Source organism: Chanodichthys erythropterus, chromosome 21, assembly GCF_024489055.1.
Source record: "Chanodichthys erythropterus isolate Z2021 chromosome 21, ASM2448905v1, whole genome shotgun sequence".
Taxonomy (NCBI): domain Eukaryota; kingdom Metazoa; phylum Chordata; class Actinopteri; order Cypriniformes; family Xenocyprididae; genus Chanodichthys; species Chanodichthys erythropterus.
This window is the reverse complement of record NC_090241.1, coordinates 24,110,369-24,398,726: the sequence shown is the minus strand read 5'-3', so window position 1 is coordinate 24,398,726 and position 288,358 is coordinate 24,110,369. Positions and strand designations below refer to the sequence as shown.

Sequence of the window (288,358 nt, the reverse complement as noted above, 5' to 3'; positions counted from 1 at the left end):
CAAGAAAGGATATGTAAATATATTAAGATTAGCCTTCCATTCTACCATGTTTGTATGAGTGCATAGAAAATACAAATACACATTTCAGCTGGAGCTCATTGAAATGAAAACAAGAACTTGGATTATGAATAATGCATTTCTTTATCAGTAGAATCATAAGAAAGAACACTCTCTTCTGTGAGTGGATTTTTATTTATTTATTTATTTATTGTACTATTTAAAAGCTCAAAATAGACCTGCAACAATTTTCCGGCATCATCACGCCTCCTTTCACCTCGCGCTTATAAACAATCAATGATACAACTAATAGCCATAATCGATCATGGGCGCAAATGAGTTTTTGGGCTTGCAAATGTCACCGTCCAGTCTAGTGCTTGGTCATCCTTGGGATGTTCCACTCAGGTGCTTTTTTGACAGTGAAGGGCAACCAACAGAGGTTTGAATCCCTTTATGAAGCCACCTGGGAGTTCTGGGTCTGACAGATGGTGGAAGCTTTTCCTGATAGGAAGAGAGTTGTGTTACTTTGACACTTTGGTTTAACATCATCATAATGAGCTAATAACGGAAGCTTGTATTCCCAAATGCACTGATACAGTGATTTCCTTCCTTGTGCAAGGAAGTTGTACTTGCAGCTGCTCTTGTCGAATCAAAGACGAGACAGACGAGAACAGCAACAGAGATCTTTTGGTTTGCATGAGTGCATGGTGAGGTGCTGTCAGCTTGCTGTGCTCTTATGTAAGAGGTGAGGAGTAGCTCAGAAAAGCTGGCTGCCAGCTGTGCTGGTATTTGGATGAGAGCTCCTGCCTTGTCACCTCATTGTAATCTCTCTAATGCATATTCATTGTCAATGCATGGGAGCACTTCTCATTCAGAAGGTCATCCGCAGTGGGGCCCCATTGCAATGGATTTTTGTACGTTAAATAAGTCGGAGGGAGGACAGCGACACTGGATAAATATTCTCATCTAGATGAGTGCTATCATGTCTTCATTTCTCTTCTCAGAGGTGACCTCATGCTCGAAAGCTGAACGGATAATAATGTTATGTACAGTGTAACTTAATGTGACATCACATAACATAAGGCATCCTGCTTTAACGTAATGCTTGTGAGGTGAGAATATTGCATGTCCCGTGTCATAACAGTAAATCATAGTAAAAAAGGTGAAATAATTAAATTTTCCCCAAGATTTACACACCCTCAAGCCATCCTTGGTGTATATGACTTTCTTCTTTCTGATGAACACAATCAGTTATATTAGTAAATATGCTGATGAATCCAAGCTTTATAATGGCAGTGAACGGGACCAAAAAGTATGAAGCTGAAGAAAGTGGATCCATCCATTATATACACATGTCACACAGAAATTTCAACTAAGGAAAAAAGCGTAACTGACGTTGAATATGAATGGCAGAAAGGCATAGGATGTAACGTAAGCATTTTCAACTGCACTAGGCATTATTCCTAAGTTGAATACAGAAGATTGATATTTTACTTTTTAACTTGTTAGATATGGATATTTTTCTTATACAAACGAATCGCTTCTCTTCAGAAGGCCTTTATTAACCTCTCGGAGCCGTGTGGAGTATGTTTATGATGGATGGATGCACTTTCTTGAGCTTCATACTCGTTGGTCCCATTCATTGCCATTATAAAGCTTGGATGCTTCAGGATATTTATTAATAAAACTCAGATTATAGGATGGCTTGAGGGTGAGTAAAGCTTGGGGTAATTTTCATTTTAAAGTGAACTAATCCTTTAAGATATCATATCCAAAAACAGGCATGATGCGGAGAAATAGAAAGAAATAGTTCACCTAAAAAATGCAACTTTTGTGATTATTTACTCACCCTTATGTTGTTCTAAAACCATAACTTTTGAAATTTAAAACAATGTCAAGTTTTTTTTCCATTTACTTTGGCCACTCAAACTCTTCTCTTCCCCATGCATTAAAAAAAACTTGCATAGAATAATCCGAAATTAAACCCTGCGGCTCATGACGACACATTGATGTCCTAAGACACGAAACGATCGGTTTGTGCGAGAAACCGAACAGTATTTATATCATTTTTTACCTCTAATACACCACTATGTCCAACTGTGTTCAGCATTCGCTTAGTGAGGTCTGATCGTGCTCTGTCAGCGGAAGTGATGTCTCGCGCATATACTTCAATGAATGCGAGACATCACTGCTGTTATCAGAGCACGATCAGACCTCACTAAGCGAATGCTGAACAGTTGGACATAGTGGTGTATTAGAGGTAAAAAATGATATAAATACTGTTCGGTTTTTCGCACAAACCGATTGTTTCGTGTCTTAGGACATCAATATGTCGTCACGAGACGCAGGGTTTAATTTGGATTTGTCTGTGCATGTTTTTTCGACTCTTATTGTTCGAGCTCCCATTCACTCCCATTATTTGACTGACAGACGGCAGCGGTTGGAGTCAAAAATCATCATTTGTGTTCTATTGAAGAAACAAAGTCACTTACATCTTGGATGCGCTGGGGGTAAGCAGATAAACATAAAATTTTCATTTTTGGGTGAACTATCCCTTTAAGACAATATAGGTATGCATCTTCTTCTAGGCAGATTTGTAACATCTTTAGTTGATTGGAACTTCTTAATTATTACCCCGATGGTGGAAATGGGAATTTTCAATGCTTTAGTTTTTGTTTTGTTTTTTTACAGCTACTTTCAATTTTGTGAAGCTCAATCTTTTGCTGCACATCATAACTATAGACCTTTACTAACACTAACCACAGAACTTGGTTTTACTCATTGTGATGGATCATTAAGGGAATTTGGCCTTTGTGTTTCCTCATTTTTATACTCCTGTGGAACAGGAAGTCATGGCTGGACAATTTCATGTTCCTAGTCACCCTGGTGTGCTAAAAAATGTAAAATTTCCCCGACTTTCAATCCTTTTACTTTAATGAAAAATTAGATTTTTGCTAATTTATGTATTTATATATATATATATATATACACAGTGCTGCTTGAAAGTTTGTGAACCCCTTGCAGAATGTGTGAAAATGTGATTTTTTACAAAATAAGAGAGATCATACAAAAAGCATATTATTTTTATTTAGTACTGTCCTGAGTAAGATACTTTGCATAAAAAATGTTTACATATAGTCCACAAGACAAAAAAAATAGCTGAATTTATAAAAATTACCCGCTCAAAAGTTTGTGAACCCTTGGATATTAATACTGTGTGTGGTTACCTGATGATCTACGACTGTTTTTATGGTTTGTGATGGTTGTTCATGAGTCTCTTGTTTATTCTGAGCAGTTAAACTGCCCAATATTCTTCAGAAAAAACCTCCAGGCGTGTAAATTCTTCAAATTTAGCATCTTTTGCATATTTGAACTCTTTCCAGCAGTGACTGTATGATTTAGAGATCCGTCTTTTTACACTGAGGACAGTTGAGGGACTCAAACACAACTATTAAAAAAGGTTCAAACATTCACTGATGCTCCAGAAGGAAACACAATGCATTAAGAGTCAGGGATGAAAACTTTTGAACAGGATGAAGATGTCCACATTTTTCTTATTTTGTTTAAATATCTTTTTTTTTTCATTTAGTTCTGCCCTGCGGACAAAACAAGACAATTAAATGTGACAATTTACCTTGGTTCAGGATTTTGTCTGGTTGTTGTTTTTCTGTTTGCCTGTTTAGTTATAGTCTGTGCTTCTTAGTTGTATTCTAGTTTGTTAATTAGTGCTGTCCTTGTTAGTATCCTTGGTTACTCATTTGATTAGTGTCCTTAGTTCAGGTGTTAATTAGTCTCCTTTGCTCCTCTGTTTGCCTTGTATATATTCCCTGTATTCTCCCTCAGTCTTGGTCAGTTCTCATTTGTGTTTGGTGTGGGCTCATGTTGTTTTCTCCCGGTCCTATGATTAAAGTTTGTTTATTGTATTCTTCTTTGCTGTGAATTTTATCAACAACCATGTACCGTTACGCCTTGATCTTCAAATTCAAAAGGTTTTCACCTCCTGGCTCTTAATGCATCGTGTTTCCTTCTGGAGCATCAGTGAATGTTTAAACTTTTTTTAATAGCTGTGTTTGAGTCCCTCAGTTGTCTTTAGTGTAAAAAGATGGATCTCAAAATCATACAGTTACAGCTGGAAATGATTAAAATACACAAGATGCTGGAAAACTGAAGAATTTTTGGGACCTGGAGGATTTTTTTTGAAGAATATTGGGCAGTTTAACTGCTCGGGACAAACAAGGGACTCATGAACAACCATCACACAACATATAAACAGTCGTGGATCATCCAGGGGCCTGTACCATGAAGCTGGATTAGCTGGCTAGCCAGGTAAATTTCAGATTAGTTTACACCGATCCTGGGTTTTAGGTACTATGAAAGTAACTTGACTTTTAGTGGTGTTCATCGTCATAGTAACTTACACTCAGGCTAACCTGCTCCAGGGCAGGTTATGTTCTGGGTTAGAGATCTCAAACTGAAATTGGACCAATCAGATGTAAGCTAAGTGACACTGACACACCCAACACAATAGTCATTCCCCCAGTTTCTCTTCCTCCAAATTAAAGGTCATTATATAGTAAAAACAAATATTTAACGATGAAATTGTCTGGTTTTAATGATAATATAATTTATATATGATCTATATTTTTATTAAAACATTACACACATGCATGTTTAGTTTAACAGTTGTTATTAAGCACTTAGTTTCAATGAATATTAATATAAATGTGTAAATATACTCTTTAAATATAACTAAATGTGACCTTGTGTGTTTGAGTCTCTATCGCTATATATTATAATCTATATAAACTAACTTCACAACTTTCACTTGCACTGATAGAGAAAGATCATTTCTTTTATTTGTCCTCTTTCACAGACAAGTATTTACATTAGTGTAAATGCATTTAAATTCTTAATTTTCAGCAAAAGAGTTTTGAATCATGCTGGCTCTCTCACGAGAAGTGAATCAGTTTATCTCTGTTGCAAGGCATGTGATTGGCTGTTTGCCACTCATGTCACACATTCATGTGCACGCACTCCACAAACTCAGGATCAAAGCCTGAGTTGACAGAGAAAGTTGATTATCAGCATCACGGTACCAACAAAGCCGGATTGGAGTGGTTTGGTTTTGTCAACTCGAAACTAATCCTATAACCCTGAGTTTGTTCAACTACCATCATGGTACAGGCCCCAGGTAACCAAACACAGTATTAAGAATCAAGGGTTCATAAATGTTTGAATGGGGTCATATTTATAAATTAAGCTATTTTTTTTTTTGTCTTGTGGACTTTATGTAAACATCGTTTATGTAAAATATAATATATATATTAGGAAAGTACTAAATAAAGAATGACATGCATTTTGTATGATCCCTCTTATTTTGTTAAAATTTACATTTTCACAGATTCTGCAAGTGGTTCTGCATATATGTATGTGTATATGTATATCTGTGTATATGTGTATATATATATATATATATATATATATATATATATATATATATATATATATATATATATATATATATATATATATATATATATATATATATATATATATATATATATATATATATATATAATGTATGTCAATCACATTTCACAATGTATAAAACTAAAACACATTTTCATTAAAATATTTTTTGATGGCGTCCATTTTTTTTTTTTTAACGACGCCTCCCCTGTAAAATCCATCCCCATTTGATGGCTAGAAAAATATAATGTGAAGAGAATGCTCCCACCTGTATCAAGCTATTGTTCTACAATCTGATCTAGTGTTGCACAGATAAAGCATTTTACAGATTGAAAGGCAATCTCCTATGACAACATGTGCCCTCATGCCAGCGAGACTGAGAAAATGCAATATCCAAACCCCTCGTTCCCAAACAAGGCCAATGGATCGACTGCAGTCATAATTCAAATGTTTCTGTCAAGAGCTGTCACACAAGTTCTTGTGTAATTGGAATGATTCACTTTCGGGAACCACTTCAAAAAGAAGCGGAAATCGATATGGTGGAATATGAAGCATCCTCACACAGACAACTAGGGGAAAACACACTGACACATCGCAACCCCCTTCTCCCTTCATCCATCGCTCTCTTCGCCCTCTCTGTCTAGTGCAACATATGTTTGTCAAATCCTCGGTTCTGTTTTAATGAGTGTGCAGTTAAATGATTCACTGATATATTACATTGACACTCACTGTTGCCAAATAACATTAGCTTCTATCTCTAATGAATTTACTTTAATTTTACATGAAGAACATTATGTGTCTTTCCTGAACCCTTTGAGTACAAACCCATAGCCCATTATGGCATGAAAGGTTCAGTGAGCACATTAACCTGAATTACATTCTGTATTGCACATTATATATTGAACAGTCAGTTCAGTGCATGCACCCTCATCAATTATGTAAGCCATACATTAAAGCTTGTCTCTCTTCAATCAAGTAGGAAAAACAATTGGACTGTTTCCCTAATTTAAAATGGATCGTTTTAGGGTGAAGTAGCATCATCTGAAGGCTCCCATTTAAACCTTTTCCCAAGATTGGTTCGTCATCTGGATCCGACAGGGCTGATTCAGTCAGTGATAAACGTGATAGGTGGGAATTTGTCCCATTATACTGACAACACTTGATAAATGCCTTGTAAACAACAAGTCACAGCTGTTAATGTATCATAATAATCCTAGATTAGGAAGAGCTGGCCAGGCCAATCAATGCAATTAAGCCCTGACAGAGCCAGCTCATCCACATGGTGCTTGCAATGGCATGCAAATAATCGCAATTGCACGTTATTTGCACATCAACTTAATTTGCAGCAACAGGTTAACACCAAACACCATTTTAAGAGTGCTAACGTCAAATCTAACAGCGCTGAAATGTGCCGTCAGAGTTTCTGCCACAGCTGTCCTTTAAAACCAAATTACAGTTGACATTTCAGGGTGTCTGACCATCAGGTCGCTGAGGTAACTCTTAGCTTCATTGCCACTCTGCATAGTCATGCCCCATTGAAAACCATCTAGAGTGTCTCCTTCAATTCACATCCAAATCTTATTTTTAGCTCTCAGGACATTTAACTGATGTTTTCTGGAGGAATATCTCAACTCCCCTGCAGTCTGGCCCTGCCATTATCAGAGTGATGGTCAATTGAGATGATCAATTTGCATAATGAGGCGTTAAATTGGAGCCAGTTTAGCCACCTTCCCCCGTATCCAGCAGCTTTTACCCTGTGGATGTGGCATGGAAGCAGACAACGGTCTGGTTATCCAGCACTGGCGTCAGTCTGCCAGTCTCCTCCTTGTATGCTATTGCTACTGAAGACCAAATGACCACTTTAACATATTAACGTAATGGATGAATCTGGCAGCAAATTGATTCCTCTGTGTTGGTAGAATAAATCCTTCACTCCTGCTTTGAATGCAAGACACCCATAGAGTTAATACATTCAACAACCTCGATGCTTATCAGTATCATACTTGGATAGTGTCGGGTAATTGCTTTGAAGAAGATCACGGAATAAAAACACTTTTTAAACTTTTGATAAATATCTTCATATATCTAATTAATATTCCCTAAGAGCGATACCCAATTGCTTCTTAGCGATAACATCATCAATTTTGTAGACTGTTAAACAGTGAAACATTACGTTAGCCTTACTAAGCAGGATAAAGCACCACTGGTGCAGTTGAGCGTGTTGACCCCTAAAGACGCTGTGTCGGAGGATTTATAACGGCACATCAGTGACAGTGTGATTGATGCTGGAAGGTTTTGAGGGACAGCTGGCTCATGATAGAGCCATCAGTGTTCTGTTCCTTGTCATCTCATACAGCTGTTGTTAAGAGATCTTCTGCCCTCGACACATTCACTGTAGCTCCTGGACGTGGAGGACACATGACACATACACAATGCCTTCTGCATGGTTAACAACATCAGTGCTGTTACTGTATATATGCACTGACACTGCATTAAACCAATACAGATACGTAAGGCCGCTACGCTAAAGGCTACACAGTAAAATCCCCAGAGTTAAATCAACTCTGCTCAGAGTACATTTGGTCCCTCTCTAAATAGTGTTAAAGTAACACTGAAACAGAGTTAAAGTTGATGATAATTAAGCAATTAATAAGCCTGTTCTTGTGTTTCTCTTTTCTTTAGTGATTCTGCTTGTTAACAGCAGGTGTTCATCATTAATGCACAATCATCACTTAATTAATTGCTTAATTATTTCATTAACTTTAACTCTGCTTCAGTGTTATTTTAACACTATTTAGAGAAGGACCATATGTACTCTGAGCAGAGTTGATTTAACTCTGGAGATTTTGCTGTGTAATACAGAGGCCCACTTCGAGCACTATTCACCAGCAAATCTTGAATGGTTAAAACGGTTGAATGGCGAATCAAGTTTTCACGCAGGATGATTAATGAATAAGTCTGCAAAAAATTTGGAACCGCACACCCAGTGGTCTTATAAACAAGTAATTTGTCAAGCCAGTTTTAAAAAATAGCCATATATAATTGGAAATTAAATAACTAAGCTACACTACCAAAGCGTTAGTTATATAAGCAATACTTTACAATCAATCCCTGTGTCTAATTTCAATGGCTGCACTCTTCGGAGGTTGAGGATGTCTCGTTACAGTAATACTGTATCTTTCTTGCTGTAGAATGTAACGGTTACTTTTCTGAAATTATGCAGACAAATGCAGCCTGTGAAATGAGACACAGCTAGTAAGTTCTCAATTGTTAACATTAGTTAATGCATCAATTAGAAATTCAAAAACAATTAGAAATATATTTTTACAGCATCTATTAATATTTATGACATACAATTCTTTATTCATGTTAGTTCTAAGTATATCAAATAATGTTAACTGATGAGATAAAAAAAATGTATTAGTAAATGTTAAAATTTACATTACCTGAGACCAATGCATGCTGTAGATTAGAATATGGTTCATTGTTAGTTCATGTTAACTAATGTAATTAACTAAAATAAAACATTATTGTAAAGTGTTACTATATTTTTAAGAACCAATAAGTAAAATAAAATAAATATGACATTGTTGGGTATCACTTTACAATACGATCCATTAGTTAACTATATCAGTTAACATAAACTAATAATGAACTGCACTTCTACAGCATTTATTACATTTGTTAATGTTAATTTCAACAAATAAATTATTAAAATCAAGAGTTGTATTTGTTAACATTAATGCACTGTGAACTAATATGAACAAACAATGAATTGCTGTATTTTTATTAAATAACATTAACAAAGATGAAAAATACAGTAACAAATGGTCATGGTTAGTTAACACATTAACTAATGTTAACAAATGAACCTTATTGTAAAGTGTTTATTATTAAATTGTTTATTGCATTTGAACTGGTTTTGAGGGAGGGAGAGGAAAGATTGTAGTGATGCCTAAATTGTCAACAAATTGTTTTGATCTTTTGAGACCAAACTTTTTAATGAATCATTTGAACTGGTTTAATAAACTGGCCTTGAATGATTAGCTCACAAATCAGAGTGAATCAATCCAAGTGTTTGTCGAGTCAATGACTCACTAATTGGCCTAGATTCTTAAAAAATCTCTGAATGGATTTTTTTAAACAAATTTATTGAAATGAACTGTTTGGAAGAACAGATTCTTAGAAACGGATGAGATTTTCCATTACTATGAGGTTGTATGGAAAGCCAGAGATATATATGGACATGTTTGGATGCAAATTACAAGGTCTAAACACGAGCACCTTCATTATCCGAATTCTACACCTGTTATTGAACAAAACTATTGAACAATAAAAGCTGCTGAATCAGGCATCACCAGTATTCAGCATCATTCAATTCTTCCATCTAAAGGAAATGCATAATTCTCTCCTAATTAATAATCAAAGAACACAGTAATGGTAATTCTGTTGCTCTTGTGAATAATATATGACAGAATCTTTAGATAAAGCATGATAACTATTCAACACTTGATGTTCCAGCATGCACTTTACATGACCCATGGGTGCCTCCTTGCTTGTCAGTGCATGAGTATACAGGCATGTTTGTCCATGTGTAGGGCAATCTTTGTTAGGAATTAGATAGCTGTGTTTACATGGATGTCTGAAGTTACCTTGATCAAAGCAACAAGATGAGATTGAAAGCAATCTTCAAATGGCAGGTTATATAAAGGTCATTTTTCCCCCTGTCATTTGCATCTCTAGGTAATGTGACACATACATGATTACAAAGAATAAAGAACATGTGGTGACCTATCTAGAATCACATCTTTATTCATCTTTTTGAAAACCACAGTTAACATAAAAGCTAACATGGATGCAACAGTTGCATTAGCAGAAAAGTAAAATGGATTATTCTAATGCAGTTAAATGCAAAAATTATAGATTCAGGAAGGAGATCAAAATATGACTATGATGCTCATAAATGAATTTAATTTAAAAAATGATCATATTTAGAGACAGTTTGATATTTTCAGCAACATCCAAATAACTTCAAAACTTCAAAATGTCACAGTATGCATATAAATAGGCTGCTGTATGGTATCTAAAATATGTATTATGTATTAATATTATGCATTTATCCTCAGTAACATCTTCTACAGTAAAGTTCTTAATAGGAACCCTTTTAAAAATTCATAGACATTCTTTTCATAAGAAGCAATTCTTGTCATTAGCAGAATGGGTGTTTTATTCAAAGGCAAGTTCAGAGAGCAGAAAGCATATGCTTTGTGTGTCTTTTAAAAATCAATGAAGACTGTGTTGTTGCAACCGTATTGGTAGTTGCAGTTTTGCGTCTTGCTTTGAGGTTTTCTTCTGCATGACAAAACTCCCCCGCTGGAAAAATTAATTCCTCTTTCTAAACCAGAAAGCGTCTTCAGACCTTCAGTCACACAGTCTATGGTGCAACGTGTAATGAGGACGCAAGGTCGTTTTTGATGACGAAGCCTTCAACCCACGTTCCATTAGAGTGACTGCTCGAGGTGATGATGGAAAACATCAAAACCCACAGATACCAATAACACCCTGACTTAATGAACCTCATAGGTACAGGTTTGACTCTCTAGTGTCCATATCAAGTTCAATGTTTGCAACACACACACACACACACACACACACACACACACACACACACACACACACACACACACACACACACACACACACACACACACACACACACACACACACACACACACACACACACACACACACACACACACACACACACACACACACACACACACACACACACACACATACTTTTAAATTAAAAGATTAGTTCAAACAAAAATGAAAAAAAAAAAAAAGAAGCCAAACCTGTATGACTTGCTTTATCTGTGGAACATAAAAGAAGACATTTTAAATGTGCTGTTCACTCTTTTACAATTATGGGGGCTGGAGCTTTTAAACTTCAAAAAGGAACCATAAAATAAGTCCATAAGAATCATGCTCTACATTTCAAGTCTTTTAAGGTCGTACAATCTTTGTGTGATGAACAAACCTAAATGTAAACAATTTGATAATTTTCCAATTGTTTGTTTGCCATTGTAACCAGATAGTCCAATAAACAAATGAATCACATGCCTATGAACTGAATTGACTGATTAATTGAAAAGATCTCACTAAAAAATAATATGTTCATGAATTGGATATTTTTTTATGAATTCTCATGAATGTGACAAGCAGAGCATTTTTAAAATACCTGCATAATTTCTGTAATTAAATTTATAATTACACTGTTGATCCATCCCTTACACCTTAACCAACCATTAAACCTACCCAAAGTGTTTTGCAATACAATATAAACACAATAAGCATTTTTGTTGAAAGTACATACTAGTTAAGGAGTTTGGGAGTCTTAATATCCAGGATATTCTTTAAAAGTTTTTCTTTAAAAACAGCTTTTGTGTTCCATAGAAATAATGATAGAATGGGAGTTTGGAAGAGGGTGAGTAAATGATAGAATATCCCTATTAATAAATGCAAGCCCCAATCCAAAAAAAAAAAAAAAAAAATGGTTACACTAGGGGGCACTATTGATGCACCCAGTATTGCTGATCTCTACTGGGGGGAACCACCCCTTTTCATCTCCAACTAAGCTTTAATATCTTATTTGATAATGTGTGAGTGTTAATTTGAGAGACACACACAGACGCTCTATCCTAAGAAGGTTTGATGATAACATCAATCTTTATGCACTATTTATATTCAGCACTGTCATGCCAGATATTCTGTTGAAAATATTTCTGTAAAACAATATAATTGTGAATTCTAGTTTAAAAAATGGTTTTCATCACAATGCAAGCTACAATGTATGTGGGTCTTTATTTATGAAGTTGTTCAGTGACTTCTGATAGACTGGTAAATAACACTAACGCTTTTTAAGGCAAAATCTAAATATGTTGCTATCTCTCGGTGCAACAGAATGAGTTCACTCATCCCAGATTGTGCACCAACCTCTGTATAATAGGCCAGTGACCCACTTCTCACCCTGTTCTAATGGCAAGCCATTTCTCTTTTGTTGACATGCTCACTTCATAAGAGAAAAAAGACCTCATGAATGCTCTCTGCCCCAAGTGCCTTAGTGCAGAGTGGAGCAGTTGACATGCCGTCACCATGGTAAAGAACTCCCAGCAACAACAAAGCTATCGTGGCTACCACAGATATCCCTGGTGACTTTGAGAGATACCGTCTTGGAGCACAAATCTGCCATTTTTTCAGGATGAGCAGGGCGTTGGCACTTGGTATGTGTCTGTTTCTGTGATAACAAGACATAAAAACATAATAAAACAACGGAAGAGTCACTCATGCCAATATTGAGGGCTCTATCCTTTGATGAGGATGTCATGCTCAAGTTTTCAAATGATTGTGTCAGCTACAAGAGCCTTGGTGCTTCCTGTGGTGTCGCTCAGAAGTGATGTGAACTCATCTAGTTTGACAGGAGCTTTTCATTGATGCCGTTGCCTCCCTTGATGTCAAGAAATTAATAATTTAATTTATAGAAGAGTTATTTCCAGTCTCAACTGATTGGCCAAGGTTAGATTTCCAAGAGTGCAGATTTTTTTTATGCACTCTTTCTGCAAGTTACAGTAGGTGGCGGCAAATCTGAGTCTTAATGAGTGAATCTTGAAACATTCATTCAACCAATTCATTCAAAAACAGTGATTCATTTGGGAACAAGTGAAGGGCTGACTCTGAATATGCCTGCTTCCCTAGTAGAGTACTAAGAGTGAAAGAGTATTATGTCCAGATTCACAGTATTCATAAAACAATAGGCAAAGAAAGTACCCAGATGACCTACTACTTCCAGCTAGATTATTAAAGGGTTAGTTCACCCAAAAATGAAAATTCTGTCATTAATTACTAACCCTCTGGTCGTTCCACACCCGTAAGACCTTTGTTCATCCGTTCATCTTCAGAACGCAAATTAAGATATTTTTCATAAAATCCGAGAGAAGTAATTGTTGAATAAAGTCATTATTTTTGTTTTGATTTTGCGCACAAAAAATAATCCTCAACGCTTCATAAAATTAAGGTTGAACCACTGCAGTCACGTCGACGGTTTTAACGATGTCTTTAGTACCTTTCTGGACCTTGAAAGTGTTGATTATCTTGCTGTCTATGGATAAGTCATATACCTCTCAGATTTCATCGTAATTTGTGTTCTGAAGATGAACAAAGGTCTTACGGGTGTGGAACGACATGAGAGTGAGTAATTTTTGGGTGAACTAACCCTCAAAGTGTGCATCTAATGGACATTTTACTTAACTACTTTTTACTACTCAGAGAAAATGCAATTTCAGATGCATTCACTGTGTTTATGAGTAGGTGATTGAATGATTCACTTGAATCATTCACTCAGCAAGACCACCGATTTTGCTCTGAGATGCATCGTTTGAATCTGCTTTGGCTTTGATTGAAACGTTTTTCATTTGCAGAGCAAGAACAAAGAAAGTAACTGGTACCTATTGTATCTAAAATGTTAGTTCTGCCATGACAACTCTCAGAAAGATTGGCACGGTAATGGATATGGCAATATAATGTATTTGGTCTTGGTGGAATAGATCTGCTATACTCTGCTGCTGCTGCTGTTGATTATTGCTGCTCCTGCAGAGCAAGTACAGAGAGTTTCTACTGCCAATACATTCACAGACATTGCTGTGAGCATGTAAGACACGCTGCTGCTGCACAAATAACATACATGAAATAAACCCCATAGCAGATCTATACAGGTGGAGCTGGGGAAGGCGGAGGGTTTCTGAAAGCGCGCAGCAGACTGCTAACAGGAAATAATGCAGAGTATTTGAATGATTGAGCAGCAACCAATCAGCTGCACTATAGATAATGATGTGATCACTACCAAATGAGTTAAGGACCATCTAGAGTTTCATGCCAGAACTTTGTATTTACTCAATATTAAATTACTATTTATTGAATTGTTGTATAAAAGCAGTAACAATGTGTTTTTTTCTGAAATATCAGCATTGATGTGTCTGATAGTTAGTTCAACAGCATTCCTGCTCATGTGATATTTTAGTGCTGTAGTGCATTGATGCCAAACTTTTCGTGTTGAAAATAGATGGCATACAGTTTTTTGCTTATTCTGCAAAAAGCAGCAAATAAATTAAGTGAGGGGCTATGAAAGTGAGGTCTAAGTGTTTGTGAGCTCATTTTTCCTTAAGCACTTTGGAAAGAGATAGAGTCTAGGCCACATTCCAAGGGGTATTCCTTCACAAGAATATTAATTCAAGTTATTTGTGCTCCAGTTCAATCTGCAGATTTGACTGCTTGCACTTCAAGCAATCCATGTGGAAATAATCTGAGATTATCCTTCCCCTTCTGATGATCCACATTTTCAAAACGGATTTCCCAAAACAAGTGCATCCCTATTCCTACAGTGAAATGACTAGGTCATCTTTTTGTCTGGATAGCATCTGTTTTTTGTCAGCAAGCTTTCTTTGTGATTAAGGACAGCAGACTCTCTTTTGGAAAAACAAGATGCTGCTCTGCTGGAAATATCGCAGTGAGCTGAATACATGCTTGCATGTTGGTTTTTGGTCTTGCCCTTCATTTTACACAAGAATACAATAACAACTCCCACCTATGTTTTTTACAAGATTCCAGCCTATGAAGAACAAGAGGGTTTTGAGTAATCTCGGCCAATCATTGTCCCTGATGTCCTTCTAAGCTCAGATAGAAACATGTTTTACAGATGTACTGAAACCCCCTCAGGCTTTCTCTGTACTTTCAGCTGTGGAGTCCTTAAGGCACTGCTTCACTATCCTACAAGCACACCTCTCCAAGTACCAACTGAGTGTTGATATCAATCCTTGATGAAGTGCTAGAGGATTGGCAATGGCCTAAGGGGGGAGAGGATGCAGGGATCACAAAAAACAAATATTAGTGAGAGGATTTAAGAGTGAGACTGCGAGACTGTGGGTGGGAGTCGACTCAGATGGTGGAGAATTTCACAACAACATGTGATGCGCTGAGGTGCTGAACCACAAATCAACTAATAGATAGACAGACAGACAGGAAATTACAAGGAACCGCTGTGTGGAAACAAGCTTTTCTTTTTCAATTTACATCCAATTGATTTCAAGTAATTGCCTAATGCATGGTTGCCATCCTTCCTTCTTGAACACACTGCCTGTTTTTTGTTTTTTTTTCAAACAATGTCTTTAAGATTCATCATCATAATAAATGAAAAGCCATTTTACATTGAACTTAATAGTAAAGGGACAATTAATAATATCAATCATGCAGGACAATTATATTCTATATACATTAAAGGTGCCCTAGAACCAGTTTTTACAAGATGTAAGTCTAAGGTGTCTCCTGAATGTGTCTGTGAAGTTTCAGCTCAAAATACCCCATAGATTTTTTTAAATTCATTTTTTTAACTGCCTATTTTGGCGCATCATTAACTATACACCGATTCAGGCTGCGGCCCCTTTAAATCTCATGCTCCCTGCCCCCCCACTGAGCTCTCGACTATAATACAGTGCATTTACAAAGTTCACACAGCTAATATAACCCTCAAATGGATCTTTACAAGATGTTCATCATGTATGCATGCTGCATGCATGCATCGGATCATGTGAGTATAGTATTTATTTGGATGTTTACATTTGATTCTGAATGAGTTTGATGGTGCTTCGTGGCTAAAGCTAACATTACACACTGTTGGAGAGATTTATAAAGAATGAAGATGTGTTTGTGCATTATACAGACTGCAAGGGCCCTATTTTAACGATCTAAATGCAAAGTGTAAAGCGCACGGTGCAGGTGCACTCAGGGCGTGTCCAAATCCACTTTTGCTATTTTAACGACGGAAAAACGGTCCATGCTCCGGGGCGCATTTTTGAAATGGGTTGTCCCTATTCTCTTAATGAGTAATGGGCGCAACGTTCAATAAACCAATCAGAGTGTCATCTCCCATTCCCTTTAAGAGTGAGATGCGCTCGCGCCATGGCGGATTGCTATTTACATGGCGTACACGCGATGAGTCAGTTAATAAATATGTGTGTGTATTGGCACGATTGTTCAATTAATTAGCCAATTTCGTTCATCATTATAAGTTATAATAGGCTGAATTGAATTCTAATACACGCAATGACTATTCATCATTACATTTTTATATTTATGTAGCCTACACAATAATATTCTTTTACACTGTAATCCTTTTGTTTTTAATATTTGGCATGTTTGTGTGATGCGCATTGTGTGTAATAAGCAAAGTCAACGCGCACTGTGGACGCGCACAGAGGCGCAGTTTCTACCAACGCGCTCTAACCAAAAAATATTGCGCCATTGACTTTAGACTTTAGACCAGGTTTGAGTTGGTCTATGGCGCAGTCTTTTTTCAGCTCCTTAAAATAGCAATGCGCCTGAACACACCTCTTTTTTAGACCAGCACGCCCATGGGCGCACTAACTGGTGCAAATGCATTTACTAATTTAAGGACGTGGCGCTGAACGGGAAAACGTGAACGGCGCCGGACGCAAACTAGCAAACACACTTGCGCTGCGCCTTGCGTTGCATTGCGCCAGGTGTATTATAGGGCCCCAAGTGTTTAAAAATGAAAATAGCGACGGCTCTTGTCTCCGTGAATACAGTAAGAAACGATGGTAACTTTAACCACATTTAACAGTACATTAGCAACATGCTAACGAAACATTTAGACTGGCATATGCAAATATTGGGGTCATACATATTAATAATCCCGACTGTTACGTAACAGTCGGTGTTATGTTGAGATTCGCCTGTTCTTCGGAGGTCTTTTAAACAAATGAGATTTACACAAGAAGGAGGAAACAATGGTGTTTGAGACTCACTGTATGTAATTTCCATGCACTGAACTCTTGTTATTCAACTATGTCAAGGTAAATTCAATTTTTTTATTCTAGGGCACCTTTAAATGAGATTAGAAATACATGAAAACCTTTCATTTCGTCTCTGAATACTGTGACAACACTTTTCTGGAATAGAAACATATGCCTAAGGTAGACAGTGCAACTACACTTGCACATCTATATTAAAACCTAGCCAAAGGCCTGTTAAAATTCCAACTCTTCACGCTCTCTCACACTTCTGACAGATAAATCTGAAATTGTATTCTCTGTTTCAGGCTACAAGAGTTACCATGTGGTTGATCAGGGGCGTCATTGTTTTTCTGATCAAAAATACAGTAAAAACAGAAATAGTGTGAAATATTACAATTTAAAAACTGCTTGAATTTTCTACATTTTTATGGAAACCTTGATACATTTCTTTTTCAGGATACTTTGATGAATAGAACGTTAAAAAAAACAGCTTTTATTTGAAAAAGAAATATTTTGTAACATTATAAATGTCTTTACTGTCACTTTTGATCATTTGAATACATCCTTGATAATTAAAAGTAATCATTCTTATAAAAAAACAGTATAGTGTATAGAATACTCATAACAATAATAATGATGATAATAATATATTAAAATATCTATTTTTATATTAATTAAATTTATATTACTTTTTTTTTTAATAAGCAATAAATTACAACGGAAATTGACAGTGAATATTTTTTTTTATATTGCTGGCAGTGCATTCAAATGTACTTGGCTTAAAAATCTGTTTGAATATTCATGATGTGTCTTTGGAAGACTTCTAAATACTCAATTTCACCACATGGATCTATGAAATCTGTGTCTGTCATTGATCTGGAACTCCTTACAGGCCAATGAAATGGCATGGAGGCAGTGTAAGATTTCGGTATCTGGTGGCCTGCAGTGTCCAGGATAAATAAGCACTAGATTGTTTGTTTACTCTGTGAATGACAAGTGGGAGTAGAGAGGCCTGGGGGAACAGATGGACAAGGTCTTCAGGGGGCTTCAGAAACACTTCAGTCGCAAAGCCGTTTCACCTCACTGAGGGGCTTGGCAAAGTCAAAGACACCCTCTTGTCTGCTCATTCTCCTGATGTTTGAAAATGAGCTCAGGCAGTTCCCTCACCACGCTCAGATCTGTCAGCCTGATTGGTGCCTCCATAACACCTCGCACTTGTGTCGACAGCAGCTTTCGACAATCACGGCTGGCAAATCAGGCTGTTCTCTGACAAAAATGACCGGCGGACACCATCCTGTTTTTGACAAGGAGGGCAAGGCTCCGGTCACTCCCGAACGAGTCTCATTGCTAACAGACCAAGACCGAATCTCGCAGCGCTCCCTGGAAACACACACCTGTTTCTGCACTAAAAATATCAAGGAACAATATCTAAGTCCATCTGTCACTTATGAGACTCCGCTGACATTTTTAATCAGATAGACAATGTGACTGTGCGGTGGTATTATTGAGCCACAAGTAAACAGCCAACTTTGGCCAAAGAGGTTAGCTATAATTGAATTCAATATGATCTTTTATGTCAGGGAAGGAAACAAAGAGAGCTTGCTGATATGAGTAGGCAGCCATAAAAGGCTGGCTTCAGTGCTTTTCTATGCAGTCTGCAAAATCCTTTGAGGTTCTGCCTTGCTTTGAGATTATTAAGTCGGAAATACATCAAAGAATAAAGCAATGAATTGCCTATTATTGCCAAATTATTATTGTTTGGAGATGCAGCCAGGATTGTGTGCAGCTATTTTTCTCTCTCCACCCTTTAATACTTTCCTAGATTTCTGTCATGGGGATAATGCCTGCAACAAAATGAGCAGCAAATGCGCAATTTAATAACACAGCGACTGTACCTTGCAAGGATCACACCCTTCGATTCAAATGTACAAATTCCTTAAAATCATAATCTAATACACTGGCAAAGCTCTGATTTATGAAAGAGATGCACCCTGTGTATTTCCTGCTTAAAAAATGTCTACAATTACGATCACAAAGAACTGCAGTGCGCTCTGTCACTAATGTTTGGGGAATTATCTGTGCCTTTTTATTCCACATAAGAGTCTATAAAAGAAGGCTAAAAGAGTAAATAAGGCAGCAACTGGTGTTTGAGCAATGGCAAAATTGGCCCCGGTGTGTAAAAAGGGGTCGGTAATGATCTTAATGTCTCTACTATAAATTAAATTCAAATAGCCATATCATCCACTAATGGATGCATAATTCCAGAGTTATAATTGTACTCCATTAGATCATTTACTAGCCTGTGTCTCTGAAAGGGTACCTGGAGGAATGGAAAGTCAGGAAGTGGCAGTGTTGTCTTCAGAGCTGAAGAACCATCATGTACATCAGATAAATTTTATCCATTGTCAAATGCTTTCATTCACTCGTGGAACGAACACCGTATAATCTCGAGCACCCGGTTCACATTCATTCTCTACTATTCCTCCTTCTTTCAGAGCTTTGGCAAGCTTTAAGCCGTGCCTGACAGGTCTATTTCGCTGTCCTTCACAGTCAGTATGTGCAGGTCCCGGGAGCTCCAGTTGGCTGCTGACCCTCTGGGGGATTATGTCTCTACACTAACCTGTGAGAGTGAGGGTTGAAGGGGTAATTAAAACTAAATAATAAAAGTTGCTCTTCAATCTAGGGGTGAAATTTCAGATCAATGAAGCCAGAGGGAGGGCAGCTGTTTCCTGCCCTAGGCATACACTGCTTCACACAGCGTAATTCAAACACTAGGATACCGACTCAGTCTTCACAAATCCATTTTCTTCAATGAAACCATTGACACATTGAGTTAATAACCATGGTTATTTTGTCACTGTCACTAGAAATAAAAACAATTAAATGATAACGTCTATGTAAACTTAGACAAGAATATGACTGAAACAATACTTACAAACAATATATAAATATAGCAAAAGTTAGTTCTTGCAGAAAACACCACCCACTACATTCAAAACAGCCTGAAGGTAGTTTAAGGTGGTTGTATTTGGTTCTTTGCTACAATAACATTGTCTTTCACAATGCATCTGAAAGCTTAAATGCTAAAAACAAGTGTTGCAAATGCTAATTCTGCTCAAAATAAAAAAAAAAAAAGCTATGAAGTCAGTACTAAAATTACAACTCATGTTAGTCATCATTGCGTGGTAAGAAAAAGATAAAACCAGAAAACAGCAAATAATTCTTTGTGCTCAAGAAAAACATGGTGCCTCGTGTCATTGCAAACACAATAATGAAAGAGAAAAATATGCAGGATTAAACAAAGCCTTTTGCATAAACAAAGAACAAATCCAATAAGGAGGCCCATTGCTGCTTTGGTGTTTGCCACTGCAACATGTTACAAATTGTTAGTTTTGCCCTTGGTAAAATGCCTGTTTTATATTTCAAAAAAGGGAATAAAGGATAAAAGATGTCACAAAAGGGCTGTTTCTAAAATGAACCAAACCTTATATCTCTTCTTTGATGTATATGGTGCTAAAGGATTAGCACATGTACTGTAATATTTTAATGATTACCATATTCAAAATAACATGCCATTAAGAATTGAATTGAGATTAAGGGTGTGTTCACACTTGTAGTTCAGTTCTCTTGGTTCTTTTGGTCCGGACAAAAAAAATAAAATAAATAATACATTTAGTCCTGGTTCGCTTAGCGTTCACACTTTCATTTTTAAGACTGAAACTAAAGATACAAAAAAAAAAAAAAAAAAGTATTTTGCAACAGACCTTACCGGAACATCCAAAACCATCCTGTGTTCTGGGCTAAATGTGCTCGTTGTATGTGCGTACATATTATAGTATTTTGACCAGCTGAGAACTGAAGAGCTGAACATGTATAAAGGAGTCAAAACATCGGCAGGAATCCCTCCGTCACACAAACGAAGATCTGCTGCAAGGAGATGTCATTTTTGACGACTATACCAAACTGTAATGTAGCTCCTATGACAAGAAAAAAACAGTTATGCTTGAGTATTCTGTCCACTTTAGGTCACATCTTGTGTCCTGTTTTTGATTCATTTAGTCTCTTAGATCCGTGTTATGTGTTTGTATGTTTGGTGCACACCAGGGTTCAGATGGCACCATTTACACTTACACTTATTCAAATTAATCGCACTAACAGTGCAATCGCACCAGAGTTTCAGATCCAGCCAAACCTGCCAAGTGTGAACACACCCTAAAATGCTGTTTAAATTCCAAAATTTTAATTAACTTTGATATGATGTAGCAAACAGTATATGCATAACTGTAAAACATTTAATTTTCCTCAGTAGGAAAAATGACACCATGCGCACAACATATGAGGTATTTTCATAAATTTCACTTGGACTAGGGTGGACAAACATATCAATTCCTAGAATGCTTTAATTTACTGCATTCTTCAAATTTGCAGAGCCAAACAAACTGAAGCAGTCTTACAAGATTTATTTGAATTGGAATTCAGTAAATTTAGACTGCAGAAAGCTTGGGATATGAAGCAAGATTCTTGGCCTTTTTATGATGCTTTTGAGTCCTTTTTTGAGGCTCGAAAGCTTCAGACTCCATTGGGAATAAGAGAAACCAGTACAATTATCCTTTTGTGTTTCACAGAAGAAGAAAAATCATGACATGAGAGTAAATAATTGATGACAGAATGCTAATTTTTGAATGAACTATCCCTTTAATTCTGCATGATGTGAGGTGTGGCAAATGCAAAATCTAACTTATTAACTGAAAAGGTGTCAATTTAAAAAAAAATCTAAATTTTGCCCAAGCCTGATTTCATGATATTTTTATCTATTTTCTTAGTAATGCAAAACATGAATGAGACTGACCATGATTTTTCCACTCCATATGCTAAACTAGGCTACTCCTGTCTCACTGGGAGATATCATTAATCCTCAATACGTTCTTTCAGCGTTGCAATCAACAGAGACTGAAGTGTCATTTACGCTCTCAGACTGACCTGGTCTTTCTTCCCTGGTGAGTTCGGCAGGAGTGTGAACACAAAAGCCAGCAGTGAAGGGTCAGCTCCTTGCCTGGAGGGGTTTGCTGTTACACCACATGGCCTGATGAGCTTTTCTTTGAGTGCTTCATGGTTGGTCTGAAAACTCATTTGTTGGTGGAAACCATAGAGAATTATTTCACAATATGATTTATCTTATTTAAAAACGGCAACAGAAAACCTTCTATGCCAATCTTGCTAACTACTGAGTGAATGAATTTCTACAAATCATACATCAATCCCATAATTAATTTTGATTGTGGCTATGGGATTTTTCTCTGAGAAACAATTTCAGGATTAATATTCTCTAGAGCAATATTTTCATATTCATTATTTCTGGCAGCCATCCTATAATGATTACTTATTATGTATTATTTCAGTTCCCTTAACTCACAAAAATGATATTTTACTGTGCTATTACAAAATACTATTTTGAACTGAACAATGCATTCTATGGAACAAAACCACTCTCAACTGCAATGGGTTTGTAAGAGCAAAGAGAACAGTTTTTGACCAGTTGACAGTGTTTGAGCAACTAAACAATTATGCCTAGTAGAGTGCAAGGATAAGTTTGTTGCGAGCTATATTTCATAAGCATGCGAGTGACATGTCAGTGAAACGAAATGGTAACTATGCACTCACCCTTTGCCACAGACACTGCAGATCTATGTGAGTGTGAGCCTTGTTGCTAGGATACAGACCATGGCTCCTTAAAGGGAGCGCTGAAGAATGGAGAGAAATGGGAAGAGAGATTTTTTTGAAACTAATGGCTTTTCGATGCATTTTGAAATAGAGATGATCAATGGAAATAATTACACATAACTGTACTGTTTTTTTTTTTTTTGTTCAACATAGCTCTCTCTCTCTGACTTAAACAACACAGCACAGGAGGCAATAACAAATACTATATACAGAAAATACAGTTTTGTTAAGTTATATTATATTTAAGGTATAATGTACAGTTAATTACTGCAAAATAAAGCATAACAGTCTGATCAGGACCCCCAACAACTACTTACTGAATAAATAAATATGTGGACATGAACTTTGGATTATTATTTTGTAGCTTTACCTAAATCCTAAAGCTACTGCCAAGAAAAAAATAATCAATTACAATGTACACAACAATCGGATTAGAAACAAGATGAACACTGCACCAGTATTAAAGTAATATTAATAAATATCCTCTGAGATCTCTTTTAATACAATCGATGATTACACTTTATTTCAATGGTCCACTTTAGACATTCTACTTATAAGCAACTGTGCAACTACATGTCAACTAACTCTCATTACAGTATAAATAGACTGAAGTAGACTGTTAGGGTTATAGGTGTTTGGGTTCGGGTTAGTCGAATAAGTAGCTAAGTTACTTATAGTCAGTAGTATGTCTTTTGTGGGAACATCAAAATACAGTGTTTGCAGATATTAAAGGGGTCATTAAATGGATTTTTTTATTGTTTTATAATGTTTCCTGAGGAGCACTTATAATGTTAGTTTGATTTTTACATCATATAATTGTCTTAATTTAGAAATAAATGGCTATTTTCTACCCTGATTTTAGCCCTCTGATGTGAACGCTCTGTTTAAAGGGGCGTGTCTGCTGTGAGACTTCAGTGTAAACACCCACTGCTGTGATTGGCTGACATCTTTACAATAGAAATAAGTATTACACGTGGAATCCTTTCGAATACATTTACCACATTTTACTATTACAGCTGTCAAGATTAACGAATCATGAAAAGTGTTAATTATTAATTATTAATTAGATCTGTTTCTATCACATAGAAGGTTGCAGTGATTAAAGGGATGGTTAAAGGTGCCCAAGAACGTTCTTTCACAAGATGTAATATAAGTCTAAGGTGTCTCCTGAATGTGTCTGTGAAGTTTCAGCTCAAAATACCCCATAGATTTTTTTTAATAATTTTTTTTAACTGCCTATTTTGGGTCATCATTAACTATACACTGATTTTGGCAGCGCCGCCCCTTTAAGACGCGAGCTTCCTGCCACACGAGCTGTCAACTATATTACAGCGCATTTACAAAGTTCACACAGCTAATATAACCCTCAAATGGATCTTTACAAGATGTTCGTCATGCATGCTGTATGCATGCTTCGAATTATGTGAGTAAAGTATTTATTTTGATGTTAAAAGTTTAATTCTGAGTGAATCTGAGGCTGGGCTCCGTGGCTAACGGCTAATCCTACACTGTTGGTGAGATTTATAAAGGGGTCATTCTACAGAAACGTCCACTTTTGGTATGACAAAATGTCTTAAAATGTATTTATTTTTCTAACATTTAAACTTAGACCACATTATTATATTACACTTTGACTTTATGAATACACATAAATGACAGCTTAATGATTTTTTAATTTTTTTGTACATTTATTTAAAGACTGCATGTCCCCTTTTTTGTCACTGGTGTTACCTTACTTCTCTGGCATTTTTAAACAATTTTATGAAATATTATTTCTCTTTTTTTTTCAGCACATGCAGTCAGAGTTACAGAATAATGATGATAATGCAAAAAATAAGGAGATTATGTGTTTTTTATTTTAATCAGGTTAGTTAAAAGTGTGATTGAATGATAATAATTCAATTTCGCAACCATGTATTTGCTATAACAATGAAAATTTTGGAAAAACAGTTATGAAAAGTAATGATGCAATCCTTTAAATCTTAATTCTTGAGTGTAGCAGAATTCAATGGATGTAAAATTATTATCATGTCACATATGACACATTTTATTTAATGTGACAGACAAAAAACAGTAACACCAGTGACAAAATGAATCTCCAGTGACGTATACGTAGGACCAAAGATCCTTAATTTTTCAACTATAATTAAGTAGATTGGACTAAATTTTTACATTTGGTGTACAATAAAAGACTTATCTTTGACACTTAGTGAAAACAGTCAGAAAAAGATCATAAACAACATTTTAAAACTGTCTGTAAAATACACTGTCTGTAAAGTCGCTGCACTGAATTTAGCCAAATACCCTTAATTTAGCCATATCTGCCCAAAGGAGAATTAACAATGAGAAAGAAGAGTTATAATCATGTAATCTTAGTGCTATTTTATGCAAAAGAACTAAATGAATAGCTTTAAATAAAGTTTATCTATAAATGGGTAACACCAGTGACGGTAACACCAGTGACATTTTCATAAAAATGTAACACCAGTGACAGTAACACCAGTGACAATTTTCATGAAAAATGCATTTTACAAAATGGCTGCTGCAAGGTGTCAACCCACATGTTGTCAATCATGATATATTCACTAAATCAAGTAGTTTAATCCATTTGTATTCTAGTTTTTTATAATTCCCTAGCAATAAAGTAGGTCACACCAGTGACTTCAACTAAAAGCTTCGTATGAAATTATGATTTTCTAATTAAAATTTCTGATAATTGAAAAGAGATAGTGGACTTTTCATTTGCCTTTCTTCATTGATCTTCAGGAAACAGGAAGAAGGAAGTCGAGTGATGCCATCAGTGTGACTTTTTCTTTCAAAATAAGAGATTTTTGTTAAAGGTAACACCAGTGACACAACACCAGGGGACAACTACATTCATTATATATTTTATAATATTTATTTGGCATTTGGTTTTTTTATGTTATTTACATTATATATTTGATAGTTATGGATACATTATTGAAATTAAAATGGTAGAAAAACTTGTTTCTGAGCTCAGAATAAAGCACTTTCCCTCTGTACATGACTGTGGGGACAAGCACTTCTGTGGTGCTTGGAATTTTTAGAATTAATTAAAAAACAAATATTGGCACATTGATGGCTCAAGAAGGTTTAATTGTTCAAATAACATATTGTTTCATATTAAAATATAAAAAAATTGTAATCCTAAAGTGTTTTTCAAGTGTAATATTTCTGTAAAATCTAGGGACAGAAAAGTGGACGTTTCTGTAGAATGACCCAAAGAATGAAGTTGTGTTTATACATTATACACAATGCAAGTGTTTAAAAAATGAAAATAACGACAGTCTTGTCTCCGTGAATACAGTAAGAAACGATGGTAACTTTGACCTCATTTAACAGTACATTATCAACATGCTAACGAAACATTTAGAAAGACAATTTACAAATATCACTAAAAATATCATGATATCGTGGATCATGTCAGTTATTATTGCTCCATCTGCCATTTTTCGCTGTTGTTCTTGCTTACCCAGTCTGATGATTCGGCTGTGTGCAGATCCAGACGTTAACTGGCTGCCCTTGTGTAATGCCTTTGATAATTGTTGGGAACGTGGGCTGGCATTATGCAAATATTGGGGCGTACACCCCGACTGTTACGTAACAGTCGGTGTTACGTTGAGATTCGCCTGTTCTTCGGAGGTCTTTTAAACAAATGAGATTTATATAAGAAGGAGGAAACAACGGAGTTTGAAACTCAGTGTATGTCTTTTCCATGTACTGAACTCTTGTTATTTAACTATGCCAGGGTAAATTCAATTTTTGAGTCAAGGGCACCTTTAATTATGATTTCACTTTTTTTTAACTTTAGTTAATGTATAATGTTGCTGTTAGAACATAATGTTTGCAAATTCTGTTTAAGGTCTACAACAAATGGCTGGTAGGGACTACAACGAGCTTCTTCCTGGGTTAGTGACATCACTAACCCCAAAAATTACATAAACCATGCCTCCGAGAACACGCAACAAAGGGGTAGAGGCCATGTTGGGCTGCTTTAGAGAAGATGAAGAGTTGTTGAAGAACAGTGTTGTTGCCATGCCATTATTTTACGCCAGACTGCTTCACAAAGAGGGTCAATTCAATGCTGGATTTGCACAAAAGATTAACATGACGGCACATGCTAGTCAATGAGATAAATCAACTGCACAGCAGCTACATAAATGTATCCACTAACCATTCAGAAACATCCAGTTGCATTCTAAAAGTTGTAACTTCTTCCTGAGTCTCTCCATCAGTGTTTGACTCTGGTTTGAATGATGTAAGGCTGAACATTGTTACTGACTATCGTCATTTTGGCTGCGTGAGTTTCTCCAGCTTTGTTGTTGTTGAGAAACCGAAGCGCGAGCTGTTAAAGCTCCGCCCTCTTCTGGAAAACGTCTGGGAGCAGCAGCTCATTTGCATTTGATAGGAAACACACAAAAAACTGTGTGTTTTTGCTCACACGCAAATAGGGGCAAATTTGACACGCTATAATAAATTATATGTGGGGTATTTTTAGCTGAAACAGACACGGGAAGCCAGAGACTTATATTACACCTTTTAAAAGGGGCAAAACAGCTTCAGCCATTATAATGAGAGCATTTTTGAAGTAAAAATACTAGGATTATTCATTATGAACCGGTTTAAAATGAAATACGTTTCTTACAGTTTGTGGGGTCCTTGCTGACTCCAGAACAGTTGATTCCTGATCTTTGAGCAAACGTTTTTTGGCAAAGCCAATGAATCTCGTATTGTGACTTGTTCTCAAAACAGTCGCTGATCAAACGCAAGTCAGCACTGACATGACTAGGACGTTCGTTAAAAATAAACTAAATCCATTTTTTCTCTGACATCGGAATCCTTCGACGGCTTATGCAAAGATGATTTTTTTTCCACAACCAGGAACAACACAACCTCTGTGTGGCATCGCAATCTTGTTATTATCACAATCTTATTGTAAACAACTATAGGCCTACTTTAGATCCACTCACTGGTCATTGACTGAACACCAGTGGGCGGGGACAACAATGTGATGATATACCATCAAAATAAAGTGTTACCCAATTGATAACTGAGACGGAAGATGAATGAGATTTGTATGAAACCAGAGATAGAGTCTGTGATATAAGAGACATGCAAGTAGCGCCAGTTTTAGTTACCGAGATCAGCATTCTGATATATACAGTGAGCGTTTCCATGGACGACTGTGTATATTAACATGTGGTCACTATTCCTATTAAAATGCTTGGATTTCACTGGTAAAATTTTGCAGAGCAACAATCAATGTGACTGCACCTTTGACATTAGACCACTGGATGACATTATTGACTAATCAAAAATTAGTATTCTAATAAGCCGTGTAATGAAAAAACTTGATTGTTCAAAATATTTTGTGTGACTGAAATGGTATATGTAAAAATTTGATCATTTATTATTAGATTTGATTCTGTTTTTGTGTGTGTGTGCGATAAAGACACATAAGCTTTGAATAGGCAGCTGGGCTAAAATGGCTTTCCCTCTGCCTGTCAACAACAGCTCTGACCCTATAACCCCTCATCTTAATTACATGTAGGATTAAAATGGATTGTCGTCCTTTAGAGATCCATTGTGAATTTTATTAGACAGCCTGGTTGCAAGGTCCTTGAGTGGATAATTAAAACAGAAAGGCAGTTTAGGTGATGAATTCAAAAATTCTGCCACTGAAATTATTCAAATGGTTAAACAGTTCTAAGGCATCATATGGGAGCTTTTATCTTCTTATTAATAAAAATATGGAATGAAAAAAGAAACTGTGGTGATACATGCCTTGGCGAATAAATCTTTGCCATCCCTATGGACAGTTTGAAGGTTCTTTTGGAGTGCAGGTGCTCCTGACACCTCGGTATCATTTATTCTCCACCTTTCGGCCATGACATTTAGTTTCTCCCCAAGTAACAGCAGAAGGGCCAATCAGAGATGAGAAGAGCAGCTGTGTTGAGTTGCACTCCTTTGCTTGGTGAGGTTTGTTTTAAATGTTTGTGTGACAGGAGCGGGGCATCATTAGGGAACTTGCACACACATGAGCACTGGCTGAGAATGCAAAGACCTGCTTATGCTGACAGAAAACAGGATGGCCTCCTCAGATACCCTGATCTTGATGTCTTTGTCAGCCAGACAATCGATAGATGTGAGGAACTGTAAGGAATACTTGCCACCATTGAGACCTGGCAACGGGCATTTAAAATAGCTTGTTAGTAAAATGCATTTTGCCACCTTCTACCTTAAAAAAAAAGAGACAGAGTTTTATCTGATGAGATGAGCTCACAAAATTACAGCCATGTCGAATAATCTTTGGTTCTACTAAATCAGCAGAGGCCATTTGCATTTTGGAATGCATAAATGCACCCGTGAGATTTTCTCAGATGATGTGTTGAAGGAGAATCTCCAATTTTCCATGCAAAATGCAGTGACCCTTGTAACCCAAGACAAATGGAATCATCTATAAGCTTAAAATTCTAATCATTCTGAGATGATTGAAATTGGTAACACTTTTCATAACATTAACACATTTTATATGATATAGTGATTAAGAGATCTGTAGTTTATGTATGCTACTGCATGATTTATTTTGTGTTTCATGATCGTTTTACCGTTTACATTTCGCTGACCTATATAAACCTATAATTGTAAAATGTGTGAGTAGTCCCATAACCCCCTTTATTTCTTTTTATGGAAATAAAACAGAAACTATTTATTAAAGTTCACTAATTGCAGGGCATTATTTGCACATTTAAAGTCCAAAGTATACTTTGTTTTTTATGCGTATGTGAGGGTCCGTGTACAGTGAGTGTGATGCAAATTTCCTCACCAGAATATGCATGTACTGTAGGTGTGCCGCCATATTTTGTAGGTTGCAAGTTGTACATGCGCACTGAATTTGTTTTTAATTCGTACTGAATTCTTTCTGCAAGGTGGCAACACTGGCCCAGGCCATTGTTTCACAGTAGAAAATTAAATTAAAGAAATCGAACAACAACAACTAAAGACCGCTTGTGTGAGGGGGTTATGAGATAACCATCACTTTAGTTTACAAAGACATTATTTTCAGTCATTACTTTTGGAGAAAAATAGCGCAGACACTGGACAAAGATGAAACTTTCTAGAGAGAATGAGTCGAATTGCCTGCATTCATGCATGCCATCAAATGGGCAGTGTTTGAAATTGCCCCCTATACCCTTAATTATGGCACTATTTGATGGATACTGCCATTTGTAGTGGTGTCCAAAACCATATGGGGACTTTATCGAGTGCACTCATTCAATCCCATAATGCAAGTGTATAACCATTGTAGGCTACATCAAAAGAATAAAAAATGCTTTTGCAGTTTCGTGAGGTACCTTCATGTGCAAAGTCGTTGCCTGATAAGGCAGTGAGGCAACAAGTCAACTGCCTAAGTTTTCAGACAGAGCCGTATACTCATTGGCTAGAGAATACCTATAATGCACTAAGAGGGTCGAGCCAAATTAATTCCCCCATCTCGCCAGAAGATGGTGCTCACAGCTGAATCATCCATCCATCCATTTTCCAAACCGCTGGTCCAATGTGGGTACAGCGTAATATCATACAGGTATAAATTACTTTTTAATTCTTAAATTGTTTAATTAAGGTTTATACATAGTTTCCATGACAGAGTTCAAGATAAATCTTTTAATTACTACTAGAGCTACCATTAAACAGCAAGCACAAACTATGCAAAAACGGCAACCCTTCCAGCACACTAACCCCAGTTTCATAGACAAGGCTTAAGCTAGTCCTAGATTAAAATGCTTGTTTGAGCTGTTTTAACAGAAAGGAACTTGTACTGACAGATCTTAAAATATGTCAGTGCCATTGTTTTGTCTCAAGATGCACACCAGTAATGTTTTTTTTTTTTTTTCTAGTGAACGTTTATAAAAGCTACTTAAATGCCCTAATTGAACTAAGGCTTAATCCTGGCTTATAGGCTAAGCCCTGTCCGTGAAACCGGGCCTAAGTGTCTGAATTTGAATTCAATCATTAGTAGACTACATTAGTGGACTATTGTAGGGAATAGTAAATAAAGGTATAGGGGGCGATTCTGAACACAGCTATGGAGTATCCTTTGAAGGGCTATGCGTTCGACTGTATGCATACAATAATGTATGCATGAAAAAACAAAAACAAAAAAACAATATACTTTGTAAGAAGGATTGATTGAATTACTTTGTAAATGTACTTGGTCTAAACATTTGCAGAGCTTTTTTGTGAATAATGATGTGCCAGGTTTTAATGTTGCAGGATCCTAAAGGCAAATATAACTGAATGGAAATGCTAACTTAAAATACAATGTATAACATACTTTAACTAGGCTGAATAAAGAGAATTACAATGGGGTATTCAGGTTTCTGATCACTGTTAGCGTAATCAGTGTTAGAGTGGTCTGGATGACAAAATTATAGCACCTCAGCACTAAAACTAGCATTTTAAATGTCATGGATTTTTTTTAGTATTTTTTTTTTGCACATACTACTGTGGCTGTCTGATTAGCACTTCTTAAGAGGAAGACAAAATTGGCAGCTTTCAAGAGAGCAAGTTTGATGACTTAAGCATCTATAAAAGTCAGGCATGCACAGTATTTCTGAATGTTACATGACAAGCTAACATAATAAAAATTCTCCTCTAAAGATTCAGTTTTGCTGAGGACCTGATTAAGTGAACTGAATGAAACCGCAAAACCATGTGGTGTAGCCTATTGACATGATGCTGGACAGATTTATCACAATGGAACACTGAATGGCTTTACCTAATGTATTTTTCCTCAAACAAATGATAAATAAGCACCAAAAATACATCTTTATTTAAATATTTGTAGTTTGAAAAAAAACAAAACAAAAAAAAAAACACACAAAACAAACTATAAATGCATATCATATATCTTCTAAACCCTAGACAATTAAAGACAAGACTGTATTCAGTAACAAAAAGCAAACAAATATAAATAGTTATGAATTGCTCTGAGATACAAAGATTGAGGATCCAAAATGCATTAGTTTATTGAAAGGATAATCCATATCGTAGTCAAAAACAGGCAAAAGGTCATAAATACAGGATAAACAGTCCAAACCAACAAGGCACAGGCAAACAGGAAAATCCACAAGAGACGGGCAAACAGGGTAAATCCGAAAACAGGCAAACAGGGTCAAAACCAAAGAACAGGAAACCAAAGGAACATGCAGAAATGCAGTATGACATTTACAAGACTTCAAAATGAATGACAGAAATAACCAGGCTATATAGGCAGGGGTAATGAGCTAATGAGACACAGCTGAAGACAATAATTGATGATGAGTCTGGGCAGGGATTTATGGGAAATGTTGTCCATGATAGAGTGGCAATGGTCTGGGGTGGAGTGTCCTTGATAACCATGAGAGGTCACTCCACCCCAGACCACTGCCACTCTATCATGGACTACATTTCCTGGTGATCGTGACATACAGTACAGTCCAAAAGTTTGGAACCACTAAGATTTTTAATGTTTTTAAAAGATGTTTCGTCTGCTCACCAAGGCTACATTTATTTAATTAAAAATACAGTAAAAACAGTAATATTGTGAAATATTATTACAATTTAAAATAACTGTGTACTATTTAAATATATTTGACAAAGTAATTTATTCCTGTGATGCAAAGCTGAATTTTCAGCATTTTTACTCCAGTTTTCAGTGTCACATGATCCTTCAGAAATCATTCTAATATGCTGATTTGCTGCTCAATAAACATTTATGATTATTTTCAATGTTGAAAACAGTTGTGTACTTTTTTTTTTCAGGATTCCTTGATGAATAGAAAGTTCAAAAGAACAGCATTTATCTGAAATACAAAGCTTCTGTAGCATTATACACTACCGTTCAAAAGTTTGGGTCAGTAAGAATTTTTATTTTTATTTTTTTGAAAAGAAATTAAAGAAATGAATACTTTTATTCAGCAAGGATGCATTAAATCAATCAAAAGTGGCAGTAAAGACATTTATAATGTTACAAAAGATTAGATTTCAGATAAACACTGTTCTTTTGAACTTTCTATTCATCAAATAATCCTGAAAAAAAATATTGTACACAAATATTTTGTACAATTGTACACATTCAATGTTTCTTGAGCAGCAGATCAGCATATTAGAATGATTTTCTCAAGGATCATGTGACACTGAAGACTGGAGTAATGATGCTGAAAATTCAGCTTTAAATTACTCTGTGAAATATATTCAAATAGAAAACAGTTATTTTAAATTGTAATAATATTTCACAATATTACTGTTTTTACTGTATTTTTAATTAAATAAATGTAGCCTTGGTGAGCAGACGAAACTTCTTTTAAAAACATTAAAAATCTTGGTGGTTCCAAACTTTTGGACTGTACTGTATCTGTATATGTGCGCGCGTTTTTGTGACATATCAGGACACATATGTGTATAATGACATGGGTATGACATAGGTATTACAAAAAGAGGTGACTTATGAGGACATTACCCATGTCCCCACTTTTCAAAAGGCTTATAAATCATACAGAATGAGTTTTTGTGAGAAAGTAAAAGTGTGCACTGTACTGTTTCCTGTGATAGTTAAGTTTAGGGGTAGGGATAGTGTAGGGGGATAGAAAATACGGTTTGTACAGTATAAAAACCATTACGCCTATGGAATGTCCCCACAATTCACAAAAACGAACATGTGTGTGTGTGTGTGTTCATTTTATCCAGTTTACTTTTTTAACTAATATATAACAATTGGCTAAATGAAGACAAGCTTGGTGACAAATGTTTATTTATATTTTGTTTCATATCCACTAGGCTTTATGTTATTTATCAATCGTATAATCATTCTTTAATCATTTAGATTGGATAAATTATCCAATTGATGCTTGATGTCAGACCAGGCTATGTTAAGCAGCAGTGTTCAGGTTAAACTAATGATCATGAATTTATAAATGGACTAACTCTCTGAGAGACGTGCCCATATTCAGTTATTATATTTTACTGAAAGATAAGAAAAACAAGGGTGAAAGGGCAAATAGTTTGTTAAACTACACAGTAGAAAATAGAAAAATCTGGTCTGACATATTTTATAAATGCTTAAGGATTAAAAAAAAAAAAAAGAAAATACATACTGGCACTTATCTCCAGAGGACAGGTGCTCTGGTTTGCAGTAAATAAATGCTACCCAAGGCAGTTTTCTGTGAAATTGGCATATATTTGGCATAGTGTTGAAAACATGCCATAAATGCAATTGATTTGAACCAGGTTGAATCCTTCTCAAGGCATTCATATTGTTGTTTTAGAGACATTTATACACAATTATATATATATTATATAATTTGTAACTGTGCCACTGAAAAAAGATGAATGATATCTCCATGAATAGCTTGAGAATGTGTCTTGAATGTCCTTCACCTAATAACCGACTGGGTTGTTACAGCAACACACCACATAGCACATAGTGTTACTAGCTAAATAACCTTGTTGCATCACACATTACAAATTACATGTCTGTTTTACACCTTATACCATCCATCAAGACAAAACTGATACTTGTACGAAATCCAAGCGGACATTTTCGTGTGGTGAGATATGATAAGATGACAAAGATGTTTTAAAAAAGAATAGGAAAAGCATTATTCTTTCTGCTCATTTTAATATACTCAGCTGTCTTTTCTTTCGAATATGAGAGCGGAAAGTGACAGGGGCCATTGTGATGAGTTTGGTGCATTCCCAGCCCAAGAGGCCATGATTCATAGCGATTTAATTGGAATAATGTATGAAATGAGTCATGCTTGCAGCCAGAAACGTTAACTCCCAGCTTCGCCAGTCTCGACAGAGATCAATGCACCTAACCTCAATTCAAGAAAACATCCTTTAATGGATACCCTGGGGAACCATGCCAAGCTTCTAGCCTTCTCTTATTTATTTATTTTTTAATTTGAGCGACTGTACTGCACACTTTCTAATTACCCACCGGAGTACAAAGGGGCTTGTGTCAGAATGCAATTTTTAAATCCCATCACACTAAACAGTGGTGTTTTATCATCTTCATTCAACTTGTGATGCACAGGTTTATTGTCTCTTTCATGCCTTGATAGTTATAGGGAACATGTTCAGACAAGAGCTGTAAAGTACCTTGTGCTGTGGTAAAGATGCTCAAACAGCACAACATCTCATATTTATAGAGAGCCTAATGCTTGAGATTAATGAGGTGTTGCAATGATGGCGTAATATAATAGAGTTTTAGTACAATAAGTGACATAGTTATAATCTCTCTGAAAATTGCTAAAACATGGGTGACCTTTGGAGACAGTCTTTTACTTCTCACTTTCTTTCATTTCAGAAGGAAATTAAATACATGCTTTTAGCTCGTTTAGACATGACAGGAGACTTTTTCTCCCCCATTTTATATGGACGTTTTCTCAACCTCTCTGAAAGAAAATGTGAATACCAGACACAATATAACTGATTTCTGCAGATCACATTAAAAAGCCCTGATGAATAGGATGAAAAAGCAGTCAGAATAGGAGTCCCGCATGTTACATTTGAGCTTTTGTGTGAGGTGTAATTTTGTTTGGCTGCGTTCTTCAAAATAATAAGAGCGGAAATGAGGATTTTTTTTTTAATGGAGAAAGCACAAAAGGTCTCTAACCTGACGTTTTATGTTTTCATAGGATATATCTTCATAGGTTCAGCTTCAGGGTGTAAATTTTACCAAGTGGCGGCCAACAGTGGTGGGGTAACATGAGTTCCGTAATCAGATTACTTTTTCAAGTAACTAGTAAAGTAACGCTTCACTTTACAACAGAATATTTAAGTTACTTTTTCAAATAAGTAACACAAGTTACTTTGTTCCCTCATTTATTGACTAACATGTTGAGAGAAATTGGGAGGAAGGTGCAGAGGCATTGTGTGCGCGGTGTAAACATGATTGTTATTATAATTCTAGACTAAACGTGAGCATGCATTCATCATCTCACTCAGAATATTAAATATGTTAGTTAACAAATATACTTTATGTATTTAATCTCACTTTATTAACCAATACCTTTGCTGCTGACCTTTGATGATCCATTTCAACCATACAAATAAGTAAAAATGACTTAAGATAAACATCACATTTGTGTTTCATTTTTTTGCTTTCTGCTACAGTAATGATGAATTCAGAACCGCATAGTATACTACTCTTACCATTTTCCCCATATCTTTTGTAGTGATTTTTACTTTGTCCATCCGAGGACGTGAAGTAAAATGGGGATTGGTACTCATGTCACCGCTGACGTTGTGATTTTGGATCACACGTCTCTTAAGGTGTGGTTATGAGTATGTCAGATGACCACTTCCCCCCCTTTCCCTAGTTCAGGGCACCAGTCAAGGTCTTTTACCTTGGCAGTATGAGAACACTCTCAACAGGGGCTTTTCATTCATTTAGAATTAATGTAAAGTGGTCAGCTGATTTATTTGAAAGATTGGTGATATTGCTAACTTGTAGAGCCTCTTCTGTATTATCAGCACAAGGAAGACACAAGTGTAATAATAAATTGTATTAACAAAAAGATAAACAAGAATAACTAACACAACTACTAAATGAATACCATGAATGATAAAGGAATAAAGTGCATAAGATACATAGAATACAAGTGATTAAGTTGGGTGTGGTTATGGAAGAGTTACGTTATCTTATGGAAAGACAAACTGTTTCTCTAAAAATAATAAGGTGGAGAACCTTATTATGTAACAAACAAATAAACGAGAGATTATTAGTTATTAACTAACATCAGCTATATTACATCTAATGGGAATTAGGAAATTATATACTGATAATATACAACAATGCCAAGGTCTCTGGAAAGAGGTTTGGTTAAGTGATATTTACGTTCCACTTGGTTGAGTCCGATGACGGTGACGTCTTCCACTGTTTGTGCTGGGTGACGATGCAGTGGGAAGAGGAGCCAGAATCTCTTTCAACATTCTTGAACGCGAAGCTCTGTGGGATGCTGATCTCCTGGAGCACCAAAGGGTCCTAAAATCTGGAACACGCAGATGAGGCCCTGGCGTAGGTGCAGAAGGTCCTTAACAATCTGGAACACGCAGACGAAGGTACCTTGGAGTGAACGTTTGCTCTCTTGAGCTTAACCTTGTTGCAGATGTCGTTACTGTCTTGCTGGACGGAAACTCTGAATGTAGTGTTTGTTGATGTCTCTTTCCTCACAAGCTGGAGGCTTAGAATGTGGTTGTCTCTGTTGCTGCCTCACAAGCTGTAGACTCAGACCTTGTCTCTTGACTCTTGTCTCTCTGGATGGACCAGAGGCTCAGAACGGTGTTGTATCTGTTAATGTCTATCCCCGTACAGGACAGACTCAGAATGGTGTATCTGTTGTGTCTTTCCCCTTTTGATGGGCAGACTCAGAACTGTGTCTCTGTTGAGACTCTGTTGTGTCTCAGCTTCGCAAGCCGGGACTCAGAACAATGTATCTGTTAATGTCTTCCCCCTTTGAAGAGCAAACCTTCACTTCAAGGTACCTTCGTCTGCGTGTTCCAGATTGTTAAGGACCTTCTGCACCTACGCCAGGGCCTCATCTGCGTGTTCCAGATTTTAGATCAGCATCCCACAGAGCTTCGTGTTCAAGACTGTTGAAAGAGATTCTGGCTCCTCTTCCCACTGCATCGTCACCCAGCACAACCAGTGGAAGACGTCACCGTCATCGGACTCAACCACATGGAACGTAAATATCACTTAACCAAACCTCTTTCCAGAGATCTTGGCATTGTTGTATATTATCAGTATATAATTTCCTAATTCCCATTAGATGTAATATAGCTGATGTTAGTTAATAACAAATAATCTCTTGTTTATTTGTTTGTTACTTAATAAGGTTCTCCACCTTATTATTTTCAGAGAAACAGTTTATCGTCAGTTCACACGTCTCTTAACCACACCTTAAGAGACGTGTGATCCAAAAATCACAACCTCAGCGGTGACGTGAGTACCAATCCCTATTTTCGCGTCCTTGAATGGACAAAGTAAAAATCACTACACTTTCTATGGCAAAAATAGTAAGATTAGTATGTTAGTGTGCGGTTTTGAATTCAGCATGAGAGTATTGAACTTTCTTCTCCTGCATCATATTCTTCCGCAATCCAGAAGGGCAGTACAGGTGAAAGGTTAGTTTGAGTCCTCTACTGCACAGGCGCGAATTTGCATTTCCTTCAGCCTGAGGCTTTTACTTTTGGTGTGAAAGGGCCTTAACATTTGACAAAATTAGATCTTTTGTTTTTGTTTCTTATTAAAAAAACAAAAAAGCAAGCCCAGCTCAGATGAGAAAAAGTAATGCAAAAGTAATACAAGGCATTACTTTCCATAAAAAGTACCTAAGTAATGCAATTAGTTACTTTTTCAGGGAGTAACGCATTATTGTAATGCATTTTTGTTAAAAGCAAGTTTCCCCAGCACTGCCGGCCACCACAGAACTAAAATTGTACAAAAAAGTAAACAAATATATCCTTTAAATGTCTAATAATTTGCTAAATTATGGGCTATTAAAATGGAAAATGGATAATTTTATACTGTACTATGTGTATAGGTTCAGCTTCAGGATCTAGATTTTACATTGGGCATCAAGTGGTGACCAACAATGTTAGGGTAACATGAGTTACGTAATCGGATTACTTTTTCAAGTAACTAGTAAAGTAACTCTTCACTTTTAAATTTACAGCAAAACATTTAAGTTACTTTTTTTAAATAAGTAACAAGTTATTTTGTTTTCTCATTTATTGACTGACATGTTGAGAGAAATTGGAAGGAAGGTGCACTGTGTAAACATGATGGTTATTGCATTTCTAGACTAAATGTGAGCATGCATTCATCATCTCACTGGCACAAAAACAGACTCAGTATTCCTCAAAATCAATAACAACAGTGTAATGCAAACTCAGAATATTAAATATGTTAAATAACATAAATATACTTTATATATTTAATCTCACTTTATTAACCAATGTCTTTGATGCTGACTTTTGATGATCCAGTTCAACCATACAAATAAGCATGTGTTTAATTTTTTTGTTTACTTCTAAAGTAATGCTGCATTTTGGAACCGCATACTAGAATACAATTTTCCCCATATCTTTCTATGTAATATAAAAGTAGTAAGAGTAGTATGTTAGTATGCAGTTCTAAATTCAGCATAATAGTATTAAACTTTCTTCTCCTGTGTCCTATTCTTCCGCAATCCAGAATGGCATTAAAAAAACATTAAAATGTTATTAAAAAACAAACAAGCAAGCCCAGCCCAGATGAGAAAAAGTAATGCAAAAGTAACATAACACATTACTTTCCATAAAAAGTAATGCAATTAGTTACTTACTCAGGGAGAAACACAACATTGTAATGCATTATTTTTAAAAGTAACTTTGCCAACCAACACAGAACTAAAATTGTACAAAAAAATAAGTTGCTAAATTATGGGCAATTGAAACTGAAAATGGACAATAACAAAAAGAAATGAAAAATGTTTTCTGAATTTATTTTGCTGTTGTATCCCAGCATGATCATATGATTAGTTGAATTGCATTATTAGCATACAGCATTTTTTCCCCCTTGCTGTCCGCTATCAGAAGAGACCTGTTACCGGGTTACTGTTTTGGGTCACAACCCACCAGTTCAGAGTCACTTCTCTAGATATTACAAAATGAGATGTGTAATTATTCATTACATGTCATGCACACTTCACATAGCTCAGAGTAATTTTCACATATTGTTTCCACGCAGACACAAATGTTATTAAGAATAAGACAATTAATAGCCACAGTGTCACATAAAATATTTGTTTTACTGTACTTTCGATGGAGTTTGGCTCATAGTGCAGACCTGGTGCTGAAAATACATTACAGTATCTTCATAGCACACATCAATTATTCATTCTGGAATACTATTATTTTTCTCTGTCTACTTTTTATTACCACATTGAATTTCCTTTCACATTGATATTATAATGAGTACCTGAATCCAGCAGCCACCCATCCTGGCTACATCCTCTCATTTGTATTTACTTTCTCAGCTTAGTGTCACATATTATGAAAGGATTAGGTATGATTTATGTCTTCCAATTCATGAAACCGAACACAACTACTAGGCATTCCAAAACCGTGCGACAAACAATATATATCATTATTTATTGCATTACACTGCCTTTCAACCCGGATGTTAGAATGTGCTGAATATTAGCTAAACGAAAAAAATCCAGCTGAACTTAAACCAAAACTCAAAAGAGTACCCATTGTCTTTACTCTCACCGAACTGAAGGCACTGATTTGCCACAGTTCTTTTTTTCTCTTTGCCTCATGATTTGCCCCTTCATAAGACTACTACCTGGCCAGACTCCTCACCAGTCAACACTCCACTGACAGGCAACATGATCAAAAGCCAGAGCTGTCACCACCTCACATTCGCTCTTTAATCGCTCTGAGGGGGAAAGAAGGGTGGGGGATCTACTTTGGAACTGTCACTGTGCTCTTTTTCATACTTTTATACAGCCATTAAAGCAGCTGAGACGGAAGCGGGCAGATGGAGCAGGCGAATCAACAGCGCACAAGAGAGGCTTTGCAAATCCACCCTCAGCGTATGCTAATGACTAGTTAGTGCATTTCGACTTCACCTGTCATTTCTTTACTGTTTAGGGTTAACGAAAGCAAGAAGGTGCCTATTGTGTCGTGTAGGAGGTTATTTGGTTTGATTACCTAGGGAAGGATTTTTACTTCAGATGGCTTTCCACAAGTGCTTGTGATTGGAGTTAATCGCACGCCTGCTTCTAATTTGTATTTCAAACTCGCAACTGCATTGAAGAAATTACCCTTCCAAGGTATAAATTATATTGTCAGACTGCAGGATCAGAGCGATTCGACAGGTCATCTTCATTCAAGACAGAGTGGAAGTGAGAAACACAGATTTGCCTCTTATTAAAGGAAATCACTCTAAAGGTAGTCAAATCATGTGCCACGGGCCATCATTATCCTCTTCTCATGTTCAAATCATTATCGTAGGCTTTGAGAATTTGCTCCAGTTTTTGCGAAATATGAATAAAAGCAGGCGTTTACAGGCAATAATCTATACTCGTGAAGTGAATCAGTTGAATTGGATCAATAATACTCCTCTTACCCCAGCGTTCTTCTATTCCATTAAATGTCATTACAAGTTGTTTGTGTAGATAAACTCAGACTGACTAAAAGAACTAAGCATGACTGATGACCGCAGAGTGTCTCTACACTCCGCTCGTGAGGCGAATGAATCATTTGTAGCAGTAAATTAGCATTTAAGTCAATGATTTTCACTCACCACTGTTTCAAAGCGCCGAGAGATTTCACAGTCACTGGCTCATATACGTTACACAACCCTCAGATACTTCACTGGGACCTTCACAGTTCAAAAGTGGCCACATGGTTGTCTGTGAGTATCCGCTGAAAGCCTTTGTCATGAGAGTCACTTTAGCAATCATTATGGAGAAAAGGTTAATTAGATTCCACCTGATTACAAACCAAGCTTACGTACAGACGACTGGCATACAGACATGCTTCTGACTCTCTTGCCCAAGCTGAATGTCTGTCACAAGCCTGACGGATCAATAGCATTATTCATTCATGCACAATGGAATATCTGCTGCCGTCCCCTCATGGCTCTCTTACTACAACACATTAAGCACCAATTACTGACTAATTAAAAAAGATCTGCGCATTGGGCTCATGCAAGAAGGAAATTAATACATTTGATAGGATTAGATGCCTGAGAGATTATTGAAAATGTATTCAACTATCAATGAAGGTGCACTTGAGTCCTGTAGGTACTAGGGTTTGAAGGCTAATTGATCCCAGTTGGTAAAATATTTCCACAATGTTACTGAAGAAGTGTGAAAAATGGAAACGTCACTGAAGAGCCTGACATTTAAAACTGACTTTGACAGATTTCAATAGAAGGTGCTTTTCTTAAACCATTTGGCAAACATGACCTTATGATACCTTTCGCAAGACACAAGAATGAAGGAATTTGGCACAGATCTGACAAAAATGCAGCGCTGACGCACTTCTTTTGAAATTAAATTGCTTTTAAAAATATGACTTGATATGATAGCTGATATGGCCTTGATGTTCTTAAAAGCCAGCATGACAGTAAGAATCTGATCACTATCGCCCCAATTTAAAAAAACGTCAGGCATAAAGCGCTGCTAGCTCATAAACAGAGATCATGGTTCAGATTGCTTGATCGGTAATTTGGCAAAGCTAATCTCCCCCTGCAAGAATCTTCTAAATAAACACGTTGAATTTGATTTAGAACTGGAGTAATTAAAAAAAAGTTGTTAAAGCATCGCAAGAAATAAAATGCTATTTCCATAAGGGCTCAAAATGCAAGCTGGCATTGAAAATGAGAACTAATCAGGTATTAATGTATGTAAATGTCAAGTGAAAAATAGCCCAAGCTCAAAATGCATTAGTTTCCCAATAACAGGAACAGGTCTCATTATATTACCTGTGCAAATGTCAAGTCCTGTGATGTCGAGATGACACAGCTGGGAAAAATGGAAGAAAGGACAAGAGTCAGCCAAAAGTGGAGTGAAGGTTTGGCTTGTTTAGTGATGGTGTGTTAGCCTTAGGGCTCGTCTCTCTGCCAGTAGATTTTAGATGGGCAATGTCTTGAAAGGTGAAGAGCACTGTCTAGATAATTTCAGTCAGGAGAGGCCAAAACAATAGCACCAACTGCACTTGAAATGCAATCATGTTTAGCATGTTTATTTCCTCAAGGGGCATTTTTAGAGAGAGTTCATTTGTACGGGTAGCACAGCTCTGCTTATCCTCCATGAATACAAGAGGAACGCCATCAGTGAATGTGTACAAACTGTATACAATTATATCTTTTCAAAATCTTTGTCTCAGCTATTTTTAATACATTTCACTAGATCTAAATCGTAGCTAGTGGCACTTTCCACAGATACAATACACTTTCCCTTGACCTTTTTAAAAATGCATTAGAGGCACAAATACCATGTTTTTATATATATTTTTAAAATAATTCTGTGAGATTTATATGTAGCAAATTAGCTAAAATGGGTAAAATATATATAATTAAATTGTAACGTGCTATGATCAATTATAAATATAAATCAACCATAAAGGGAATTATAAGCAATAAGATACGAGAGGCTGTGCTGTATCGTGAATAAGTGACTTATTCACAATACAGCACTAGCCTCGAGTACCTTGCTGTTTTTATAAAATGGTTACCACACAATACAAATATTAAAGCCAAAAATATGTATCAATGCAACTTTCATGAAGTAAACTTTCACTAAAAGCCTTCCTTCCGCCGAGAAAAAATAGTCCCTGACCGTGAACAGCAACAAAAAGTTACATTATTACACCATTAGATGGCGGCACAGACTGTCTTAATGAGTGTGTCAGTCAGTAGCGAAGACTTTTACACTGAAAAGACAGAATTGTTGTGAACACGGAACAAGACGCAAATGACAAATGCTTTGACTAGTGCTGTCAGTCACGGGAAAACCCCTTAACTATTAAAAGGACAGGGTGATACATTTAAACAGATTTTTTTATTATATAGGTCTGACCTAAAGGAAAATGCTAAATCTGAATGCTGGTAATAAACTCGCTTTATACTATATACAGTATAATGTTGTTTAGTCATACACAGAACCGTTGGGTGAAGCGGTCATAGACGTATTTTACTGTGAATAAAACACAGCTATTGACCAATCAGAATCAAGGATTTAATACAACTACGAATACATACATCTAAATCTAAGCAAAGAATACATATCGGATAACAAATGTAAAGAGAGAAAGAAAGAGAGATATGCTCAAAGAATGGCAAAATTACGAACTGTTAACCTTTGAGAGCCAGCAACGAATCACACCTTAATAGGGCATGTAAGCTTAAAGGGAACTCCTGGTGTTAAGAGTTGTATGGCTTAAAATAACATAAATTATTTATCTTACTGAAATATGTAGTAGAAAACCCATGAAAGATTTTCATAAAACTTTCATGAGTTTTCTACTACATATCAGTAAGAGACATCGTTTATGTTATATTAAGCCATACAAGTCTTAACACCAGGAGTTCCCTTTAAAATGCATCTAAAGAGTGGCTATACTTGCATTGGTAATTTTGGTGCTGTGGTGGATGCGCGTGTCCGGAGAATTTCAGTCTGTTTGAGTTGGAGCGTCTGTTGGGATTTTTAAACGGAGTTAATTCGTCGGAAAGAAGTCCATGAGTCAGGATGAGCTGGTATCAATTTGTTATAAAAGCAAATCAGTCCACACCTATTTTGGTGAAATGACCAATAATAGGCAGAAACTTTTAGTGGGAGAATGCTTCCTTTGTCTCTTTTATGACCTTATTTGCCTGATTTATGATGGTGTTAGAATTGGTAGTTTTTACTCCAAAGGATAGTAAAAATAGAATAATGCATTTTATTGTAACATATAACAAGTATTAGTTGGTTTAGACATTCGGAGAGGAACATTTTGAATCCAAGAAGTATATGAGTGGAAGACATTAAAGCAGAGATACATTCTTAAACTTGAATATTAACATTTAGGGTTTAACTAACACAATTAAAAAGTTGTAACTAAGCTTATATAATATGGGGACATGCATACACACAGGGATACATAGTGTACATTTTGGAATAGTTGACATTTGAGTTAAATGCAGAGAAAGTCTCTATGTGTGTGTGCGTTACATGAGTGTCGGCGATCCTCTGGCTACAGGAACTTGGTGCCTAGAGTGGGTTGGATTTGATCTGAGTTGATAAAGATATATTTGGAAGTCAGTAGGAGCATCATGGTGTTGATGTTTAGCATTGTCACAGCAACAAAAGCGACAACTGTCCCATTAAAATTAGACTGGCTGGAGCCGGCACTGATTTAAATAAGCAGTTCAAGAGGTTAAAGGCTTTCCTAAAACTCCAGATGCTATATATAAAATGTTTGGTAAACTATGAAACATAAAATTAACCTAGCATTTTTAAACAAGGGATTAAATAGTTTTAACTAACTATTGATATCTGTTTCTGAGAATAATTACAGTTAACCACACCTAATATTAAAATTTCTAATCATAAATATACAGTATTTAAACAATGAATCGCCAAATTAATGTTGGGTCTACTACATAAAAGAAATACATTTTACTTAGTATTTGTTTAATTGCATCTCTTGAATTACTAATCAAGAGTATTTGTTAAATTGAGGATAAAATGACTAATTATAACAACATTTAATTAACTGCAAATTATCAGACTACTGTTATTGTTTATCATTAACAACAATGACTTTCAGTGTCAGTTAACACAATCTCCACATCTCATAAAACCATAATAATAAATCTCATTTAACTTTGCCTTTATTTATGAGAAATAACTCCAGATGTTTCCCTGTCATCACTCTATCCACTTTCCTGTTTGAATGAGAGATGTCTAAGTTTATTTTACACAATAATGTTCATGCTAACTAAGTAATAAAATGACTAATTAAAACATTTAGTCTCAATATTTTCATATGAAGATAGATCCTTTATCTATAATGTCGGTATTGCAAGTATTGATACTTCTATTCACACTTGAGATCAGTTTGGATCAACCAGGTAACCAGATGAAGACCACATTTAGGCTGCATTTAGTCACAAATTTGGATAACAGTGTTGCCAGTGTGACAAACATTTAAAGGCACAATATGTAATTTTTTGCCTCTAAAGGTCGCATATTCAAAACGTTGCAAAATTTTGCGCATGGGAGATGTTGTATTCACGTCTACAGCCGGTGGAAAAGAATACGGATGGGATTTGGGCAGAAATCATGTTTGTGGATGAGATTATTAGCATTACTGTAGTATGAAGCTGAGCTGGAACAAGTGCTGTGCGAGCAGAAATGAGGCTGCTGAAGCAATTGCTAATGAGAGACGAGCACGACACACGCCTCGAGAGCAGCAGAACTTTTATTATGCTGCAGTCGCCGTTTCCACTTCTGGTCAAGCGTACAGGGGGTAAAGCATCACTGTTTTAGCAAATTAGATACATTTGTGTGTTGAGAGTTGTTATAATGCTACTCTGTGTTCTCTCCGCGACTACTATGAGACACTTCACAGACGCTGCAGTAACCTAGATCGATATTAGGCATGGTAAAATATGGTACTAGTGGTAAATCAAGAAAACGAGATTTAAACAATAGGACTTACTGTGTTGAGCTATATAACATAATTAGTTTTCTGTCGATGAATGTATCCATCCAAACAGATGTTCCCTTGTCTAATAAAACACATAATATATTAAAGCATCTTTGGAGATTCCATGGTTTCTACAAAATAAAACCAAAATGTGGGTATGATGACATTAATAGGCGACACATGGACACGGTCCGTGTCCTGGTTTAAACATTCTTGGAAACATTTGGGACAATGTAAGTACACAAGTCAAAATATATAACTTTGTTCTAGTGTTTTTTGGATATTTGAATCCAAAAATCTTACATATTTTGCCTTTAAAATTAATAGAAGATAAAACATCTAATATTTAGTTTAACCTCCTGAGGTTGACAGTCATTTTCTGAAGGTTAAGCACCCCATTAACTGACCATTTGTCTAAAGAAAAAATCTTTGTGAAAAGTGCCTAGCAGTGCATGGAATGAAATACACATCCAACACATGCAACAGCAAATCCTCTTTTCATGATAATGGAGGTTGAAGAATCATGACTCATCCATGCTGAGTAAGCATATGGGCTTTAGCGGTTCGAGTCACAGAATAAAGTCAATTTTGAGACCATAACATCAGTTACATAATATACATATGGGCCTATATCTGATGATTTAAGTGCCAGGCTTTACCTCCGAGGGCAGCAGAAGCTTGCTTAGATAAACAGACTATTTCAGGAAGTGTTGTATATTTGATCACAACCTTGTGTGCTGATTTATGCCCTCTGCATGTTTTTTTGTTGTTGTTGTTGCTTATAATAAAGTTAAGGCTAGACAGACATTATGTATCTGACGTAATGTCTACACAAACTATGTAAATTGTGGAAACTATGTGCAATAGCAATAAATTATTTCTCGTTTGTGTAAGCAGAGCTGAAATCCAATTTATTCCCACAAGTATCATTTATAGTCCAGATGATGCAGTGAGAATATTAGGATTGTTGTGGTCGCCGTCGTCCGTGCTATATCTTGCTCTCAGACTGCTGTGTATATATATATATATATATATATATATATATATATATATATATATATATATATATATATATATATATATATATATATATATATATATACACATACACAGTGGGTACGGAAAGTATTCAGACCCCCTTTAATTTTTTCACTCTTTGTTATATTGCTGCCATTTGCTAAAATCATTTAAGTTAATTTTTTTTCCCTCATTAATGTACACACAGCACCCCATATTGACAGAAAAACACAGAATTGTCGACATTTTTGCAGATTTATTAAAAAATAAAGACTGAAATATCACATGGTCCTAAGTATTCAGACCCTTTGCTGTGACATTCATAAATTTAACTCAGGTGCTGTCCATTTCTTTTGCTCATACTTGAGATGGTTCTACACCTACATAAGAGTCCAGCTGTGTTTGATTATACTGATTGGACTTGATTAGGAAAGCCACACACCTGTCTATATAAGACCTTACAGCTCACAGTGCATGTCAGAGCAAATGAGAATCATGAGGTCAAAGGAACTGTCTGAAGAGCTCAGAGACAGAATTGTGGCGGTATGTGTGGAGAAAACCAGGCACTGCTCATCACCTGTCCAATACAGTCCCAACAGTGAAGCATGGTGGTGGCAGCATCATGCTGTGGGGGTGTTTTTCAGCTGCAGGGACAGGACGACTGGTTGCAATCGAGGGAAAGATGAATGCGGCCAAGTACAGGGATATCCTGGATGAAAACCTTCTCCAGAGTGCTCAGGACCTCAGACTGGGCCGAAGGTTTACCTTCCAACAAGACAATGACCCTAAGCACACAGCTAAAATAATGAAGGAGTGGCTTCACAACAACTCTGTGACTGTTCTTGAATGGCCCAGCCAGAGCCCTGACTTAAACCCAATTGAGCATCTCTGGAGAGACCTAAAAATGGCTGTCCACCAACGTTTACCATCCAACCTGACAGAACTGGAGAGGATCTGCAAGGAGAAATGGCAGAGGATCCCCAAATCCAGGTGTGAAAAACTTGTTGCATCTTTTCCAAAAAGACTCATGGCTGTATTAGATCAAAAGGGTGCTTCTACTTAATACTGAGCAAAGGGTCTGAATGCTTAGGACCATGTGATATTTCAGTTTTTCTGTGTTTTTCTGTCAATATGGGTTGCTGTGTGTACATTAATGAGGGAAAAAAAATGAACTTAAATGATTTTAGCAAATGGCTGCAATATAACAAAGAGTGAAAAATTGAAGGGTGTCTGAATGCTTTCCGTACCCACTGATTTTTTTTAAACGTTGGGTTTAGTCTTTCACAATGCGGTTGGATAAAAAGGAATAGCAGGGTCTCTGCGAGTAATTGGATCAGGTGGTATGGTTTCACAAAGATAACAAGTCAAACCCATTACTACTGAATAAGAATGGACAGCCAGCAGATTTGAATACTTTTATTATAGTGTGGCTGCATTAATATTTTCAACAGCAGGTGTTTTCGGAAATGCCGGGTGGTGTCTGAGGAACGATGACCTTGGGAAATATCCATAGCGATGAGAGGATGCATTCGGATTTGTTTGAAAATGTTTCAGATGGCTATCGGCCACTCCAGACCGAGATTAAACAGAGCAAAATGATAACAGTATTGAACTCACCACAAATCAATGTCTGCTATGTGATGGAACCTGGCCTAAACTCTTTTTCTATATGTGCTGGTCCCTACTCACATTTTATTGTGTGGCAGAAGAAAAAAAACACCACTGTGGGTTCATTCATTGTGATGTAATCTCTTGGCGAAGAATGTTAATCTCTCTGTCTCTCATCTGTCACAATGATGGATCTTATTGTTTCACTACTTTAAGCCTTTATCTTTCATTAAAGTGTGACATTTATTTCACAGAGTGTTTTTCTGCATACGGATGGCCTGAGTTAACACTGGGAAAATAAAGCCATTGAAATGGATGACTTTCCAATACACAGAGCCTTTGGTAGCAAAGAGGAAATGTAGTCATTTTCAGATCTCCCTGGAGACATTCCTGAAATAAATTAGCAAAAAAAATTTTTTTTTTCACTGTTGCTGAAACGGATGGGAGGCTAGATATCCCTGAAGGCATGATCGAAAAAATCTGTCAAAAAAATTTAAATATCATTATAATTATTGTGTCTTGAGACTGAGAAACTGAGCATATCTTATCAGGTATATTTATTATACTGGCTAATTTAAAATCTCTACATCCTTACAATGATTTAAAGCATTGAGAATTTATGTTCTTACACACCTTTACCTCATATAGAGGAGACGGGGGCTAATTGTTACATGTTTTACTTCGCTGAATATTTCAATTTCTGTACAGGCCCATACATTAAACTCTAGGCTACAAATAAGCTATTGAACCTTTTGGATTGAACTATTGATTATTGCCCAGACAAAAAAAAAAAAAAAAAGAAAAGTTTGACCTTTTGTTGACACTTAATGGGGTATGTTGATGATGCCAACATACAAATTCACAGCAAAAGCACATAATACTTTGATCACTAACATTGGTTTCTAGATGAAGAGCTTAGTGTGATCAGTGACAAGGTTATTTCACAGACGTTCTTCAGAACAGAAAAACATATGTTGGTACAAAAACAAAAAACATGAGACATTCATTTTAGCTCATTTCAGCAGGCCTCCATGGGAGCGATATTGTTTCTAGCTGAATAATGTTGAAATCACTATAAGTTGCTGGTATATTCATCTTATTTAAATATTTCAGTGTCAAACTGGCCATATCTCTGTCATCATATTAATAAAGGGAGATAAATGAGTGCATGCTGGCAAATCAGATGAGCCAAGTTATGAATCAAATCTGTTACAAGACTTCCTCGAATAAGGGAAACCTTGCGTTTTCCCCAGAAAGAGGGCAGGATTATGATTGGAGAATCCCCATCCATATTGTTGACATAAATCAATTTGGTCTGCATTGAGGCTGAAATTAGTTTAGTGCCAGAAGGTAGGAAATGTAAAGAAATAAAGAAGTTTGTCTGCATGTGTTAAAGGAAAGGCTGAAAAAAAGGGTTGGCAAATCCAACATACTGTAAGAGAAACCAAGCTGTTGTAGCTTTTGGGAGGAAGAAAGCAACTCTATAGATTATTGATGCCATTGTGACACCACAGACGCAATTCTGTAAACATGTACACATCTCTTGACGGGAAGTCGGTAAGTAATTGTATGTCAGCAACAAAATAGACAATAAAAGTCAGACAGGCCTTAGAGCTATGCATTGAACAGCCTACTGACTCCAGGGCCACTTTGGCAGTCAGTGTGACAGCTCCATTAGTGTTAATGACAGTGTGTGATACTCCCTGAAACAACTATACCTGGGAAATAACATCAACAGTTGCTTCTGAAGAGAGCATTTGATTCTAAATAGGTATACTTCATGTTAGACTCTTCTAGTCGCTTTATCTCACTTGTTTAGAGCACTTTTACATGCAACATATCATTTAATGCAATATGCTCTTTGGTGAAGTGGAAACCAAAGAGTCAAGGTTTGGATGGTTAGTATTGCCCAGTGAGTTCTTGCTGGTAAAGGCTAAAACAAAACCATCCTGGACCTTTCTTTATTGACAGTATTTGTGGATTTTTTATGAATAATATAATATAATATAATATAATATAATATAATATAATATAATATAACATAATATAATATAACATAATATAATATAATATAACATAATATAATATAATATAATATAACATAATATAATATAATATAATATAATATAATATAATATAATATAATATAATATAATATAATATAATATAATATAAATGTATTTTCCAGCTTCTCCCGAGTGATTCACATGGCATTTATAGCTCCGGTTTTTAGCTCAAAAATGCCAGTGATAAGAGCCTCTCAGGAACTATCAGATTTATATATTACGACCTTCTCCCAGAGACTGTGGTTAAACAAAAGGCCAGAAGATTATGTTGGAAAAAATACCATGTTACCTTAAATGAATGAACCTAGATTAAGTCACAGTGAGGGATATTATATATATATAATACTTTGTGGATCTGTTGCAGTCCAGCTGCTGACAGTTTACAGAGCTGAGTTAAACATATTCACCAAATCTGTAAGCATTGCACTTGGTAGAAAGAATTATGAATACCGCTTAACATTTCTGAGGCGACATTTTGCACAGCTGTCATGACTATGATTTTATTCACAGGCAATCCAGGGTTTAGCTGCTGATGGTGCTTGACTGAAGTTGAAGTGTGAATTACTTCTAATGTGGAGGGCATCCCTGCTCAATGGCCATACGGTGACTACATGGGAAGATTCTGCATATATCAAGAGAAGAGACATAATCAACCTGAAATAGAGGCTCATTTCAGTTAGAGTGCAGGGTAAAACTCTAGGTGTATATTCAAACACATTATCATGAAGCAGGTTTAAGTGGCTACCTGGGAAAGCTTGAGTTTAGTTTGAGCCAGCCTTGGATTTTCAGTGTGATGAAAGTGGATATATTTTTATGCTAACACAGTGACATCTCTCGTAATACAGTCTCATTCCAAAAAATGTCAGTTCTGACAAAAAATATATTATTTGTATACACACTTTTGTTCATCAGTTAGATTTTTTTTGGTAATACTTTACAATAAGTTAACTACATTAACATGAAAAATACTTCTAAAGCATCTATTAATCTTAGTTAATGCTAAGTTCAACATTTATTAAAACATTATTTAAAAAAATATATGTATTTGTAACTATTATGTAATTGACCTGAACTAACATGAACTAACAATGGACAGGTTTGTGTTTATTAACTAATGTTAACAAAGATGAATAAATACTGTAACAAATGTATTGCTATATGTTAGTTAATGCATTAACTATTGTACCTTATAGTGTTACATTTTATTATTTGATTAAAAATAAAGTGAAAATAGTCATATAATTTTTTTTTTTTAAATAATTTAAATTTAAAATAATATTTTTTTCTATTTTAATATATTTTAAAATGTAATTTATTCCTGTGATGGCAAAGCTGAATTACAACAGCAGCCATTAGTACAGTCTTCAGTGTCCCAAGCTTTTGAACGTACATATATACTAAAAATCCTAATTAATCAACCAGACTGGCACCAACAATCATGCCACTTTCAAAGTCACTTAAATCACCTTTCTTCCCCATTCTGATGCTCAGTTTGAACTTCTGCAGATTGTCCTGTAGGCTTGTGATTGGCTAATTAGATATTTGAACAGGCATATCTAATAAAGTGGCCAGTGAGTGTATATATCATGGATGGGCAACTGGCGGCCAGCAGTATCTTTAAATACGGTCTGCTGATCGTGATCAGTTTGAATATATTTGAAAAATGAAAAGATTGCTTTCAGATTAGGATGTTAATTCTAACCCCAACCAGGAGGGCGCTAGTTCCTGCCAATCACCATAGTAATAAAAGCATAGTAGGATGTGCACGCTAATGTGAACCAAAATGAGCAAAAAGAAAATAAAAATTGACAATGAAAATCATGTTTTTTAGTTAAGATGGGAAACAGATTATCTTTTTACTGAGTTCAAGGGGGCATCCATGTGTTTGGTTTGTTTGGAAACAAAATCTGTAATCAAGGTAAACCGCCATTACACAGCTGCTCATAAAGAGAAGTATGAAAGATACACCGGTGATGCTAGAATTGCTCTCATCTCAGATTTAAAAGGTAAAATACATCGTTACAAACAACAAAATCTGGATTCGCTGGACTTCAGAAGAGTGGCATTAACTGTCCAGTACTGCACTGCATAATACATCATAATACAAAACGTAACCTTTTTCACAACGGATTTTTGTCTAATCCGGTAAATTTGACACACTTCCCTGCCTGCGAGGAGATGCACAAATATGCTAATGAATGTGAGAAGTTTTTTGCCAAGTATAGAAAAGAAATTGAGAGTCTACAAGAGCAATTCAAAATTTGCTTCCAGGACTTTCACATCATGCAGCCTCGCATAAACTTCTTCGCAGACCCTCTGACCGTGGCTGTCAGTGATGCAGCTAGAACTCTTCTTTCAGGCAAGGCGCAACAAGAGGGTGTTTGAATTTTGGAAAACGAGTCCCGATTTCCCTCCTCAAAGATTTTGCACTTAATGCTCAGCATGTTTGGCATCTCTTATATCTGTGAAAGTAGTTTCTTAACAATAAAGCACATCAAATCAAAAGAGAGAAACAGGCTGACAGATGACACTCTCTTTCAGTTACTGCAAGTTGGCTGTACAAACTTTCAGATTGACATTGATTCATTTGGGCACCAACAGTTTCTTTTTGATAGTGGGAATATGTCTAAACTGAATGGTAAATTTCTTTGGGGGCAGTGGTGAATGCAGAAAGTGTATGATGGGTGGGCTAGAATAATTCACATCACCCCAGGTATTTCACAGCTTAAATTGGAAGAAAAAAAAAAAAAAGACAGGTCCCTGAGCAGCACTTTAAATGTCCATGACTTAAAAGTGAAGAGTGAGATAAAGATTAAACAGGTCATGAACACGTCAAAGCAAATGGGCATTGTTACCAGTGCGTTAGTTTTTGGTTTGTATAACGTTATTCTAATGTTCCCATAACATTATTATAAAGTTTCTAGAATGTTAGTTTTTGGTTACCTGAATGTTATTCTAATGTTAATCTAACATTTCCAGATTGTTAGTTTTTGGTTCCCAGAACGTTATTCTAACGCCAGTCTAACGTTCGCAGAACATAATTTTTTGGTTTGTATAATGTTACTCTAACATTCCTAGAACGTTAGTTTTTGGTTCCCAGATCATTATTCTAATGTTCCCAGAACGTTAACAGAGACTGACAAACAGCTGGCAAACAGTAGTTCTGGGAACATTAGATTAATGTTAGAATAACGTTCAGGGAACCAAAAAAAAAAATGTTCTGGGAATGTCAGAATAACGTTAGAATAACGTTCTGGGAAACAAAACATAACGTTCTGGAAATGATGTTTTATTAACAAAGTTCGGGAGGAACACATTCAAATGACCTAACTAATCATCACATCACTTCAACCAGCAGTCATCAGTCAGCAATCGACATATCTACCCAATCAGCATGAGTGGAGACCTATATATAAAGGCAGTTGACTCACCTATGTTTTTTTGACCGTTTTCAGCATCCCTCCACCACCCCGTCTCCTCACACTCACCTGGTTACTTTCCTAAACCAGAAATATGGGGGAAGTACTCTGGCTTCATGCCAAATACAGAGCTCTGAGCCCTCTCCTCGGACAGCACGCCAAATACGCACACTATTACTATCCGATACGCATACTATTATCTATCTGATTAAGTATAAACTTGTGAAATGTTATAATAACATTCTGAGAACATCATAATAACATTATACAAACAAAAAACTAACGTTCTGGGAATGTTAGAGTAACGTTTTGAGAATGTTATAATAATGTACTGAGAACCAAAAACTAACACTCTGGAAATGTTAGAATAACGTTGAGATATACAAACCAAAAACCGACGTTCTGAAAACGTTATAATAACTTTATGAGAACATGAAAATAACGTTATACCATTCAAAAACTAACATTCTGAGAATGTTAGATTAACATTAGAATAACATTAGATTAACGTTAGATTTATGTTCTGGGAACCAAAAACTAACATTCTGGAAACGTTAGAATAATGTCCTGGGAACCAAAAACTAACATTCTGGAAACGTTATAATAACAATATGAGAAACTTAAAATAACATTATACGAACCAAAAACTAATGTTCTGGCAATGTTAAATTAACATTAGAATAACGTTAGATTAACGTTAGAATGTTCTGGGAGCCAAAAACTGACTGTGGCGAGGGGGGCGTGGTTCAGCGAGGTCTGCGGCGGGAGAGAGCATCGGGAGATCTTTGGTGAGTGAGCGAGTTAAATGTAAATCACGAACACCTGTTTCTCATTTCAGTAATTGGCGCGGAGACAGGTTAAAACGCCGCGAGAAGCAGGAGTCGGCGAGAGAGAGGGGAACTGCTGACTGAGCAGCTGGTGCACGACTAACTGGAGTGAAGCCCATTGTGGATTGTACAGCCGTGACCAGGAGTGAAGCCCTTTGTGGATTGTATATGCCGTGACTGGAGTGAAGCCCTTTGTGGATTATTTTATTTGCTGTTGTGCCTTGCACAGTTTTTGTTGGGCGTTTCTAATTCTTGAAATAAAACTCAGTCAGCAGTTGAACGCCGACCCTGTCCCCTTCCTTCCTACACATAAGAACATTAGTTGTATTACACTGGTGCCGAAACCCGGGAAGGAAGCTGGGTGGCCGCTGCCATGCAATCTTCGTCCTCCCCATCGACATTTGCGGAAGTCATCGCGTCCCTCGCGGTCCTGCATCAGGAACAACATCGAGCCCTGCTGGACCTGCGCACCGACCAAGAACGTCGCTTCCAAGCCATCGTGCAGGCCCAGCAGGAGGACCGCGAGAGGTTCCGGAGCTGGATTGACCGGGAGGTTCACCAGGAGACCATCGGGCAGCCGGCCGCGCCTACCCACCTGCCGTTGAACAAAATGGGGCCGTCGGACGACCCCGAGGCCTTCCTCGACTTATTTGAGCGGTCAGCCGAGGCAAGTGGCTGGCCGCGGGACCAATGGGCCATGAGGCTGGTCCCCCTCCTCTCGGGGGAATCGCAGGTGGCGGCGCAGCAGCTGCCAGCAGAGAACCTCCTGGTCTTTGACGACCTTCGGCGGGCCATCGTTCAGCGGGTCGGCCGGACCCCAGAGCAACATCGTCAACGCTTCCGCTCCCTGGACCTGGGTGAGTCCGGCCGGCCCTTCGTGTTGGCCCAACAGCTCCGGGACTCGTGCCGCAAATGGCTACTGGCTGAGGGAAGCGACGTGGACCGGATTATCGATCGCGTGGTACTGGAGCAGTTTATCACTCGGCTCCCCAAGAAAACAGCCGAGTGGGTCCAGTGCCACCGCCCCACGTCGCTGGACTCAGCCATCGAACTGGCGGAGGACCACATGGTGGCGTGCCAAGGGGTCGGCGAACCCCTACCATCCGCCTCTCTCTCTCCTTCTTTTAATTCCCCCTCTCTCTCTAAACCTGTCCCTCTACCCAGGTCTCGTCCGCCCGGCCCACCACGTGTTCCGCCCCGGGGACGGGGCGGAACGGAACAGGGCCCGTATTATGGACCAAGAGCCCCGCCCAGGGGGGCGGGACTCCCTGCTGCCGGGCCGGACTCCGCTCCTGCTTCTCCCCTCTCTTCGCGTCAACCATTTAACCCGCTCCCTGCCACAAGAGCGGCGGGCAGGTCTGGGCCGGCCTGTTGGCGTTGCGGGGACCCGGAGCACTTTGTGGACAGGTGTCCAGTGATGGAGGTTGGGACGTTGATCCGGGTCCCGGACGATCCGCAGGCTGCCCCCGGTCAAGCTGGCGAGTACCAAATACCTGTGAGTGTCAAGGGGGGTACCTATCAGGCTTTGGTGGACTCAGGATGTAACCAAACCTCGGTGCATCAAAGCCTGATTTCGTCCGGGGCATTGGATACAGGCCGCTTGGTTAAGGTGAGGTGTGTGCATGGGGATGTGGTGAAATATCCGTTAGTGCCCGTCATTATTCAATTTAGGGGTCAAAAGCATAGTGTGGAGGTGGCAGTTAATCCGCACCTCCGGCATCCGATAATTTTGGGGACGAATTGGCCTGCATTTAATAAATTATTTATGCTCGGATGCCTCTTGGGGGGAAAAATCGCGGGATAAGGAGGTGCGAGTGCTGGCGGGAGAGACTGATCAGGGACCGGTGAGTTCGGCTTCAGGGGAACAGAGCGAAATTGGAAGACTTATTCTTTCGGATCGCGATGACTTTCCCCTGGAACAGTCTCACAATGAGACGCTAAAAAACGCGTTTGAAAAGGTCAGCACCATCGATGGTCAGCCTCTCCAGCCTGGGCGTCCACTTTCTTATCCGTATTTTGCGATCATAAAAGATAGGTTGTATCGAGTGACCCAGGACACTCAGACAAAAGAAGATACGACCCAATTATTAGTTCCAAGGAGCCGCAGGGAAATGCTTTTCCACGCGGCTCATTCTAATCCGATGGCTGGGCATTTAGGACAAACGGCAACACTAAATCGTCTCATGACCCGATTCTTTTGGCCGGGCATTCACGAGAATGTGCGCAGGTGGTGCGCGTCTTGTCGGGAATGTCAGTTGGTTAACCCACCGGCCACCCCAAAAGCGCCGTTGCGCCCCCTCCCATTAATGCAGGTCCCCTTCGAAAGAATTGGTATGGACCTCATCGGGCCATTAGAGCGATCAGCAAGAGGGCATCGCTTTGCATTAGTCATTGTGGATTATGCAACGCGATATCCTGAAGCAGTGCCACTCCGCAACATTTCTGCTAAGAGTGTTGCGGATGCACTGTTTAGTTTAATCTCCCGAGTGGGGGTTCCGAAAGAAATCCTCACTGATCAAGGCACGGCGTTTATGTCACGCACGTTACGCGAACTTTACGAATTGTTGGGCATTAAATCCGTGCGTACCAGCGTCTTTCACCCACAAACGGACGGCCTGGTCGAACGGTTTAATCGCACGCTTAAATCCATGATTCGTAAATTCGTTCAAGAGGACGCCAAAAATTGGGATAAGTGGTTAGAACCTCTGTTATTTGCAGTGCGAGAGGTCCCGCAAGCCTCCACGGGGTTTTCCCCTTCGAGCTTCTCTTTGGACGCCAGCCCCGGGGGGTATTAGACGTCCTAAGAGAGACTTGGGAGGACGGACCGTCTCAGGCCAAAAATGAAATTCAGTATGTGCTGGACTTGAGAGCAAAACTCCACACGTTGGGGCGGCTGTCTATGGAGAATTTGTTACAAGCCCAGCACAGACAAAGCCAGCTGTATAACAGGGGAACTAACTTGCGCAAATTTTCACCGGGAGATAAAGTACTTGTATTGCTTCCCACTTCAAGCTCGAAATTACTTGCAAAGTGGCAAGGACCGTTTGTGGTGACACGGCAAGTCGGTGAGCTCGATTATGAGGTTGTGCGTTCCGATAGGAGAGGAGCACGTCAGATTTACCACCTCAATCTCCTTAAAAAATGGAATGAGGCGGAATCAGTGATGCTGGCGACGGTGATTAGCGGAGAGGATGATCTCGGGCCAGAGGCGAATGTCAAAAAACAGTCCCTCGCTCTGGCCCCAGGGGGAGATCACCTCTCGCCCTCACAGCTCACTGATTTATCCAAGTTACAAGCAGAGTTTGCAGACGTGTTTTCTCCCCTACCGGGCCGTACAAACCTCATTCAGCACCACATCGAGACAGAGCCGGGCGTGGTGGTTCGCAGCCGGCCGTATAGATTGCCTGAACACAAGAAAAATGTAGTGCAGGCAGAATTAGAAGCTATGCTTGAAATGGGAGTAATAGAAGAGTCCAGCAGTAACTGGGCGAGCCCGATAGTTTTAGTTCCCAAGACGGACGGTTCAGTTCGGTTCTGTGTGGACTATCGCAAGGTGAACGCAGTGTCGAAATTCGACGCGTATCCAATGCCTCGGGTGGACGAGTTGCTTGACCGGCTAGGTACGGCTCGATTTTATTCGACACTGGACTTAACGAAAGGGTATTGGCAGATCCCCTTGTCGCCATTATCCAAAGAAAAGACGGCTTTCACGACGCCGTTTGGATTACACCAATTCGTCACCCTTCCGTTCGGGTTGTTCGGGGCACCGGCTACCTTTCAGCGTCTCATGGATACAATTTTGCGGCCCCATGGTGCATATGCTGCTGCCTATCTGGACGATATTATTATCTTCAGTAATGACTGGCAGCGGCATATGCAGCATTTGAGGGCCGTCCTGAGATCGCTGAGGGGAGCCGGGCTCACGGCCAACCCGAAGAAGTGTGCGATTGGGCGCGTGGAAGTAAGGTATCTGGGCTTCCACTTGGGGCATGGACAGGTGCGTCCCCAAATTGATAAGACGGCAGCGATTGCGACCTGTCCGCGCCCCAAGACCAAAAAGGAGGTTAGACAGTTCCTCGGGCTGGCGGGATATTATAGGAGGTTTGTTCCTAATTATTCGGCCCTCACCAGCTCGTTGACTGATCTAACCAAAAAGGATGCGCCAGATACGGTCCAGTGGACGGAGCTGTGCCAGCAGGCCTTCACCCAGGTGAAGGCTGCTCTATGTGGCGGGCCATTGCTTCACTCTCCTGATTTTTCTCTCCCTTTTCTGTTGCAGACTGACGCGTCGGACAGGGGGCTGGGTGCTGTCCTGTCCCAGGAGATAGAGGGTGAGGAATGGCCGGTGCTGTACATTAGCCGTAAGCTCTCAAAGAGAGAAGCTAAGTACAGCACCGTTGAGAAAGAGTGTTTGGCTATTAGATGGGCCGTCCTCACCCTCCGCTATTATCTCCTGGGGCGGGAATTCACTCTCTGTTCGGACCACGCTCCCCTGCAGTGGCTCCACCGCATGAAGGATACCAATGCGCGGATCACTCGTTGGTATCTGGCATTACAGCCTTTTAAGTTCAAGGTGGTCCACAGGCCGGGTGTTCAGATGGCTGTGGCCGATTTCCGGACGGCTCCCCGGCCTGAGTCGGGCGGTGGGGGTATGTGGCGAGGGGGGCGTGGTTCAGCGAGGTCTGCGGCGGGAGAGAGCATCGGGAGATCTTTGGTGAGTGAGCGAGTTAAATGTAAATCACGAACACCTGTTTCTCATTTCAGTAATTGGCGCGGAGACAGGTTAAAACGCCGCGAGAAGCAGGAGTCGGCGAGAGAGAGGGGAACTGCTGACTGAGCAGCTGGTGCACGACTAACTGGAGTGAAGCCCATTGTGGATTGTACAGCCGTGACCAGGAGTGAAGCCCTTTGTGGATTGTATATGCCGTGACTGGAGTGAAGCCCTTTGTGGATTATTTTATTTGCTGTTGTGCCTTGCACAGTTTTTGTTGGGCGTTTCTAATTCTTGAAATAAAACTCAGTCAGCAGTTGAACGCCGACCCTGTCCCCTTCCTTCCTACACATAAGAACATTAGTTGTATTACACTGACATTCTGGAAATGTTATAATAATGTTATGAGAACGTTAAAATAACATTATACAAACCAAAAACGAATGTTCTAGGAACATTAGATTAACATTAGAATAACGTTCTGGGAACGTTAAGAAAGCTTTCCTGGCTAACCAAAGACTAACGTTCTGTAAACCAAAAATTGTTAGCTGGGATTGTAGTATTTGAATATTTCTTATTACATTAAATTTTCAATTAATCGATCTGACGGCACTAATTTATATATATATATATATATATATATATATATATATATATATATAATAAAAATAAGAAAATAAGATGAAAGTACTAAGCATAATAATTTCATGTAATAATAATAAGAAACATACAAATAGTATAAAATAACATATATAATATATATATAATATACAAATAAATTAGTGCTGTCAGATCGATTAATTGATAATTGATTAATGGTTTTTTTGGATAATTTTTGGTTCCCAGAACATTAGTTGTTGGTTCCCAAGGAACCTTAGAAAAGGAACAATAGGGGTAGCCTGGTAATACCAGACTCTGCTACTTCACTTTGCTTCGTAGACAGAGTCTGGAATGGCATAATAGAGAAGTGTTTTCTCTCTCGCCAGGGGGCGCTTGTCTGAAGTTTAAAATCATTGGTTACCCGTAAGCCAATCAGATACGTTTAGTTATGACGTATGTTATGTGCCTGTACAGCCGCATCGAAGCCCAGACATCATGCATCGAACTCAAATCTATGATTGAACTTCCACTGTAAACCTGTTGTAAACACATGATAAAACAAATGTTTATCAAACACTCTTCTTGTTCTGGCTTCAGTTTGAAAAAGAGTTGAATGTTCTCCATAACAGAGCGAATTGCATCCCGTGTCTCGTTTCCCATTTCCGCGGTAGTTTCGGTTTTCGATTTCTCTAACCTACAATGTAAAACTCGGCGCTTAGCATCTACGTCACGGCTCTCAGCCCGCCCTCTGTTCGTTGATTGGCCCGGCTGTTTCCAGACCGGTGGTAAACAGAAAGCTCTGACGCTGTCTCAGACTGAGTACAGAAGCGAAATGAAATTGAGCGGAAGTAGGAAGTCTGACGTAGTCAGCTCTTAAGCTCTAAAGCACCAGCTCTAATTGCAAAGTGCGATCAAGTATGAGCAGCCGCCACGTGAAAAACTGAAAACAAAAACAAAGCAGGAAAGAGAGAGATTCAACCCGAGTCCTGATAACAGCTATTTCACGAAGAGAAATCACGATGTTTCAGTCCTGTATGGAAAACGTGCCATTGTTAATAAATGTGGCTTATGTAGTCTACATTTCAGCAATCCCCTTGTTCACAAATATTAAATGCAAATATTGTATAACCGTGCCACGGCGGGCAAGACTAAAAACACTTTATACACTGAATTGTTCTTATATTCAGTAATTGTTCTTATATTCAGTATTTTTATTTCAATTTTTTAATAACTTATTTTTTAATAAAAATTTTTTGAATAAGCACTTTTAAACTGTTCTCTGAGGGTGGCTACTAATCAAAAATAGGGCTTTTGTTCATGTGTGTGTTGCACATTTACAGACAATGTAGCTGGGATGTTTACATATGCTTGTCAATTGACAATGAAGTTGCCCATTTGAATTAGCACAATTGCACAACTTTCATAGTTAATAAAACACATTGCTTTAAATGTGTGAGTGTGGATTAGAAGTCTGTCCCCTGTGGTATAAAGGGGAAAAAATGATGGTCCTCGTCATTTCCAAAGTTGCTCTATACAGTATATAGTAAAGGTGGCTTCAATAAAATGCTTGGAAATACCTGGTAAAGTGGATTAATACTTTGCCTATTACTGATGATTGTGTTAACAGAAACTTGCAGGCACTTACAGTCTCAATGTAGAGGTAGGCCTATGTACAGCTCATTTGTCTTTGACTAATCTGACATCCAGACATTGGCTGATCCCATTATCTGCTGATAACCAAACTGGCGCAGCTGTTAGAGGTGCCATCATCATCATATAGTATTGCACTTAAAGTTCAATAAAACCACACTGGTATACCAATTAAGTCTTCATTGCTTTTCACATTGCTGGAAAAATATACAAGGTCACTCTAATAACCAAATAAGGCCATGCATGCAGGTTATGATTCATTCACTGTGTACTGTCTGCTGGCCAGCCACTGACCTCAGTTTGAGAATCCATATGAGTGTGTACTGCCAGCAACATCACATAATTTCCTGAACTGCAGATAACACTCATACAGCCAGCCACAGCCTCAATTAATAACTATGAACTCACACATACCCTGCATCAAAGAGCTTTGTTTGGAGGAGCCAATACCAGAATATAACCCTTCCAGAATCCCATCCATAATGGGTCTCCTCCTCTGCCATAGTAAAGACTCTTCTCCCATTTTCTCGATGCCACATTTTCCTATTTGCTGCAGATGATTTGTGTGTGATAATGTACACAGCATAGTTTGCCATCCTTATGAGTTGGGGAAGCATCTAATTATAATGAAGATCAGGCGTAGTCTGCAAACTCTTTTTTTTTCGGGCTAAAGCTGTGATTCCCAATCAGGGGTACATGTACCCCAGAGAGTACTTAAGCTGGTTGTTGGGTCTTTCTAAAGAAAGTGATTGCCCTCAGAACTGACAAAGCTTGGGATAGACATTAAAGCTCAGATGTCTCATTAAAGGGAAAGGAATCAACTTCCTGAGTTTGTTTTATCACCTACAGTGCTGACTGCGTGAAGTTTAAAGTAGGCGGCTGCATATATGGAAAAGAAAACTCCTAACCCTAAAAAAATTCTAACAAAAGGTTTCTCAGCTGTTTTTTGTAGTATTAGATGTCCTTAATAACATACTAAAAGTTTACCAAAGTTTGACCACTAGAAAGGTGTAATTTTCAAGATGGCGTCCAAGATGGACAGGAAATATCCTATCTCCTTCATTATTTGACCTAGCCAAGTCATCTTGGTGTCTAACCCCATCTATTGGGCTTGTCTAAATTGCACTGACATGATTACATACTTATGGAATACATGATTTTGTGAGATTACTGTAAGGTTTTATCTTTGTTTGGGGTGAACCAGAGATGTAAACGATTTAGCCTATGTCATGTAACTCCTACTCAGTACGTGTTTTTGGACACATACCCTTTTTTTTGCTAAAAACACAGACTTGACCGACTTGATCGTACAGGATCTTGGAAGATGCACTTGTGTGCAATTTTGGACTGTCTGCCAATATTTGCCGCAACAGAGGACACCAAACAACCTGAAATCTACATATTTCTACATCCAAGAAATGTGCCAACTCGAGACCAGATATCCTGATGTACATGGGTTTTCCAGGAGTTTCTATGTGATCCGCCACAGCAACCATCAGACATTGATGCAATCCGTGAAAAGTAGTGGAGGCTTGACCCATGGAAGTGGACCATCATTGTGGACCATGTCTACACCCATTATCAATCATGCAAATATGGTAATTGGAATATTACATGGTCAAAACATGTATCAGGCACCAATATTTCTGGTCAAGGAGGAATACAAAGGAGTAATGGTCATTTTAAGGACCTGACGGCCGCCATTGTGAAAATGGGGCCTTTCTTGGAGTCAAACTTTGGTAAAATTTTAGTATGTTTTTAAGTACATCTGATACTACTGTAAACCACTGAGAAACCTTTTGTAAGAATTTTTTTGGGGTCAAGCCATATTTGCAGCTGACTAAAGGTAAATAATTGCAATAATGGCTACTCAAAGAAAATTAGTGATACTGGTGAATGATATCAATTATGACATCCGTTAAGAGGAACACACTTCTATTTTAATGTCGATGAAGGGGTACTTGAGCATTATTGAAAGCGCTGTGAGGGTAAATAAGACAAAAAGGATTGGGAAACATTTTGCTAGAATATTATACACAAAATGAAAATGACTTTAGGCTATTTTAATCTTTTAATTCATAGGCCTATATATTTATTTACAATTTGATAGACTGTATCAATTTTCTTCAGTCTTCTCAAGCTTTCACAGCAAAATAGTGTTGATACTTGCTGTGTAAATGTAGTTAAATTTTTCATAATCATTTCTTAATCTTCAGCAGAACAGCAATTCATGCTGCTTCCCTCCATGCTTGACACAAGTATAATGCGAGCGGAGGGACCTGTTTTGGTTTAGTCTCCTTACATCTGGTCATTACTGATTCAAACCACACTTGGTTAAACGTAATTGGTAATGGCATTTTATTGGTAGACTTATGAACACACTAGTTGTTAATACAAATATGAACAGTTCTAGGAAAGGCAAGAGAGTTCTGTTACAAACAAATCCAAAATATTCATACATTTTTTGTATGATCTTCTTAAACATCACAGTACGGCAAGCCAAATTAGCTTAAAATGCACCCAGCATTACTCATTGTAATTAGACTGGGTAAACCCAGCCTGATCTGCAGGCGATTTGATTTTGCCCGGCAACTCAGTCTGGAAACCTGTACATTCATTTCTATTGCTTCTGTTACACTTTTGCGGGAACCAATAACAGACTTGCTTTATTCACCTTGCTCGCTATTGGCGGGTATAACACGATGAGGATAGAGAAGGGACGGCAAACAGGACCGTCAATCCAATTCCTTTTAACTTCTCGACAATGTTGTCTATCAAGATAATCTTTACAAGTTAACACAAAATGTATAGATTTTGAAGCCTAAATAAAGTCGTCAGATATAAAAGGCTAACAGTAGGCTATAAACGGACTACAGCACACCATGGTCGCGAATCAACGTCATCACCACCAAGCGTCCTCAAACTTTATTTAGAAAACAACTCTATTTAAAAACATGCTCGCTGATTATGATCTGCGCTGTGTATGAATACTTATCCACTTTTTCATGAGAAATGCTGTCCAAATGTCCTGTTTGTCACGATGACGTCTAAAGTCCCCGCCAAAGGAAGTAGTCCCTTTTAGCAACTTGTTAGCAACCGCCGATTTTAAGACACAGTAAAAGTTAAAAAAATCACAAGTGGGTTATAACGGGTGGGTTTTATGTCATAGATCAAAACGTGAAAGTATTTAGAGGCTTTGTTAACCACAGACCTTATTTCAGGCAATTTAGCAAAAACCCATTAAAAAAACCCATAGACTTTACGGCGTTGGAACCGGAAGTCCTAAAATGCTAACTCGCTTCCGGGTTTTGCCTACAAAAACACGTCATCCCTGGGGCACTCTATAGCTGCGCGCGCTGGGCGTCTTCTTCTTGTTTGACAGGCGTCAGCGTTAAGGTGCAATACTGCCACCTGAGAGATCAGCCAGGTACTGGCGCTGAAGTATTTACATGTCATGATATCATAAGCGTCCTATTCATTTAAAATATTGTGGATATCGCCAATACCGGTATAATCGTCACACCCTAAATTAACACGATATTGATATTTCATGCTTTGAATATCACGGTTATCGTCAATACCGGGTGTATATTGCGACACCCCTACTTGGAACATTTAAGCCAAAACAGCTTGCCATATCAGAGTGATGGTTATGTTAAAGCTGCTGTCCGTGATTTTTGGCCCTCTAGCAGTTAATAAACAGAACTGCACGCGTCTTGCGGAGGAACATTCTAGCCGGAGCTACTTTTCTCCGTGTATGTCTATGGCGAGTCACGCAGTTACTGTGATACTGCGAGTCCTGCCAGAAAAGTGCGGACTTGTAGGAAGAACGTGAGTGTTTAGGGTGCCATTTAGGACAGGGCCTCTGTCTCTATGAAGCCCCTCTTTCTGAATAGTGTAATGTGCTCTGATTGGTTGGCTGGACTAATGTGTTGTGATGTGTTAACCGTGAGTTTCTAACTCAACCACCACTAAAAGCAACTCGACCACCACTTTTTGTCGCGTATGCCCCTATGCGTATGCCTTGGGTGGGAATTATTTAAATGAGGAATATTGTGATGTGTACCTTCCTAGAAGAAAACCTATACAATCGAGGGAGTTCAGAAACAGTGCTTACTGATATAGAGAATATTTCCCTTCTTTGCAGACATTTTCATGCTCAAACAGCAACATTACAAACTAAAGAAAGTTGAAAGTATAAAAAAAGGCATAATGGGTCCTCTTAAAGTCATTATTCACTGATAATTCCCCCACAGCAAGCTGTTAACTTGAAAACTGCAGCAGCTAGATAACTGAGTAAATTCATTGATTAATCGTTCATTCCAATTTGTGAACCATATCAACCAGTTCATTCAAAAGAAGGGAAAAGCAATGATTTCTTCTCTGATTTAGTTCTCAAGTCAATTCACGGAATCAATGATTCAGTTAATAAACAGAACTGCGCGCGTCTTGCGGAGGAACATTCTAGCCGGAGCTACTTTTCTCCGTGTATGTCTATGGCGAGTCACGCAGTTACTGTGATACTCTGCGGCGAGTCATACCAGTCCGGTCTGAAATAGTCTGAATATAAACACTTATTATAAGTGTACCATAATGATTCAGGATAAGACAAAAACACGGTTTGGAAAATGGATTAATGTTGTATATTCTCATTATATAATTTTTGTAAATCTTTACAAAACTGCTGCAGCTTTAAGGGGTGGAGCTTCATCTGTTGCGTGATACGTTGTTCAGTGTTTGTGAGTCATGAAATGAATAATTCAGACAGCTTTGTGAACAGGTTTTACAGATTCAAAATAACCAAACTGATCAAAATATGCATTGGATTTTGCTACCACCGAACAAAATGCAGCTAACATTATACTGTGGACAATGTAATAGGTGGGTCTCAAAAAAGTATTGGAATATAGGGCCTATTAGTTGTAATATCAAAACAATGAAGTAATAGAGAAAGTTAACATAAGAACTCCAGTAAAGCAGAAATATCCCAAAACCATATATTTTAACAAGCAACATCATAACATAAGTTACTAGCAAATATCAACATTAATGCAACTGACATATCGCAAATTATTACAATGTTCTAGCAAATGAAACCTGTTGGATACAGGCCATGACTCACAGGACCAAAGCATTAGAACAGAGAGGGTTCCATTCATGTTCATGCAAGCTTGATTTGAAACTCTGATGACATGTTTGCATGATTCTTGCCTTAAGAAACCCGTTTCATGGGTAAGTTGAAACACGGAGGATGCGTGGTGCGCTGGTGGAGCATCCCAGTTTTGTTCCTTTGTAGATTGCAGTTTTATACGCCATCTTGCTCGTGGCAGTTCTTTGGTGGAACAAGATAGCGCTCTGTTTACAAGTGGGGAAGTTGAAATGGGATAAGAGGGATTTGTATAGGTTTTGTCATGTGAAGTCAATTTAACCCCAAGTTTCGCAAGCCATTTATTGGTTTAATCTTACAAGGTTCTGCCTGGAGAAAGTATGAAAAATGAAAACCAACCAAACAAACAGGGAGCCAAGGAACAACTACTTGAAATTGTGACGTCCTAATTAGATTTGCTCGTATTGCTTTAATGAAAAAACATAAACAGGGCTATTTGCATCCTTGTGCCTTCTGGTTTTGCTGGAGTGCTCATATTTGCGGCATTAAAATCAATGAAAACACATTCATAAATCAGGCTTTAAATAAAACACTCACAAACAAGAAACAGCCATCGGCGCTTGCTGCAGGAAGTACGAGGGCATTATCAGTCTGTCAGCGAAGCCTCCCTTAACCACTATTTGCATCTCTCTGTTATTCCTTATCGGGGTGCATTCAGTTTGACATGCATTATGACTGATTCTCCACTCTTGTCACTGATTAAATTTCCATTAGCCATGCTTACCAGTTGTTGTGGCACTGAGAGCTCCTGAAAGATGTTCTCCAAATATGATTGCTGGGAAAAGAGCAGAGGTGGGATAATGACACAGTAACATGATTTTAGGAAGCGCTCTGTGTGACGGCTCCCTCCCTCACCGCACCAGACTCTCCCTCACACGTCCTTTCTCATTCTTCCTTTTCTGTGTGGAGTTGTTTCTCATCTGCCATGAGCATGGCAATAAGGCAAGCATATAGAGAAAGACAGAAAGTGTGCATGTGTCTGTGTGTAGCGGGGTGTTAAGAGATCAATCCTAATGTGCACACACACACACACACACACGCATAGACAAAAATAGCCATGTTCTTCACATTCTCATAACTCCCACAAATCCCTTTTTAAATTGTGGGGATAGTTCACCACTCAAAAAGAGTTTTTTTTTTTTTTTTTACAAAGTCTTGATTTTGTTTTTGGAGTCTATTTGAATAGGTTTTCATGCTTGAAATGTATTTATTTATTTTTACATATTTTACATTGTTTCTCTTTTCCCAGTCTGCCTGTAATGCTCCGTTTAGTTTCCGGCCCTGTCCCAAATGATACACTTCTATGCACTTTCAGCTTGTGGAATGCCATGTGCGCGGGTCTGTTAAGTCCATGAGACCGTAGGGTGTCCCAATTTTAGGCTTCAGAAGGGTGCACCTCCTTTGCGGCCGATATGCACCCTCGATGCACACTTTTGCTGAACCTGCACTGGTGCGAGCTCCGCGGCACACTTCTTCCCGACAGTCAAAGTGGCGTTACGTCACAAAAGTGCGGACTTGTAGGAAGAACGTGTGTGTTTAGGGTGCCATTTAGGACAGGGCCTCTGTCTCTATGAAGCCCCTCTTTCTGAATAGTGTAATGTGCTCTGATTGGTTGGCTGGACTAATGTGTTGTGATTGGTTAACCGTGAGTTTCAACTCAACCACCACTAAAAAGCACCACTTTTTGTCGCGTATGCCTTGGGTGGGAATTATTTAAATGAGGAATATTGTGATGTGTACCTTCCTGGAAGAAAACCTATACAATCGAGGGAGTTCAGAAACAGTGCTTACTGATATAGAGAATATTTCCCTTCTTTGCAGACATTTTCATGCTCAAACAGCAACATTACAAACTAAAGAAAGTTGAAAGTATAAAAAAAGCATAATGGGTCCTCTTAAAGTCATTGTTCACTGATAATTCCCCCACAGCAAGCTGTTAACTTGAGAACTGCAGCAGCTAGATAACTGAGTAAATTCATTGATTAATCGTTCATTCCAATTTGTGAACCATATCAACCAGTTCATTCAAAAGAAGGGAAAAGCAATGATTTCTTCTCTGATTTAGTTCTCAAGTCAATTCACGGAATCAATGATTAATTTGAAGATGTTATCGAGTTAACAGCTCACTGGAAGTGAAGTTAATTGAATAAACACTAAAGTGAATAAAAACTTAAATTTGGTCTATTTCTCACACAAAGCTATTGTGAAAATTTTTGTGTTGTCAAATTTTTACAAAACGAAAATACGTAGCGTCATGACAGTTTCAATGTGAAATGTCCACTGAGTGGCACTAAAAGTGTGTTCAGTTTTTTTCCGAAACAGAATATGGTATGTTATTATTACGTTGGTTTTATATGTATCACTGCAGTTCTGATTTGAAATGTCCAGTGACTGGCTCTAAAAGTGTAATTATGTTTTAAAATAACCACCAACACTACACCTAAACTTACCCGTTAACAAAAGCAATGTGACATAAAAAGCATTCGTAATCATGACATTTTAATTTGTTTTTTTATCTCTAATCTTTGAGCTCTTTTACTGTGACTCGTCTTTCAGCAGATTTTGCACCCAAGACTTCCTCATCCTAAGTATAATTCTGTACCAGCTGAGCTACCAAACAAGCTTATTATGTCAGAAAAGCGAAACATATGGAGCTGGTTAAGTGATGCAAAGTCCAAAATGTATTTGTTTACGAAGCATGCACTTTGGTTAAAAGTATTTTGAGATCATAACATAATATTGTGCAAGGAGATGTAAAAACAAGTATTTATTAATCCATAATCTGACTCTGTAATCATAACTGTGTGTGAAAACGATTAAAAGAGCTTGCTGATTTATTGCCTCTAGTGTTCATTTCTGTTTAAACTGCAGTGATATGTACATATTGGTATGTATTTTACAACTTGCAACTTTTACATCTTTCCACGAGACCAGGTTTCATTTTTTTTTTTCTGGAGCTTAATTTTCTTATTTGAATTTTTAAGTAGATTTGTCTTTATGGAGTTAACTAGTTAACTGAGGTGCCGGGCCAAGCCTCAACCAATCACCTGACTTCTCAAAACCTTCCTTCAGTTTGTCTCATTCTCTTGAACCCTCCTTTCCCGTCCTTCTCTCATCCATTCAACCATCCTTACCATCCCCTGTTCTCTTCCCTTCAAGGTTGTATCCGGTGGGTCCTAATCACTCGGCCCACATTTAACTGAGATGATGCCCCCACTCTGAGTCTGCCAGCCGCCAACACCATGCTGGATCAACCTGATTACCATCCTTTCCCCCCTTCCTCTTCATCCCCAACTTTCTTTAAATTAATTAATCTTCAACATTTATGGTTGTGGCGTTTGCTCGTGAATAGAATAGCAGCGTAGATCAGGTAAAACGAGTGAGTAAATAATAACAGAATTTTTATTTTTGGGTAAACTGTCTCTTTAAGAGCAACCTCTGCCCTCATCATTTCAGCCTATATGTTAATCAGGGCAGTTTTCTGTGCAAGTTTCATTATAGAGATAACATAAAATGCGTGGTATTTGAATGAAGCTAACCGTTAGTGCTAATGACCAGCAGGATTAATTAGCGCGAGTAGGATGGGCAGCTCGGAGAGCAGTCTTTCCCTCATTAATCCACTCGCAGGTGTTCTTCTGCCACTCTCTCCCCCTCCGTCTGCACATGGAGAAGATCGACGAGAAGCAAACTCACACCAATTCAATCTTATTAGTCCTCTGCAGAAATCACATCCCTATAAGAACCTCCAGTAGAGGACAGCTGTAGATAAGAGGAGCACGAGACTCTGAAACACAAAGAAATGAGGAAATTGTGCAAACTTTTTGTGAAGGTCTTATCTTCTGTGCTGAGAGAACAATGAAAAATGTTTCTGAGAGACTTTCTTAGTTTTTTTTTTCAGTACATTTTCCTCAAGCTCCAAGTTAAATCAGCATAATGCACTATTTTTGTCATTATTTATAATGTCACTAAAATTTGAGGCTCAACCCAAATTTTAAATTAGGTTGACATATGCTAATGTCAGTTTTGCTTATGCATGAGATGATCAAGGCCAGATTTTTTCATAGACTATACCTGCACACACACATACACACACACTTAATAATAATAATCAAATAAAATAAATAAATGCAAATGATACAAAATAATAATAAAAAAAAAACCGAACATTTACATAATTAATTTACATTTATGCTAACATTTACATGTAAATATACAGTTACAGCAAAACACTCATGGCAATTCTTAACCATTTTACTTTTTGCTGAATTGGTGGCTAATTTATATGAATTTGTATGATCTCATGCGTACATTTTCATACCAACTGCTTATGCTCCACTGATTGTTAGGGGTAAGGTGTACATTTTTTTTCTCTCAAAATTGTATGTTTCCATACAAATCACATCATACAAATATATATATATATATATATATATATATATATATACACACACATATATACATACTTTTCTGATGAGATCAGGTTGGTTAAAGACCATCCGATACACTCTAAAAAATGCTGGGTTAAAAACAACCCAAGTGGGGTTAAATATGGACAAACCCAGTGGTTGGGTTAAATGTTTGACCCAACCTTCTGGGTAGTTTTTATTTAACTCAACTATTGTTTAAAAATGACTATATGGCTGGCTTAAAATGAGCCCAAAATATGTTGGAAATTAAAAATCAGACACATAACTACTAGAGGCAACAATAATATCAAAAGGTGAACATTCATTAAAAAGCAATTTAATACATGTTTATTATTTAATTATTATTAATTAAACATATTAATAAATGTTAATTTCCAGCCTATTTTGGGTTCATTTTAAGTGATCAATAAAGTAAATTTTAAACATTAGTTGAGTTAAATAAATCTACCCAGCAGGTTGGGTTTAAGATTCAACCCAACAGCTGGGTCAGAACAACCCAATCGCTGGGTTTGTCCATTTTTAACCTAACTTGGGTTGTTTTTATTTTTTAGAGTGTAACATTAGATCAAACAAATCCGAACATTAAAGGGGACCTATTATGCAAAAATGTTTGAACACATGTAAATGTGTGTTGGTAGTGTGTGTACACAACCACCCTATAATGGTAAAAATCCACCAACTCCTTTTTGTAATCCCCATAAATCAAAAGCATTGTCTCAGAATAAACCAAATTCTGATGTCTCAGAATGACATCACATTGCACAGGCCTCACCCACGACTGCTAATGGACTATTAGCATAGACCCCGCCCTGAAGCAGCTGTACTCAGTACACAACATTTAACAGCAGCATTCAAGTAAGAAATGTATTCTTATTAAAGCTACTAAAGTTATTTAACTCCCTCGGGTCGGCGGTCACACCAGCGATACCACCTCGGTTTTTTTCTTACCACTGTCAAAGACACTCAAAATACTCCATCAATGTTGCACATACAATTAAGAGTTATACACCATTTTAATCTGTGGAATATCTTCTTTTATTTGTGTACACTCAGAGTAACAACAAAATTTTTTGTAAAATAAAGAAAACTAACATGATGCGTGATCTCTCGTCTCCCTCTGAACGAAGTCCAATTCTGATAGTTCTCAGAAAATGAACTGTAACTTAGTGAATACTAATCACAAAAAAATTAGACTCATGTCTAAAGAAACGTTGAAATGTCAAGTTTTAAATTGTGTAAGTCAAATCGAAAACAAAAATTCTGTTTATGTAATCTGTATGAAAAGAGACATGTCAGACGCCCGTGATACAGCTCATTATCCGCTAATGCGGCCACGCCCACGGAACGAGCGCTATTCAGAGGCAAATTCTGAGGCAATACATGTATACATCGTCTCAATCGTGTATTTATTGTCTTGAAAAGTGTTTATCTGGATGTTGAAGCCATGGTTAGCGACCTCTGGAAGCCTTTGTTAGTTCCTGGAATATCCTGTTCTTCTTTAGATTAATTTGTGGACTAAATGTGCACAGAGCGCCCTCCGGCTGCAAGTATGAATTGAAAACACTGTATCCAGTGCTCATAGTGATGACAATAAATATTAAATAAATATTACTCCCCTGTATAGAAAATTTACATAAACATGCTTTTTTTTTGCATGCTTTTAAGCTAAAAGGCTATATGAAATGCCATAGAGGTAACATAATTGTTCAGACACTTTGCATCACAGAAATACATTATATTTTAAAGAATATAATAGAATACCATTATTTTAAATTGTTATAATATTTCACAGTATTGCTGTTTTTTCTGTATGTTTGATGTACACCATGATGAGCTTGAGATATAATCACAGAGCCTTCCAAACGAGGAAGTTTTTTTTCACAGCCTACCTGACTGAAAGGCCTCATTATTAAGCAGGTAATTAGAGGTTCTTTATGCGATTCTTTTGTCTTCTCAGGTGTAAATGACCCATTATTCATGATGATTCACGCCTCCACACATACTGTGTTTCTTGACAAAAAGTGACTTACAAAAACTAAATAACAATATATTGTCATAAATAATAACAATAAATATTGTCTATAACCTCCAATACCCAGAAGTCTTGTGAACACAGATTTAATATATTTATTTGGCTTTATTTCAGTGACTTAAGTCTTTTGTTTTTTTCAATAACCACGCATAAACGTTATTCCTTCAAAAATACAAACGTGTACATACATATTCCTCACATATTATGGTAGCCTAGTTTGTGCTGAATACAGTGTAATGACACTTTTTTTCATTAATATGTTTATGAACAACTGAAAAAAGCACAAATGTCAGGGCATGTCAAAACTTCTCCAGGGCCCCGAAAATCCTCAGACCCCAAGGGGTTAATTAAGAGCAGTGAATGATTTTCTTTTGTTTGATTCATTTTATCAGCATACTGAATAAATCAGTAGGTACTGTATATTACACTGTACATTACACGTCTTTACTTGCTCTTTTAGTTCACAGACATAACCGACTACATTTATGTGAACTTTGTGTTTTTGACATAACCTTGTGTTTATTTGACAGTTTAAGCGCAATAAATGGTGAAAGAAAAATTAGTTTAATGCACCGTCTGACATCCAGCTTTCTCTGTGTGTGCACTCAGAAAACCATATATCAGAAGTTTAAACTGATATGGCTTTAAAACGCATGTAGATAATAAACATTCATATTGATGAAGAACTGTAGTGTCACGTGAGAGTGTCTGCAATAGAGATAATAATCTAAACCAAACAGATGTTTTAGTTTTTGACAGATTATTCGAAGCACAAGCTGTGCAGGCTCCGCCCTCTTCTGAAAAGCGGGGTGCTGAGCAACAGCTCATTTGCATTTAAAGATACATGCATGAAAACAGCATGTTTTTTCTTCCAAACAAATATGGACATTTACAGTACATTTACAACATGGTATAATAATTGATCTATGGGGTATTTTGAGCTGAAACTTCACAGACAAATTCTGGGGACACCTGAGACTTATATTACATTTTGTATAAAGGGGCATAATAGGTCCCCTTTAATTAATCCCAACATTGTAAACTAAAGCCAGAAAAAGTTGATGTCAAAAAACAAGTAAGTCCATCATTGATTTTAAATACAGCAGAGGATCACTGATCTATGTCTACTGCAGATTTAGAGCTGTGCTTAGTAGGGGAGACTGGGGAGTGTTTTCACACTGAGTGAGTTGCAACACCATCAGTTTAGCCAATTAGAAATGAGCTACAGGGGCGAAATCACTGTCACACATGATGACCACCACCCACCTGAGGTGAGAGCAGCAGTTGCAAGGCTGTTTGTAATTTTAAGGTAAGAAAGTAAAATCTTACATTTCTTACATATTACATATATAACATCCACACAAATTTTCATGCATAAAATAATAATAACACTATTATTTTAAAAATAAAAGGCCACAATTTAATGGCAGATGGGGAAGATTGTTACCCTACTTTCCAATGTGTTTCTAACTGCACCCACAAAGATGGGACAGTATATGGATTTACTTCCAATTTTTGAATTAGTGATTTCCATGTTTTACCATTTTGATTAAAAAAATCATTATTAGTTAATTTAATTTATTCAACTGATTACCATTTTACAATTAACATACGCAGTTTAAACTGGTGTCCATGTTTTCTTTTAGTGTTACAACTTACCCTAGTAGACTAGAGTGATACTGAGTAGTATATTTGTACTTTAATTTGCATTTTATAGCAAAATTTGAAACATTGGGCAAAAAATTCAACACAAACAAAACAAAATCACTGCAGCATTACAGCTGCTCTAACTGGTGTTCTTTATTCAGTGCAACGTTTTCTTGAAGTTGAAAGAACACTGTGATGTGGGCCATTAACTAAGGCTTTAAGAGGGCCATTGAAAATGACCTGGCCTGATCTCCAAATGAAAGATAAATATGCTGCAGTGTGGACATCTGTCATGGGGATGTGGGAGGAGGCTGACAGACTCAGAGTACTAAATCATTTCCACTAAACTCTGGGTATGATTCACTTTGTGACCGCGGTTACACAACGTGTTTTTCATCACGAAAGGTGAAAGGTTTTTCTGTGTAGAATGCACTCTTATAAACATGAATCGTACAAGATGTAACCAAATGTAGTCACTGGGGAATGGTCTTTTTTTTGGTAATTTGGGTTTTTCATCTAGTGCAGCAGGAGGTCAGCTTGTTTCCAGCACACATTAAACGCTGTCTCCCATGAGATGCTCCTTGGATCCTAGTGTAGCAGGCCATGGACCACTGACATGGAAACTCAAATAGACAGGGATTAACTCTTTAAACTTCAACAGACTCCCCAACACATTATGTTCCTGATGAGAAACCAAACGAGGAAGGTTCGCATGAAAGACAGCTCGCATGAGGAATGTTACCATGAAAGCCAGATAGAAAATGAGAGAAAAGCATCACCCGACCAACATCACGGTGCTGTATTGTTCACTTATGTGGGAAGTAGTATTTTGGCATAAGAGTCTAAAGATTTATCTTATTTGAAATGTATTCATATTTATTTAATTTGCAATAAAACACTCCATTTTGTGTTCTTGCTTAATAATATCATATGCAGATGACTATTTCAGGTACAGTGTTTTAAAATAACATCATGTAAAGCACATTTCACAGTTCCATCACCAACTTCCAACTTTATTAGTATCAAACCACTGCTACAAAATTACATCAAACATGATGAAAATGAACTTGCATACGTGCTATACACAATGTAAGCTTTAAAGTAATTAAAGTATATGATTTTTTTTTTTCTTGACAAATATCAATATATATCAATGCCACTTAAAGCCATATATGTCATTCCAGTGATCTAGAGCCTAAAATATACAACTATATCCCTGGTGGCTAAAGTATCTCCATACACATGTAAGTAAAGATGACCATTTCAAATTTCTCATCACAGAAATTTCAGCTTCAAGAGTTGAGGAAATAAAAGTACAGCCATCCCAATATGGTTACAATGTCCATTTTACTTTGTCACCAAATTGAACAAAACAAAATAAAAGGTACCAAAATCAAATAAACATGTATATACAAAAGTAAACAAAGCTCACAAAATGTTTCTAAAAAGTGTAAATTTGGATCTTCTGGCGGTTGTCCTCAATCTGTGCTCAATTACTCAGTAGTAGACAGGTGGTTTCACTGGAGGACTTATTCCACTTCACGAAATAACTGCTTAAGAAATGAACGGTGCCAACACAAATAGCCCATGCCATTCAAAACAGCTAGCAACAAATTACCAGGCCAACCGACATCTAATGTGACATAACAGTGAATTCAAGAGAATTGTGTGTTTTTATAAAACCCTGGACTTGCGTTCTAAATTGATGCCTTGCTTCTTACGTAAATGCTTCTTCCGGTGAGACACAATCGCCGGTTTCAAACACAGCTTAGCGAAAGACAGCTCTGTTAAAACCTTAGCATTATCAAAACCACTGCATCAGTGCTTGGCTAACTTATTTTCCAGCTCAGTGAAAATAATGAGCGAGGGGGATGACAAACACTTGATGGTGAGGGGAAAAAAAAGCTTTAGAATTCACCCATTCTGGTTTTGGCAGCTACTTTATTATCCAGACAAATATTTTGCCAATGAATGTTTCTACAGGCTAAGTACAGTCATGGCGGCCGGTTCATTTGTCATCAGTTTCATATCATTTGAAGGTTTAACACAATAGCCACAAACCAAATGGGCTTCGGGAAGGATTATAGGTTTTTGTTCTTTACGGTGCTCCGTGAAGTCAATTAGAATACTGCAAAACTGCAATTACTGGCAAGCGTTTTGAAAAGGACAGAGGTTTATGTAGATTACTGTCAGCCCTGCCAGAGTGCTGCTGGGAGAGTGAGCGCTCACAGCTGGTTAATGCAGCACCCTCCAGCACTCCACAAAATCATCCTCCAGAAACTGACAAAGGCACAGGAAGAATTTTATTAACTGCCAGGTCAGAAGAATCACCTCCCCTGACCGCACACACAGCACTCTCAAACAGACTTTCAAAAGAGTCTGGCCAAGACAGAGATGGAGCTGACAGGTTTTTAATCATTGAAATACCGCCTACCACCCTCATTCTGTCTCGGCAGCAGCTCTGCACAAGATAGGAGATGAAGTATCTTAAATGTTTGGTTTTTTGGACTGTGCACGTGTGGTTACACATCCACCGAAGACCTTTCTATACTGATATGTGCTCATAGGATTCATATTTTTTTTTAAAAATCGAAATTTCTTCCTGATACCACATGGTGAGGGATCTAGGAAGGTGTTGGAACTCAAGGGATCTCCTCAGGCCTCAACATACCATGTTACTTGCAGTAATTTGAAGCCATTCGAAAATAGCATCTGTCTGTCGGGTTTTCATGACCACTGGCACCATGCGAGTTCTGAGTATCTGTCAACAACTAGTGCTTGCCTGACGTGAGCCATTTCGAAACTCATCATTGAATATTAATGCATGTCCAAGGAATGTGATTATCAAGTCATTACATGTTCAGAGTGAAAATTTGCAGCACATTTGCCTGTTATTTACAGACTCTTTTGAAAGTCTGTAACTTTCAGTAGAATTATGCATGCATGAACGCCTCTTGTCTGCTTTTTTTAGCCTTTTTATCTTGATATCCACTTACGCAGATTTAATGATGCTTTAATGAGCTCTTTGTTGATGTTTCATTCACAATTTTAATTAAAAGAGCATATGCTACTTCTACATCTTTACAGAACTCAAAATTGGTAATGTTTTTTTTTTTTTTAAATGCCCCTTTTATCAGCTATTAGTTTGGACTGAAACAATCAAATAGGAAGCCAGAAATAGTGCGCAACACTGATATTTGTCTGGTATGCTAGCTATGAATGGCAAATGCATGATGCTTAGACATGGCATTTGACATGGAATGGCAACAGATCATATCAATTAATACTTTTAAAGGCACATTTTATACAGTACTTGCTTCTAGAGTGGACTCAAAATGAATTTTACGTCGATATGAAATGCAGCGCATTTACTGTTCAAAGCTACTGATATTAATCTGCGAATATGGAGGTTTGTGGTTATGATAAGCAAGTGCAATGTTACTTTTTACATCACAACTGCAAGAGCCAGGCCTTGGTATTTTCACACAGCGATGAATATATAAACGTCCCCCGGTTTGATCTTTGAGGCTTTCAGGTCTATAATAAGCAAAGGAACATTAGGTGAAACCCATTTGATACTGTGTCTGATACCTCATAGTAAAGACTCATGTCAGAGTATATCTGTTGTAAGTGTACCTGTCCTTCACAATGTATTTTGTGCAAGAACTAATAGACAAAAAGAATGTAAACTTGTCACGCATTAACCTAAATATAGTCCATAGGAAAAAGGACCCAATATTGCGCACTGAGCAGAAACGATTCTGTGATGACTTTCACATGAAAAGAACATTTCATCATACAGTAGCTCAACAGACAGGCCTAGTGATGTTCAGTAGTGTGGAACACATTTCATTAAGTCAAAGCAGCCTCGAAAACTGGTTTTGTTCTCAAATTATCGATTTATGGTAAGTGGCCACCTTAACATACATATTAATTTGACATGCAGCACATTTATAATTTCTGCACATCTTAGTATACAACAAGTGTGTGGGAACTAGGGTAGAGGTTAAACTAAACCTAGACACTGGCTCTACCAATAAGATAAAATGAATTCTACTTTCTTCGAATATACACACACGTGACTCGTTTTCTATTATACCGTATGACTGGTTCACACCCTCTGAGTTAAAAGTAGATTATTTGATTACAAATGGTTCTTTTTTCCAACTTCTACTCATTTGACAAGAATCATCAACAGCTGTGGCATCTAAAATGAAAGACAACATTGTAAACTATGCCATACTGCATACGTATTTTGAAATAATATTCATTCACAAGTTTGGATCCACACTTGTAAGTTTCATATTGTCCCCACAAGGGAAGTGCATATTCTTTTTTTTTTTTCTGCTTCCCTATTCAAAACTATTTCACACTGACAGAAGCAAAGCAGGTAATATGTTAATACATTATAAAAATCCTGTTCAAATGAATCCAACCATAAAACAATCTATAAAATAAAATAAAATCCAATAATGAATGATCATCAGATAAGTACCATTATACACCGACCATAATTTCCTCATTTAATCAATGTGCACATCAAATATGACCCACTTTCTGCTGTCTTTCCTCCAATTTGGACTTTGGATTGACCCATTACATTATTTTGCAAGCTGCCAACTGCAGAATGTCTTTTATGCGCTATTGTTATTTGATATCTTATTTAATATAACATCAAATGCAACACTGAATATTTTCCTATTCATTTTTCATAGTCTAGCTCTCATTTTTAAGACCCCCAGGGTAGAAGGGGACAGCTTTGTTGACTAGCTGTATGAGTCTCATTTTAATTTCACAATTAGGGTCACAAATAATTACACAAGATGTAAATTTAAATTGTAAATTTATCTCATACTACATGCATATTTTAATTTTAAAGTGCAATCTAGGATTTTTAAAACAACTAAATCATGTATTTCTAGAATAACTAGAAAGGGTTATGATTTTACTCTGCATAATTCAGTTAAATGCAATTGGGGTCTATAGCCCAGAGGTCTAAACCATTGAGGTATGGCTGCAGTTTTGGTCCAGAAAATGAATAATCATATGTCATTGTCAGTGGAAAAACCATCCACATTAGTACATTAAACTAAAGCTGCTCTTCAATTGTTCACTTCGCCTTTGATATCAATTTCAATATCTCTCCCTTTGTGAAATCTTATACAGTGTTTCTTGGTTCACTGGATTTAAATGAGCTCACCAAAAACGGTATTATTTAAACACTTTGCCCGCTTTATGGGTATGTGAATGATGTACCAGCAGAGAGAGCAAGGTGGCACACTAGGGTGTCTTTTCTTTTTCAATAACAAAGACACTAATGTCACACACCTTCACTTTTCCAAAGCATGATTTCAGCTAATTTGAGAGCGTTTGAGGGGGACAATGTGTGCCGATTCACAAAGTGGGAAATCAAGAAACGAAAACAAGAAGAGAATAGAAAATAAGACAAAAGAAAGAAAACAAAAACCCTAAAACCGTATGTATTTACATGATGACAAACACCACAGAAGAAAATTACCATCCCAACATAAGCAATGCTGATTAAAATCCCTCGCTGCTTTCCAAACACACTGTACCAGATTGGATCCAGCCATCAGCAATGTCAAAGGATCTGTAAATGCTCAAAAGGGTTCTTTACAGTCATTGTGTATGGCCATCCTCAGGGCTAGTAAACGCTGACGAGAGAAGAGAGAGCCAGGATCAGGTACCGGCAGGCCAGCAGGACTTCAGCGCCTCCTGTACTTCCATACGGAGCGGTGTTGGGTGCTGTAAACAACAGAGCAGAGACACACGCTGATTAGCAGATTCTCTCTCTCTCCTGGCAGCAAGTCATAGTCTCAGTCAAGCAGTACCTCCTCCCTTTTCATATGAGCGGAGCTCACGCTGCCTGCCTTCATGCTCTCAAATCAAGACTCACGACGAGCTTGGATGCCCGAAGGAGCCCCTTCAATAAGACGCCTTGTTTTAAAACCACGCTGGGTACTTAAAAATAAGAGGGCTTAACAATTCATCTCAAAGATTTGATAGTATTACCTTTGAGAGAAGAGCACATCAAATCTGTTTTATCTATTATGAAAATATATTTGCATAAGATAGATTTTAAAATACATGCAAAAACTCACTGACATAACGCTTCTAGGTTGTTCTGGGTGGTTACTATGCAGTTGCTAAGGTGCGCAGAGTGGTTATTACACATTGCTGTGTCCTTTGCTAGGGTGTTCTAGGTAGTTGCCAGGGAACTGCTATGCAGATACTAAAGTGCACCTCGTGGTTACTGGCACATTGCAGTGTGGTTGCACGGGTGTTCTGGGATGTTGCCAAGGTGTTGCTAAGATGTGGTTATGAGCACATTGCTATGTCATTTGCTAGGGTGTTCTGGATGGTCGCTTGAGGATTACTATGCAGTTGCTGAGGTTCTTTGAATGATTTTTAACATGTTGCTACAGTATGTAGTTGCTAGGGTGTTTCTATGCAGTTGCTAAGGTGCCCCGAGTGGTTATTGACACATTGCTATGCAGTTAGTAGGGTGTTATGGGTGGTTACCATGGCGTTCTATACAGTTTGCTAAGATGCTCTGACTGGTTATTAGCACATTGCTATGTCATTTGCAAGGGTGTTCTGGATGGTCACCAAGGTACTTCTTAGCATGTTGCTATGCCATTGCAAGGGTGTTCTGGGTGGGTGCCAGGGAGTTGCTATGTAGCTGCTAAGATGCTCTGTTATTAGCACATTGCTGTGTCCTTTGTTAGGTGTTCTGGGAAGTTGCCAGTTCATTCCTATGCAGATGCTACAGTGCACCAAGTGCTTACCGGCAAGCTGCTATGTGGTTGCAAGTGTGTTCTGGGAGGTTGCCAAGGTGTTGCTAAGATGTTCTGAGTGGTTATACGCACATTGCCATGTCATTTGCTAGGGTGTTCTGAATAGTCACCAGAGCATTACTATGAGGTACTCTGAATGGTTTTTAACACGTTGCTACAGGATGTTGTTGCCAGGGTGTTGCTATGAAGTTGCTTAGGTGCTCCAAGTGGTTATTAGCACATTGCTATGTGGTTGCAAATGTGTTCTGGGAGGTTGCTGAGGTGTTGCTTAGATTTTCTGAATGGTTACTGGCGCATTGCTATGTCATTTGGGTGTTCTGGATGGTCACCAAGGGACTTTTAATGATTCATCCCCCGCTGAAATTGCGTTTCGGGGGGCACTGTAATACGATGGAAAGGGCACTTTACTATTAGCGATTAAAAAGGCAGGGGCTCAAGCCCCCTATGTAGCTATACAGCTGCTAAGGTGTTGTCCTTTGTATGTTGCTATGCGGTTACTCTATGGTCGATAGTCAAAAAAGAATTATTCATGTCCATAGCATGGTTCCAGGCAAAGTTTAATCTCCAAGTATGAGCAATAGTAATAGTGATGCTTGCCTTAGCAAACACCACTGATAAACCTGTGCTGACGTTAGGTATGCTCATATTTTCTCAGTCAACACAGATCTCAATGGCAGAAAGCCTTCAGGTCTGTCCCCGAAGCAAAACAACTCGAGTGTAGTACTCAGGAGAGGTGCTTCAGAACAGGTGTGAGAGTGTACAGGCATTCATCTTCATGAGAGTTTTTGTTTCACAGCTCTGTTAATGACAGACACTGGCCTACCTAAGGAGATTAGTACATCATACACACATATACACTCAGGAGATTATGTGCCCTGGCTGGAACTAGTGACTTTCTTTTACATCCAGGAATTTCTCCAATGCTTTTGTTGTGTGTTATTTGCGAATACGCATTATGACAGTATCTAATGGAGTCATTATGATATGGATTCATTTGTGGGAGCTGTTTTCCCGCATTCAAAACCACAATAAGACTGAATCACAGCATCAAATAGCACATCTGACAGTAATAAGTATGTTTGTGCATGGAAGGTTGATAAAATAATTGCTTTGTGACAAGTCCTCTCCCGAATTGCAAAAAATGGGAGCTCAAAGCTCAGATGAAAAGCCGCACATCCATTTTCGCTTCCATTCCAGCTTTTATGTCTTTAAATTACCAGTGTTGCTTAAAAATCTTTATACCAAAAAATTACAGCCATGTGCAATGGGAAGCCTAGCATATCAGAAATGGCTATATGAGATAGAAAATGATGCAAATTGTGATGATGTGCGTGAGATGCATGGTCAGGCCAGGGAGAAAACGAGGAGAGCAAACTGCCCTGTACACTGCGGCTTCATTCTGCCTCCATCCAAAGCACTGGATAATGACACAGTTTTTGCTAGGCAGAGAGAGTGGAGCCGGTAACCATGGAAACAGCTCACATCCTGCATTGGCCCCTTTGCCAGAGCCACAGAGTGTGCACGCTACCAATGGAACAGAATCATTTGGGCTATAGGCACCTGCTGCAGTATCTAACTATAAGCACCCTTTGTCAAAAAACAAACAACGCCATATGGCTTGTGAATGGTAAAAGGACGAAACGCTTTGTCCCTACAATATATTTCTTTCCACCACCCCATCGGACCAATAGTTACTGTAACGTCAGCGATGATTCAGGGTCATGCCAGAAACATCCTATCATCTGGCACTAGAAGCAATTAAGGAAAGCACCAATATTACCTGCCTGGCTGCATTGTGTGAGTTAGGGAGCTGTTTAATATCCCACTGCGTCTAAATCAGTCTGTTGTTGTGACGGTGCAGGTTGTTACTGCACTTGCCATTTTAATTAACTCAACCCCTCCCCATCCAGACAGTGGCTTCCTTGTGATAACTCTGCTTTAGGTCTAAAGTGTGTAAATACAGTGAGAAAAGGGGTTATTGCGGTAGCTTTTGCAGTAACATGGCGGTCCCACAGACATATGAGTGAAGTTAGTACAGGTATTAAGAATGCAATGACATTTCGCACCAAAAAACAAATTGGCGGATTAACCGACTAAAGACGGCATATCTTGAGATGCAAGAGCATCAATTTCCTCATTAATTTCGGATCAAGGAGTAATCAGTCATGCGCGTCTAAATCATAGTTATGCACTCTATCTAAAGCACATAAAACGCCTCGTATGATTATGAAGTGTACACGTATTATAATTCTGCATAATGATTGTAGAGGAACATCTTAAGACCACCGACAGAAGTTTCCACAAAGCCTTTATAAATGTCCTAGACTCCAATTAAAGCAAATGAGAGCTCTCCCCCTGTCCTCCATTGTGTATTTGTTTTGGTTGAATTAGTTAACATCTTAAGTTTTTTTAGGCATAATGTTGTTGGTGTGACACAGCGCAGAATAAAAAGAAGGGCTGGCACCCTATAATCAGCTGCTAGTTCGAGTTCCACCATTCCTTTTAACTGGCACAAGACCCATCGTTAAGCTGCTTAATGAATTTCATCCTTCCATTCAACACCCTCCCTCATTGTGCCGCTCTTATGCTAGGATAAAACAAGTTACAGTTATAATAAGACTATTTCCACAGTTTCCATTATTACTGTATTACTATAAAAATTGATATTTTTGGTTCTGGCTTCTGATTAGTCAATTCCTATATTTGAATTGAATTTGAGGTAGCAAACAGGAACTAGTAATGAAATTTTAAAGGTGCCCTAGAATCAGAATTTGAATTTACCTTGGCATAGTTGAATAACAAGAGTTCAGTACATGGAAAAGACATACAGTGAGTTTCAAACTCCATTGTTTCCTCCTTCTTATGTAAATTTCATTTGTTTAAAAGACTTCCGGAAAACACTTGGATCTCAACATAACACCGACTGTTACGTAACAGTCGGGATCATTAATATGTATGACCCCAATATTTGCATAATGCCAACCCATTCGACGCATTAGACAAGGAAAGGCAGTATTAAAGTCTGGATCTGTGCACAGACAAGGTAAGCAAGCAAGAACAACAGCGAAAAATGGCAGATGGAGCAATAATAACTGACATGATCCATGATATCATGATATTTTTAGTGATATTTGTAAATTGTCTTTCTAAATGTTTCATTACCATGTTGCTAATGTACTGTTAAATGTGGTTAAAGTTACCATCGTTTATTACTGTATTCACGGAGACAAGAGAGTCGTTGCTATTTTCATTTTTAAACACATGCAGTCTGGATAATTCATAAACACAACTTCATTCTTTATAAATCTCTCCAACAGTGTAGAATTAGCCGTTAGCCAGAGCATAGCCTCAAACTCACACAGAATCAAAAAGTAACCATCAAAATAAATACTTTACTCACATAATTCGAAGCATGCATACAGCATGCATGACGAACATCTTGTAAAGATCCATTTGAGGGTTATATTAGCTGTGTAAACTTTGTTTATGCAATGTATAGTCGAGAGCTCGTGGGGCAGAGGGAACGCATCTCTTAAAGGGGCCGTGCTGAAAAAATCAGTGCATAGTTAATGATGCCCCAAAATTAATTAAAACAAATCTATGGGGTATTTTGAGCTGAAACTTCAAAGACACATTCAGGGGACACCTAGGACTTATATTACATCTTGTAAAAAACAATCTAGGGCACCTTTAATAAAAAAATAAAAACAAAAGTACACAAATGTTCAAAAGTTTGGGGTCAGTACATTTTTTTTCTTAAAGAAATGATAACTTTAATTCAGCAAGAACACATTAAACTGAACAAAAATGACAGTAAAGACATTTGTAATTTTACAAAAATTTCTATTTTAAATACAGTAAATGTTCTTTTGATCTTCCTATTCATCAATGAATCCCAAATATATACATCTCAAAATTATTAAGCAGCACAACTGTTTTCAACATTAATACTAACACTAAATGTTTTTTGAGCATCAAACCAGCAGATTAGAATGATTTTTGAAAGATCATGTGACACTGAAGACTGGAGTAATGATGCTGAAAATTCAGCTTTATCACCAGACAAAAACATTAATAAAACTTACCGACCCTAAACTTTAGAACAGTAGTGCAGATAAATTGAAATTTAAACATTTTTTCCCAATCTTAATTGAATCCCAATAAGTCAAGAATTTAATAAGAATTAGAATTAATAAGAATCCCAATAAGTCAAATAGTCAAAAAGTTTTCAAGACAAACTTTGAATGTTGGATTGACAGCCTTGTTTTAAAGTTAACAGAAAAGTTTAAAAATACTTTATAAGGATTTATATGGACCAGGGTGGACCAAATGCCATTACGTTTAATTTTCTTTGAATTGTAATTTAGAAAATTCCACATCCTCTCATTCCAATTCAAATTCAATTTAACCTCCTGTGAAGCATGGCCAATTACATTCAAATTCAAACTCATGAACTGAAAGGAGGTAATTCTTAAATTCTGAATTTTGCACAATCCTGATGGGCCTTAGCATCATTAATGTTTATGTATTATTTAATAAAATAAACCATATTTGACAGACATAAAGTCAACAGTTTTGATTTGTACTGTTGTGAAAATTCAGAATCATCACTCCCTAAAACAGCACTGTAGTACAACACTGGCAAATGAAACAGCAGTTTACATGATTAAATGAAAGCAACCATCTCATTGGCGGTTATGTGAGGGTGGCCATATCTCCAGGTAATCTGCACAGACGACGGCTGGCTGCAGCCCTACTCCCTGGAGGCTAGTCTTCTCTGGCTTCGAGAGAAGGGTTCAATGTCCTTGACCATCAATCAGTGGCCTATTGTTCCCTCTACTGCCTCCAGAGAAAGCCTCTCCACGCAGGCCTAAGCTTCTGCCGAGTCCTTGGCAAACTGGCATAAATCCCACATCTCCAATCTTGGATTTGACAAATATTCCCTTTAAGTCCTCTTTCAGTGTTTCTGCTCTCCATATGATAAACTACCTAATTCCCTGCCTCATAATAGAACAAACATGAAAAACGCTTTGTTTTCCTCGGCTTGCTTTCGCACAAACATTGAGCCGGCATCATTATTGCATTGAGTGTACTTGGAGGTTAGAAAACTTTGCTTGGAATACTTTCCTTATTTAAAATCTGCAATGAAACAGCATCAGAAGGAAAGCTTTATATATTCATTAGGGCTGTCAATTTAATACATTCATTCAGCACAACTAAGCAAGACAGTATGATCCTAGTCTTGCTTTTTCAGGAAATATTTTATCACGTATGTCAATATGCTGTTATATAATCTGGTTAATTAATATGATTTATATTAATATCATGTACTAAAAAAACAATGATCGACTGACAGCCCTAATATTCATATACCTTGGTAATTATGTTGTACTGGAGTAAGTTAAAGAGTGCAATGCGCAAAAGTCATGGTGAAGTTCTTTCCTTATCCATGAAATCAGAATACTGCAATGAAACAGTATGAGAAAGAAATAAAGATTTCTTCTTTTATTCATTAGGGCTGTCAATTTAACACATTAATGTAGTATAATTAAGCAGCACAGAATGAGAATGGGGCTGTTCACACCGTTATTGAATTCGAAAACAGCTGGATGGAGTGCAAACAAAATGGAATAGAACACATGGGGTCTCGAGACGTGTATTCATATTGAATTAATTTTAACTTAACCAAAGACGTCAGTCTGAGCAACAAGACATGACATGATGGAAAAAGATGCCAATCTGACTCGTGTATATAGACCAACGATTGAAAAACAGGATGGACAGAACATGCAAATATGGATTGCTGTGGACTGTAGGCTGATGTTCAATGATAAGGAAATAAAACAAACAATATACAGTAATCACTTCTAAAGTAATGTTGAATTACATTAGTTTAGAGTTTTTTTCAGCAAACACTGATATATGTGTTTATTCCAATTACACTGTTATATAATTTGATGAATTCATCAGAATATCATGCAATTCAGTTGTTTAAAATTTTTAATCACTCTAATATTCATATATGTTGGTATTTACGAGGTACTACAAAGAATGCCATGTATTTAGTAGCATTTAGGGTGTACTCACTCACACTAGGCACGGTTGCCCTGGACCGAGCCCGAGTGCGATTGTCCCCCCTCCCCCGCTGGCCTGCACTCACACTGCGCTTAACGTTCCAGGCCGAAGCACGCTTACGTCATATATGATGCAACTTTTTGAATGGAATAAAACAGGAAGAAACGCACTTTCGATAAGATACTCCCTAATATATAGGCTATTTATAATTTATGGCGCGCAGCGATTTTCAATAGCACATATCAGAGGATTATTACAAAGGCAGCTGACGTTAATGGAGGAATTTGCAGCTTTACTCGCAAACTACAATTCTTGTTCATCAATAAGGTGAGGATCAAACCCGTCATAAACCCAAATACACTCAAATTAATTTACATGAATTGATAAGTGTACTATCAAAGTAGTAATAAATGATGATGACAGTAGTGCACACAAAAGTAGTAACTGTTCTGTGCTCTGGCACGGTTAGTGCTCACACAGAATGAGAACCGCACTCGAGGCCAACCGAACCGCGCTCTGGTCCACCTCTTCCAACTGGGCCAGGGTTGGCAAAACGAATCGCACCTGGGCATGGAATGGAGCGATCACACTTGTCAAACGAACCGGACTTTGGGGGTCAAACGTGCTCGGGCACGGCTCAGGGTTCCTAGTGTGTGTACACCCAGTGGAATTGCCTTTTTTTGAAAGAAAGTGAAAGAATAAAAAAAATGTACAAAGAGTTTCTAACAATGAGTATAAATGATTTAGTGCATATAACAAAAACTCAATGCCTGCAATTACAATGTGAACAGCAATTGACAGAACAAACACGTGGTGAACAAGCTGCCACTATGAGTCGAGATTGAATAGCACTTGGAGAAAGTCAAGTGTCTGTGTAACTGTTTGATCAGTTTTGAGTTAACCACCTTGCTACAACTTGGGGGTTGTTATTTTTCACACAAATGTTTATCATGTTTCTGCTGTGATAATGATAATGGGTTTGAAATCCCAAGAATGCATTATCATAAATAGAGCCTAACACTGTGTGATGGTCTGATGAGATAAAAATGAGCTAATTTCTGATTCTGTGCTGAGTAAAAGCTCATTTCAATATTGTACACAGAAGGAGTTCACCTGACATGCTGGTAGTGAATAAGACTCGACTGCGTCTCTGCCTGGCCTTGAGCTTCACCTGAACACCAACACAGCAGGAACTCTTTTTGATACAAAACTGCGGCAAAGAACTCATAAACAACAAAAAAGACATTTCATTTTGCTTCCCTTATGATGCACAGGTGGCAGTTACATAGTGGACTTTCTTAAAAAAGAGAGACATATTTTATGTGATACCCATCTGCAGTCTAGTCACTTTTGAAATTCCACTAAACATTCTTTCCCCTCAAAGCACGTTTCATCCTCAGCCTTGCCTGTTCAGAGCGGGGAAGCATGAAGTTATTGCCTGTAATTGACCCAATGTATCGATTGATCATTGTGCTGCATTTTAAACGCCACTATTTCCAGCACATAATTATGCCTAGTGGGTTTTGATTAGATCGCAGTGTGCTAAAGACGTCATCAAGCTCTTTGAGAATTCTCTGGAAAAACAAAAAGGAAACACATCTGTTGTGGTGTAAACATGGGAGACTCAGTGTCTTTGCCTCCTTCATCAACAAGCATCCCATGGGTGGCGTAAATAATGAGTACCATGAATTGGAGCAGTAACACAAGGCTTCGTTGCTGAATCAGCCAGTGCTGGAATAATCTGGCCATTTGTCCATTCTTCCCCCTCCTCATCATGTAACTGGAGACAACTAATGAAAAAATCTGCAACTGTTTGAGATTCCCTGTAATGCATCTTCACTTCTCAATCATGCTGTGAGATCTGTATAGATATGCTACTTGTCCATAAGCTTTTCAACATTTTAACCACATTTTGTAGTGTACTGCAGTACACTACAAGTGTGTGTGTGTGTGTGTGTGTGTGTGTGTGTGGGGGGGGTCTCATTATGAAATAAATGTTTTTTCTAGTTCACGTTGGTCACAATTATTGGCACCCAATTATTGCAACATCCTTTTCCCAACATAACAGCTCTGAGTCTTCTTCTATAATGCCTGAAGTGTTTGGAGAAAACCTGACAAGAGATCAGAGACCATTCCTTCATACAGAATTTCTCCACATCCTTCAAATTCCCAGCTCTATGTTGGTGCTTTTCCTCTTCAGTTTACTCCACTCATTTTCTATAGGGTTCTATAGGTCTGGGAACAGGAATGGCCATGGCAGAAGCTTCATTCTGTCCTCAGTGACACATTTTTGTGTTGGTTTTGATGTTTGTTTTGGATCAGTGTACTGAAGGAAGATCCAACCATGGCCCATTATTGGATTTCTAGCAGAAGTGGTCAGGTTTTGATTTTTTATCTGTTGGTATTTGATAGAATCCATGATACCATGTATCAAACAAGATGTCCAGGAACTCCAGCAATAAAATAGGCCCACAACATTAAAAATCCAGCAGTATATTTAACCGTGGACATGGGGTACTTTTTATTCCTGTATGCACAAAACCCATCTGGTGGGTTTGCTCCCAAAAAGCTATTTTTATAGTTTCATCTGACCATAGAACCAGGTCCCTTTAAAGCTCCAGTCTTGTCTGACAACTGAATATGCTGGAGTTTGTTTTTACCCTCCCAAACAGTTTGTGGTGATGTAGGTGCTGTTTGATATATATATATATATAGTCTTTGGCCACTCAAACTGTGCATTAGGATGCTATAGACACATGTCCTCTTCCAGGCAGATTTGTAACATCTTTAGTTGATTTTAACTTCTTAATTATTGCCCTGAGGGGTGGAAATGGGGATTTTTCAATGCTCTATTTTGTGAAGCTCAACAATATTTTGCTGCACATCAGAACTATATTCTGTGGTTTTACTCATTGTGATGGATCATTAAGGGAATTTGGACTTTGTGTTTCCTCATATTTATACTCATGTGGCTGTTCCACATGAGTATAAATATGAGGAAACACAAAGTCCAAATTCCCTTAATGTCATGGCTGGACAATGTCATGCTCCTAGTCACCCTGGTGTGCTAAATATGGTTGGGAAAATACTTCAGAGATAAGAATTTCTATGGGTGCCAATAATTGTGGAGAAAAACATTTTTTTCATAATGTGAGTTTCCCCCCACTTTCAATTGTTTTACTTTTTACTTTTTTGAATGAAAGATCCAAAGGATAAACAATGCAGATTTATTTATGATGCTCATATTTACCAAGGGTGCCAATAATTCTGGAGTTGACTGTATTTTTAAAGAGAACTGTGTATATATATATATATATATATATATATATATATATATATATATACTCTATCTATCTATCTATATATATATATATATATATATATATATATATATATATATATATATATATATATATATATATATATATATATATATATATATATATATATATATAAATAAACACAATTCTTTTGAACTTTTTATTCATCAAAGTATATTGAAAGAAGAAAATAATTGATGTATCATGGCTTCCATAAAAATATTAAGCAGCACAACTGTTTCCAACACTAATACTAAGAAATGTTTCATGAGCATGATCTGAAGAATCGTATGACACTTGAAGACTGGAGTAATGGCTGCTGAAACTGTAATAATATTTCACAATATTTCACAGCCTTGGTGAGGATAAGAGACTTTCAAAAACATTAAAAAATCTTGCCGACCCCAAGCCTTTGAACAGTTTATACTCATGTCACTGTTTGACATTTCAACTACCATTTTACATAAAGAATTTACTATTTTATATAAAAATAAAAGCAGCATAACTTTTAACGCAGCATTTATATAGAATATAATTCCACCAATGATATATAATTTAATATGCAATATAAAATTTCCCTAAGCACAGTCATTCACTAAGCCCAGATAATAAATGTAGTTATGTTTTAAGGAGACTGAAGTTAACATGCACTGTTGGTAGGGGGTTCACTAATTGTCACATGTACAAATTGTACATGTTTTAAACAGCAACAGCCACTTAATGCTAGCTGTGATCATTGCTTTCTTATCATCAGATACTTCAAATTCCAACACATGCAATGTGAGTCAATTACATGAGGATGAAACTCAGGACGCTATTGTGCACAGCCCCGGGAAAACACGGATGAAAGCCATAGTGTTCACCAGTGAGCTATATTCATTCAGCGCACTGGTTGTGTTATGCACGTCTAAGAGTGCAAAGATCACCTGCAGAATACTAAAAATCTATTTAATATATGAATTATTCCCTTCTATTCTTCTCCACCACTAAGGATGGTTTCTGCAAACAATTTTTACAGCTGCAAGGCTGGATGAGGAAATGGTGCTTTTAGCCACATAATGCAACAAACCATTATCACAGGCAAACAAACTGCATGCTCAAGATAAGCTAGAAGTTACATTATTTGCTGAACATTTGCCTAGTGGTTTTCTCGTGTTTTTATCTGATATCGGACCATTAGAGTATTTGGACTCTGGAAGCTTTTGGGTCAGACGCTGTATCTCATTAAAGATGAAATGTGGTACCTTAAGAGTTCTCTATTTCTGATGCTGTTTGTTTTAATTCAAAATTCATGTAACTGAGCCTGTAGGCCATATTGATTGACAGGACTGCTAGCACCAGACAGTCTCTACAACAACTACAATGACTTTCACAAACAAGCACTTCTGCGCACACAAACCTTCAAATGTTATCACCGTCAAATCCAGTCTATCCTTTCTTCCATTGCTCTATCCTTTCAGGCACTCTGACACTATCTGTGGGACTTACAGCACTGCATAAATACCAAACTCCCCACAGTGACACATGCACTTTAGCTTGATATGGATGCTGTCAAGCTCTCATCGCTTCAGGCCAGGAAGTGCTTTATACCTTTGTGTTTGAGCCTTTCTGGAAGGGGTCAAAAATTATTGATCAGCCTTACTTGATGATTCCTGACAAATTAGGCTGGGATATTGAACCTATCTACGACCCCCTCTGGCAGCCGTGGTGCAAATTACATTGCAGTCCTGTCAGAAATACATCCACCGCTGGGAAAAATCAAGACTAGAGCCGGAGAAACAACACAGAGGCCCTTTACACTAGGCAATTCTGTGGGTGAAAGTAGCATTTAAGCTCGCAAGCTGTACATAAACCTTGCATGAAAGAATGCTTAGAAAGAACTCAAATGCGTGTTAAGAATGATTCGTCGTGGATTATCACAGCCAAGGAGGTCTAAAAAAAGCTGGTGCTTAGCTAGTACATGGTCTTCTGGAAGTATGTGAACATAACATATAAGATAACATAACATAACGTATATATATATCTTTATATATATATATATATATATATATATATATATATATATATATATATATATATATATATATATATATATATATGATATACTGTATCTGTTTTAATTCTTTCAGAATACACAGATGCTTATGACATCTACCAGCAGGGGCTGAGAGGGCCATGCAAACCAGAAAAACCTTGACCCCTTGATCACAGCGACAAGTATCTTTAAGGCAGTCCTCGTGCATTACATCAGATTCTCTTATGTGTAAAGTCATGAAATTCAGTGTTTTCCAGTATTCATCTGCTGGTCATATTCATCTCAGAGTAGAGTGCTATTTCCACATTACGGAGCTGACAAAGCCCTTCGAATAGGTTATGTTCATGAATAAGATTTGTGGTGTTTGAGGTATTGTTAATCTCCAGGGAGCAGGCAAATTGCCTTCTGCCAAAAAGCTAATGATAAAATGTTCACAAGCATTTTTGAAAGTGTCAGTTTTCCCATCAAAATGAAAATCCAATTTTGTGGCGGTTCACTGTCAATTAATTTGCTCTTTCAAAACATAGAAATGTAAACCTACTAGGTATTCTACCTTTCTCTTGTCAGACTGTCAGACTATTGTGTACAATTCAAAAATTCAGTCATCCTGTCTTTAAAAAAAAAAGAAAAAGGTATTCTGTGTATTTCCATGGAGGTAACTATTTATACAGATGCTTCAAAATTGACTTTTTGACAAAAAAACTTTTCGTGTCTCTGTATTTGACATAAGGTATAGATTGTTGGTGGTAACAGCATAAATAATTAGAAAAATAAATAGTATGACTCAAACCACAAATACCACAAAAACCACTATACCATAGTCAAGAAATATTATAAATCTTCCTGTAACATCAGTCTTTCTTAACATGAAAACGATATGAGGTGAACACACACTCACACACAGTGTATAATTATAGTGTACATATTAAAATACCAATGCTACATATATTGTACATATACAATTTGTACATTTACAGCGTACAAAGATCGTTAAATTATTTATTCAATGCAAACCAATATTGAAATTAGAAATTATTCATTGTCTACAAAAAGACAATCGGAAGAAAAAAGTGAGGTACTTTCATAGATCTTATCTTATGATTAAAATCTTTTCTTGAGCTGTAAAATAACATTGACTATATATCTTATCATTATCCTGCAGAATAAAACACCAAATCACACACTCTCTACAGACAGGAATTAAAATGATTCTTCTTAAAAAAACTAAACCGTAAAAATTCATGAATGACAAATAAAAACACTTCAAGCACTTCAAGTCTGTCTTCATTTCATCATTATTATTTTTTTTTTCTGGTCAAGAGAAATTCAGCTAACTGACAATTAGGCCTCTCCTTGGTCTTATTTGTAGCATGGCCATGAAGTAAAACTCACATAATAGTTTCATACTCTTGCTTCGTCGCTGAGAGAGTGCATGAACGTGGAATCCAAACAAAGCCACCTCCCACAGGGTCCTTCATTAAAGACATCGAAAGAAACCGATACAAGACAAAAACAAATTATGCTCTTCTCTCAAGATGACTGAAAAATCCAATTATAGTTATTTGAATAACTATGATTGAGATTAACCCTTGGAGGACCCAAAAGGAGCCAAAAGTGTAAATGCGGCTGCAGTCAAAATGCCACGCTCTTTGTATCAATAGATTGCGAGTTTATACTGGCACCAAACAATATCTGATATCTGCTTGTAAAATAGTCTCTTAAACGAAACTGTTTTTCCTCTTCTTTCCCCAGACAGTGAGCGACACCTCCGCCTCAGTGCTCCAAAAGACCTGCTATTCATCCAAAGAATAAACCCACTTCAATCATCCAAATGTCAACAAAGAAAAGAAAGGACACACTATCAAAAACTAATCTCATGGAAAACATGTACAGCGTTAGAAATAAACAACCCAGGGTAGCAAACATATCTCTGGGAATAATAATAAAAAAGTCCCCCCACAAGAACCTCAAAACACACTTTGGTGAGGGAAGTCAAGGTTTTAATACTCCTCTGTTTCACTTTGACGAGAGACAAACACCGGGGTAACGCTGTAACGCTCAAAAGGTTCTGTGACAGTAAAACACTATAAAAATGAAAGCAAAGCAAACTCACTAATCCTCTTTTCTCAAAGCAGCTCAGACAAAAGTGTCTGCCAATTCCTCGCATACAAATTAGTGTTGTCAGTGTGGACAGGATGTAAGACGGGACTTATTAATGTCGATTGTTTGACTAGTCTCATTTTGGCGGGATCCTCAAAAAAAAAGTGTTTGGAACTTCGGCGACAACATGGTCTTGGGAATCGCACCTTAAGATCTCCTGTCATAGAGATCACTCTGCTTACTGACCTTAATCTTTCGCACAGCACAGAAAGAGAAAATGACACATCCCAAGGAGATTTTTACATGCCTGCGTGTAGTCTTGATGTTATCTGAGGTGTTTAGAAAATGAAAACGTTGAACCCTTGGGAGTGCAGAGGCCTTGAGGCATATTTCTTAATTTGAAGTAAAAAAAGAAAAATATGTTTCGAGCTTATGATGATGGAGTGCATGATATCTGTGATTAAAGAGATCTGATTAAAGAAGCACCCATTCCATCTGATGGAAAGAGAGAGAGAGAGAAAGAGCTAGAGGTGATTGGTTTGATGAAGAAATTAGATCAGTAACTGCAGTGATAAAACTTATAAGACAAAACATCTTACAATATTTGTTACTTCAGCGTAATATCATTTACAGGTTGAAGATCCTCATTTGTAGAGTTGCAGAAATACTTACTGGTTACCAAAACATTTCCCACATGTATGCCATTGGTCAGTTAAACAGTTAGCCACGCCCCCTAAACTCACAACATTGGTTGAGCCAGTGTTGCTGTTGACGGGCTGCTCAAACAAGCAGAGCAATGTTTTGATAACAAGGATTCAAGGAAATCAACCGATAAATGGCTTACTTATAGTTGTCTCTGCATATTAAGCAGGGACAGGAGAAAGTATTTTAACATCAAAAGAATTACACGTATCTCCTTTTAAATGGGAACAGCTGCCTAAAAAATTACATTAACTTTCGTAATCATGTTAAACAAAAAAAAGCATTTGTGCCTGGCTGTGCTCATGACATTTAAAAGCAGTTGTGCTCACAGAAAAGTACATTTGTACATTATGTACAAATGCCATTCCAGCTATATCTCTCTATATAAAAATAAAAAGGCGTACATAAATGTCTTAACTTATTTTAAAAAGCCCAAAGTAATTTAGTGTTGACACCCATCCAATCGCCTCCAAAATAAAAGTTTGTATTTACATAATATGTGTGTGTACTGTGTATAATTATGTATATTCAAATACACACCCATGCATGTATATATTTAAGAAAATTTGTTATATTTATATATAATATAAATTATATATATAAAAATATATGAAATATATTATATATTAACATATAAAAATATACAGTATATACACAGGCATAACATTATGAACACCTTCCTAATATATGCCAAAACAGCTCTGACCCATCAAGGCATGGATTCCACCAGACCCCTGAAGTCGTGCTGTGGTATCTGGCACCAAGATGTTAGCAGCAGATCCTTTAAGTCCTGTAAGTTGTGAGGTGGGTCCTCCATGGATCGGACTGTTCAGCACATCCCATAGATGCTCGATTGGATTGAGATCTGGGGAATTCGGAGGCTAAGTCAACAGATCAAACTCATTGTTGTGCTCCTCAAACCATTCCTGAACCATTTTGCTTTGTGGCAGGGCGCCTTATCCTGCTGAAAGAGGCCACAGCCACCAGGGAACACCGTTTCCATGAAAGGGTGTACATGGTCTGCAAAGATGCTTAGGTAGGTGGTACATGTCAAAGTAACTTCCACATGGATGGCACGACCCAAGGTTTCCCAGCAGAACATTGCCCAAAGCATCACACTGCCATCGTGGCTAGCTTTCTTCCCATAGTTCATCCTGGTGCCATGTGTTCCCCAGGTAAGCAACGCACACGCACCCGGCCATTCATCAGACTAGGCCACCTTCCTCCTTTGCTCCGTGGTCCAGTTCTGATGCTCAAGTGTCCACTGCTGGTGCTTTTGGTGGTGGACAGGGGTCAGCATAGGCACTCTGACTGGTCTACAGCTATTCAGCCCCATACGCAACAAACTGTGATGCACTGTGTATTCTGACACCTTTCTATCAGAACCAGCATTAACTTCTTTAGCAATTTGAGCCAGAGTAGCTCGTCTGTTGGATCGGACCACACAGGCCAGCCATCGCTCAACATCAATGAGCCTTGGCCATCCATGACTCTGTCACTAGTTCACCACTGCTCCTTCCTTGGTCCACTTTTGATAGATACTGACCACTGCAGACCGGGAACACCCCACAAGAGCTGCAGTTTTGGAGGTGCTCTGACCAGGTTGTCTAGCCATCACAATTTGACCCTTGTCAAATTCACTCAAATCCTTACGCTTGCCCATTTTTCCTGCTTCTAACACATCAACTTTGAGGACAAAATGTTCACTTGCTGCCTAATATATCCCACCAACTAACAGGTGCCGTAATGAAGAGATAATCAGTGTTATATAAGAGATAATCAGGTAACTTTACCTGTCAGTGATCATAATGTTATGCCTGATTGGTGTACATGCAAATATTTCTGAAATATACATATGTATGTGTGTGTATATGTTATATAAAAACAAACTTTTATTTTGGATGCAATTAATCATGATAAATCATGTTAAATTGTTTTCTAATGTTTAGGTCATTGAATAATTATTTTCCCGTTTATCATTGTAAAGCTGCTTTGAAACAATCTGTATTTTCTACAGAAACAGGTGACTTGACTTTATGTCCAATGAAGAAAGAAATTTATACAGGATTTGAGGGTGAGTATAATAATGGAAGAAGTTTCAATTATGGGTGAACTATTGCTTTAACTAAATCTATTCTGGGCACAACATGGCTGTAAAGCATGTCTTAATAAGGCTTGTTTATGGTTCAGGTAAAGTGAACAGGATTTCAGTTTTGCGATGGTGAGTGAGCAGGGAAGGCTGGGTGTGGGGGGCAGCTGGTAGAGAGACAAAATGAAAGACTGAATGAGAGAGAGAGATGGGGAAAAGGTGAAGAGTGACAGAGGTTTTGCTACATTCAGGTGAGAGCACAACCTGCCTCACTGGGCTTCAGAGATAATTGGATGGCAGAATAAGAAAAAAAAAAGAGAGAGAAAAAAAACATCTAGCCAGAGATTATTCCAGAGGAGAGTGAGATTCTCATACTATAATGACTGGAAAGAAGTTTGACTTTAATAAGACTGTAACAGTCTGTGTAATGAAAGTATATGCAGTCTGGAATATTTTAATGCAAGTCATGTCAGTGAAGAATGATCTAGATCTAGCTAGTATATTACATATATCACTTCTTTGTGATAAATCATCTTTGCTTTACCAAAACGCCTCATTAGTAACATTAGAAACAAACAAATGTCAGTTTGGCTGAACAGCAGCTTATTTGCTATAAACTTGCATTTTACCTTCACATAAATTTTTCCATAATTCTCAGAAGCTGGCTTGTGAACTGCTGTGTTTTTTTGTTTTGTTACCGCATCTAAAAAAGATTTTTCTTTTTTTACTGGCTGCAGGCACACAATTGTGTATTTCCAAAAACGAAGTGACTTTTTCATGGATTTTCATTGAGGTCAGTTTAGAGTTTCCTTTCAATCAAATGCTCTTCATCGCTTTAGCTGCCATTTTCCATGCACTGAAACGGTCATTTAATGAGCCCCTGTGAGAAGCAGATGCGACTGTAGTAAGGGGGACAATAGCTTTATGATGCAACTTTACCATTTCATCAATCTGAGGCAAAATTCAATCCTTCAAACATGTAAATAAATTAGGAAATATATTCTTATAAATACAAGCCCTGAGGTTCAGAGGCCATCTGAGACATAGCAAGATAACAAGAGCACTGTTGGTGTGACAACTTGAAAGTCTGAATTAATCTGTTTGGCTACAAGTTGCTCCGCTAACCTCACTAACATAAGAATTGTTTATCCACAACCTTAAAATAGCTACAAGCATTTTTTTCTCTGAGAACAGCATTGCCATTGGTGGCTAAAGAAATAATCTTTTGCATGAAAACAAGTTTGTTCTTATAGTTAAAAAGCTTTGATCGGTAAATCCGGGCTGTGTTCAGATGGCTGAACAAAAAACACTTTCTGGCAAGAATGACAGGAGCGATTATGCATCTTCACAGCCTAACTACTGTATCATCAACAAAGAGCTATCCACTGACACTATCATTCTCATGTCATAAAAACCATTCCACACATATTGTAAACTGTGTCAGTGAGAAACAGATTGAGAGTTATTGACTCATCAGGGGTTTTTGCACTCCATAAAAAAAAAAAGAAAAAGAAAAATGTAAAATACTCTCCAAGTGAGATCCATTAGTTTGCGGCTTGAAATCACGCTGAAAGAACATTATTTCCCCCTTCAGCTTAGCCACATGAAAGAGCAATGAAAACCAACTTTCTAATGACACTCCCTATGACATTATCATTTAAAGACAATCCCATGTGCATCTTAAATTAGTAGGCCATTGTTAGTATGAATATGAATAACGTTCGAGATGGAAGGAACACAGACCATGGCCTTTTGCTGTAGGCATGTGGTACAATAATGAGTGTTTCTTCAACTTTAGGCACTTTCATGTACCAGAAGTTTTTTCTTAAAACAAACAGATTTCAGCTTTTCCATTTGTTATAAAGAACACTAAAATGTGGACAAATATTTTCCATATATTATTTCTTTTAATGTTAAAATCCATAATAAAAACACAAATAATTACATTTTAAAACAGCACTAACTTAAATTAAGTGAAATAAACAAACCATTTCAAATCATTATGCTAAAATTATTTAAACTATGACTATCCCTTATAGTACCACTAATTAACCAACTAATTAAGTTAACTAATTAATGATAATAATAATAATAATAATAATAATTATAATAATTATATATATATATATTATTACTTAAATATTTATTTAGGATATATAAAATTAGACATAAAATTTGACTTGTCAATCAATCGATCAATTAATAAAATAAATTTGGAGCAAAAGTGCCCACAGAAAAAAACTGAGTACATAAAAATGCACACATACACATGTAGTAGTAAGTATATATATATATATACTTACACCCATGTCTGTCTGTGTTTGTGCCATTATGTATTTACCCAGACAGAAAGGACGATACGTAATATTCAAGATGTGACTGAAATGGGACTGACAAGATAAAAGATTTTCTTTGAGATCAAGAGCCGAGAGGAAAGGAGGGAGGAGAATTAACATATAAGAAAGCGAGGAGATGGGAACAAGCATGTCAAAACAAAGGAAGTTCCATGCAACATCTTGTCAATCCTGAGCAAGTGCTCACATATACATTTGTTTTTATACAAGACCTTCCAAACATGCAATGTTCAGATATTACAGTCTAACATGCAATGTTCAGATATTACAGTCTAAATGGATATATGTGAGATTTTATTTCACTGCAAAATTACCTCTGCTGACTTATTATTGCAAAACTTTTGCATTTATACCTGGACATTAACCTGCTCATCCTCTGCACCTAGCCACTTGTTTGGGCCTTGATGCTTTTGTGCAGAGCTGGTGCTAGTGTGTGTGTGTGGGGGGAAGGGAGAGAGAAGCTACGGATACCATTTAATGGACAGCCCAGTGAAGGAGCCCCAGAGTGGGTGAGATAATCAGGCCGAGAGTGCATGTAGGAGAAGCACAGATAATTGAGCGTAGGAGAGGGAGAGAGGGAGAGAGATGGGAAGGAAAGGTGGGGGTGATTCAGTATAGGAGAATGGACTGGAAGCGAGTGATCCTTTGCTATTGCCCATTTATGGTGGAACATGACATCTCAGAGAGGGTACAGAGCTCAAGGCTAAAGATTAATCTTCACAAGAGGAAGAGTGCATTTTTGCCCCTGGTAGAAGATTTTAGCCCATGAAAAATGCATGTTTTCGTTTTTGTGTTTAGTGTAGGTAGGAAAAAAACACCAGTTCTGGCTCACAGAAGCCTGAATACTTTGGCGAGGACAGTTCCGTTGAGTTTATGTGTGCTTAGATGCTAATTTATGCATGTGGAAAATGATGAAAGCAACATTAGTGGCAAAACAACACACACATAACCAGAGTCTTTTAACACACCTGGCAATGAAAGCAACTGGATCTTTTCTATTAATATACAGGAATATTTTTGCCTGTAATCAAGTTTTTTTTTTTTTTTTTTTTAGTTTAGTTTTTTTTCTTTGCATATTTGTGACAAACAGAACTAAATCGTCAGCACCACAGAAAAAAGAAAAAGAAAAAAATTAACATTTTACCTTAACTTGTGAATGCGAGCTCGTAGTCTGTATTGAATGTGATGCAATAAAATCTGTGTACCGTGAAATAATAGCAAAAATGGTCTTTCTATTGAGTTGTTCTTGTGAGCTGCACATAAAAACATACATACAACAATCCTGACCAGTGCAGTCCAATTCCCAAACTAATGATGAGTCAGTTCTCTGGATGAATAGCTGAGTTATGATGAGTAAATGAGTTCAGAATCAGTCTGACAGATCCTTCACTGAAACAAATCACTCAGATTGAACATCTGACTCACTTAACTGCATTATTTTGAAGTCATTATCTATCTATCTATCTATCTATCTATCTATCTATCTATCTATCTATCTATCTATCTATCTATCTATCTATCTATCTATCTATCTATCTATCTATCTATCTATCTATCTATCTATCTATCTATCTATCTATCTATCTATCTATCTATCTATCTATCTATCTATCTATCTATCTATATAATCTATGATTTCTTTTGCTATGGCTCTGATGATTTAGGGGGTGTTCACACTTGTAGTTTGGTTCTCTTGGTTGTTTTGCTCTGGATCAAAAAAGTAAATGCACACGCACAAATGTCTGCTGCGAGAAGAGTGTAATGTATTGAACTGTAATGGGCAATGTAGCTTCTATGCTGAGAAAAAACAGGTATGCTTGAGCATTCTGTCCTTTTTAGGGTCATATCTCATGACATCAGGTCCATTTTGTGTTCATATTTCAGTTGAACCACACCAGAGTTCATTTGGGAGTGAACCGAGACCCACCTTTTCAGCAGTCTCTGTCTGCTTATTTTCATGTGCAGCAGGGTTTGGCTGACAGCATTTACACTTATTCAAATTAACTGCAAAACAGAGCAATCACACCAGAGTTTCTTTTAATGAAACCAAATCTGCCAAGTGTGAGCACACCGTGTACTAAATGCTGATGAAACAACTCTCCATCTCAATGTAAAACATGCAAAACACAAAAGTTGTATGTGGCAAGCAGGGCGGGGCCAAGAGCCGTGGGAACGGAGCAAGGCAAGTGGTGTGAGTGTTAATGAGCGTCACCTTTGCACCACACTGGTCTTTGAGTCCCACGGAGGAGCGCCAGGAAGAATAAAAGGAGGAATGCAAGATGAGAGAGGACCAGGCCTGGGAAACTTATGTTGTGTTTTATTATGCTTATATATGGCAGTCATCCGCGAGGAGCTGCCGCTTTACTTTCGTTTTGTTGTTTATGTTTATTTTCTCATTAAAGTTATGTTGATCGTTAGCCGGTTTCTGCCTCCTTCTTCCCTAAGCCAGATATATAGTTCATCACATTAACTGTGGACAAGTGGCCAAATCTATATTAACATTTTTATTTTAAACTTTATGAATTATCTAATTAAAATTGTAAAAATTATTATATGTAAATTTCTCTCTCTCTCTCTCTCTCTCTCTCTCTCTCTCTTTCTTTCTCTCTCTCTCTCTCTCTCTCTATATATATATATGTATATATATATACACACATACACAAAGACATTTTAGTAATATCATTTCTTTATATTATAAAACACAAAAATTTAGATTTTTGTTTTGGTGGCATAATATGAGGAATATTTCACATATGTGTTTCCACATAGGGATCTGGAGAAGAATTTTTTTTTTGAAAAAAAACTGGCATACAAATTTGCTTTACTTGCTTCGCAAGGCCATTTTTTTTTTTTTTGTTTTACTTGCAATTGGCACTTGCTAAGTGTTAATTTGGAACCCTGCACAGCTGAATACTTGGGCATATCTCTAGTTAGTGATAAAATTAATGTGCAATATGTAAATTTATATTTATACATGATACCTGTACAAATCCATCTGTGTGATATGCAAATTCAGTATTTTTAACTTTTATTTGACATTTCTATATCTTTATATTCATACTAGCTCTACAGATCCCCATCTGCTCTATGCATACTCATTCTCTGCTTCACATACCTATATATAGCAACTCTCTGTAGACATACCACTCATATTAATATAATCTTGCTTGTATTACTAGGTAAATATATTTTTCTTCTGTTAACCAGCCTTTAAGTACTTCAAGCTTCTGTTATCAATTCAAATTCCTTGTGTGGAGGAACTTCAACCAAAACTCATTCTGATTCTAAAACATGCATATATACATTGAAACTAAAATAATTAAGGCTGAGAAACATCGATTTTACAAGGAATCGTCCACAGAGTATTACAGGGTTCATCCATTGGTGCATAAGCACTAAAAAGAGAGCAACGTAGTGAAACACAACAGAAGGCTTTTCTGTGATGTACAATTAAACCGATTCACTGTATGCCCCTGAATACGAGATCAAAGCAGAGCGCATCAGTATGCAGAACAGGGTGCAGTATTGATTTTTGAGCTATTCCGAGGGCTCATGTAAACACAGGATCATTTAGACTGGGGATGTCTTCCACAAAAGCACACATGAGACTCCAGTTGAACCATATTGAATACAAGCATTATTGCACTAGCCATGCCTGTTTAGAATCTAGAGGTCAAGAAAGATTTATGACATGCCACGCGCTTATCATCCACAACCAGAAATGGTGCCGTTTTTTCATAACACGAAGCAAAATGAAGGTCAGGTAGCACCACATCACGTCTATACGAGAGGTCTCTCCCTCCGTTGATCTCAGCCTTCCTGATGCAGCATAAATCTGATAAGTGCACCTGAAAGAATCGCTAAACAGGATTATTCCCCGATAGGCCACTGTGCCCCATGGGGTCCATTCTGAGAGAGTTCACGGAGTGCCAGGAGACCACAAGCCTGAAGGATTAAACAAATAAAAAAGACGAATATGTGGATTGCAGCTGAACGACAGCTAGGTAAGCTAAAAAATCTGAACTCATTAATATTGAACTTTGGAGGAACAAGGTGAATTTTAATACCAAATACAATACCAAATTCCACGGCAAGCCTGAAGCATGCTGTGCCCTTCACGTGGGACGTACCAGGTCCAACCATTACACTTCATTTTTAATTGGAATAGTTCTATACTACTACTACTATATATACTAATATATACAGTCTCTTTTGTTCACTAAGACTGCATTTATTTGATCAAAAATACTGCATAAAAAAGTAATATTGTACAGTAATATTATTACAATTTTACATAACTGTTTTCTATTCTGTTTTCCATTGCTGACAGCATGAAATGGGAAGGGGTTTTAACACCCTTTTATAGTCAACTGTCTGCTGGACACCTGTATAATGAATAATTACACTCACACATGGTTGAATTCTTGTTAAATTAGACATTTGTAGGCCAAAATTTAGCTTTGCTCCAGAGTCTTTCAGTGGGGTGTACTCATTTTTGCATCACATTAATTTGAGTAAAACTGAAAATTTTGTTCTCTAAGTTATGTTATTAACCTTACTTTCATGTTGTAAGTTAAACAGATGTTATATAAAACTTAGTCAACATTTAGGAAATTGTTTTTGTGTTCACTGAGATATTGATTAAAATGTTACTTTTCAAAAGGGGGTGTACTCATTTACACTGAGCACTGTATATATGTATGTATATATATTATGTGAAAAATCCTGTAGTGAAAAAGTGAAAAACAAATGATAACATTCTTAGACTGAAATGACTGACCAACTTGACAATGATAATTATTAATTTCTTACAAAAAATAATTGACACATGGGAGTAAATTATGTGATGCTGGACAATTAGTATTGAGTGAAGGAGTTGCCCCAACATGTCATCTTTTATAGCACATTATCAATTCAACATTTTTGACAGCGTTTACCAATGTAATTAAAACATACTAAAGGGACAGATCATTCAAAAATGAAAATACTTTCATCATCAACTCACACCCTCAAAAAATACCAATAAGTACCATGTCATTCATGTGCTGCATTCCAAATATTTTAGAGCCATAAATGATAGCTTTGTATAAGGAACAAATCGAAATGTAAAATGTTATATATTGATAATCATAGTACTTTTTGTCCTTTTGTCCAGTAGACACTGGTCGTCATCCACTTTTGTATGGAAAAGTTGTCTGAAAAGAAACCACTTATTTTTTGTTTTATAAATCATTTTGTATTCCACAGAAATATATCATTCATGTAACATGAGGATGAGTAGATGATGGCAAAATGTTTTAATGGCTGTAAGTGAAAGTCTCATTTAAAGAGTTCTAGGCACGTCTGGCACACTATAAAACACTACAAGAGGAGATTCCACATGTGTGGGACCTCGCCACAAAAATAGCACATTTCTGCAAGGCATAGATAAAACGGGAGGATAAATGACTTGGATTTTAGTGCTTAAGAGGCATTTTTTCAGTTAAGAAAAAGTCTTTAGAAAGTTTAAGAGTATTAAAGTAAGTAAATAAATAAAAAAAATAGATTAATTTGAGCTCAAGAGGCCTAGATGCATGAAATTATACACTACAGTACCGTTATACACTATATTCATCAGAAAATCCTGAAGAAAAAAACAAAACAAAAAACTTTTAAAACTTTTTTTTCCTGCAGGGCACCAAATAACTATTAACATTATTTCTGAAGGATCAGATGAGTAATGTCTGCTGACAATTCAGCTTTGCCATTCACAAGAATAAATTAAATTTTAAAATATATTAAAAAAAGAAAACAGTTATTTTAAATTGTAATAATATTTCACGATATTACTGTTTTTACTGTATTTTTTTATTAAATAAATTTAGCCTTGGTAAGCATAAAAGACTTCTTTCAAAAACATTAATATAATCATACTGACCCCAAACTTTTGAATGGTAGTGTATAAAACTGCTTTTGACACTTCAACTATTCCATTTCTTTTTTTTCTTTTTTCTGCCATAAAATAGCTAAGATACGTTTCATTGATTGAGTGGATGATTAGCTGGTCAAGCAAGTTAAGAAACTTTCTGAGGACACTAAAACACCAGTACCTCATGCTAAACTCTTTGACAATGCCTATAACAGCAGCACAACCAGAAATAAAATGGCACAGTGCATTTATTTTGAAAACACAGCCCTGACATAAAAATGCAGGCATGGACAACTAAAAATAAAACCTAAATATGGATAAGAAAAATGTTATATCTTCACAGTTTCATAACAGAACACATTTGAGGTAAACAACCTAATTATAACCATTTCCATTCTAAGCAAGCACATGTCCATAGGCAATAACTCTCTCTCTCACGGTGATGCTCATTTTGGTCAAAAAGGCACAGTGTTTGCAATAATAATCAGTATTCATGCACCATGCATGCTTGGCATATGTTCTGCCATATGCTTGGAATCCACTGCAAGGATTCGGTACGCAGCGTTGTAACAGTTCACAAGAAAAATACTGACAACACTATTCCATCACGTTTGCCAGATTAGTTCACATTGGAGATAAAATGTGAAAGTTTCATTTGTGATGCTGAAAAGAAGTATCTTGATCTGCTGACAGCGGTAATTGCTTTGTTTTGTAGACACAAAAAATTAGGGATGTAAGTCTCAGAGGAAGAAAAAAAGCAATGTCAAACTAATGACATCCAACTAATAACCTCATTTGTTGATATGGTGAATGAGACACAGTTGGGCAGGATATCAGAGCTATAGTTATGCTCTTAAACATGATTAAGCCCTGTAACTAAGCTCATTTGGAGGTATGAAGAATAGGATCATGAGAAGACAATTGAATGTGGACAAAGTGTCAAATTGAGATCCTCAAAAAGCTCTCTGTAAAAAGATTATTTTCAAAATATTTCACTTTGGATTTCTTTTTTGTAAAAGTCACATCACAAAAGTGCTAAATATAACATCCATGAATCAGGCAGTGGCGTAGTGGACGGGGGGGGGGGGAGGGGGGGGTGTCCCGCAATAACACTGGTTGCGTCAACAGACGATGATCATGTATCGACAATAGCCAGAGATTTTGTAAAAAAGCATCAAATACTGGCAATACTAAGATGATTTGGCATTTCCAGTTAATGTAGGTATTCCTCTAGTCTATTATTATTATTAGGCTACTATTAGGTTAGGCTACTTTTATTATTAAATTAATATTATAATAAATTTTCTCCACAATAATTTCATAGCGCATCACCGCATAGGCCTAACTGACATTCTATGAGGATAATAAAAGATTAGGCTATCAGCTCATCTTTGAAAATGTTTTAAACATTTTTTTGAATTATAGGCCTATAATTAAAATTATTAACAGTCTATAATATTTCCTAACACTGAATGCAGTCATCAATGAAAATTAAGAGCTAGCCAACTTCAAGCACCGACTTTAAAAAAACAACAACAACGTTTAACACGAAATACTATTATTCTCATTTGTTCCACTATATGTACGGGCCACAAGAGAAATAGTCAGGCAGCTCCATCACTTTTTACTTTCACTTTGAATAGCCTACTGCCCGAGCTTTTAAGCATTTACCAGCATAACTCTTGCGCAAAGTTTGCACATTGCTTTTTGAATGCTATCCATTGGCTCCCATTCTTGGTTTAAAATGGAAAGATTTACAATATTGTAACATATCGCCCCACCCCTTCGGGGGGCATTGGACTTTCGGCTTGCGGGGGGGCCCTGTGGATTTGCGCTACGCCACTGGAATCAGGTTATGATTATATACTGTATATATACCTATAGGTTACCTCAATGTACAGAAAGAAAAAGTCCAATCATTTAAGGTCACACTTTCTCCAAAGAACAACTTCAGTACAATCTATGTGACAAAACATCAAGGGAAACATAAATCATAACTTCAGTCTTGCGGCCTGGGCTCTCAATATTTTTTTAAATGAAGCACACTCTATTTCACTAAATAAATCTTGTATGAATCCCAATAGCACAAATGCTTCATAAATCTCACTTTGTGTGGAAGCTGTCTGAACTATTTCTCAGAATGGTTACCGATAAGAGACAGGTTGGTTTTCAGTGGAATCAAAAGCATGTCTGAATGTAGCTGCTATTTCAGCCAACATGCAGAGAAAAACAAAAGTGTTGGCGGTGTGTTTGGAGAAAAGCGCATACTGTGTGTGAACTAGGGATTGATTTTCACAGTCAATTATAGCCATTTTTAGAGCAGTTGTAAATGTGTAAAGAAAGGCCAGAATGTTTCAAAATGATGCAAGAGAACTATGAATAGGTATTGACAAGCATCTGGTCAGGAAAGATCTAACATCTCCTCCTGTTTCCATTCCATTCAAGTATGAAATATCTCACACATACAAAGTAAAGAATGGATTTAATAGCTATTGAGCAATGATTTAATTTCATACACATACAGGGAAGACTGGGGCTAATAGTCACACTTTGTACATGAGGGTGGGTCCATTTTTTTTTTTTTTTTTTGTGCAGATACATATCTTAAATTCTCAACTACAAAAGGCTATTAAACTTAAATTAAATTTCACCATAATTGGCCAGGATAGGGGAAAAAAAAGTATTTTTTGTGACAACATGCCCCTATTGCAGAGGCAATAATCTGTCACAATATAACCTGCTTTTTAAAAGCCTATTATAGCCTTTAATTTAATCTATAAAACAATTATGAAAAACAAAATGGTCAATAATTATTGTGATTAATAAAGTACAACATACAAAAGTCATGTAACACCTGACATTTACAAGAAAACCCTCGTCAAAAACCATTTGAAAGCCAATTACCTCGGTCTTCCCTTATACATACTCATATACATTTCTATACATCATTGCATTTGCATACCGTATGTATTGCTTCTTTCTGAATACCCATAATCCAACCCTCCTGTGAAGAGATGTCAAAACATAATTAGCATTTATTAATTCATGTATAGTCTTTGTCAAATAAGTAGTGCACCTGTTGTGAGGAATTTAAACTATCCTCTCTCAGCCAAGTCGCTCAACTAGGACATCACAAAATTAACTAGAAATACAATTTGGAACTTGGAACAAAACAAGAACAGTGGGACGTCGAGACAGTTTATCTCAGCGATTGATACTGCCGCTACTGCAGTGGACCATGAAATTGTCATTTGTTCTGCAAGCGTTGCATCAAATGAAAGTTAAGGGCTACACACTGGCAAAGGTCTAAACTCTGGCAGTGAGAGGACCCCATGGCTAATTATATCCATTCCATACAAATGGTATGCCTGCTAATACAGTGGCATATCTCTAGAATGGAGTATGAAAATGCATTAAGATCTGTAATGTTGAATGATACTCATTGTGGTTCTTAAGAAAAGGTCATGAAATACAACACATCACACACACGCTGTTAGTGTGTGCATTGTGTCTGTGGATGTCAGAGTTTATGTGCTAAAGAGGAAGCATAAGGGGAAGTAATGTATCCCATTTCAGAGATTACATTTTTACACTGGCTTTCAAAAGACGTGTCTTAAAAGAATAGTTCAACCAAAAATAAAAATGAATATTATCATTTATTCGCATTCATATTGGTCCAAATCCGAATTACCTTCTTTATTCTGTGGAACACAAAAGGAGAAATTTTAAAGAATCTACTGGTTGTTCTGAATGTAAAAACACCTGAAATTTTTATGAACTAGATCATTTAAGTATAAGTATAGTATTTATTTGGATGTTTACATTTGATTCTGCATGAGTTTGATAGTGCTCCGTGGCTAACGGCTAATCCTACACTGTTGGAGAGATTTATAAAGAATGAAGTTATGTTTATGAATTATACAGACTGCAAGTGTTTAAAAAATGAAAATAGCGACGGCTCTTGTCTCCGTGAATACAGTAAGAAACGATGGTAACTCTAACCACATTTAACAGTACATTAGCAACATGCTAACGAAACATTTAGAAAGACAATTTACAAATGTCCCTAAAAATAACATGATATCATGGATCATGTCAGTTATTATTGCTCCATCTGCCATTTTTCGCTATTGTTCTTGCTTGCTTACCTCGTCTGATGATTCGGGTGTGCACATCCAGTCGTTAATACTGTTAGGAACATCATGGGCTGGCATATGCAAATATTGGGGTCGTACACCCCGACTGTTACGTAACAGTCGGTGTTATGTTGAGATTCGCCTGTTTTTCGGAGGTCTTTTAAACAAATGAGATTTATATAAGAAGGAGGAAACAATGGAGATTGAGACTCACTGTATGTCATTTCCATGTACTGAACTCTTGTTATTCAACTATGCCGAGGTAAATTCAATTATCAATTTGATGGCACCTTTAAATACTTCAAGTGAATTTATACATCACAACAATGTACAGTATGAAAAATTTATATTATTATTACTGATTTAATTTAACAGTAACTGCATAATCTGACTGTAATCGGACTAGTTACACAGTTACACAGAATAAAAAAGTCATATGTAACCACATCAATCAGAATTAGTGGTTAAACGGATCATTCCTGATCCGTGATCCGTATGGACCAAGCCCCACGGTTCGGGATGCATGTGATTCGCGGATCAATTGCAAGTTTAACCACAATAGAGTGAAAGGTTATCATTTGCACACGTTTTGTCTTGCTAGTTTACACATTAAATAGATATAAAACCATTCCAGCACTAGAAGAGGCAAAAGAGGATTTCGGTATCGCACACTACGCTGTTATCGGTGCGCACAGACATACAAGGCTCGCGTGCACACACAGAGAGAGAGGCGCGTTTCATATAGCTCGCAAACTCCAAATTGATTTCTCTTTCGCGTCCTCAATGCACATGGATGGACACATACACACATTACGTCACACATACATAAACGCATTCGGTTATGTCTTAATTGAACGAGGTGAGAATTCGGATGTGTATTTATCGGATGTGTGTGTGTATGGGGTCTTCTTAAAGTGACAGCAACCTATAAATACCTGCTGTTGTCTGTCATGAAAATCAAACAATAAAACACAGCTTTAACAATGATTAATCTATATAAAATTCATACAGAGAACAGTGTCATTTTACATCTAATTATTATATTTCTGTACACAAAAATTAATACTACAGTTAGACCTTATATTTATTTGTAAATTTCTGTTGTATTTATCTATTCTTGTAATTGGTGTACAGAATTTGTTCTTTTTACAGTCTGTTCACTTGCCTTTACCGTGAGTAAAATCCGAACCGTGAGTTTTGTGATCCGATGAACCACTAATCAGAATGAATTGGCCAAATTCAATTTCATTCGGATTGTAAGCGGTAGTTTAAACCTTTTCTAATCTGTTCCACTTGATAAGACTGAAAACTGAATGTAGAATGTTATGCGCATATGCAATGACGTAAATTGTGTAATGACGTATGATGCACGTAAACACTATGTTTGGATTCATCATTCGGAATGATTTCATTCCCATTTAAACAAAAGGTGTCCATGTAAACATAGCTACTGTTAATAAATTAGTGATTTTAAGGAAAACTAAGTGAACATTAGATGATGGCAAGGGTAATCCAAATGTGAAAACAGCAATAGAAATGAGCATGCAGAATTAAATATATCAGGTGATTTATATCCAACAGCAGTCAGTGCAATTCTTTGTAAATTTTTCCTTTTGTGATATAAGAAAGAAAAAATGTTATACGTGTTTGAAACAACATGAAGGTGAGTAAATAATGACAATTGTCTTTTTTTGGGGTGAACTATCCCTTTAATACACACAGCCCCCCCACCCCCCCACACACACACTCCACGTTCCCCCAGAAAGAGAATATCATGGTCTGTGATTTCAGTAAGGAGCACAACAGTGAAAACACAGCGACGCTATAGATAGTGAGAGACGTTTAGAGACGGCGGAATCAGTTGCTGCTCAGGAAGAGAAAATGGCAGACAACAAATAAAAGAGAAAAGTCGAGGAGGCGTATTATCAATATCCCGCCCTTCATGCAGTCGCACTAAAGCAGAGAATGAGGAAGCCAGAGAGAAGCAGTCAGCGTTTAGGAAAGCCACTCGCCCCAGCGCTACACATGACAGTGCCCACCATAACGCCACAGTGCTCGCTCAGAGGGGTGTCAGTGCTGTACTGTGCAATGCCACAAGTTAAAGAAATAAAACACAAAGAAACACAAAGAAATAAAGTGAAAATTTAGGGCTGTCAATTAAACAGTTTTTAATTTAAAGTGATTAATTATAAAGAAAATAATGCAATTGCAAACAGGCCCTAACATGTAGTTGATCTACTTTTTTGTAATGTTTAATTTGCTAACAAATCATTATTTTTTTGATTTGGATCTTTTAACTGGTTCACAAATCTGAATCAGTCCAGGTGGTTCTCGAGTCTACAACTCATTGAACTGTGAACCTGTTTTGGACAGATGTCAGATTCAAAATGATCCAGGTAAAATGCTCTTCAACTCGTAATGAGAGAACCAATGAGTGAGCTGAAAGTAAGAGCATTTGAAGTAAACAATTTAAAGGGTTAGTTCACCCAAAAATGAAAATAATGTCATTTATTACTCACCCTCATGTCGTTCAACACCGGTAAGACCTTCGTTCATCTTCGGAACACAAATTAAGATATTTTTGATGAAATCCGATGGCTCAGAGAGGCCTCTATTTCCACCAAACCTCTCAAGATCCAGAAAGGTACTCAAAACATATTTAAAACAGTTCATGTGAGTACAGTGGTTCTATCTTAATAGTATAAAGTAATGAGAATACTTTTTGTGCGCCAAAAAATGACTTTTCAACAATATCTAGTGTTGGCCGACACACTGCTTCGAAGCTTTACAAATCTTTTGTTTCTAATCAGTTGTTCGGATTGCATATCAAACTGCCAAACTGCTGAAATCGAATTGATTCGAAACAAAAACTTCGTAAAGCTTCGAAGCAGTGTTTTGTAATCGGCCATCACTAGATATTGTTGAAAAGTCGTTATTTAGTTTTTTTGGCACACAAAAAAGTATTGTCACTTTGTAGTATTAAGGTAGAACCACTGTACTCACATGAACTGTTTTAAATATGTTTTAAGTACCTTTCTGGATCTTTAGAAGTTCAGTGGCATTGCTGGCAACAGAGCCATTAATTTCATCAAAAATATCTTTATTTGTGTTCCGAAGATGAATGAAGGTCTTACGGGTATAGAACGACATGAGGGTGAGTAATTAATGACATTATTTTCATTTTTTTTTCAGCAAGGATGCATTAAATTGATCAAAAGTGACAGTAAACACATTTATAATATAGAACATTTCTACTGTATTCAAAATAAATGCTGTTCTTTGAACTTTCTGTTCATTAAAGAATCCTAATAACAGTTTTATGGTTTCCAAAATAATATTAATCAGCGCAATGGTTTTCAACACTGTTAATAATAAGAAATGTTTCTTGAGCACCATTATAGCTGCTGAAAATTCAGCTTTACCATTATAGGATTAAATTACATTTTAAAATATATTAAAATAGATTTTTTTTTTTTTTTTAATTGCAATAATGTTTCACAATACTGTACTGTATTTTTGATCAAATAAATACAGCCTTGGAGAGCATAAGACACTTATTTAAAAAACATTTAAAAATCTTACAGGCCCCCAAATGTAAATATAAATGCAAATCTATATTTAGGTTCTAAATGACATTTTTAGGAGCTGAATCATGGTTACAACTACTTTCTTACCAAACATTCATATGTGATGAATTAATCAACATATAATGTAATTAATTTGATTAAAAAACAAACAACAAAACAAACAACCGATTGACAGCCCTAGAAAAAAAAATTAAAGTGACGACACACAAAGCTGAACGCCAGCAGGCATCCTGGCCAATCGAGAGAAGAAGAAATTGCAATGAGGAAGAGGTCATTTTTGGTTAGTGCAGCATTTCGGATCCCTTACTGAGCTGCGAACAGCATGTGACATATACTGACCTGGACTTGAGACAGCACTAGTTGTTGTGGGCTCAATAATTGCTACAGGAAAAGAAGGGGAGAGGGAAAAGAGGACATTTATATATTATTAACATAATGAAGACCCAAAAGAAGGGAAAAGAGAACAAAAACATGCAAAGACTAAAGAGAGGGGTGTGAAAACGCTTCTGTGGTCAGCGGGCAATAAAAGGGCCCTTTCAACCACAAAATAAAACAAATCCCATGCTGAGGTTGATCATCCTGATCAAAATGTAACGTTCAATCGGTTTTGTTCGGTCTTTATGTTCAGAAGTGTTTTGATGGAGTCGGTTTCAAATCATATTATGATCGCTGATCTTTGATACTCTAAATTAGAAGCTTCTGAGCATCACTCAATTCAATGGACTGGAATGAAGCTCAGTTCAATTAACACATGAAATTAAATTTGCACCTAGCAGACAGTCATTTAATCATGACGATGTAATATAGTTTTCATATTATTAATAGATATCATACTCTAAATTGCCCCAGCTCCCTTTTTGGGAAATGTTAAAAGCAGGACTTTAATGTCAATCCATTTTTAATCTCATATAGGCTCAATATTTTCCAGTGAGTTACTTAACTGATGGTAATTAAAACTTAACTGGGGGGATACGTCTAGATCTGGGTGAGATATACAGAAACACTTCTGTTATCACATTTTCCATCTGCTGATGAAAAAAAAAAAAGTAAATTATAAAAAATATCAAATGGATCCATGCCCAATGAAAGCAAATGTATTGGGACACTTAAAAAGGTGTGAATGTCATTGCATTATACCAAATATCAAACCAAGTGGCATCTGCAAATAAAAGTGGCTAACTTTATTTTTCCTAGCCATTTTTGCTATTCTTGTTAACCAGCTGGTCTCAAGGTCATTTTTAGTGGATGTACTGTATAAAGTCAATTCTCCCTAAGTTCACACAAATGCCCTTGCAGAGTATCCAGAGTTGTAGTTCATCACATTAACTACGGACATGTTGGACTAAAGGTCACACAAGTTTTCAAGCATTTAAAAAAATATTTCTAATTGATCTCTAATAAAAATTCATTTGTTAAAATATACCATTCCTGCAACAATGCACAATGCATAACATGCAGTTTTGAAGTTTGTATTCTTTGTATTGAGCCAAGATGTCAGTTCATCGGTTTAGAACTTCTACTTGCGTTATGCGAAGTCATAGGTCAGAGTTCACCAAACTTGGACTTCGACACACATCGAAAGGTGAAATTCTCTGCATGTGCTTGCATTTCCAGTCTCCCACATTCACATGCATTTGAATAGAGGTGAGTGAATCACAAACTCTAGCCTGACTGCGCCTTAAAGGGTTAGTTTACCCATTAACGGGTTAGTTCACCCAAAAATGAAAATTCTGTCATTAATTACTCACCCTCATGCCATTCCACACCTGTAAAGGTGATGATACACGGGGTAACTTTTTGAGCAATGTTGCTGTCAACAGGCAACCTGGTGAGACACAGGGCAACTAATTATGGCAATGGACAGCTGGCAGCAACCAATCTGAGAGGAGCAAATCTATTGCCAACCCAATGAATACTTTATTATTAAACACTTGTTAGGCACTTTATTTCAACTTTTCAAATACTTTCTTCATTTGTATTAAGTGTAAGTGGCTTTCCGAACTGATTTGTGATGGGGAAAGGGAGATAAGCGAGTTTGGCGAAAGGCGGATTCGAACCCGGGTTGATTGTGTCAAAAGCTACTTCCAAATACCATACACCCTACTACGGCCTACGCCATTGCAGACGTTAAACAGAATCACTGCGTCCGAAATCAAATACTACTCTACTATATAGTATGTGAAAAACAGTATGCGAAAAGTACTACTTCCGGCGAGATTCTGAAGTGTGCATATGATGGACACTTTACTATCCCATGAGGTCACAGGAGAGGATTTGTGAATGAAGTTAAAGGAACTTAACTGACGCTGGTAGGTCATGTGACAGTAACAACATGCCAGATGTAGTACGTCCGAATTCATTCACACTACACGCATTCGTACTATACTATATAGAACATACTTTTTCAACGGTCGTGAAATACATTTAAATTCAAATGTAGTACCTACTCAACAGTACGTGATTTCGGACGCAGCAGTCTTTTTAGTATTTAACTGAAAACATTCGATGGCTAAATTACAGCCTACGTACATTAAACCGGACACCTGTTGGTAAGAGGTTCATTCTTGTGTATTACGCAGCACGTGTAAGTTTCCGCAATAGGTTTGTTCTAGCACAACAAGCAGGTTCGGTTGAGCTCCTGTTTATGTTCGATGATCAATGTTTATATGTGAGTAAAAGCCTAAATTAAATCTGTTCAACTATCAGATGGTGAACTATCCCTTTTAATAAGCATTCTGTGATAATTTACTCACGCTCCTGTCATTCCGAACTGGTATGAATTTCTTTTTTCTGCAGAACACAAAAGAAGATATTCTGAAGAATGTTTGTAACCAAACAGTTTTGGTTACCAATCAACCAATTGTATGGAGGAAAAAAAAATCCCATTTCTCAAAATATCTCCTTTTATGGTCCACAGAAGAAAGAAAAGCATACAGGTAAGTAAATGATGACAGAATTTGGAGGGGTTTTTTTTCCTCTCCATATAATGAAAGTCATAAGGGTCCAATGTAACCCAATATAAAGCAATGAAGCCCAATGTTCTTCAAAATCTATTCTTTTGTTTCACAGATGAATCAATAAATTATGGCAAAATTTTTATTTTTGAAAGAACTATCCCTTTATGTCAGCAGAAATTGAACAGTCTATCTATTATTTATAGATTAAAACCAAGCAAACTTCCTTTTGTGAAAGGTTTTGCTTAAAAAAAAAAAAAAAAAGGTCTTTGTGCAATTTTTCTTTAAACAAATTTCCACTTGGTTCAATTGTTTGTTATCTCATGCAGTGGCATTCAAATACTAAAAGCAACCAAATATTTTTGGTGTACTTCTGCTCACCAATCAACATTAATGAGCTTTTATCAATAAAATCACATGAATAACATATTATGGCAACATATACTGTACAAGTGGTTGATTGACAGACACTGATAATTTGTTTTTAAAAAGGAAAACAAAAAAGACTCAGGCCACAATCAAAACACCTAGACATTTGTTAAAAGAATTATCATTCCCTTCCAAGATCCTTTGTGACAGTAGAGATGAACTGAACATGAAAAAAAGTCATAATCTGTGTTTTCTCTTTTGTTGTTCAAATCAACATTACAGTGACTCCTTACAGTAACAGTGACTTTGTGATTAAGGGGTGTAATGACCTCAACAGAGACTTCTCTCTGGTAAGCCCTTTACTAAATTGAGAGCCCTGGAGTTAAAATCACAGCGCCTAGAGACAGTTCACATCATTACTGCTCGCAGGTTCAGGGGCAGGGTTGAGACAGTTGTGTGCATATGAAGCAAAAACACAGGCGATGTGTGCTACTGCTTTCAGCTGACGTACAGGTTAAGCGCACAGGCATGCAACCTGGAGCAATCATCACCACTGACAGCACAATGCACACTTCGGGAATAAACTGACAAATCAGAGAAAGGGTATAAAACCAGAGGAGGCAAAGGCAAAAGTGGAGTCACGTTATACTGAACGATTATGAACAGTAGATGTATTGCTGTACATATATCCTTGGTTTCTTTCTACTTTCTAACTCTGGCCCTGTAGAATTTCAGAAATTAAAATCCCCTTAAAACACACTTTCACTAGTTTATCTACTTGTCCATTAACAATGTCCAACAGTGTATACATATACCACAGTAAAATTCTTTCATTTTAATTTTCTTCCATTCATGTTATTTCCACCACATCTTAACGCCTAATTTATTCTATAGGGGAAATTACATTTATTTATTTTTTCTTTGGTAATTGGACAAGCAGTTGTGAAAAAGAATGGATGGATATTTTTTTGTTATGAAATGGCCAACAACGTTGTCCTGCTAAGGCTAATATTAGGTAGCATTTTATGTTTCCTGCACACACACACACACACACACACACACACACACACACACACACACACACACACACACACACACACACACACACACACACACACACACACACACACACACACACACACACACACACAACATATAATTATTTTTATGCTTAATTTGACAAAATTACAGCTTGATTACAAATGACAGACAAAAAAAAAACAAGTCATATTTACCTTACACATACCTCAAACATGCTCTTCAATGACATTGTTGTCTCCTTGGTACAGAAATAGTACACTAACTTCAGAATTATAGCTTACGTGATTATAGATTATGTGCCATAGCTGTAATTTTTGTAAAAAATAAATAAATAAATAAATAATAAAAAAATAAAAAATAAATAATAAATAATAATAATAATAATAATAATAATAAGATATTATATATATATATATATATATATATATATATATATATATATATATATATATTTCAATCAATTATTTCACATTTTGGTTAGATTGCTATAGGTCTATTTCTGTAGAATATAACATTATTTTTCATATGGACTTTCCTAGATTTCAGAGTGTAAGATAAATAACTACATAACTAAATAATCAGGAATTTCCTTGTTTCTTTAAAACATCTAAATCTTTAGTATTGATACTTTAGTATCTGGGTACAAATACTTGGCATTTTTCAGGTATTTTAATCATTAATATTTTGTTTAATGTTTAAAAGTGCAATGTGTAAAATTTGGGAGGATCTATTGACAGAAATACAATACTATAATATACATAACTATGTTTTTAGTGGTGTATAAAGACCTTACATAATGAACCATTATGTTTTTATTACCTCAGAATGAGCCATTTCTATCTCATACACTGTGGGTCTCCTCTTCATGTCAAGTCGTCATTTTGCGCTTGTATGTTTCTACAGCAGCCCTAAATGGACAAACACTCTACAGAGGTCTGGATTATTAGAAGCAGAGACCGTTCTTTGTTAGAAATAAGAAGAAACCTCATTGCTTGACTGGTTAACGTACTCTCGAAACCTCGCCGGTAGATGCCGCTAAAATTTACACACTGCCCCTTTAATGTAAATATAATCTTTCTCATTCTTAGCAAATTTGGCCTTATTCTTACTCATTATATTCTTGTTTTTCTTCATGTAGCCCTAAAAAGATTTCTTCTCCCTCTGTTAATACTGGATGAATACCTTAAAGCTGCAGTCCCTCTAGCGGTTAATAAACAGAACTTGCATGCGTCTTGCGGAAGAACATTGTAGCCGGAGCTACTTTTCTCCGTGTATGTCTATGGTGAGTCACACAGTTACTGTGATACTCTTCAGCGGGTCCTACCAGTCTGGTCTGAAATAGTCCGAATATAAACACTTATTGTACGTGTACCATAATGATTCAGGGTAAGACAAAAACATGGTTTGGAAAATGGATTCATGTTGTACATTCTCATTATATAATTTTTGTACATTTTGAACACAAAAAAAGTTATGGACAGCAGCTTTAATGTGATTTGTGAAATTTCTTTCCATGAGGAGCTCTCAGTCTTTATATTACAGTACTGCATGACGTGTAATCTTCAGGTATACTGTATGGGGCAATGGAGTAGCCTGCATTGCATCCACATAAAAGCTGATTGATGTGTATGCTGGATAACCTGTATTCTCACTTGCAAGAGAAAAAAATCATGGTGGGAGGAATTGCATTTCATTCTATAATAACATCTTATTTTTCCTTTGCAAGGCACAAAGAGAGAAACATCTAGCTTCTATACAATTCACAGAAACCTATATTGCCAAGATACAAGTAGAGTGCTATCTGTTGTGCATTGTTAGATCATTTTGAGAGTAAAACAAGACTATGAGCTGTGCATGAATTTGTTTATTTTATGCCATCCCCTAATGATGGATTTAAAAGCACAATGCACAGTACTGATGAAGAAAAAATTTGGCTGCATCCTTGAACGGCTAAACCTTCTATCTTTCACGCATGGTCAGACGCATCGCAAGGATTGCCTATTTCTCCAGGCTGTTTTAACAGTCTCCGTTAATGATTGGACAGGAGGTGTTTTATAGCCAAAACAGACTCTTTGCATCACAAACACCTTATTTTTCAAGGAATTGCTCGCCACACATTCACGTACAAATGGCAAGGCGGCACCCTTTAAGATGTCAAAATGATGACTGTTGTAATACAAGATAAAAGTCAATGAGAAAGATAAATGTCAGTCCATCTGTTCGGCTGTCCTTTTCAACAATGGACTGAATTTGATTAGGGCTTCAAAACCACTGCAAATGAAGACAACAAAATGCAACCTCAACAAGAAAATGCAGTACAACATCAATTGCTCATACAGTATGCAAAATGGGTTAATGTGATAGCATTTGTAGTCTTGACCACAGACTGCACGTCCACAGTCCACTTTGTTCACCAATTGTCTGATGCATAAGCACAAAAAAACTGGAAAGCACTTTCTCAGTCTGGCAAGCCCTAATCTGATTGGCTGGTGTTATGTAGCTTCTGGGACTAAGGGCACAAATTCGAGTTTACAAGGCTGATACAATAAGCGCTTTTTAGGGAGATCAAATCACCGGATTTACCAAAGTTTGCAAAGCTACTGGAATCAAAACTGAAAGATATTCCAGAGTTTTGTTTGAGGCACTTAGCAGCAAGTAAACTGATATTCATGAGTAGAACTGTAGGGTTGCACAATAGTGAAGAAAAATGCGATATGCGTTAACTTGTTAAATAATGCAATATTTGATATGCGAGAAAATCAATTTAAAGTATATTTAAATAGATTTAAAAACTGTAAATGATATAACCAATATATATGTTTCACATTCTTTCTGGGAAAAGAAAGCATCACTACAACTTCTGAAAGTGAACAGCAGTGTTTTAGCATTACATAAAAAGTAATGTCACAAATCTTGTCTGTGACGAGCAGGGCGGGCGAGAGCCGTGAGGGAATGGCGCGAGGCCGGTGACGGGAGTGATAATGAGAGTCACCTGCGAGGCGTGCCGGCCTCGAGTCTCTCATTGTAGTCGCTCCTCCTTTTATGCCTCCGGAGCTCCTCCGTGAGAGACTCGAGGCCGGCACGCCTCGCAGGTGACGCTCATTATCACTCGCGTCACCGACCTCGCGCCGTTCCCTCACAGCTCTCGCCCGCCCTGCTCGTCACATTGTCATTTTAACATCAATGTAAACAACAACAACAACAAAAAGCTAGCCTATTACCAACAACTCTTTGCTCAACTTGGTAATATATAGTTATATCAACCTGAAAATGTAACAATAAGAACATCCAGGTAAACGAAAACACCTGAAACTAAGGGTGGACATTTTAATAATTTAAATAATAAGCACAAAAAAATAAGAACAAAGGTGCAAATTACAAACAATAGGACAAATACAATAAAATATAGATATACAAATTAAATAAACAGTGCTGTAAGTTTTTCAGTAGACCTACATTATATCTATTTCACAGTAGCATTCAAGTAAAAACAATACAGAAACTGAATAATCAAATGTAAAACTAAAACACTGCATAGTCCTCACAAGAATTAAATATACACTGATTAATATTAAAGCTACAAAAGTTATTCAGTCAAGAGCAGTCATTAATTTCTCTTTTTCTTTTGTTGTTTGGAAGACAGCAGCAGGTATACTGTATTAGGCTGCTGTCACTTTAAGACGTAATGCATGGATCCTATTGACACACATCTGATTTCTTTCCCAACTATTTACGTTCACTTTAGATAAAAGCAACTGTGTTTACATGAATACTCGCCAAGACATTTTGACATAACTGTGTGTTTTTGACCGTTCGAGTATAATAAGCCACGAAAGAGAACTGAATCGCACGCTGTCTGAGAGGCAATTTCTACAAATAAATGTGAATTGAATTGAATTGAATTATGAACATTTGCGATATTTTGATAATTTCCATTCGATAAAAGCCATTATGGAGAATGTTCTTAACAGTGTAGTACTTTGACACAAACAAAACGTGTTTAGTCACTTTACATGCCAGTGTTCTCCAGAATATTTGCAATGTGGACCAGACTTTACACTGTAGTCAAAGGTTTGGCTATATAAGACTACATTAGTGTTGTCCAGAAGTTTTTTTTTTTTTTTTTAGACTTATTCAGAAGAACTGTAATGACATGGTGCATATACCAGCCAATCAGATTCATAATCCATGGGCACTTAACACAGCACTTATGTATCAGCAAAAATTTTACCCAGTCTGTATTTGGCAGTTCTTTACAGTGCATGTAGAGGTGCTTGTGGGGGAAGGCAACCTGATATATGATTGATGGGGAAATAAGAATGGGATCAGGAGGGCTGGCTGAATGGCAGATGAATGCATGAGTTTCCCAGCCTGGAGAAAAACGATATTCATGAGAATAAATTGACATCATATCTTCTGTTCTAGTTCACCTTCCATTTCATCCCTTTTTTATGCCTCCACCCTGTGACTCAGACAGGGTCACAGTATGGTAACCACGACAACAACATCCAATACAATTCGGTAAGAACGGTAAAAGAAAACCCGGGACAACAAGAAACAAGCAAGATATGAAAAGATGACACTGAGGCTGTGATTGATAGGCATGGCAAACGAACGAGGCTTCCATTAGCTGGTGTCGGCTGAAGATGTGGAGGCTTTATCAAAAAAGGCTGAGAGCTTCTTCAGGCTATGAGTGTTTTAGTCATACTCCAATGACAGGTTGGAGGAGATTATTCGGCAAAGCCTACACTGTGCTATAAGCAAAAATGAGGAGGGAAAGATAGCTTGGATTACAGACCAGACGAAATCTGCCAATTAAGGACAACAAAATCTTTGCTTCTCAGCATTGCGCCTTACAGTCGGGACAGCAAAATGTAGAAGAAAGAGTTGCAGAAAAGCTCAGACAGGAAAACATACCAGGTATTAAAAACGGCAGGTTCACAATGTACCTTGCTTGAGACAACGTGCAAGACACATTTACCTCACACATACAAACTTGTTTATGTTACGTAAGACATAACAAGAGAAAGCTAGGCCGTGTTAACACATTTACATATCGTTGTTTCTATAAAAATATGCTGCATTTAGCAATATGCATGACATGAAAGTTTTATTACACATATACACAACCTGAGAACAAAGCAAAACAGACAGCAAAAAATGATGTAGACCCACATAAATGGAATGTAAAGGATGCCGTTAACATTCATTTTGTATCCGGATAGTATGATTTACATTAGCCATGCATTCAATGCATTACATTAGAGAGGTTGCATTAACTGCATTTTTTTCTGCTCGCAGATTTAAAAAAGGCCTTTGGTCTATTCCATTTGCCTGATTTTTAAACACTCCCACAGTACAGGATGGTAATAGGGATTAGAAATGAGGAAAAGGATGGAAAATAAAGTTTTAAAGCACCCACACAAGAACAGACTGGGCGAGAGTGAGGATTTGGGCAGAGAAATAAGAGATTTCAAGTGTAGTGCAGTGGAACAATTCATGGGATATTGTTCATTAAATTGGGTGACCAGATTGTAAAACCACAGTGTAAAACAGAATAAAAATCAAGAGAAGAAGACTGAGGCAATCCAGATGGTTTTTTTTCTTTTTTTTCTTTTCTCCCTTTATTTTGTGAAAATGTGTGTCCTTGTTGTCTCATGTTGGTTATTGTTTTATACCTTTGTGTTTGTTAATATAACTTCAAAACTCTAAATAAAATATTAAAAAAACATGAAGCCACAACACAGCACTTGGTAAGACAAAAAGAGTTTTGCCACAGACGTTCTTGTGATAGTTGCATAGTTAAAGCTGTCCCTGATCATATTCAAAATGTGGTTTCAGTGATCCGATCACAATGTGTATTCAATGTGGTCAAATGCTATCCGATTGGGATCCGATCACTGAAAACGCACTTTAATGCCAGGTGCAAAGGGGCCAAAAGTCCAATCAAATGTGATGACAGTGAGTAATGGAGAAAGAGCCACGTAAATGTCAAGTCAATCTAATTCGTATCATATGTGCACTGCATCACCAATTTTTCTCAATGCGACACTAAAAAGACTTAACCTGTTTGTGAAATTGAGCACTTTTGCCCAGTGACTGCTAATTTTTGTTTTCCAAAAGAGCCTGATCAATGAACTGGTGTTTGGAGACAATGGTCAGGAAGGTTTTAGAAATCAAACAAAAGAGACACGACTAGCTGCCAGACATTTGTTACCTCACAAAACCGCAAGTTCGCATTGTCACATATGAGAATGTGTGCTCACTGAAGGCGAAATATCAAATTAAGTACAACAGAACTACAATAAAGTGACAGCATAGTATGATGCTGGGAAACTCATTGCTGTTTATCAATTTAAGCAATCATTTATCCCAGTTGTATGCACTAAAAATCAGCATTCTGTGAGATTATTTTCATTATAATCAATTACTAGTATGTGCTAAACTCATTCTTGAGAGTTAATATCTTTCACAGTAATGAATTCCCATTGAGACATTAGGAAAACAAAGACTGACTGAGTGTTTTACTTTGACATGCATTTTTTATCTACAGATCTACAGTCTCTGACTATTGCAACCAAGGCCATTAGCTATATTGGGGTCATTTGGCAATTGGTAAGGCTTAAATAATGCAGTTTTAAACATGTGGTTCGATCTCTGAGTGTATCTGACTCTAACGTCATTAGCAGAGTGCATGCCAACGCCAACGTTTCATGAAAGTGCACTTTTTCTTAATGAAAATTTAATCTCTTAAGCATAATGTCAGTTAACATTCTATTTCTGCTGTTAAGGATTACATTCAAACATACACTTTATGTGAAGCATAAAACAATGAGAAATAAAATATTCAGGCCAATGAAGTTCAGACTTGTGTGCCAGCTCTCTTTAAGTGGTAATACTGGGCCAGTGTAGATATAGTGACAATGAAAATGCCTGTTTTGAGGGTTCATTTTGGAGACAGTTCATCCAAAAATTCTGTCATTATGTATTCATCCTCATGTCATCCCAAACCTGTTAGACATTTTGTCTTCAGCAGAATACAAAAGAAGATATTTTAAGCATCTTTCAAATATTTTTATCCCTACAAAGAAAGTCAATCATGTCCAAAACAACATTGTATTCCAGTTTAAAAAAAAATAAATAAATAAAATAAAATATATATATTGTTTTAATTTTCTGTTCCTCAGAAGAAAGAAATGCATAAAGGTTTGGAACAAAATAAAGGTGAGAAAATGATGACCAAATTTTTGGTTTTGGGTGAACTATCCCTTTAAGAAATGCTAACAAATGCGCTAACAAAAATGCCAAAATCAATCCCTCATTTCGTCCAAAAACAATGAATTTTGACATGCAAGTCCTACCTAAACATCCTAGCGAAATGGAATAATGGCTTTTACCCCCCCTACATTCACCTTGTCACAGAGGACCTTTAATGGGAGCTCATCTCTGCTATTAAAGAGCATTTCACTATGCTAAATACTCTTTGTAGACGCCAAAAGCACTCAATCACCTTGATGTTGGCAGGCATACAGTACAGTAAATGACCCAGCCGGTTCCATAGGGGGAAAGTAGTTAATTCTGTGACTATAGTGGTCGACTGGAGATACTGCATGTCTGGGATGCAGAGACAACAATACAAATCTGTGGGAATAATCTAGGAAACACTTTCAATCGATATTAGGTATAAAATATACGGGCGGAAATCATACGCTGGGCTAAAAATAGAGCAAAATGCTGAGGAGAAAATCAAACACTGCACTTTGATTAGTACTCCACACCTTGTCTCTGAGGTTGAGGTCCTCCATTAAATATTAATGTGTCCCTGAATCCACCTTTGCTTCATCAATACTTATTGACCAATATTATAACAGCAATTTAGGCCCAGGCAACGATGACCAGCTCTTGCATTTGCAATCTCTGCAGATGTGACTATGTGTGTTGTGGAGGAATTGCTTGCCATTTCTCATTAGGAGCACAGTAGGGTAGGTTTCCTTTTCATTAGCGATGAGGAAAATAAGAACGAAGTAACTCTAGTGGGAGGAGAAGATGCAGCTTTCTGGGTTTCCCGCATCACAGACTGTCGGTCTTCAGTAGAACGTGAAAGATACTGGAATTTTCATCTCAGCTGGGCCTTTGATATGCTTCATTTGAAAGCAAGGGACTTAACTTTTCCATCTGCCACCTTTAAGACTAGCACTATTTTTTACTGTTGTTTTTTTTTTCTTTTTCATTTGTTTATCTTGTTAGCCCACTTACTTTTATTATTGACTCGGCGACCACTGAATCAGAAAAACACTAAGCATTTCAAACAGACCTCTCAAAGAAATTGCATCTCATTTTAAATGCGATAGCTCTTTGAAAATGCTTCACAGAAAACTTCAGGCTCTAAAACAATGACTTATTTGAGTACCATCTTCTCTCATTTCCTCCTCTGCAACATATGTATTAAAGATGGGTGAAAACACTGCGTTTTCTCGGCGGAGCTCTGTGACGACTATATGTGAAAAAAAGCAACTATCAGCACAACAAGAGTTAACCAGGGGAGAGTAATGCTTGTTACTTACGAATCAGAGGCACACTGGCATTGGCTGTTCCCAACCTGTTGACGGCCACACAGGTGTAGTTGCCATAGCGATCCTGTGTCATGTTCTTGACTGTGAGAACTGATCTGGAGCTGAGGTTCTTGATGTCTATTCCTTGGCCCATGTTAATCCTGAAAATAAGACCATCAGTTGACGTGACATGTCAGGCAGTGACACCAGTGTGCTGCAGTGTGACATGCTAATAATCCATCCATCAAAAACTATTTTAACAGCACTTTCTCTTTTCATTTATACATGCAGAGAGACTACACGGGATATATGGACTTTTAAAAATTGATTTGAAGTGAACTGCAAAAAAATGGTTGTGCAAGACAAACACAGAAAATACCATATATATATATATATATATATATATATATATATATATATATATATATATATATATATATATATATATATATTATGTACATATAAACATATATATATATTATGTTTTATTTTTTTTGCTTTGGTTAAAACTATTTAACTAAATTATTATTCTATTATTCTGGAGAACAGTCTTCTTTTCTTTTTCTTTTTTAAAAAATACATTTATGTTAAAACAGAGGATCAGAGTTTCAATAATATCTAACTAGATTTTAACTTGAACGGAAAATAAAAGGATCATTCTGAAATGGCTATTTTCCCCCAGTGTGGAACCCCAAACAGAAAGACAATAAAGTCAGAACATGAGGGATAAACATGAATAATTCCTAAAAGCTAAAGGAACTAGCACAAAAATAAAGGTGAAAACTATTTAAAGATATAAATAAATATTTAAAAAAGTATTATTGTTCCTTTGAGGCATTACACTGTTATGGAGGATGATAACATTGATTTCTTGTGAATGTCTTTCATGTTACACATCTAAGTTTTTGTTTTTGACACATATTAATGTTTCTTACACCAAAAGATGGCAGGTAGATATATGGTAGGCTGTGAGTTATAAAGGAAAATGTAAAAAATGTTACAATTGTCCCTGGTCCTGAGGGAATTGCCCAAAGGAAAATCAGAAGCAGAAAAATTTGCACATGGCTTGTAGCTTTGTCAAGGTCTAAAGTTCAGCAGCAGCTGCTCTTGAGAGTCCTGACTCTGGGTCATCCATGTTACTCTCACAGGTAAAGCGATGTGCTGACCTTTTGTCCCACAACTCTCAAGTAGCTTGTCTCCTGCTGACACTTACTTAAATAAGAACAAAAACTTTTCTTAAAACAAAAGACCATTGCTAATGCTGTATCTGAGCAATATAGGACATTATACACAAAAACATTATAATATCTATTCAGAATCACCTTACTGATATATCATTCTGTTCAGAATCTGTTTTTACTTACTAGTAGACATGCACCCATACTAAATTTCTTTGCCGATACTGATATTTTGATTTTCTTAAAGCTGCAGTCTGTAACTTTTTTTGGTTAAAAATTATCCAAAATTTGATTTTAAGTACATAACCAACCAGTGTTCAAAACTATCTCATTATCTCAGCTTGATTCTCAATGGTAAGCTTGTAATAATGTTTTATAATAAGTGCGACCTGGTGGATTTTCGCGGGAAATTCGAGCATGCAGCAGTTCCTCTGTGTGTCATTACGTCATGTCCGTAAACAGAAAGGAAGGAGTTCCGGCCAGGCTAGTCGGTTTTATCACGTGAGGATGTTGCTGGTAGCGGCACATTTATAGCCTTTTCTCACAGCAGCTGAAATAATTAAACTTATCATTTCGATGGCGGATTGTAATCCAGAAAGATCCAAATGACAATCATCAGTGACAACTGGAGATTCAGCCGTAGTCAAAAAGCAAAAGACTTTGGACTGTGGAGTGGCTACAAAAATGGAAATCTACAGGAAACGCTAATATACACTAAATACAAAGTCACGTAATGCTGATGTTGTTAATATTAGGGATGTCCCGATCAGGTTTTTTTGCCCTCGAGTCCGAGTCATTTGATTTTGAGTATCTACCGATACCGAGTCCCGATCCGATACTTCTATAATACATAAAAAAAGAATAAAGAAGAGCAAAAAAACAGATCCAGGATGTTCCTTATTTTTTTATTTAATTCACCTTATTTTAACATTCAACAACTCTGTTAACAAACAGAGCACTTCTGTGAGGTAGCTTGAACAATCAAGTAATAAATAACATAAATTCTTCACTTTTGGACTTCAGTGCAACAGTAAATATAAAAAAAGTCTAATATAAAAACAAATAGCACCTCAACTTAAAATAGATTAAATTAAATTTTGAGGTGCCATATCAGGTTTGTTGTGTTAAATGTAGCCTTTTCCTTTCCACCTCTTGCGATCCCAAGTTTACATATCTCACAGTTTGCTATGGCAATGTTGTTGTCATCCAATAGCGTCTCTGCAACAAAGTGATGTCATGCCACATCCCTAGTTAATATCAACAATTTGAGAACAAAGTATAACAGTAATAATAATTTGCACAGTTTGTCGTGATCCGAGCTAAGCGATCGTTAGATTTAATCATCATTGGCAGTGCGATTTATTGTAGGCCTAATGCTTTTTTCCTCAGTTGGTCAGAACAAAAGTGGCAGACATGTTACTTGTTCAGATGACATTTTCCAGTGAAAATTCTTATATTGGTCATACTTTCAAGACGTAGAATCTGTGATTCTGAAGTGCATTATCCACACCGGTGCGGTGACTGACAGCAAACATTAGATTCATCCGTGCTGACGAGCTGTGCCGAGGCACAATGCACGTACAGATTCCTATTTCGCATATGACTGCAATTGCAGGTTTCAAACAGAGATGGCGACAAAGAGAAAAAAATTGTGGACTGCAGCTTTAAGGAAAAAAAAATCTCTCCCAACTAATGCTGTAAACTATACACCCTGGTTCTCTCCCACCGGACGTGTGCGTGTAGGTGAGGTCGAGGAAAGCAGGCAGTGGACCAAAGCACTGTGAGGCATTTGCATTTGTATTGGTTTAATACTTATACAATTATTTTAAGTATATACCATTATATTATTTACAATACACTAGTGTTGTCAAACGTACCGACTTCGGTACCTATCGGTACTGAATTTTTAAAAACGTGACGCTTTGAGCACTGTTATTCGTGATTGATTGGCCATTATGTTGACGCGCTCATCGGATATGCCTGTGATTGGCTACAATGATCAACGCGTGGGAGCATTTGAAAGCACACGGAAGTGTTTGAATTTGAAAGTGTTTTGAAAGTGGGAGCGCGAGTGATAAAAAAGCAAGCGTCTAACAGTGGACCGATCCGCGATAGACGCCTGCCTTAAAACACTCCCGTGTGTATCTGTGTAAGCGCTTAGTGAAGAGATTAATTGATGACTATTTACAACGTTTTTACAGCATTGATCATTGAAGCCTGTCACAGACATATCCGATCAGCCGTGAAAACAACGGCCAATCAGAGATGTTTAGGAATCCACTCAACAGCGCTCAAAGCGTCACATTTTTAAAATTTCAGTACCGACTAGGTACCGAAGTCGGTACTTTTGACAACACTACAATACACAGCATGGTTTTTAATGATATTTTTAGGGGGGGCAAGAAGCCCAAGATGGGGGGGGGTGGGGGGCTGGCCGTGACTCACGCTCCGTGATACTGCTTGTACTAAGGCACGTCACATTTAACACCATCAAAACGCCATATATCGTTTGAATTTTGTGATAAAATGGACAGAATTCAAAAGCTGACACTGTTTCTTATCAGAAGAAACAAAAGCATAAAGCTCTTTGCGACTATTGGATGAGAGTCACTATACAAATAATGTTTGGTGTAGGGAAAAAATCCCTGGCAACCCTGGCTTGAACTAAAAGTGATTCAAAGGGTTAAATAGAGTCTGCTTTAACATCACAATTTTTTTTTTTTAAACTGTTAATGCGTTATTGTCGCATTAACTTTGACAGCCCTAAATTGAACACAAGACATTTTCTTCACACACAGTATGAGTTGCAGTCTGACACATTTTTTCACCCCTTTTGATTGACAGGATATAATTAGGCACTGATTATTGGCGGTTTTTAAACAATTGACCCCTTGCCGGGAGTTTGATTGACAAACGATCTAACCAATCATAACGCCGAATCTGCCATTTTATCCAACAAAGCAGTCAGGAATTAGAAGATTAACCTCGGTGGACTTGAACTTGAAAAACTCAAAAGCTGTGACTTTGTTTAATATCATAAATAACCTGCTCTGCCTTGTCTGTCGATGTGTTGTTAGTGTCCTCTTTGCTCCGCGATGTATTTTTCACTCTGTGTGGCGTGACAGCGCCATGGCTTGTCGTACATAGCAACCGTAACTAAGAGGGGTGGGTCTTTGCGAAGGGTCAATTGGTCAATGGCCGATAGTAAAAAATAATTGCTTTTGTCAGCCGATACAGATAATTAGCCGGTAAAACTGTGCATCCCTACTTACAAGCAATTACATGTTGCAACTGGAAAACAGAATGGGAGTCGCAATTTCACAAGTGCTTTCCATCACAAAAGAACCTAATTTCGAGACCCAACTACCTTTACATTAATAAGAATATATCTACTTCATAAAAATATGATTATGACTTTTCATGATTATCTTAAAAAAACCAAACTAATTCATGAATTCTATGCATTATTCCTTTTGGTTTCTTCAGTATTAGTTGGTTTCTCTGGAATGGTTTCTCTTTCACTGTTTTCCTGCACCTCACTGCCATTAGTTCAGCATTGAGTCTGCACATTCAGACAAATACAGTAAAACAGACAGTTTATAACAACAATGTTCGATGTAAAGCCTTAGATTAAGCAGAGTACAGACCCAATGCCAATAAGCCTCCTTTGCAATTTGAATAAATCGAGTGAAGCCTATAATTACAATTAGCACAGTGTGAACTGCTGATTCAGATCGTACTCAGCAAGAGTGGGTAAATGATGGGTAATGGGGTAATTTGGTATTTAAATTCAAGAACCACCACTTGAGTCAACACTGATTGGTGCAAAGACTTGGAATGCTCTTTACTAGTGATGAGGTTATACAAACATACAATTAAAATGCAGGGTTAAGATAGATGGATCTTCCTAACATACTGTAGATTTGTACCTATTTCTAGTTTAACGTGACTGTATAAAAATTGTGTCAGAAGTAGACTATTAGATGACATTTTTAGGTAAACCTCAGATTTATTTATTTATTTTATCATCACATTCAATCACATTTCATTAATTGGGCTGTTTTTAAACAATCAAATGTTACTGTGAATCATAGAATCATTCCTCAAACATTTTTACTCGCCTACACAGTTTTCTGCCATTTATTCAGCAAGTAATTTCAGACTCTCTACCATTAGTTTTTATATAAGTATACTTTATGAAATGTTTAATTAAATTCTGAAAATCTTCCACTGTGAAAGAATTGGAGATGTAGAAAAATAATATATACACATCTACAGCCCAGTAGAAAAAAATGCTGGTGCACAGCCACAAAAATGTTCACCAAAAACAACAAAAACCCTAAAAAACAAAACACTGACTCTTCCAGAAAGAGGTCGAAACGGCAATAAATTGGAACAGTTAGCAGTGTGCCAGTGTTTTTCAGTGTGCTGACAGTGATGAATATTTGCATACTTAATTGCAATTGGCATTCTTTCTTGCATTCATTTGCATATTGAATTGCGATTGGTCTTATCTCCCTTACATCTACTTAACCATCTGTAACCATCATTATACTGCAAAAAGAAAAAAGTCACATTATGTGCTGATACTTGTGCACAGTTGATAGAAAACTAGAAGCATACTGAGTGTCATGACAACTGAAGAGTTAAAGATGGATCTGATTTGACATTTCATTTTCACAGAACCAAAGCCTAAACCAAAGCAAACTATTCCTTTAATGCCTTGTAAACACAAGGATTTCCTTCTGAAGGAAGTACTTTTTTGGGCATGAAAAATGAATTGTGCCCTCCAAAAACTCTAATAAATTGTTAATATACTTAAAAAAACCCTTAAAATAATACATAATCCTGACTGATCAGTCAAGACAACTTTTCAGATTGATCAAATGGTGCAATTTGCTTCAGAGCTCTTTTAGAAAGTTAGATTATTTTTGCCAGAAGTGTATGACTTTAATTAAAAGTTAAAAATGATGGTTAAGTTGCGAAAGTGATTTTCATGAGCTTATGCTGTGCCAAGAGTCACTATCTTTCGAAATTAAGACTCTTTAATAAGCCACTTTGTAATATTTGATAAGCTGCAGATCCATAGCCATTAAACTAATACTACTAAAGACTGTAATTCAGCTTTAGATCGACTTTCAGTGATTAAAACTTAGGCAAAATTCTCAAAACTGGTGTACAGTTTGATTGTACAGTAATTATTCTGTGGATTCAACAAATGTAGGGACTGCAAATGAATACTGCTCAAAATAGGCACACTTTTCTCTGTGGTGAGCATGCTAAATCACAAATAAACTCACTTAACATGCATAATGTGTGATAAATGATTACTGTACAGCTAAGCTAATGAAATGAAGGCTTTTATCATCTATCACTCTTGGTTTTACCTTTTCTCCCCCTTGTACCACTCGAAGACTGGAGAGGGGACAGCTGCTGCCTCACATCTCAGCAGGGCAATCTGACCGGGTCGAACCCCGTGACTTTTCATCTCATGGATTGCTGGAGGAACTACAGAAAGAAAATAAAAACCAACATTATTTAGGGCAAGAGTGAACACACATAATAAGCAAACTCAAATAAACTAACCCTCCGAGCCTGAGAGGAAAAGCCTTCGAAGACGCAAAGTTTTCATTTACAGTCGTGTGAAAGAGGCAGAAATGAATTAGCAACAAGATTCAGAGTGGTCAACATGTGTAAATCTTATGGGTGCAATGCTTAGAAATACCATTCGTCCCAAGGGTTAGAGAAAAGAAATTAACTGCTCAGTGATAAATTGTTTAATGGCTGTTCAAAGGCTGGGGAGCTGAGGAAGGTTCTCTGAATATGTGAATGTAAAATGAGTGTCCTTTCATGTTCACAAATGCAGTGTAAATCTCTCTAGCGGCATCGGTGAACAAGCTTTAACTACAGGCTGAATTTTTCAGTCAAGAAGCAACAACCTCTCAGTTGAAAAAAAAAAGAAGAAATGTTTATCATACATAAATCTTCATTGTATTACTTCTTACAGCATGAGTAAACAGAGAAAGCTACTAGAATGACATGTGTACAAACTCAAAAGGACATATAGAAAAAGGCTATGAAAGAAATAACACCATACTTAATATACACACAAATAAAGCAGGCCTGTACTGAATACTAAGTTGAACATGATGTGAAAAAAAATCAGAAAATAACTCTCTTCGAGCAGGTGATCCACTTATGTCTTTCTAGCTAGCGTTAAATTACTTGCTATGTCTGAATTTGAGTGGGGGACATTTATATTCCAGGCAACTCATTCTTTGAAAATCACCTGCAAGTTATTGAGGTCTGTGTTCAGACTATTTTTTCCTGATTGAATTTTTGACATTCTCTTCTATAGCCCCACAGTTGAAGGTATGAAGTTCTCCAGGCCTTCTGTGTTATACATTTCATGTTATCTGAGGGCTGAAAAGAAATTTCCACTATTGTGGTGAGAACAGTAACAAGTGATTTTTTTAGAATGAAGTTCTTAGACTTGGGCTCCATAGTAACTTCACGCAGATATGTCACATCATTCAACAAAAATAAAGCCATGAGCTTCCCTACACTGTACACAAAAGTGACAGTTTCTCTCATTTCACATATCAGGAAAGCTAATTTGCATAATAAAAAAAAATAAAAAATCAAAGCATCTAACAGTAAGTGTGAGGAGGGAAAAAATAAATAAAATAAAATTTCACATATCAGGAAAACTAATTTACAACATTTAAAAAGTCAAAGCATCAAACAGTAATTGCGAGGGGAAAAAAATCTCACTATTTTTATAGTTAATGACTAATTATGAGGGAGAAACATTAGTCACTGAAGATTAGAAGAAAAACTATAGTAATTCAAAAATACATTTTTTTTTTTTTTTAAATTAACTGTTTCATGACCTTCATAGTAGAAAATACTTTTTTTAACAGGGATCCCTAGATGGATTCCTATTTGTATGTTAGGAACCAATTACTTTAATTACTGTTTAATACAATTACTAAATGTTTTTAGAAAACAAAATGTTAAAATATCCAGGTTTTCATGGTTGTATAACCGTGTATAAAGATTATGGATATCCATCACTATAATCACTGCGTTGAGATATTTTGTTCTGTGATACTGTGCTGCTCAACATTTCTTCACTGCACAATCTCCTGGGAAGGTATGAAAATAGCAGTGACAAATCAACACTGCTTGAATGCAGAGTTTTGGCATATGTTGTAAGAGAATTCTGTCTGATCCAAAAAGTGGCAACGGATGAATCTTGTGCTTTGGCTGGATCATGCATTTACAGTACAGGCATCAGCCCATGAAAATGCCTAGGGAGCATTACATAACTTGAGCCTCACAGAAGCACGCTAGCATAAGATATAAGGATAACATAAAATAAGAGATTAAAGGAACACATTGCTGAGGACAAATGGCTGCTGAGCCTATAATATATGCATGTAGAAAGGACAAGGCTGAGAATGCAGAGAATTTAAAATAAAAGATCTGTTTAAAAATCATTTTACTCCTGTAATCTGGTGCATGTCGGAGTGAAGCATGATATTCAACGAAAAGAAGAGGAAGAGTATGGTTAGAGAGTGAAAAGTAGGCAAAAGCTTTGTTATTTGATAAGTTGTTAACATCCAATTCTGTGCAAGAACAGATTATTCTGCAATTGTACAAAATAAATGTAATGAATATATAATAAAATATATTATAGCTTAAGTGGCCAAATACACACAAATACACTGTCAGTTATATCTTAAGTGAAGTAAACATTTGAGAAAGAAAACGCATGTGTAACAATATATATTGGATCTGTGCAATTCTTAAAGTGACAGCAGCCTAAACCTGTTTCCATCTGTATGCTAAATGTTAATCAAACAACAAAAGACAAAGAGAAAATCACTCACTGCTCTTGACTGAATAACTTTTGTAGCTTTAATAAGAATCAGTATATATATCAGTATATTCATAATCAGTATATTATTTTGATCAATTTCTGTTGTTAAATACATCTAATGTAGGTCTACCTGAAACCCTAAATCCCCTGGATGTTAAAATAACACTTACTTTTTTATGTAATGCTACAGTAAAACACTGCTGTTCACTTTCAGAATTTGTAGGGATGCTTTCTTCTTACAAATAGAAATGTGGTTATTATATCATTTTCAGTTTTTAAATATATTTAAAGTCCCCCTGTGAAAATCAAGTTTTTAATGTTGTTTATATGTCTATGTGGTGTTTTTAATATGCGTTAAGACAAATCATTTGCAAATTCATATGTCAACACCATTGCTGATTATTTTCTCCTTAAAACTGCAGTGAAAAAAAGACTAGCGTCTATGACATCAAAAACAACCTTGTAACCAATCACGTCAATGTGCTGGCAGGCTTTAGCATATTATTAACAGCGAACTAGCAGGGGAGTCTCGAGAGAAGCCTGGTTATCCTGGCATATTTTTCTGTTGATATGAAAAATCGGGTAAATTTAGCAATATAGTGGGTGTATGATGTATATTACAATGTTAGGATGAACAATTTGCCTTTCTCCACCAATGTTCTGAGTTGTTCAAAGCATTTGTAAGGATACTGATTGTTAGAAGGCAGCTGTCTGACTCTGACATGGCAAACAGGAACATGGTTTATGTAACATTAGCAACACATTTTTAGCTGTTTGACAACAGTCAAGCAAAAGGCTAATCATATTAATTACCCTTATGTGTCTGATGTTGTTAAGAGCGATACCATTGTACAGCGTTTACCTGAGTAAGTTGACAGAGTTGATCTCTGAGCTGGCGTGAGCAAGTGGAGGCGGGGCTAATTTGCATTATCATTGACCCGTGTCTATTAAATGTGGCAAGGGTGTAGAGTTACATTCAAGCTATTTTAAGGCATGAAGAAATTTTTTTTCACAAGAGAAAATGTTTAAATATGTCATTTTGGTGGTCAAAGATGAGTTTTAAGGGATAAAATTAGGGGGACATTAAATATAATTTACATTTATTTTACACACTTAAAGCATTATGGTATAGCATATTGAATGTAGCATTATTCAACGAGTTATCACATATCACATTTTTCTTCAATATCGTGCAGCCCTACAATTCACAATATGAGAATGCATATTTAGAACCGCCAGTCTCTGTAGAGAAAAAGATTTTGGCAATTCAAATCAGGTGTCAGTCAGGTGGCATGAAAGTGTCCGTATTTGTGATGGCAAGTTCAGTCTTTAACAGAAAACAGAATCTCTAGCTCTGTTCACTTCAAACATTTGCCACACTACCTGACATTTCAGTTTGGATGTAGTTGCAATATTTCACACCTCCTCTGGCCCGTTAATCAGTGTGAGCTTACTTTAAATGGATTTGGATGCTATAATACGGCATTCAGAGGCAGAATCAGAAAATTCTCTACATATAGAGCCAACGTGAGAGAATCCAAGAGTGCATTTACTAGAAACATCTATGCGTCTGTTATGTGTGTACATGCTTCAAATCTGCAAAAACACCTCCATATTGGAGGTTACACAAGTGGATTTCAAGTTAATTCAGCTTATGTGTTTTGCACATAAAAACAGAGATTTGAGAGCGGCTGAAATCTGCTGAGGGTGAGATATGGTATGTATCTGTCTGTGTCATTCATCACTGAGATTTGTGCTGTATTGTAAGCTATTGGCATGCCTTGGCAGGCTGCCTAATAGCACAAGAGAAGCTGGCTCTGATATATATCCACATAGCTAACTTCTCGTATCTGACAAACCACTGCATCTGTCCTCACTGAGGGATGATCCAGTTCATTATAAAGCTGCATTAGCAAGAACTACCCAGGGAGGAAAACAAAGCATTAGCCACAACTGCAACCACAACTTTTCATATTAATTAAAATCGTTTGAGCACATATACTGCAGTGATAAAGGGTCTCGTGGGACAGAGTTCATGCAAGTCATCTAATTTCAAACATCAACATATATTTTACAGCAGAAAAGTGAATGGATCAGCTAGTTATTGAATACATTTGAAAAAAAAAGAAAAGAAAAGAAAAAACCTGATGCCAAATGACAAAATTCTTATTTGATTGTGAATAAAGGCAATTTTCAGTTTTCATAACAAGAATCAACACAGGATACACAGCAAAACCATCCACAAAAGAGCAATTTATAATAAATAAAGCACATGATTTATCAAGGATAAATGAAAATTGTGTCATTGCTTACTCTCTCTCTCATGTCATACCAAACTTGTATGACTTTCTTTCTTCTGCAAAACACAAATGAAGATATTTTGAAGAATGTTTCAACTATCCATTCAAAGAAAGTCAATATGGTCCAGTGTTGTTTTAGAGACCACTGACCGCTGAAACCAAGTGATTCAGGTTTGTAACAACATGGGGATGATGACAAAATATTCATTTTTTTTTAGGTGAACTATACTGTTAAATGTTCTTTAACAGAGTGCAAGTCCCAATCCACACAATGAAAGAAGACAAAATCCCTATTAAAACCATATCCACAGCTTCTAAGATAGACAATTACATTAGTCTTTTAAGGAGCTCTCTTTATACCAATCACATTCCAGCACTGGCTAATGCAAAATCACAGAGTAAAAACCACAAAAGCCCTACAATCCTAGTCATTTACAGGCTTCATAACAAAAGGGTGCAACTGTAAATCATTGGTGAGTTTCTAAGCTCGTACCAGATGGGAGGGTCTGAAAATAGCAAAGTTGGCATGAAAAATGTATGCTGCGGGGCTTACTGTTTGACAAATTTGCCAGTTGCGGCTTGATCACAAACGCAAATTAAAATGACAAGGCAGAGATTATGTTTGAGAATACCTGTGAACACAGCACCTCACAAATCGGTGAATACGTCAATATATGCCAAACAAGGTTCCCTAGGGTTAAGCGCCTTTGTGAGTTCTCTTTCATGCACAGATTTGACAAGTACAAAAAAGCAGGTTGACTAATTCAAAATAGACTGCTATTGAATAATATTTGTATTGTTGGGATAAATCTAGGCTTGGTGTAACCTGATTTTTCAAGGGGAAAACAAATCTGAAGTTAAATAGGATTTTCTATTATCACTCTGAAGCCAGAGGTTAGTGGGTTAACTGAAACTGCATGCTAATCCAGTTTATTATTTTCCCTCTTAATAGGTTTTAGAACATCACAGCATGTCTGACTTTAAAGTTCACTAATGTTGATGTCGGGTGGATGTACAGGATGACTAACTGGCACATCTCCCGACCAACAATAATTAATTTATCACATGTTACAGAGACGCTTTGGAGGAAGGGATGATTTATATAGTCTTGCACCTTTATCCTCCCAACAAGTATAACATGTTATTTTAATTACAAGATCAATTAATAACCCACCTCTTCAGCCAGAGGCTAAAATGAGTTTTCTTCACAATTAAGGAATAGACTCATCAGTCCATGACTTATCAGCTTATAAACAGAGAGACTGCTCCAAATGCTGTCTCCACCTCATTGTCCTATTCTGTTCGCCAGCACTGGGTTTAACAGCCAGGATTTATTAATTCATTAAGTTTTCCATTTAAAATTCAAGAATAACATCATGTTCTTTCTCTAACACATCCAATTCTTATAAATAACATTCATGCTAAGGGAACATAGGCTTTGTGTGCCCCATAGAGAATACAAACTGTGGAGAAAAGTATGGAGTTGAATGAAATCATTAACCACAGTGTCACAAATCTATGTAAATAGACAAATTGGCTTTTAGCCTATCATGCTGAAGAATAGGAGCCATATTGTACTGTGGATGGAAGATGGGCACTCCAGACAATCAGTTATTTATCTGCGAAGCCTTGTAATATTAAAGGGGCATAATTCAGTGTCATTTATGAAAATGTATTAAAGTCTTTTGTTAGTATGTGCGTCAGAGTTACATAGTTCACAGTTTTAGGGAGCAAGTGGCCTTTTATTACTTCTAATTTCTAGTTTCAAAACCTACATTTACATCACAGAAAAAATTACGAAGGACAAAGCATCATGTGTGTCCAGTGCATGCCAGAACTTCATTAAAGAAGGACATCAGCTGCATCTAAAAGCAATGACATTTGCGCACAAAGGTACCTCACAAAACTGATTTCGGACAGAGTTCTGAGGCAGAATAAATGGTTTAATAAAGTAGAACAAAATAAAGAGTCTTTGTTGATAACTAAGCAAATATTTAATTACTACAATACAAATTTTCTGATAGAAATAGCATCAAAAGTGGAAAACATTGGTCAAAAACATACACATACACACAAACTGACGTCCAAATGCAACGTCCAGATGTCATCTTAATGTTTTACTCACCGTTAAGTTGTTCCAAACCTGTATACATTTTTTTGTTGTGCTGAACACAAAGGAAGATCTTTTGAAGAAAGTTTGTAGAAAGGCCACTTTGACTTCCATAGTAGGAGAAAAAAAATACTATGGAAGTCAATGGGGCCCCAGAACTGTTTAGTTTCCCACATTCTTCAAAATATCTTCCTTTGTGTTCAACAGAACAAAGAAATTTACACAGGTTTGGAAGAAACTGAGGCTGAGTAAATGATGACAGAATTTTCATTTTTTTGGGTGAACTATCCCTTTAACTGTCACCAAGTGGAATGCACAGGATTGTGGGATATCAAAGGCAGCGAAGGATACATCTTAGCTGTCTTTAAATATTGATCAGATAAAGGTATCTCAGGAGAAAGGAAGTAAAGCTAACATTGGATTCAAATGTGCCTTGATGCCTTCCTACTTTAGCAGAATTTTAAGCTTTCGGATGCAGCCATTTACAGTACTTTATGGTTATTGAAATCTATGTAGCACATTATAAAAAAGGTATTGATAAAACAGTTCAGTGTAATTAAAAATATAATATTTTACTTTCATTTTTTATGCTTATTAGAGTGTTGTGCCATTTTCTTAGCAACATGTTAACAGTTAGCTCTACTAAAATCAATTGCTGCTTATGTAGGCAGTAGGCAGCAAGGCAGTTCAGTAGGTTTTGGAACAGAACTAATGTCATTCATCGATTTCAAAAGCTTATTGTAAGCCCTGGACAACTGTTAAGATTGACTTCTTCTTGCTAGTTTTTATGCTAGGTTTCTACTGAAGTAAAAGGACACTGAATGCCATCCAAAGGCCTCCCCCATATCCTTCTTATCCAGTCTTGCAGACATAAAGGCCCTTTCATTGCTTTACAATATTCAGGAATTTTCGCAAATCTACATTTGCTGTTGCTACAAATTCAGTCACACATCAAATCATACAGAAATTATGGGTCACTGTTGGACTGTGCCAAGTAACAGTGCATTTCTTCTCTGATAAATCTCAATGTTCCATAAAATCAGGCCTTGCTTTTAACATATGCTTGGTTGGCTGCAATGTACAGCACAGCCCAATGAATACAGCTGTACACGTTGGAAATTCTTTCAGTGATACGAATATGTCAAATCATAAATGCATGTGTACGTGCATGGATATAATCATTAGAGTAAAATGTCAAGCCAGTAACAGCATAAAGTCTTTAATTGCATTTACAAATACCACAAATAAGGTGAATACAAATCAGGACAACCCTGATGAAGTCCTGACTTTTTAAATATGCACTGTTCAGCCAATAATAGCTGTGAAAGAGAAGAGAATGCAAAGTGAATTTAAACTACAACATAAAATATACAACTGCATTATGCTAATATTAGAAAATGCATATGAAGATGTTACAAACTACACATGAACCCCGAAATAAAAAATGTTGATGCTTACATTGCAGCCCACAATTGTGGCCATTTAGGGACAAATAGGGCCATTTTGTTGGTGGTTTATCACTGCAGCACAGACCAAATGAAAATGAAACTATCGATTATTATTATTGTTATGACCCAACTAGAATAACCATAAGACTAAAGTGCAAACAGTCAGCTTTAATTTGAGAGTATTTATTTCCAAAAAATGCTGAACCTTGTAGGAATTACAGACCTTAATATACACAAGATGTCCATTTAGGGAACCCAAAGAAAGAGAATAAATCAAAATCTTATGTACTTTACAGTGTTATTTTAGTATCATTGAGATACAGCTTTTATTAAGAGTTTCAATTATTATTTATTTTTTTCATAAAGCTTTTTTTTATATTTTATTCTATTTCAGTTAGCATTTATTTTATTTCAAGTAATGAAAATTATGGTTTTATTTAACTATAGTAACTAAACCCCTGGAGTAAAGTCACCTTATTACATACTTAGTTGTAAATCTGCAGCATTTAATGAGTGACTGAAATCTGGCCCATAGGAACATGGTGATTTGGTTTGTTTTGGGCATGTGAAAGGCATTTTCAATAGTCTTCAGTGAGTGAAAATCATGCACAAATGGATTAGGGAATGATTTGGTTGGTCAAGAGTCAAGACCATTCGTCTACTGGGCTCTGAAAAACTCGTTGGTTGCATTAGCAGCATTCATCTTCATTACAGCTCACATTACATTAATAAGCAATCACATCACTAAAGTCAAGGGAGACAGAATTAGCCGCACATGCCTGGGGCATAGCACACAGCCATGTCTCTCAAATAGGGTGGTATGCTTTGGATCACAAGCACTTCTTTTTTCCCTGTTCTGTTTTTTTTTATTTTTTTAAACAGGTGATTTGGACATACCTCCTCTGCCTCTGATCAGTTTATCCTGCTGCTCGGCTTAATGACAACATGCTTTATCAGAACTGACAAGTCTTTGGTCCTCATGTTGAGAAACTTCAGCAACAAACTCGAAATGCAAATGCCTAAAATTAACTCACGACTTTCTGACAGCTCTCTTGCGCAAGAAAATTCAACAACACACATTTGGCCAAAAGCAACTGGCTGAACAGCCAATTTAAAATCGAAAGAATGCATGAGAAAGGCATGGTAATTGCAACATTGTTCACAGATTGTTTAAATAACCTCAAATTAAAGCTGAAGTTTAAGCTGCACTATAACCTCTTAGTCAATGACTATGTTTACACAGAGTGCAGAAGTGGACTCTTAGCCTCATTAGGACAATTACAGGAAACCGCCATGTAAACACATGTATTTTAGACATGGACAGTTACAATTTTGTCACATTACTGAAAACTTACAGTATAGCCTATAGACTAGGTTGCTTTTTCCATTTAATTACAATGAATGGAGACTGTTTGCACATCCTGATAGGTCCAACACAACAGCATTACCTCATCTATTCATGTGAGTTTGGGGTGGGGCAATCTGTTTGATCAACCAATGGCAGACAGGGGAGTGGTTGAGAACCCTATATACAAAACCAAACCAGCGTCTCGCTGTACAGTTGATGAATGAGGATTGCAATTAATCTAAAGACAATTGCAGTGACATACAGGAGTTGTACAGTAAGCACTTGGATTAAAAAAAAAAATCAATTTCTGTAATGTTTTATTTTATTTTTTTTTAATGGGTGCTTTGGTGTGCATAAATTTATGAATTATATGGACTCCTTACATTATTATTATTTGGTTATTTGGTGTCCTTTTGGAATCTCCAAGTGTCTTTTTTGGGGAAAAAAGTTATTGGCACCCAATTATTGCAACCACCTTTTGCCAAGATAACAGCTCTGAGTCTTCACCTATAATGCCTGATGAGTTTGGAGAACACCTGACAAGAGATCAGAGACAATTCATTCATGCAGAATCTCTCCAGATCATTCAGATTCCCAGCTCCATGTTGGTGCTTCTTCTCTTCAGTTTACTCCACTCATTTTCTTTAGGGTTCAGGTCAGGGAACAGGAATGGCCATGGCAGAAGCTTCATTTTGTGCTCAGTGACACATTTTTGTGTTGGTTTTGATGTTTGTTTTGGATCATTGTCCTGATGGAAGTTCCAACCACGCCCATTATAAGATTTCTAGCAGAAGTGGTCAGGTTTTGATTTTTTATCTGCTGGTATTTGCTAGAATCCATGATACCATGTAACTGAACAATATGTCCAGGACCTCCATCAGAAAAATAGGCCCACAACATTAAAGATCCAGCAGTATATTTAACCGTGGGCATGGGGTACTTTTTATCCATGTGTGCGCCAAACCCATCTGGTGGGTTTGCTGCCAAAAAGCTCTTTTTTTTTTGTTTCATCTGACTTTAGATCCAGGTCCCTTTTAAAGTTCCAGTTGTGTCTGACAACTGAATATGCTGGAGACTGTTTCTGGATCAGTAAGGAGGATTTTTCTTGAAACCCTCTCAAACAACTTTTGGTGATGTAGGTGTTGTTTGATTCAAAACTCAATTAATCTATGCAATTCTCCAGCTGTGATCCTTGGAGAGTCTTTGGCCACTGAAACTTTCCTCCTCACCGTGCATTAGGACGATTTAGACACACGTCCTCTTCCAGGCAGATTTGTAACATCTTTAGGTGATTGGAACTTCTTAAGCTTAGCTTTTATCTTATAGCCACTTTCTATCTTGTGAAGCTCAACAATGTTTTGCTGCACATCAGAACTACATTCTTTGGTTTTACTCATTGTGATGAATGATTAAGGGAATTTGGCCTTTGTGTTTACACATACTTGTACTCCTGTGGAACAGGAAGTTATGGCTGGACAATTTCATGTTCATGATCACCCTGGTGTGCTAAAAAAAAATGTAAATATGAATGGGAAAATACTTCAGAGATATTTTACTCATAAGAATTTCTAGGGGTGTCAATAATTGTGGCCAACATGTATTGGAGAAAAACATTTCATAATGTGAGTTTCCCCCCACTTTCAATTGTTTTACTTCGATGAATGGTTAGAATTCTGTGAATTGTTTAAATAAAGATCAGAAGGATAAACAACAATGCAGATTATTTTCACAGCTGCCTTTGCTCATATTTACTAAAGGTGCCAATATTTGTGCAGGGCACTGTATATTCTTTACAGAGATTAAATGTATAGCATCATGTATAAAATCATGTACAAAACAAATTGCATGCATAAAAATATATGACCTTAACCAGCTCAAGATTAAACATGCATCAAAGATTAATATTCTACTAATCATTCATGCAGCTATAGAGCTTAAATCAACCTCTTATGCAACACAATAGCACCAATCCCTCTTGGACTACAAATTCCTTTATAAAACAGGAGGAGGTTTCAAGGAAGGTGAAATCGGAATGTAAACAAACTATGTCTTTCTTCGTAATTTGCAGAATAAAGTGGTTGTTCCAGTACACATTAGCTCAAAATGTGACTTGACAAAATGACACATGAAGTAAAGGCATTACATTGCCGCTCGAAAGCTCTACCAATTGCATTTTGCATAAACATTCTAACATCTGTGAGCTACATGACATCACCTAATCCGTCTTATTTATATATTTATTTTCCTTGATGTCTTTAGAAGCAGCATATGAATACCGCCTGTGTGAAAGTGGAATGTAAAACTAAACATCTGGTGCGAATTCCATCAGGAAAATAAGACAACACTGACATATATTTAGACAAGACAAACTGAGCTTCATGACATCTAATTTCAAATCAGTACAGTGTAAATTTAAAATGCAATAGTTGTTTTATATATATTATATTGTGAGGTTCAGCATATCCCACAGATATCCCACAGCTTGATTGGATTGAGATCTGGGGAACTTGGAGGCCAAGTCAACACCCTTAAACCCATTGTTGTTCTCCTCAAACCATTCCTGAACCATTTTTGCTTTGTGGCAGGGTGCATTATCCTGTCGAAAGGGGCCACAGCCACCAGGGAATACTGTTTCCATGAAAGGGTGTACATGGTCTGCAACAATGCTTAGGTAGGTGGTACATGACAAAGTAACATCCACATGGATGGCAGGACCCAAGGTTTCCCAGCAGAACATTGCCCAAAGCATCACACTGCCTTCGCCGGCTTGCCTTCTTCCCTTAGTGCATCCTGGTGTCATGTGTTCCCCAGTTAAGTGACGCACATGCACCCGGCCATCCATGTGATGTAAAAGAAAATGTGATTCATCAGACCAGGCCACCTTCCTCCATTGCTCCGTGGTCCAGTTCTGATGCTCATGTGTCCACTGTTGGTGCTTTCGGAGGTGGACAGGGGTCAGCATGGGCAGCCTGACTGGTCTACAGCTATTCAGCCCCATACGCAACAAACTGCGATGCACTGTGTATTCTGACACCTTTCTATCAGAACCAGCATTAACTTCTTAAGCAATTTGCTATAGTAGCTCGTCTGTTGGATCGGACCACACAGGCCAGCCTTCACTCCCCATCAATGAGCCTTGGCCATCCATGACCCTGTCACTGGTTCACCACTGTTCCTTCCTTGGACCACTTTTGATAGATACTGACCACTGTAGACCGGGAACACCCCACAAGAGCTGCAGTTTTGGAGATGCTCTGACCCAGTCATCTAGCCATCACAATTTGGCCCTTGTCAAACTCACTCATATCCTTACGCTTGCCCATTTTTCCTGCTTCTAACACATCAACTTTGAGGACAAAATGTTCACTTGCTGCTTAACATATCCCACCCACTAACAGGTGCCGTGATGAAGAGATAATCAGTGTTATTCATTTTACCTGTCAGTGGTCATAATGTTATGCCTGATAAATATTCAAGTAACAATTCCAATTCAACCTCACTGAAATGATACCTACAATACAAATTCAACTTTAATTCTGGAATTTAAAAGGCATTATCAATTCAATTCTCAATGCCGCACAGCCCCAGTATGCCAAATGTTGTTGTTTTGTTTTTTTACTTTATTTTTTGTGAATGTTTGATTTGGATGGAACTCAGCACCAGGTCTGGGTAATGTTTACGAGAGGCCGGATTTCAGCATGTTAGGAATTAGCATGCTTACTCAGAGATACAATCACTGCACACCAACCGAAACAATAACAACTTTTTTTCTCTTTTTTTTTTTTTTTTTTGCATGAGTGGAGGTAACATATGAAGGTTATATACTGGAGATCATCATGGGCATCTGAAGTGTTAACATTATTTCAGTTAGCTGAATGATCTACATGACTTTCACAGAATGCTGACAGAAGACTATCAGAGGATTCACTAGGGATCAAGCAACAATAATAACAGTAAATGATTTAAGGTGTTTGTCACACATTGGTCCGTTGGGATTTTATTATTTAGCACGGGTCTATAGTTATCAGACGTACAAAGATTCTGACATTGACCTGTAGGTCTTCATTTAGTTATTATTATGGTGTAAATGGCTGAAAAGTAAAAAAAAAAAAAAAAAAAAAAAAAAAAAGTCCTATTAACAAATTTCTACAAAAGGTCTTTGTGGCTTTAATAAAGGTACAAGTAACACATACATGTGTTAAATGCATTAAAACGCATGCAAAGAATTAGGTTTCATCTAATAAATTAGCTTATTTCAATTAGTGGTCATAATCTGCAATTAACCTGAAGGTCAGTTCCGCTCATACCTAAAAGCTGTAATTATTTTCAAACTGGATTATTTTAGCGTGTATTTAATTACACTGATTACCCTTGAAATGTCAGAGTCGAGTCACACTATCTGCAGTCGTGTTAGGCTAATAAAACTACAAATACAAAGTCTGGTGTCACAGATGTCACATCATAAGTAGTTCTACCCATGCAACATTTTATACGATTTTCACAAGATTTTGTGTAAGTATTTTTTTACAACTAGCATGCTTGAAATTAATTGGAAACCCAAACTCAGAATGATACAACTTGAAATATACAACGAAACCATGTCCACCACATTATACTGGCAATATCCTCAGATACAGTACAGCATACTATACTCTGATGCAGATTTTTTGTACTGTTGAGTTGTTGAATAAAATCCTATTAGCTCTGCACATTTCACATTGAGGATTTCTTTGAGCAAGGGAATGGGCACTGGCAGAGTAGTCCTCTCGCATCCTTCTCACTTTTATTTTGGGACATAATGATGAAATAACACTTCTCTTCTAAATACAGCATTGGCACCTCCATTCCAGCAAATTTTTCACCCAGCTGTAGTGGGTGAAAGTGCTTTGATTGATACATTGAGATTATGTCTATCCCTTTTCCTGCTCTAAAACAAAATGTTTTGATGGGAACAAGATCAGCTGTTACTGCTTCCATTAGCTGTCACTGTAAATCACTGTGAATCAACCGGAACCTCAACCTCTTGGTTTCAGGGAGGTCTATAATACCTGGAAAAAGCCATCCATTAGTGTAAATGCCATGTGACTAAACACTCTGGAGCCACAGGAAAATGTCATGACAATAGCAATTGGCTGATGGCACCACAAAAATGTGCAGAGTCTCAAATGAAAAAATAGATACATTTAAGATAATATACAGTATATAGACGAAACTAAAAGTAAAAAATAACACGCATGTGTGTGGTTCAGGTATACCCTATGTTATGGGGACAAAATGTCCCCACAAAGATGGCAATATAAAAAAAAAAAACATTTTTTGGAGGAAAACAGCCTATAAATCATACTGGGCCCTATTTTAACAATCTAAGCACATGGTCTAAAGCGCATGGCACAAGTGCACTTAGGGCGTGTCCGAATCCGCTTTTGCTAGTTTAATGACAGGAAATATGGTTGGCATGCCGGCGCATGGTCTAAAAGGGTTGTCCCTATTCTTTTATTGAGTAATGGTTGTGTTTTGGGCATAATGTGCAATAAACCAATCAGAGTGTCATCTCCCATTCCCTATAAAAGCCAGTTGCACTGTTGTCATGGCGGATTCACTATTTACATGGCGGAGTTTGCAAGCGGAAAAACGTCTCGGGTTACTTGTGTAACCCTGGTTCCCTGAATAAGGGAACGAGACGCTACGTCGAAACGACGTGATGGGAACCCTCTGCGCATTGCGTCGTGAAGCACCTCTGTATCCAACCAATGATGAGACGGGACGTCAGAGGCGGGTGACGTCACAGACCAGGAAGCTATAAAGCACACCCAGAACAAAGAACGCTAGCTTCTGGAATATGTCTGAAGTAAGCGCTCATGGGTATGCCGGGGGTACGGCAACGTGACGTAGCGTCTCGTTCCCTTATTCAGGGAACCAGGGTTACACAAGTAACCCGAAACGTTCCCTTTCATGGGAACTATCAACGCTACGTCGAAACGACGTGATGGGAACGCTATCCCAACTAGGCCGTACAGCCAAATGCATGTCTGTTATCTTGTTGACAGTACCGCTGAACCTGGAGTGGAGTTAATATCTAGATTGTAAAATCTAATAAAAGTGTGCTGGGATGACCATCCGGCTACATCACAAATATCCGACATGGGAACTCCTGACACCAGGGCCTTAGAGGCCGCCATACCCCTTGTAGAATGAGCCCGGACCACCAAAGGACATGGTTGTCCGGCTGCTTTGTACGCAAGAGAAATGGCCTCGACCACCCACTTGCTCATCCTCTGCTTAGACGCTGGGCCCCCTTTCTTAGGGGACCCATAACATACAAACAATTGGTCTGTCTTACGCCACAGGGCAGCTCTGTGGACATAAGTATCTAGGGCCCGGACAGGGCAAAGCAGATTAAGTTTTTCCTGATCCGCACTCCTAAATGGAGGGGGACAAAAGGCCTGAAGTACAATAGGACCCGGAACATTAGTGGGGACCTTGGGCACATAGCCCGGTCTAGTGTGTAGGAATGCCTTCACCATTCCTGGTGAAAACTCCAAACATGATGGCAAAACTGATAACGCCTGCAGGTCTCCAATTCTTTTAAGAGACGAGATTGCCAATAAAAATATGGTCTTGAGTGTAAGGAACTTCTCAGAAACTTGTTCTAATGGTTCGAAAGGTGCCTCAGCTAACCCTTCTAACACTACCGCCAAATCCCAGGCTGGAGTCCTAGAACGTACCACAGGTCTCAGTCTTAGAGTACCACGGAGGAAGCGTATTACTAGGGGGTCTCGACCCACCGAGGAACCCCCTAAAGAAACATGAAATGCAGAAATAGCTGCAACATAAACCTTTAGTGTTGAGTGAGTTAATCCTTCCGAGAATTTTTCTTGGAGGAACTGAAGCACCGAACTTACAGGTGCGTGGACAGGGTCCGTTCCGTGTTGATTACACCAAGCAACGAACAACTTCCATTTGTATAGATATAACTTCCTCGTGGAGGGAGCTCTGGAGTTGAGAATGGTCTCCACAACCTCGGTTGAGAGACCAGAGTCTATGAACCTGGCCCCCTCAGAGGCCAGGCCCACAGTTTCCATAATTCCGGGCGAGGATGGAGTATCGTACCGCACGCTTGTGACAGGAGATCCTGTCTGAGTGGAAGCTCCATCGGGGAGCCGTCTAGTAGAGATATTAGGTTTGCAAACCAAAACCTTGTCGGCCAGTATGGGGCCACCAGTATTAGACTGACCCCGTCCTGGCGGATTTTCTCCAGTACTCCTGGGAGCAGAGCAACCGGGGGGAAAGCGTACAGACATAGCCTCGGCCACGTCTGCACCATGGCATCCAGCCCTAGGGGTGCTGGGTGCGTTAGAGAGTACCATAGTGGACACTGAGTCGACTCTTTTGAGGCAAATAGATCGACTTCCGCTCGACCGTACTTCTGCCATAGGAGCTCCGCCACCTCGGTGTGGAGTCTCCCCTCCCCGGGCCTCGGCCCCTGTCTCGACAGGGCGTCTGCCCCCACATTCTGATTCCCTGGGATATATGCCGCTCTGAGCGAGAGGAACTTCCCTTGGGACCACAGGAGGATCTGACGTGCCAAGTAGTATAGTTGGCGAGACCGTAGACCCCCCTGGTGATTGATATAAGCGACCACCGTCGTGTTGTCCGTGCGGACCAACACATGATGGTCTCTCAGGTCTGGGAGGAAGTATTTTAATGCAAGAAATACCGCCATCATTTCCAGCCGATTTATGTGCCAGGAACGTTGATGGTCCTCCCAGAGACCCCGAGCCGAGCGACCACCCATGATCGCTCCCCAGCCCGTGAGGGAAGCATCTGTCGTAAGCATTCTGCGACGACGAGAAGTCCCCAACACAGGACCTTGGGACAAGAACCAAGGCTTCCTCCACACGGCCAGAGCTCGAAGGCATCGCCGCGAGACTTTGAACGTGTGGAGAGAGTTTCTCCTCGGAGAAAACCCCTTGGTCTTGAGCCACCACTGTAAGGGTCTCATGTGCAGCAGGCCAAAAGGTATCACGTTGGACGCAGCTGCCATCAGACCCAACAGTCTCTGAAACTGTTTCACAGTTAGTGACTGGCCTATTTTTACCCCATTCACGGCTCTGAGAATGGAATTCACACGAGCAGGAGACAGATAAGCCTGCATCGTGGTGGAATCCCAAACTACCCCTAGATAGTTGGTAATCTGACTTGGAACCAATGCACTTTTCTTTGCGTTGAGCCTCAGCCCAAGCTTTTTCATGTGTGACAGAACAACATCTCGATGCTGAGCTGCCAGCTGCTCCGTTTGAGCTAATATCAACCAATCGTCGATGTAATTCAGTACGCGGATGCCCTGGAGTCTCAGTGGAGCCAGAGCTGCATCCACGCACTTTGTGAAAGTGCGGGGTGATAAGGATAGGCCAAATGGAAGAACCCTGTATTGGTAAGCTTCGCCCCTGAAAGCAAACCTGAGGAACTTCCTGTGAGAAGGATGGATGGATACATGGAAGTATGCGTCCTTCAGATCTATCGTCACAAACCAGTCCTCGGACCTGATCTGTGGGACAATCTGTCTGAGTGTAAGCATTTTGAACTTTAGTTTTTGTACAGAACGATTTAGTATTCGTAAATCGATTATGGGACGCAACCCTCCATCCTTCTTTGGAACGATAAAGTAGCGGCTGTAAAACCCTGACAGCTTGCTGGGAGGAGGAACCCTTTCTATAGCCCCTTTTTGCAAGAGTGTCATAACCTCTTGTTCCATAACCAGAGACTGCTCTGGGGTTACCACTGTGGGAAGAACCCCGTTGAACCTGGGCGGTTGAGAACCGAACTGTATTCTGTAACCCTGTTCTATAATGAGCAGCACCCATTTCGAAATATTCGGGAGAAGTTTCCATTCTTCCATAAATTCTACTAAGGGAACCAGTCTCTCGAGACTGGCCTCTGGTGTTTTTTGAGCACTTGGCTCGTTGGTCTGGACCGGCGCACCGGTAGACAAACGAATCAAGTGACCGACCCTCCTCGGAGGATCGGTGGGAACCGCTGCGCCCTGTCGCACACTGGGTGGCAGGGTTGGCAGAACGGCCCCTTGAGGGCACCGAAGAGGCGCTGACACTTGGTGTTTTAATATCAGGACCTCTCCGGAGGGGACTGCCCTCTGAAACCCTGGCCGACTGGCGTCAGGATTTCTTCGAGGCCTTCCGAGAGATAATAACGGTCCTCAGATCCGTTCTACCTCTGGAAGGCCTTGCCTGCGTTGACCGCCCCGGTCCCCAAGCTTTGCGGGGGAGCACGGGTGGCCACGCTGGCTTTTGTTGCTCTCTTCGAGCAGAGGAGCTGGCTACCGGCCGAGGCTGCTCCCGCCCAGCAGTCTCGGGGGGATTAATGCGGCGGGGAAGGAATCTCTGGAAGGCCGCTGACTGTTTACGTGTCTCCTGGAACCTGTCGACGACTGATGACATAGCATCGCCGAACAGGCCCACAGGAGACAGCGGCGCATCCAAGAGGACATTTTTATCTTTGTCCTTGATGTCAGATAGATTCAGCCACAGATGCCTCTCCGTGGCCACCAGGGCTGCCATAGAGCGGCCGATTGACTTGGCCGTCTCCTTGGTGGCCCGGAGAGCAAGATCTGTGGCTTTACGGATTTCCTGAACCGTTTCAAATGTAGCTTCCCCGCTCTCGTCAATTTCCCCCAGCAGGTCAGCTTGGTAGGCTTGTAATATTGACATAGTATGTAAACAAGCCGCCGCCTGACCTGCCGCCGAATAAGCCTTGCCCACCAAGCCCGATGTTGTTCTTAGGGGCTTAGTGGGCAGTGTCGGGGTCTTGAGGGACGATGCCGACTCAGGCGAGAGATAGCTCGCAAGCGTCTCTTCTACCGGAGGCATCGCCCCATAGCCGTAGTGTTTCAGCCCCATAATATTACTATATGTGGATGTTTGGGGGCTGAAAACACGATATTGGACTGGGCGATTCCACGACCTCGACACCTCGGTGTGGAGATCGTGAAAAAACGGCAGACCCCAACGCTGTGGTAGTGACCTAGGTTGGAGAAAGCGCTCATCGAGTTTGCTTTTTTGATTTGTGTCGCTTCTCTCCGCGGGCCAGTCGATCTTGAGCTTATCGACGGCCCGCGTCACTACCTCCAGCAGCTCCTCATATGCTGGTGATGAGGATGGCGGTCCCTCATCACCAGGGTCGACGCTTACTACATCAACCTCCTCAGAGGAAGATATATTAAGCGCCGGTGCCTCTCTCCGGGGGGAAGAAACCGCAGAGCGTGCTTCCACCGCCGGAGAAGAGACACTGGGTCTGGCAGGTAAGGGAAGAGATGAGGCAGAGCCCGTCTCAACCCCCTCCACCAGATCCATCTGTGAACCCCACGAACGCAGCCTTCGCTGTGCCTCAGCAACAGCGGGACCAGACCCGTGGGGAACACGGGACGCAGCACTCTCCTCGAAGAGTGCTCGCCGTGATCTCAGGACTCTCAGTGTGAGCCGTTCACAGTGGACACAGACAGCTCCCTCGAGAGCTGCCTGTGCGTGTTCGGCTCCCAAGCAGATAACGCACATCTCGTATGTGTCCCCACCCGAGATGAATCTAGTGCAGGGATGCACACACTTCCTAAAAATCTGCTTGTCCTGAGCTGTGTCTTTTTGTTTCTCCGCCATTGTTGTTTTCTACACTGAAATATATATATATATGTATATAGTGATGTGCTTTTAACTGAATCTTGTCCTCAGACGAAGATATCAGCAACGTGGTAGACAAACAACAGTAAATAAGACACACAAGATACAGATAGCGCTTACTGAAGACAACAGAAGCTAGCGTTCTTTGTTCTGGGTGTGCTTTATAGCTTCCTGGTCCGTGACGTCACCCGCCTCTGACGTCCCGTCTCATCATTGGTTGGATACAGAGGTGCTTCACGACGCAATGCGCAGAGGGTTCCCATCACGTCGTTTCGACGTAGCGTCGATAGTTCCCATGAAAGGGAACTGAATGCTTCTCTAGAGAGGAAATGGATCTGCTCGCGTTCAAGCAAACCATCTATGAGACAAGCCGGATTCCTTCAAAACATTTTTATCTTTATGCACACAATAATAATCTTTAACATTGTAATCCTTTTATGTTTAACATTTGGCATGTTTGTGTGCTGCTGCACGTCCCTGTGTGCATAATAAGCAGAGTGTACGTGCGCCTATAGGCGCATATTACTAACGCGCTCTTGAAATAACAAAAAAATATTGCCAACAAAAACCTGATCTAAAGTCAATGGTGCAGTCTATTTCAGTTGCCTCAAAATAGCAACGCGCCAACAAATGTGCCTGAACACACCTCATTTTCAGACCAGCACGCCCATGGACGCACAAATGGGCGCAAATGCATTTGCCATTTAAACAACATGGCGCAGGATGTGAAAATTATAACTGCGTCAGGCTGAAACTAGCAAAAAACACTTGCATCGCACATGGTGCTGCATTGCGCCAGGTGTATGATAAGGCCCACTAAGTGATGTTTTTTGAAAATCCAAAAAAGCAGTGATGGGTAGGTTTAGGGGTAGGGTTAAGTTTAGGGAATAGAATATACAGTTTGTTCAGTATATAAATCATTATGTCTATGGAATGTCCCCATAAAACATGAAAACCCAATATAATTTATGTTATAAAATATGTTAAAATGTTCTTTAATCAGAAATCAACATCTAACCGCAGGGCCTAACCAGTCAAACTCTGACCCCTTGCCACCATCCAACCCAACAAACACTACATTATGTATGTAACATATATAGAATAGTATAGAAATGGTGGCTATAAAATGAAGGAATCGCACATTGAAAATGGTCATTAAGCTGAAGAAATTCTGGACCAGCAGACACAGCACTGAGCTGTTCCTCAATCTTCTCAGCTTCACTCCTCATTAGAGAGTGTCAATACAATCGACGGGGAGGAGATGTGATATGACTTATGACTTCATCCTTGTCATCAAGCCATTCCTGCTGAAATCTTGACATTTCCAAGTGGTTATCTGCCCATTAGTCTGTGTTTGCATGATAGTAAAGGGAGCTGGCGTTTGATGGTCTGAACGCCACATTTATTCTGGTGTGAGTGTCGGGCTATCTGATTTATGTGCTCTTGCTGTGCCGTGATTCAGCATATGGTATATACGAAGACAAAGAGATTAATGATCCCTGTGACCGCAGATGAGACGAAATGACTTAAAAGAGAAAAGAGGAGGAAGAGAAACTGTCAACTGTCCTTCCCCTTGTATTTGGTGGGAGGCAGATCCTCACTATGAGCATGATGGGTAAAGTCAGTATAATTCATTAATGCTTGGAGTGCTCATTACTGTCTTTTCACACTTTGAGAGACTCATTACCTGCATAATAGAAGACTCCGTATAACATTGAGACCATTCCTCACTGAAAATTAATCATCCCATCCCAGACAAAAAAGGGAATTCTTTCGTTAAATATTAAGAAACTCCAGTACCATGAATTCTATTCTAATTTCCATCTCAGCCGGCCTTGGAGACACAGAAGTAAGACCGTAGCTCTGTTTCAAAATCTAGTGAGCAGCCGGAGGCCACAACAATTACAGAGTGCAATGCGAGGAGCTGAAAATGAGTCCAAGATGGCAGATGACAGAAATGTGGATTCAAAATTATAATTACAATAATATATAATATTATATTAGTTCCCACTTTATATTAATTTACTTTATATAAATTAATCATTTGATACAATGCACTTATTGTATACATATATTTTTACAATGTACTTATATTTAATTAAAAAAAAAATACCTGATTGTAATGACTGCTGTAATTAATTTCTAACTAATATAAAGTGTGGCCTTATATTAATTTATATATTATATATATTTATATAATTTATATATTATATATATCATTCAGTATCAATAAAACAGTTCAGTGTAATTAAAAGCGATTCTTTTAACATTTTATTAGAGTACTGTGCTGTTAGCTTATCAGCATGTTAACACCAATCCATTTACCGTAAATCAACTATGAGGCAAGTTTTCTGTGGGCTTTGCAAGAGGACTGCAAATTTTATAATACATGGAGTTTCTGCCTATGTAGAGCTTTCCAACTTGGTCACTTACAATGTCTTATTTCAGTTAGGATGCAGTAGACAGTTGACAGCCTCACTAGGTTTTGGAACAGAGTTTGTATCTCCAGTAAGAGAGGGGAAAAAGACTCAATGTCATTGTGTATGTGATTCCACACTGTCTGACAGTAAACAAACATAAACAAAAGAAGTATATGGTACTCACAGTTGACTGTGACTTTCACGGTCTTAGTGTCGGGTGAAGCAATGTCGTTTTCGGCGCCGCACTCATAGTCCCCTGCTTGATCCCGAGTGATGCCTGTGATATTTAAATACTCCCCACTTTCATACTTCCTGGCTGTGAACATAAAAAAATAAACAAGCACAATCCTTCAGAAGAGTTCTTCCACAGCAATGCACTAATTAATGGCTTAATGCTTAAAGGTACATACACCAGTAAAAGAAACCCAAGTGCACCCAGAAAAGTGAAAAGATAGGTTTATTTAGGTACTTAATTGCTTTGTTGGCAAGACATCCAGTGGGAAGCATCTCCCCAATGAGCTGTATTTACACAGGGGGGAATATTACTGGCGTCAAATATTGCGTGGAAATCAGAACTGTTCCAATATGACAAATATGACTTGAGGTCCTTGAGTAATGAGAGGCAATATAGCACAGCGTGAGGCTGCCACGCTTCTATTGGACTAAAAACCTCCCCGGGTTCCCCAGACCAGGATCCAACCTTAATATGTAATATTCCTCAGTGAAACCTATTTATATCCTACGTTACAGTGAGGTAAATCTGTCTCATGGCACAGAGAGGTAAATCCTGCACTGGCATACGGAAGAGGAGCTTCTGACTCAGCAAAACCCCCACAGAATAAAAAAGCAAGAGAGCGATGCAAAAAAAAAAAAAAAAAAAAAAAAAAAAAATGAAGGAGAGGCTTTGGGAGGGATGTGTGTTTGCCAAGTGCTTTGTAAAGCATCATAGTGCTTCAAGATCTGTCATCAAGAAAGCTAAGGGACAGTTTACACAAAAATTAACTCAACCTCATGTCATTCCAAACCTGTATTGAATTCTGGTCGCTTTCCATTAAATTAAAATTAATAGGGATTGGAGCTTTCAAGCTTCAAATAGTACGCAACAGCAGGTATGGGAAGAGAGTATGTTAAAATGATTCATGCACTATATTGCAAATCTTTTGAAGCCATACGTTTCCCACAGGATTTTGTGGAACTATAGTGGACCTTGGTCCCTTTAAAAAGGTTTTAAATATTTCAAAATTAAATTAATCAATTTGTTCACTTCTTCATTTCAAGTGTACTGCTTCTTGCAGTATATATAAACAATTTCAGTGCACAGAAACTGCATCATAAAAATACAAATTACTTATTTCTAGCTTCCAACCAAGGCTGCATCTCAATACTAGTTTTACTTGATCTTAGTGCTGCATTGGACATTATAAATTATGACACATTATGACAATTAATTACAAAACTGGTATTTAGGGACAGGCATTAAATCTTTACATAAAAAAAAATCTGAATTCATATTTAAGTCAAATTTGTTTGGATTCAGCCTCTTACGAAAATTTCAGATGACCCAACAGCTGTGAGGAGATGATGCCAAAGCCTGTGTGGTCTTCAGATGACGCCCACTCCGAATAAACATACACAACTGCCAAATTTTCTATATATATTCAATATTCAATTCAATGAGCTCATTGTTTCTTGATGTTAACTGCATGATTTGTATTATCTTAGAACTGTACATTTCTGACATGTGGACATTATATTGACAGTCACCTCTGATAACAGATTACTCTAAATTCTAATGTAGAAACATGCATTTTCTATAAATCTGCTTTGAAATTAGATGTATTGTGAAAAGTGCTATACAAATAATTTGCCCAGTGAGCTGTTAACAGATGAGACAAAATTACTGAGTTAAATGAACTTGAGAAACAGATCAGCCTGAGTCAAGAATTATTAATTCAGATCAGTTTTGTAAAATGAATCAATTGATTTATTGAAAAGATCTGATTGAAAATAATGATTCCTTCAGAAATCAGACATTATTTCTCTCATAAACTTAAATTTCAAACTGTTCCTTGCACAAAGCATCATTTTGACTAGCTGGTACAACATTGATAGAAATACAAGAGCTCCAAATTATTCAATCCCTGTGTGATTTGCATAAATATTTGTGTGTTGCATGAAAACAATTACATCTCTATAGTAGGTAACAAACTGAACAATTGAACAAAATAGTTTGCTTTGGGGTTATCAAGAAATTGACTTAGACGTGTATCTGAGCTGACAAGGTGCTATTTGGCTCCCAATGCTTTACAAATGAATAGAGGCAAAGACTGTAAAATAGGATAAATTGTATCAAACGTATTCATGCAAAAACAACCCATATTCAAATGTACAAAGATGAAAAGGAAAGTAGGACATCAGAGCAAAGGAAGTCATCATAGTATGAGATTGTTCACCCATAACCTAAAGAATGTTTGTTTCTTTTACCATCAAAACTACATGGTGTTTAGCATGACATCTAACAGCGTTTGACAGAGCACAAATAAAAGATTTAAGCCAAGCAGGATATACACTGCAAACCCTAATGCTCAAAATATTTCATTGGTTTGAGTAGGGTAAACTTGAATGAACTTTCATGAGTATTTAGAACTTTTTCTTTTGAGTTCACAAAACTGACACATTTTAAGTAATCTAAATTGCTGTTTCTAAAACTGTTTTGAGTTTTATGTCCTTGTTTCTTTTCATTTAGACAAACTTAAATTTAACTGAAACTGGACTGGGATTTCTATTTCCCAGCATGCTTTGCCATGACACTTGAAAGGAAGAGTAAATGCTAAAATTAAGTGTTGTATAATGTTTTTATTTATTTATTTTTGCACAAGATTAATGTTAAGTGGGAGATTTAGTAGTGTTTAATGTTTTGCTATATTAATTTAGAACAGTTTCTGTTAAGTTAGGTTTTTTGGGGAGTTAACATCATGGTGACAAGTGGAGCATGAGCTTGGTTTAAGAAAACAGATATGTAAATGTATGTTAAATTATATTGTGCCAAACCAAGAGGCATTTATTTTAAAATAAAAATAGCATGTGCATAATTTTTATTTTTTATTCATAAAATAATATATATTATAACAAGGTGCTAAAAGACCAGAGTGAACCTGCCAAAAACAGATTTCAAACACTAAATATGACCTTGAGTCCAGTTAGTTAAACATAATTGTAAAAATAGCTAAGAAAGGAGAGAAAAAACTCTGGCATCATTGATTTATAGATGCCTCTTGGTTTGATCTTTTTTATCTAATGGATTAAAAACAACACACGTTTCATTTTGTCCAAATACTTTTTCGGGGCACACTGTGTCTTTTAAATAACAGCAGTGACAGTCATCACATTATTAAAACAACTGTTCTCAGGTAAGAGGCAAACTTACAAAATTAACAAACAAACATCGACTACAACCTACCATATTTCTTCCTCCAGCTAAAAACCAGAGGGATCGTTATCAGTGATTAACTCACTCCATAATTCCCTTAGTTCAGTGATTTATTTGATTTATTTTCTTTTTCCTAACAGAGACTTCACAATGAACCATCATTTATCTTACTGATTACACCAAAAGAGGAAATTACCAAGGTTTAGTGACATTTAATAAAGAATGGATCCTTTGTGAAATCAACCTTTGTTATATCAAGCAACTTGTTTGCTATACTATATAAAAAACACACACACTGAAGCATTTTAAAGGCTCAAGGGACACTGATTATGTGCCAGAAATGTATTTAAATGTAAACTTGCCCCTTATCATCCACAATCTACTACCTCCCAAATTGTGCATGTTGAGAGTTATTTGAAAAGCTCAAGAGAGACTCATCAGAGCCTCTGGGAAATGTCACTCCAACCAAATTAGCCAAATCATAGCAAGGTTAATCTAGGATTCCACATTGCTCTGTGTTAAGTGCAGTCACAGTAAGCACTTTCCCACATTGTGTGGAGAGCACAAAGTACATTTCCTTGAGGTCTGCCTGCTGCTGATATGATGAGCGCTGGTGAAGAATACATTATGGGCTAAGGTGGCAGTTCTCTGTACATACCTTCCCTTAACCTATGAGAGAATACTGCGGCAGCCCAAATGTTGCATTATGAGAGGCTTCCCCCAGGCATTCATTGAGTTGTCAGCAATGAACCATCAACCATCATTCAACCGCCACACATACTCGCTCCCTGGCTCTCGCACACAAAACGCACATGCACCTAAACCGCCTCCACTTTTCCATTCCTGGTATCTCACCTTAACCCTGATAGCCTCCTCATTGTCCCAAAGTGCCACAAAACAATTGCTGAATATCTGTCCGAGCACTTTTTAAGAGCTGGTCTTTGTATTGAAACCATTTGGCGATGTTTAGACAGACTGTCAGTGCCGAGTACAGAGCTATTGTTCGGGAAACAATAAACCAGAGTAAAGACAATTTTGGGAGGCAGAAGCACGAACAAAGGATTGACAAAGGACAATTGAACGCTTCACTGTAGCCTTATCATATGAGAAAAAAAATCAAATCTGAAGTGTTATAGTCAGCTATTTGAAAGGTCAGAGTTCCTTATATCCCGAGGCCTTAAATCACAATGGAAAAAGCTTATGAAAGCATGTTTGGGATCAAGCGTGCTGGGCGAGGCTGTACGGAGAGCATGAGGCCCTGCACCCTCAATACGTCCCTATATAGGGCTCACTTTAGGATCTATCATCATCTAGCCTACAGCATTTAAAATCATGTCTATAAAGCAATTTTCAGTGCCCTGAGTCCTGAAAATATTAAAATACAGAGTGTGATTTAAAGCTTAGACAAGGAAGTGCTCAGTGAAGAGTTCTTCAGTACTCATTCAAAATCTGCAGCGGTGGAGAGAGAGTGCAGTGTACTTGCAAGCCAGTCCAACAAACATGATTGCAGGTGTACGTGTGTAGTGTGGCTCCAGTTTTCGTAACTGAAGTGTATGTTATGGACAGCATATAAAACATACACATTTTGTGTATAAACACGGTTAGAAATTCACAAATCTTTACAAATCTTTGAATATTGAATTCATGGTATTAATAGGTTGATTTTATTGTATTTAATCAATGACATTAACTAAATTTGTTCAGTAGCATCACATTTAACCACTTCTGATTTTTTAAAATTTGCCTGAAATGTCTAAAAAAGGCATACTGTTCTTGAACCACAGTTTTGGTCTGTTTTGAAAAGTATGTGTACTGCGGGCGGTACAGTGGAACGATAACAGGTTCATTAATGCATTACGTAATCTTTCTTTATATCAGTTTCATTCTGTTCTGTGTGTTTTATGGTACTGTATTCAAAAAAATGTCTACTGATTTATCACACAAAAATATCTATACCATAGCAAAATGTAACTATACAACTATATTTATAATACAAAAGGATTCACGCTGTAAAATTCTAACAATTTTAAAGTTGTGCATATGTAAATACATCCATACTGTTTGTTTTAGTCTAAAACTACCATTTATAACAAATACTTCTTGTGGACCAAACCTTTGAATCAGATGGAAATCTGTTCATTGTTATAAATCAGAGGTCTTTGAGAGGCCTTAAATGCTTAAATGTCTTTAAAAGGTCTTTAAGAGTAATTACCCCTTTACATTTATATCAATGAAAAGACTATATGCCAAGCAATAATTAGAGGCACTGAAATCAAAGGTCTGAAAGGTCTGATGACACACACACAAAAACGAATGAGGCCAATAGCATTTAGAGTATTTCAGTAATTAAATCTAGTGGCTCTATGTTAAAGGTTCTGCCTCCTGCAGGGTCATTCAAGAACTACTGGAAATCGCAGCCCAGGAGCTACTGTGATTACAGCTCTGCACTATGACCACAGTACTGCCATACATGCACCAAATACTGTTATACTTGATGGTACATAATTATATCTGACTGAACATATTGTTGGCTTGTCCAAAGTAAAAAAAAGTCTACATTAAAAGGTTAGTTAGCCCAAAAATGAAAATTCTGTCATTAATTACTCACACTTATGTCGTTCCATACCCGTAAGACCTCTGTTCATCATCGGAACACAAATTAAGATATTTTTGAGAAAATCTGATGCATTGACAGCAAGATAATTAAAGGTGCCATCGAACGTTTTTTTTTACAAGATGTAATATAAGTCTAAAGTGTCCCCTGAATGTGTCTGTGAAGTTTCAGCTCAAAAAACCCCATTGATTTTTTTTTAATTAATTTTTTTAACTGCCTATTTTGGGGCATCATTAAATATGAGCCGATTAATGCTGCGGCCCCTTTAAATCTGGCGCTCCCCCGCCCACGTAGCTCGTGCTTGCCTTTAACAGCATAAACAAAGTTCACACAGTTGATATAACCGTCAAAATGGATCTTTACAAAGTGTTCGTCATGCATGCTGCATGCATACATCGGATCATGTGAGTATAGTATTTATTTGGATGTTTACATTTGATTCTGAATGAGTTTGAGGCTATGCTCCATGGCTAACGGCTAATGCTACACTGTTGGAGAGATTTATAAAGAATGAAGTTGTGTTTATGAATTATACAGACTGCAAGTGTTTAATAATGAAAATAACGACGGCTCTTGTCTCTGTGAATACAGTAAGAAACGATGGTAACTTTAACCACATTTAACAGTACATTAGCAACATGCTAACGAAACATTTAGAAAGACAGTTTACAAATATCACTAAAAATATCATGTTATCATGGATCATGTCAGTTATTATTGCTCCATCTGCCATTTTTCGCTATTGTTCTTGCTTGCTTACCTAGTCTGATGATTCAACTGTGCACAGATCCAGACGTTAATACTGGCTGCCCTTGTCTAATGCTTTGATCATGGGCTGGCATATGCAAATATTGGGGGCGTACACCCCGACTGTTACGTAACAGTCGGTGTTATGTTGAGATTCGCCTGTTCCTCTGAGGTCTTTTAAACAAATGAGATTTATATAAGAAGGAGGAAACAATGGAGTTTGAGACTCACTATATGTCATTTCCATGTACTGAACTCTTGTTATTCAACTATGCCAAGATAAATTCAATTTTTAATTCTAGGGAATATTTAACACTTTCAGATGCCTAGAAAGCTACTAAAGACATCATAGTTCACAGTTCACGTGACTACAGTGGTTCAACCTTAATGTTATGAAGCGACGAGAATACTTTTTGTGTGCGGAAAAAAAAAATAATGACTTTATTCAGCAATATCTAGTGATGGCCGATTTCAAAACACTGCTTCATGAAGCTTTGAAGCTTTACGAATCTTTTGTTTCAAATCAGTGGTTTGAAGCATGAAAGTCACGTGATTTCAGTAAATGAGGCTTTGTTACGTCATAAGTGTTTCGAAATTTCAATGGTTCACGTGACTTTGGCAGTCTGATACACTCTCCGAATCCACTGATTCAAAACAAAAGATTCGTAAAGCTTCGAAGCTTCATGAAGCAGTGTTTTGAAATTGCCCATCACTAGATATTGTTGAATAAAGTCGTTATTTATATTTTTTTTTTAGCACACAAAAAGTATTCTCGTCGCTTCATAACATTAAGGTTGAACCACTGTAGTCACATGAACTGTTTTAAATATGTCTTTAGTAGCTTTCTGGGTATCTGAAAGTGTAAATTAACTTGCTGTTAATGCAGGCCATCGTATTTTATAAAAAAATATATCTTAATTTGTGTTCTGAAGATGAACGAAGGTCTTAAAGGTGTGGAATGACAGGTTGAGTAATTAATGACAGAATTTTCATTTTTGGGTGAACTAACCCTTTGAGGCTGAGCCTTTAGCATTTTTTATAGCCTCGTACCACCATCAGTTTCATGCATATTTGTTTGTGCTGTTTTTTCATGCATATTTGTTGTGCCGTTTAAATAAATGAATCATTTTTTTACATCACAAGCTTCAGTGGCAGAAGCAGCAGTATCTTTAAAATGTTTCTACTGTCACTGGCTGTCGCTCATTGTCATTCTCTCTGCCCACTCAGACGTAAATTAGCCAGAAGAAGAATAGTTTAGACAAATGGCTTTCAGTCACATCTGAGCCAGACTGACTCTGTTGACCAAAAGTGAAAGTCCACCATAAACAGGACGGTTTCCTGAGGCTGGAGTTAATATTATTATTGATGCACTTCTCGTCTGGTTTCTGGTGTTTCTATGATTTGAAGTATCCTACCTTTGGTAAGAAGGAGTTTTATGACTCTTTTGATCAGAATCTCAAAAAGCAATTCAATCGCAAAATACACTGGAGAATGAAATAAATACGGCAGTCCAAAGATAAGTGTAGCTGACTTCAATAAAAATTCACACAACCACTCAAAAATAATGCTGTGTACTGAATTTTCAATTCACTTTGAAAATGTGCCAAAATTTCTGCTTTAACAGCTGAATATAAACTATGAAAGGTAAAGTTGAGGTTGATGTATCCTCAACACATTGTTTACACTGCAGCAGAGTGATAACTTAATATAAACTAAGGCATATTTGTGAGAACAACAGCAAAATGAATCAATAATTGATTAAAAGCCTTTCCTAAACTCAATTATGGAGGGTTTAGAACAAACTCCACTCTAAACTCCACCATACTGAACAGCTGGGACAGATATTAATACACTGTTTTAAAGTCGATGTGAAATTCACACTTGAATAGGTAACCCTGGATCACTGTAAACCCTGGGTAAACGTAATCCTGGGTTATCTTGCGTCATGTTTCATACTGCTAATAATTTACCCAGTGCTGCAGCATTGGGCATCCTCATCTTATATATTGATGACTGTACTATCAAGTTTATCCTGGATGGGCTTTTCCAACTATAAAGGTAACAATGACATGGTGTCTTCTTAAAGGGATAGTTCATCCAAAAATGAAAATTATCCCATGATTTACTCACCCTCAAACCATCCTAGGTGTAGATGACTATCTTCTTTCAGACAAACACAATCGGAGATATATTCAAAAATATCCTTAGACCTCCAAGGTTTATAATGGTTGTGAATGGGAAGCCAAATTTTAAAACAAACAAAAAAATGCATCCATCCATAAAAAAAAAAAAGAATCCATACGACTCCAATGGGTTAATAAAGGCCTTTTGAAGTGAACAGATGCATTTGTGTAAGACAAGTATCCATATTTAAAACTTTATAAATTCAAATACCTAGCTCCCGGCGGACAACCGTACGCAAAACGCGCAAGTTGACTTGCGGCAAATGAGTAACTCATGACGCAATGTATGACGCAGGACGTAGGAGTATTGTAAGTAGGGATGCACCGATACCAGTATCGGTATCGGGCCCGATTATGTACTCATGTACCAAGCTCATGTACTTGTACTCGTACTCGTAAAAATACCCCCCAATACCAAAGACCGATACCTCACATGACATAACTGACAGAATTTTCCGTGCACAGAGACACTGGCGGCAGCAGCAGAAACAACGTGCGCGCTCTCTCTCTTTCTTGCGTGCAATCCCAGTTCTCTCAGACAGCGCGCGATCAGTTCTCCTCACGCCTGAATGGTCATATGCACACATAGTTGTCAAAATGTCCATTGTGTGGAGTATATCACGTAAATGCAGTTGGTTATGGCTTAAGTGGATGTAAACATTTGGGTGAAAACAGGATGTGTCAGTATCTGGTCAGTACACAACACAGAGCTGCTTTGAACTCACCTGATGGGGTGATGTGTCTCCAAGAGATTTTGGGCTCTGGTTTCCCACTGGCTGTGCAGATGAGTGAAACATTGCTGCCTTCGTTTACTGTAATGTCCGACGAAATGTCATAGATTTTGGGAGGAACTGTGAAACAAAACAAACAGTTAGATAAACAAAGCTGTAAATGAGCTGAATGCCAAAAGTCAAGTATGTAAACAACAACAAGGGTCAAGTACTGTAGCATTTATCGAGGTCCAAACACAATACCACTTTAACCCAATAAGGTCATAGGTCTGTCATTCATATTTTAAAAGAATAACTGTTCTGCTCAAATCTTATTGTCAGGCATTGTTAATATTGTCTAATTATTGTTGATGGCTATAGTTTTAGAAGGGTCCCATCACAAAAAAAAAGATGTCCCACTTAGAATGATGTTTTATGTAGGTGTGTCAGATTCTATGAAAATGTGTCATTTTATTTTAAGGAGATACAGCCATTTACATTAGACTACACCCACTATACCTGTGACCACTTGTTCAATTTAAATATCAACAAGTTTTTCATAATTAGATTTTTTCATAATTAAATTTCATTTAATTAACTAGGATTACTTTACAGGTATACTTATAAAGCCTAAGTGCAATATGATTAAACTATAATATGGGTATTCATAGTCTATGAGCCAAGAATCATCTACCATCTTGTTTAGTATATTTCATTTTAAGGCAGAAAAAGTAATATACAGTAATAATGCTGACATAATAGAGTTTCATACTTGGACTCCTAAAAATAAAAGAAATACAAATGTTATTGGTAATTGGTATTGTCAAGCATTTGCGAATAAAACATCAGATTTGGAATTTTTCATGGAATGTATATAATATTTTGGTGCTAAAACTGAAGTGATGGTTTTCTGGCAGATGTAGAACTAAAAAATAAGTCTAGATATAAATCTGTCTTTACCCTACCTTTCATCACACACGGCCTCCACTCTTTCTCAAAACCACGTCAGTTGTCGAGGGGTTTATGAATTAATGTCTACGGTTTTGCTTTCCTACATAAAAAGGCAATAAATTGTCAGAAGTCTGCAAAATCAGCTATTCCCTTTGTTCATTTTTTGAGGTCCAGCCATGATTCAGGTTGTTTGAAGTGCACAGCATTTAACTAGACCAGTTCTGATCCTTTCACTCTCTTCTCCCAATATTATGTTCTAAACACCATGCAATTACTGGATGCATGTATAATGGCCAAACTTTCTCAAGAGATATTTATTTGTATTTTCTCAAACAGTAAATTGAGTTGTAATTCATTTTTATTTTATTGTAAATGTCAATTAATACTAAGTTATCCTGAGAGGCAGACTCCCCACTGCATCCATACTGTATGTAACCAGCTGCAATATATAAAATCATGAATTACTGCTATTATGGAATAAGCAATACTCATCTGGGGGAAATCAATGAGAAGAAAACAAGGCACTGACAGAATCAAAATAAGAGACTTAAAAGCATACTGAATAGAAATAATGGGAGGGCACTCAAGTTTTCAATGAAACACCGCTTTCCAAGCAAAAGAAACCAAACTCAAGAGTTTGTACCTGCCAAACAAGCAGCAACATCATTCACTCCTACACTATTTAATCTCCAGTTTAGGTCTTTCTTATCATGATTTTTGTAATCTGTTGGCACTAAATGGTTGAGTTGAAATTCTAATGAACCCTTTCATTGTTTGAAAGCAATGCTCTGACTGTCATGCTCTCCACTGCAGGTTTACTTGAACTTCCTCTCACTGTTGACAAATGTCCACAATCACTGATAGCACAAATGGAAAATGTTGCATTTGTCTACTGATCATATCTACCTTCAACAGGATCAAGACCCTATTAGTCAATGCCTGAGGAGTCAGGTACCGGCCCTTTAAATGAGATGTGAGGCCTTTGCAGATCTTTAAACTGAACATGTTCGAAGTAACATCAGTTTCATCATGCCATATATTCCAGAACTTTATCTGTGAATGTGCACCATGAGATTTGAAGTCTTTTATTATGTTTTTTCCCCTCAGACACTTCTTTACTCTTACAATGCAATAATAGTAAAATTGTGTTGAAACAATTGAGCTTTTTGAGCTTATAAGTTGGAAGGGAAAAAGTCCAGAGGATTTGGTGCACTGAAGGAATATCTCTCATTACAGCCTGAGACAGTTTTGACTTTCATTACTGGTCTTGTGTGTACCACCTGTGAATACAGAGTATATTATCAGATGAAATGAAACCCTCTCTGTATTTTCAAGTAGCTCAAAAAAGCAGAGAGGACCGGTATGCCTTGGCACTCCACTGAATTGGCAACATAAACAGATGTAAAGGTCAACAACCTATCCCGGGATGCTCTTTTAACTATCACTAAATGCATAATGAAAGCACGTGTTATTTAATCTCAAGGTCTAACCACAACTTGACTACAATGAATCTATTCCGAGTGTCAAGCTCAATGCTTTTGGCCATAGCTATTTTTAACCTGTTTATTTCCACTCAGTCTGTTCAATTGGTAAGGTAATGACGACAAGAGAAAAACAAGACAACGCTAAAGCCCTACCCCAAGGCCCTATTCAAGACAACCTGATGCTTTGTTTTCCGTTTAATTCGTTAACTGTTGCACGATTGTCATGTTTGCCCATTCCACTCTAATTTTCCCTCCTCTCCTCGACGGGAGGCGCTGAGATGGAGCTGCCACAGCTGATGGGGGTTGCATTTCTGTCTCTCAGCCCCAGAGTGAATAAATAAGCCTCTAATGACGCCACCTTGAATTACTGAAACGCTTACAGCTATTAAAATGCAGAGTTTCCTCTGAATAAAGTGGAGTACATGGCTTGCTTTCTATAAATTCTGACAGGTTCTCCAGGGCTGACTGCTGCCACCCAATTCCAAGACCCCATTGCTTCACACCTACTGCCAGCCCACATTCCAATTACAGAGCTGAGGGAAAAGTGGGCTCCTGTCATAATGCAGACTAGCATAGGCAAAGAGCCAAGGAGAGACAGGTAGAGAAATCAGATTCAGCTTTATCTATTTGTTGTCTTCCGGCTGAAAAAATAATGGGGAAAAAAAAGTTAAGGCTGATGTACAATAAATGGACTTGTATGTTACAGTATCGTGGATACATTTATGGCAAAAATTAGGTGAATTTTATATATATGAGGCCTCTGTGTGGTAAATTACCAGTGGAATAGGCAATACTATAAAGATGCACTCTATCGCACAGCTGAGCCCCTCATTAACCTTTAATATCTGTTGCATGCCATGCCAAAAATACACAGAGAGCATTCTAAATTAAATTTTCTCATCCTCCTTTCCAGAAGAACTGCTAACGTAACTTACCTTTAAATAACAGGGTAAAACATGACTACATTACTGTTTAAGACAGCACAGTTTATGAGTTTTCACACTAGAAATTTTTAGTTCATTTGGTCAGTGGAAAGCATTTTTTTTTTTTCATCAACTTATGTGCACTCTCAGAACAAAACAAAACAAAAGCTGTCACTGGGGTGGTAAAAGTACTAATATGTACCATTTAGGTACTAATGTGCAACCTTTAGGTACTAATATGTAAGTTTAAGTAAGTTTACTAATATGCACACTTTACGAGTAAATTAGTTACAAAGGTAAATGTTTTTGGTGTGTGCACAACAAACCATACCACAGACTGCCTGAAAAAGGTATGATTCATGTGGACTTCAGAGTGATTTGTTTTGCAGTTGGTTTGAATGCAGTTGGGTCTAATTTGAACCAATGCTGATCACATATTCATGCCTATTACAAAACAATGTATTTCTAATTGCTACTATTCTCCACAGTATGTAAGTAAAAACAAAGGGAGTAAAAAAGTGAATCGGTGAAGAAGTGATGCCTTCTCTAGATATATTATGTAGCTGTAGTAGTGCACAGTTGCTGCTACTGTAGTACTCATGCTAGTGTTCATTTTGATGATGCAAATCTATTCGAAAAGCAGATACAGAGCAAAAATTATTCAAGCATGTGCTAAAAGTCAGTTAAAATGCCCCTATTATGCTTTTTCAGATATAACCTTTTATGCAGTGTGTAATATACAGTAGGTGGCCATCCAAAACGGTGTTTCTACCGCCGCGCCTGCCGCCGCGTCGCAAAGTGCATTTGCAGCTTTTGACCGCTGAGTGGCGCTTTAACCACATGTTATCCAACAAATGCATCAAAGCACATTTATCTTTATGCAAAATGTAAGTTTTCTTACATATTAGGCCTATATTTATCACAAATACATGTTTTATTTATATTTTAAACTCCTTTAATAAAACAGCATGGATTTTTGACTCGCACATACTTTGTTATTCGTTACCTGTCCTTTATTTGACAGATAACTACTTAGGAAAAATATAGCCTATCTGTTTGGACACTGATTAATAAATTGTTGCGTGTTTCATGAATTATATCCCTTTATTTTAGTAAAACGTGAGTCACTGAATAGTTTCGCTCCCATTATTTAGGCACGATTTAGCTAAATCATTGAAACTAAAAAGAATGGATGGATTAATAAAACGTCATAAAAAAACTGCAACTCCTGCAGCCGCATTTAAATGCAGGAGTGTATTCTATTCCTTAAAATATCGAATATCAAATTCAGAAACAACACATTCCAGCGGGTAGATCACCTCTTATTTAACACAGACCTACGAAATTATCGAATTGAGATATTTCTTTCTTTTTAGGTAATTATTCGCTGAGTTTAAGTTCACTTTTGAGACGTTTCAGTTTCTCGCAGAGAGACAGCTAAAAGCTCACCCTGTTTTTATTTATTTTATTTTACTAAAGCACAAGGTTTTGTTGTTATTGTGAGCGCACAAATAAAAGTAGACCATTTGTAGTCTTGTACTAATCTGTAGGCTATCGCCAAAAATGACGGAAGGCCTGTTTTAAGTTGTTTCTGTCATGAGGAGAAAATCCATCAGAACGCGCCGGCGCTTTCATCGACCAGAGGGATAAAAATGTAACCATATATATGTGTATATATATATATATGCCTAATGACTGTTTAATGACAATAGCATGCAGTAAGACTTTGTGTAAAGGTCTTTCTTTTAATTTTTGATGCATAGAGTAGCCTAAGACTATCCCACGTTTTGAAATTAACTCTCACTTTAAATCTTCTAATGGTTTTTAAGGATGTTAAAAGGTTATACTGTAATGTTGTTGTTTTACTTCGTCCTTTCATCTCCGTTTACAAACCGACATTTTATCATTACAGTCACTTTCCAATCCGTCCCTTTGCGCCACCTGGCGGTAGTTTTTTACACGCGACTGAATTTCAGTTAACGCCGCGGCCCTGCGGCGGCGGTAATACCCATTTTGGTTGTCCACCTACTGTAGCTGTTTGTGAATGTAAAAGGTCAGCAAAGTTTTAAAGAAATAAAGTTATTGTCCCCCCCAAATAAGAATCAATTATGAACTGCCGAAATGAGTTTTCAGTAATTCCTATCTTATTTCTGTAACTTACATTCATAACACTGTAACAAATATGCATAATGCCCATCTATGGTCTTCACTGGCTGCCCGCGAACAACGTCTACTTTGACCCTTGCTCCTCAGAATCACAACCTGTAAGTATGATTAATTATTGATGTATATTTTCTACCGGGTGTTCAAAATACATAGTTGTTCTTACTACTTTGAGTAATAATAAAGGATGGAGCAAGATTTGTTTTACAAACTATAATGTTACATCAGTCATTCATGTTAGTGCTCGGCTAACGTATGCGCTGTTATTGATACAGTTAATAATACAGTCGCACATGTGCACCGCAAAACCCAAAATTTCATCGTCATGCGCTCAAATTCATTTGGTAAATTTAATGTCATCGTTACTGTCTTTACAGTGTGTACAATCGCTGAGGACTGAGGAAGCCTCCGGAGCTGAAGTTCAGTTATGGTAATGGGTGTTTTGTTGCCAATCACAACAGACTGGCTAATCAGAGCAGAGTAGGCTCTTAGAAAGGAGGGGTTTAGAGAGAATCACTGAAAAATATAGTGATGTGCAATGTATATTATGGGAAAATTAAAGTGTTTTTTACCTTTGATGTATGTAAACCTTTAAAATAGCATAATGGGGCAGTTAAGAAATGTTAGTAGTAAGAAATGTGAGCTTGATTCAGTGAACTGATCTAGAAAGAGAAATCATAGGCGCAAACCCAACTCTACTGTGGTTCCAAAAGGTAGGAAGCATAATTTTGCTGCCTTCTAAGATAACAATGTAAACAAAATAAATAAATAAATAAAAAGAAAGAAAGAAAAAAAATCGCAGCCTACTTATAATCCACCATCACAGGTATTCTTCACAAAGGAGTCAACTTCATAATTGCTCTAAGATTGCAAATATATTCTAAAATCTAATGTATGCACTACAGAAAAAAATGATAAAAAATAGTTGTCTTTTTAAAAACTGCAATTATACTCAATATAGTATTATTTTGTTAGCCTAGCAAAATGCTAACACCAAATTAGTTACTTTCTTGTAGTCTCGCTATTTGTACAATGCAGAGTTGCTGCAAATGTAAAGCATTCCAAATCAGTTAGGATGCCGCCTTAATAGGCAGCTGAACAGGTTTTAAAACATGTTGGGAATACTCCTTAGGTTTCATGCATGCAAACCATTACAGGAAATACTGAATATTTTGATCCAGAGACTACATTGTACTACAAATATGCACATGCATTTAAATATAAGTGGAAATATGCTACACTTGCAAAACTGCCAGATTCCACATTCATTCATAGTGGTTCCCAATTCCCCATACAACATGAAGGCTGCTAAAACCAACCAACTTAGATCCCTAATTAGGTGTCATAGACAGAAACAAAACACAAACCCTGACAGGCTGCTCAACCCACTGGGATTTCTTCAGTTGGTAATGCCACGGAACGTGAGACAGTGAGGATGTGCACGACCCAGTACATGAGCTCTCTTGGTACAACATGTCCATTTGAAGAGTTAATTGAAATGTAGTAGTTTGATTAAATGAAATAAGTAAAAGATGATGTTTCTGAATATTGTTCTCATCATTTATTTATCTCTCATTTAAGATATTAATACAATATAAAAGGTATACAGGTAACATTCTGGCATAGACACACTGCTTTGTTCCCCAGCACACTGTATCGTTTCTATCTAGGCAGGACTCAGAAGTGCTTACAGTATGAACAGAGATATCAGGGAGAGGAATATTAGGTATTCATGAAAGGATCAACTTTCACATTAAAGACTTTGCAGAGTTGCTGTGAGGTGCAGACTCACTGGTACAGAATCTAAAATGAAGCTTAATATTTCATGACATTTTAGATGAAGTTCAAAACATCTTAACCTAGCTTAATGATGTTCCACTAAAATTGAGGACTGGATTGAGGACTAACGATACCTAGTGATAACAGTGCTGTTTATTGCTTGATCAATTCGGAATATATAGATAATTAGAGTATATGTATGTGTGTATAATTTTGCTGTAGTATCGAAATTGGACTAAAGAATTGTGCCCTGCTGGAGAAGCTCTAAATATGTGCTGTGCTATGAAATGAAAGATAAAATACAATAGAGCAATAGAATGAATAGTGAAAGTAACAGAAGATTGTACAATACATTTTAACAGGCATAATTAAGCATGAAAATAACTGAAGGAAATGTGTGTGTGTGTGTGTGTGTGTGTGCGTGTGTACCTTCTTAACTATATTTCGGGGTCAAATCTGTACCCAGAAGTGAGCTAAACCGGACAAAAAAACACTGCATATTCTAATAAAATTAAATATACATTTATTCTTATTAAAGTGACAAAAGTGATCCTGTCAAGACCAGTGAGAGATTTTCTCTGTTCTGTTGTTTGAGTAACATTAATGACACAGTAGTGTTGTCAAAAGTACATACTTCGATACTTCGATACTGAAATTTTAAAAATGTTAAGCTTTGAGCGCTGTTGAGCGGATTCATGAACACCTCTGATTGGCCATTGTGTTCACGCGCTCAACATATATCTGTGATTGGCTACAATGAACAAAGCTTCAAAAACACATTTTAAACAGACATCAATGACACTCTTCACTGATCACTTACATATCCGGCCCTCTGATAGATGCCTGCTTTCAAATGCTCCTGCTTTGAAAACACTTTCAAATTCAAACATTTCTGTGTGCTTTCAAACGCTCCTGTGCGTTGATCAGGGGCGTCACTAGGCCCTTTTTAGGGGGGCTTCAGCCCCCCTAAACTTCTGCCCAGCCCCCCTAAAAAAATATTTGATTAATAAATTTTTGATCGCTTCAGTCCCCTTTAAAAAAACTCATCTGAAACGGCGGCAAGCTGCGTCAAGTTTCGGCTCCTCCCCTTATCTGAGTCTGCTTGGATTTAGCGCATATTTCAATCTGCGGGGGCGCCGAGCAGAGCGAACATCAGAGAGCACAAGGTGTGTGTCGTGTGTGCGTGCATTTATTGATAGATTGCTAATGCTATGATATTACATCTGCATCGGTGCAGTTCTTTGTCATAAATGCATTGCAGTTTACATAATGTAATGTTACTGGAGCATTGGGAGCACACGGGACGGCTCGGTTTCTCATCCAATACCAATACGTTTCGCTGCGTTCACCTTCAGCCCTTGTGTGATAGTTGTTTTTTATTCCTACAAAAATGAAGTGATTTACACCCATGAAAACATACTTTAGATTCAGAAAACGATCATGATTTATTTTAATTTACTTTTTACAATTACAGACATATTATAATGTATTTTGACATTACATTATGCAGCCATGCACAGAAATGACTCACATCATTGTCTGAAAGCACTAACGTTAGATGGCCCAGAGAGAGAATGTGGAGTTATTTTGTTTTGTATTATTAAATATAGTTTTGTATTAAGTAATAATGAATCAGGAGGAGTGTCATACATAAATTAGAGTAAGCGTAGAGTAAAGGGATTTTTGATTTTCTTGATTTACTATTTATACTAGATTTGTACTTGATTTATAGAAGTGGCAAATTGATAATTCATGTTGTTATTTTTAATAAATAGAAATAAATATAGAACAGATTAATCATATTGCCAATAGACAATTACATTAATACATGGTTTGTCTATATTCTTAATGAATATTAGCTGGTTAGTTAAAATACTTAAAATGACATCAATTTTCATGGGGTGACTTTATGAATATCCAACCGTATTGTTGATTATAAAGGCTAAAAAGCTAAAAAAAACTAAAATAATTTATATTTCATTGTAGATGGATATACGACATTTTTTCTTGTCGTGCGGGAGTAGGTCTGCAAATGAGCAACAGTCAGTCAAATAATATTTTTTTAAACATACCCTTATTGGGGGCTGAGCCCCCCTAAAATCAAAATCCTAGAATCGCCCCTGGCGTTGATCATTGTAGCCAATCACAGACATATATGTTGAGCATGGGAATACAATGACCAATCAGAGGTGTTCTCAACATCACTCAAAGCGTCACATTTTTAGAATTTCAGTATCGACTTGGTATCGAAGTTTGTACTTTTTGACAACACTGACACAGACAGCATATTAGGCTGCTGTCACTTTAAAACTGAATGGACGGATCCAATATTCTGTTACAGATGCATTTTCTTTTTCAACTGTTTACGTTCACTTAAGACATAATTGACTCTGTTAACAAGACCTATTGCGCAGTTTAAAATCAGTTGTTTTTAAACCGCAATGCTTGAAAATGATAGTCCAAAATCTCTACCGGTTTATCGTGTCTACCGGTATATTGCCCACCCTTAGGTTGATGTTAGTGATACAATCTGTTGTAACTGAACGTGATAGACCAGTTTGGCAATGTGAAACAGAGAATGACATTTGAGAGAAGCCACAAAGAGATGATTTTCTGTGAATAACGTCTTAAATTTCAATCTGTTTGTTAACAAAGTTATTGTATGACTTCAAAAGACTTGGAAGTTCAATGATAAATAAGGTTAGAAGCCTTCCTGTTCAGTCTTATTGTTGCCACTATACTAAATGTATTCAATGCTAGGCTGCCTGATTTCTTCTTGAACAATAAACAAAATGGTGGTTGCTGATGACAAACAGACCATCGCTCCTAATATTTAGCTAAGTTAGATCTATAGGGCCAATGTGCAGAATAGCAATACATTTGATCTGTCATTCACTAACTGAGCACATCTATAAAAGAATAAAGTGGTGGTCTCAAACTGCTCTATTTAATGGTGACTCACCAAGGACTATGACAAATGGTTCTGTCTGGTAAACAAGGCTAAGATTTAAGTGGTGGAGAAGATAGGTGATTATTCTCCGAAAAATGTGTGTGGGCTATCCTTATTCGATCCCTACAAAACAAACAAGCACACTCATTCTCTGATGATGCCCAGTATTGACCCGTCTGCTAGAAAGAATGACCTAGCAAAACCATTTCGTCCACACAAATGTTCAGGATACATCAAGATAGCTCGAAGAGACCGCAAGTACAGTCTGTTCAAATTTCATAAAGGACAAATAAAACATTTTAATCGCATTATGTACGATTTAGTGTTCCAGGATTTGTGCCACTGTAAGAGTCAATCTAGCAATTTCATTTCTGATACAATTCTGCTGGAGATTAAGTTTACCACTCACCGATTCCTATTACAAGACCGCTGTTCATCATGTGTTTCCTGTCGTTTCTCTTCTCTCTCTTTAGTTGTTGTCATTACCCCAACAGTGCTTGTATATTTTCTTAACAGTACTTATTAATTATACCAGATCATGCAGAGATACATGCAAGTAATAGATTCTAAGGACAAAAGATCCATCATGATCATGAAACAGCCCTCGGCTAAGCGAGTAAAAAAGAAGGACATTCATTTTGTTGATTATAATTACACAGAAGAGACTCAGTGATGGGCTACAGGTTACGGCCTCTAAAACTACACATCTTCAGATATGATTGGCCTGTATTAGTTTGCTTTATCTCAAAGAGGGTTAGGGCCCTTGCAGTGATCTTTCTGTAGTTAATTATAGACAGTGGATTTATGTGCATAGAAAATAAGCATATTATTTGTCACTGCTGAGAGTCAGCACCTCCTACTGAGGTGTCGACCATATACACCAAGTTTACTCTTAAAAATACACAATAAAATCCTACCAGAAAATTTACATAAATATTCGTCATGAAAGTATCTCCTAATTGCTAGAATGTGAGATGAAGCCAGCTAATAAAACAAACATCTACACAACAGCTCAAAAGAATAATGATATATTTATAAAAAATGATAGGTATTATCAGGTTTATGTATGTGCTGCAGCAAACACTAAATATACATTTCTTTATAAAACTAAAATTGTAATCAATTTAAATGAGCTAAAAATTTTAAAAGAGTTGGAATAGATAGTAAAGGAAAAGCAGCCAACATGGGAAACAGCATACATGGGAACTTCTTCAATAGAATTTAAAAAGCATCCCAGGTGGCACCTCAGGAAGCTGGTTGAGAGAATGCCCAGACTGTACAGAGCTGTTATCAAGACAATAGGTGGCTAAATTGAAAGAGCTAGTAAGATAGTTTTTTTTTTTTTAAGTAGATACATAATTAGTAATACATAAAAGTATATTCTGGTTTCAGTGAAGAATGTATAAAAATAATATAAATTATATTAAACAATAAATCTAAAAGTAGTAGGAGTTATGCTACTGTTAAAGGTGCACTAACTTTTGGCCCTCTAGCAGTTAAAAAAAAAAAACAGAACTGCATGCATTTTGCAGAAGAACATTGTTTTGGTTGTGCTTTGGCTCTGCTTGACTGTGGATGAATATGACCCTTCACAATAGATAATACTTTACAGCGATCTCTGTTAGAGAGCTACATATGGGAATTTATCTCTTTAATAAAATACCTTACTTACCTGCTGAGTAATAAATACGCTAGGGCTGGGCAACTGTATCACGATATCAGTGTTTCATATCGGTAGATATCGATAATTATTGATATTTTTTATGACCCATTTAAAATAAGGACCAGGAGAAAAATATTATATTACATTTAAACATTTTTATTTTAAACTTAACCTTCCTCTGATCATAATACCCTCAGTTATTAAGACAGAAATGTCAAGAACCACAGTGTTTCCCACAGGATTTTGTGATACTGTGGTGGGTGGACATCCGTCCCTCTAGGGTGGTCCGGGGGCATGCCCCCCCGGAGGAAAATTTTGTATGTTTTAAATTTAAATGCATAAATCTGGTGCATTCTGAGACCAAAAATTAAGTGACTAGATCAATGAAGAAACTGCTTTAAAAGTAATTTATTTATTGGTGATGGTAGGGCACATTAGTCACGTACACAACATATAGTAGGCTAAAAGATGAATAAGTTTATAAGTGGTCAAACATGTAGAGTATACATTTAAACCATTAAAAATATGTAGCAAAAGAGGTTACATTTGTTGAATTAATTTATTAGCAGGAGGGGCCTGTATCTATACATCTGTATTTGTGCAACTAATGGTCACTCTTTGACAATCCAGAATGCACTAAACACACTACTTCATTATAGAGAAAAACAACAAATGAATAAAAATATATAATCATAAGCTGACCAATAAATAAATAAATAAAAACTAGGTGACTATATTATTCAGCAGCAAAAATTATGCTGGCCTAATTCTTGAAAAAAAAAAGAAAAAAAAAAAAAAACTTTGCACAGTAATTTTATGAAATCCAAATGTTCATAACAAGTTTAAAATTACTATTTGTATTATGAAGTGTGCAAAACCATGATAATATGAAACGCTTCAAAACCGTTTGAATGATGCGCTTGAAGCAATATATTATGGAATCGCAGTGCGCAGTTGCGCTGCGCATTAAAAAGTTCACGGCACAAAGAGAATCCCTGTGTATATCTACATCTAAATAAACAGTTTATTAATCATATTCTTCTTCTCACTTTTAAATTCCAGTTATCGTGCGTGTGACGCGAATTCATAGACCTTGTGTTGTGCGATCTAACAGACACACAAGCCAGTATGATGACATCATTCAGAAACAGCATTAAACTCCAGCAAGATAAAGTCATTTTATGCAAATCCACAGTCCTTTATCTACATATCAAGTATTATAATGGGAATATATTATATTAGAGAGTTTTACCGTGCGTGCTGCTGACTGCCGTTACCGAACACGACGCGCTGAATGAGAATGAATGACAGCTGCAGCGGAGGGAAGACGACGTGAACTTAAATTTAACGATGCACATATTCTTCTATCCCTCACATGAAGCTATGGAATGGCTTCAGATGAGTTTGAATATAGTGCACGAAAACTTAATTGGTGCTAGTCTATTTCTTTTGCTCTATGACTCCCACTTTTGCCGTATGAAAGAGCGCAATTATCAGACAGCTATTTAAATATCGCGACAAGCCTAATTTCCGTTTAATTTTGAGACTGTGGTGGGACAAATTAGAATGTGGCGGGCCGCCACAGTCTAGTCAATGTATGGGAAACACTGAACCATGGAAAACTCAAATAATTAAAATGTAAACATAAGTCTAAAGTAGGGTGACCAATGCGGGACAGTCCCGAAATTAGGAGCTTTGTCCCGCAAGACTTAAGTAGTGTCCCGCATTTCATTTATGACTGTAATTTTTTTTTATCACAGAAGTTACAATATCACAGTAAGAAATATAATAAAAACTGTGAGCATTTAAAAATCTATTTGTGCAGCCGTCATATTCTAGCTGTGAAAATAACTAACCCGCACAATCAAAGAGAGAGGTTTTCCCGCTGATGACAACTGAGTGGACAGCGCAAAGAGCGGGCCTCATCAAAGTCAGTAAACACAACTACACCAGCAAGGATTTCATCTTCCATACTGGATAATAACCTCAAGAGCTGCTCAAAGCTGCCCAAATCGATGATTTAAAGCATGTAATCATCCATCCTGATGTTAAATATTTCCAACGAATGGCTGCGATCAAGCGCCACACTGGGAAAAGGTCGAGCACCTACAGAAAAATGAGATATTCTCCATTTGTTTTAACCAATACAAAATTGCGAAATTCAGACACGACTTTCTTCTCTTTCTTCTAATATTTTATTTAATGCGGGTTCTATGGTGTTTAATATATTGAAAAATGTTGAGCGCGCATCAAATGTGCGAGCAATCTGTCCACTCACAGGCAGATTCCCTTGCACAAAACTGGACGCGCGCGCGCGCACTCTCGCTCAGATATCACATCTGCGCGCTCAAACTTTTGTCCTCCTGCATGTGCAGCCGTGAATCTAGAATTGTCTTCTCTCCAGGATTTAATGTTGCCATAAGCGCAACATTATAGTGTGGACACCCACCGGCAGAAACATTAATCGGTGCATATGCCAAGTCTGCCAACAAATGTAAATCAATATTTACATAGCGTAATAGTTGTAAATTTATCTGTCTAGCGTGTCACTCCTTACGTTGCTAGGTTACCAGAGAGCGAGTGCCTTTGTTAATGCAACCAAACTTGCTTCGCAACCTCTGTTTTCTTCCGACGAAGAATAAAAAATAGCGAACGTTTTAGTGAACATATTTTTTATTGATATCGATCAAGTGTCTACAGTGATACATATCGTTATCGTTTTATCGCCCAGCCCTAAAATACGCCATCTAGGAGCCGCTTTTACAACATTTCAAATCCTTCAGTTCTCGCCATCTCTGAAAAGCCAAGCCAATGTTGATTCTTGTTTTATTACGAGCTCTGTCTCTTTCTCTTTTTGCCAGCAGACTCTCCTCTCTTCTGCATTTTTTTTAACGAGTGATTCTACGAAGGTTGGAGATTTGTCAACCTACTTGATTGTTGTGACAACTATGCCTATGCCAGTCCCACACCATACATGGGTTAAAGTAGTTGGAGAAATTTTTCTCTATTTACACATATGACGAGGCATGAAGTATGTACGCAATTTCCTGTGTAAACCATCCTCTCAGGTCTAAAATATAAACAATTAAAATAGCAAAGTCCCTTTAAGACAAGTCATTTCACTCAGCGGCCATCTTTTAAATGCCTCTCGAGCATGCAAGTGCAGCTCCTATCTCTTTGAATGGGGAAACAAATTCTCCAAAGCTATTCACCAAGCTTTCAATTAAATTTCATATTTGAAATCACCAATGAAATCTGACAACAACTGTCTCATAAACTTTGTTTCTAAATGAGCGAATCATGACAAAAAACGTGTGCGTCTCTATAGACCTTATGTAGCCCCGCCCCTTTTCAGCGCTGCGCTCATTGTCTTTTGTCTTCCAGTTTGTATTTCCACAGCGATCTTACATATTTATGAACAAACTGCTCATTTTAAAATCTTCTCGGTGTACTGACATTTGTTAAGACATCTGCTTTAAACATTACAATGCTCATGATAACTTTCATTAACTCTACAACAAGTAAATCCACTTCACCAGCTAAATTTTCTTTGACAGCGATGCCATATAAATACAGAGCTTTTTTATTCCGCATTGCACTTTCTCCCATTTATAATAATCATCTACCATTCATAAATATACAGTCTTTCTATATGTGAAGTCTTTGACCATAGTCAATCAGGGTAAGACAAAAACAGGTTTTGGAAGAAGGATTGATGATGTATTGACCATTAATTAATGTTAACAATAAAAATGTACATAATGTACCTTATTTTCCTAGCTGATTAGTAGAAGTCCGACTAGTTTTATTGTAAAAAACCAACAACTTATCCTACTTCAACTTACCTGACCTGAAGTGTCATTTATTTTAATTACCGGTTTATAGTAAAAGCTGATTATTTTTTCACAAACATAAAGTTTATGAAAACAAGTTCTGAGAGCAGACCTCACGGTTATGCATATTTACTGAGAAGAGGGGATTATCAGACAGACATGTAAGGCTTTATGCCAATATTTGTACCTGCCACTTGGAGGTTTTTTCAAAGAACAACATTGGTGAATTTCTTTTCTTAATCACCATTCCGTCAGGGAGTTAAACATATTAATTAGTATGGAAAACCAACATCAATATGCAAAGCTAACAGAAGAAATAATGTTTTCCTTACAAAAAAAAAAAAAAAAAAAAAAAAAAAGATATCCATTTGGCCCAAATAAAAAAAGAGCCTTGCATAGTGGCCACTTACATAGACTACTATGATGTAAAATGTTATTCCACATGGACATTATCAGTAATTATGGAGGAAAAAAAAAAATGTCCTCCATAAATTTGGACCATAAATGTAATCACTCATCTAAAGACTAATTTACTTTTGACTTATTTGCCCACCGTGCAAAAGAAAATTCATCAATACATATTAAATTAACAATCAAACCCCATAAAAATGTATATTTGGATCCACTTGTACTTGGCAGTATTTAATCATTATGTTATTATGTAACATAAAATCTCACACCAGATCCTACACTCCAACTGCTATCTATAGCCTATAGGCTAATTTGCACAGACTTTACTCTAATTCCTTAAAAGGGGGACACACATGTAGAGCTAGAATCCCTATTTACATAATGAAACATCTAAAAGGTTTTTACCAACGTTTGATGATTTCATAGTCATTAGTAACACAATCATTCCATATTTTCTGTAAGACTGCAAACATATACATGTATAAAAAACTACTCTAAGCTTTAAGCAGTAGCGTAAAATTGCATGCAGTGCCCTCAAGATTCAAAACATTTTTGACATTTTGGGCACTTTGAAGTCAAAATATAGTTTCATGAATATGGATGTAAATTCAACACAAATTTATGTCATTGATACTATTAATAAATATTGTAAGCAAAGAGGAAAATACTGTTAATGCAATACTTCAAAGGCCCCCTCACCCCTAAAAACCAAACATGGCTAATATATTGCTAAAGTAGCTCTTCATCAATAAAAAAACAAGCAAATCATAATAAAATCTGATGAAACACTCACCTTTTACAATTAACTGAATGAGCTTTGGGCGTAGGTTACGTTCACTCTGTATTGAGCAGGTGTACAATCCCTCGTCTGTTACATCCACTTTCTGTATCTGTAAGCTGTATTCATGTTTATCCCCCACATTCGATACGATGGACACACGAGGATCCCCTGACCACTTGTCATTCCCTGCATAAATGATACTGGAACGATTCAACCATGCTCCTTTTGAGATCCCATCCAACAGGTAGCATCTGAAATCAGAATGAAAGCAGACATTTCAAAACCAAGGCCCTGGACAACAGATATTACAACATCAGCATGAGATTATGAATGTAACTGCAGATATAAACAGAACATATTGATCAAGAACACTATTTACTAGCTGATTCAATTTTTGCAAAATATTTGCAAGACACAATGCGTCTTTCCACGTATAACACTACAAACTGACTACAGGAAACAAAAAACAGCATATGCTGGTTAGGTATGTTTTAAAGCATGGAAGCTGGTCCTAAGTTGGTCCAGCTCCAGCTCAGGACAAGCTTAGGACCAGCACTTGACCAGCTTAAACCAGCTCATGACCAGCTAAGGACCAGCATAAACCAGCTTCCATGCTTCAAAACATACCTATCCAGCATATGCTGTTTTTTTCAACAGGGCAAACAAACCCAAAAAAAAACAAAAAAAACAATTTAGATCTTGATTTTATTTTAGATACTGGGAAAAATCATTCTGACTGTTTAATAAACACCACTTGCAAATCATACAAACTACATCAGTCCCTGGTGTGCACAAAAGAAACTGTCAAAAACAACAACAAAATAACTATTTAATATTTAAAGCAGTGGTTCCCAGCTGGTGGGTCGTGACCCAAAAATGGGTCACACGTCTGTTCTAAAAAAACAATGTTAAATGCAAATAATAAAATGCAACTAAGTATATAATCATGCATTTAGGAGAACAAATTAAATAGGCTTATCAACTTTTTAAAGGGAGGAGAAAGCGGTTCCCATTTCTTTTGCTGCTGATGTCAAAAGTCACATAGCCCAATTAAAATCCATCCGTCAATCTGTAGAAGCCAAATTATGCAGATCCTAACATGGAGTGGTTGCATAAAATTCCTTCTTTCTCAAAAAACAGTTTTGATTTTTGATTTGAAGGTCATCCTGTTTTGTTTTTGATTCTGGATTTCTGTCTTTGTTATACATTTAAACATGACATCTTCAAGTAGTTCTGACTTCAAAACACAACGCACAAATGTTTAAGGTTTTTAATATATTCCATGGAATTATTATCAGATTATTTTCATGTTGAAGATATGTTATTTTACCGTTTTCCTAAACCTGAACAGAGAGTGTTTTGCAGAATTTAAAGGGATAGTTCACCCAAAAATGAATATTCTGTCATAATTACTCACCCTCATTAATTTAATGCAATCACATGACATCTCCAAATTGACAGTTCTGACCTTGAAACACAAGACATCAAAAAAGTAAACCAAAAAAATCTGACATATTTATTGTTTGTCAGCAGTGGTTTGAGGGGTCAGGCTATGCTGAGAGTTTTCACACAGGATACTCTTGAGGTTACAGGTGAAATGGGAGTCAACATATCAGTCAGTACCTTGCAGGTATCAGGTCACTTCCTCAAAGTTGATTGGATCTTTCGGAAATGTGCTGAACATCTTAAGGAGGCTGATGTTATGAAATGGGATTTAACTTTGTTTCACTTGGGTTTGTTTTGAAAAGTGTACACACAATGATAGGACAAGATATAAAATGACACAGTTGAGTTACCATTACACATGAGAAAAGCCCACGCAGAATGTGATTTAGAACAGATCTTATTAAAAATTTATTGCTGCTTCTAGAATACATCCTCCTCCTAAATTAAAAACATTTCATAATGTCAAACTGCATGTTGTGTACAGCATCGTAAATCCAATAAAAGTAACTACTGAAACATCAATTAATGCTATTATTAGTACCATATTAAATCGGAAATGTATGAAAAATCATCTGAAATATTAGTGATATGTCATAATGCATGCCACATCCCTTAATTTCAATGACAGATAACAGGGTATAACTTATGTAGGCTTAAATACATATGCATAACTAATTAATTGCAATACAGATGATATATTCTTCACATTAGCATTAATGTCATAAGAGATATGAGAGACAGCACATTTTTACACTTAAATAAATAATTATCCAAATAAATAAATACTTGTGCTAAATGAGCACACATTCAGTATATAGCCATGAATTCAGATTGTGTGTTCAACCAAGCATGCACAAAGTAACTGCAGAACATGGAATCACATCTTAAGCACATTCTAAGGGGTTTGGCATATGTTAATGCTCAACTTGTTCTTACAAATGCCATAATTCTTCTTGTTCTTCTTCTGAAATCCCCTTGCAGTCAATAGTTTTATCCCTTAAAACTCATCTTTGATAATCAAAATGGTATATTTAAATATCTTTTCCTGTGAAAATAATTTCTTCATGCTTTAAAATAGCTTAACTCTACACTCTCTTGCTTCATTTAGTATACAAGGAACCATGAATATGCAAATTAGTTCTGCCTCCAATCAATCACACCAGCTTGGACTACCTGATCCACTTGGTCAACTGTAGTAAACGCTACACGAATGTTTAATTCAGCCATATATGATTGAAAAGGAAACATGATTCAGAAGAAGAGGAAGAGTGAATTATACAGGCTCACCTATCATGGTAATGTAATCTGTTTTATGTATCACTCTCTACAATGTTGGACACATAACAGTAATTGATATGATAAGCCTTTGGCTTGACTAAGTTATCAAACAGTTATTAATATGCTGCTAATGTTACACAAACCATGTTCCCATTCGCTATCTCAAAGTTAGACAGCTGCCTTCTAAATATCAGCATCCTTAGCCTTGAACATCATAGAAAGTCTATGGAGAAAGGCATATAGTTCATTATAGCATCTTATTATACTTCATATACATAATTCACCCGCTAAATTGCTATATGTATCCAATTTTTCCTGTCTGTTAATGCTTTTAACATCTCATGTAATTTATCAGACTATTTTCATGTTACTATTAATATTTACTATTTGAGATATTAAAAACATTTTGAAGAAAGAATGTCACAAGAGTTTGGATTGACATGAAGGCAAGTAAATGATAACAATTTTAATTTTTGAGCGAATTATCCCTTTAAGAGCATGATTGAAAAAAATTCATCTTGTATTAATAATCTAATCAAACGTAATTATAAAATCAGTTAAAGATTGTGCAAAGAAAGAAATTGCTGACTGTAAATGAACAAAGGAAAAAAATTGAAAAAGTTGCTACTAGCGCTACACAATTATGATATTTACATTTATGAAGTCAAAAATGCAATAGATCAATAATAATTTGCTTGATAAAAACTTTGACTCTTAAATTATTTGGTAAAAGCTAAACTCTTTGATTTTCTTGGTTAAGCTCCTCAGGCAGACTGCTCTACATCACTGACAGTGAAGGGTTCATCACCAATTCTAACACCTGAAACAGCAGGATGGCTGGTGTCAAAGCACAGCAGAGATCTACTCGGACATACCTCACAATACCTCCTCACAAAGGCGTAAGTGGTTCCCACTGGGGTGTAGGATACTGTGAAGGAAAAAGTACGGACCTCCGCATGTGCATGTGGAGGAAGCAGGTGAAAAAGGTTCAAAGCCGATTTCAAAAACCTACTACCATGTGCTAGTCTTTGAACCTTTGGACTTCTGTGGAACTTATGTGTGTGTGCACACTAGAACTCTCTAGGGACTAGCTAGTTTGGTTTGTAGTTATTGGTAGACATATTTAAATTAAAGATTTTTTTTTTATAACAATACTGTAACTTGAACTTGACAAATGCAGTAAACATTCAATAATAAAACAGAATTATATTATTTAGTTTCTTTTCGACTTGCTGTAAAATAGTGTTCAAATAATTTTATATATGTGATTTGTGCCTCTAATGCTTTAAAAAAAAAACATAATGGGACAATAAAGTGCAGAAATACCAGCACAAATATAGATTTAATGGATATACGGTCACAGGAAGCCTTTTAAAGGCAGGGTAGGCAAAAAATTTTGTTCCAAATTTGTTTAAACTTTCTATATATATCCATGCATAATTAAAATGTAAGAACTCTGATAAAAAGAGTATAAAAATCGAGTGACTCTAGACCGTTTAATCTGTATTAAACACAGCTCATTATTTCCATCCGGGACGAAACATAGGATTGGCTTAGGTGACTGTCACTCTCTCGCAACCATGGCAACCACCCTTTTGCCACACATGACCTGCCCACTTGCGCGCACACGTTTGATTTGGGGAATTTAAGATGCACGCGATCCTAGGAATACCAAAACAATGGCAGAGAAACAGCAAGCAAAATTCACAGTACCGGCCTATGCAGTTAGTGAAGGCAAACCAGGCAAAAAAAGGAAGACAGTAACAGTACACGAAAAGGCAATGAACAAAAAGTCTTTGGATAAACAAAGAAATAAAACGCGAGTTAATATCGGCGTGGCTTTCCAGCGATGGCGAGAACTGAGAGCAGGATTGTGCACAGTTTGCACGCATGCATCAATCGGCATTTATCATATATGCATCATATAACAGTGGCAGGTCCCGAGGCAGGCGCATATAACCATGGAAGGTCCCGAGGCAGGCGCGCATAACCGGGGCAGGTCCAGTGGCAGCTCCCCCTGCCACGCAAAGATTTTACTCCCTCTCAACTGAGGGAACTCAAGGGGCTGAAAAGTGACTCCTTGATGGCTTTATTTCTGCTGGACAGGTAAATCTTTCTTTTTGTATTTTGATCATACATATTTTTTTATTTTTTCATGAAGCATGTGTCATTAGCACACGTAGCTGCGTAATATAGCTAACATAACATTACTCAGCGAGCCGTAGTAGAGACGATAAATAATCTATAGGCCTAGCTCAAGATGATAGCTATAGTGTGGAATTGTGCATAATTTTGCTTTAGATAACTAAATACATGTTTAACAGATAGTAGGCCTAACATTACTCCGCATCTAGGAACTTCTCTTAGAACTATATTTACCCTCTGTCTAACTCTTTTACCATGTTCACCTGTAAGTTTACCTGCACGTTTTTTCGCCTTTGTTTTGTTTTTATATTCCCTACCTAAGTTTACTGATGTCTTTATCTTGTATCTGTGTGTGTCGTACACACTTTGTTGTATGTGTGTGTTATTATTTTGTGTCTGCAATGCAGTTGTGAGTTGATATTTGAGTGTATGTTACTCTGTTTATCTGTAGAACAACGTATATGTTATGAATCTTACACGAAATTCATCTTCATCACAGTGTAAATGATGGTAATGGAAAAACGTGTATCATGCAACCCGTTTTTAGCTTTGCCTTATAGATAACTAGCTTGTTAGCGAATCAAAAAATATATATTTTAAACTTTACCAATATCAATATGCTAGCTTGATAGTGAGTACTAAAATCTTGTTTGTTTATCTTCATAATTATAAAGTTATTTTTATTACATGTGATTCTGACATGATGTCACTACATGCACTGTGCTCCCTCCTCTCCGCTCGTCTCAGGTAAATAATGCGTCTTCCAGCTCAGTGGTCGGATTCGCGCGTTCATGCGTTTTGGGGGCGTGGCTTTGGAAGGAGCCCAGAAGGGAGGGGGTGGAGTGAATGGAAATAATGAGCTGTCTTTAAAACAGTCGTGAGAGGTCTACAGACACTCGATTTTTATACTTTATTTTTCAGAGTACTTACATTTTAATTATTTATTGATATATAAATAAAGTTTAAACAAATTTTGAAAAAAAGTTTTTATACATTTTTTACCTACCCTGCCTTTAACTCTGTTATTCATATAGCAGAGTAACTAAACCATATGCTGACTATAATTTTCATTAATAATTCATAGCTAATTTTTTGTTTTACATATATGATAGGTATGACAAATATTTTAGACCTGGATATATTTGTTTTGACATCTTACCTACCATGTAGAAAATGTATTTTGACATGCAATGTAGATTTTATCATGAAACAACATCACTTCTCTTAAAATATTCTCAATCACAGGCAGCTGCATATGGTAAAAACTCCAGCTTATCCACTGCCGCATCTTACCCCACTCTACCCTATTCCAAAACCGCAGCAGGCCTATATATTTCGCATCCAAATTTGTATTTCCAGGCCAATGCGCATTGTTACCAATTTAAATAAGCATGTGCTCTCAAAGTCTGAAAACAGCAGAGAGAAGAGACTGTAATCAAGTCATGTTTGTTCTTTCTCTCTCCCTGAAATTTCCCTTAATCATCTTTATTCATCCCTTCAAAGCACTGCTCTGTGAAGCACATGAGGGCAAACCTCTTCACACTGGTGGGATTTTTCATCTCATGATCTCTTCAGAATCCACAGAGGCTTTCTACATTGTGAAACACTGATTAGGTCTTCATCTGGTGTTTTCTGATTGAAAACATGATTTCTGAAAAGCAGATTCATGAGGCCTTTGCCTTTTTTTGGCTTGAAGTATACGTTTTCAGATTTGATGCATCTATAGAACCTTGCCTAGGTAAGTTAAACACACTGAACCTGTACTATGTCCTTAAAAAACTGACTATGTTGAGTTCCACCAATTACAGCTGCTGTTACAGTACAGGGTGTTTTTTGTAATCTAAACTGGATTTTCTTTTCATTTTGGATTGACCCAATTTTTTTTTTTTTTTAATTCTGATCACTCTTTCCAGCTCAATGATTCACTTAAGGTATGTTTCCTGGCAAAGCTTTTAAGACAGATTCCAATAAAGATTAAAAAAAATTCTGAAAACATGGTGCATTTATTTTAATTGTACAAGTGTGATTATTTTCCTTCTCCCTTCTGCCATTCATTTGGTAGGTTTAGGGTAAGTAAAAAAAAAAAAAAAAAAAAAAAAATATATATATATATATATATATATATATATATATATATATATATTTTTTTTTTTTTTTTTACTTACCCTAAACCTACCAAATGAATGGCAGAAGGGAGAAGGAAAATAATAAACTTAATAAAATTATTAATTTATGTATGTGTGTGTATATATATATATATATATATATATATATATATATATATATATATATATATATATATATATATATATATATATATATATATATATATATATATATATATATATATATATATATATATATATATATATATATATATATATATATATATATATATATATACACACACACATACATAAATTAATAATTTTATTAAGTAAAGATTAATAAATATTCTATCCCGTATAACCTTACCCCTCCCCTACTCATAAAGACACACTTTTGTTTTTTAAACATAATTTAGTATGCTATAAGCGGTTTTCCTCATGGGGACCAAAATATGTCACCACAATTTCAAAAATTAGTAATATTATCTTTTTGGGGACATTTGGTTTCCACAACATACTGTAGGTTTTACCAGGGGACACGCACACATACACACTATAAATTTCTTTTCAATTAAATTACATATAAGACTTAAGAAATCCTTACAGTGTTATTTTTATCAGTGAAATGTAAAAGTAAAAGCAATATATCTCTTACTTTTTTTTTTTTTTTTTAACTGAAAAATGTCTGCAAACCCCATTTTATGATCAAATTGTAAAAGCATTCAGGAGTGAAATGCCTCAAACTGAACCGCAAACTCAGTGATATTCTTCCTTCTTCAAAGCGGAACAATTCAAGCCAGCAGGCACATAACCAGGGTAGTTTGGGAATGGGAATAGGGAACAAGGTTTTGGGAGGGAAACAGCTGAAAACGCACCTTCCAGCCATATCTGTGTTTGCTACGCTAGTTTCATATGGTGGCTGCAGCTATCAGCAGACAGCATTTGAAGCATGTTTGGCTATTTTTCTCTGCTGATCATGATGATGTCAGGTGAAATGAGAACTCATTTCAGAGACGGAGCAAGTTATTGCATTTTGATTAAAGATTACAAAGACAATAGCATGCACAGATGAATTGCTCACAATAAGAGCAGGAACAAGCAAATGGGGTCAATGTTGATTTCATGTTGACTTCAACATCAGCAAAGTACCTACATACCACATACATGAAAATTGCATTACTAGAGCAAATTGTATCACTAGATACATTTAAACCAAACATCACAGAGATTCAAGTCCAGAATGTCACTGGGATTGCAGCATCCTCCTTAAACCCCAAAGGAGGATTTTTCCCCCTGACTATTTATGTCTTTTTTCTTTCATAAGACATATGGGCCTGCCTGATGTTGACCCCACTGTTGATTTTGAGTGTGCCAAAGAGCTAAAGCAAGAGAGGTACTCTTTTGTGTAGACCAAGGATTAAAATAAGATTAAGTTGATCCCAGCCAACAAATCTTGTCTCACAATGTGCCACAAGTTCTCAACACCAGATTAAATGTCAAAGCCAAGCTATAATATTGTCTGTAATGTGTTGAAAACCAACTGGCTACATTCCCATAAGTGCCCTTAGCAATGAGAAATGATGATAATTACATCTAGATGTACGTGGACATGGAAACTGAGGCTATTGGCAGCCAAATGCCAAACAATGGCCATAACTAATAAAGATGACTGAATGTGGAAACGCTATTAAAATGCTGCCTTAGTACACATAGGCTCTCATTTCTAAAGGACAGAGGTTTTTTTTATACAGTTTTAATAAATGAAGTAAAATGCACATTATATTGCAGCTAACTACCATTTACCTCTACCTCCCTCACTCACATACACGCACTCTCACATGCATGCACAATATTATCTCAACATCTGCTATTTCAAATGAACACTGTATCTCCTGTGTCAAAATTACCCATTCAAAACCGGCAAAAATACATCAAATAATTCACTAGGGATCTCAGCCTCCCCTAGCCATCTGTGCTCCAGTCCAAACCATCAGACAGCTAATAGTTATGGTTATTACAGTGTTACCTCTCAAAGGACAATTTTAAAGTTTCCATTTGGATTTACATCATGTTCGGATTCCACTCACCTAACAAGCTTTTGTAGGATAATAACAATATTCTCCTGTCAACGTGACTGTTCTGAATATGTCTTTACTTACAGTTTGATTTGATTTTAATTGTGTATTTTGTGTTTTATTCATTTTATTTGAAAGTCAGGGAGCAGAGCATTATGGTGAGCCATATTTTCATTAAATCTAAAATTTGCCGAAATCTTTAATCATCCATCATCATCAATCATCATTTATGTCACAATTTCTCAATAAATCATTTATTGCTACTTGCACGAAGGCATTTTGGCTGAGTTTGGTTTTATGCAAGACAAGTTCATCGCTCCAATTACTATTAATTTCATGGTGAGGTCCTGTTCTCTCTCTCTCTCTCTCTCTCTCTCTCTCTCTCTCTCTCACACACACACACACACACACACACATAAATAACTGTGATAATTGGCTAGGTGTAGTATTGTATTTTTTGTGTTAAATCTGCTTTACAGGTCATTCCACGTTTGAACTTAAAAAAAATAGAGAAGAAAATATGCTTGTGTAACATTTTAAGGAAGAAGTTAAACTTTGTTCATTATAGCTTGATTAATAGATAATCAAAGGAAATTAGCAGGATGCATAAAAGGATGGGGAAAAAAAACATGTTAAAACAACTAACAAAATAAAACATAACAGAAATCATAAAATCCAATGAAAATCAGAGAATTCATATTTTAATAAACTGACATTTTTTGTTTGTTTGTTTTGTTTATATCAAGACAGTTGGCATATATGACTGGGTCATTTAACAATGTACTGTATAGTATTGACCCATCCAACCTAATTGTAAATACAGAAATGCTTTTAATGCACTTTTAATCTGCCCATTATGTTTCCTAAAGAGTGTTATTCAATATGTTTCCTTGTGAAGTGATGGAAGCATAACTGCAGACGGTGCAGAGTAGTGTCAATGTAATAGCAAACTGACAGTAATGGCAGTCATGTGGCATTTTTCATGCTTATGAAATGTTTTAGCAATAAACAGCAATTACTATTGACTATCAATGATTATTGGAGCATATGAAATGATTCTAAATTTCCACTACAAACATGCATTGAAAATACATTTTTTTCTGTGTTTTATTTCTTAAATTAAAACATTCTTAATCTATTTGGCAAAAAAGCTATTTGATAAAAATTATGGGACCTACTTTATATTAAGTGGCCTTATCTACTGTGTACTTACATTTAAATTAATCATTTGATACAATGCACTTATTGTGCACATACATGTTTTTACATTGTACGTGTATTTTAAAAACACCTGCATGTAATTACATCTGTAATTAATTTCTGTAATTACATTTATAATTACACTGTTGACCCATCCCTTACACCTTACCCCTACCCTTAAACCTACCATACCACCAAAGCCTTCCCTAACCTTACCCGTACCCCACCTAAATAGCAGCAAAAGTGTTTTGCAATTCAATATGAACCCAATAAGTACATTGTACTTAGTTTTTGATGTAAGTACATAGTAGTTAAGGCCACTTAATATAAAGTGGGACCAAAAAAACTTTTAAGCATTCACATTGGTAACAGAATTACTATTGGCTAGTTAATGTTTTAGCTTACTTGCCAGACTACTGAACACACATACAAACACACACAAATATATAAAACTAACTTAGCCCTCAGCTTGTTTTTTTTATGCAATCATTATGTTAACGCATCACATTCCTATTTCCATGGCGACGCTACAAGCTTGTCATAGGATGCTTCACAGTCATAATCAATGCATGACAGGTGTATGGATTTTATTTCATTTGTTTCTTTTTAGTCCAAATATTCATAAATTTGTTAACTATATTGTGAAATATCTTATATTCCAATCCTCAAATATGCGTATTTAAACATAATGCATGTTTTAAATACTTTTATACTGATCATGTTAGTTAAACAATGAGTTATAATGGGCTATGGATGCTGCCATCTTGTTTGTTTACACTGCAATGCAGACAGGGATCTCTGTCAGAGTTATACGTAGGCCTACATTCATCCGCTTCTTCCAAAAAATGTGAAAGTGACTGCTGAACTGAGAGAAGAACAGTGTAAACTTTATAGTTACCTACTACCTACTATGTTGCTCGAATAAAACTGTCAAATTATGTTTGAAAGTTTATTTTGATTATTGCTTCCATAGACATCAGAAGATATGTAGAAGTTATGTAGAAGACTGCTAGAGAGAGAGAATTATGGGCTGGTGTTGGTGCTCAAGACATTGGTCATTCAATGTTTCTGTTAAAAAGACTAACAATAATCCTAAAATAAGGTCTGATAGGCTGCTGGGCTCATGAATATTAATCATATTGTTTGAATTTACTTGAACTGATTTGCTAAAGTCAAGACATGGACATGATAGATAAGCGGTAGCGAATGGAATTACCACTTACACACTAACCCCGCCCACTGCATTAAAATCAATGGCAATAGTGCACTATAAAGATGCAACTAAAACCACTTGAAGGAAAGTATGTGAGGTTAGCAAAAAAAAAAAAGCATAACGTCTGTTAAGTCTGCGGTAATAGGGAAGGAGACCAAAGGCCATTTTTTCTTTGTCAATTTCAAGGAGAGGCTTCACTACGCTGAATAAACCGCTTTTGTGAGGAAATGGCTTATCATTTAAAAGAGTCCTATTATGCTTTTTCACTTTTTCAACTTCAGTTAGTGTGTAATGTTGCTGTTGGATCATAAAAAAGATCTGCAAGGTTACAAAGCTCAAAGTCCACTCCAAAGGGAGATATTCTCTTTAACAGAAAACACTTTTCAAGAACAACAAAAAATGGCTGGTTGGGACTACAACATGCTTCTTATGGATTTTGTGAAGTTACGATGTCACACATTTAAATAATCTCATGGAATACTCAAAGGGGGTTGAGATGCACTAGAGAACAGAAAAAAGAAGAAGACCTGCTTTAGTAGCGTGTTGTTGGCATGTCCCCCCCAGTTCCAAAACCCCTTGGTTTGGTATTCCTAAGGCGGACAACCTAGAAAACAGTGCTGATTTTGTTGATCTGTGTGCTGCACATTTTACGGAAGACAGCTTCCAGAACCTAAGAGAGTATAATGCTGGCTACGCACAAAATCCTCTCCTGAAAGACAAAGCAGTTCCCATTTTGTCAGGACAATCATTTGTTTATGGATCACAACTTTATGTTTTATTATTTTGTTTAAGTATGTTTTATTATTTGTTGTTTTATTTTATATTAACAGTTCTAATTATATGTTTTATGTTGTTGCTATAATGTAAACAAAGGGCAAAGCTGTTAGGCTCCGCTAGCCTGCTGGCTAATATTACAGCGTTGTTGTAGTGTTTAGCTACGGGGCTCTCGCTTTTGTAAGGCTGTTCACCGATCCTTAGGGAACTTACCACTCTGAACCATCCTGTAAATCCCGTGCTTGCAAAGGTTCTGCACGATCCTCTTGTTAGTAAACATTCTCAGGGTCTGAATCGGGCTCGGACTGGTATGGCAAAATTGACACCATAGTTAATATTTACACTTGAGCAGATGAAATGTCTCAGGTTTCTCAGCGTAATCATGGCTCCCTGAGAGTAGGGAAGGAGACATTGCGTCATCATAGCTGATGCTTTGGGGAAACTCCTTTTTTCACGAAAATGCTGAAGCCTGATTGAATCACACTATTGCAACTGCAATAGCCAATGGCACTTGCGCATTCAAGCGAGAGGTGGGTCCAACTGTTATATAGCTCAGCGCTGAGTACCTCAGATCTTTCTATGTGCGAGAGCATACATGTAAAGACTCTGAGGAGGTTTTACATGGCAAATTATGCAACATCTTGTTCCCTACTCTCAGGGAACCATGGTTACTTTGAGTAACCCAAGACGTCCCCTTTCAAGGTAGGTCTTTCGACATTGGGGCATCATAGCTGATGCTTTAGGTAATGCATAAAATCCCCATCGTGTAAAAACACCACAATCCCCAAATCCACCATAAGAGTTGAAACGGGATGAGCCCAGCACATGTTGTAGCAGGTGTTTATAAGCAGGAGAGCACCAAGCTCTCTCTTGGTCAGCTACTGGACCTAGTGGAGACGCTCAATCCGCAGTCCTCTGGCAATCTGCCAAGACAGCGCCGGCGCCTCCAGCTCCTCTCAACACAGGGCTATAACGACGGTGCTAGACAAGTGCAATGTAATGAGACACAATACATAAGTGCAACACAGATAAAAATAACAATGTCACACACTCAGTGATGCAAGCAGCTGTCAGCTGAAGCCCCTATTTATCATGAAAATACCAATGCAGAACGCTGTGAATATATTCGTTCAAAATAAATAATAACACATATAGAGAGCCAGTGTATAATTCTGCAACGAAACACCAGTGCCTCCACTATCGCAGCATACCAACAAGTCAAGTCAAGTCAAATTTATTTATATAGCGCTTTTACAATTGGTAATTGTTTCAAAGCAGCTTTACATATTAGAAGCACAGAAAAAAAGGGAAGTGGTTAAAACTGTACAAACAAGCGTGGTAATATGTAACATATACAAGATGGTGCTACATTAAGCCAATGTCGGCTGACTTCCAGGGGTGGAAAAAACCCCCTAGGAGAAAAACCCAGCGTGCTAGCACTGGGAAAAAAGTCCTAGGAGGGAAAAAACCCCTTGGAAGATATATATATGTAAATGTATATGGAGACCAAATTCTGAATTGTACATTTTTATTATAGAGATTAAAAATCGATTATATATAAATATATGTAAGCGGATACGGGGATCCTGGGCTACGTTGTAGTCAGGTCCAGACGCAACAATATGACCTAGTTGCAACCACTCAATGAGGAGGGGCGTGGCTACAAGGTCTTTCAGCCATCCAATGATGTCTCCCGTGAATGCGGTGCAAAAGAATGGATTTCAAGGTTACATAAGTATCAAATAAAGGATTTTGCAAAGACTATCCCATTGTTATATAAATGTCCTGTAATAGACCTTTCTAAGACCAAGCCCAAGACGCAGCCAAACCCCTAGTGGAGTGGGCAGGCATGAACACCTATATGGCAGTCTGCTCTCTGAGAAGCATAAACCAGACTGATGGCCTCTACTATCCAGTGTGAAAGCGTCTGCTTTGACAGTGGATAGCCCTTCCTAGCTCCCCCAAAGCATACGAACAGTCGTTCTGACAGGCGAATGACTGGTTTATATCCACATAAGCATGCAGCACGTGTACAGCAAATGCTTTCAGGTCTTCCTTCAGAGATCATGCCATAAGAATCAAACACTTGAAGCATTATAACCTGAACAGCGTTGAAAGCACTTTGGTATATAATCACATCTAGGCATAATCCTTATCATACAGGTTTATTTTTTAACTCTGACAATAGCGCTCAGCACAAGTTGGTCATGTAGAGTGGATGCGAGGATATTAGCCTTCTTGTGCCATTTGAAATTCTTATTGCCAGGACACTCAGCCAGGTGATTCTGAATGATGACAACAAGCCATTATAGCAGCTATACACTCAAAGCATGGAGGGCATAGAGTTGCCATACAAGTACTCTTGCAAGATAAAGACAAGGTGATTGAGGGGCAAATTTCACCAGGCCTTTGTCCCACGTTTTAAACCACGTTACTGAGATAACCAAATGCCCATGAAAGTAAACATATTTCAGGTCCACTGACATAATCCAGTCCCTTGGCCACTCATGTGCGAAGCTCTGTTTCAATGCGCTCATTGAATGAATGCTTCGACAGATTCAGTCGGTCCTATGTCCAAGATGGGGCAGGTACCACAGTCTTGGTCAAAGCCTGCACAGTAGCCTACTACACTTCCTTATAACATGATCAAGGCCAAAGCACTTTGTGCTTAAAACATGGCAACTCGCCTCTCGAAGGCAGAGAGCTGCCATACTTTGAGAAACCAAGAGGAGGTGGAGCTTCGATTCTGAAGTGCTTTGTGTATACATATAGATATATGTCTACATATGTACTGTATATATGCATAGATATACACAAAGGCAATTACTGTTCCCATCGCCTTTAACAAATAGGGGGATGTGAGAAACAGACATAAGAGAGCGGACAGTCTTTCTGTTGTCATCATAAGTGTATCAGAGCAAAGCGGCAGCGATAATGGCGCCGCTTGCTTATGTCACAGCAGTTGAGCTACCGGACCTAGATGAACACTGTGGATGAATGACAGCAAAGCAGCAGGAGCACCGGCACTATTGCTTATATCACAGTAATGCCTAGAAAAACAGCCACAGCACCATTGCCTTACAAGTCAATGGACTTATCAATATAATGCCTAAATCTCAATATGCGGCGGCCACGTTGGGATCGCCAACTACTTCACAACACCTATAAACACACTTCAAACTGCTTTTCAATGGGTACCACCCATGCTGGATCAGAACATCAAGCAGTCCCAGTTGGTGCACTGCCAAGGCCACAGCCATCAGTGTTTCTTGAGAACTCTCAAAGGCAGAAATCTGCCCCAGTTGCACTGAAATAATCAGTCCTCTGGCCAACTTGTGAGAGGATCTGTTCCAATGCAAGCAGTTTGAGGGAGCGAATTGATAATGTAACGCAATGCAGGGGACTGCTTATCATGTGGATGAGTGAGCAACTGGAACTTTTCTGTGCTCTGTACACAGCTGGTCACTGCTCTGAGGCAAGGGGCTGCTTATGTCACACGAACGAGTGAGCAACTGGAACTTCTCTGTGCACTGTACACGACTGACCACTGCTGAGGCAAGGCGCTTATATTGTGTGAATGAGTGAGCGGTTTGAACTTCTCTGTACATGACTGACTGCTGCCCCAAGGCAGGGGGCTGCTTACATTGTATGAATGAGTGAGCAACTGGAACTTCTCTGTGCACTGTACACGACTGACCACTGCTGAGGCAAGGGGCAGCTAATATTGTGTGAATGAGTGAGCGGTTTGAACTTCTCTATGCTCTGTACATGACTGGCTGCTGCTCCAAGGCAGGGGACTGTTTACATTGTGTGAATGAGTGAGCAACTGGAACTTCTCTGTGCACTGTACACGACTGACACACTGCTGTGGCAAGGGGCTGCTTATATTGTGTGAATGAGTGAGGGATTGAAGCTCCTCCAAGCTCTGTACACAGATAACCGTTTCTTTGAGGCAAGGGGCTGCTTGTACCATGTGAATGAGAGCGACTGTAGCTTCTCTGTGCTCTGTACTTGGCCCACTGCTTAAACAAAAGAACTGCTTATACTGTGTGAATGAGAGTGATTGGAGCTTCTCTGTGCTCGACTGCTGATATTGTGTGAATGATGGAGCGACTGGAACTTCTCCCTGCTCTGTAGACAACAGACCGCTGCTCTAAGGGAGGGGGCTGCTTGTATTGTGTAAATTAGGGTCTGTTTTGCACCCCAATTATTCATTCCGAAGGTTAGACGTAGAAGGTTTTAGTGGGAATTGAGCAGCGCAGGCCCATCACCTAAACTTCCTATCTCAAGCTGCAGCAGCTTCTGCTTCCGTGACTCGGCAGCAGAGGGGGAGAAGAGGTGAGCAGACAGCTTATCTGTAGCCTAATATAAAAGATGTCATACTCACCGGAACACTGCAGAGGAACGGCAGTCCAGGCACCCTCCTCTGAAGAGCATACCTCAACGGTGAGCGATAGGTGGCTTATCGAAGACAGCATAGTCAAGTGAAGAAGAAAGATCTGAGGCAATGTCGCTCAGCACTGAGCTATATAGTGGTTGAACCTGCCCCTTGCTCGAGTGCGGAATTGGCTATTACAGTTGCAATAGCTTGATTCAATCAGGATTCATCATTTTCAGGGAAAAGGTGTTTGCCCAAAGCGTGAGCTATGATGACGCAATGTCGAGAGACCTACCTTGAAAAGGAACTAAATGCTTATGGTAAGGAGGTGTGGCATCACAATCACAACACATTGGGCTAGCTAACCAATCAGAGCACATTTTGTATTTTGGAATTAGGGATTTCACTGAAACAGGAACTAAACAGAGCATTTGAGACAGACTGGGAAGAGAGGTGCTGTGTAAAATATTTGAAAAATACTATTTTTTGAACACTCAAGCATGAAAACCTATTTTTGCACATCCTACAAACAAACTAAAGATTTTGTCAAAGTGTATAAAAGGACCCATTTAATGAATCGACAGCCTGTCTGCTAATGCAAGATGATTTACACTATAAACGATCTTTTTCTTTCTTTGGCTTTCAGGTTTTCCAATTAAAATAAGACTTGAATCGTAATGACTATTATGATTGCCATATATAGCCTACCTATGATGCTGATATAATGCATTTTAATGAATAAAGAGACAATTAATAAATTAATTATAAATATTGTATAATATTGTGTGTTGTTAAATGAAAATAAAAAAATCATGTGTTCTCTCTGGCTTCCAGGATTTAACAAATAAATTGGACTTGAATTATAATGATTTATAACTGCTGTGTGCCTAATGATGATGATATAATGCTTTTAAATGAAATATATATATATATATATATATATTATATATATTCTTTCAATTGCTACCAGATTTCAACAATTAAATTACATTTTAGTGACTAGTACCACTGCTATGTATGCCCAGTGAAGCTATTTAATAAAGAGATTAAAATCTAATCTTCAAGGCCCAATATGTAAGATTTTTGGATTGAAATATATATATATATAAAAAAAAAAAAACACTATTTAAAACCACTATAAAAACAATGTTATATATTTTGCTGACTTGTGTACTTCATACCAAATGATTCCAACAATGTTTAAATCCATAGAAATCAGCTATTTTAATCAGTGTAACATCCTGTGTCATTCTGTCCCATCAATGCGTCATATCCGCATTACCCTCAATTTCCGGTTCTACTTCTGTAAAAACCATGGAAACACCAAAGTGTTACGTGTACTGGTAGAGAGATGAGGCAGATGCGGATTTCCACAATTATATAATGCTTTTAATGTAACAAAGGTAAGGAACGCCAACATACACGGTAAACAACATTCAGAACGGACAAGGAGTGAAGGGAGTGAGTGTCATATAAAGGGAGTGCTAACAATAGAGTCCAGGTGCAGGTGATCCGTGATGATGGGGAGATGACGAGGGAAGTGAGTGCAGGTGTGGAGAACAGGAGGATCTTGGGAAATGGAGTCTAGGAGAACAAGGGATCTGTAACAGTACCTCCCCCTCCCGGTAGGCGCGTCCTCGCGCCGTAGATGTAACAACCGGGAGGGGGGTGGGCGCCCTGGAGACCTCAAGCCGGAGCAGGGGGAAGAGCAGACTGGAGTGGAGGTCTCCAGGGCGGGCTCAAACGCCATGGCGGGTCAGGGGCCGAAGGCAGCCATGGAGGGTCAGGGGCCGAAGGCAGCCATGGAGGGTCAGGGGCCGAAGGCAGCCATGGAGGGTCAGGGGCCGAAGGCAGCCATGGAGGGTCAGGGGCCGAAGGCAGCCATGGAGGGTCAGGAGCCGAAACCTTGAAGCCGTCGAGCCCAGGCGGCGCTGAAGGACCGGCGGGAGATGGCGGAATCCACGGCTCCGCCGACCGAAGCGCAGCCGGGGCTCCAGAAAGCCGCAGTAGAAGGCAGACGACATACAACAAAGTGAACACCGGGGAGAGTGAGGAGGCCAACTGGAACTGAGGGACGGAGCAGAGACGGAGGAGTGCAGTCCAGAAGTGAGGGCAGGCTGACGAAGGAACAAGGTGTGAACGGGGGCAGGATGGAGACTGGTGAGACTAGTGGACTGATGGGCCATGGTGGAGACGAGGGAGGTTGGAGCCAGGGTGTAGGTAATCGCCCAGAGGTCCGAGGTGGAGATCTGGGCGAAGGGGCTTGAGGTGGAGGTACAGTGCTGAGACATATGGACGGAGGCGGGAGAGGGAGGCAGGGAGGGGAAACAGTCTTTGGGCTGGAGAGTTCAAAAACACAGTTCATAGGAGCAGTTGGCGGCGGCTGGAGCGGCTGGCTCGGCGGCGGCGGCTGGAGCTGAGGGCTCGGCGGCGGCGGCTGGAGCTGAGGGCTCGGCGGCGGCGGCTGGAGCTGAGGGCTCGGCGGCGGCGGAGGCTGGAGCTGAGGGCTCGGCGGCGGCGGAGGCTGGAGCTGAGGGCTCGGCGGCGGCGGAGGCTGGAGCTGAGGGCTCGGCGGCGGCGGAGACTGGAGAACTTTGCTCGGCGGCGGCGGAGACTGGAGAACTTTGCTCGGCGGCGGCGGAGACTGGAGAACTTTGCTCGGCGGCGGCGGAGACTGGAGAACTTTGCTCGGCGGCGGCGGAGACTGGAGAACTTTGCTCGGCGGCGGCGGAGACTGGAGAACTTTGCTCGGCGGCGGCGGAGACTGGAGAACTTTGCTCGGCGGCGGCGGAGACTGGAGAACTTTGCTCGGCGGCGGCGGAGACTGGAGAACTTTGCTCGGCGGCGGCGGAGACTGGAGAACTTCGCTCGGCGGCGGCGGAGACTGGAGAACTTTGCTCGGCGGCGGCGGAGACTGGAGAACTTTGCTCGGCGGCGGCGGAGACTGGAGAACTTTGCTCGGCGGCGGCGGAGACTGGAGAACTTTGCTCGGCGGCGGCGGAGACTGGAGAACTTTGCTCGGCGGCGGCGGAGACTGGAGAACTTTGCTCGGCGGCGGCGGAGACTGGAGAACTTTGCTCGGCGGCGGCGGAGACTGGAGAACTTGGCTCGGCGGCGGCGGAGACTGGAGAACTTTGCTCGGCGGCGGCGGAGACTGGAGAACTTTGCTCGGCGGCGGCGGAGACTGGAGAACTTTGCTCGGCGGCGGCGGAGACTGGAGAACTTTGCTCGGCGGCGGCGGAGACTGGAGAACTTTGCTCGGCGGCGGCGGAGACTGGAGAACTTTGCTCGGCGGCGGCGGAGACTGGAGAACTTTGCTCGGCGGCGGCGGAGACTGGAGAACTTTGCTCGGCGGCGGCGGAGACTGGAGAACTTTGCTCGGCGGCGGCGGAGACTGGAGAACTTTGCTCGGCGGCGGCGGAGACTGGAGAACTTTGCTCGGCGGCGGAGACTGGAGAACTTTGCTCGGCGGCGGAGACTGGAGAACTTTGCTCGGCGGCGGAGACTGGAGAACTTTGCTCGGCGGCGGAGACTGGAGAACTTTGCTCGGCGGCGGAGACTGGAGAACTTTGCTCGGCGGCGGAGACTGGAGAACTTTGCTCGGCGGCGGAGACTGGAGAACTTTGCTCGGCGGCGGAGACTGGGGTTGAGGGCCATTTCATCCCCTCAAATACAATTAAAATCCCCACAGGCACTGGAGCTGGCTCTGTGGGGACTGGAGCGGGCTCTGGAGATACTGGAGCGGGCTCTGGAGATACTGGAGCGGGCTCTGGAGATACTGGAGCGGGCTCTGGAGATACTGGAGCGGGCTCTGGAGATACTGGAGCGGGCTCTGGAGATACTGGAGCGGGCTCTGGAGATACTGGAGCGGGCTCTGGAGATACTGGAGCGGGCTCTGGAGATACTGGAGCGGGCTCTGGAGATACTGGAGCGGGCTCTGGAGATACTGGAGCGGGCTCTGGAGATACTGGAGCGGGCTCTGGAGATACTGGAGCGGCTTGCTTCCTCCTCCTCCGCTTACGGGACCCATTTGAGGATTGTAGGTTCCGTGTGGGGCAGGCAGGGAGTTCGCTGGAAAGGTATGCAGAGGAAGCCGGAGGTTGACTGACTGGCCCGGCCAACCGTGTCTCTGGATGGACTAGAGACAGACACCCATCCTGAACCCAATCCACGATAAATTTGGAATCATTTAACCATAAAATGGAATTTATGGTTTCGCTTAAGGAGAAACGATAATCGGGTTCACTAAAACGGATGGTGTCATCATCTAGTCCATCCAGAAACAGGGAGATCAAAACTGCTTCAGGCCAGTCAGACAAATAAGCGAGCTCAACGAACTCCTCCACATACCTCTCCAGCGAACGACCTACCTGCAGGAGCCCGATAAGGCGATCGCCGGCTGTCAGGGTGAGAGGCGTTGGAGGAGCTGGATCCAGGGAGCCGGTGAAAGTCTCCATTATTTCTTTTTTTTTTTTTTTTTTTTTTTTCCCCGTGGAAAATCCGGTCGTTTTTGGTCCGTTCTTCTGTTACGTGTACTGGTAGAGAGATGAGGCAGATGCGGATTTCCACAATTATATAATGCTTTTAATGTAACAAAGGTAAGGAACGCCAACATACACGGTAAACAACATTCAGAACGGACAAGGAGTGAAGGGAGTGAGTGTCATATAAAGGGAGTGCTAACAATAGAGTCCAGGTGCAGGTGATCCGTGATGATGGGGAGATGACGAGGGAAGTGAGTGCAGGTGTGGAGAACAGGAGGATCTTGGGAAATGGAGTCTAGGAGAACAAGGGATCTGTAACACAAAGACACTTTAATATATTTATATGTTTTATTAGACAGGTGAGCAACTGTTTGGAAACCTGACAGAAAATCACCGTTAGCTCAACATGGTTAGTCCTATTGTTTGAATCTCGTTTTCGTGATTTACCGTGAGTAACATGTTTGTACCGAAAAAGCAAATCAGACACAAATATTTTGTCAAGTGACAAACATAGCATAATCAGAAAGAGCTTTGTTTGTAGTAACAGTAATACAGCATTTTCTCCACCATACGATATTTGAAGTCATCCAGCTTTTATTAATATGATATTCTTATATTTATCTAGATTACAAGTTGAATGTAACTTTAATCGTAACTTTAAATGTAAAATAAACATAAGCAACAAAACAAAAGGAGCGGCAGCATCCGACTGCGGCATATAAGCATAATAAAAACAGCAACATAAACTCTCGACACCACCCAGCTTCATACCACAGTAATGTTAATCAAGTTCTGGTACCATAATTAGCTTACCCATGAACACAATTTCTGCACAAGCCCTGTCGGATTAAAATCAGCTCCATCGAATCCAAATAGTTTCCATCAGCTGTGGAGGTGAAAACGACACCTCCCATGTTTCCATGCTCATTCACAGGATCATCAAGCTACGCTTTTGTTATTGTTTTGAATAAGCGACCTCTAGTGGCGAAACTTACATACTATGCCTTTAAATTGTGGTTTATATACTGTGCAGTAGGGCTGCACGATATATCGCATGAGATTGTCACGCGCATTTCATCAATAAAGCCGGTTCCCTGATTACCGCTAAATCGCCATCACCTGCTTTCAAATGCAGCGGCATTTAATAGACAGAGCCGTAGATCACTGACAAGCCACGCAATATTGCGTTCATATCGCAGATGAATCGCCTTCGATAATGAACGCGATATTGCGTGGCTTTTCAGTGAACTACGGCTCTGTCTATTAAATGGCGCTCCATTTGAAAGCAGGTGATGGAGATTTAACGTAATCAGGGAACCGGCTTTACTGACGAAATGCGCGTGACAATCTCATGCGATATATCGTGCAGCCCTACTCTGCAGTGACCAGTAATTTGCAGCTAAGTGCAATTTGTGCTCTTTTTTCACACAGAGTAGAGCACATTCCAAAAACACTGCAAAAGACTGTGCAATGTAAACTGTAACTGACTGCAGTCATAAAACCCGGAATGGGGTCACTGACAACACTGCCATTATACGATTGGCTAAGGTCCCTCAGAGTGTTCTAGTGTAAAGAAGTCATAGGATGCAACATGCACTCAAAATATATGTGTGCTAAACTTCTTCTTAACCTCTAACTCAATAACTGTCAAGTGAATTCTAACAATTTATTAGCCAATGGCCAAGTCATTACTTACGTACTTGCAAGAGTTAACCTATTTCAGAGTAAATTTATAATAAAAACTTGTATATACACATTCAATATAATACAAATATCATAATACAAGTGCCTAGTAAAAATTAAGAGAGAAAAAAAAAAAAACTTACATTACCCACACACTAAATAATGAGATTTTGGCTTCTCTGAAAGGTACACAATATCAATTCTAGCTACTAAGGTGCATGAAATCTGTATTTAGCCTTTTATGTCATTTTGTTGTAGCTCCAGTCTATCATCAGGTTTCATGTGGGTTCAACTAGGCGGCATTTTCTCCCTTTGGAAGGTGCAGCTTTTCCATAATCTCAGGTTTTGTGCCAATCTCTTAGATACCAGGTTAAAAGTGGCGAAGCGCCACATTGTCAAAGTGGAAGAGATGCACTTAGTCTGTTCTCTATATGGAGTTAAATAGAGCTAGGCCTTATAATTACACCCTAAAAAAGGCTATTATAATTGTACAGGCTATCATTACCTGACCAGGATAATTTGAAATGAATTCTTTGTAAAGCTGCTTTGAAATGATTTGAATTATGACAAGCTCCATACAAATATCACCGAATTGAATCAAACATGACAAACAGCATATGTGCGCTCAGCACTGTACCAAGACTCGAACCCTGCTGAGACGAAAAGTATGTACATAAATCAACAGAGATGGGCACGTGTCTCGCAACTTTAATTCTAATTCCTACAACAAATACTGGATAAATTATGTCTGTGAGGGCCCACTGGGACCCTGGCATATTTTGCATGACCTAATTCTGCTCACTGCCTTCCTTAAGTGACATATTTCTCGCAAGCTAGCACACCCTTTGCCACCTAATGTAGTGGAAGAACTAGGCTATAGAAAAACTCGATCATTCACCCCTGATGTTTTCTTTACGCTGGGAGATATCATCTCAGCGCTTCTAAAGAAGACACAGCGAGTGAAGGAAATCCATTCTTTGTGGTTTCTGTGCCAGTATTGAAGGTGCTAACTGTCAGAAAAATCAGCCTCGCTGATGGATCATGACATAACAAACTACAAACAGATATGTACTAGGTTGCCATTTATAGCAAGAGGAAGACGTATAACATGAAGGCGTGTGTGTTAAGACTGCTTAATTTGACTGGGATGGAAGGTAGATGAATAAGGAAATTTAATGAGTGTTCCTCCCTCACAAATGCTGCATTTTTGGCAGGGGCTGAACCTCCTTGTGTAAGCTTTTTCTGAGACCATTTGGCAGAGATTATGCCCAGCTTAACGTCCGTCCCACAAAGGTCTTTGATTCATAACAGAGATTTGAAAGCACACTTACATTCATCGAGTAACTAGTGCATGTGAGAACGCTTTAATCAGATACAGCTACAGAGCAAAGGGATTAGAAACACTAAAATGTAATCAGTGTGATTAAAACATTAATGCGTTCACATACAAAAGCATTTCAACAACAACCCGGCTACGCTGTAACAGCATAGTGCCAGAGAAGAGTGGAAAATATTCCACCACGCTGACAGTCAAATAGAGAAACAATTGCAGAGCATTTCAATACTAGATGAGAGTCAACAGGGGGGACCATTTTCTTTAAAGGGACTATGATAGGTGCTGTGATGCTGCAATAGGGGAAAATTGAAATGCTGCAGAGAAGGGAGGCTGAATCAAAGGAAGATCCGTTAAAAAAGCATCCATGCTAAGATGTCTTTAAGAAACAGTGAACAACACGATGTACATTAGAGACACTGTCACTGGTTTCTTCTTAGCACTTGTGCTCCCGATACAGAAAATGACACCCGACCAAGGTAACCATGGCAACACACCCTATGGACATGCACTAGATAGCCTCAGCTATCTAACACTAGTTCAAACACCTTTTACATAACACGGGACAGTTCACTCTAATATAAAAATTCAGTCATCATTTGCTAACCCTCATGCTGTGCCAAACTTGTATGCCTCGCTTTTTCTTCTGCATAAAAGAATATAATTTCAAAAGCGTTTTTTTCATACAATGAAAGTCAATGGGGTTAAATGTTGTTTTGGGCCCCATTGACATCCATTGTATGGACAAAAACAATTGAAACTTTACCTTCTTTTTTGTCCCACAGAAGAAAGATAGTCACACAGGTTTAGAACGAGAGTGAGTAAACGATGACAGAATTATCATTTTTGGGTGAACTATCCCATTATCCGAAAAATTCATGTAGCACATAAGCGTGATCCAACTGACACAATAATACAAGCCTTTTGTACTATTCACAATGTGTGAAAAATGGCAATTGGCAAGCATTGTGGGTTTGTTCTTATGACTAAAACATATTCTCCACTCAGCACAGCACTTAAATAATTGCAGTTTGAGAACTCTGCTTTTACCACAATTTCATTAATGGCTTTTTAAAGAGTCTCCGGCTGTTTTTAGAAGAACCAAACACCTTTAAAGCATCAGAGAACTGGCAACAAAGAAAAGTTGGGTGATCTAAAAGTTAAAAGTTGTGAGCTAGTACAAATTAAATGGCATTGTTCATGTTGGTTGGGTTTTGACAGCTGCAATTAAAATTCTCATGTTCTTGAAGGAAACCAGGCGCTGCCATCTCTCAAGGGGCAATTGCTTTCATTTCATAAATAAGCTCACTTCCTATCAGCTAATATTGTGTCATAATGCCAATCCTCTCTGGTTCTGACAAATGGAAAATGCGACATTACGCGACCTATTAAGCAGAGCGAAAACAAAGCGAGATATGCAAAGTATGAAAAAAAAAAAATGTTTGGAAGTACCGATGGGCATCTTAGCAGCTGAGAGTCAGTGATGATGGTGTGGCATTCCCAGTCTGAGCAGGGCCTCCAGTCTGCCAAGAATGCAGAGGCAAAGCTGTTGAGATGATTGATGACACGCCTCCACTGGCCCTCTCTTCCCTGCTGACATGCACTCACAACCCAACACATTTCACTGCTAATTGGACAACCTTGCAAATTCCTTCTCTGAGTCTGTGGTCCACTAAATTAGCCACTGATAACTGCCGAGAATTGGTTCAATTTATGAATGTCCAGAACTGTCAAGCTGGTAAGGTGTCACTCACACAGCAGAGGCTGTGTCAGGCATGTAACTTTCGAGACGAGTTTATTTTCTCATTTGTTTTCCATTTTGATGTTTTGATCACACTTGCGGGTGACAGTTCATTTAAAGTCTAGTTAGGTAGAACTTTGCTTGAAATGGGTACATAGATGTTTTTTTTCCCAAAGGGAAAAAAATGACATAGCAGCCATAAATGGGGCATCACATGATCTACTTTTGCTTGTTTGATAACTTCGAATCACATGCTAATTATGTTTTTATATCCGAGAAGATTCAAGTAAAACAGATTATATTATCTATAAAAGGATAATGTAAATATAGCATTCTCAATTGAGATTTGAAAATAGTTTCTGGAAGATCTAGATCTAGATTGCTTTTCACAGACACTAACAAAGTAAAACGGCAAGTGCCATCCAGCCAGAAAAATCTAGGTCTGTTATGTAACACTAATGTGGTCAATGGCTATTCAAAATTTAAAAAACTACCAGATTCAGTGTAAAGCTTTTCCAAACTTCTTAGCAGAAAGCTTACAACACTCAATCAGATATTTAAAATATTGGAAAACATGACCTTCTAATCTGTCTAGGACATTTGACCTCTACACAAACTCTATAAAGAGCTTTACAGGCTCAATTGTTAAAGGGGGGGTCTAATGCTATTTCATGTATTCTGACTTATTTACACTGTTAAAGAGTTGGATTCTCATGCTAAACATGGCCAAAGTTTCAAAACACGAGTTGGACGTATCACAGAGTATTTCTATGCCAAAAATACTCTTCCAAATCCGCATAAACTTCGCAATCTTTTTTTCAAGTATGGGCCTTTGTAACATCATAAAGGTCGGAAATCCTTGTACGGGCACTTCTCCTGGAAAAGCGCACACGTCGACCAGAGCAAGAGAGCAAGAGCACACCCATCAACGCATGTTCGGCTTTACGGAAGCCGTCGGCAGCACTGCACAGGTCACAGGACTTCATGAAATCAACAATGTCACCAAAGAAGTATTTTTTCAGTTGTGAGTGAAAGATAACCTTGCTTCCCAAAGAACTCAGCGTTAAGTGGAGCTGAGAGTTTTGTGCTCATGTATTACATTGATGCACTCTCGATATATGTTATTAAAAATACCCATAGAAACTGATAGTTGCAATCACTTTTTTATCGGTTAAAATGAATGGAGAATATCTCGTATTTTTCCATGGCTGCTCGAGCCCTCAGGATCGGTGCTTATGGTTTCATAAACAAGGCCCAGTTCTACACTGGATTTACAGATCGTTTGAAACTGAAAGATGGAGCGGTCACAGCGGTAATGATCCTGGTCATGAGTCGGAACCGCAGGTAGTGAGTTAAACTGCTTCAAATGTCTGTTTTGTTGGCAATAGGCGCCTAAGTTCATAAATTCATTATTCATCATTCACTATACGCTATATTCATTATAGTGCTTCAAAAGTTGTCCAGGGATAATGTGATGGTGTATTGTGTGTTTAAATACATTTGTTTTGCTGACCATTGATAGCCTACAGATGATCGCTACGCAAAAGCTGCGCATGCTCATCACTCTTGAGCTCCGCTCACACGGCACGCCTCCAGGCGCTCGGCTGTTTTCGGAAAGACTCAATACAGCGTATGTACTGTATCTTTTATAAATATGATAAAACTAAAGACTTTTTGGAGATATGAAGGATGCTCTACTACTCTATAGGTACTCAAGATTAACATGAGATTGGCAGAAACTGTGAGTGATACCCCCCTTTAAAAGCATTGTGCTAGAAATGACAAGGGTTTGGTTAGCAGGAAACACGCATGCTGATGACATGTTTACCTTGAATACATTGGAAGTAGCTTTAGATAAGCATCTGCAAAATAAATACAATTCATTCTTGAAAAATTAAACTGACAATAAGGCTTGTAGTTACATCTGAGATTGCTAAACTTTATGATTCAAGTAGAACTATCATTACATAATTTGGTTGCTTAAATAGGAATCTATGTTAAATAAATAATCCCTATAAAAGTGCCCAATCATCCAGAATATTACTTTTTTTCCATTAGGCCTATACAAGGGAAACTGCAATCAATGTTGCCTTACATCAAGCAATTTTTGATTTCTTTGTTGGCCACCATAGTGATACATCACATTAAGCTCTCAGAGGGGGAAAGGAAGCCTAAATGCTATTGATCTGCTTCAATGCTTTGTATTCCATTCACTAATAATTACCAATGCAGTCCCTCCAATTACTTGGCTCTACTTAACATTTACAGCCACGTGCAATCCACACACATTGATTCATTATGCAAATGACAGGGACTAATTTAAGGCTTGCTTACATGACTCCATTTAAAAACCTGCAGCCATGGCAATGTACCTTGCACAAATGAATTGAGACACATTTTCCTTTTAATGCTGAATAGAGAACATTAGAAACATTTAAACCATTTGTCGACAGATAAATTGACAAGAGAGACAGACGGATGGCTCAAATGTTTCTAAATTTCTCAGAGAGGACTTACTGTCCTCAGCTGAAACTCAATACTTATCCATATAGTATGGAGCCGATGACAAATGAGACTTCAATATTAACACTGAATGTGGTAAGAACTGATGATAGGATTACTGTTAAGGTGAACTGCGCAGGTCTGTATGCTCTCCAGTTTGAGAGTAGAGTGGGTGTCTAGCACCTGAGGGACAAAGAAGCTTATCTGGTATCTAGTGAGCCTGCTTCATCAAAAGCCATGAAAATCAGTGACAGGTTGAGGAGAAGGGAGGTTAAATCTACTTAAAAGGCACTACTGTTTTTTTTAGAAGTGCTTCAGGTATAATTGCTTTGAAGATAACCATTATCTGGTAGCAATGATTTTTTTTTTTTCCTGCATATTTTATCCTGAGAATCATAACCTTACCCACAACTGGGAAAGGGGGCTTCTTTAGGAATATTCCACTAAATTGTTGCAATTGCACTGCCATAGATGGAATATATATGGATGGCCATAGATAGGATATATATAAATGGAGTATATTATTTACTCTGTTGCAAAGTAAAAACTAAACTACATTCTTTCATATTTACTACTACATTCCTTCAGTGCCTTGAACATAGAAAAATAAAACAACACAATATTACAATACAATATTATACCTTGCCTTCTGGTACTCGTGGCAGGTAATTGTCAGATAGCTGATGAGTTCCGGCCTGGTTTCTAATAGCTGTACCTTTAATAGGTTTTTTTTGCAATCACATGGTTCTGGTGACGCGCGAAATTCAGTTGGAGGGCAAGCAGTGAAAATTAGAATGGAAGAGATGGAGAAAAGTCCATACCGTGCTGGTTTAGAAAGGTATAAACATAAAAGCACAACATATGTTGGATGTGAACCTTATGTTATGAAGAGGAGCGATTTTTCTACTGAATTGAAAGACTTTCCTGCAATCAAGACAATAGATAAAGAGAATATGAAGCTGCCGTCACACCATGTTGAGTTCTAGTCTGGTTTGTTTGTATCACGCTGTCTTTATGCTAGTGAAGTTAGGGCAGTATTTAGATTTTCTGTCGTGACTGTGAAAAATGTCGCCATTGTAGGTCATTTATTCTGAATTGAGAATTGCAATAGGAACTCACATCATTTTCACCTTTTCTACGTGTAAAAACACTAAGGGAAGCATTTTTGATTTTGATTGTCCTTTGTAAATATAAATATAAAAAATAGTGTGTCGGTGTCTGTCCGCTGAATGTGACCCTTCGAATCTTCTCCTTGGCCATATGGGAAAGTGAATATTTACAAAGACAACATTTAAACTACAGTTACATTTACACCCTTCCAACAAAAAAATTGATTGACTTCTGTCAGCTTGTTGAACACATTTTACATTTATTTGATTTCATTTATTTATATATTTATTTGTTTTTCTACCATGTGATGGCTGAAGCAGCAGCACGTGACACTGTTTTCACGGTAACCAGATCAACATTGTGAACGGAATTCTACCAAACTTTAGTGAAAATACCAAATGATCATGCAATGGGATAAAATATCTTCTCTTCCATGCAAACGATTCCATGAAGAATGTGAATATTTAACCAAGTCAAAAACAAAAAAGGTAAGCAGACGCAAAATGCTGGTGACAACTTTTAAAGTAAAAAAAAAATAAAATAAATAAATTATATATATATATATATATATATAGGTTGAGCATTACAAAGAATTTAGTTTGACTCCTTGGCACACTAAACATTGAAGCTGATAATCATCATGAGCTATGCTTTATGTAAATTAAGAAAAGCATGATTATTGTAATGTTAAGCTGTACCACCATCATCATATCTGTAGAATGTTAATATATTGCAGCCAAATTGCAAATATTAAATGTACGATCATTGGCACATTGTCAAGAACCATTTAAGGGAGATCACAGTATTTGTCATAATTTATGCTCTTCGGCTCAGGAGAACAACAATGCCAAGGATAAAGACAGATTAGATACACTCTAAGAAGTCATTAACATTTTAAATCCAAAACACTCTCTTCAATACATGATTAAATTTGTGAGCAAATGAGCTGCTTGTAAATATATTTTTCTATCTATGGGATCTACCAACATATAGGCCTATTCTCACACGACTGATAAAATTCCTCAGAAATAACTAGCTGTACATCAGCAAAACAGCAATATTTCTACCACACTCATTAAATATTTAGAGAGCAAAGAACTACAGTTCAAGTGTTGCTGTTCAAGTTAATAATAAAACAGAGGAGAAAACGTCACAGTAACATCCTTCCGATTAATCAGCACTGATGGTAAGAGGTGTGGCCTGATGAGAAATGGAACAGGTTCCCACCCGCCTTGATGAAGCAGTGATGCTGGTGAGGGACACATTTAAAATACAGGCACTAAGCCTTCACAGACCACCAACTGACATTCTCTGGACATCTGGGACAGTCATGACAGCCCTATTCACAGTACACAATAGCCTCCCATTACATTTTTTTACCCAATTCTGAGGTACAATAATGTTGTCATATTGAAATTACTTGGCATAAGTGCCTTCACTTCTGAAAATGTAACAACAATACAAGAAACATTCTATGGTGTATTTTAGTCAAAGCAAAAAATCTAAGATAACAATCAAGGCTTTATGGAAAAAACAGCAAGGTGCAAAACTGATTTTTGAATAGCCTGCTAAACATTGCCTAATGGTGGAAGTTGAGCGTTACTTAAGACAAGCAAACAGTTTTATGGTAAGAAGGCTGCTAGTCCAAATACATTGTCAAAGCGTTGAATGCGTTGAATGGACCAGATAAAACATTGGGTTAAACTGCTGGTTTATAAACTGTAAACTGTAACGATACCCATTCATGAACCAATTGTTCTTTTGAGTCGGATCTTTTCAATGAATTGTTTATATTGAATCAATAAACCAGCCTTATATGGCAAGCCGTTTTGACTTTTATTCATTCTCAGTATATGAATTCTTGATATCAACAATTCAGTTCCTAATATCAACAATATGATATCAGGAATTACATTTTCACTAGTAACAATGTTAATTCTTGAAACCAACATTTCAATTTTCACTAGTTAAAATGCTAATTTTTTATATCAATAATTACATTTTGATATCAATATAATTTTAGACATCTAAAATGACTTTTCACATTTATGATATCAGAAACTAACATCGTAAGACTGTCACTAGTGACAATCAAATTATTGATATCAAAAATTATTATTGTTACTAGCATTTCAATTATTGATATCAAGAATAGATATTTTGCAGTAATAACAAAGTAATTAATGATATCAAAAATTATGATTTTTTACTAGTAATAATTGAATTTCTGATATGTGAAATTGGAATTTCAACTAGTAACTTCTTGATATCAATAACTGAATTTGAATGGCAGCGTATGGTGACATTGACAAAAAACAATTAAGCCTACAGATATCAAGAATTCTAGTTTTTACTAGTGGAAATGCAATTCTTGATATCAAAAATTAGCATTTTAACTAGTGAAAATTGAATTGCTGATACTAAGAAATGAATTGTTGATATCACGAATTCATATCCTAAAAATGAAAAAAAGTCAAAATGGCTTGCCATAGCCTTGAACGATTAGGCCTAGTTCATGAATCGGACTGAATCAGTTCGAGCAATACTCGAGTCACAAACTCTTTGAACCAAGAACCATCTCTGTCCGATTCTGCCCCTATGAGTCAGCTGACATTTTATTTTAATAAATAATATTTTATTTTAATGAACTTAATAAATTGAATAAACATGTAATGGAATAAAATGTAAGGATAATATTTAGGTTCTAGGTTTTAAATCACTTAAATCACTCAAATTTGAATCTTGGCTGCAACAAGCTGAACTGGGACACACGAAAAAACAAAAAAATCAGAAAACCATAATAAAGAGCAAAATGTACTCTTTACTTTTTGGAACGTTTTAGCGCAAGCAACGTGATTACGAACTTACATAAAAGACTATTGCAAAATCTATTTTTGAACAGGTTCATTGAAACTGCTTCGAAAGAACCGATTCGCAGGAGTCGGACATTCCATCACTTTTCCCACCACTAGTGGTCCCGTGCTAAAATGTGTGCTAAATATATATTTCAAAATGAAAAGGGGGACGACATAAATTTGCAAAGCGAGTCAAACTGCATCAGAAACATGTATTCTAACGCACATAAAATGTCATATAATGTTTCAAATTATTTTGCAGTTGTAGCACTATATGAACGACGTACTCAGTTCTTAAGAAGACAAACGCACAGGCTGTTCAATGGGAGAATCAGTCAATTTCTGATATTGTGAATAGCCATTTTGTTTAAATTAGACCATAATATCAAGCAGCAAACAAAAACTTAAAAAATGAAACTTAAAAAAATAAAATAAAAACTTAGAAACAGACACTTGCATCAGTCAGACACACCCATGGAAAAGGCTTTCAATCAACGCGGGCGGGTTCAATTTCATTAGAACATGTTTTTGTCATAACTTGTGACTCAAATCCCCCCATTTATCCCGTACGTAACCGTGTGCAACTTCTCTATCTTTATTTTTTCCAGGACGCAAACATCCGTGAGGCTCTTTCGGACGGTGGGAACCATGAATGACTTCATTGTAATTGTGCAATGTGTTCCGCTTGGCGGGGTTTACAAAACCCCCTTCCCCAGCTCCTTATGCAACCCCTTATAGAGACAGTCTCTGGACCCTACACTTTAATATCTATAATTGAGCCAGTGCATCTCCCAGGCTAAAAAGAAAAATACCTCTGTAAAAAAATCATCATAGTCCCAACCTGTTCTGGTCAGTATGGGAACCAGCAGGGATTGTGACCCAAATAAAAGTGACGGAGCGGCACTGGGGGATCTGCCGAGTGTTGTTTACAAAACTGAGAGCAGAGCGACTGATGCAGGTGCCAGCCAAGTTTAGTTTGAACACTTCTACAGTGACTTGAGTCTCCTACCTGAGCAGCGCGGTGTCTCCCTGTCTGCTGACCACACTCTCGCTGGACGGATAGTCCACAGTTTGTCCAGCGGGCAAACACGATGGTAAAAAGCAGCAAAGACTAAGAATTATAGCGGTGAGCCACTGACCGGAGACGCACGCATCCTGCACTGCAATCATTATGTCCATCACCGCCGAATAGAGTACGATCCGCGCCGTTATCAAAAATAAAAATACAAATATCTGGATGAAAATATATTAATCCTCCGCGAAAACCCCGAGAAATGGCGTTCCGTGTAGTTTTCCAGATTTGTTTTGATCGGAACCTGACCGCGGGAGGAAGTCGACTCTCCAGTGGCTTGCACACCATCTAGTGAGGAAATGGGAAACGGGAGCAGAGCTAGCAGCAGACAACCCCCCGGCTCTGATCCTGTTGCCATGCGGCCGTTTCCCAGGCAACCTGTTCCCTGTAGCTCGTGATGGAGCAGTTAAGCGGGTGGTTATTCTTGATACGGCAATACTACTTAAATGAGTGAGTTTTGACCACTCGTCCTGCAACCTCAAGACGTCCTCCTGCAAACATACACTTTGATTTGGATTAGCCTATTGCGTGTGACGTCTCCAAAACTAATCATTGAAAAGGGCAAGATTTAAAATGACACAGGTCAGGTCTTGTTTGTGTCATCGGTGGCCCATGCCACAGACTGTTATTCATTTTTGGTAGGCTATAGCTTGAAATATTTCATACTAGTTCTCTTTATAGCATGTGGTTTTTGCCTTCATTGGACGTCATGTTGTTTATCATGCAGAAGTAGAGAAAAAAATGAAACATTTATATATTGATATTAACCCCAAAAATAGCTAAGCCCATGTAACACTATTTTAAAAACTCTGTTCAGAATAATTCTGTGAAAATACAGTAAAATATTTACAGAACAACCTGTAAGCTTTACAATTTAAAACTACTTTACAAACAAATATATGCATATATAGCCTATTAAACAGCCCAAAACCACCACAATAACCCTGGGGCTAAAGATAAAGTCACATGTAGAGTTAAAGTTCCTCACAAGTAGCTTTTGTACAAGCTGAGGTAACGTTAAATATAGAAGGTGTGCACAGTGTCATGAACTCAAATAAAAAATAGCATCATGGTGACACCAAAATAACGCAACAAACATTCATTTAACAACATAAGACATAACATAAAACCCTAATGTGCGTAAGTGATAACAAAAACCACCAAATGTGAATTCTTTTAACTTACACGCAATTCTGGTTATGTCATTTTAAAGGGTTAGTTAACCCAAAAAATGAAAATTCTGTCATTTATTACTTACCCTCATGGCTTTCCACACCCGTAATCAGACCTTCGTTCATCTTCAGAACCCAAATTAAGATATTTCAGTTGAAATCCGATGGCTCCGTGAGGCCTAAGGAGCAATGACACTTCCTCTCTCAAGATCCATAAAGGTACGGTTCATGTGAGTACAGTGGTTCAATATTAATATTATAAAGCGACGAGAAAATTTTTGGAGCGCCAAAAAACAAAACAAAATAACGACTTATTTAGTAATGGCCGATTTCAAAACACGTGCTTCAGGAAGATTCGGAGAAAAAATGAATCAGTGTATCGAATCTGCTGTTCGGAGCGCCAAAGTCACGTGATTTCAGCCGTTGCCAGTTTGACACGCGATCTGAATCATGATTTGACACACTGATTCATTTGTGCTCCGAATCTTCCTGAAGCAGTGTTTTGAAATCGGCCATCACTAAATAAGTCGTTATTTAGTTTTTTGGCGCACCAAAAATATTCTCGTCGCTTTATAATATTAATATTGAACCACTGTACTCACATGAACCGATTTAAATTTGATTTTAGTACCTTTATGGATCTTGAGCGAGGAAGTGTCATTGCTCCCTATGGAGGCCTCACGGAGCCATCGGATTTCAACTAAAATATTTTAATTTGTGTTCCGAAGATGAACGAAGGTCTTACGGGTGTGGAACGGCATGAGGGTAAGTAATAAATGACAGAATTTTAATTTTAAAGCTTTTCATTGTAAATTATGATTCTTTTTACTTCCAAAAATGGTACAAATGTGACTGAAATTTAAGGTTAGATGTATTATAGTTCTTCTCCGTATATAGTAAGGGAATTTACTGTTAACCAGTTAAGAGGGATTTTTTTTACTGTACCATTTTTACAGTTAGAATAACAATCATTTTTTACAGTGAACTCCAACAATAATGGCCAACTTTCTGTACACTATTCCACTTAATACACGACTAGCCACCAAATAAATAAATACTTGAAATACTGAGCAACGTGATTACGAACTTACATAAAAGACTATTGCAAAATCTATTTTTGAACAGGTTCATTGAAACTGCTTCGAAAGAACCGATTCGCAGGAGTCGGACATTCCATCACTTTTCCCACCACTAGTGGTCCCGTGCTAAAATGTGTGCTAAATATATATTTCAAAATGAAAAGGGGGACGACATAAATTTGCAAAGCGAGTCAAACTGCATCAGAAACATGTATTCTAACGCACATAAAATGTCATATAATGTTTCAAATTATTTTGCAGTTGTAGCACTATATGAACGACGTACTCAGTTCTTAAGAAGACAAACGCACAGGCTGTTCAATGGGAGAATCAGTCAATTTCTGATATTGTGAATAGCCATTTTGTTTAAATTAGACCATAATATCAAGCAGCAAACAAAAACTTAAAAAATGAAACTTAAAAAAATAAAATAAAAACTTAGAAACAGACACTTGCATCAGTCAGACACACCCATGGAAAAGGCTTTCAATCAACGCGGGCGGGTTCAATTTCATTAGAACATGTTTTTGTCATAACTTGTGACTCAAATCCCCCCATTTATCCCGCACGTAACCGTGTGATGAACGAAGGTCTTACGGGTGTGGAACGGCATGAGGGTAAGTAATAAATGACAGAATTTTAATTTTAAAGCTTTTCATTGTAAATTATGATTCTTTTTACTTCCAAAAATGGTACAAATGTGACTGAAATTTAAGGTTAGATGTATTATAGTTCTTCTCCGTATATAGTAAGGGAACTTACTGTTAACCAGTTAAGAGGGATTTTTTTTACTGTACCATTTTTACAGTTAGAATAACAATCATTTTTTACAGTGAACTCCAACAATAATGGCCAACTTTCTGTACACTATTCCACTTAATACACGACTAGCCACCAAATAAATAAATACTTGAAATACTGATCTGAATTGAAATGACTTTATAATTTTGCATGTAGCCTATATTATCTTAAAGGGTTAGTAAATATGTTTTTAGTACCTTAATGGATCCTGAGAGAGGAAATGTCATTGCTCCCTATGAAGGCCTCACGGAGCCATCCGATTTCAACTAAAATATCTTAATTTGTGTTCCGAAGATTAACGAAGGTGTGGAATGGCATGAGGGTAAGTAATAAATGACAGAATTTTCATTTTTGGGTGAACTAACCCTTTAAATCTCCTGCTAAAATAGTCCAAGCAATATGAAAAATGTCAACATTAGCTACAGTAGGCTTAATATTAATATAGAAGTCCTCTGAGGTCATTTTCAAAAAATCGGCCCCACATGAAAGTAGCGCCGGTGTCATTAGAAATCGGGTCCTCTATTGAAATTGTCTCCATCAGCTATCATTATTAGTTATACCAATGAAACGCAAAAATTATTAATTTAAAATGTAAACCCGATCTCATGAGAAAACAATGTGATGTAGGAAATGTAGTTTTTAGAAAAAATGTAAGCATGAAGGTCTCAGTGTGGTTATAGTAGATCATACATAAATGTACTAATGAGATTGTATGAATTCATACAAATTAGCCACCAATTCGCCAAAATGTAAAATAGTTACAAATTGCCATGAGAGTGTGTTGAATATATATAATTGCTTACTACATAGTGCATGGTAATAAGTGCACAACCAACCTATCAAGTATTCCAGTGAACCACGTAATAAGCAAGCCATTATAATAATTCATTGTACATAAAATACCAAATATATGTTTATTCTTTTTGTAAGTGAATTCTTAGGTTAGATGAATATGTTCTGGTATGATATGGTCTGGGTCATGGCATTGTATGTTAACAACAAAAGATATGGAAGCATTTTCTGCCTTTAAAATTATGATAAGCTAGCCTTTTTGCAATCAATACACATGATTATATATTTCCATTTTGTTATCAGCATTTAAAAAATGTTTCCTTGCCGTCCGTGACCCAATCAGTACAGACTTGCGGCACACCAGTTGAAAGCCACTGCTATAGAACAAAGGAAGTGCTTGAAGGAAAAATCATTCACAGCTAAATAATGGTTGACACATCCCACAATAGAAGCTATAGGCAACACCAAAATCTTTCATTAAAGTAACCTACATTTTTCTTTTTTTTTTTTTTTTCAATGTTGCTCAAGGCTATAATCTTCAGTGCTTTTCCTTTATAGCCTCTTTAAGACGAAAAGCAGTATGCTTTTAGGAGTCACAGTAGAGTACAATATAGCTAGTAGTTTAAAACATAGGACCAGATCAGCATTTTCACTAATAAGCAAGGGAATTTCTTGCACTCATTGCAAGTTTTTTCTTTTTTATTTGGCGCCATTTGAAACATTGCACTTTACAGAGCAACTACTTGTTTGCTTGCTCACATTCACCTCTCTTTGATGAGCATGTCCAGGTTGTTGAAGAATCTACTAGGTGCACAGACATGCTTTGATATGGAATATAGTTTTTCTTTATTGTGCTTGTAGTTTACGTGTGCTCGGTGAGTTTTCATTTTCTTTTTATGATGACCAATCCTTTGATTTCCTTTCCCGTAATCTCGCTGGGTATTCTGTTTTTTTTTTATTTCCTTTCGAAAAATCTATTTTCTTTGTTACTGTTCTCTCTCTGCTTTCTGTGGTATTGCCTTCTTTATTTCTAATAATACACCCGATTTACTGTACAATCGCACAACACTCAATGTTGGTGGAGCCAAGGGTTTCTCTTTTAGATGTGGTACTACCTCTGTCAGGATCTAGATCAGCACATTTAGAGACTTAATACACTTTTGTTTTATAGATTGTGCATCCTGCAACTAATGGATTTGTCTAATAAGAAATATATTTACTGTTGACTCACTGACATGGTTGAGCCATTTGTAAAATGGCTCTGATAAAAGCATTTTGAACCTGCTCCTGTTGCGTATTTGCCTTTTAATTGGGAAAGACATGTTTTGGATATAATTGCCTGAATGCCATTAGCGTTAATGGCAACCAAAGTCCCTTCATTCCATTCTGTATCTAAATTGGACTGGCATAGTTGGTCTGTGCTAATCATTTATGCTGCCAAAAGCCAAACACTCATTACTAGGTAATTCTAGCATCATGCCTCCTGTTTGAATAGGGCAAGAATACATGCATATTAAATACACTTCATTTTTTTTTGAAAAGTAACAACTATATTGATAAATATTGACAAAGAGATGTTGGTTTAATGGGTTATTTAGAATAATGGGGACAGAAAAGCCAGAGGTTAAAAAGAAAATAAATGTAATTATATTGATATTGTATCACCTGTTGTGAGAGACTGGGGCTAATTATAATTTTTACATTTTCCTTCATAACTCACAGACTGTGACTTGCCATCTTTTGGCATAAGAAACATTTAAGTGTGCCAAAGACTTGATAAGGAGAAGGACTACATAATAATATTAAATTTAATCTAGAAGTTCATACTGCATTCACTCCAATTATGGGGTACATAGTGGTTGACAGCATCTGCAACTTGACAAATAAATTATATTAATCCAATGTATCTCAAATAAGTACTTAAAATAATACTTTTATATTATTAATATTAATAGTTTTCACCTTTGGGGACTGTTTGTGCTTTTATTCAACTAATTACTTGGATCAAATCATGTTCATTACATATTTTAATGACTTTTTCAGTGACTTTTTTTTTTTTTTTTTTTTTTTTGCAAATAGTGAAAAACAACAGTATGGCTCATGTTAAAGGGTTAGTTCATCCAAAAATGAAAATTACTCACCCTCATGTCGTTCCACACCTGTAAGACCTTTGTTCATCTTCGCACAAACACAAATTAAGATATTTTTCATAAAATCTGATGGTTCAGTGAGGCCTGCATTGCCAGCAAGACAATTAACACTTTCAATGGCGAGAAAGCTACTAAAGATGTATTTAAAACAGTTCATGTGACTACAGTGGTTCAACCTTAATATTATGTAGCAACGAGAATACTTTTTGTGTGCCAAAAAAAAACAAAATATAACGACTTTATTCAACGATATCTAGTGATGGGTGATTTCAAAACACTGCTTCATGAAGCTTCGAAGCATTACGAATCTTTTGTTTCAAATAAGTGGTTCGGAGCATGTATCAAACTGCGAAAATCACATGATTGCAGTAAACGAGGCTTCGTTATGTGATAAGTGTTTCGAAATTTCAGTGGTTCACCACTGGTGTGTGACTTTGGCAGTTTGGTGTGTGACTTTGGCACCACTGGTGTGTGACTTTGGCAGTTTGATACACGCTCCACACCACTGTTTCGAAACAAAAGATTCGTAAAGCTTTGAAGCTTCATGAATCGGTGTTTTGAAATCACCCATCACTAGATATTGTTGAATAAAGTCGTTATTATGTTTTTTTGGCGCAAAAAAATATTCTCTTTCTGGGCATTGAAAGTGTTAATTGTCTTGCTGGCAATGCAGGCCTCACAGAGCCATTGGAAAAGCCATGAAAAATATCGTAATTTGTGTTTCGAAGAAGAATGAAGGTCTTACGGGTGTGGAACAACATGAGGGTGATAATTAATGACAGAATTTTCATTTTTGGGTGAACTAACCCTTTAACTTTTAAGCAACAGCCGAGAGATGTAAAAGATATTAGTTTGAATTCAAAGGCTTGTAGTTGAAAAGATGAATCAATTAATCAAACTCTTTTTTTCTCAGACAGAGAGAGAACTTTGCAGAGCAAGTGTCATCATCTTAATCATATTCAAGTGTCATCTTATATTTTGATTGAAGAAATTGGGTGTTACAATTGCCCCATGTCTCAACGGCTGAGGGAACAGGGTTGAGGCATGATCAAAGGAGTCTTTTCACCCATACAAAAGTAACCTAAGACAAAACAATATAGCAAAACTCTCACTTAATAACTAGAATGACTTTTGAAATTCTCTCAAGCACACAGAACTGAGTCTACCTGCTCATGCATGAAAGCTGTGATTATTATTACTCGCCATCCTCAACTCAGTTCTGTGAAGATGTGAGGGAAATGGGAGCTTTTCACACTTTTACACAATGCAGCTCCTGAAATAATGGACAAGATAAATGACGCCCAGGATTCTACCACAGTGGCAGGGTCTTTTGTTTTGTGCTGTCTTGCCAAAACCTTTATAAGAAAAAAACCCCACACATTTAGATTCTATAGTCCATATTATTTTTACCGCCGTGTATTAAACAAGCCGTATCCCTAAAAGAATGCAAATGATTCCAAGTTAAAAAGAATAGAGTACAATGTTAGTCAGGGAAACTTTCATCTCTTCATACTAGCTACCTAAATGTAAACCTGGCTGTAGGCTTATATCACAGAATTTTTACCCCTCACACTTGCATGATATTGGTTACTTGTCTGACATGAGCAGTCCAAGAATAAGCAGAGAAGCTAGAAGGGCAGTGCACTCAACAATAAATGTGTTGTTGTTATGTAGTCAGAGGACATGCTGAATATACATCTATATAAAATGCAACAGTGCCCACCCAGCATTAAATGGAAGTTGTGATAGTCATACTCTTTTCTTCCCTTTTGAAACAAAATGAAAGTGTCTCGGACAAGAAAATATGTCGGGCAGGACTTGATTTAGTCAGTCGGGAATTGATTGGACCATTGGATGGTTGTGGTTTGCTATTGCTATGTTAGCATTTTAGCATTTCCAGTTCCATCGTACGGAAATCAATAGTTTTTTTTTTTTTTTTGTGGAATTATGGTTAAAAGCCTGAAATAAGGTCTGATATTTTCACATTTTATTCCACAACATTAAAGGTGCCCTAGATTCAAAAATTGAATTTACCTCAGCATAGTTAAATAACAAGAGTTCAGTACATGGAAATGACATACAGTGAGTCTCAAACTCCATTGTTTCCTCCTTCTTATATAAATCTCATTTGTTTAAAAGACCTCAGAAGAACAGGCGAATCTCAACATAACACTGACTGTTACGTAACAGTCGGGGTGTACGCCCCCAATATTTGCATATGCCAGCTCATGATCAAGGCAATACACAAGGGCAGCCAGTATTAACGTTTGGATGTGCAGAGCTGAATCATCAGACTAGGTAAGCAAGCAAGAACAATAGCAAAAAATGGCAGATGGAGCAATAATAACTGACATGATCCATGATAACATGATATTTTTAGTGATATTTGTAAACTGTCTTTCTAAATCGTTAGCATGTTGCTAATGTACTGTTAAATGTGGTTAAAGTTACCATGGTTTTTACTGTATTCACGGAGACAAGAGCCGTCGCTATTTTCATTTTTAAACACTTGCAGTCTGTATAATTCATAAACACAACTTCATTCTTTATAAATCTCTCCAACAGTGTAGAATTAGCCGTTAGCCACAGAGCACAGCCTCAAACTCATTCAGAATCAAATGTAAACATCCAAAAAAATACCATACTTACGCGATTAGATATGCTGCATGACGAACACTTTGTAAAGATCCATTTTGAGGGTTATATTAAAACTTTTTTTTTTATGTTGTTTAAGGCAAGCGCAAGCTCTTGGGGTGTGGAGCACGAGAATTAAAGGGCCACACATCCTGAATCGGCTCATTTCTAATGATGCCCCAAAATAGGGAGTTAAAAAAAAAAATCTATGGGGTATTTTGAGCTGAAACTTAACAGACACATTCAGGGGACACCTTACACTTATATTACATCTTTTAAAAACAGTTCTAGGGCACTTTTAAACACACCAGTAATACCCCACTCGTGATTTTTGTAAAGCTTTTAAGTGTCTTGAAAAAGGCGGTTGCTATCAAGCTGCTAAATGGGACTACAGATGTTGTCGGTTACATTAAAAATCATCACACCAAAAAAGTAAACTCATCTATGCACTAGTCCTCTTTCACAGCCTTGTTGTGCTTACAATCATGTTCTTGCAAACTATTCTAACTTGCACTTTCAGGTAAAATGTTTTAAAAAAAAGATTGAAAGAGTTGTCGGAAGCTTGGTAGTGGTGATGTTGAAGTCGAGTGACTGTGCAGTTCAAAATTCATAGAAGTTCTGTTCATTTGTAAAAAATCTTGATGGACAAAACTTTCATAAACTTTTGTTGATCACAGAGCTTATTTTTTGTGATAATTCGAAAGTCATGTAAAACTTCTTCATCGAATTTGATTGGTTGAATGACGTTCCCAAAGTGCTGATCCAGTAGGACTGGGACTTTTCACTGTATGTTCATTAGTTGTAGTTTTTTTATCAGTGACTTTGTCTGTATATGGCGCCAATTGTCTCAAAAGAGTCATTAAATCATGCATTCAACCGATTCATTCAAAAAGCTGATTCATTGCAGGAATGCCACTACTGTGTTGCTGGGAGATTGAGATGAGACACTGGAAGAATTTTAACATAAAAGAATTTTAAAATATGCCATATATTTCTGCTATAGTTAAATGTATGGATTTTTTTAATACAAAATGTAATTTTTTTGAATAATTTGTTATTTGTAATGAAATAGTATATATTTTCCATGGTAGAAATCAAGGCCAGCTAGCTTTGAAGTATTTGATTTATATCTTCAATTAATCTCAAGATCCAAGAATGACCTTTAAGATGCATCAAACAGTGACAAATGGGGTCATTAGAGATAACCTTCTCTTAAACATTGCATGTTGACTGGTTGATGTGGTTGGTGAGATACATTTCAGGTATTATTCTTTGTAGGTGTGTTGTTTGGCAAATAAAAGCATAACAAAATTTTAAACTGTACCAAGTCAAGAACGATTGAAGTTATTTGAGTTTGAGACTGAATCAAATTATATTAGTTTCAAAGACTACCCTATAAGTAAATATTGCAATAACAACATTGAAACATTGAAATAATCTTTTACTGTTTATACAGCTCAAATAAACAAGAATGATATTACTATTTTTCATTATTAAGGTGGCATTTTGATGACATTTTCACGTTTGATTAGCTGGAGTCATTGCAAGCAAGATATAATTAAATGCATAATGAGAGTAGTTTAAAGATGTATTCAGAACGTTAATATGTTCATCCAAAGGTTTCATTTCTTTAAACAGAGATGGTCTACCAGAGGAAGATCATGGGATGAATTTAGTTATGCATGCAAAAGATCCACCACACTGACAGTTATTGTTCTGCCAAAATGAAAAAGAAAATTTTATCCTTCGTTATGCTCAATTGGCATCATCAAAGAGAGTGACAGTGGATGCCAACAGGATATTGCCCACCAGTACAAACACAGTTGGTCACAGTTGGAGTCTTGCAGTTCTTTGATTTAAACATAAAGAACTTTAAAAATACACTGGAACTTTGTGCCTGCAAACAAAGTATAAACTTGGAAGACTTTTTATTTTTAAATTTGAGAAAAAAAAAAATAGAATGTTTTTTTTTTTTCTATTAATGTTTTGTAGTTTTTCTGTTGATCATTTATCTCAAGCTCAACTTTTTTTTAACACAACAAAAGCTGCAATATGTGAAAAATGCTGAAAACTATACTGTCAGGTTCCTTCTCAAAATTACAACACATGCCCAGGGGAATCTTTCCAATGAAAATAGACAGTGTTTCACCAAAAGAGCCACTTCAAGAGTCTGACCTTCATATGCCAGACTGGAAGTTAATTTTACATCTCATTTAAAGCCAGTGATCAGAGAGGCTGAGTTTCCCCTGCAGATAGTGCTGCGGAAGACTGGGATTTTCAAAGCAGGTTTTAATCTGCCTGACCCTCTCACATGGAAAGGTAGACTACCCACAGTGCACTTAGACCTAGAATAGCTTTATCAGAGCTCAGCCTAAATGCAATTTAGATCCATTGCCTTGAGCCGAATGTCCGTCGTAATACAATACTGAAACAATGAGTCTTAGTGAGTAGAAAGCAGAATGCTTATGTTAGAACACATTTTATTCTTATTTTTATGTTATTTCTTTATTATATACATGATCAGGCATAACATTATGACAGGTGAAGTATATAATTATCTCTTCATCATGGCACCTGTTAGTGGGTGGGATATATTAGGCAGCAAGTGAACATTTTGTCCTCAAAGTTGATGTGTTGAAAGCAGGAAAAACTGTGAGGATTTGAGTGAGTTTGACAAGGGCCAAATTATGATGGCTAGACAACCTGGTCAGAGCATCTCCAAAACTGCAGCTCTTCTGGGGTGTTCCTGGTCTGCAGTGGTCAGTACCTATCAAAAGTGGTCCAAGGAAGGAACAGTGATGAACCAGTGACAGGGTCATGGGTGGCCAAGGCTCATTGATGGGGAGCGAAGGCTGGCCCGTGTGGTCCGATCCAACAGACGAGCTACTGTAGCTCAAATTGCTCAAGAAGTTAATGCTGGTTCTGGTAGAAACATGTCAGAATACACAGTGCATCACAGTGCCAACAGTGGGTACGTGAGCATCAAAATTGGACCACGGAGCAATGGAAGAAGGTGGCCTGGTCTGATGAATCACGTTTGCTTTTACATCACGTGGATGGCCGGGTGCGTGTGCGTTGCTTATCTGGGGAACACATGGCACCAGGATGCACTATGGGAAGAAGGCAAGACAGTGGAGGCAGTGTGAAGCTTTGGGCAATGTTCTGCTGGGAAACCTTGGGTCCTGCCATCTAATGGCTAATTCATATGAATTCCTACAATCTTATTAATACGGTTTTGTAATCTGCTTACATCCCAGTGACAGTTTGGGGGTGGACCTTTTTGCTTAACCCCCCCCCCCCCCCCCAATAATCGTTTTGTATGATTCACATAATACAAAATCATACAAAATCGCCAGCTCATAGGCTACCATAGTTACATTTTCTTGTGAGATCAGGTTGGAAATTTCACTGTGACCACACCATTTGAATGAATATTCACTTTGGCGCTCTGTGAAAATGGAGGAGGAAGCTATTTAAGGAGGCCATGCCACGCGTTTTGCAAAGATCAATATATTCATATGGATGTGGTGACCTTCTCACATACAAAGACAAGAAGGACTGCCCTCCAGCAGTCATTTCCAATACTTTCAGAGGTCTTTTGTGTGGCCTGATCATTTCAGAATACCTAATTCAGATCGATAGGCCTTATTGGTCCAAAGAAAGAAAACAAAAATGAAGTAGCTCTCTATACAAGATCATAAATCTCTGATTAGTAATTTGTTTTCCTCTGTATATACAGAGATACACAGTGACCAATCCAGAGCTCACATTGCAAGCATTTTTAGCGGTATCTGTCAAGGGGCTCATTAAAACAGGAAATAAAATACATCTGAGAGCTGTGAGTAGTTCAGGAAATGACCAGCAATATCTAGACTCTTCCCTTCTCGCTCCTGTGGCTGGCAAATAAACCCTAGGAGAAGGCAGGAAGCAACTTATTCAGTCTGGAATTGGCTAGATTGTGATATTCAGCAGAAGATAATGAGAAGTGATGGGGCAAGGCAGACAGGCCAGATAAAAGGCCTCCAGGCATGCTGAATGCCGTTTAAAGGTGGGCACATTTACGATTCGTACCTCACGTTCAGGAGAACTCTTTATCCACACGTTGTTTTTATCCGCCGCTTCTCTTGCCACATAAGCACGAGCTTTTATTTGTAGTGCCTGACAATTTCTGCGAGCCACTGTGGAGCAGAAGCAATGGAGGTGAACATGTTTGTGTGAGGAGAAATGCTATCCAATTCCGGTGGGGTCTCTGTGGTAAGGGCCCAATATCTGCAGACACACAAGCCGAGCATAAGTAAATAGTCATATAGTGCTATAGTTGAATAGCCAGTTGGAGTCCATTTCATCTTCACTGAGCCGGTTCAGGAGATGCACTGAAGTTTACTTGCCAATTTAAATGTATGCTGGTGTTTCCATGTGGTAAATTCAGTTTACCACCTGAATTGATTTCCTTACTTTGGCTTCATTTAAATGCAGCTGATGCATTTCAACCAGGTTTTCTTTTTCCTCTGCAGAGGGACCTCGGCGTCTTAGTGTGAATCAAAGATACTCGTAGATGACACAGACAGTTATGTGCCCGCTGGGACGGTCTATGAATGAAGGTCTGAATGTTTCATATTCAACATGCTTTCTGTGATCACACCTTGCTCATATGAAAACAAGCGCCAGGGATAAGGCATGATTTGGTAATTTTGTGCTCCTGCTGTTACTAATTCTTTTTTTCAAAACCCGAATTGATTCTTGCATTATAATAAGGCCCCTTTCTAGTCAACTCTCTACTTACGTGCCAGCACTGGTATTGTTTTTAGAATACCGTTCGATGTCTCCTCTGTGAATTTGTATTATCTCAGCTGCATTCGTTCGCAGGTTCACGGATAACGTGACAACAACGGTGCCGAGTTAACCTGGGCCACTATGCATTCAAGACAACAAATTTACCAATGCCCTATTATGACAGAATCAGCATCAAATCGTTAATCTTTTCAAGCTGCTCACTGTCTCCTCCAATAACTGCATTAATTTTTTTCAAATACATTTATGTCAAAGCCCAAATCACCTTAGAGCTCCTTTTAATATATTGCATATAATGACCACAGGGAATTACAAAGAACTGCTAAATTACCTATTCTGTTATCATAAAGTTATAACCTAAACCTCTCAGCCAGGTGATTACTGCTGGGGCTCGGCTGACTCACTTCTCTGAATACTGATGATATTCTACGATATTCAAAATATTATAAATATTTAAAACCACCATCTTGAAGATCATGAATATTAAACCGAGAGATGTTGTATACTTCATATTGTGCATCTTAATATAGATTGTGATTCTATTATATGCTACATTTATTAAACAAAGTACTGTAATCCCAAGAGATTTCAGCTTGCCAGTCAATGATAGCACACGTCTAGGAACAGTTAGAAGGAAGAGGGAAAAGGCAGTGGATTGTAAAATTCATTATTCTACTGATTTAGGTTAAAATGATGTGGAAAAACATTTCGCTCCTGGTGTATGTATGTAAAAAAGGAAGGGGGTCTCCTTTCAGTTTGATCATTCAAGTGTGCAAATGTTCCTATTTCTGTTCCAAATGATCAAAAGTTCTCATTCGGCTGGCTCATAGAGGTCCATCAATCATGCACATACTGAAAAAAGTTAGCACAGAGGATTCACAAGGGCAAACTGCAAATCGTTTTATTCACATTGAGTTATTTAACTATTTTTTTAAAACATTTCCATGGAGAATTCTAAATTGGCATTACATTTTAACTTGAGATAAATAGAGATGCTGTCATAAATCTTTTTTTTTTTTTAGGAAAGTCTGCTTGTAACATGTCGTTGGATATTAGATTATGAGCTCTATATCTTGTGCGCATTTACGGACTTGAATCTGTCTCCTTTTTTTTTTTTTTTTTTTTTTGTAAATCAGACTGTATTCAGTATACAGTATAGCTGCTTAGAGAACAACTTTCCAGTCATAAAATAGATAGATTTGGCTGAGGTTATGATCAACACCTTCATTTCCCACTTCTACTTCATCAAAGCAATGACCTGGAAATATGTCACCTTGTAGTGTCACCTCGTTCAGTCATCTTTGGAGGCCACCTGCAGTTCGAATGTCTCATTTTCAGATTCTGCAGATTTGTAACACAGTGTCCCCACAAGTTTCCATCTAAACTGACATTCTGCAAATATTTGAAAATTACTTGTGACGTTTCATATGCGGTTTTATAAAGCAAATTCACACCACATCTTTACAGGGCTCGCTGGTACAGTTCAGTAAAGTTAGCAGGAAATAAATGTGTGCCCATTTATCATTTGTCAGATTGCCATCTCCTGATCTCATCCCTTCTGTGAATTGCGTGCAGAAGGTGAAATTAAATTGACGACAGACTGAATCCGGCTTTTTTTTAAATGTTTGAGACATTATAATGCTGTCTATTGTGGAAAAATAAACATTAAATGAAAATATTAAATAAATAAACAAAAGCAACCGATGCAACAGAGAAGCGTATGGTACCAAAATGATTGATCTTGCAGCCAGAAGACAACCTCCCCACATCCTTGACACTCTACTCTCCCTGAAATTAAGGCACATCAGAAACGAGGCACCTTTTGATATGCCTACTGTTGAGGGAGTGAGCTGTGCTGAACAGATGGAGAGAGCAGCAGGGGTCTGGGTGGACCCACATTCCTATAGAGATTCCTCTGGACAGACAGTGGAAAGTGACTGTGGTAATTAATCCATCTACCTCATTTCTTTCTCTCTCTCGCTTTCATCCCTTTATAACAGGACGGGGTCACGGTAGGGCATGAGTGTTTTTCTGCTATTATAAATGTACCCTTTTCAGCTGGAAAGAAGGGCCAGAGGTTGGTTTAATTGGGGGTTGGTGTGATACTCATGCCAAATGTTATACAAATACAGGATTTATTGTGGCCTCCACTTTAAGAATATAGGACAACAGCTGTAGATGGATGGATGGATGGATGGATGGATGGATGGATGGATGGATGGATGGATGGATGGATGGATGGATGGATGGATGGATAGATAGATAGATAGATAGATAGATAGATAGATAGATAGATAGATAGATAGATAGATAGATAGATAGATAGATAGATAGATAGATAGATAGATAGATAGATAGATAGATAGATAATTTAATGAGGTGATAGTTTTCCTGGTCCTCTATCACGTGAGCATGTCTGGAATTTTTCACCTTTTGTCCACTGACCCAGTTTTCTATACTATGCTCATTTATAATGTACAGCCATTCGTGTCAATTCCTGGCCTTAGGGCACAGGAAGACATGAATAAGGATATTTTAATAAAGTTTGTGATATGTTTTAGTTATAGAATTGAGTGCTTGTACAGAATCATATCTTTAATAAATCAGAAACCTGAGATATATTTTGATGCTTAAAAGGTTAGTTCACCTGAAAATTACAATTCTGTCATTGATTACTCATCCTCATGTCATTTCAAACCTGCAAGACAAATGAAGATCTTTTTGATGAAATCTGACAGCATTCTGTCCATCTATAGACAGCTACGTGACTGAAACGTTGATGCTTCAAAAAGTTCATAAAGCGATTGTAAAACTAAACCTTATGAATCGAGCGGTTTAGTCCAAATTTTCTTAAGAGACTCGATCGCTGAACAGATGAACAGAGTTAATTTTGGCTTTTACTCACATATAAACAGTGATCAGCGAACATAAACAGAAGCTCAACCATACTTGCTTTAATGACCAAGAACAAACATCATTGGTTCTTGTGGGAGCTCAAATGTGCTGCGTAATACACTAGAATGAACCTCATTGGTTCATTTTTGGGTGAACTAACCCTTTAATGCTTAGATGGAACCTTATGGATATATTTTCTACAAACTCTCAATTTTGGATTTATTTGAAATATAATAAAGTGTTATTTTAAGACTCTATGGCCTGGTTTCACAGACAGGGCTTTGATTATTTATAAACATGCCTTAGAAACATTACTGGTGTGCATCTTGAGACAAAACAAAGGCACATTTTTAAGATATGTCAGTGCAAGTTGCTTTCAGTTAAAATAGCTCAAACATGATTTTTAGTACGGGACTAGGCTTAAACCATGTCTGTGAAATGAGTATATCTCTCATTATAACAGTTCAGTCTGGTCATTATATCTGGGGTAAAAATCTATAACTGGCAATATGTGAGTGAAATGTTAGTTATGTTGCTTCTTGTTCATTGAACTGTTGTATAAATTATCCAAATGTCTGAATATCAGACATTCATGCTTATGTGATAGTGATTATGATAATGATTGATAACAAATACATAAAATATTTGCTAAACATAAAAAAATTAGGGCTGTAAAATGATTAATCGCGATTAATCGCATACAAAATAAATGTTTGAGTTTGCCTAATATATGTGGGTGTACTGTGTGTAATTATTATGTATATATAAATACAAACACATGTATATATTTCAGAATATTTACAAGTATATGTATTTATATTTTTATATAATTTATATTTTATATATATATATATATATATATATATATATATATATATATAAAAATATTTTGTACATAACATATTTCTCTTAAATATATACATTAATTTGTGTGTATTTATATATACATATTAATTACACACAGTACTCACACATATAGTATGCAAGCTCTAACTTCTATTTTGTATGCGATTAATCGCTTGACGGCCCTAAAAAAAAAAAAATGCAATATTAGCCTATAAATGAAAGTAGTCCTTGTAACTGAGAGTGACTTGTTTTCATTCCCAGAAAAGATCTACCTCTTCCTTCCCCTTCCCAGCCCTGAAAGTATAAAATAAACTGTGAGACATGGCTTTAGAAAGAGATAGAGTGATTCTGAGGGTTTTGTCTCTGGGGAATCTGGAAAGATTCATAAATCAATTTGGTTTAATCTGGGATTTCATTCATTTTATTTTTTTTGGGGGGGTTTCCTTCCCACGTTCCAGGTTTAATTATTGTTAATTAATTACAGTATTTGTAGTACACAGTATCTTAATACCAAATAATATTAGAAACAAATTCATTACAGGTCAGAAATATCTGATAGTCACAAGTAATACAGAAAGACACATTTTGCAGTTCAATCGTTTTTGTCAGCACTCATTCTCTCTTGAGTGAAGAGCGGGTCTGGGAAGATGACTACTTTGATTTTTGTCTCATTCCAGCTTTCATTGTTTCCCACAGGGCAAGAGATGAAGGCTTTTCCCAAAAGACTGCTGCTATAGACTCAGTTATTTTTCTGGAGGAGGCTCTTGAACACAGGACTGACCTAAGCATTGAAAATTGAGTCTGACTGCATTGATACAATTGGGGTAAATCTTCTTTGTCAGTTGTTATAGAGTTGAAAGGCCTTGTCAGAAAAAAAAACAAGGTGTTTGTTGGATGCATGTGCCGACCACATATTTAGTTTTCTCAGACATATCTCACCTGCTGTGATCAACACACATTTGAATTCCACTGACCAAAACAAGGTCCACATAGTGAGGATGATAACAGGCACAAATTGTGAAAATGTGAGTGCATCTATTGGTTGCTTTTTTTTTCTGTTTGGTGGAGTGAACTTAATAGTTACAGTACTAACAATTTTTACTTGAATAGTAGCTTTCAGAAGTGAAATAAATTTAGTACCAGTATTATTTCAGTATCATTTATTGTTGACTATCATCATATTTGTTTGTGTGTTCTTATTGCGTCAGTCCATAATTGTCATTTAAACTTTAACTCATTTTATTGCACTGAACCTTGATGAACTGTGATGTTACCATGGCAACAGTACTTCAGAAGTTTAAGGATCACCCGGCTTCCCCTTGCAGGAACAAAACAGCAAGCATGATTTCATGCACAGAATTACTCCCTTGATACTTCCTGAAGTAACTCCTATAAAACGTTCCCACAAAATGCAATCAAAATGAAAGAAATACAAGGCCTTTGGAAGCATCAAAAATGTGATTTGAACACTTCTTTTTCTTCCTATGAGAGTTCATTTCCTTCTTTGATATTCCTGTCCTTATTTGCCATAAAGGACATATTAAATCGGAATTTAATGATGAAATACGGTGTCACTGATCTAGTGGGGGTTCAGAAGCATGGCAATGGACCATTTCAGAGCATGCTCAAAGAAATCTATTATGACAGCATCGTTTCGCATCATTATATCATCTCCGTAAACAGAGAGTCAATTGAAGTTGAAAATCGAGGGTAGGTTTCAGGTCATCGTGTATATATTCATTAATGTCATTTTCTGTCCTAGAACAAAGCTATTCATAGTTTCACAGCTGTATATCACTTTCTAGACTCCACATCGAGGATCAAGTGATGCAACCCCATTGTCAGACTGCTAGAAAAGAGGAAATGTCACTGATCATATATGGCTCTGTATTGAATTATTCAGCAGTGTAAAAATAGAATGTGTGAAACCTTCAATTCTGGGTGGAACTGAAAAACTATCTGAAACAAAGACCTGATGAGATACTGCCCCCTCAAGGACTGCAACAGCAATGCAGACTGCTTTATCATGGTTCTTTTCTAATTAGGTCAGCATATGGACTTTTTTTTAGAAAGAAAAATTAAATATTACCTCATATGTTATTCTTTCAGTTTTTTTATTACTTACAATGAAGTGCAGTGTAACTGGAGGACAGAAAAACGTGAATAATATGTTTTACTACCTAATTGGAAAACAAATTGCAGCTATTATCGCTACTGCACAGGCCAAAAATGAAAGGGATTTTGCTAATACTTTAATAAGCTTCCATAATAATATTTCATAGAAACATTATAACATAAAATGCTGCTTAACATATTAAATAACTGTAATAATTACAAAAATCACTTTTTTTTTTTAAATGTAGACCTATATATCTTGTAAGATACACTCGAACAGAACCTTAAAGGGTTCTGTCAGGAGATTGTTTTGTTTTAATTCATTTTTTTATTTTGATTAAATTGGTATCAATTAAACAGCTCAAAAACATGCTTTATCACATAAAATTGAAATAACCAGTAAACATAAATTGTTATGCAATCATTTAAAGCTACAATATGTAGTTTTTTCACCGCTAGAGATTGCCTGTTCAAAACAAAGGCGTAACTTGATGACGCAGTGTTTGAGCGCGGAATCTTGGGAATTGTCTTCACCTCACAGCCAGTGGAAAAGAATAGGGATGGTACTAGAGCAGAAATCATGTTCTTGGATAAGATTATTAACGTTAAAGTAGTATGAAGCAGAGCAGGGCCGAGTGATGTTGGAGCTGAACGAAGCCACTGGAGCGATTCCTAATGAGAGACGAACGCGACACGCCTCAAGAGCAGCGGAACTTTTATTATGCCGCATTCGCCGGCGCTGCTTCTTCCGGTCAAGTGTATGAGGTATGATGTTTATCATATTGGATTCATTTGAGTGCTAAATCGCGATTTTATCACGATTTACAAATAGTTGGAAACATTTGGGATATTGTAAGTACTCAGATGAACAAAATATAACAAAATAAACACGCTAGTGGTTTTTGGATATTTTACTGCAAAAATCATACATATTGTGCCTTTAAGACATTTCTCCTTTATAGAACCTTTTTTGCATAAAGGGTTCTTCTTCCAGCAGTGTAGACTATTTAATGGCAGGTTTCCATTGTGACGACAACATGCCCCGCTATTGTTTTTTCTTTCTTGGAAGTAAAGACAAAAATGCTTTTTTGTAGCTGTTAACCCTTTTACTGTTTGTACACAATGATGACGTAGCAACGTATGCGCGCGCATTTTGGCAACGGAAGTGGTGTTGTTCCCCATAGGTTCTAACGTGTCAGCAACTCCGAAAGTGATATATATCTACAGCTTCGCGGGCGGATTAAGCAACACAGACAGATAAAGTTATTTTAAAAAAAGTTGACTTTATCAAATGGTATCCGGCTATCAGATCCGTGTAGTCGAGTGGATAGAAGACGTTAGCAGATGGCCAAATACATAAACCAGGGCTCTCAAGTTTTAAAGACAGGCAAGAATGACTAATATCCAACAACATGACAAGATTTTTAAAGTGACCAATAACATCGACGATCTAATACACTATAATTTAATTAGTGCTAATAAAATTATTAAGCCTATTTGGAGAGAGAGATGTTTAATGTGACAAAATGTCAGTCATCGTGTGATAACGAAAATATAACTAGGTCTAGACTACTGAGCAGGTGTTTTCAGTGAACAGGCTGTAAAACTGTTGAGTAAGTTCAGACACTCATGAAAAACTGATGCTGGTTATCTGGGAAACATTCTCTAACAGCAGTCAAGTTGTCATTGTTTGTGTCAAACAAGCTGTGAATTTGTTGTAACATTAAAATAGGAGATCATGACTTATTCTGTGCTCGAAGTGATGCTCAGAGCTCCAGTGTTTTCCTCTGTGGGTGAATGAGGATGATGGTGAACAATTCCAGGATATGCTTTTTTTTTCATTGGTCAAAAAGTCTATGGGAAAAATGAATAGGCTTTCAGTCGAGGGAACCCATGTGCCGCTAACTTCCGGGTTGGCCTACAAAAACGCGTCACTGTGACGTCACCGCTCTAGCTGGAGGCAAAACATAAATAAGAACTAATAGCGGGCGCGCTAAAAGTTTGAGGTTTTGACTTTAAAATGTCGTCTTCTTGTGTTTTTGGCTGCCAGAATAGAAGGAACAGGACTTTTGGTTCAAAACTAAAGTTTTACCAGATCCCGCCAGACATTCCTGCACAAAAATCAAAAAGATAATTGTGGTTGAAAGTAATACGCCATACAGACTGGACTGACACGATCATAAATAATGCTCGTGTTTGCAGTGTACAAATCAGCAAGTTTCTGTTTTATAGGTGAAAAGTCGCCCACTTTCAGCGCACTAGCTAGCTTAAATGTTAAACAAACATACAGCGACAGATGTGTGTGCCATCCTTTGAATGGTCTCTTAAAATAATCCACATTGCTAGCCATAATCATAGTTAGCCCAGCGTTAGGTTACATTAGACAATAAGCCTTGACAAAATTCCCTGAACCACCCGAAAGTAATTCATATGTTGTCTAGGAAATATCCAAAGCTTAAGTTAATTTACAAAAATAGCTGTCACGGTCCCGCAGAGTCAGTGACTGTACATATTCGGACAGTTCTGAACCTTCTTCTGCATCTGTGTTCAATAAATCCCTCCTAAAACATGCTAGCTTACGCTTGTCAACATTGAGTCCAGCGTCTCTTTTTGCCTCCAGCTAAGCCCCGCCCACCAGGAAACGTTGCAATGTTTACAAACTTTTAAGGGGTCTATAAGATAAGTGATTAGACATAAATTGAAAAAGAAAAAAATCCAGAGAAATGCACTGAAATAAAAAGTGTGACAACTAGCTGAGATAATAATGACAGTTATTATAAACTAGGCCTATACAACCTGATTTCTTCCTCAACATTTACAGTAACAGGCTAACAGCACATGTGAAGAGTGCCATCTTAAGGCACAACAAAGCAAAGAACAGCAGTTCTGTCCTGCATGTGATGACTGAACTCTAATGCATTGTGGGTTTTCTAAATGAATGTAAAGATGTGAAACCACTGTCACTTCATATTGTCAGTGACAAGCCTTCAAAATATTTCACAGAGCTGTGGTGCAGTTGATGGATGGCATATTCCTGGAATTAACTGGTTTCATTTAGAAATTAACCAGCTATAAAAAGACTACGTTGGAGATCCTGTTCCCATAACCTTTTCTGTCACTGCGTCTAGTAATCAATCATTCTGTTTCTCATCTCATTTTAATTACAAACTGATAACCATTTCTCCTCAGCAAATCATTTTTGGATACTGCTAATGTTGTTCATAAGAAGATTATGTCAGTTTCTCTATGACCAAATCCCTTTTTATTGTTACGGCTGATTTATAATAAATTTTTACTGATAAGCCTCAATAAGAGGGGTTAGAGTTTGTTTAATGGGGCTTAATTAACCTTCAGTAACTCCTTGAAGACACTAACTAACTGGATTGAGCTCTCTGAGATTCCATCCTGCGTGACAGACGTTTGACAAGTGTGTTTTGACAGGTTTGTTGTAATATGTTCAACAGCGTTCAGAGGCTTAAAGGAATGGTTCACTCAAAAATGAAAATTCTGACATCATCTACTCAGGTCATTCCAATACCGACTTTCTTTATTCAATGGAATACAAAAGAAGACATTCTTACATAAAACAAAAAGTAGATGTTGGACCAGAGCTGATGAAAGGCAAAAAGTTGACCATAAAATAGAATTATGTGGGCAACAGACAGATATTTAAGTTGTTCACTGAAAATTTTGCCTTAAAATTCTGCTTGATAGCCATGGCCTGTCAATATATATAATATACATAAATATAAAAATCTCCCTCATGTTCCATGAAAGAAAGAAATTCATACAAGACTTTTATTCAAAGTGACATATTGCAATTCAAGGTAAATATTTTATCAGTTCATAAACGCTGCTTATTTGTTAATGGGTGTGTGTCCACCAGTTAGACTGCTAAAAACAGTATTAAAAGTATGTGTGCAGTTATATGGGAATAAGTGGTTTATTTTTAGAAATGAAAGAATATGGGAGTGACGAATTTTGAGTCTCTAGAGCATGTGGCAATAGCCTCAGGCAGATATTGTTCTGCACGCCATGACATATTTTGTGGCAAAGCACATAGCATTCTTTTTTATTTATTTATTTATTTTTTTATAGCTGACTGTTTCATAAATATGTACTCATAAACACATCCATTGTTATCTAATCAAAATCCCAAGCATCTTCCACTCATATTTTTTAATTCAGTTTCTTGGTTGAAACAACACCCGTGTACTCAAAAACATGGTATGTTACTGTACTAATGCTCCTCACATCCCTGATTCTGACATCTGATTTCATCAATAACTTGTACAAATAAACCAAATTCTTTAATTTAATAAAACGGTTTATTCTGAAAAACAAAAACAAAACCCACCATCATTTAAGAACATGAAAGATCATGAAATCTCAACATGACACTGGTGGAACATGAACTGTTGAAACCTGTTAACTGAAATCAATTCAAATGTTTTTATCTGGCGTATTACTTAGGAAAATTCTAAGGCACAAAGCACAAGTAGTCTGTTATAATAAACATTATACATTGTGTGAAAATATTACAGTGCCATTTCTAAATTCTATCCTCCATCTGTTTCAGGTTCATCCAACAGCAAAGAAGCGGTCATGTCTTTGAAGGTTCCTAGTCTGCTACAGTGAGTCAGGATTAAAAAATTTCAATTACACTTTATTTTGAGGTGTCATTGTTACACTGTAATTATACAGTTAAGTACTGAGTAATATTAAGTAACTACATGTACTGTACTTACTATAGGTTTAGGATTAGGGTTTGGTTTGATTTAGGGTTAGTTGCATGTAATTATGAATAATTTATTGTTATTACTTTAGTAACTACATGTAAAATATGTAACAAGGAAACTAAAATAAAGCATTACCAAATTTTCTTATTGTTACAGAAAATGTAATTAAATCTTAAGGGGTGGTCATATTTACCACTGTTTATGAATTTTAAAAATCCAGTCATTTCAATAGGATTTCACAAGATCAGGTACTTTGTGTAAGGGTGAAAGATTTCCCCACGCAGATTTTGCAATGGATTTGTGGCATTGGTTTGCTTTGCTTGATACATCTCTACACTATTAACAATAGACAATGGATCTTATTTTTTGCCTGTGAAATTTTGCCGAAATGTCACACAGTTTATTATTCAAGTTTTTTAAACTTCAAAAACAGCACTCAAAGTAATGTAACCGATGAACTGCTGCATATGTAGTATACTTGTACAGTTCTTCTACATGTTGGGACACATTCTAACTTCTTAATTCAATCATGAGGCATGAAATATGAATTAAATGACAAAGCTTCAGGGGTTTTAGCATATTAAACAGTCATCTAGTAGTTCAGAGGGCCAAATAAACTTAAAATGGATAACAGGCCTGTTCATAAATGACATATAATGGGTCTAAATAGCAAACTAACCAACTAAATGGGGATGGAGACAATGGTGGGCAGCTCTCCAATGGGTGGAGGGTTGTATTTCTCAACACGCATGAGTCGACGAAGAATGTCATCTCGGTCCCTGGGCCAGGTGAAGATTTGTGTGCTTTGAAGCCATGAAGGGACGTGGCACTGACAAGACAGAAGCAGGCAGAAATGTTGTAAACTATCGCAGAATCATCATTACATCTGAACTGGATTAAAGTGGAATATAATGGAGAGATCCATTGGGTGTTTCCATAGAACTATACAAACAACCACAGATGTCTATTGCTGTTATCATAATGGTTAATCACAAATTTGTATTTTGGCTCCTTGAGCGAGTACTTGTTCAAACACAAGCATCATTTTCATTAAGTAAATGGGTTTAATGAGTTGTTGCAAAGAGACAGTTTTACCTTCTTGGCACCAGGAAACAAAATGGGGATGAATCTGTAATTCCTGGCCCCGTTCTGAATGAATTCATTTTGTAACTAAAAGACAAAGTTTTTGAGTCAATTGACAAGACGAATAAGGAAAAACCTTGATTAATTTCCACTCCTTTTAAATGTAAGCTTCACCTGCTTGTGTATGTAGACAGTGTTCAGTGTTTCATCGTTTTCCATGTAAAACGAGGCATTGGTCACAGTCTCGTGGTACTTTGGACTAATGACTATGATGATCAGATAGTCTTTCTGTGCATAAAAAACAAACACAAAATTAGACAACTGTACGGACAGAAAGGAGCAATTACTTCACATCATAATTAAAAAGTTTGTTCACTCTGTAACTGCTAAAACTAGGCAAGCAGGGTTTGTCGTTCTCATCGCAACAGACAGTTTCCTGGCGTAACTGTGTGGCACTGCAAGAAAATGATGCCAGAAATATGTCCTCCCCCACTTGAGGCCTGAATTAAATTAATTAAAACTACTTGTTTCAGGCATATATATATATATATATATATATATATATATATATATATATATATATATATATATATATATATATATATATATATAAGTTCAGCTGATTAATGCAGAATAAGGACAACTATCCTTCATAAAATCCATAAACTTGTTTTTTGCCCAATTTTAATTGGCTTATTTTATAATTGTTATTTAATAAAGATTGTAGTATTTCTACTCCATCTCCGTATGTTTAAATTCATTCCTCAGAATTCAATAGATTATAATCTGAAAGTCAGTGAAGAAACCGGTTGACTATATTTGGGGTGCTATAGATGCGTTTATTGCCAACTCGCAAACTAGCTTCAAGCATTTAGAAGCAAATACTGTTGAACACAAATAGGACACACACTTCCTGAGTGACACTGCCACATTGAACCTGTTCATATTCTCAGCACAAATGAAAACGCCCGTAAGCAATGACTTGTTGACATTCTTTTGAAAGGGAATATGTAATAGAACGGTCAACTATATGTCAGGGATCGATACTTGCCATTTATAAAGTTTATAAGGTTAAACAGTGCCATATTATCAGACACATAACATCAATGACCTAAAAAATGTGAGATTTGTAAGAACTGAAGACATCTTCAACAAAGGAGAGCGCCAACCAATAATGCTGACCGAAAACATCTATATTAATTATTCCACTGCATGCAATTCAATAGTAAGCATTTATAAATGCAACCGTTGAACAAGTTCTCCCAGCTGCACCCTGTTCTATTTAAGAGGTTACAGATATCTCATGTCCTTCATGATGTATTAGAATTTGTTTTTATCTAAGAAGCCAAGGATATATCCTTCACAAATGACACAGAAGTGAAGGCCTATTCAAATTATTATGTCGAGAAGCAGCGCTACAGTCATTCACACATGATAATGCATGATACTATTTACTGTGTGTATAATATGACACTGCAAATTGTATTTATGGTTTTAATTTTTGTTATGCAAACTTTAATGTACGATCATCTATGTACTATTTACGGTATCATGACAGGCTTGTCAGTCAAGCCTGTGAGAATCACCCATTCATTCCTGCATAATTCTGATCAGTGTTTACACACATATTGTTCTGGTGTTTTCCATAGAAGTGCTGTTTTTTTTTTCACTTTAGTCTATTATTGTGAAAAATTATAAAACATGATTAATACATTGTGAAATATTATCTCTTTCCAACAAAACTAATCCTAAAAGTCATGTAAAAACAAAAATGTTTGATTGCTTTACAGTTTTCAGTCTTTTCCTGTAAGTGGTTCTTGACCATGTGGTCTAGAACTTATGCTGTGTAAGGGCTTGTTCACAAAGAACAAAGCAAAAACGCGAGATGCAGGCAGTGGAATGGGGGAAAAAAAACCTGATTTTAACTTGAGCTCCGCGTTTTTAGAATGCCGTGTCAGGCGCAAGGTGCTGCAAGATGCAAGACGCGAGCGCAACGGTCATAAACGTCCACCTAGTTCGCGTTTACATAGAAAAACAATGGAAAAGTAGTAAATTGGAATGGAAAAATGCGTTCTGTGTGAAAAACACACTCTGAAATAGTGGGAGGCCTGAGACGACCTCTACTTACTTCGCTGATGTATCTCTCCATGAAGTCTATCTTGCTTATGCTCTTGAACTGTTGTTCAAACATGTCAATCTGCGCAAAAAGAACAAAGAGACCGAGCATGATCTGACAGACCCCATATCAGGTGACAAGCATGGCTGCAAGGCAATGTTTGACACAGGTTGCTTTTCTTACGTGAGTATAGAAACCGTTGTGTCTCAGCAGGGCGACAAAGTTGATGATCTCTTTGACATGTTTTTCACTGTCTGCTTCATACGTAACAAACACCTTCCCTGCAATAATGAAGAAGAAAAAGAAAATTTAATCGATCGATTCAAAAAATATAATTCATTATATTATATGATATTATAATAATATCATATAATTCTATTTAAAGGACCAATAATTAAATTGAATCTACAGGTGTAATCTAATATAATCAGGTGAGTGAAGAAGAACAGATAACAAGTTGACATTTTTTCTTTATTATAGTCTCATGTTACTGGCACATACATCCTACTCAAATGCCAATTCTTTCAGTGTTGCTCAACAACAGTCTGTACACTCACTTTGCTCCAGGGATAGAGGGGATGTGCTTGGGGTTAGTTTAGCTCGAGGTTGAGGAGAGGTGTGGCCGCTGTGAGAGATCAGAGCATTGCATAAAGACCTCATAAATTAAGTTCAACACATCATTGAAAATCAGCAACCCGTGAAATCACCTACAAACAATACAAGACTTGGCTATACAGAAAGACTCAACACTATTACACATTACCTATGAGTGAACTCTGAGGGTGATTGTCTGCTGTTTTCAAGGCCTGTTGGAGATGAAATGATGAAGTGAGACAATAATCTGCATACACTGTAAAATGTTTTATCGGGTAAACATCTAAATTAAGAGGTTTTATTCAAACCATAATATTATTTAATATGACTGATTCAACCTGATAATTTGTTACACTACTCAAGCCAGATCAAGTAAAATTATTTTATGAATACTTGCGCGTTTCCCATCATTTGATGAATTACTGCTGCCATGATCGATAGACGAACATCTAATTTTATTAATATTATGTTTACCCCATGCAGTAATAGCTCAACGTTAACTGTGCCTGACAAATAATTAAAAAATAAAATAAAAGCAACAAGTTTGAAAAATAAAATGCAAATAAATTAAATCAGCTTTTTTAATTTGACTAATTAACAGATATATTTAAATGTTTATTTAATTCATATTTTAAATATGGAGTTCAATAAAACAATATCAATCAACATTATTTAATTCATGTTTTAAAATATAGTAAATTAAAAGTCATTTTTAAAATGCACACTGTAAACTGCATTTTGAAATGCTTTTCTATTTTCATTTGCCAACTGCTTTTCTGTCATTTTGTCAAATGCTTTTTATTATCCATCTGTCAACGGAGATAAAAAAAAATGCCACTGTTCAGCTCACTCGTCTGTGCAACCCATCAGCTTTAGACTTTTTAGACTTTGAGCTTTTAGACTTATTTTAAGAGTCAAGTACACGTCAGATGGACTGTCAGTGAACAGTAAGATATACTATACGTTTATTAAAGTGGGAAGTTTATATCTGTGTCGATTTTCATTATGCAATTAGGAGAGTAATGAAATGGAAAATGCTGCAAACAGCCACTTATGTTTATAATTTACACAGAAAGTATGCATTTAAATAAAAAGGACGACAATAACTTAATTTTAATATGGTTCAACTATAGTATTTCAGTAGGGGAGACCAGGGACAGTTGTAACACTGCAATTTTTAGCAATACATCAAAAACCATTTTTACTGGAATAACCAATTTGTTATATTATAAACTTAAATCTGTCAACTGCTGAAACAACGTATTTAAGTGGTTTTATGAAATATGTACAGGTTGCAAAATTGATTTTAATACAGTCTCCCCAGTGTTACAACCGTCCCAGTGTACAGGGACGGTTGTAACATGTCCAAAATATACACAATGAATCAATCATATACTCAAAATAGAAAATATTATTTATCAGTCATGTTAAACATTTGTCTAAACTAGATTGTTAGTGGTCACTGAATAAAATGTAGGCTAGATTTTTGCATTGAAATACTGCACATAAAAGTGAAACTTACATTAATTTTTCATTTAATAGTTAATTTAATCTTCTGACACTAAGATGGGTGTCACTTGTAAAATGGAAACCGGTTGCTCAATTGATTGGCACAGGCTGGATTTGCTGTAGGCTTGATAAAGATCTCTGATAAAAACCACATACTATTATTTATGAGGTAATTATAAAGGACCACAGGCTTTAGAATGTTGGCATTATTCATCCACAGTCTTGACTGACAATTTTAGAAGTTTCATGTAAATGAAAAAAAAAATGACTCACTCGTGATTTAATCATAATTGGCATGGAATTTTAACAAAGCACCTAGGACTTACGCGAAGGCCAACTGGGCATGTGGTAATGTGGTCTGTAATGAAAACCATGATCCATCTGATACACATCCACAGGGTACTGACTACAGCAGGGTGGCCCATGGGATGCGCAGGGTTGCGGTGGCATGCAGTAGCTGTGAGGCGCGAACGCAGTTGGGATAGAGTGCAGTGAACGTGGCTGTTCTAAACTCCCCTCTCCCAGACTGTGCCTGTCTGGAGAGCAAGAGTAGCTGGAATCACCAGGATAACTGCAGTAATTTCCAGACACCAAGCAAGAGGGAAGGTTGCCACTAGGGTATTCCACCGAACTGCTGCCCACTGAACTCGAGAGGAGCAGGTCTCCGTTGTGCGGCTCTAAGGTGCTCAGACATACTTCCGTCTGACTGGGAAAGGGTGTCTGGGGACTGTAGCCGGAGGGCAGACCTAGCGGGGGCTGGTAAGGTCTATAGCTGGACTGTGTGGATCTGTAGTTGGTCTTTCTGTCTCTGCAGATATCGGTGAAGTCAGCCTGTGCGCTCAAAGAAGATTCATTCTCAGACACGCAACTGTCAGTGCGAAAGGGTTGGGAATCGGTGGAGTCTGAGTCACAGATGGCGTCCTTAGTGCTGATTTTATCCATAGTCTCGTCGTTCTCTTCTGGAAAGTTGAGGGATTGTAAACTGTAATGGCCAAATGGAGAAAAGATTCCTAGTTAATGAAAAAGAAAGCATAAAAGCTGAACAATTCAGTTAAAGAGTACTTGAAAAGAGTTTGAAGAGTCACAATACACGATGACAATGCTCCAAAAACTTTTGAACAACGCTGTAGCTTGCAGACTTCGTAATATTTATTCAAACAGCAATATTTCAGTCAAACAAACTTCTTAACACATTTTAAACATTTTATAAACTGGTTTCTAGATGCCAGAAGGCAGCTTTAAGACAGAAATATTTGAATAAACAGGCAAAAAAAAAAGCGCCTCTGTGCCAGTGTGAGCTGTCGGTGTATATTAATATATATATTTCATATTATATTTTAAATTCAAAATTCACTAGACATTCGCAGGTGATGCAATAAATAAATAAATAGGAACAAACACATATCTTGGTATAATTTGCGTCATTATTGGATGAATATTTTACCTATATTGTAAGCAGTGCTGAGCAGGCATCATCCTTGTGCCTAATACAAAAGAGCTGCAGCCATTTCATATCCCCAGTCAACACAAAAATCTGTAATAAGTGATTAATAACATGTGAATACATATGATCACCCTGTGAAATAAGACTGTATTTGAGAAAACAAAGAACCTTTAGCTACTGAAACAAAGGAACCCACAATTATGCCAAGGGGATTTTTTTTTTTGTTCTTTGTCGCTTGCTTTTTCTCTCAACTTAGTGTATGAAATTTCAACACACGTTACATAAGCAGGGGAAAACACCTCAGAATGCAGTGGAAACCAACACGACACATGGGAAAATCACAAGCGATTGGTCATCTATCTCAAGCACAAATGGGGCAGAGATTGTACTAATAACCTACATTCAAATCTATTACCACAACACTAAAAACTTAAATTAAACATTATAATTTAAAGTATAAAAAAGTATAGACCTAATGTACATCGATAACAATTTAGCACCAGTAAACACAGTATCCGTCAAAAGACTGTAGTGTGAAAATACATTAAATGGGATCTTCTAGCAGACGCTTTTTTATTTAAAAAAATAAAATAAATAATATTAATAGTAAAATAAAAGTTACTTTTACTGTAAAAAAAAAAAAAAAAAAAAAGTATTTTGAAAATTATTATTATTATTTTTTTTTATTATTATTATTTGGTCCAAATTTCGCTTCGTGTTATAGTTAGTTCACGTGAACAACTCTCACTGCCGCGGGCTTCATAACATGCATTACTCAGGTAACGTTAAACAAGTTTTTCACATTTCTTGCTTCGTACCGTAGTACTATACAAGTAAGTTAACACCTTCCAAAACTAAAATAATAGAAAAGATTATCAGCTTAAATACTTTAAACAACAAATGTATGAAACTCCATCCCAGCTCTCATATATGACTCTTAAAAATGTCACCAATTAGACATATTTGACGTCTAACGTTACATAAAACACATCCATACCTGTAAACTGACCAGCAGATGTAGTCGCGTGAATGATTTAATTCCGATCAGTCTCTTAATCGCTTGACATTACAGATCGCACGAGCTGTAGCACTCAAAGTACACACTGCTTGGAAGTTTCTGAACACCTGCCTATTCACACCACAAACTCCGCCCACTTCCCAGAAAGCACATCCTCACTGTTGTTTATCTGCCTTCATCAAAACAGCTAGTGATGAACGAATCGTTCTTTTGAGCCGAGTCTTTTTAAAGATCTAACGAATCGATTCGCACAGTGTTTGTAAATCACTTAACAGTGAAGAATTGACTTTGAAATTGTGAGATGGAAACTAAACTGCAAGGATACTGACAATAAATATTAATTATTTATTATTATTATTAAATCAGCTAATAATATATTAAAATTATTGGCAACAATATTGTTAATTTTATTAATACTATTTGAGCAATAAACACATCATTTGACATATATACAAATATGCAGCAATTTTACTAAAAATGAAAGTTATCTGGGAACATTTCTGAGTGATATTGGGCTCTTGAACAAACAGGAAGAACTAAATGAACAAGAGTTCTACTAAAATAACTAAATCCATGTGGCCAAAAAACAAAACAAAAACTCTAGGACTATATTATTGTGGTTTAAAACAAAAAGGATAAACAACTCACTCACAGCAGTATATTGTGGGTTAATTTTTATTATTAAAAAATGGCCAATGAGAATCACTTTCCAGAAGCATAAGTACATTATCATAGACATCTGTGGTTTGCTTTTTAGAGCTGTGCATTTCTGAGTAAAACCGACATCCGAGATCTGAAAATGAACTAACAGCTTTTATACATTTATCTGTGATTTTGCTTTATAAACAGTATGTAAAGTAGATCTGCTATACTGTATCAGTCTTTTTCAATTTTATTAATTTGTTCAATTACATATTTAGTGCCATGAATATCTTTTTAAAGTACTACAGATATAAGCTTAATTATTAAGTTGACAATTTAAAAATGGTGATGTTTTTAAACCATAGCACTGGTTATCATGTGAAATCATGTAGGGAAATGTAAAATAATGTAAAAGTTTAACATGCACTCACTCAAACACAGATAAGTGAATAGAGTAAATACATTAGCGTTTACTGTAAAGTTTGTCCTGAGTGTGTCGTTTCTCTTTAAACAGAAAGCTTTGCTTTATTATCTAATTTTTATACTTTGACAAACCTCCTGATGTCATTTCGCTGTAACTGAATATACAGCGACATTTCAAACCCTGAATAGAAAATAGATGTGATTGTGGATTAGCCCAAGGCAAACTGATTTGATCAGTCACTTCGTAGGAAGGCAGGATGAGCTTTGTTAACTCAACCTAATTACATATTTAGACACACTGACTTTCCTTTGGTTAGCAAAGCAGGACTCCAGCCACTTTTTCTTTACAAGGATTGCCCGAGGGTACTGATGCAATAGATCTTGCAGTTCCTGAAAACAAAGAAGAAAGAGATTCATGCATAGCACATTGCTGTTACTAAATCTAATTCCACAATATTAGTATTAATAAATATGAATCTAATTAGTATTAGGCAAATTGAAGGGGTCCTATTACGCATTTATACATTTTTCAAATTTCCTTAGTGTTTAATATAGCTCTATGAGCATGAAAGTTACAAAGCATAAAGGGAGTTATTCTCTACATCAGTAAGCACTGTTTCTGAACTCCCTGAAACAGCAAGATTGCAGGAACGTACACGTCACAATATTCCACATTTAAATAATTCCCACACAAGGCATATGCTAAAAAAGGGGTGAGGCATGGTTGAGTTAATAGTGTGTAGAAACTTGCAGTTATGATTAAGGTGTGCGACATTTCTGAAACACGATCGAAGAAATCACAAAACACTGGTCCAATCAGAGCACACTGTGCTTTTGGAAGGAGGGGCTTTATAGAGCATCACAGAAAAGGAGTTATTTGAAAAATCAAGCATGAAAACATATTCTAATAGATGCCAAAATCGAAATCAAGACTTTGAAAAAGGACATTATAGGTCCTCTTTAATACCCCTTTAAAAAGTGTTTTGATTGTACTACCTTTGCATGGACAGGACTTTCTACCTCTCCTACGATATGAGTGACGTGTGAGCTCATGAGATCCTCATCATCACCATCATATGTGCAGAAATGTTAAGGAGTATACTATCAGCTTTTTCATCATATATGTGATAAAGATAAGACATGTTGGCGTAGTCTAGTGGTTAAACACCGTTCTTCACTATTGTTTCATGCATATGAAATGTGTAGTTAATGGAGGGATTTGGAAGGATATGTGATAAGGTAGCGGGTGAGCTTCTTCTTTTCTGTAGCAGCCATGTTGTAGAAGTAGACATGAACACCTCTCATGAAGTCAGCCAACCCTGGTGTGCCCTGACTTTCAGGTAATGTAGTGGAGATTTCAGGTGACTTTGTAAGGTCTTTGTTGTTACCAGGGGGACTGGAAGAGTGTGGGGACCCTGCTGCTGATGCTGCAGAGTCTGAGGTTGATGGAGTAGCTGTGCAAGTGGTGGAAGAATAAACTGTAGAAGAGTGTGAAGTGCCTCGTCTATAATAATAGCTGAAAAACAAGTCAAGGATAATTCCTGTTTCTATTGCTGATATCAAATCCATTACTTCTAAAGTACTTCTAAAGTAATTAGAGTATTATTTTAGGTGGCTTTTACACTGGGTACATTTGATGAGGTCCAGTTCTGAGTGTGATTGTACCTGGTGCCGGTTTCACACTCCCTCACTGATTCTCTCGAACTGCAGTACATGCGCATTCATCTTATTTAGCTGCTTTCACATTCACACAAATTCCACCACAGTCCCAGTACAACTGAACTCAGAACACCTCCTATAATTAGTCTTGGGTTCAGTACCGTGGTGCGCTCCCCGTTTCACATGACCAATTTTTCATGCGAACCATGCTCTGTTTCTAACTAAACTGCCAGTGTGAAAGGACCCTTAGAGTACAGATATTACATTCTATTGACATATCTATCCAAATGTAAAAGTGATATAAATAACTTCTGGCTTTAGTTCATTGTTTTTACTAATATGCAGTTTTTGTGAAAAATGAGGACTTCTGGGGTAGGATACATAGATGTGGAGATGCCTTTGGTGGCCAGGTGCTTGCGGATGAGTCTCTCTGTACCGTACCAGTTGAAGCCTTTAGTTGAGTGACCAATCCGAGGCAGATGGACACTTGCTATTGAAGAAAACACAGAAAAGGTTTACTATCAGAGGTTAAAGACAACAGTAACTTAAAGACAACAGTAACTTGCCATTTACACAGAATACCTTTTTTAAAAAGCTGAACTTCTTTTAAGTAGCGAGATTTTAGAATAGTGTGTCATGCAAAAACATGAGTTCAACAGTTAGACAGTGCTGCTTGAATGTTTGTGAACCCTTTAGATTTTTTTGTATTTCTGCAAAAATATGACCCAAAAAATCACCATGTTCACAAAAGTCCTAAGAGTAGACAAATGAGACAAAAATATATATATTGTCAATTATTTATTGAGAAAAATGATCCAGTATTACATATCTGTCAGTGGCAAAAGTATGTGCTTTCAGAATCTTGTGTGACCCCCTTGTGCAGCAATAATGGCACCTAAACGTTTCTGGTAACTGCTGATGAGTCCTGCACAACGACTTGAAAGAATTTTAGTCCATTCCTCAGTACAGAACAGCTTCAATTCTGGGATGTTGGTGGGTTTCCTCACATAAACTGCTTGCTTCAAGTCCTTCCACAACATTTTAACTGAATTAAGGTTTGGACTTTGACTTGGCCATGCCAAAATATTAACTTTGTTCTTCTTTAACCATTCTTTGGTAGAACAGCTTGTGTGCTTGGGCTCACTGTCTTGCTGCATGACCCACTTTCTCTTGAGCTTCAGTTTACGGACAGATGTCCTCACATTTTCTTTTAGAATTCGCTGGTATAATTCAGAATTCATTGTTCCATCAATAATGGCAATTTGTCCTGGCCAAGATGCAGGACAAACCTTGGTATTACCACCACCATGTTTCACAGAGGGGACAAGGTTCTTATGCTGGAATGCAATTTTTCTTTCTCCAAACATAATGCTTCTCATTTAAATAAAAAAGTTCTATTTTTGTCTCATCAAAAATTTGTCTAATAGCCATCTGGCTTGTCCACATGATCTTTAGCAAAATGCAGACAGGCAGCAATTTCCTGTTTGGAAAGCAGTGGCTTTCTCCTTGCAACTCTGTCATACACATCATGGTTCTTCAGTGTTCTCCTGATGATTGACATCAGCCAACGCGAGAGAGGCCTTTAGTTGTTTAGAAGTTACCCTAGGATCCTTTGTGACCTTGCAGACTATTACATGTCTTGCTTTTGGAGTGATCTTTGTTGGTCGACCACTCCTGGGGAGGTTAGCAATTGTCTTGAATTTCCTCAATTTGTACACAATCTGTCTGACTGCAGATTTGTGAAGTCCAAACTCTTTAGAGATGGTTTTATAACCTTTTTCCAGTCTGGTGAGCAACAAACTCTTTTTCTGAGGTCTTTAGAAATCTCCTTTGATCGTTCCATGATACACTTCCATACCATACACTTCCTTTAAATAAAACCCATTCAATCCACTGACTGAAAACATTTAAGAACAGGTGGAGCCTAAGTTCACCTTCAAATAAACTACTAATCCTAGAGCTTCACATACTTTTGCCACTCACAGATATGTAATACTGGATAATTTTTCTCAGTAAATAATTGACAAAGTAAATATTTGTCTCATTTGTTTGATTGGGTTCTCTGTCTACTTTTAGGAGTTTTGTGAACATCTGATGATGTTGTGGGTCATATTTTTGCAGAAATATAGAAATTCTAAAGGGTTCACAAACATTCAAGCAATACTCAGGGGTGGGCTCCAACCCTTATAAAACACGTCTGAACAAGTTACTTCAGGGTTACTTGAAAGCTACAGGCAAGGGAGTTGGAGGGTTGGAGCTAAACTCTGCAGGAAAGTGGATCTCAAGTCCCAGAGTTGCCCAGTCCTGAACTAGTGCATGTTTACAAAGAAAAAAGATGGAAAAACAGCACAGTGGAATACAAAAACATGTTCTGTTTAAACAGCCCCTAAGCCTAAGGCATGATCAGACAATTAAAACGACAGTCATCACATTGGATACATTCATACTTAGAAGCATCTGAAATACGCAGACATGAAATTAAATCAGGGGTGCCCATACCTTTCCCTGGAGATCTACTTTCCTGTTCAACTCCAACCCTGATTAAACACAATTGAACCAGGCAGCTAATTAAGATCTTTAGGAGCACTTGATAATTCCAGAAAGTTGTGTTGGATCAGGGTTGGATCTACCCTGACTCTACAGCTGCATCCGAAAACTTGGCAGCTGACTTGCTGCCTCGCTGCCTTATAGACAATGACTCTGCAGACAGCGTTTGCGCACAAAGGTACCTCACTAAACTGATTTCGGACAGACTTCTGAGGTAGCATAACAGGTTAATGATCTACAGCTAAATAGAGCAAGCTTTGGTGATAACTAAGCAAATTACTACAATAGCAATTTCTTGCTAGAAATGACATAAAAAGTGGAAAACTTTGGTCAAAAACATACATTTACACACAACTTTCAAATGCCATCTTTCTTTTACTAGTTCAACTGTCACAGAACGGAATGCACAGGATTGTGGGATATCAAAGGCAGTGAAGGATGCATCTACGATGCCTTCAAAAATCGATCAGATGAAGGTACCTCAGGCGACAGGAAGTGAAGCTAACTTTGGATTCGGACATGCCTTTATGCCTTTCTACCTTGGAATGCTTCCTCCAAAGGCAGCATTTTTAATTTTTTGGATGCAGCCTACAGGTAGATCTCCTGAACTGGATTGGGCACCCCTGACTTGAACAAAATGTCGTAATGTACAGTTTAGACAGTTTGGTGAGCTCTGTTGTGCCTGGGGAGTTGGCTCTTCTCAGTGTTTTGAAATGATTCCACCTCTTGGAAACAATCCCATCAAATCTATACTAAAAGGTGTGTTCAGTCAACTAAGGTTATACAACAGGTTTGCAGCACATGTGTGTAATTCAGTGGCAACTCTAATACCCACATTAATAGATTATTAACTCAAGTCATTTGTTTTAAAAGTGAATATATGAAGCCATTTCATTGCAACCAGCTCAATAGTTTCACAAATGAGTGCAGAGTACCCTTCTTTTGTTTGGCATCTCTGTAGATCTTTTTGAGGCCCTCATCCAAGGCGGTGAGCCGAATGCCTGACAACTTGTTGGCTTTATCCCTCTGCTGGGCAACTATGAGTGCCAGCTAGAGAAACAGGAGGCATAAAATGATTAAATAAATTAATGATTAAAAATAATTAACAGCAGTAAAGACATAAACAGCTTGCTGACTTACATAGTCTCTTCCACTGAGCCTCGACTGTTTATCATCAATAGGAAAAAGCAGAACATTCCCAAGTTCTAAGTCTGCAACACACAATTATCACTTTGTCATTTATATCTTATGTTCATTGCCCTTAAATTTTGACCCAATCAGTTATGGAATTGAATTGATGTGTGTTGAGGAAGCTGTCATTTCCAATATTAATTTAATTGGATTTTTTAATTAATTGGTATTGGTCAATATTCTATATACAGTGTATTGGCTGATATTGGATATTGAATTGCGCAAGATTTATATTTCAAATAAATGCTGTTCTTTTAAAATTGTCTTGGTTTCTACAAAAATATTAAGCCCGTTTTCAATAATAAAAAAATGTTTGAGCACCAACCCAGCAGATGACAATGACTGGTGTAATGGCTGCTGAAAATTCAGCTTTACCATCACAGGAATATAATACATATTTTAAAATATATGCAAATAGGCAAAAAAAAAAGTAGTGTAATCTTTAGCAAATATCAATATCTATTTTTAATACTATACATTATAATGTTGTAATTTACTTGTAGTATTTTAAAATCACTAATTATGATTTTATTGTTTTATTTTTTATTTGGACAATATAGTATATAACTGTATTATTGGCCAGTTTATCATAATATGTATTAGGTATGTATGTAGAGCAGAGCTACAGAACAGCATTGTACACGATCAGTGAAAGTACAGTAAGCTGTTCTACCTCAAATGTAAATACCAGCTTTATAGTTCTGATACCACAAACTTTATGAAAGCCATAGCTTTCTATCACATTAACAGTTATTAAAACAATTCTGACAGTTTTATGGAAAAACAGCTTCCAAGCAACATAGTGAGCTATGAACTGGAGCCATGACATCAGTGTGGAATGCTTGCAATGACAGAGCATAAATTAAACCTGTCTCAGCAAACAGGAAAGGTTTGTTACCATTCATGTCACCAGCCAACTCATACTGCTTCTTCGGCTCATCTGATCTGAGCTCCAGTGCGGTGAACAATCCTCCTCGGCCCCAATGTCCAGAGTCATCTACACCAAATACACACCAACACATCATGCCATCTGTTAATGGGATACTTCACCTCTGGCAAAATGGGCTTTCAATAAAACTTGGCTGCCAATACAGTATAAAGGCGAAAATATTTTTTGAAATTGGTGCTACCTGACTAGAGAAAAAAGGCTGTTATCATTCTTTTTGACAACTGAAAACTTCAACACTCATAATGCACTGGGCATGTTGTCGTCCAAGTCCAATCCTGCCAGCTTGCTATGGATACGCTTACCGGAGTCAAATACTGCCTTTCTTTGGTAGGAAATACTTCTTAGCAAACTTTTAGTCACAACGCTGTGGACTTGTTTTGTTTCCGGGTGCAAGAATTCAAAGAGTAAACATTTAGCGGGAGTAAGTTACTTTTAGTTTCCAGTGAAGGATACCACATGTTGTAGGCTAAAGTGGCTAAAGACTGCAAAGAACCGCAAATACGGAGAGAACACTGCGACGAAAAATCTGAAAACCCTCCATGTTTGTAGTTATTTTCAGTAACAAACCTGAAAATGACTACAGATTATACTCCCGCATATTTATATCCCCGCCCACGGACAGTCGGATTGACAGAGGGTAATTAACAGAACAGTTATTATTGCAATAGAGGGTAATTAACTGTTCTGTTAATTACCATCAATTGATCCGACTGTCCGTGGGTGGGGATACAAAAATGGGGAAGTACTGTATAATCTGTAGCTTTCATGACCTGTCAAAAGTCCACTGGATGATGTGTTTTGCGACACTGTAACAACACAAAGCGGGTTGAAAATCGTTGAAGTTACGCTTTAACAAGCCATGCAGAAAAATCAATATGTTGACAGTGGTCTTCTGTCAGCAAGACATCTGTTACAGGCCAGTCACAGGCCAGCTTGGCCACACCGTAAGGAAGTTTTTAATAGAGACGTACCAACACAGTGCACAATGATGGCATCTTCTCGATCAGCCTGAGGGTGAGTTACATCACCCAACACATAGCGAATAGCAGTTTGATCCGAATCATTAGAGCTCCAGCTGACATCATCATCTTCATCAGGCTCCATATCCTCACCCCCGCTGTCGACATTTGGCAAGCACAGTGATCTGTAGCCACACGAATCCCACCATGCCATCCTGTCATTGAAAAACAAACAAAGAACAAATTCACAGGAACATACAATAAATATATTATATACTGGTCAATAATATGAATGCCACAAAGATTTTTTTTTTTTTTTTTTTTTTTTTACTTTTTCTTGTAATTTAGTTCTTCCTGTTGCCTCTTCCTTTCCTCTTGTAGCTTTGCCCTCTTTGCAGCAGCTTCTTGTCTCTTCTGACGTCTCTGTTCTAACTCTGACTCTGTAAGGGGCCTCTTCTTCCTCCCTGGGTCTATTAAGGGTCCAGTCAGGGACAACTGATGGGCAGTGACAGACGTTTGTTTTGATTTTTGTTTGTTTTAATAAGTACATGAATAAATATAATGTAAAAAATAAATAAAAAATATGAATCATTGGCTATCATGAAAGAAAAAGAATGTCAGCAATTAAATGTTTTCCAACCAACAATTTAAACAATTACATTTGCATTAAACACTACTGTTCAAAAGTATGCTCACCAAGGCTGCATTTACTTAATAAAAAATACAGCATAAACAATTTTTTTTTTGTTAATTTATCTTAAAATGTAAATTATTCTTGTGATGGCAAAACTCAATTTTCAGCATCATTATTCCAGTCTTAAGTATCCCATGACCGTCTTAGAAATTATTCTAATATGCTGATTTGGTACTCAAGCAAAATTTCTTATCAATATGGAAAACAGTTGCACTGCCTGATATTTTTGTGGAAACCATGATATTTTCAGGATTCTTAGATGAATATGAAATTCAAAAGAACAATATATTTATTATATATATATATGGTAACAATGTAAAAGTCTTTACTGTCACTTTTTATCAATGTAACGTCCTTGCTGAATAAAAATAAAAGTATTAATTTCTTAAAAAAAAAAAATTACTGACCCCAGCTTTGTTCCGAAGTGCACGGCCCTCCTTCCCAGCATCCTCTAGATCAGCTAACTGCTTCTCAAATAACAGTTCAAAGGTCTTCTCATCTTCGGCACTGGGGTCTTTAGAGTAGTCCTTCCCCTCGAAGTAATACATGTGGTCTGGAAGTCAGGAAACACATTAACAGTTCATTCTCATTCTCATTTTCAAGTGTCAGTTATAACAAGATTACTGAAAAGAAGCTAAGTGTTGTACTTTGACCCTCCATGTCCTCATCTTCCTCTTTATCACTCTCATTAAGCTTGACATGCTCTTCATCCGTTAGCCATCGCCCATCTCGAGACTGCCCTAGGATCAGCCTGAGGTCCACGTCTTGAATAGAGCTCTCCTCTGATGACAGCAGTTTATCCACACCAAACTTCAGGATCTCACTCAACTAGATTGGTGAGGATGTAAAAGAGAGCATACTGAGAAACGGTTAACGTGTGCAGTTTCATAATAAGCTAAACCACATGTGCACAAAGATATGGACCAGGAAACAGTGCATAGAAATGAGTTTAAGAGATAAGATGAAGCATCAAAGGACATGTGTCTCTTTCTACCTGAAGGCCAGAAGCTGCGGACTGAGCCTGGTCCAGCAAAGAAAAACGTCCCCCCTCAATCACCGTGTCTGTGAGACGGAGTTTAGAGACAGCACGGGAATAGATGATCTCTTCTACAGTATCTCTACCGAGAAGACGGATCACTTTAACAGGCCTGCACACAAAGAAGAGATGAGAATTTATCTACATGGTCAAGCAAAGTGCCCTTAACAGGGGACATTTAAAGAGTGTTCAAACAGTACAAAACATGACCAATGTCCACATTACACTTTGGTCTGGTCACCATCACATGGACCAATTGTGTGGCACTTATTTCTTTTTTTTTATGCTTGACACTACTAGCTGGAACAACATAGAATATGCATTTTGCCAGTGGAGTACCTTGTTTGGCCAATCCTGTGGACTCTGGCTGCTGCTTGTAGGTCATTCTGTGGGTTGAAATCACTGTCCACAAATATCACAGTATCTGCTGCTGTTAGGTTCATTCCGACCCCTCCTAAAACAGGAAACAAAGACTGTTGTAAGCCAAGGTGCCGCACAGTCAGTAAATACAGGTACACTACCATTCAAAAGAGCTTTAATGGACAAACTGGTCTACAGAGCGTGTTTCTTCACTATGTTGTTCTTCTTCTTTGTTGGTGTTTTTAGAGGCAGCCTGCATCGTCACTATGTTGAATATGCATGAAGAAGAAGTAGTAATAGTAGTAGTCATCATTGTCGTCTGGTTTATTAGAAGCAGAGACCATTCTTTGTTAGAAATAAGAAGAGAAATGAAATTTGAACAAATGGAGGATCACATGGATTATTTTGTCCAAGAGACAACAGAATGTCAATCTTCGTTGTCAAAGAAGCTAAAACATGATGCAAACGGGGAGAAAAACGTCTGCTAACGCTATTTCGCTGTCAGATTAAACACCTTGAACAGTGTAGCTACCATTAGCTAGCTACTTCACTACTGAAAGAAGTCTATTATTATGCTCACCAAGACTGCATTTATTTGATCCAAAATACAGTATAACAGTAATACTGTCAAATATTATTATTACAATTTAAAAACTACTTTAATATATTAAATTAAAATGCAATTTATTTTGGTGATGGCAAAACCAAATTTTCAGCAGCCATTGCTCAAGTATTCAGTGTCACATGATCCTCTAATATGCTGATTTGGTGCCCAACAGTGCTATTTTTGTATCATTAAAATATTATTATAGTTTTTATTAACTAGTTTATGTTTTTTATATTTTTATTTAAAAATTAGTTTTAGTTTTTTTTGTAATTTTGTTAGAAAGTTTTTTTTAAAATTTCTATATAGTTATTAATTTATATTTTCATTTTAGTATTATTTATTTCGTTACATCAAGTGAAACTAAATGAAAAAATGTTTATTTGTCAAATAGCTGAAATAAAATAAGTTTTTTTTTTTTTTAAATATTTTATTTTATTTCAGTTAACATTTTATTTCAAGCAACAAAAATGATTTTTTATTATTTTTATTTTAGTTTCAGACAGTTAACTATATTAATCCTGGTGCTCAAGTGACATTATTATCATCACAGTTGAAAATAGTTGTGCTGCTTAATGTTTTTGTGGAAAACTTAATACTTTTTTGAGGATTTTATATATTTGATTATATTTGAAATTTATTTATTTAGGATAAACCCCTTGAGATGTAACATCTCGTTTTAGAGGGGGTCAAAAATTAAAAATTACACAATCCTAACATACAAACATCATAAATTATAACTAACAATACAAACACAACAGCACACACACCAAAAAAAAAAAAAAAAGATCGATATAAGGTTCAAAAGAACAGCCTTTATGTGCGAAATGCCTTCACTGTCACTTTTGGTCAATTTAATACATCCTTGCTCAATAAAAGTAATAATTTATTTCAAAAGAAATCCCCAAACTGTGCATACTGTAAAGAGTTCAAATAAAATGTTAAGAGTGAAAGTGAGGCTGTAATTTTAATATGAGCAGCTCTGAGGGAAAAAAAGGACTAAGCTGTTTAGCTGAACTATATCTCTCTCTTTTATCACACAGGTTTTGCACTGCCATCTCATACAGAGACACAATTGTAATGCATGTTCTCAATATTTATGCATTATCTCTTGCCATGACTTTCGGCTTTCAATTACTTGTGTCTGTCTAAAAGATGCAAATAAGATTTGCATCAAACACATAAGGCCAATTTTGCTACCTGGATGGTATTCAAATACAATACTCTAAATATTACATAAAGTAACTAATATAAAAAATAAAAAAAAAATGGATTTGCACTGCTGTTGATTATAGAGTTGGATAGTGTGAATTTCAGATTGGCTTTCTCAGACTGTGAACTCACCAGCTTTGGTGCTGAGGAGGAATATAAAAACATCTTTGGTGCTGAAATTTTTAATAGCTAGGTTACGTTCCTCTCCCCGGACTGAACCATCCAGACGCTCATAACTGTAACCTGCAGAGAAGTGGGAGGGCCCAATCAGAGCTGGCAGTTACACGACCGGTAGCACATTAACACACACACTATAGCAAACACAGGATGTGATACTAAACCCACATGAACTGCTCTAGATCAGTGGACTAGATTACTAGGAGAACATGTAGGGTATGGTTACATAAATGTTGCAAACTGAGAAGAAACAAACACTGTTTTACAAGCACAAAGCTAATACACATTCCTTTTAAATTGAAAGTCTTGAGCAAGCGCATTGTGGTAACATTACGTGGTTTGTAATTCACTGTAATTTTATCATTTAAAGCCTGTTTTGACTTTTTTTCTGGCTTGAGTCTATTAAAAAAAAAGAGAGAGAGTAAGCAGTAAGCACTTTGGTGAGCTGTCATGCACATCCATGAGACCACAGGTTAATAAGTAAAGGTGAAGACTCTGACAGTGTCGAAGTGTGTCTTAGTACCTCTGTACTCCAAGTAATCTTGCAGAATATCCAGCATCCTGGTCATTTGAGAGAATAGAAGAACACGATGACCCCTGAAAATAGTGACAAAAACATCTATTTTATATCACCAAATCAATAAAACACATTTAAAGCTACACAAACTGCATACATTTTTGGTTGTGCTTAGACTCTGCACCTCTACGTAGATGAATGTGGTTGTACATGGATACAGGACATCTTATCAAAGTGGATGGAAAAATAAATATATTTTTGTTTTGTTTTTACAACCCGAGGTTTTCCGTTTTGAATGATTAATCATTTTTCTTGTACGTTGTGACATTAAACTTTCATCTTGAACCCTTGCAATTTACAGCAAAATCCCTCCCAATAGTGTCAGAGTGTATTTGGGTAAAGAGTAAAGATGATTTGGAAGATTGTTTTTTTGCACTCTTTCATTAACATTTTCTTTTTTATTATTAAAAATTAGTTTAAAATATTTCATGCTATTATATAATGCTAAAACAGTTTGGAAGGTGTTTTATAGTACATTGATGCAGGGCAAATGACTAAAAAAAGTTGCATGTAATTCAGAAAATGAAACTTATACACCAGAACAGTTTGTTTATGGAAGGAAGCTAGACATTAGGTAAACAAGACAAACCCCTCCTGAAGATACGTCAGCATTGTGTCCAACAGAGAGAGCTTTCCACTGGCCTCCACTAAATGCTCCCCCATCTCAAAAGGTTCTGGTTCCACACCTTACATGGAAATGATGCAGAATAAAGACAATTAGTTGGATAAATAAATGTGTCTAGAAAAGAACAGCATTTATTTGAATAGCAATCTTTTGTAACATTATAAATGTCTTCACTATCACTTTTGGTCAATTTAATACATCCTTGCTCGATAAAAGTAATCATTTATTTTAAAAAAATAAAATAAATCCCCAAACTTTTAAACACTAGAGTGCATACTGTAAAGAGTTCAAATAAAATGTTAGAGTGAAAGTGATGCTGAAATTATAATATGAGCAGAAAAAAAAAAAAACCCTAAGCTGGCCTATATTTCTCTCTTCATCACACAGGGTTTGCACCGCCATCTCATAAAAAGACACAGTTGTAATGCATGTTCTCAATATTTATGCATTTCTCGTCTCTTGTCATGACTTTCGGCAAACACATGAGGCCAATTTTACAACCTGGAATGGTAATCAAATATAATACTCTAAATATTATATAAAGTAACTAATAAAAAAAGGATTTGCACTGCTGTTGATTGAAATGAATGTGTATAGAAAAATCACAGAAAGTGATAAAGTGATTACCATCAAACAAGTAGGGATGGTCCACACATTTCCTGAGCTGCATTAAAACGTTCAGAAGTCGGGTTTTAGTGCTTTGATCTGTCCTAAAGGCATCTGAAATTATTCAAACAGTAGAATGAACACTCATCCTTTTGTTGCTAAAGTATTCAATTTAGCCTGTTGTGAAATGATTCAGGGCAGTCTTACCAAGGTCTCTCATCAGAATGGCTTTATAGTATCTCTTCTGAAGAGCAGACAGCCCATGATAAACCACAAGTTCTGTCTTCTTGGGCAGTTCGGCTGCCACCTCTGCTTTAACTCTGCGTAGCAAAAAAGGCTGGAGCACTCGATGAAGCTCATCGGCTGCAGACAAGAACAACCAAGTTACAAACTCCCACACAAGGTCCCCTAAGTACAAAATGAGAATTTATGATCTATATCTTGATAGCCTCTGGCAAATCTGAAAGGTGAGTCAAGGATACATTATGTTTGTTTGTGCCATGTTTGCGGGTTATCTGAGGTGTTAAGTTTGGCACCAGATCTGTCTAATTTTCCTATGTCACTTGGAACAGTTTTATATGTGCTCTTGTGATAAGCAGAACAAAATGATTCTAGTCTGTATTTGCTGCATGACAGTCATTTTTACCACTAAAGCCCTCAAGTTCAGTGATGGCAGCTATTTTGGATTTTTAATGTTTGATTAAGCCAACAACCCCTAAGTCGTCATGAAACAGAAGTGGTGATAGTCTTTTCTTCCCTATTGTGATGTGCATCTGAATGAAATGGCTTCTTGAACAAGACAAAAATGGAGGGTGGGACTTGATTTTGTCCATCAGGAAGTGATTGGCTCGTTGTGGTTTGCTATTGCTGTGATTACATAGGAGTGACGGATTGTCCTGACCTCAAAAAACATGTAATGGGATGCCATTATGAGGGAAAGTTGTTTTAATTAAAGATTACGAGGGTACATGAATTTTTAAAAATGATGTGCATGGATAAATCATTTATAATAAATACTGCAATATTCCATTAAAAAATAAAAATTGTCAGTTTTGATTTGGTGATTTTAAGTGCTAATAATAGTGGTAACAGACATAAATTGTCTGTCAATGCAAACAGTTTGATGTTCAAACTGAAACCGCTAAGGCTGGTGATGCCATACCGAGCGCAGGTTCAGTCTGTACGTCTGCATATGCGCTAACAAAGTCTTCAACGTCTTCAGGGAGAAACAGACTGGGCTGAATGAAGGCGAGGAGGGAATAGACTTCTTGCAAGTTATTCTGAATGGGAGTGCCTGTCAACAGCACTCGAAAGCCCACTGTAAACTGAGAAAAAGCAAATGTCAGATGGCAGTTAATAGCAGGGGAAAGCTGAAAAATTGACAGACAGGGCTTGGTTATTTATCAGGGGTTTTACAGATTGACAGTGACAATAAAAACAAAGCATGCCTATATTAAAATGTAATCGTGTAACCTCTTTGAGGGTTTGATGCAGCAAAGATTCCTGGTTCTTTAGCCGGTGAGCCTCGTCGACAACTAAAATCTTCCATTTCCAGCTGTGAGAAGAAAATAGAAACAGTTGAATTTGAATCGAAATATGCAGTCAGAGATACTGATAATATGATAATTACTTTTATGTTATAGCCAGTAACTGATAAATGTAACTATAAAAAAAATACACTGTTATGCCTAAAAAAATTAAAAATACAACATTAAAAAAACCAAACTTTTAAATGCTAATTTATGAGTAATTGGGTTTCAAAACGATTAACTTTAAGTGAGTGTTAGAAGACAGCAAAGGTCATTTTAAAAATAAAAATGGGGCAAATGAGCATGAACAACAAAATATTTTATATCCAGAATTGACAAATATCTCCAATAATGGCCAATAACTGATATGGTATCAATATTGTCATTTAATTACACATAAAATGTCTGTGTAGCAAAATTGTGGAAATATATTGTCATTTATATAAAGTTTCATAATATACAGTATCTCACAAAAGTGAGTACACCCCTCACATTTCAGCAACCATTTTAAAATATCTTCTCAAGGGACAATACTATAGAAATGAAACTTGGATATATTTTAGAGTAGTCAACGTGCTGCTTGTAGCAGTACAGATTTACTGTCCTCTGAAAATAACTCAACATACAGCCATTATTGTCAAAATAGCTGGCAACAAAAGTGAGTAAACCCTAAGTGATAACAGTTATTTAACCATGCAAAGCCATGTCATGTCCTATTCATAATGTTCATGTTTTGTCTGCTTGACAGGACCATACAAATGTGTGGATCTTGTATTAGAGCAGTTAAAAATTGGTGCTTTGAGTACAATTCCAACATGTACCAACATGTACTGAAGCAGAACATGATGCCCTCCCTTCAGAAACTGGGCTGAACGGCATGATAATGACCCCAAACACACCGCCAAGATGACAACTGCCTTGCTGAGGAAGCTGAAGGTGAAGGTGATGGAGTGGCCAAGTATGTCTCCAGACTTGAACCCTACTGAGCACCTGTGGGACATCCTCAAGCGGAAGGTGGAGAAGCGCCATGTGTCTAACATCCAGCAGCTCCGTGATGTCATTATTGGAGGAGTGGAAGAAAATGCCAGCAACAACCTGTGCAGCTCTGGTGAATTCCATGCCAAGGAGGTGCTCACACACAAAATATTGACACTGTGGGCACAGTTTTGACATGTTCACTTAGGATGTACTCACTTTTGTTTCCAGTTATTTAGACAATAATGGCTGTATGTTGAGTTATTTTCAGAGGACAGTAAATCTGTACTGCGAAACAAGCTGCACATTGTCTACTCTAAAGTATATCCAATTTTCATTTCTATAGTATTGTCCCTTGAGAACATATAATAAAATGGTTGCTGAAATGTGAGGGATGTACTCACTTTTGTGAAATACTGTATCTGTTCACCAAAATAGATCACCTTTTCAGGAATCTGGCATCCTTGAGGCACATCTATTAAATATGAGAAAGATTTCACATTAAAAAAAAACAGTGCAAAACCTTTTGAATGTAGTTATTGTGGATTTATTCTCCGACACTAACCTCATAGGTGGTGAGAAGAACATGGAAGTTTTTGCCATTCTTGAGCTCTTCTTGGAGTTCTGCCCTTCTCTCTTTATCTCCAGTGTAACAGAGCACAGAAAGACTGGGACAGAAGCTGAATAAAAAGGAAGGGTTAAGTAATCTTTCATGTGAAGTTGAAGCTCATATTGCATTCAAGGTAGATACTAATCCAGAGTTTATATGCTACTGTCTCCATCTAGTGACAGTGAAAACACATTGTCTTTCATGTAAAATCATGCTGGATTATTCACACATTCATAGGGTGGAATATAGTTTCACAGTCCTGATAAAAGTAACAAATCAAGATTTTTAAAGTCGTCATGGAACTAAAGTTAAGATTTTTCTTCCCTATTGTGATGCATATCCAAGTGAAAAAACTAACAAGAAAAAAAATGTAGGGCTGGACTTGATTTTGTCCATCAGGAACTGATTGGATGGTTGGATTGTTGTGGTTTGCTATTGCTGTGATCTGATTTGAGTGACAGGTTGTCCCGAAAAACAAATCATCAGAGAAGAGATGTCTTTGCATGATTACAAGGGCACATACATTTTTTAAAAATAATGATGTAGACGGATAAATAATTTCTAAAAAAAAATACTGCAATATTCCATAAAAAACGTGAAGTGTCAATTTTGATTTCATGCGGTGACTTTAATATGGCATTTTATGGCAATACGGCGCAAGTCTGATCATAAACCAGTATCCCTTACCGTTCCAACTCTTGTCTCCAGTTCTCCAAAACTGATAAGGGACAAAGCACAAGGAATGGTCCATTCATCTTCAGGCATCCTCGAGCATATGCTAGCAAAGAGATGGTCTACAGCAGAGGATGACATCTCACTTATCGGTTATCTGACATCTTGGAATAAAAGCAAATAATATAAGCAAGATAAAACCATCACATTACTAACCTGACAAGTCTTGCCCAGACCCATTTCATCTCCAAGGATGCAGCCCTGCTGGTTCTTCATACACTGTGACAGCCACCTCACTCCATCCACCTGATAAGACCTCAGATGAATAGCTGTTAGCAAGGAGATAAAGTATTGTAGTGTTGTTTGTAAGAAAACTTTTAGATTTAGAACATTCAGAAAACGATAAAAAAAAAAGTCCACTGGTCATATTAATGTGCTACTTGAGAAGCCAACCATGCCCAAAAATGTTGTACGATTGTCCGTTGGGAGTGTAACTTCAGTATCATGATTAACTGGCGTCATGACTAACTAAAAGATGTACTAAATGAAATTTGAGTGATAAAAAGTATAATTTACTGGAAATCATGTGCTGGAAATACAAGCATTCAGTTCGAATTGTGCTCAAGAACTTACATACCATCTAGGCATACGTTACTAAGTTACTTAGATAAGCATTTTACTATGTTGCGACGCGGCCACTCTATTTAAATCTATGAACGCACTCCATCAAAAAAACAAAAAAAAAAACAATCTTAATTTGTTTTTATTACATTAACATACTTTAGTTTCTTTTAAAAATTAGAAGCTTTCCATTCACTCACCTCCTAGTCCCCATTTTTTCAGGTCACTCTCTGTTATTTCCGATTTGTCCTTTTCTGGTATGTTTTTTCTGACTGCTTGAAGAAATGTTGACATCGTTGTGGTTTAATTACGTTTAACTTAAGCCCTCTAAATTTCGACACTTTATTTAGTCGAATATTAAAGTAATAGCAGGTTGCGCGCGCCAGAGGAGTTTGACGTGAACTTCGGCATGACTACTTCCTGCAACATTGAGTGGGCGGGTACCAAGACAGACGTCGTCCAATGAGTAGTCGGTAATGTAATTACGTATGGTCCACAAGGCGCCATTGTTAAAAAGATAAATAAATAAATAAATAAAAAGTAAATATAAAGTAAAAAAAAAAATAAATACAAAAATTGTTTACGTATGTGTATTGCAGATCTGAAATTCACAAATCCCGATAGGTCATTTTATATGGTAAATTCTAAAATAATCATAGATATAGAAACAAAAGAACACAATTTAGCTGATAAAACTTGTTTTTATTTACAGAATGTTATATCATTATACAATATTAAGAGAAAGGTAGAGAAAAATAGAAAGTGCAACTTTCAAAAGCCATCCCCAAAAATATTTGCTTTTATAAATATCCATTTTCAGGTATCTTAACTGTTTTACCAAATGAAACACTTTCAGTAAAAGGGAGCCTTATTCTTCATGTTCCTAGTTACGAAAATGTACAATTAGCCATTAAAACTAGCAATGTCCCATTGTGCCATTCTTTCAGTTATCTTTTGAGGATCCTGAAATCACAGAATACTTGAGCAGAAAGTCCCTGGAGTGATGAAAGGCCAAATCTCAGCCTCTTCATTTCACACACATGGTGCACATCATGGAGAAAAACTTCAGGATGGCATCTCTGGTTAAAGCAAACAGATTGAAGACCTTATAAAAGACGTCTAGCACACTTAATATTCAGGTCCAAAAAAGCCTGTGCTTGATTACTACTGCTGTCATTTACCGATTGCAAAATACTTCACTTATAACAGAATACAACAAAATCTACACAATCTGTTAATATATAATTTCAGACCAACCTTGCAAAAGGAATGTATGACAGGCTATACCTATAGAGAAGAAAAAATAAAATTTATTTCAGTACAATATTAAACACTGGGTGCTGATATACTGGTTTAAATAATGTACTTAAAATATTTACTGCAATGCATCAATGGAAACTTACCATGCAAATGCCAAGACTTGCAGAATGACAAACAGCAATGTGAGTGCAAAGATCTTCCACTGTGTTACAGATATTAGTGTTAATAAAAAGATGAAAAATAAAACTGTATTATCTGATTCAGACTTGGTTTGAAATACACATATAAGGATAGACTAGAACTCACCCAAAAAGCTGCACAAAGTGTAAGAACCAGACATGTCTATAGACCACAAAATGAAAAGTGGAACTATTAATACCCAGTCAAAAATACTGTATTTATAATCAGAATCTGTATTCGCTGTAACTGTCAGATTTCTAAAGGCTGCGCATAAACTAAAATAATAATTGTTTTTTAACATGCTGGTGCATCCAATGTGTTTTTGAGATATTAGTTATTTAAATTAAAAAAATATATTTTTACTTCCAAAATGAGTTGTATATCCAAATGAAACAGGATATTTAATGAGAAAACAGAATGCATAGCAGGACGAAATTTTATCAATAAAGAATTGCCTGGATCATGAAAATTATTAACATTATTATTACCACCAAAATGAAAAATCTGTTACCCTGTATGAATTTCTTTGTTCTGCTGAACACAGAGAAAGATATTTGGAAGAATGTCAGTAACCAAAGAAAAATAAATACTATGATAGTCAATGGGGGTCGAGATTTCTTTGGTTACTGACATTGTTCCAAATATCTTCCTTTGTGTTCAGCAGAACAAAGAAGTACAGGTTTGGAACTACTTGAGGGTGAGTAAATGATGACAGAATTTTCATTTTTGGGTGAACTATCCCTTTAATGACATCCTCTATTTAGGTAAAGTGGAAAACTTTTTTAGTTAAAGGTTACAAGGATGAATACTGTTAAATGTGCATGGATGAACTGTTTATTATAACACAAAGAACATGCATTAAAAGGTCAATTTGATTTCATCTTGACTTTAAACATGTTTGTCTACAAAAAAAAAAAAATCTGAATAGTCTGCAATTCAAAGACTAATCTAACATGTCTGCATTGTTTTCACAATCAGATTCTCATTTTTAGTTTATATGAGGAAATAAGGAATAACTCACTATCATAACAACTGTAGCAAAGGCTCTGGTCTTGTCACACATGCGTTTCAGCTGTTTTATTGGTCCCATCAAAAACATGGTGCTGGGGGTAGATTTAAATTAAACAGCAAACTAATCAAAATAAAATAATAAATAGTGCATTTAACTTTCTATAACTTGATGACTTACCTTACTAAAGAGCATATGTTGCCAAATGTGTAAAACACAATGAAGAGAATCAATCCTATTTTGGGAATAAAAAGGCAGCATACTCCCTGATTTAAAAAAAAGAAAAAAAGAAGAAGTTATTAATATAATGGTACTTAAGAGTCACAAATTTAGACCAAATAATACAAGAAAGAAAACTAGTTCCTTTCCTAAACTTCTCATTTAAGATACTTGAAATGACATTTGAGGAAAAAGAAACAAAGACAAAAACTAGTTATTAATATAAATGGTACAAAATAGTTAGACTAAATATCACAAGAAAGAAAACTAGTTATTTTCCTAAACCTTAAACTACTTGAATGCACAGCACACTGCAAATGGCATTTCATCTCATTCCTGAGAGCAGGTCAAACCGGTGACACAGCTCTGCTTCTAAACATATTCCTCCAACTCATCACCTATCCCTTCTCAACAGTCAGGAAGTTACCTGTGTGTAAAATCCTACTGATAACCAAAATACAATTAATTAAATTCTAAGTCACTGACCAAGAAAGTGAACACTACTCCGATGACCATACAGGCGATGAATCCTTTCACGCGCGTTCCCCATCCCAGCGTGGACGCTTCATTCGCCGCCTTGAGTGAACAGACAGCTGTGATTTACATGGGTTTTTTACTTCAAAATAAAAACTTTCAAAATTTGAACGTCAATACGTGCAAATGAGCGTCATATTATTGTTTATATTTCTATTTAAATAACATTAAAATCTTAATTAAGATTTCACAAAGACAGTAACTTACCTGCAGTATATTTCTGTCATTGTTTCCATCACGACCACTCAGAACCGCTCTGAGTTTGTCCATTACTGTACATTCAGTTCTCTGTATTACCTGAATCAATTCACACTAAATCCCTAAGAATGTGTTGTCTCATCGTCCAGCTGGCACTCGCTTGACATCACTCAAGCTAACCTTTGCTTTCTGGACTCCCTTCATTGAACATTGTTGTCACCTTTTGCTCAAGCACGCCGCCTACTGGTTCTTCTCAAACGCACTAAAAGTGGCTTGCTATATGGATCAAGATGTGTCAGTGGTTGTTCATGTTATTGAAGAACTCATTTGAGAGACAGTTTCTTTGTATCCATCCATCCATCCATCCATCCATCCATCCATCCATCCATCCATCCATCGTTACTAGGGTCTTTGAACTATTCAGATTTAAATATATATGGAAAAAATACCAGCACATGCCAAATAAATAGCAATTAATATTATAAATACATAGACACTGCACACTGTTATATATTAATAAAATATTTTATTGGAAAAAGCTTTTAGTTTTTTCAAAATGTACTTATCAAGTCAAATTAAATTAATCAATAAATGCATGTGATAAGATACAATATCAAGATTCCACATGCAATGGTCGATCCTGATTTTTTTTTTTTTTTTTTTACCATGGCACAAATGAACAAAACAGACTAACATAGGAATTGTCATGGCTTTTAAAAACTTTCAAGAAAATAGAAAAGTATCATCATCTGACGACTGAAAAGTGACTTACAAACCCCCAAAATCTTAGGGGTGTTAAAATATAATAATTTCAGCATGTAGATCATATAGTACCACTAAAAATAATATGATAAAACTATGATAACCTATTTATGTGACAACACATAAAATATTGACAAGGCACACAAAGAAAATATTCAAATTTACACAGTACTGTGTCAAAGAGAAAATTATGTAATGACAACAAACAGTGTACATAATGACCCAAAAATAATCAGTACATCATATACGATTGACTTAATCCAAACTTTTATAGAAAAGAATCAAGTTTTAACAAATTTTTCAGAGGTTGGTCCTGAGGTGCATCAGAGAAATGAAGTGCAAGTGATATAATGAAATAAAAAGGAATGACCACATAAGATAAGATTGTTGTAACTAGATTGATTGTACTGGGAACATGAGTGAGAGATTTTACACTATGACTCTTGTGATTTACTTACGAGTCACTTGTTGCAATTCGATGAAAAAGATCTTTGGAGACAAGACTGCCACTGTTTGTCGCCTTTCATCTGTTTTCAGGAAATTAAAACAAAGCTAATATATAGTGACAATGCCTCTCTATCTATCTCTCACTTTCTGTCTCCATATTTTTTTTGGTCTAAGGCACAAATGCATTTGGATGCAGGGTTGAAAGTGTAAAGATGATAAACACTCATAAAATTTCGTCTTCAGACTCTACTTCCTTCTCCCTTGGTTTCAAAAGCCCCATTTCCATGGGCGGCATCCTCCTCAGTCTGGAACGCACAGCACTGGAGGGAGAAAAATGAAGGTAAACTCAATGAATCTAGCATACAGAAAGGAAATTTCAGAAAAAATATTATTTCATATGCAATGTACACTACAAAAGTTTGGGGTCAGTGAGTTTTTTTATTTTTTATTTTTTTAAGTCTCTTATGCTCACCAAGACTGCATTTATTCAATCAAAAATATAGAAAAACAGTAATATTGTGAAATAGTATTACAATTTAAAATAACTGTTTTCTATTTTAATACATTTTAGTAAATAATTAATTCCTATGATGGCAATGCTGAATTTTCAGCAGCCATTACTCAAGTCTTAAGTGTCACATAATTCTTCAGAAATTCTTCTAATATGGTAATTTCTGCTCAAGAAACATTTCTTTTTATTATCAGTGTTGAATAAGCAGTTGTGCAGCTTAATGTTGTTTTGGAAATGCACTTTTTTTTTTATCTTTGATAATTAGAAAATTCAAAGGAACAGCATTTATTTGAAATAGAAATCTTATGTAACATGATACTGTAGATGTATTTACAAGTCACTTTTGATCAGTTTAATGCATCCTTGCTAAATAAAAGTATTAATTTCTTTTTTTTTTTTTTTTAAGTACTGACCCTAATCTTTTTATGCTCCTTTAGGTCTAATTTAGGTTTTTGTAATTCATGTTAGAATGGATAGAATATGTCATGCTCACCATAGAACAGACCAGTACACTACAGCTACAGTGAGCAATGCAAACGCAAGGTGCCAGCAGTAGCATAAGGTGACAAACATAGCATTGTCATGGTCTGTTTGATCCCATTTCACTTGACTAGGCGGGTACAGCACGAAGCCAATCTAGAAAAATACAAGAAAAAAGGAGTTAAACAGTGTTGAGTAAAAATGACTTAAAGGTGCCCTAGAGGTGCCTTTTCAAAAGATGTAATATAAGTCTAAGGTGTCCCCTGAACATGTCTGTGAAGTTTCAGCTCAAAATTTTTTTTAACTGCCTATTTTGAGCCATTATTACATATGCACCGATTAAGCGTGCGGCCCCTTTAAATCTCGCGCTCCCCCGCCCCCTGCAAGCTCTCAACTGCCTTAAACAGCAGACACAAAGTTCACACAGCTAAAATAACCCTCAAAATGGATCTTTACAAAGTGTTCATCATGCATACATCGATTCCTGTGAGTATAGTATTTATTTGGATGTTTACATTTGTTTATGAATGAGTTTGAGGCTATGCTCTGTGGCTAACGGGCTAATGCAACACTGTTGGAGAGATTTATAAAGAATGAAGTTGTGTTTATGCATTATACAGACTGCAAGTGTTTAAAAATTATAATAGCGACGGCTCTTGTCTCTGTGAATACAGTAAGAAACGATGGTAACTTTAACCACATTTAACAGTACATTAGCAACATGCTAACAAAACATTTAGAAAGACAATTTACAAATATCACTAAAAATATCATGATATCATGGATCATGTCAGTTATTATTGCTCCATCTGCCATTTTTTGCTATTGTCCTTGCTTGCTTACCTAGTCTGATGATTCAGCTGTGCACAGATCCAGACGTTCTGCCCTTGTGTAATGCCTCAATCATGAGCTGGCATATGCAAATATTGGGGGCGTACACCCCGACTGTTACATAACAGTCGGTGTTATGTTGAGATTGTCTGTTCTTCGGAGGTCATTTAAACAAATGAGATTTATATAAGAAGGAAGAAACAGTGGAGTTTGAGACTCACTGTATGTCATTTCCATGTACTGAACACTTGTTATTCAACTATGCCGACGTAAATTCAATTTTTGAATCTAGGGTACCTTTAAATGCGCATATATTTATGTATGTACTTGTGCATGTGCACATAGGCAAACACACTTACCTGCCAGAACCAGCTTCCCTGCAGTACGGTGAGAGTGGCTCTGAGCAGTTCTAGTAGAATATTCCCCCTGTGGAAAACCTCCAGAAGGCAGATGAAAGCTTGCCCAAAGATGGCATAGAGTAGAAGTGTGTGCACATGGACATCAAGCATGTTTCTACCATGGAGATGATAAAGGAACAGAAATCCTGCAAGAGGCAGACATGTACTTTAAAATTTTATGTGTTGAATTATCACAAAAATTGAAAATTAGGAATTTCAAGAGTAACAAAGAGTGCTCAATTTAGTTAACAATTAACATATTCTGTAACATTTAAAAAAAAAAAAAAAAAAAAAAACACATTTACAAAACAATATTTCACATTTAGAAAACAGTTTGGGGGGAAATCAAGAACCTACCCTCATTAAAGAAAGCAAGACCCAGCAGCATACGGTCTAAAGCCAATGGTGCAATGTCTGTGCTGTGTACAGTAAGAGATATGGCCCCTGCGATGGCAAAGAACAAGTACATGGTGGTGTGCTGCCAGTTCATCAGCTGCTCCCAGTGCTGAGTGGAAGAATCATACAGTTGAAACTTCGGCCCACCTGCTAAAAGCTGCTCTGCTAACATACCTGTGTAAATGGCAGAAGAAAAATAAATATAACAAGCAGCAATTACGGGGCCAGGCACCACAGAGGCAGAATGAGAAAATCAAGGCAGCGGGCATCAGACCAAATGTAAAAATGAGTAAAGTAAAAGTAAAAATAGATCTGGGTTGCATTTCCCAAAAGCATCGTGAGCTAAGTTGATCGTAGAGAACATTGGTGGCAATGGTCTTCACGATCATCTTGGGCTCACGGTGCTTATAGGAAACGCAGGCCTGGTGTGGTCAATTTCGGGTGACAATTTTTGGGCTTTTTTTGGTCAAACTGTTCAGAAATTTGTGTCTGTGTCGAAACTGCACAGGTACCCTCAGGTCATGGCTGTCATAACACACACCAAGTTTGATCAGAACACGCTAAAGCGTTGCGGAGATGTAGTCTCACATCTATTTTAGCGTGCTCTTCGTCAAATTTCTTTGCACGTTAATCAAGAATGGTTTGACGAATTAACTTGATTTCTGTGTTTTTTTGTCGCCGTAGTCTGAAGATGATCTGAGCCAATTTTAGTGAAAATCTGAAAAATTTTTAGGATGAGTTTGAAATCAATTTCAAAATGGAGTCAAAAAAAGTAGAGGTGCGTCCCAATTCGCGTACTTGTGCACTATTCTATGACGTTTTTAAGTACAAATAGTGCAGTAGTGCGTTCACACTGAAAGTTCCAAAAAGAAAAAGTGCACTTTAAATACCCGGATGATGCACTAAATTAACGGAAAAAACGAAGTGTGGAATGTTGTACACTTCATGCACTCAACTGTCACAGATTTAATTACGTAGTGGAGGGGAAGGGAGGATCGGACTCCGTTGTTAAATGACAAAATAACCTTATACAATTCACGCACTACATGGATGAGTGCATAGTGCACAAGTACATAGTGTATAAGTGCATAGTGTATAGTGCGTCATTTGGGACGCAACTTAGGTTTTTTCTAAAAAAAATTGAACGGTTATAAATTCAATATGGTTATTGAATAATTGAAGTTATTAGAATAAACCTAAGTTAAACTCTAGCGTTGGTGGCGCTAGAGGGATTGGGTTAGAGACTCCTGTGAAATTGCTGTGGTTAAGGCAGATTTATACTTCAGCGTGGGACCTACACCGAAACCTCTGCGCCGTAGGCTATGCGTCCGTTTTCATTTATACTTCTGCGTCTTTGTCCTCGTCGACGTGCATGCAGACAACTAGGAGGCAGTGTCCGCGGTCATGTTGAGTATCAAAACAAAAGCCGAAGAAGAAGCAGCTCGTCATGTACGTTGTCAGAGAAGCTTACAAACAGAAACGGCAGAGAAGCGGCAAATATGTAATGACTTTTGTTGTAGTTTGACTGTATGTGTCCTCTGAAACAGTGTGTTTTTTCATTCATAGTGAAGTTGAAAGTGCTCGCTCTTCTAGGAGTGCTCCGCGCCAGTTTTTTTGACCCGAAGGAGGGGTTCTAGCAGACCAATCAGAGCGCTTGCGGTCCGCGTAGAATTGACGCGTTGTTATATTTTTGAAGAGGTGCACTTCAGGCTACGCACAGCCTACGCCGTAGCTACAGCATACACTCGACGCAGAAGTATAAATCAGCCTTTAATGTTCAGATCTGTTTGCCAAATTTCACAATTTTTTATCATAGACTTCAAGAGTGGAAGAAGGTTCCCACTGTATGTAAAACCAGAATATATGAGGAAGCCCAATTATAAAAGTGTGATATTTAGACCTGGAAAAAATGCATTAACGTAAATGAATAAAAGCACGGGCAGTTTTATACATTTTACGAATATACATTTTTCAAGTTAAGCCGAGTTGTAAAATATTTGACTGGTTAGAAATTGTAAGTAGACAATATTTTTTAAAAATCTAAAGAAAAAAAAAAAAATGGAAAAGACATGAAGCTTTTGAATATTGTTGTTGACAACAGGCGAGTCAAAAAGGTTGAGAATCAATGATTTTATTGTAAAATCTATAATTTAACAGTAAACTTTTTGTTACACCATTCAGTCAAGTTAAGAACCCTATATAGCAAAAAATGGTTCTTGAAACCAAATGTATTTCTTTGCTGAACATAAAGTGCTTTAAAGACACAATTGACAACCTTTAATTGTCTACATCTATAACGAAACATCACATAATATTGATTAAGGCACGGCAGCCACTCACCAATAATAGAAAATGATAAAATGACAGCTCCTTCTATTATTTCTATGCGTCGTTGCGTAGCTCGAGATGCAAGTCTGCCCGCACCAGCACTTTTGTTCCTGCGGGTGGCGTACAAAAACGTCTGCTTCAAAGCCCACCACAGACCAGTGATCAGGAAGAAACTTCCAGGCAATGCATGGCCTTTAAAACTTCCCATGATTTCCTGGATATCAGAATAACAATTGTATTTATTAATAATAAATAAATAAATAAATACAAAACACCTCATAATAATAATTCTTCTTCATAATATCTCAAAATGTTCAGTGACAATTAAAGCAAAAGACAATGTTTACTGGATTTTTTTTAGTAGATTATATTTTTTTTATACATATATTTGAAGACAAATTGAGAGACTTTGTATTGATACGCCACACTTTTCGCCCTCAGGAGTGGCATATCAGTACAAGATTTCATATTTTTACAGGTGTGAAAACAGTTTCTGGCACTGATTTTGTTACTCCAGGGTGGCATGTAGCATATTCATTGCCTTCCTGAACAAACAGTTCCACACACTATATACTCAGCAATAAGTTATATTACACAGCAATGTGAGGATAGATATTGAAAAAATGTTTAATAATAACTTTAAAGATCAATCAAATCAACTATTTTTATTCTACTAAGTTAAAGTAATCAAAGCAGTACATAAGGAAATTATATGAATGGCATGTTGCTCCTTTTCTCTCGTAGAGGATGATTTCTGAATATTTAATCAGTACTTGGCCTCAATGCCATTCAGGTTCCATGACAATCAAAAGAAAGGTGGTCATTACTGCCATAATCAGATGTGTGAGTGTCTAATCAGTGTGTCCTTGAGACCAAGACCTTTCATCAGATAAACATCTCCTTCTGTTTACAACTGCTTTCAGAAATCTTAATTCAAACACATGAAAAGGATGCTGTAAGGCATAGACAGAAAGCCCATAATGATCAAATAGGGGATCAAACATAAAATCTACTGCATAGATTTTATGTTTTGCTGTTTTGGTAATGGCTTATTTCAAAAGAGGGTCTCAAATGTCCTTCAAATTAAAATTCTGTCATCATTTTCTGACCCTCATGTCGTTCCAAACCAATTCTCATTTTGAGAGTGAAGAAATAAAGCCATAGATAGGAACAAGAAAATTCACGTATTTTAATATGGACTATTTGACAATGAAAATCAAGGGAATGAGTAGCATCTCTGCAGCTTTGATCTAAACACTGTTCTTCTGGATGCTCTGCTGTTACCATAGAGACAAACTGAAGCTTTGAGACTCTCCAGTGAAGAGGCCTGATTCTCATGTATTTATGACAGCATAAGGACAACATTATTTGGAATAGTACATAAAAACAAATAGTCATTTTTACACACACACACACACACACTAAAAATATGGTATAACAGCTTATCCTGCATATTTCACGAAAAGACGACGAAAATAAATAGGCTATTTAAAATAGTTTAACCCCTTATCATAAAAACGATACATTGGCCGCCCTACACCGTAATGACTGTAACAACTTCACATATAATGTTAACTGAGTAAAGGTTTGTGTTGTTTCACGTTTTAATGGGCTTTCTGAAGACAGATAAGGAGAAAAAGCCTTCTAGGTCCGTTATTTCAAACATTGAGAAACAAAAGTAGAAATAATAACTTTATTCGGGCACATTAAATGGTCTGAAATATGATTTAAGAACACATAGTGGATATCTTACCTTAAAGATTGACCAAATAATTGGGATATTCTTGGAAAAAATAAGAAGAAACCTCAGAGTCGATGTTTTCCTCGAGTGTCTGCATTTGATGCTGTAACAGTTCACTAAACATGTTCAAACATCCTCACACGGTTCCTTTTAGTCCCTCTTGACCATCATAACTTTTTTCCCATCAGGAATTCACGTATAAACTTCGTCTTCCACTTTTCCAGCTGTTTCGCAACCAGATTTTGTGGGGTTATCTTTTTCTGAGCGTCTTCTTAAGGGAACCTCCCCTTCCATCAACGATTCGTCCATGCAGCCAAAAGTCGTCATTGTTTTCGAATTTGATTGGTTATGTCCCCTGTCAATCAACAGTTAGTCTATTTTCCACGTGTGCATTTCTTCTCCGACCACAGCAGTCTAGACTGAGACTCCACTACAATAATGGGAGATTTCAGCCCAGTGATTTGTGAAACTAAAAGTTATTAAAAACTTATTAGTGTAGCCTATTTTTTTTTTTGCTATGTTTTTACATATTTTGAAAACCTTGACAAATCAAGACCACAATTCAGTTTCATGTTCTCGTAGGTTGCTTACTTTGCAAGAAAAGATATTTTGCTTGTTAAACACCAACGTTTTACTAATGCTTCGGTATGAATGTTTAATAATATTTTGCTGACAAACTGTCTTTTAAGAACAGAGTTACTTCACAGAGTTTAGTTGGGTTTTTACTGTTATTTTTTCTTTTATAAATATACAATAGGGCGGGAACGAGGGCAGGGTTTGGGTACGTGCACAAAGGCACGGTCACTCGATGGCCTGGCGACGAAGAGAACATCATCTCATCTCACTGTATGTTCATTATTTCACAGTTGGCGCTCACTCACATAGTAATTGAACTAAATAACATCCTGGTACCAAATCTATAAATGCAATATGTGCTGTAAAAACAGTAATATCACGTATAATATCACAATAATAGCACTATATAAAAATTTTGCAACAATGTAGGTATATCTTGATCTGTGAATATTTAATTAGAAGTGTGGTTTTAGTACAAACAACATATTCTACAACTCTGAAACTTATATTTACATTTCTGATAATCAGAAACATCACAATACAATGGACAGTCTAAAATTCTCTGCCTTTCAATTTGGCATGTGTTAATGGGTAATGCAGATGTGCATTTTGTGCAGTACATGAGTGGAGAGACTGACAAAGACAGAACAAAAAGGCTCTGTGGTCATACACTTAGCATGCACAGTTTTTAGCCTAGCCAAACATCCTGTCCTCATGATACCACATAGGAAAATAAGCAGGAAAGACAGAAAAGGAGGGTAAGGAATGAAGAGAGCTGAGGCTCTTGAGATTCATATAAAGATGCATATCTAAAACTCTTATCTCAGGGAGTGTGTGCAAGTAACAGACCATATAATCATGCAGGATTGCTACACACACTCGCCTCTACTTTATTCAAGTCTTTAACCCATGCCTCCACCCAGAGATGATGGTCTTGTTTCATTTTTATTTCCATATAAACATACTAAATCAGTGACAGGAAGCAAACAGACATAGAAAGTGAAGAATATGGAGATTGTCAGGGAAACCAGTAAAAGGGTTCAGGCATGATCACATGAACTCAACAGGTGGGACATGACTGTCTCTGCCAAAGCCATTTCTCAATGCTCTGTAAGAGAGGAAAGTCAAATTATGGAGGGTCATAAAAATGGAAAACGACTTGAACATGCATCTACACATGCTAAAAATATTGAAACAATATTGCTTTTAAAGAACTGTAAGGTTAGCAAAACACTATCAGACTGTATATAAGTTTACATGATCTTAAAAAACTTTTGATCTACATATACACTCAAAAAAAGGTTCTTGGCATCTGGTTATATGAAGAACAAAAGGTTCTTCAGAATATTATATAGAATATATTCTTCATCCTAAGAATTTTTTATTATTATTTTAAGAACTGTTCCCAAAGGAAAAACCTTTGTAACCTTTATTTTTAAGAGTGTATATGCTTAGACACATGAATTTCTTTTCGACAAATACACATTATTAAAACAAAAAAGACTGATAGTGTGTGACATAAATGCTAAAGGAAACAAAGACTTGCCAAAAGTTTGTGTATAAATAAATCTTAACCCATAACATTTTATTTTACTGAGCAGTGTACAACAACAGAGGCATGATGGCATGCATGAAAAACAGATCTGTTGACCTTCTAGGGGCAAAACCGTGGCCCACCATTGATTTCCATTACAGTGGCGTGATTAGCCACCAGCTAATTTCCAGCATGTGCTTTGAACAAGCTACTGTATCTTCACAACTGCAAATCCTGACATATGACCTGCAAATTCAGGATATTACCATATTTTACCAATATAGCCCTAATCATTTTATATTCACAGTTTGGTTTTCTAATCCAAAATAGCTGTATATTAACTCTGAAATTCAAAATTTGCTTGACAGTTCACTATACACAGACTAAAATACCCATATGTTTCATATCATTCTTACCAAAGAAAAATGACCTTAAAAGTCCTTAAGACATTTTTAGTTGTAATATAATATATATATATAATTTATGTATAATATATATAACTTATCAAATGTAAATGACTTGGAATGAAAAAAAAAAAAAAAAAAAAGAAATAAAAAATGCTGGTATCTAATTCTTTGCTTTGCTGATTTTAAAAAGGGGGAAAAGACAACATTTCCTGCAAACAAGAGATCACCAAGTTCTTTTTAAGCAAAAGTCTTGTAAGGCTATACACAAACTAAAATTAACAATTTCAAATTTACTGTGGTTTTTGATAATACACTGAGTGATTACCGAACTACTATTGGTACACTGGAAACAATCAACGCTGTCTACGTAAAGAGAGTTGACGACGAGGCAAGCGATATTCCTCTTGTCCAGGGCAGAACGGTGTCTCCTTCCCTCGTTCACATGCAGGTGCAGAACTCCCGCTACGTGGGCGTGTGCGGTGCTCCGGCCATTTTGTCAGCACAGTCTATAACCAGAGACAGAATATTCAGTGTCATAGCTGGCATAGAGCTGCAAGCAACCAGACAAACGGCATGCATGCCAGGAGGGAAGAAGAACCAATTTTGAAAATCTAACCCACTGCTTCAATTAACATGGGGTGTCTGGACTCTGCCACTAATGAGGTTACACTTTGAACCCCACCTGTATGTTGAGGAAAAGGGAGCACATGCAAGATACTGATCAAGCGCTATGGGTGTACTGCAGTAATGTTGATGGGATGGATTTGGAGCTGTTAGCAGGCAACAAAGGAGAGAAGTGATGCAGGAAGTGTTTACCTCTTTATGAAAATGATGGCTGCAGTTAAGCTCTTGGATGCCACCCCTTCCATTCCGTAGTTCTTCATGGCAAATAAGACATATGCTATCTGAATCACCCTAAAAATAAAGCAGCCAAAATCATCTAAAATATATTATAGGGCACTGATGCAGTATAAATGTAGTGTATATTGCAGTATACACTAACACAACCATTCAAAAGTTTGGTGTTGGTAAGATTTTTTTAAATTAAGTTTCTCGTGTTCACCAAGGCTGCAATTTTTTTATCAAAAACACAGTAAAAAATAGTTGTATTGTGAAATATTGTTACAATTTAAAATAATTATTTTGTATTTGAATACATTTTAAATGTAATTATACAGCCATTACTCCAGACTTCTTTGTTACATCCTTCAGAAATAATTATAATAGGCTTATTTGGTGCTTAAGAAACATTTATGTTGAAAACAGTTTTGCTGCTTAATATTTTTGTGGAAACTGTGATACTTTCTTTCTTTTTCAGGATTCTTTGATGAATAAAAAAGTTCAAAAGATTAGCATTAATTTGAAATAGAAATCTTTTGTAACACTATAAATGTGTCACATTTGATCAATTTAATGCAATTAAAAAAAATCTTACTGACCTTAAACTTTTGAACAGTAGAGTATATTATACACCATACAATAAAGTCTTTCATTTTCGCATATAGCACTACGGAACTTTTTGCCCTTTTATTGCCATCTGTGGTTAAATAGTAAAACTGCATGTCACACAAAGTAGTTATTTTACGTACATTTTGCTTCAGCACGGCTTTTATACACGGATGAATGTAATGGTTTGATGGATCCATTGTTTTCCGGTGATCACCATCAGAGTGTCATGCTGCTGACGGTAAGAAGTTCCATCAAAAGATATCAGAAAAAAAGTGTCATCTGAGCATTTAAAGGTATGATAGGGAATTTCAGATAGGCTAGCAATAGAGTACCTCAGGGATGACGTGTTTTTGTAGGCCAACCCAGAAGTTAGCGGCGCACGAGTACCCTCGATCGAAAGCCTATTCATTTTTCCCATAGACTTTTGGAAAATCGCAAAAACTAAGCTCAGTGTTTAACAAAGGGTTATGACAGTTACATGTTTTGTCTATCAAGATAATTTTTTACTAGTTAACACAACATTTATACATTTTGAAGCCTAAATAAAGTGGTCAGATATAAAAAGCTAACAGTAAACTTTAAACAGACTACAGCACACCATGGTCGCGGATCAACGTCACCACCAAGCTTCCTCAAACGTTATTTAAAAAGCAACTTTATTTAAAAACATGCTCACTGATTATGATCTGCGCTGTGTATGAATACTTCACTTTTTCATGAGAAATGCTGTCCAAATGTCCTGTTTGTCATGATGACATCTAAAGTCCCCACCAAAGGAAGTAGTCTCTTTTAGCAATTTGTTAGCAACCGCCCTTTTTAAGACACAATAAAGGTTTAAAAATCACAAGCCGATTATAACTGGTGTGTTTTATGTCATAGATCAAAATGTGATATTTAGAGGCTTTGTTAACCACAGACCTTATTTCAGGAGATTTAGCAAAAACCCATTCAAAAAACCCCTTGACTTCGGGGCGATGGAACTGAAAGTCCTAAAATGCTAACTCTCTTCTGGGTTTTGCCTTGCCTGGCAAGGCCAGACTGATATATCTTCTACAAGATATATCAGTCTGGTCAGTCCGCCCTCCGTCGCGATTCGAGTCAACTCCAAACCGTACCGTGCAATCAGATTTGTTTATTTCAGGGACGCAAACAGTGTCACTCTAGTGCGGTGAAAGTCCCTTCAATATCTACAAAGATTGCGCACAGGAGACCCGAGACTTTTCGCTGTTGACTCTCTTGTCGCTTTGCTAACGTCATATCCGCCCTTCTCTGATTGATTGGTTTACTCCGCTTCCTGTTTGCTCGGATTTGCTCCGCCCTAGAAATCGAATTGATTCAATGGCCGAGGTTTTGCCTACAAAAACACATCATCCCTGAGGTACTCTATAGTCTCGCTTAGCCTGACCTTCAGACTGATGGCAGATGGTCTGGACTCCATTGCAGATTTCATTGGACAAGAACTGCCAAAGAGGACGTTTGACTGACATGTAACGCAACCAATCACAGTTTGTTTCGTTCCACGTCATGTTCAGATGCGTGAAAATGTAAAGTCCGGTGTTCTTCTAATAAATGATTCATTCAAGAGCGTTGTGCAAGTTTACTGTGACAACGGAGCCGCAAACTTTTGAATATCCACCGTTTAGTTGATCCTGGTAAGCGCTCATTGTCACAGTTGTAAACAATGGCATTCTTCTTCCACAAGGTGGTTTGGCATTTGTTTCAAGGCAGACCATTAAAGGGGCTATATGTAGAAATGACACCCAGTGGTCGAAATAGGTACTGCAGTCAAAATTCAAAATATTGTTTGCCCCGCCCCCTCCTTCAAAGATGCGGGTTGCCAGCTTGAGGACACGCAATAAGAGGGAGCGCAATTGACAATGAAAGCTGAGGAGAATTACACACTGTAAGCTGATGAGTTGATTTTTATACAAAGTTCTGGCATGAAACTCTAATGGGCAGGCTAATAGGTCATTTAACACAACCTACTAATTATCACATCATTATCTATAGGTCGCAGATGATTGGTTCCTGCTGTGTTAGTAGCCAATGAGCTTGCATGCTTAATCTTTAAATGCATGAGTTAACATTGCTTTTCTTCAGAAACCCTCCACCTTCCCCAGCTCCACCTGTATAGATCTGCTACGGTTATTCATGTACGCTATATTGTACAGCAGCAGCATGTCTTACTTGCTCACAGCAGCGTGTCGTGTATGTATTGGCAGTAGCAGCAGCAATAATCAACAGCAGCAGCAATAAAGCAGCAGCAGCGTAGCAGATCTATTCCGCCAAGACCAAATATATCTACATTGTCATATCCATTACCATGCAAACACTCCAAGAGTTGTCATGGCAGAACTGTTTTTTGCATAGTCTTGCAGAGCATAGTCTGTAAAGCATCATGAGATGCCATTAAATTACCTCATGTCTCAATTTAAGCACATAACATTACAACTAGAAGCTAAAGTTTTGCCTGAATGGGCAGCCTGAGGCCAAAGAGCCAAAGTTCTGTATTCTGGAGCTGGCCCCGCAACCAAAAAATAAGATCTCTGACTTGTATACCACCTTACTGCTGCAGATTAATTTCAGATATGATAGTGTTGCCATAGAAATGCATGGGACGTGAACAGCTCTGAGAAGAATGTCACGGGCTGTTTAGGTTCAGGAGGAACTGTAAAAGGGAGCTGCTGTTTGTTTGAAACGCTCATGACTGTCTGTCTATGGGTGCTTCTCAGATGGAATGCTGCATCCATGCAGTGAGGCTGTGTCCTAGTCCTTTGGAAGTTGTAGGCTAGTGTTCACCTCAGCATTAAATGCTAGAATGAGATTCTCTAGTCTAGTCTAAAGTGCTCATACATGGCTTTGTCACATGTTTCCCCGGCACGAAAATACTATATGTATGTGACATGCATCATCTGGTCTCTCACTTACATTTGATATCGTCTTCTGGTTGTGGAAACGCAGCCTCTTCTCTAAGCACTCGGAGAGCTCTGGAATGGTGGTGATATGGCATTCAGGTCCCCCCACTTTGGTTCGGCTGTTTTCGTCTGAAGACACACGGCGGGCACGAGGATGAGAATGCACCTCCTTCTCCTCACGACTCTTTAGGTGGACAGGGAGAGGGGCCATGTTGTTAGCATGGAGATGGCTCAGCTGCATGGCTTCTAGCTGAGACTTTTCAGTACAGAAACCAAGACAGCAAGAGAGGGAGAAAGACCATGACATAGGAATGGGATAGAAAGAAGAGATAAGCTACATATTCAAATAATTAGAATCTTCCAATGCTAAATTAAATAATTTCATTAATGATTATTGTTTGTTTGCACATTTTAAAGTGGTGCATATTTGATATTGAGCTGAATGACATCATTGGGTTAATAGTCATAATTTCCTATTGCAAATGAATGAAGTTAGTATTGTAAGGCTCAATATGAACAACCGCACAAGACAGATAATTGCAGTAAATAGACATAATAGTCTGTAAGCTCTGCCACGGCAAGGGTCAAAATAGGTTAATTATTCTTGAGCAGTTCATAATGACTTGTGTAAGCATTTCACTTGAAGTCAAGCTAATCATAGAAGCTTTACCTATTAACCTTGAGCTGTTTACTGTCATTACTCTCTCTTATGCTGGATTACATGTACACTGGTTACAAATGTTCTCCATCTCATACTGAGTATGTATGCATTCCCAAAACTAATTTCCTGATGTAATACATATTTCAAATATGGATAGCTGCTGCTTGTAGATCAATACACATTTCAAGAAAAATGAACAGAGAACTGCCACATTCTGAGAAAAAATGATATAAACCTATTTAACATGCCACCATGACACTATGGAAGCCTAAAGTCAAAAATTCACATAAAAAAAAAAAAATATATATATATATATATATATATATATATATATATATATATATATATATATATATATATATATATATATATATATATATATATATGTATGTACCACAAATACTTCCTAGGAAGATTCTGGAGCAAAATTAATTCAAATAATTCAGTATGCTTACCAGTCAGATGCATATAAAATCATGCAAAGCCACTTCAGCTGGTGACTTTTGGAATAGCACTCTGTGGCCTTTTTACATTGATCACATTCAGATCTGAGCATAATGAATAATGTGATTATTTTAGCTACAACGCTAACAGATACCATGACATAAAGCTCTAGTGAAAAAGCTAAACTTATGCAAGAGGCTTTTCATTGTTTTAATGTTAATTTTATTTTAAAGAAAAAGCTGCTCTTTAGTCAGTATATTCTAAATGTCATCAGTTATTAGACAATGTGCAGAAGGTTAACATATATAAATTTTGATCACCATTACATTTAAATTCACAATAACATGTGTATAGATGTAAATCAAAGTGATGTCCATTCTTGATTTAAGAAAATTATAAATGGTAGCTAATAACCTGTGCTGAAATAATATATTATATATATATATATATATATATATATATATATATATATATATATATATATATATATATATATATATATATATTTAAATAGTAATACGTCTTTTTTTTTTTTTTTTAACATTCATTCCTGTTGTACATTACGTACATGTAAGGGGGCTGTGAGGCATGAAAAAGAGGCATGTGGTGCACTGATTTGTGGGGGAAGAGAACAAATTGCTGCTGGGCCTTGTACCACCTCTAATCAGAACACACCTTCCTGTTTTCACAGAGGTTCTCTTCCAAAATGCATTATTTTTTCCAGCTTTGTTTTCAAGATCAACTGAGTCTGCATGTCAAAAACAGTGCAAATCCTGCCATAAGCATTAAACAAACAATAGACCCCCCATTTGTCTTATAGATTTGATTTTTTTTATATTATATTATATTATATTATATTATATTATATTATATTATATTATATTATATTATATTATATTATATTATATTATATTATATTATATTATATTATATTATATTATATTATATTATATTATATTATATTATATTATACACCTTATTTTAAACATAAGAGAAGGCACAGCCATATGTAAATTGAATGTGTCTGGCTTCCGGTCTCATTAATTTCTAGTTACTTTTAGCTGTATAAAACAGCTGCTTGATATTGCAAATTAGTATTTTTCATCATATGATTCTAATGTATTGTCGTAACTATATAAACACTGGTTTGTAGACCAAAATGTCTTACCATTTTTACCGCACTTTGTTGTTATAAATATCTTTTTTGATTGTAGTAAAATGCAAAGTTTAATTTAATAATCCAATCTGGGTTTTGTTTAGTAATGTACATTCATATGTTTCATCTCTGATCATTCACATTCCTCTAACATCATTCCACATGAGTGATCACTACCTTACCATGCTGGGCAAAGAGGCACGGCGGTCAGCTTTATTGCGGGAGGGCCTCCTGAAACTCCTCTTCCTTTCTTTAGAGTTCTCGTCCCCGTGCCCCCAGTAACTGCTCATCCACTTAGTGAAGTTCCCATCATCGTCCTCCTCATTGTCCATAAGAATCGCGGGAAGCAGACGAAGAGACAGCTTGGGAGCTAGTGTGTGGAGCTCTCCGTGAGGCTCCTTTCTTCTGGAAAGAAACTAAGCAGGGTGCAGTTGGCGTAAGATGATCCAGCTGGGTCAGACGGGGCTGCAGCTGCTGCTGATGTTGTCCTGGAGCTTCTCGGGAACTCTTTCGTTGAAGGCAATGTGAGGTCCAGACTCTAGACTGTGGACGATAGGCTGGG

General features: G+C 37.3%; 7 protein-coding genes across 16 annotated transcripts; 1 reads left to right on the top strand and 6 right to left on the bottom strand.

The window, feature by feature from the left end:
- Positions 1 to 24,362: 24,362 nt before the first annotated feature.
- LOC137010544 (neurotrophin receptor-interacting factor homolog) lies at positions 24,363 to 56,662 on the top strand. Its single transcript, XM_067372616.1, has 3 exons — positions 24,363 to 24,474; positions 55,256 to 56,557; positions 56,652 to 56,662. Exons 2-3 carry the CDS (start codon positions 55,618 to 55,620, stop codon positions 56,660 to 56,662), a joined length of 951 nt encoding a protein of 316 aa, XP_067228717.1. The 5' UTR covers positions 24,363 to 24,474; positions 55,256 to 55,617.
- Positions 56,663 to 70,710: 14,048 nt separating this feature from the next.
- On the bottom strand, positions 70,711 to 217,309 carry negr1 (neuronal growth regulator 1). 5 transcript variants are annotated; one of them, XM_067373710.1, is made up of 10 exons: positions 216,852 to 217,309; positions 183,530 to 183,768; positions 166,595 to 166,720; positions 157,080 to 157,211; positions 134,084 to 134,204; positions 127,531 to 127,679; positions 114,942 to 114,983; positions 111,028 to 111,172; positions 109,842 to 109,883; positions 76,024 to 81,244 (listed from the first exon to the last, which is right to left on the bottom strand). In XM_067373710.1, the coding sequence occupies exons 1-10, from the start codon at positions 217,019 to 217,021 to the stop codon at positions 81,205 to 81,207; spliced, it is 1,206 nt and encodes a 401-aa protein (XP_067229811.1). In that variant the 5' UTR covers positions 217,022 to 217,309; the 3' UTR covers positions 76,024 to 81,204. The 5 variants fall into 5 exon arrangements, with proteins under 5 accessions (XP_067229816.1, XP_067229811.1, XP_067229812.1 ...); XM_067373711.1 differs by lacking the exon at positions 111,028 to 111,172 and having other exon boundaries at positions 216,852 to 217,306; XM_067373712.1 differs by lacking the exons at positions 109,842 to 109,883; positions 111,028 to 111,172 and having other exon boundaries at positions 216,852 to 217,304.
- Positions 217,310 to 239,710: 22,401 nt separating this feature from the next.
- Positions 239,711 to 250,089, bottom strand: traf3ip2l (TRAF3 interacting protein 2-like). 6 transcript variants are annotated; one of them, XM_067372805.1, is made up of 11 exons: positions 248,672 to 249,108; positions 247,675 to 247,764; positions 246,557 to 247,212; positions 244,891 to 244,933; positions 244,685 to 244,752; positions 244,311 to 244,408; positions 244,140 to 244,208; positions 242,186 to 242,299; positions 242,024 to 242,098; positions 241,608 to 241,757; positions 239,711 to 240,818 (listed from the first exon to the last, which is right to left on the bottom strand). In XM_067372805.1, exons 2-10 carry the CDS (start codon positions 247,704 to 247,706, stop codon positions 241,611 to 241,613), a joined length of 1,302 nt encoding a protein of 433 aa, XP_067228906.1. In that variant the 5' UTR covers positions 247,707 to 247,764; positions 248,672 to 249,108; the 3' UTR covers positions 239,711 to 240,818; positions 241,608 to 241,610. The 6 variants fall into 6 exon arrangements, with proteins under 6 accessions (XP_067228906.1, XP_067228905.1, XP_067228907.1 ...); XM_067372804.1 differs by lacking the exon at positions 248,672 to 249,108 and adding an exon at positions 250,067 to 250,089 and having other exon boundaries at positions 239,711 to 241,757; positions 247,675 to 247,766; XM_067372806.1 differs by having other exon boundaries at positions 239,711 to 241,757; positions 246,557 to 247,240; positions 248,672 to 249,027.
- Positions 249,361 to 267,764, bottom strand: chd1l (chromodomain helicase DNA binding protein 1-like). The gene is made up of 25 exons (XM_067372802.1): positions 267,561 to 267,764; positions 266,956 to 267,068; positions 266,755 to 266,861; positions 266,023 to 266,137; positions 265,901 to 265,932; positions 264,427 to 264,508; positions 264,116 to 264,278; positions 263,161 to 263,316; positions 262,975 to 263,067; positions 262,312 to 262,408; positions 261,669 to 261,742; positions 261,101 to 261,211; positions 259,132 to 259,246; positions 258,751 to 258,904; positions 258,404 to 258,584; positions 258,164 to 258,309; positions 257,394 to 257,557; positions 257,075 to 257,277; positions 256,053 to 256,151; positions 255,104 to 255,174; positions 254,899 to 255,013; positions 251,798 to 251,906; positions 250,992 to 251,273; positions 250,754 to 250,838; positions 249,361 to 250,147 (listed from the first exon to the last, which is right to left on the bottom strand). Exons 1-25 carry the CDS (start codon positions 267,652 to 267,654, stop codon positions 250,025 to 250,027), a joined length of 3,084 nt encoding a protein of 1,027 aa, XP_067228903.1. The 5' UTR covers positions 267,655 to 267,764; the 3' UTR covers positions 249,361 to 250,024.
- Positions 267,765 to 268,231: 467 nt separating this feature from the next.
- On the bottom strand, positions 268,232 to 270,885 carry sft2d2a (SFT2 domain containing 2a). The gene is made up of 8 exons (XM_067374309.1): positions 270,770 to 270,885; positions 270,515 to 270,604; positions 269,990 to 270,075; positions 269,822 to 269,903; positions 268,927 to 268,962; positions 268,764 to 268,822; positions 268,618 to 268,647; positions 268,232 to 268,439 (listed from the first exon to the last, which is right to left on the bottom strand). The coding sequence occupies exons 1-8, from the start codon at positions 270,830 to 270,832 to the stop codon at positions 268,388 to 268,390; spliced, it is 498 nt and encodes a 165-aa protein (XP_067230410.1). The 5' UTR covers positions 270,833 to 270,885; the 3' UTR covers positions 268,232 to 268,387.
- Positions 270,886 to 271,308: 423 nt separating this feature from the next.
- On the bottom strand, positions 271,309 to 278,914 carry tmem45a (transmembrane protein 45a). The gene is made up of 6 exons (XM_067372809.1): positions 278,667 to 278,914; positions 276,926 to 277,127; positions 274,547 to 274,759; positions 274,151 to 274,335; positions 272,974 to 273,116; positions 271,309 to 272,289 (listed from the first exon to the last, which is right to left on the bottom strand). Exons 2-6 carry the CDS (start codon positions 277,119 to 277,121, stop codon positions 272,193 to 272,195), a joined length of 834 nt encoding a protein of 277 aa, XP_067228910.1. The 5' UTR covers positions 277,122 to 277,127; positions 278,667 to 278,914; the 3' UTR covers positions 271,309 to 272,192.
- Positions 278,915 to 281,524: 2,610 nt separating this feature from the next.
- lnp1 (leukemia NUP98 fusion partner 1) lies at positions 281,525 to 288,152 on the bottom strand. The gene is made up of 4 exons (XM_067373652.1): positions 287,979 to 288,152; positions 285,549 to 285,791; positions 281,988 to 282,086; positions 281,525 to 281,677 (listed from the first exon to the last, which is right to left on the bottom strand). The coding sequence occupies exons 1-4, from the start codon at positions 288,126 to 288,128 to the stop codon at positions 281,525 to 281,527; spliced, it is 645 nt and encodes a 214-aa protein (XP_067229753.1). The 5' UTR covers positions 288,129 to 288,152.
- Between the last annotated feature and the right edge of the window lie 206 nt (positions 288,153 to 288,358).

Excerpts from the sequence above, each read along its gene's own strand:
- tmem45a (XM_067372809.1), bottom strand. The coding sequence starts at position 277,121 with ATGGGAAGTTTTAAAGGCCATGCATTGCCTGGAAGTTTCTTCCTGATC. Across the intron at positions 274,760-276,925 it reads TTTATCATTTTCTATTATTG|GTATGTTAGCAGAGCAGCTT; the intron begins GTGAGTGGCTGC and ends CCATTTACACAG. Across the intron at positions 274,336-274,546 it reads TCTTGCTTTCTTTAATGAGG|GATTTCTGTTCCTTTATCAT; the intron begins GTAGGTTCTTGA and ends TGCCTCTTGCAG.
- traf3ip2l (XM_067372804.1), bottom strand. The coding sequence starts at position 247,706 with ATGATGCCTGCTCAGCACTGCTTACAATATAG. Across the intron at positions 244,934-246,556 it reads CATGCCCAGTTGGCCTTCGC|GCCTTGAAAACAGCAGACAA; the intron begins GTAAGTCCTAGG and ends CATCTCCAACAG. Across the intron at positions 242,300-244,139 it reads TGGAGAGATACATCAGCGAA|AAAGACTATCTGATCATCAT; the intron begins GTAAGTAGAGGT and ends TTTTATGCACAG.
- chd1l (XM_067372802.1), bottom strand. The coding sequence starts at position 267,654 with ATGTCAACATTTCTTCAAGCAGTCAGAAAAAACATACCAGAAAAGGAC. Across the intron at positions 266,138-266,754 it reads TGGAGACAAGAGTTGGAACG|CTTCTGTCCCAGTCTTTCTG; the intron begins GTAAGGGATACT and ends CTTTTTATTCAG. Across the intron at positions 255,014-255,103 it reads GGCTCAGTGGAAGAGACTAT|CTGGCACTCATAGTTGCCCA; the intron begins GTAAGTCAGCAA and ends CTGTTTCTCTAG.
- lnp1 (XM_067373652.1), bottom strand. The coding sequence starts at position 288,128 with ATGGACAATGAGGAGGACGATGATGGGAACTTCACTAAGTGGATGAGC. Across the intron at positions 282,087-285,548 it reads ACCAGAAGACGATATCAAAT|GGTGATTCAGATAGCATATG; the intron begins GTAAGTGAGAGA and ends CTTTATTTTTAG. Across the intron at positions 281,678-281,987 it reads GCCATCATTTTCATAAAGAG|ACTGTGCTGACAAAATGGCC; the intron begins GTAAACACTTCC and ends CTCTGGTTATAG.
- sft2d2a (XM_067374309.1), bottom strand. The coding sequence starts at position 270,832 with ATGGACAAACTCAGAGCGGTTCTGAGTGGTCGTGATGGAAACAATGAC. Across the intron at positions 268,963-269,821 it reads TTGCTACAGTTGTTATGATA|ACATGTCTGGTTCTTACACT; the intron begins GTGAGTTATTCC and ends TGTGGTCTATAG. Across the intron at positions 268,440-268,617 it reads TCATACATTCCTTTTGCAAG|AGATGCCATCCTGAAGTTTT; the intron begins GTTGGTCTGAAA and ends TGCTTTAACCAG.
- negr1 (XM_067373710.1), bottom strand. The coding sequence starts at position 217,021 with ATGGACATAATGATTGCAGTGCAGGATGCGTGCGTCTCCGGTCAGTGG. Across the intron at positions 134,205-157,079 it reads CGTGAAAGTCACAGTCAACT|TTCCTCCAGCAATCCATGAG; the intron begins GTGAGTACCATA and ends TTCTTTCTGTAG. Across the intron at positions 114,984-127,530 it reads TGCCAGTGTGCCTCTGATTC|CAATTATTGAGCCCACAACA; the intron begins GTAAGTAACAAG and ends CTTTTCCTGTAG.
- LOC137010544 (XM_067372616.1), top strand. The coding sequence starts at position 55,618 with ATGCAATCTTCGTCCTCCCCATCGACATTTGCGGAAGTCATCGCGTCC.